The sequence below is a fragment of the Eubalaena glacialis genome, chromosome 3 (genome assembly GCF_028564815.1).
Source record: "Eubalaena glacialis isolate mEubGla1 chromosome 3, mEubGla1.1.hap2.+ XY, whole genome shotgun sequence".
NCBI classification, from domain to species: domain Eukaryota; kingdom Metazoa; phylum Chordata; class Mammalia; order Artiodactyla; family Balaenidae; genus Eubalaena; species Eubalaena glacialis.
In genome coordinates this window covers 138,145,899-138,434,256 of record NC_083718.1, presented here as the reverse complement: position 1 = coordinate 138,434,256, position 288,358 = coordinate 138,145,899, and the positions used below count along the sequence as shown (strand labels likewise).

Sequence of the window (288,358 nt, the reverse complement as noted above, 5' to 3'; positions counted from 1 at the left end):
GGATCAAAAAAATTTTTTTAACTTCTTGGATTTAGATTTTTAATTCAGCCTGTACTCTTTGATAGCAGAGACCCTGGGAAAATTAATCTCTTTGATTCCTACTTTTTTCATCTACAAAGTAGGGATAATAATGTTTACCTTGATGTTTTATTATAGTAAATAATAATGTATGTGCAATATTGACAATCAGTGGTAGCTCCGACGATGTACTAATTGAAATAATTACAGTGATAATGACTCACTCATCCACTTTTAGTTCTTAGGAACTTGCAGGATAAGGGAGGTTAGAAATAATTTGATCAGCACTGATTTACTTTTGGACACTTCCTGTATCCCTGTAAGATAAATCAGGGTTAATAGTGATGCATGGAGGTCCCCAGAAAGGGAAATTTCTTTCCCCAGAGCCTCAGAATCCATTTAACTACTTGAAAACTTAATAAAAAAATTTCTGCTACCCTGACCATAATTTGCAAACCCTACAGCTTGTGTGAATCCATTGAGGAGAGATGCGTGCAGAGCAGGAGACAGGGCACTCTGTCTCTAGTGATGACTCCAACTTGAACACAGCTTGGTCAGGCACAGGGAGCATAGCTCATGCTGCCCTTGGAAAGAATAAAGTGGTGTGTCATTTATTAACAGCAGCCTTTTTATTCTTAAGGTTGCAGGAGTGTAATTACCATAGCAACAGCTATCCCCTCCAATGCAGATAAGCACAAGAATATCCCTTATTAGAGAGACTGGCAATTTGGGAGGTTCTAATCCTGTTATGATTTATTTTAAAAATCCTTTAATTTTAAAGCAATTTAACAAGTCCTTTTGTCATATTTTCCTGGGAAGTTGCATAGATTCCATATAATAGTTCTTGGGGCTGGAAGCTACCTCCTAAAGAAGTCTACTTTCTCCAGTCCTGGTCTTCAGACAGATAAAGGTTCTCCATTTAATGAAAATTAACTCAAAAATTAATTGCTTTAACCAGTTACCTTCAACAAATGATCCTGGCCCTATTCGTACCTTAAATTTATCTTGATCATAGTTTTTCCTAATCCAGTTCTCCTTCTGAATTCCCAGTTTTGGTTAATGGTACCTGTTTCTCTCTCTAGAAATAAAAGTTCACAACTGAGTGTCATTTGATACTCCTATACTACAGCCTAAAATTGTTGACCTCCTGCCAAATTTGCTGTCCTAATACAGTGATTCCTAGCCTGTGTGAGAGTCACCTGTGGAGCCTTTTAAAAATACTGCTCCTAAAACCCATCCCTGGATATGTTGGGGTATAAGTATCTTTATTTTGAGTCATGAAGGTTTCATAGATATTGAAGAATAAATACAATATAAAATACAAAAATAAAGTGTGGATATAATAAAATGATTTTTTAAAGCTACCATGCAGTTCAAAAAGATGGAACATTACCAGTAGAACTGAAGTCTCTTAAGTACTGCTGGTCTACCATTTCTTTCTCCCTCTCTTCAAGGGAAATTTCTATTCTGAATGTTAAAATTATTTTCCCCTTAGGTTTCATTGTAGTTTTCTTACAGATATGTGTCTTCCTAACCAACATATGGTCAAATTTTGTTTGTTGAACCTTGTGTCTATACTCTGTGACTTGCCTTTTTTATTCTCCATTATCATTTTGAGATTCGTCTGTGCTGATGCCTACAGCTGTGGCTCATTTATTTAATATAGTACCCCACTTACCACTACAACCCAATTGATTCATCCACTGTCCCATGGATGAATATTTAGATTGTTTTTCTTTTTTTCCCCAGAGGCACATATTATACAACTTTTTTAGGGCATATACCTAGGAGCAGAATTACTGGACTGCATCTTCACATTTACATTTTCAACTTTCCAAAATAATGCCACTTTTTCCCCCCCATAGTGGTTGTATCCATGTACTCCCAGCCATGCATGAGAATTTGTGTTGTTCCATATTTCTGTCTTCACTCGTTAATGCCCAAGGTTTTGTTTTTGTTTTTTGTTTTCATACTGGAGGATGTAAAGTAGAATCTCACAGTGATTTTAATTTTTCTTGATAACTAATGAGGCTGAGCATCTTTTCTTATGTGTATTTACCATTCTTGTTTCTTCTGCAGAATTCGTGTTCTCTCTTGCCATGCATCTGAATTTTTAAAATTCCACAGGTAATTCTTAAAGCAGCCAGGAGTGAGAGGAACTGCCTCTGTGTCTGTCCCTTCCTCATTGTTCTTACTGTGTCTGCACATGTTCAGGCCCTCATCACCTCGGAACATCTCATTTATTTACAGTACTCCTCTCACTGGTCTCTGAGCATCTGGTCTCCCACCATTAATTCATCTGACCAGGTTCTTCTTCCTGGAACTTGGTTCTGACTGATTATCCAACTTCCTTGTAGAAAATGTTGCTGACTTCATATTGCCTGCAAATAAAGTCTGAACTTCTTGTACCTTTTTGATTAATACCTACCTACATATTGGGTACCTCTAGTTTCATCATATACCTTTTACTTCTGTCGATCCTAATATCTTGTTAATAGCAACATGAGCACCACGATTTCTTCTTTCATGCCTGGTCACCCATGAGCTCCACTGCTGTACATTTTGTAATTGTGTATAGTTCCTTTATTCTACTTACTACTTTCTACCTGGTGTTATTGTTGTCTTTGTCAGGCAGTGAATCCATGAAAGTACAGTCCTTCATTTTCCCCACCCCCATCTCAGTGCCTTTTATATACTAGGTGATAGTAATTTTTTGTGGATGAATGAAATTGTGGAGTGGAAATAGAACCCAACTTTTAGAATTTAGTCTTCTTTTTTTCTTTTTCTGTTAAACTGATCAACTCCTCAAGGCCAAGAACTGAGTCTTATGAGTTGTGTCTATGATTTTTCCTAACTAGAGTATCTTTCACATGCTTGGTGTGAAGATGAAAGAAGGTCATGGGCTTTATTGTTGATTTGTTTTGACAAATGTTTTGAAAATTACACAATAAACTCTACCTTTAAGATGAGAGATACTTTGAAAAAAATTCTCAGTGATGAGAAATAGTAAATATTTTAATGTGAGTCTGCTTAAAGAAAGCAGTTTAAATTTATTAGGAATTAAATCTGGTGATTAAGCTTTTTAAGTAACTGGGCAGTTTTACTTATAAAAAATATTAACAGGGCTCTGTATGCAAAAAATATTAAAGGATTAATTATGAAGAAATAGAAAGGAATAAGACTGAATTCCTTGTGTGACTTATAAATTGTCCCTAAAGTCACTTCTACATGAATGTTCCAAAAAATATTTTTAGAGATGACATCATTGAACTATATATATAGTCTCCACCAAAATATTCCATATATATCCAATTTATTCACCAATAGATTCTCTTGTTTAAAACCTTTCTTGTCGTTTTACAATCTCATCTTACAATAAAGTTTTCTTGGTAGATTTTTGTGCTGTTGATTCTGAATGCAACTTTGTTGCTGCTTCCTCAGGTCTCTGAGTTGGGCTGGTGTGCAAGCAATAAGGAGGACCAGGTTCAGAAGCCTAGATGAATCAGGCTCCTTAGTGATACCCCATATCATTAGAATGGTTACTTTGGATGATACCAAAGGTCCAGTAGACCTAGCCTATCTCTCAGAGTGAAAGTAGAAGAATGTGGATATTTCTTTAATGAAATTTCCCAATATCATTTAGATCAGTAGCAGAGCTGCTTGGCTGGTAACTCCAAAGTATTTCTTACCCCTTTCTTCTTTTATGTCTTGTCCCCTTACACTAGAAGTTGAAAATCCAGATACTTGGATGTGACCCAAAGAGACTTGGGGAAAGACTATTGAGAACCTTCTGAAAATGATAATTTTCTTCCCAATGACAAGGATAGGCATATGAAGAGAGGTCATTGGCATCATTCCTTCCCTTCTTTCTTGGGATGTTGTTGAGGTGTTAACTATATATGAAACTGTAGCAGTCATTCTGTGACTACGAGGGTAAAAAGCCAGTGCACTGAGCTGAGGTATGGAACACAAGAATGGAAAGAGGCTGGTTCATGATGATCCTATTAAGCAACAGAATGAACCCTGGAAATGCCACCTCCACACTTGGTAGAAGTGAAAAATAATTGTCTTATTGTTTACTGTTCATTGGGTTTTCTGCTATTTGAAGCTGAATACATCCTAAGTGATAGAATCATCCATCTGTAATTCTCTCTATAATCTTCTTGAAAATATCTATCTATCTATCTATCTATCTATCTATCTATCTATCTATCCATCTATCTATCTATAATTTTAACAACCTCTTGGTGAGTTTTTCTGTTATCTCTCCTGAAATGAGCTTCACAAGACTCTCCGTTAATTTCTTTTCCCAAGATTTTATAACAGCTTCTTACTCATTCTTTTTATATACTACATCTTTCTGGCACTGGGTGTGAATACTCTTATGATGATGATATTATCATCATTATGGAAATATGACTCATAATTTCATCATATTTTACATCTGGACTGCCCTAAAATGTCTGTGCTCATCTACATGTAGGAATGCTTGGTTTACAGAAGAATTGGTAATTTTGCCCCTTTACTGAGTTTTAACAAACTCTTCACCTACAGGACAACTTTCCTTCCCGAAGTCCACATTTCCGAGAAATTCATGAGGCTTCTTATTTTGGAAAAATTGCCTTCTTGGAGCTAGGTTTACCCAGAAATCCTTGTAATGCTTCCTTGCAAAATAACTTTAGTGGATAAGTTGTTATTTATTTTTTTGTCCATGCTTCCTAACTTCCTGATGGAATTTAATGGAATCATTGAACTTCAACCATAGATTTCCAGTGAATATGGGGCTTTTTGTTCTAGAGTGGGTGTAGGCAGATTTTTCCTGAAAAGGTCCAGAAAGTAAATGATTTAGGCTTTGCAGGCCATGCAGAAGGTCACTTTTGCATATTTTAATTTTTGTTTTTATAACCCTTTCAAAATGCAAAAGCATTTCTTAATGGTTCATACAAAATCAAGGCGTAGGTTGGATTCTGTCCATGGATTGTAGTTTACCAACCCTTTGTCTAGAGGGTTATTTTGCAATGTAAGGGTAAGAAGCTTCTACAACCCCCAAAATAGAGGTAAAATAGCTGAGAGTACTTAACAAAAGTCAAGAGAGAGAGAAGAGAAAGAAAAGAAAGTATTCTAGCATTTAGCATTTGTTGAATGTAATAAGCGAGAGTCCCTGAGTAGACTCAGGTACATATCTTTTGGAGTGAGTTATTTCTACCGTGAACTAATTTTGCCATTTGTGGTTTGTTTCTGAAGGTTTCGTTCTCAGATGGCAACATTAAGTTCCCTCATTGTAGTCACAGACAACCTCTTTGAAAGTGTTAAAAGTCAAAATCACAAGTGGTGGAAAGATATGTTTTCTTCTTCTTCAATCAGTGGTTTTCAATAGGGAATAATAGGTTAAAGTAATGGTAAATGTCAGAATTTCACGTGTCACTTTTAAAGATCAAATTTTGTATAGTCCTGGTTAAAGTTATTAGGGGTATAAGTAGTATATAGTCCAGTGAGTGGAAGGGTGTACTAGGCATTAGTGCAGCTCAATACTGTTTTCAGTTCTGCTCCTCTGAGCATAGGAAGTATGCCCTTCTCTGCTTCTTCCTTGAACATGTAACCTTGTCACTTTCTATGATGAGTGAAAGTGAGCAAAAGTAAGCAATGTCACATGGACTTGGAGAACATTTCATGAATGAGAAATAAACTTCTGTCATGTTAAAGCACTTAGACTTTGGGGATCATTTTGTTACTGTTGCATAATCTAGCCTGTGCTTACTGAGACAAAGATATATATCGTTGTGGAAATTTATAAATTGGTGGAAGTATATAATATACAAGTGTATATAATAAATAATATATAAGTAATAAGTATATATAATTATAGAAGTGGGTTTCAACTAGGTTTTAAAAATAAAACTATTTTGTCAAATACAAGTTTAAGAAGATTTCTATTATATAAAGGTATAAATTGTGCAACTACTTAGAGCAGAAGCTGGAATGGCTCCTTCTAGCCAGCCTTCCCATCCCTCTCCTCACCAGACTTTGAGGTCTCTGAGATCCTTGGGTCCCGTTTATAGAACTCCTAAGTCTTAACCAAGCTCAATTTATAAACCACAAGTACAAGAAGATAGATTTTAGTTCAATAAAAGGAAATACTTTCCCTCAGTCAGAAATATCCAAAGATGGAGTGGGGCACTAAAGAGGGAGCTGCTGTCACAGGAAATGTTAAAGCACTGATTGATTATACTGGGTATGTGGTAGAAGACATTCTCTCATTGGCTGGCCATTTCTAGCCTCAGGGTTTCTGATTCTTAGATCTCTTTCAATGGATAACCTCCTCTATTATTCTTTATCTCTCTCCCCCCTTTTTTTGCCTAATCTATCACTTCCTTTTTCATTTTATTAAAAATCCATTTATCTATCAATCTATGTGTATCCAGTAGTGTGCTTGTACAAAGCCAAGATAACCAAATTTTAAATTTTCAGTAATTTTTAGAGCTAGTTGTTAAGAACACAGACATTATTAAAAGTTCCATTATGTAAACTTACAATGAAATAATTTATATTAAAAAAACTAGGTAATAACACTAAAAACTCATCACTTCCTAATTACTTTGCTACGTTTTACTATTATTTATGCTCTTGCGATTATTTTCATCGATCACATCTGTATGGTGGAAACATACAATGGCATGCTACTGAATGTCTCTCCCAACTTTACCTTCAGTGATGTACATTGATAGCTTGAAATCAGCTATGGTGGGAGTATTTATAACAAATCATCAAACACTACAAGTCAGAGTCTTCTCCCTGGAGAACTGCTTGCTAAACATTTACCAGCACTCACCGTGTCCATCTATATCTCTCCCTGCCTCTAGAATTTAAGCTCCATGAGGATAGAGTCTATGTTCACTGTTGTTAGTGCTCAGTAAGTGTTTATTTATTGAATGGATTAATGACAGGGCCAGCAGAGAGTTTAAAAGAAGCAAGATGAGAGAAACCAGGGAACATGGAGTGGGAAGGTTTTGATGAGGTTGAAATTGCTTTGTGTTCTTTTGGCTGTGCCTGCCTGGGCTGTATTACACAGACAGTGCATAGGAAATGGCACCTAACATCATTCAGTTTGCAAACAGGGATTATCCCTTCCAGTTCTCCAAGGAGATCTTTCCAAAGCAATCTCTGCATCATTCATAATTTCCTGAAGAAAATTTGACATCTTTTCTTTGCTTGTGGTTTCTAATGCAATTGCATTTGTACGCAAGGCTGCTGATTTTGGGGGCAAAGAGATAAAATCTTCACTCAGAAAAACCTTAACCCCCAAAACTCACTCTCAGCAAAACCAAAGAAGAAGATAAGGCTGTGAAGTGGATTGTCTGTCAGTCTAGAGAAGCCAGTACAATTCGGTGGCCATTAAGGAAAGCTGAGAAGGGAAAATGAAGGCAAATTCCACCAACCATCTTAAAGAGGTTTCACTGAAAAGTTCCCTAGCCTGAAGTCTATTGGTTATCTTAATGAAGTAACTAGAGACACCAACTTTTGACCAATTGACCACGTATAAAAAGGTTTTCTGAGGACATTTGAGCTGCTGTACACCAAGGTTCATGAGCTAGCAATCTGTAGACAGTGTCTGGGCTACAGATATGTTAGGTCTGTGTGGGAGTTAAGAAACTTGAATTAGTTTTTCACAATTAAATATCAGGGGATTTCCACTAAATATCTGGATTTCTGACTTCTCTTGAAAATTCAGTATATCCAATAACAACAGACCTGTATCCCCACAAGGCGAAAATCCACTCGAGTCAAGTAGTTTTACCCTCTTTAGATGGGTCATACACTCTACAGCGCATCACCTTCCCCACCATGTCCCAATGTCCTGATGTCCATACCTGGTCTGCCCTGTTCCGTTGGGTTATTTGCCTGGTCCTTGTATTCTTTTGATATTGTTGAATAGCCATTTTCCTATGTAATATTGATAACATCTGACAGTTGGGTGGCTAACAGGGGCTACGTTCTGTTGTTTAGGAGCCAGTAATCCTTCCACTAGACAATTAACCTCCCTGAGTCTCATTTTCTTAGGTATAAGCGAAATGGTTACCCCACATGATCACTAAGGCTTCTTGCTACTCTGGCGTTCTATGCTCACACTGAATAACCTAAACACTTATACTGTTGTCTTACAGTTTTTGTTTCTAACTCATATTTCTACCTCTATGCTCTCTTTCTCCATCTCCATCTCTATCACTATCATTATGCAAAAGATTATTTTTCTCTTACTGTGTATTTTAGACCATGATGCCTAAAGGTTATCTGTGGTAAAGAGAAAGTGTGGGACTTGATGGAAGTAAAGAAGTGTGCCTAACTATCCAGTCTCTATTCCTTCTTCTTATAAGAGAGAACATTTGCTTTGTTTAGAGTCTTTATAGGGCTTGAAGCAGAAAAAAATGGTGATTCTAAAAGAGGATTCCACAACTCAGGGAAAATATATATATATGTATTTTTTAATTTCCACTGTATTTTCTGAGTATAATTTGCTTGAAATATCAAAGAGGTCAATTGCTGAAAATGTTCATTGTATACTTTTCTAAGTAGAATATAACAGCCAGCCAGATCTTTGGCATTAAGCTACCATGGTGATAGATATCCTAGACTTACGTATATAAAGAACAAAACAATTTACATTTCTCTTTGTAGTCTACATAAAATACCCATTTACATAAAGGATAAAGTGTTTACCACATCTAAATGTACAGCTTTTGAAACAGTATTTCTCAAACTTGGTTCACAGCGATAAAGATACTGTCTCTAGTATGCTAGCTTCTGTAGTAGCTTGAGGACCCGATATAAGGTATAAGCTGATGGGCAGCCTTGTTGGGATATGGTTTTGTTTCAAGCACATCTAATGGATTGTACTTTTATGATGCTTTTTTTTCTGTTTGGATATAAAACATCATTATAAAAATGAAATACTTTTTTTTTTTTTTTTTTTAGTTTCATAGCTGGACGAGATATGCATAGTTACTTGTGTGAAGAGTTTTTTTCCTCTCAATTTTTCTGTTCAAATTAGGAATGTATCTCTAGCCAGTGAAGCCTCTGTATGTAATTTGTATTTAAAGTGCCTAAGAATTGACACTGTCTTTCTTAAGAGGAAAGGTATTTCACTGATACTTTTTGCTATTTTGTTTTCTAGATTATTAAGTAAATGTGCAGAATGACAAGAAATTTAATTGGCTCCTGAGTGCAGAGGATAATATTAGAGATTATGTGGAAATAAAGATGTTAAAAAAAACCCCTATAGCAGAAACACATACTTTTAAGATTTAATAAGGTGTCTAATTTAGAAAATTTTGTTTGTACAATTTACAGTTTGGTCCCACTGATTCTTTCTTCTTCCTCTAGATCATTGCATTTTTTTTTTTCTTTTCCATTTCTTTATTGCCGGAGCATATAGTGCTAGTGACTGATCTAGCCCTGGGAGATGACTTGAAAATACCATGGTACTCTAATTGCATTCATTCCTTTACTTTCTTTTTCTTTTAATAAGAAAGGCAGAAAAAAATGTCCTGTTTTTCCTTGGATTTTTTTGGAAAAGCTCTTCTAATGTTAATCATTCCTACTGATTTATAAGCTCTTAGGTTTCTGTTGCTTAAAAATGACAAGTGCAAGTGGAGGTTTTTGTGCAACAAAAGAAGACCTTGAAGCTAATAAATGCTTTGTATGATTTCACTGTGTTGAATGATGAGCTTAAAAAGATTGTACTAGGAAAAATAATTTATTTCTGAAACCAGTTGTAACTAGTGGCTTGTGCAGTAGGCATACGTAAGATATGAAATTTTGCTCTATCCTTTAGGATTTGGAAATAACTCTAACAGCTGAAGTTAAAATCCCATATTTTTTACTTTCAGCTTTTCAAGATTGGGTCTGAGTTCTTTTGTTAGATGCATATTTTTCTGTGATTTTAAATATAGGAAAAAAAGAAATAAGCAAAATGAAGGTAGTGTATGTGTATGCTACAAAACATGAAACAAAAAAATGTGTTCATCAAAGTTAATAGAAAGCTAAACTGGGGAATTCCCTGGCGGTTCAGTAGTTAGGACTCGGCACTTTCACTGCCGTGGCCTGGGTTTGATCCCTGGTGGGATTGGGGAACTAAGATCGCACAAGCAGAGCTGCCAAAAAAAAAGAAAGAAAGAAAGAAAGAAAACTAAACTGTGAAATCTAACCATGTCCTTAAAATTCAGTTAATAAATAGTCTAACAATCAGGAAAGAAGAAGAAATAGAAGGCATCAGAATTGGAAAGAAAGAAATAAAATTGTCTCTATTTGCTGATGACGTGATTTTGTATATAGAAAATCTTAACAACTCTAACAAAAAACTGTTAGATCTAATCAATGAATTTAGTAAAGCTGCAGGGTACAAAATTAACATACAAAAATCAGTAGTGTGTCTATACACTATCAGCAAAATTATCTGAAAAAGAAAGAAAATGATCTCATTTACGAGAAAAAATAGTTCTATTAGTTAATTATTCATCAACAAATGTGGTAAGGATTGTGGCTTAAATATATATATATAGTTACATTTATATATATATATCTATATATAAATGTATATATATACACAAAACTATGGAAAGCATGAAGAAGTTGTAATGGAAGTAAATGAATGTAAATTCCTCAAAATAAATGTAGATTAAACCAAGAAGCTATATTCAGTGTAGCATACTTTAAAATAATTTATTTAAAAGAATAAAGGTTTAAAAAGAGAAACATATAGTTATGCTTTTTAAACTTGATGCCAAAAATAACGACTAATTGGGTTTTAACAGAATGATTTTCTTAGGACATTAAAAACATTATCCTGATTTTTTAAATGAATAGGTGTATTTTTATTATAACCTCTTAAAAGTTTAGTTGGTTTGTCTTTAGAATTTTTCAGTATTATGATTAGCACTAACGATACTAAAAATTTTAAAATGCAACAGCTTGATGATTCAGTCTGGGAAAATAGAAATAACAATGAAAAAATTTTCAAGAAAATATGAGCTGTTTAAGGCCATGTACCACCTGTTATATTATTTTAAACAAAAACCTTAGGAGTACTCATTAGTTACCAGGCCCTGTGCTGGGCACCGGATGAATTAGACATACTTCCTGTCTTCAAGAACAGATGAAGTGGCTAGCTTTGTTCCTTGTATGTGTATTATTCATCTCTGTGCTTTTAGCATCTAGTGCAAAGCTCAACACATAAAAAGCAGTCAATATCTGCTAGATGCGTTGAGTCAAATATTTGTTGCCAGAGTGAAAATCTAAGGTTTTGCACTCACTAAGTTGAGTCATGTTTGGGCTTCTCAGAAAGTTTGTAAATGGAAGAAAGCACAGGTGTAGGATCTCTTGAACTTGCTAGGATGCAAATTATTTAACAGTATTCAAATAACAGCATTGCATTTAAGCATTTATAGTGTTAAACATTTCTATCTGTTTTAACACTTAGTATAGTGGAAAGAGCAGGAGTCTGGGGGTAAGATACCTGTGTGATTGGGGGCAAGTGCCTACTGTCTTTGAACTTGAGATTTTTCATCTTTAACACGAGGGCCAAAAAAAGTTTCTTAATCTGAAGTCACAAATGACCTTATTGGAGGCCTTGAATGACTTTATATGATATACAAAATGATGTGTGGATGTTTGAGAATATATATTTTTACCTGGAGAAAAACTTCAATAGATTCTCAGGAGTCTACACTTAAATTTTCTTTCTGCCACCCAAGTTTAATTTTTGGTCTAAGCTGTCTCTAAAGTTTATTTTACTTTAAAAAATAGTCTTTGGCGTAACACGCAAAAATTTTGTTCAGTAGATTAAAGTTAGGAAATAAAACTTTCAGCTTGTTATTATATAAGAGAAATCCCATTTTGGGTCATTCTCTGTCCCCTACCTTAATCAAATAATTAACCTATCAAGCAGCTAATGAACATCTATTGATAACCGTTATATATTTTGAACTGTCGTAACAAAGGGGAATAGTGAAGTGTATACCAATATCTTTCTTCAAAGAACCCAGACTAAAAACCAAAGACTAAATCAAGCTAATCTTTCATTTCAGTGTAGTTGTGGAGATGAATCTTACACCATGGAAAATTAGAGGGAAGCTATATTTAAGACTATACTGGCTGTAAGTGAAACATATTATTCATTCTAACTGATGTATTTAGGAGATATTTCCAAAGTTTTGTGTTAATCCATGCAAGAGAAATTTATTGAGCACTGACTGTATGCCAGGCACAAAAATACACTAAAAAATAATACATGGTCTTTCAACATTAAGGACTGTCGTAGTGTGGGAAATAGACACAAAAACAAATCATTATAGTGTTGTGACCCAGTATTATATTCAGATATGCAAAAAGTGCATGAGAAAACAGAAGAGTCACTCTAAGCTGACCCACAAAATGGCTCTCAGTGGTCTCAAGTCTAATTGAGTGGTACAATAAATAAACAACTAAAACACAGGACAAAATATATTGTAGCAAAATTTGCTATGAAGTTCCATGCCGCTTCTGAGGATGGAGAGTTCTCTGTCATCTATGGGGAAGGGAGTTTGAGGGAACAATCTAAAAAATGCTTTGAGGGCTTCCCTGGTGAGGCAGTGGTTGAGAATCCTCCTGCCAATGCAGGGGACACGGGTTCGATCCCTGGTCCGGGAAGATCCCACATGCCGTGGAGCAACTAAGCCCGTGCACCGCAACTACTGAGCCTGTGCTCTAGAGCCCGCGAGCCACAACTACTGAGCCCGCGTGCCACGACTACTGAAGCCCGTGCTCCTAGAGCCCATGCTCTGCAACAAGAGAAGCCACTGCAATGAGAAGCCTGCACACCACAATGAAGCGTAGCCCCCCGCTCTCTGCAACTAGAGAAAGCCTGCATGCAACAACGAAGACTCAACACAGCCAAAAATAAATAAATAAATAAACAAATTTATAAAAAATAAATTAATTAATTAAAAAAAAACGCTTTGAGAAAGGTGTGGAACCATGATTGGGATTTAATAATAGTTCAGATGAGCAGAGAGGGAGCAGCAGAGCGAAGACATTGGCTAAAGGCATATTCATGACACATATGTGTTTACCTGAAGTAAACCTCTAATGTTAGAAAAGTACAGCGGGGTCAAGGGAGGAGTCTGAACCTTATCTGTGAGGTAGTGAGGAAGTATTATTATGGATTTATGAACAAAGGTAAAAATAAATAGAACTATAATAGAACTCTGAAGCTTAACCTGGAATGAATTGAAATGGGGAGCGGGACAAAGAAAGAGAGCTGCTGTAGCAATAGACTGGAGAGAAGTCATGAGGGGCTGGATGGCGGTAAATGCACTGGGAACTAAAGGGAGGGAACAGGTTGCCGTGGCATTGCAGGGGTGGATGCGGCAGGATGCAACAGCTGCTGAGCAAAGGAAGAGGCAAAGGTGAGTCAGGGATTTTGCACTGGGTCACTGGGAGGAGGCTGTGGCTGTCGGCAGAAGTAAGAAAGTCAGAAGGGTGAATGGTATGAGGAAGGAAAGATGATGGCAGGGAGTTTAATTCTTATGGAGGTCAGCATAGATGAGATTGGTTATGTAAAGCTTGGGAGCATGGAATATGAGCTGGATTTCGAAGGACAAACTGAATTTGGGTAAACGTGGAGGGAGGAGGGCATTGGATATTCCAGGCACAAGGACCAGCATGCATGGCTGCTCATGAGTGGGAATATTTAAGCAAACCATAATAAGGAATATGATTTAATTCAGCAGATATTTATTGAAATTTACTGAAAGGTAAGTTCTATAAAGTCAGAGGTCAAGTTCATCTGACTTGTCATTCTGAGATAGTGTGGTGCCTAGTACTTGGCATGTGATGAGTAAATGCTGAATAAATAAATGAAGACCCACTCCATGCCAAGAATTGTGCAAAATACTGAGAATAGAGGCAGAGAAGAATAAATCTGTGCGTTCAAAGAGCTCACAGTCAAAAGATGTGTGTGTGTGTGTGTGTGTGTGCGCGTGCGTGTGTGCTCAGAAACATACTCATTATGTTAGGACAGTCCCAGGAAGATCCTTAAAGGAAGATACTTTAAAAGATTAATATCCTGGCTTCTCCTCCATTATTTGACTTCAGTCTTTGGAGCTAGATACTCTAATTCCTACATGGGAAATTTTACCCATGTAGGAATTAGAGTTGTATGTAAAGTACCTGAGGTACATTCAAGAAGGCTTCACACGGGCATCCTCAGAAAATGGGTGGCATCTAGTGGGATGCATGGGAGCTGTGTCAGACATCTAAGGATGTGGAGGAAGCAGCTCCAGACAGAGGGTATGTGCACAGGCATGGAGGTCTGAAAGTGTATGATTGTTGGGGAAATTACTAAATTCCTAAGATCCATATGGATAAGGGAGAGGGAAAAGATGAGACTGGAGATTTAGATGGAGGCCATTTCTTAAAGAACCATATCTATCATGCTAAGGAACTGTGGATTTATTCTGAAGGCCCTGGGGGTACACTGAGGGATCATGAAGAGAGCAGGTGATGTCAGAGTTACATTCTTAGGCACGGTTGCCAGAAAGAGCGAGGCTGAGAAGGCCTAACTTCCTAAACACTGGAAACGTAGTCAGACCCCTTAGGAAGGTCCCAGGAAAAATCCTAAGGAAGATACTTAAAAAGATTCCTTTGCTGGCTTCTCCTCCATCATTTGGCTTCACTCTAATTCCTGTATGGGAAACTTTGCCCTTTCATTCCCAAGGTACAGCTATTTAGAGAGCCCATGAAAATTTCCTACTACTAAAACCATGCGTGGCCATGAGAGGCACCACATGTTAACAGTTAAAAACATGAGACATATTTTGGACTTTCAGCTTTTTCACTTCCTAGCTTTCTGACTTGGGGTAAGTTTGGTCGTATATCTAAACTCGACTTTCTTCATCTGAAAAAATAAGGCTAAGATTTCATAAGAAAATACATTTAATCACTTTGTTAGATTATTTTTAAATCAGTAGATGTTGAAAGGTAGAATATATTTTTTCCAAGCAGCTTTTTTTGTTACATTTGCAGATAAGAAGTTTTGTACCTAAACATACCATTCTTCCAAATTTTTTAAGGATAAAGATATATTTTTTAAAAGCTGTAATCTAAAATTTCCTTTCAGTTAAATATAATTATTCTAAGAATGGCATATCTCTACATATGCTTGCATGGTGAAATTGAATATTACTTGCCTGTTTCTAGAGTGTGACATAAGTGGGAATAAGACAATTATAGACAGTTCTGGTAACAAAGTTGCCATATAAGGCTTATCTGAGTGGATGGCTTAGTTAGATTTGTTTGTCTGTTTCAGGTAGTTGAGTTTATTTTTTCCTGGTTTTTGCTTTCTGTTTGATCTTGAGGGAAACAAACTACCATCTAACTGCATGTACCTCAAACATTTCTTGTCCACGTCTTCAATATATAATCATAATACTTGGTACATCTGAAGTACCTGACGTCTGATATTCATAAATTGCTTTATAAATGTGGATTTAAGCCTGTGGGCAAGATGGGAAAAGCAGCCAATAGCATAAGAGCATTTATTGGACACTAATGATTTTACTGGTGCTGTAGGAGCTAACAAAATTGAGAAAGAAAATTTTTTCTATGCTTCCGGGTAGCCTAATTTAGCCAGGCAGTCCAGACACAAATAATTTTTTGAAGAGGAATAATAGTAGTACACATGGGAGTGTTCAGGATTGCCTTGATGATGGGTCTAACGTTACTGAAGAATTGTGTTCTCAGAGCTGGAAACTTAGAGACCATTGTATTCTCTTAGACAAATGGAAGCTTTCCAGTTAAACTGGTTTACTCATTACTATTAACTTGGCAGCTGAAAATGGTTTACGAACTCATTTTGTGTTGGATTTGAAATTCAAAAAAATTGAAACAAAACAAAATAAAAACTAATTTGGGTTTCTTATAATCTCTTTTGTCACAGGAGTTTTGTTCCAAGACCGTTTAGTGACCAAAACCAAAAGGCTGCTTTCTTTAACATGTAGTTTATTTTCCACCTGGCCATATTACTTGAAAGAACAGCAACTAAAAAACGGAGATAAAAATAAGCAGGGGGAAGACACAGGACATTCTATTTTGCTGCTTCTTGGCTCAAAAGTCAGAAAGACGTTGTGGTATATATATACAATGGAATATTACTCAGCCATAAAAAAGAATGAAATAATGCCATTTGCAGCAACATGGATGGACCTAGAGATTATCATACTAAGTCAAGTAAGTCAGACAGAGAAAGACAAGTATCATATATCACTTATATGTGAAATCTAAAATATGATACAAATGAACTTATTTACAAAACAGGAATAGAAAACAAACTTATGGTTACCAAAGGGTAAAAGGGAGGGAGGGATAAATTGGGAATTTGGGTTTACAGATGCACACTACTATATATAAAATAAATAAACATCAAGGACCTACTCTAGCACAGGGAACTGTATTCAATATCTTTTAATAGCCTATCATGGAAAACAATCTGAAAAAGAATATATATATATATTCTCTCTCTCTCTATATATATATATATATACATATATATGTGACTGAATCACTTTGCTGTACACCTGAAACGTAAATCAACTATGCTTCAGTAAAAAAATATTTTAAAAAAGATGGTGTGACCAGGTGGACAGCTTTCCAGAATCATAAGCAGAAGAATGGACCAGTTGTTTTCATTATAGAATTGTTAAGGAATTCTGAGGTGAAAGTGATTGGTAAAGGAACTCTGTTTTGGAGTAGTTGTTCTTAAGTTTGTATCACTTCAATGGGCTGTAGTTTGACATCCACAGTGATACCCATAAGCCCAGCCAATCCTAGCTGTTGAATTTGTAATTGCCATGGAGAGTTCTGCTCACCCCCCGATCTGGCTAAGGGGCCTCTCCACCTATCATTTCTGTGTTCTGGGTTTCTATGACATGACAGACTCTTTAATTAGTATTGCAAACAATTTATCCTTCTCTGGATAATAAATATCTCAGCATCCAACAGAACCTCCAACATAGCATCTTTGGCAGTTTTCAGAGGTGAGTTTATATGACGTACTTCTTTCCACAGTTATCAACACTTGTAAATGATTTGTTGAGGTATATACATTCATTACACTATAAATATGAAATACCTTTATTTTTTCAAGTCTAAATATTTAACTGTGCTATGTGAAACCCCTGTTAGCATCCCTTAACAATAACCTGGATAGATTCTATAACTTTTTTTTTTTTTTTAATTATTATTTATTTATTTATTTATTTTTGGCTGTGTTGGGTCTTCATTTCTTTGTGAGGGCTTTCTCTAGTTGTGGCAAGCGGGGGCCACTCTTCATCGCAGTGCGCGGGCCTCTCACTATCGCGGCCTCTCTTGTTGCGGGGCACAGGCTCCAGATGCGCAGGCTCAGTAATTGTGGCTCATGGGCCCAGTTGCTCCGCGGCATGTGGGATCTTCCCAGACCAGGGCTCGAACCCGTGTCCCCTGCATTGGCAGGCAGATTCTCAAGCACTGCGCCACCAGGGAAGCCCTAGATTCTATAACTTTTAAATCATTTTCAACTACTAAAACTTAGTTTAGTCTAGTTTAAGACTTCATTCTCATATCTGAATCAAGGCCCCCTCCTTCTATACTGTGGGCTAGAGCTGTAACCCTGACTTTATTGTAGGGGTGAGGCACATCTACCTCAGAGATACCTTCACCACTTTATTCTTCAAGGTTAAGCTCTTTTGGTTTGGGGAAAGGTGGGCAGAATGGAGGAAGACAGAGATCTTGTAGTATAGCTGGTTTTATGTTGGTGATGCTGGAAAGTGCCTTTGCTGTCACTGTAGTCCATCTTGGATATGGCTGATCCTGGTGGCCTGTTAGTGTGCAGGGATGTCCACACAGGTGCTGTGCATATGGTCTTTTTTAGGTAATGGTTAGCTTTATGCCTGCTCACTTTGTCCCCATGGACCCCTTAGACTGGGGAAGTCAAATCTTTCTTGAGCTCTGCATCTCCCTTCTCTGGATGGGTGTGCCATTGGAAGAATTCACGAGAACCCTCAAGGTTCTCTTCAGTGCCTTCTGGCGGGCTTAGAATATAAAGCAGAGAGTTCTCTTCCTGTTCTTCAAAATGCACTGTACTATAGTGTCTTTAAGCCTTGCTGGCCTGGCCACTTCAGTGGGCTTTCTGGCTTCAGAAATCTCTTTTCCAGAAAAGGGCCTCAGGCTCTGTGGTCACCTATCCCTATAACTTTGGGGTCTTTGTTCCGCATCGTCTTGCCAACTCCATGATGGCACTCAAGCTGGCCTGCATGTTCTTTCTGTATCCAGCCAGGGTGGATGTCAGGACTTCCTAATCTCTATGAACAAGTCTCTGGGAGCCTCTCTTACTTAGTTCCAGCAAGAAAAAAGCACAGGATGAGGAGAGACTGGCCTCTCTCCATGAGCTCTGCACTCTTCAAAGCTTGTCAGGACTGACAACAAGCATCAGGAGACTTGGTTGAATATTTAAATATTTGATAAATTATATTTCAACAAATAGATATAGGGAAAGATTGTGAGATTTTAGAGAATGAACCTTGAGGTGAGAAACCATAGGACATGCTTGGACACAAAGAAATGTCCAGTTTGGTTGTGGCATAGAGAGGTAAGCTGTAGAAAGGAGAAACATTTGGGATGTGCTGTGGAGGGCCCTGAATGCTGGGATGAAGAGCTTCAATTTAATTTAATTTAGGGAGGGTTATGAAGTCGTTAAGTGTTTTTAACCAGGAGAGGAAATAAAATTATGATTTTGTTTAAAACTATTGTTTTGTCAACGATGGGTCCTTTTCTTAGCCTTCCTCCTTACTGGATGTCTCTCAATCACTGTCTGACTGGAGCAGATTGGACATCTCTAAAGTGTGGGGCCTTGGTGAGGTACCATGCTTTTTCTACAGTCTCAGTAGCCTGTATGTGAGTGACACAGCTGCGTTCACTGTCCCTGCTTTATTGTCATTCCCACCTTAATGTAATCGTAGCACAGAGAGAACTCAGAAAGAGAGAGTATCAAGGGAAAGTCTAGCAAATGGAACTTCTTTAGTATAAAATCATCATGCAGTACCAAGTCCTTAGTTTTGAATATCTGGAAACTCAGTTTTGTCAGTATATTAAGAGTTGAGTAAGCTCAGGGGGACAACGTCACCAAAATTGAGTGAACAGGGACTAATGTATTAATCAATTTGTGAACTCATTAATTTTTAAATCAACTATGAGGTATAATTTTTAAACAGTAAAATTGACCAGTTTTTAAGGTGCAGTGTGATGAATTTTACAAATGTATAGAACTGTGAAAAATCAACCACAGTTAACGTGTAGAACTTTCCATTATCCTCAGAGTCCCTCATGCCAAGTTCCAGGCACTTCCCATGCCCTACTCTCAGCGTCAGGCAACCACTGACAGGCTTTCTCTCACCATAGATTAAATTTTCTTTCTTTAGTTTCATATAAATGGGATCATGTAGTATATACTCTTTTGTGGGTGGTTCTCCTGTTCAACAAAATATTTCTGAGATTCATTCATGTCATTTCACATATCATTAGTTCGTTCATTTTTATTGCTGATGGTATTTTATTGTATCGATATACTATAAATCGTTTAACCACTTCCCTGATGATGAATATTTGAGTTGTTTCCAACTCTTAGCTATCATAAATGAAGCTACTCTGAATATTTATGTACAAGTCTTTTTGTGGATGTAAGTTTTTGGTTGTCTTGGTATACTAGTCAGGGTTCAATCAAGAGATAGAAACCACACAGTAATTTGAACATGGAGAAATATTGTTAAAATCATAAAAATAGCAGGTAATTATTACTAGGAGATTATTATTAGAGGATTGGGGTAATGGGAACTTGGCTATGAAGAGGTAAAGAAAATTCTAAGGAATACAGGATTAGCATAATAGGGAGCAGCCATTGCCCCTAGGATTGAGATAGAGCACCCACGGAGGAGGCCATTCCCCTTCCTGAGCTGAGATCCAGGGCTCATTTGAGAGGGTATGTTCATGGCTCAATGGAAGGTGGAGACTATCCATGAGGTGCCTGATATCTGCCTTCAGGAGTGCTGGAGAGGGAGGGCAGTGTCCACAGGGAGATGCTGTACTCTGGAACTCACTGCAAAGAGACCCAAGCGGGGCTAGGAAGCTGTTCAAGGACAGGTGCCTAGATGGCCACACTCAATGAGAAATCACTGTCTGGGGTATCAAGGGAAGAAGATGTTCACCAAGAGGGGCATGCAGTGGCACTCAACAGGGAAGCATCCTAAGGGAGTGCTGAGGGAAGCTGGTCAAGTGGAGTCGCCTTGCCAGTGATACTTTTGTCTGCTGCCAGGGAAAGCTGTTCAAGGGAAGGTGCTAAGGAGGTGGCACTGCTAGGGAAGCAACTATATGGGTCCTGGGGGAAGCTATTCACAGTGAGGTGCCTTGACAGTGGCATTCTACTACAAAGTGCTACATGAAGCTGCTCACAAGAAGGTGCCATATGCTTTTGACCCCTGGGCACCTCAGGGAAGCATGGTGTATACTTCAGGAGCCTGACGTGAGGAGTACACCAGAACTAGAAAGAGAAACCTCTTCTTTCTCCACTGTTTTTCCAGAACCCTCTACTACAAAGCCTTATGTTGTGCCCTCTGGCAGAGGAGAAATATTTACAGGGTTAAGCTCCATCATCACAGAGCAGACAATGAAATGTGAATATGGAGCTGGGAGTCGATAAACTGATAACTGGCACACTTGATAAATCCATAGAAGTGGAGTTGCTGAGTCATATGTTACTACTGTATGTTTAACTACATAGGAAACCTCCAAACTGTTTTCCAAAGTGGTTTTAACATTTACATTCCCACCAGCCAGTGACATATGAGGGTTTCTGTTGCCCCACATCGTTACTAACACTTGGTATTATCAGTCTTTCTACTTTTAACTATTGCAGTGAATTTGGTATGGTATATCTTTTTGGTTTTAATTAACATTTCCCTGATGGTGAAAGATAAGCTTTTGATTTGCTTACTGGCCATTTGTATATCTTTTTTAGATGTGTTTGTTCAAATATGTTGTTCATTTAAAAATGTAGGTTTTGGGAATTCCCTGGCGGTCCAGTGGTTAGGACTTGGCGCTTTCACTGCCGACGGCCCTGGTTCAATCCCTGGTCAGGGAACTAAGATCCCCCAAGCCGTGCGGCATGGCCAAAAAACCAAAACCAAACAAACAAACAAACAAAAACCAAAGTAAAAAAGTAGGTTTTTTTGGTCTTATAACTGAGTTTTAAGAGTGTGTGTATGTATGTATGTTTGTATGTACATACATGTGGTATATATATATGCATGTGTATATACATATATATATATTTTTTTTTTTTTGGAAAAAGATCCATTGTCGTGTACATGTATTATAATGCTTTCTCCTAGTCTGTGTCTTGCCTTGGCATTTTGTTAATTATGTGTTTCAAAGAGAAGAACTTTTAAAATTTGGTGAAGTCCAATTGAACAATTTTTCTTAAACAGTGATTTTCTGTTCAATCTAATAAATCTTTGCCCAGATAACAGATATTTTTCTCCCATATTTTATTCTATACGTTTTAGAGAGTTAGCTTTTACATTTGGGTCTATGATCCATTTCAGGTTAATTTTTCTGTATAGGGTGAGATAAAGATTGAGGTTTATGTGGATATGAATATGAATCCACCCCTCCCCTTACATGTGGACACTGAATTGTTCTAGCACCATTAGTTGAAAAGACTTTCTTTGTTCCATTGAGTTACCTTGGGCATTTTGTCGAAAATCAATAGACTATGTATGCCTTGTCTATTTATGGATTCTCTGATCTGTTCCATTAATCTATGTTTTATCCTTATGCCAGTACCACACTGTATTGACTACAGTAGTTCTATGGTAAAATTTGCAATCCAGCAGTATAATTCCTCCATATGTTTTTTTTTTTCAAATTTGTTTTTGCTTTTTCTTTGCATTTTCATACATAGTCTAGCTTTTTTTTTTTTTGCATTTTCACACATATTTTAGAATCATATTGTCAAAGTCTGCAAAAGAGTTTGCTGAGATTTAAATTGTGATTGAGTTGAATCTGTAGGTCAATTTGGGAAGAACTTACATCTGAACAATTTCGGTCTTGTATTCCATTAACATAGTATGTTTTTCCACTTATTTATGTCTTTTAAAATTTCTTCCCCCCAGTTCTTTGTAGCTTTCATTGTACAAGTCTACACATAAATTGTTCAATTTATCAATGAATAATCCATGGTTTTAGATACTATTTTATTGTTATTTTTCTTCTTTCCTTTCCTTTCTTCATATTTTAAAAAGCATTTCCAATTGTTTGTTGCTAGTATATAAAAATAAACTTGATGTTTAAATATTGGCTTTAAATTTGAGATCTTGTTAAACTTATTTGTTCTGTAAGCATTTTTTTCTAAATTATTTAGGAATTTAATTATTTCTTTCTAGTCTGTATATCTTTTATTTCCTTGTCTCACCTGCTGCAATGGCTAGGATTACTATTATACTGTTGAATAGAAGTGGTGAGATTGGAATCCTTACTTATTTTACTGAATATTAAGGGGAAATTATTCATTCTTTCATCAATAGAAGGAGTTTTGATAAGTATGTCTTCTGTTGCTAGTTTTCTGAGAGTTTTAAAACATTTTAAATTCAGGTATCCTTTTTCCAGTGTCTATTGAGATGATAATATATATCTTATTTTATTAATGTGGTGAATTACATTGATTGATTTTTGAATGTGAAACTAACCTTACATTTCTGGGATAAAACCTTTTTGGTTATGGTGTAGTACCCCTTTTTGTATATTGCTGGATTCTATTTCCAAAAATATCTTGAGTTTTTTGTATCTATGTTCATGAAGGATATTGATCTGTAGTTTTCTTGTTTCTTTCTTTGTCTGGCTAAGGTATCTGAGTTACGCTGGCCTCATAAAATGTGTTGGAAGTGTTCCCTCATCTTCACATATTTAAAAGAGTTTTTGTCGCATTAGTATTATATTTTACCTAAATATTTGATAGAAATCTTCAATGAAGCCATCTGGGTTTGAAATTTTTGTAGTTGCTAAGATTTTAATGATAAACTTATTTTGTTTAATTTGTATAGGATAAACACAAGAAAAACACACACACACATCAAAATTAAATTGCCAAAGGCTAGCGATAAACATAAATACTTAAAAGCAGTCAGAGAATATGAGACATTATATAGAGAGAAATGAATATGAGAATGATTTCAGACTTCTCAAGCGAGGGTGTAAATGGAGCACCCTCTTTAAAGTGATAGAAGATAAACTTTATTATGACTAAAATACTCACATTTGTTATCCTGGGTACTGTCTCCCTAATACCATTGGGTGGATTGCATTAATGATTGAAAGCTTTCCTGGTGAGCATGGAATCAACATACAGGGAGATGGAGATTTTTAAGTGTTTGTTTGCCTCAGCCACAGAACAGTCTTGTGAACTCTGTCAGTCTCACAAATATATTCTTCCCAAGTTGCCCCACCTCAGATAACTGCAGCCCTGCCTTGTCAGTGGATCATGCTAAATATCTTGGAGGCATCCTTGACATCTCACTTTCTTTTGCATATCACCCAATCTCTCAGGAAATTCTGTCAGTTCGACCATCAAAATCATCCAACGTCTTGTCATCATTTCCACTGCCACCATGCTTGTCACCATTAACGGTGCTCGTCATTATTATTTAGTGCCTGCAATATTGTAGCTCCCTATCTGTTTCCTCTGCTTTGTCCCTTACAACCTGCACGCACTCCTCCCCTCAGTCTAATGTTGACGGAGTACCCAAAGTAATGCTGTTAAAATGCAAGTCAGGTCATATTAACCCTCTGCAGTGATTTTCCATTTGACCCTGAGTAAGAGCCAAACTCCTGAGAATAGTCTATAAGGGCCTACATAGACTAGCCTCAGTTGCTTCTTTTTTCCTATGATGCAAGCATTCCAGACATAGTGGTGTCCTTGCTATTTCTCAAACACCCCAGGCATGCTTTTACCCCAAGGCCTTAGCATTTCTGTTTTCCTCATTCTTTGTTTTTTGCATCCGGTATCCACATTGCTCCTCTTACCATCAGCAGGTTTAATTTTAAGTCACCTTCTCTGTTAGACCTACTTAGAATTCCCTAATCAACCTATTTAGAATTATACCCCTCTACCTCTTCGTTATTCTCCTTCTTTTCTCTATTTTTTTCCCCAATAGGATTGCTCATCATCAAACATAGCCAAATATTTTATCTTTTTGTTTTGTTTATTTTCTTTCTATTCCACCTAGAATGTAATTTTTATCCCGTTTAATCACTAGACTGTCCCTGTTGCCTAAAACACCACTGAGAACATCATACACACTCAAGAGATATTTTTGGAGTAAATGAATATTTGAAGTCAGTTATTTTAGTGACCAGATATTTGTGCCTTGCAAACTCAGTATTTCTTTGCCATTGGTGGTGTTTTACAAAAACTTGCAGGGACCTGACCTATGACTCCCCCTTTTTTTAAGACTTCACGCAGACCACATTCTCTTCCTGCAGGCAGTTTCATAATACCCATATTTAGGGTAGAGCTTTCTTTTGTTTTCAGACATATTTTCCTGGCTTTGTACATTAGTTATTTTGCTTAGACTTGAAAGTGTCCAAGTAGACTCAGGTATATACCTCTTGGAGTGTGTTATTTCTACTGAGAATTAATTTCGTTATTTGTGGTTTCTTTCTGAAGTTTCATTCTCAGATGGCAACTTTAAGTTTTAGGGCAACTCACTGTAATCACCGATAACCTCTTTGAATGAGTTAAAAATGAGTTCAGTCCGGCTGTGAACATTCGAATTCATATAATCAGTGTTTATTCCTTGCCACCTCCTTGTTATAAATGGTGGTTAGGTCCACAGAAGTCTCTTTTATCCACATGAAGCTGAACGGTAATTCTAATAATATCATTGTACCTACATGATTTATAAGCTTTTTTTATATGAGAAATTATATCTGAGTTCTAAGCAGCGGTGAGGGTTATCTGGCTACAAGTTCCAAGTAACTGATTTACAAACACTTTTGAAATATAGCTTGATGACATGTTGGGGATTACATTTACTTGGAAACATTTCATTATCTTGGATAAAATGTGACAATGTTGATTAATTGTAGTATAGAGGAATAAGAAGTTTAAAAGCATTGTTATAACATTTAGGCTTAATTTTGTAGTTTTTTTCATCCTTCTCTCATACAAACATGTGGCCCTTCTTACCAACCTGTATACAGCACTCTCTTCTTTTGGCCTACATCACCTAGTTAGCAAATCAGACTTTAGGATTGGCCATTTTAACATTTAAAAGATTAGCAATTTTGTTAACAGAAGGACAGAGAATTTACCACAGAATGGCAATGGACCATTCCTGTGGCCCTGATTTTGTTTGCCAAACAACCTGTTAACAGAGGAAATGAGAGATAGGTGATGCAGTTAAGCTCTGAATTCTGGTCTGGAACATTTGTGAAGATAATCTATGTTCCTGCCATCATGATGCTGTAACTGTGGTCCCTTAGAATCACACAGTGACCTACAGACAAAAAGAGACCAGTTCATCCTCTGGAAGACTGAACAAACTTTTCATCTCATGTTGAGATTAGACTGTGCAATGTCTCTGGGCAGATTCAGTAACTCTACAGTAGATTTTGTATATGTCCTTATCTTTGTTCTCTTCGGCCTCCCTTCCATTACTTAACAATCCCTATTCCGTAGTAGACCATTTTTGAACGGGATGGGAAGAGAGAGCCTTTTGCTCCCATTTTAGAGATGTTTGCCTTTGGTAGTATGTGAATTCTTAGTTTTCTCTGGATATGTTTGAATTTTATCACTTGCTGTATTACCACATTTTGTCATCCATGTATTCAACCTCAGATGTTTGTGTATTCCCCTTCTCTGCCCAGTACTTCTCAAACTGGCATCTGCAGATACCTGGAACCTTGACAACTTAGTTTTAGTTATCCATGAATATAAGGAGAATGTTTAGATTTTCTATTTGATGATGTAAAGTAATTGACATAAAATATTCTAGATTATCTGGATGCCCATTTTCTGTTGACTTTACATTTACTTTGGAACAAAGTGAAAGTCAACTGACATCACCATAATTAATGCAAAAGTTTTGCCCTAGTTTGAATTGAGAAGAGTTGGGAGAATTGAATCATCACAGGACACTGCTATAGGGATGTCAAATACAAAAGAATATGTACCATAGGATGTTTATCTTGCATATGAATGTGCTGGGTGATTGTGTGGATTCTATCTTTGTACTAACTGCAACATTTCTGTCTTTATGCTTTACAATTCAGTGAGGATATTTTCGTAAGCAATATTTAAGAAACATTGGTATTGCATTTTGGTATACTAATATGTTCTTTGTCACAGAAAGTGACCAATTGGCTGTCCAAAGGAGTTTGCCATTAAAAAGGGAAAATAATGAAAATTAAGCAGTGATCAAAATATGCGCAAAGCAATAATAATCAAGCCAGTAGCAACTGACATAAAACATATAAATACTGTAGACAAATACAGCTTTCTACTAGTTCACTCAGTTTTAGAAAAACATTATATATCACGTTAACTTAATGTAGTTAAATTGATTGGTAATTGTTTTGTAATTTCAGTGAGAGGAAATTTCTCCCCTCTCCCTATTTCTGTGTGGATATATGCCCATTAAAGAAACACTCCTGACATCTTGCTCCAACCCTCATTCTTGTCCACAGAGGTGGAGTGAATTACCTTGTTGAAGGATAATAAGCACTGATTCATTGTATGTTGTGGCTGCTCAGTAGACCCAAACTTTGTACAAGTATTTTGTCCCGAGGTTTGGACTTGGAAGGGCTAGGGCAGGGAATGCTTATCCTAACACTGAGCCGTGTTCTTTAGCTGCCTTATCAGTATGAAAGATGATGTTTTGATTTCCATCTGTCTGTCTCTTTCTCTTGATTGGTTTCCACTTTGGGAGGGAGAGAAATTAATCATTACTGAGCATCTTAAACCCTGACAATTTTCCTTTTATTTATTTTGTAAATTTGTTTTATTTTTAAGATTATATGAGAGCAATATTCAAAGGATTTCATTCCTGTTTAGTGTTACATAAATATAAAAAAAATTATAATGAAAATAATTTGTCAACACCAAGAATCGCCAAGCATGCTTTTCCTTTAATATGCATCCATATGTCACGTAAGTTAGAGGAAATCTAAGAGAACTGTCATTAACATACTCAAACTCAAAATAAATACTAAAGCAATATCTCTTGAGACTTTAAAAAATAAAGTCAATTTTAAGAAATATTTTTAGAATATGGTAATGATGATAGCTAGTTTTAAAATTTTCCTGAATTCACCATAAAAAACCAAAAAAGCAGCTAGGATAGCAAGGCCCCAAACCTATAGAAAATACCTGTAACAAAACTAGCTGATGAGGTATGAATTCCAAAATATGATCAGGTTAGGTAAAACTACCAACAGCAATAACATGTACATCATAATGAGCTCTAGATGTGACTACTCATTTCCTGGAAATACAGCCTAGGAACATGTTGAACCCGGCTATAGGAATACAATCAGCATATTCTGGGTTATGGGGAGAAACCCTGCTAGAGAAAAGGTACCTTTAACAAAGAACTGAAAGAATAAAAAAAAAATAGACTAAAGAAACTTCAGAGACACATTAGTATACTAACCAGTTGTGATGTCTGGATTATGTTAGGGTCTTGATGCAAATTATAAAAATTATAAAAAATTTAGAAAATATGAATAGAACTGTCTGATGATATTAAGGAATTATCATTAATGATATTTTAAAAGATGTGATAATAGTATTGTGGTCATTTTAAAAAGAATACCTAACTTTTAGAGAGGTATAATGAAGTACTTGCAGATAATACGATGTCTGAAAGGGAGGAAATAAAATGGTGGAGTAAGATTGGTCACGAGTTAATAATTTTTGAAGCTGGTGATTGAGGTTCATTATAGTAGTCTGTCTCTGTTGTGGAATATGTTTGAAATTTTCTGTAGTGAAAATTTTAAAAACATCTACCAAGAGAACAAAGAATGGTACTGATGAACCTAGGGGCAGGGCAGGAATAAAGACGTAGACATAGAGGATGGACTTGAGGACACGGGGTGGGAGGGGGAAGCTGGGGCGAAGTGAGAGTAGCATCGACCTATATACATTACCGAATGTAAAATAGGTAGCTAGTGGGAAGCAGCAGCATAGCACAGGGAGATCAGCCCGGTGCTTTGTGATGACCTAGAGGGGTGGGATAGGGAGGATGGGAGGGAGGCTCTAGAGGGAGGGGATATGGGGACATACGTATGCATATGACTGATTCACTTTGGTGTACAACAGAAACTGACACAGTCTTGTGAAGCAATTATACTCCAATAAAGATCTATTAAAAATAAAAAGAGAGAACAAAGATGTTTAAATGAGACTCTAAGAACCAGAGGATGGGCCAGTAAGACTTTAGAGAACATGGTTTTCAGAGTATAAAGTGAAGGAAGGCCAAAGAAGATTTAGTAATCCTGGATAAAATCAATCCAGTTCTGTTCAAATATTGTGGTTCCCTGGCAATCTACGATAGCAGTCCGCAACCTTTTTGGCACCAGGGACCGGTTTCATGGAAGACAGTTTTTCCGCGAATGGGGGGGGTGGGGTGGGGGGATGGTTCAGGCGGTAAGGCGAGCGATGGGGAGCGATGGGGAGCGATGGAGAGCAGCAGATGAAGCTTCGCCATTCACCCGCTGCTCACCTCCTGCTCTGCGCTACCAGTCCGTGGCCCGGGAACTGGGGACCCCTGATCTACAATAACCGGTAAATGCAAAGTTCTTTTTTTTTTTTAACTTTGTAATATATTTGTGTCTTACACTTAAAAGGCCTGTCTGACAGATTGGCAGTTCCCCCAACTTTTTACCAAACCAGAGTTTCCCAGCTTGCATGATGAGTATGGATTACAGATTTGCTTTAGCCATCGGGGTGCCTGGGATATATAATCTCCTGGGCTACGACTTTCAGTGTCCAGCTGTAAGTAACATTGTCTTTGGCCTTAATATATGATATAGAGATTATAATTTCTTATTTGTGTCATACTCTAAAAATGCTTGGGAAGCCCTAGACTAAATTATAAATCTGACTTGTTATCCCCTTTACTTAGGAACTGTTCTCTATGGCCTACATCATTGTTCAGAGTGGTCAGTGTCTTTTTTCAAACAGAGATGCACACTTCAGAAAGGAGTAGATGTAAATCTGTCAACCAACCCCTATTTACTGATTTTCTAGGCATAGTGGGTGAGGGAGAATACATACTTTGCCTCACCATTCTGTTCTTGATCAAAATCCGTTTATTTATCCACTGACTCTGATATTGCAAATTCCACTGATACTGTTATTACAGAAGTCACCGGTGCGCTCACTTGGTGGTCATTTAATAAACATTTAATGAATGGCTAACAAATGGTGACTCAGGGTTGGGTCCTGGAGATAAGAGGTGAACATATGAGGCATGGTTCTTGCTCCCCTGTTCTTTCTTTTCTTAGTGCTCAGTCTCTTTCTCTTCAGTGCTATATTTGACATTGATGTCCTCTGCTTTATAAAAACTTTCTAATTCTTAAGGTCCCAGATGGCTCCCTAGACTCCCTCTGGTCTAAGCTTATTCCATCTCTTGGACAATTCACCAATTGCTGCTGCCTCTGATGAAATATAGGCATTTCTCTCATCATTCCCCATTCATTTAACAGTAGTTGAGCATCCTACTACATTCTAGGCCCTGGGAACACTGCTCTCTAGTGAGAGACAGAGATGGTTAAACACTCTGATGGTATAAGAGTGTACAAGGAACAGAGGGAATTCTGCATGACGCCGCTTGGTGGCTAAGGAAGGGCTTTGCAGAGTGTGAAAATTAGTTTGGGTTTCAAAGGATGACGTACACAATTGGGTTAACATTTTCTTTCCACTGCCCCTCTCTCCTCCATGTAGCTGGGGTTAGCCATAGAGCACTAATTTATTTATTGACTCATTGAACAAATATTTATCAAGTGCCTACTATACGGCAGGGACTCTGCTAGGCACTGATTGAGCAGGTGAAAAGGGCACCAATCCAGAGACAATATGGGGAATACTGATAATCTGGCTCACGGATGGGCAGTGGAATAGGATCAGATGTTCACAGATCAAGTCCAGGTTTGGGGAATGAGACACTCAGTCTGATTCTTGGCAGATGCTCTTGGATAGGCTCATAATCAGACAGCTTTGGAAGTGCAAGTAGATAAGGCAGGTAAATCATTTTCCATTTCAGGTATAATCAGTGCCATTTATGTGGATGCAAATTCCAAATGTGTTATCTTGGGCAAAGCTATTCATTCTGTGCCCTTGTTTCCATATTTGTAAAATGAAAATAAGTATAGCCACCCTACAGATTCTTGGGAGTAATAAACATAACTTATGTAACCCAAGAATATTTGTCACTTGGAAGGTGTTCAATAAATATAATTGTTTAAAGTCTGGGGATTTTGAACCAATGTTAGTTGCAACATTTCCAGAAGGATGAAACAGCAGGGGTCTGGGTTTGTTTGTGTGTGTGTGTGTGTATGTTGTAGGTACACAGAGTGCAGGAGCTTACAGAATGTTACAGAAATAATTAATTTGTGAACCAGTGATAGTAACCAATCATTATCATGGAGTTAACTATCAGGTGTCAGTTTCCAATGTACAAATTACATCAAAGTGTGTTGGAGTTCCACCTTATTTTTCTGAGAAGGAGGCTACATGGTTCATGCACATTTTTCAATAGCTGAAATCTATTTAAATCCACTCTTTTAAATATCTGAGCTGATATTAGTATTAGTTTAATTTTTGGTAACCGGAGTGCTTGAATAGAGCTGCACCTATTACCTGCCTTTATCACATTTTTTAAAAAAGTGGATTTTTGTGTCTTTTATATGAAAGACAAAATTCCAGTTTAAGGTATAACTCGTGATTTTTTTCATCATCTCATGAAAATGCTCCCATAAAGGCAATTAGAGTCTTTCATCGTTATCTCCAGAACTTTGACTGTTTTCATTAGAGATGAGAAAATGTGAGTATGATTGTGGGAAGGATTTGAGAACTGAGATAGCTCACATATGTCATAAGATTAATTTTAGACTAGGTATTTTTTCCATTCAATGCTTGTTGCTTACTTTCTCCATTTTTATAGTATCATGCTAAGATTTAAAATACCCAAGAAATTTTTGACCAGAGAGACAGAGAGAATTATTTCCCAAGAGGATTGTTTTATTTTGCATTTATATTCTTCTCCAAGCTGAATAAATTTCAGAGCTAGGCCAAGGAATGTGTAAAAGGTTTGCATATTCTAACCATGTCTCCAGAACCAACATATTCATGCTCTTCTGTGTTACTTTGTCTTCAAGTCATGCCCTGGAACGCTCACAATAGCGCATTCAGTTGCTTATGGAGCACAAAGTTATTTTATCAAAGGATATCATTTCTCACTAGTCTTCCACCAACCCCTTTACCTCCCTTGCCACTAGCCAAAAAACAGTAACAACAAAAACAAACCAAAACAAAACTAAAAATGTAAAGAATAGAGGGTTAAAAAATCCCTTTCTACTTAGAACACATTAAAATCATCCAGATCATATTTGGGGTTTAATTAAAAAATAAATTCTCATCTGAGTGCCTAGATGGCACTCCTTGGTAAATGTCTTTGAGACTAACAAGAAAATTAGCAAAATAGTTTCAATGCAGTAATTTATCTTTTAAACCACCAATAACTAAAGTTTATAGTGAGAGGAGAGGGACTGCATTTTCATTTTCCCCACGTAGATCAGACCATTTAAATAAATTACCAACACTAAAACGAGTATCTTATTGTCGCTAATGGGTGTGGCTAAGCCTGTCCTTGTTTAATTGAGAGCCATGAAAGATGATCAGAGAGCACAGTGATAGATAGCAATATACTGTGACCTAGGTAGGTCGAAGTATAAATAATTTTAATGGTCTAAAAGCCAAGTAGGTAAGAAAAAGAGTATCCAGGTCAAGAGAGTTGGACCTATTAAATTAGAGATGGCACAATTAGAGGAGGGACCATGCCTGAAGCCTGATGTCCAAGGGCAGCACTGCAGCCCTGGAATGTGATCAACATTGAGATCCTGGGCAGAATATTTTGACCAGCAACAAGGGGGCATAACAGGGACTTAGTTATCAGAACTGGGGTTCAAGGTAGAGATTTACTGCCAAGCACAAGATAGAAGCTTGGCTGTTAGGGTAAGACGTACAGTCAGGACCCTTCAAATGGCAGGGTAAATTGAGCTCTTTTGAGTATGCTTTACATCTCCCCAAATTAAAGTCAGACTTGGTCCTGGACCTGGAGTGCTGAACCAGGGCTTGCAGATGAGAATTAAGATCTAAAATATTCACATTCATGATTCATCCCCTGGTGAAACACAGTTCCTCTTTGCTCTAATCTAAACTGATCTGTTAGTTTAACTGCTAACTAATATATAGGATGGTAGTTAAACACAGAAGTCCTGGTTTTAGACATATCCCTTCACTAGCTTTGGGACCCAGGGCAGGTTATTTAACTTCTCAAAGCTTCTGTTTCTTTATCTATAATATGAGAATAAGTAAAATACTTCACAGCCTGGTTGTTAGCGTTGATGTAAAACCAGTTGGTATAATGCCAGGCACAGAGGTCATTAGAATTTGCACTTTATTTTTATTTCTAACTAGTTTGGTTGAAGGGTTGATACTAAGACACACAGCCTTCAATCATCTGACCAGACATTCAGTGGGCTTCCCACTTCTACCTCTTTCCTTGTGCCTGTCAGCCTGGCTCAATCATGTGGCAGTTCCATAATAAGTATCAATAAAAATACTGTAATCATGCTTGCTAAGAAACATAACATCCTAAATCCTATCTCTAGAGGTCTGTTTAATATATTAATCAATTTTGCCTAAGCTCTGAATATGACTTTTCTCTTCTGAATACAATATAATATGGAGAGTTTGTGTGTGTGTGTGTGTATGATTCTTTTGTGAAAATGTTGAGTATTGTACTAAGAATAAGATGCAAATATGCTTTTAAAAAAAGAGTAGATGAAATTAATAATTGTTTTCTTAATGGTTACCATTTTGGTTTCATGATAAATTTTATGGGAAAACCCTACATAGATACTGTGTAAGTTATCCAGTTTCTTCCTTTTCGCTTATCAGACTTATGTTTTTTTTCAAATTTATAAGTGCCAGATTTAGCCATATTTTAGAAAATGTAAATTTTAAAAATAATTACCACCTACACACCAAATTATTTAAAATAATTTATGAAATCATTTTTAGAAAAATAGTTATGTTTATGAGTAATGACATAATGAAGGGTTATGTTTATGAGTAATGACATAATGAAGGGTTATGTTTATGAGTAATGAAATAACGTGCAATTTATTGAATAATTGTTAGTAATTAATGACAAATAATGAAACACAGTCAAGAGATAGAGTCTAGCCTTGAATAATGTACAGTCCTTAAAATGCAATCATGAGAGATACCTCTCAGTAAGGTCGGTGTTTCAGCTGACACTGGGTTCACTGTGAGAATGGGAAGTAAAGAAAGAACAGTGTACAGTTAAACCACTGTACCTTACTTAGTACTTAGATCAAAGAGTTACTAACAATTCAGAGCCATAGCAGCCTTGTAATCCTCAGCACTCAATGAATAGATTGCTGAAGTAAAGGTCAGGTTGCTTAATGTCTAGAGAAGGGAAAAAGGCAGCTATTCAGCCATCACAGTTTTCAAAGGGGGACAGAATGGCAGTGATAATGGACGTGGATTTTTTCTCCATCTTCAATCATTCAGCATGCTTCATTGAATACTTATTGCATGCAAAGCACTATGTGCAAAGTACTGTATATTAAGCATTGTGGAGGAATATAAAAAAGTATAATAAAAGCATTTGTGTAACACATTTCAAGTAAAGAAAGTTCTTTCACATATATCATCTCATGGAATCTTGACAACATCCCTGTAAGGAAGAAATACAGATGTTATTATTTTTCCCACTTTAGAGGTAAGACAGTTTAAAGCCTTTTGAAATTAAATGATTTGTCCAATGATCTGCAGAATTGGCATCTGGATCCACATCTTCATATACAAATATTCATTCATTTGAAAATATTTATTGTGGTCCTACTATGTGCCAAGCATCATACCAAGTACTGGTGCAATGATAGAAAGCTCTTGCTCTTCCAGAGCTCACAGTCCAGAAGGGGAGAGGGGAAAATAACAATCCTAAGTAGAAAATGCTGGGCTCTGGGTGGGTGGTACAGAGGCCAAGTGAAATCAACTGACAGTTTAGAGAGGGAAGTCCTTTTCACTCAGGTAAAAAAGGCAGGGCTTTGAAGTTGTGTGTGTGGGCGGGTGGGTGGAGGAGGGGGTCAGGAGCAACAAAATAGAACCCAGGAAGTGTGAGATAAGGAGTTTTTAAGCATTAGAATGATCTACAAAAAAATAATGAAGATAAATATGGTAGAGTGTGATGTGTGGATTATAAAGGGTGAGATAAGGTGCAAGAAACTAGTTTTTTTAATGATCAGTTTAAAGCATTTATCTTCTAAGCTTAACTATGTTATATGAAGCAATTAGTGTAATAGTCATCATAAAACTTTCCTAAATTTTTCTTTTAAAAGACATTTAAAAATTATTTTGGGAATTTGATATAAAAGAACTCTTTTAATTGAATATATGAAAATGAACAATTATCTTTTGTTATCAAGATATTTTTTTCATCAGATCAGTGTCTAAGACTTATTTTTGTAGAAGCATTGAGTTCTAAATATACATACTGGGGCTTGACATGGTACTTCACAAATGGAGCTAGAGATTTTTGCCAAATTCTGATTTTCTTCTCCACAGTTTATTCAAGGGTATTCTCTGTAATTCTTTCTCATTTTTCTTTATATTATATTCTGATCTTCATCCTATTGCAGCTCATTTATTTTCATGTACAAAGTAGTTCAAAAATTGATATAAGGGGGAGGGGCAGGATGAATTTCTCTGGATTTAAAGGCCAATATAGATAAAAAGTTTTATTACATATTCTAAACCTCCAACTTTAACCTGAATCACTTACTAATTGTTTTATTGTAGTTTTAATTTTAGATTTCCCCATTATTAATCAGTAATACACAGCATTTTTTAATCAAAAATATTTCTTTATATAATTTAATGCTGTCCATCCTTACAAAAATTCAATTAACTAAAAGATGCTGTCTAAAAAGTATTTGTTTAGGACCATAAAGCTTCTTATGAATATCATAGAACACAATGAAAAATACTTAGCATTTTGTCAAATGAGCAAAACAAATATAAACAGTTACGTATATATTATATATATGTACATATATACATATATAATATGTGTGTAAAATTTTATTGTTGGGTTGAGATTGATTAAATTAGAAAAATAAAATGGATGTATATTTTATTTACTATTAAATCTTTTTTTTATTAGTGTCAGTGCACAGGCCAAATTCTTTAGGGTCCTCTTCAGTAACTTATTTAAATTATTGGTGGTCAGGGTTCCCAAAATATATGATCTTAAAACTGTCGATTAATACATTTTTTATAATTTATCACACATTGTAGATATATAGACTTATTAATCACTGTTGTCTCTATTCATACAATTTGAAATATTTTCATGGTTGGGAATGATAGCCTGGAAGTATGCTTCTGTGTAACATTTTCAAATGAATGCAATTAGCAGAGAAGTTTTCAAAGATTATAAAGTCATTATGAAAAATTTTAGAAAGTACTTAAATAATGAGAAAAACTAATTTGTTGAGGCGTTATTATATGCCAGGTATTATTATATTACTTGAACTCTTTACACATTTATCTTTAAGTATACTCTATGAGATAACTATTATACTCATTTTAGAAATGAAGAAATTGAGATGCAGAAAACTGATGCCCTGGATTCTTTCTTCCTCTTGCCTTCCAATCTTCTATCAGTGTTTCTTCTTTTTTTTTCTTTTCAGGCAAGGCTTTATTGGGGCCCCTGCTGCAGCAGAGAGGAGCGAGAACAAGCAACAGGTTCCCCTGCTTGCTTGCTCGCTGACAGGGGGCGAGCTTGTTCCTTATATGGGGTGAGGGTAGGGGCGTGTCCAGGGGTGGGGCCAGAGGGGTAGCTTAGGTGGTTTGCCCACCCCTTAGGTGGTGTTGTGTGCAGGGGGCATGCTCAGTACCCTGCTTTTGCTCCCGACACCCTGTTTTTGCTCCCAGCTCTTCAGAAATGGCAGTTGAGTTTTTTGGTTGCTGTGTCTTTAGTCCATAATTTTGTCCCAACTGCGCGTTATTTTTAGTCCCGTATAGTTTCTTTGCATTTTGTTGCTTATGGAGACGTGTGTCTAGGTGCAAGCGTTGCAGCACTGCAGCAAAGGGTCCCAGGTCCCAAGCCTGTCTCATTCCCCCCCTCAGAGACTCTACACCCTTATTCTTAAGGGGTAAGGGGCCGAAGCTGTCTTTTTCTGAAACTTCTTCCTGGTGGACAGGTGCTGCAGACCCTAGCCTACCCTAGAGGTGTAAAATTCCCTCTCTGTCTTTTCCAAGGATCTGTAGGGACCTGGGCCACTTTCCACTGGATTGGGCTAAATTCCTTGAGCCATTGTGAGCCTTACTTCAAACTGTTGAAGCCTAAAAGACACAAACTTAACCAAAAGGTTAAACAAACAAAGGCTAAAAAGGAGAACAACAATAGCCATTTAAAGGCCTAAAAAGGGAAGGAACCTGGTTAACTCCTAAGGGCTTCCTTAACTGTTGACCAGGTAGGGGAGGTGATGTCGCCCCTGCCAAGAAGCCATTCTGCTTGGGTGTACATTTTTGTTAATCTCTGGGTTAAAGTTTAACATGTTTCTCCATTTTTAGAATGGAAGGTCTGGATCTGTGGGTCCCAGGTCTCCTTCTTGGACCGAAAAGTCTTAGTCACAAGTTTACAGCAGTAGGGAAGACAACAGAGTACTAGACGAAATATGGCATAAATCAGTATGACTGAAAAGAGAAGGGTTATAAGAAAATGAAAACCTCCTGACAGAAATTGTTTTATACCTTGTGGAGAACCAGTTTTCAATTTCCCCGCCCATATTGAATAGCGAGGATTGGTGGTTAATTGTCTGCTGAAGCCGAGTGGCTTGTTGTTGATTTTTCTCAATATTGGTTTCTACCTGGTATGGGCATTAGGGCTGCTTTCTTTGCCTCCCAATCTGCCCTGTTGTTCCCTTGGGTAAATTGAGAATTTTCCTTTTAGTGCCCATGGCAGTGAATGACTGCTACTAGTTTTGGTTTTTGAGCCACTTCTATGATATGTAATATCTCAGCCCCATATTTTACAGGGGAATTTTTGCATTTAAAACTCCTTTTTTTTTTTCCAGATAGCTGCATGGGCATGTAAAACAAGGAAGGCATATTTTGAGTTTGTATATATATTTATAATTTTTCCTTCCCCTAAGGTTAAAGCTTGAGTTAAGGCTATATTAGTTCAGCCCTTTGGGCTAAAGTGTTAGGTGACAAAGGTTTTGCTTCTATAACACTGTAAGTGCTCACAGTAGCATACCCTGCCCTCCTGACTCCATCATTAATGAAACTACTGCCATCATTAAACCATTCTTCTTCCAGTTTTTTGTGGCCTGGTCTGTTAGATCAGGCCTACAGGCGTAAAGCTGGTCAAGGTTTCAAGGCAGGAATGTGTTGGTTTTGGGCTTTCAGTGGGCATGAGTGCAGCCTGATTAAGGGTATGGCAAGTTTTGAGGGTTAGCTCTGGGGAGTCAAGGAGTAAAGCCTGGTATTTAGTAAGGTGGCCTCCAGTTAGCCAGTGGTGGCCTTTAATCTCCAGAATCCCTTGTACTTGATGGGGGTCTGGACTTCCAGTGGCTGTCCAAAGGTAAGCTTGTTAGCTTCTTCCACTAATAAAGCAGTGGCAGCTACTACCTGGAGGCAGCCCGGCCAACCTTGGGCCATGGAATCTAGTTGTTTGGAAAAATAGCCTATAGGCTGAGGAACTTCTCCTAGCTTTTGTACAAGGACCCCCCAGAGCTGTCCCCTGTTTTTCAGCTACATACAAGATAAATGGTTTTTTTTTTTAAACTGGGGAGACCCAGAGTAGGAGCTCTGGTGAGGGCCTGTTTGATATTATTAAAAGCCTCTTCTTGTTCCCCAGTTCACAGTAATGGTTCTGTATCTGGGCCTTTAGTGGCTTCATATAGAGGCTTAGCCATTAGTCCAAATCCTGGAATCCAAATTCTGCAAAATCGTGCCATGCCTAAGAAAGTACAAAGATATTTTTTTTTTCCTTTGGGGTGCTTAGGCCTAATATAGCTTGTTTTCTGTCTGGAGATAACTGTCTGCTTCCAAGGTTTATAATGTATGCCAGATATTTAACTTGTTGCTTTGAGATTTGTGCTTTTTTTCTGGGAGATCCGGTACCCCTGGGCCCCAAGGAAATTAAGGACTTCAATGGTGTTCTGATCTGAGGCCTCCGTGGTGGGACTACATATTAATATGTCTTTTACATACTGTAGAATGGCCCCTTCTTTTAGGTGTATTTCCCTTAGTTCTTTTTCTAGGGCCTGGGCAAACAAGTATGGACTGTCCCAAAAGCCCTGAGGCAATACTGTGCAGGTATATTGCTGCATTTGGCCCGAGTGAGGGTTAGTTCACTTGAAGACAAACAGATACTGAGATGAGGGATGAACTGGGATGCAAAAGAAGGCATCCTGAGGTCAAGCACAGTAAACCATTTGGCATCTCCAGGAATTTGGACTAATATATTATAAGGATTGTCCACAAGGGGATGTATAGGGACCACTGCATCATTTACTGCTCTAAGGTCTTGTACCATTCGATATTCCGCATTTGGCTTAACAGCTGGTAGAGTAGGGGTATTGCATGGAGACTGACAGGGCACTAAGAGGCCATGTTGTAAGAATTTATCTATGAGGGGTTGCAAACCTTTTCTGCTTTCAACTTTATGGGGTACTGTCTCTTGTTACGTTAAGCGACTTCTGGCTTAAGGCTAATTTTTACAGGTCGGGCATTTATAGCCTTCCCAGGGATTTCTTTGCCCGAAACTGCAGGGTTTACTGTGTGTAGAATATGGCTAGCAATAGGACCTTGCTCTTCCCGCTGATTTGTCTTAGAGTCAAGAAAAGGGGCTGCTCGGGGCCTCCTAATTGTAATATGGCTCTGAGGGAGCCCAGAAAGTCTCTCCCCAGAAGTGGGGTAGGACACTCAGGCACAACTAAAAAGCCATGTGAGGTCAAACACTGTTCAAATTGACAAGTAAGAGGCCCAGTGAAGAAACGGGTGTAAGACTTTCCGTCAACACCAGTCACAGTACAGTTTTTGGAGGAAAGAGGCCCAGCATGAGAGATCAGGACAGAATAAGTGGCTCCCATATCAATTTAAAAAACAGCCCACCCGGGGCTTCTGGATGAAGATAGACATCTTGCTGGGGGGAGCCGCCAGAATCCCCGGGGCCACCCCAGTCATCCAGCATGGCCATCTTGGGAGAGGGAGCCCCCTTTCCCCTTTGGGACTGAGGACAGTCCCACTTCCAATGACCTATTTGTTTGCAGACTGGGCATGGACCAGGGGGTTCTTTTTGGCACTTTTGGGCCCAGTGGCTGGTTGACTTACATTTGAAGCATTCCCCCTTGCTGGTTTTACCTCCAGGTGGATGGTTAAACTTCCTTGGCTCCCTTGGGTTGTCCTGAGGTTGCAAGGCATGGCTGACAGCTATGGCCATCAGTTTAGCTTGAGCCCTGGCCTGCCTGTTTTCACGTTGGGTTCTCTCTTCCTCCTCAGCTTGATCTCGATTATTAAATACCCCAAAGGCCACCTCTAGGAGTTGGGGCATTGGGGTTTGTGGGCCTAATTGTAACTTCTGGAGTTTCCACCTAATATCAGGGGCGGACTGGCTGATAAAATGTTTTCCCAGCAGGGATTGACCCTCGGGAGTGGATGGATCAATGTTAGTAAGTTTTCTAAAAGCCTTCACAAGCCATCCCTGAAAGAGGGCTAGATTTTTTTCTTCTTGGGTCATTCCTTTAACCTCTTCATAGTTAACTGACTTTTTGATACACTTTCTCATCCCTTCTAATACACACTGGATCATGTGCTTCCTAGCTTCTGTTCCCTCCCGGGAATTATAATTCCAACAGGGCTCCTGGTTTGGGACTGTGTCTCCTCCATAACAAAACGTTCAGGTTGGTCCCTGGCAAGCTGCTCACCATGCCCCTGGGCTGCTGCCCAAATTCTCTGTTTTTCCTCAGGGGTACAGCAAGTAGATAGAACTATTTCGACATCCTTCCAAGTTAAATCAAAGGCCAGAGTTAAGGCCTGAAACCCTTCAACAAACTTACTAGGGTCTTCAGAAAATTGGCCCAGTCTCTGTTTGCATTGGGCTAAATCGGTTAAAAGGAAGGGCACATGTACTCTGATTGTCCCTTCACCATTTGCTACTTCCCTAAGAGGGCATATTTTTCCTGATCCTGAGTGATAGGAAGTTCCACTACGAGTTACCCTGGAGGGATTAGTTTCTCCCTCCTGGGGTATCGGAGGGTATAAAGGGACATAGGGAGGCGGAGTTTGGGATTGGTCAGAGGGATCAATCTGGAGAAGTAGGTGCCTCTGGGGAAGTAGGTGGCGCTGGAGAAGCAGGTGGCTCTGGAGCAAAAATCAATCTTTTTCCTTTAACAAAATTTATTTCCATTCCTCATACCTTCTTTTCTGAAAACACACATCCTACTTTCCTTAAACAACCATGAACTGTCTTTTACATCATCGTTCTATAGATTGGTAGAGAACGTCTCAAGGTGGCACCAAACATCTTTAGTTTCTCTCTCACAAGAAGACAAAAATAGGTAAATTTAGACCTGTTTAGCACTTAATGTTCCCAATATTTTATCTTATTTGAAATGGTCTGGATACTCAATGAATTCCTATCATTTAACTTACTTTAAAGTTACCAAAATTTGGAGGGACTGTTTTAGATGGATGTTTCCAAAACGTAATGATTCCTATAGAGTTTACCAAAAAGTTCTTATCCCAGTTACATTTACTTAAAAAATTAATCGTATCAGGTTATTTTCCCTGTTGACAAGTTTCATGACAAAAACAATATGCACTTACTGACTTACAGTAACCCTAGGTACAATAAAAGTATTATACTTAATGTTGATGATTCTAAAGACAGGTCTGTATTAATTAAACCCACAAGGTTAAGCTAGTTTTAATACCAGGTATTAATTTAATATTGAATATTTCCCAGATCACATGAAGCCAAAATGTATTCTGGTGAGCCTCTTTTATATTTCTGAGAATGTATATAAGTGCTCAGTTTCCTTTAAGCTAATTAAATACAGCTCATTTACAAGTGAATTTTTACATAAAGACAGACAGAACCAGAGATCTCATAGTTTTCCTGCTTGAATTTAAAATGCCCCCCCCTTTTCCCTCAGTCTGGGGGACTACAGATGAATCAGGTAGTTCCTGAGAGCCCAGGCAGAATAGTTAGATTGCAAAGGCAGAGGAGAGAGATGCAAGCTCCTTGAGCTCAGACAGAAAGAATAGTTACATTGCAAAAGCAGAGGAAGGAAAAAGGCAAGCTCTTTTCTTTTCTTTTTGTCCTTTAAAATTCCACCAGGTAACCCAAGGCTGGAGTCATAGGCAACGTAGGCTGCGTTTGTATTTCAAGATTTAAATGCTCAACCGTGCCCATAATCTTGGTAGAGACTTGCAGGAGCAGTTGGACAGACAAAACTACATAAAACGAAGATACCAATGACAAAAACTTAAAGACACAAACAAGAAGTTTTCAGGATAAAAGGTACAGGAGTGCAGGTGTAAGGATCAAGGGAGAGGTAAAGGGAGGAGGGACAGAAAAGACTGAAAAAGAGAAAGAGATAGCAGGAAAATAAAGGTGAGAATACTGGGATGACAGGGCTTCCAGCCACCACATGGAATGAGGCTTACCTCTGTCACTCTCATAAATCTCCCATCAGGGAGAGCCTGATGGACCAGGGTCTGCATGGTGTGAGGCGAGCCTCTCCCACCTCTGCCTGTCACCTGTCAAGGTGAGCCATTGCCGGCCAGAGGGAGCATGGCCTCACAAGCTGAGAGGAGTGATGCTGTAGCTGCCCGATGTCCACTCTCTTGGAAGGATAGGCCAGAAGTAAGAGAGGACAGAGAGAGGAGAACTAGAGAGATATCAGGAGAGAGAAAATGGGGAGAGGAAAAGCGTTGCCTGAATGAGGGTACTGAGGCCTCCAGGGGCCAAGAAGGCAGACTTAACAAATGTGGTAACACTGAAACAAGAGGTTCAGGTGGCCACTTGTCACCTATGGGGAAGCTGCGTTCAGTGGTCCCGGAGGTGCCCAGATCCTCTCCCTAGAAGAGGACAACTGCCCCACGTTGGGCACGGTAAATCTGATACTGACCAGGGTTCTTGGCCTTCCTCAATCAATAGAAATTGACTAGAGGCCAGACAAGAAATTCAGGCAAGGCTTTATTGGGGCCCCTGCTGCAGCAGTGGGAAGCGAGAACAAACAACATATTTCCTTGCGTTCTCGCTCCCTGTGAGTCTTTCTAGTGTCTGAACCCAGCCATAAGCCATCCGTCAGGGCTTCCTGGGAAATACAGTAGTCAAAGTTCAATACTGCTGAAATATACACCAAACTGGGGAAGGGTGAAGAGTGGATCCCAGGACAAACAGGCCCAGAACTAACACATGCCTACTGTGTAGCAGGCACAGGTGTATGCTGTTTTTTGTCCCTGATATTTCCAAGGCTTCATATGAAATATTACTTGGTCATTCATTTGTTTAACAGATGTTAAGTACCTGCTAGTGAATGTGATGAAAAGATATATAAAATAAACAGCTTAGTAGGGGAAGAGTCAAGCTCCCAAATAAACATAGGTAAAACATAAATAATATAAAGTAAATATGTATAAAAAGTGTTATAGAAGAACAGGTGAGAAAAGATTTAATTCAGACCAGAGGAAGCAAAAGTGTGAAAGGCTACAGAGAAAGAATGTGATTGGAGCGGGTTTTAAAAGAAGTAGGAGATTGGCTGGAACCCAGTTAGGTAGGCATTCAGGCACAGAAAAAGCATGAATAAGAGCATTGAAAGACTTAAAGTGTTTATCAAGTACAGTGACGAGGCCTCTATAGCTGGAGTACAAGGGATATGAAAGAAACTTGGAAAGAGAATGGTCAGTTGCACTTTAACTCAAGGTCACTTATGCATTTGAAGAGTACTGATTCCTGACCAGACTTCAGGACTGTTTACCCTAGATTATTGAAGATTAGTTGCATCCGTCTTCTTTCTCTTCTCATTGCTTGCATAGACCAGCATAGGTCTAATACTATTCTTGGTCTGAGTATCTTCCTTGCCTTATATAAGGACTCTGAAAAAGAATGACAAAAGGAGGAAGTGCAGCTGGCTTGCCTTTCCCACAACGTTAGTATATGCTGCTTCCCCAAATATTCAATCATGATCACTACAAGACAGGAGAAGGTGACACAATGGCTAGATTTGAGATCTGACCAGAAAAGAAATAATCTGGACAATAGCTCCAGCTATGCTGCTTCAATTTCCCTTTAATACCTGGACAGAAGGAGTCTCCAATGATATCAGCCACTGAGAACACCTCTGCTGACTTTTGACTAGCAAGGACTCAGAATTTAAAGAAAAGTGAATCAGGTCAGGACTGAGTAGGTGGCCATCAATACAATGTAAATCTTCTGAGTAGCAAACTATTTCCCTGCCTATGCTGGTCTTTCTCTGTTTGTTCCTCCAAATCCATCCTCTGCTCTTCTCTCTTCTAGGAGGCTGATCTCTAGTTCTACATTAATGGTATTCCTGTCCTTTGGAATCCTCTTGATTTTGGCCTCTGGGAAGCAGTAGAGGAAGAAGAAAGGGAAGATGAAGAGAGCTGAGGTGTTCGTTACTCCCAGACCATAGTGTTGGCAGCGGCTGTGTTCCTGTAGCTACTGTCAGATAGCCCCTCATTCTTGACTCCAGCCCTTATCAGGTTTCAGTGACACTGTACCCTTCCCTCTCCCTTCAGATGGAGGGTTGATGATAACTCCCCACTGTTGCTAGTCTTTGGCTGCTTCACCATCTTTGGTCAGTTTCCTTAACCCTGCCTATACCTCTGTAAAATGTCCCTTAAGTTGATGGATGCTGTGCTACACCAAGCAGACCCTCCATCAGGACTGATGAATGGTTCTCAGTTCTCTCAGGAATTACCCTCAGTCAGTTGCCCTCACCAAGGTTCTGTCCCCTTCCTGGAGCAGCCTGCATCCAAGGACTGATCAACGTCAAGTATAAAGGGTCCTTTGGACCCAGTGTAGGATTGTTCGAGACCTTTGTTGGGGATGCACTGAAGCTTGGCTTCTGCCCCTGCCAGACCTGCTTCCTTGTCCTCATTTTCACAAACCTGAATCCTGAGAGTGCTCCCTAATAATTACCTGGAATGTTGAGCTCAGACTCTGCATCTCCCTCACAGGGAGCCCAGTTTACAGCACTCCCTCTTAAAAAGCGTGTGAGCTGGCTAATTCCTCTAAAGAGTAATTGTCTTCTCTTGCCTATAGTTACCAGTAGGACCCACAATGGGCATAATTTTGTTTCTGTACCTTCCCAGTTCACTTCCCTAGGATCCTTTATGGTCTTCTCATACTCTTATGTCAATCTGTGCCCTTGAAAAATTCTCTAAAACTAGCATTAAAACTACATTAAACTACCAATTTATGCCTACTAAGTCAGCAAATATTTAAAAATATAATAACATCCAGTATTATTAGGGCACAGATATATTTATACACTGCTGACAACATTGATAATCAAAATAACTCTGAGAAAAATGCATGACATTATATGTCATTGTGCTATTTTGCCTAATAGTCACTTTCCTGAGAATTTTTTCTTAAACAATTAAAAGGAAGAACGAATCTGTATGCATAAATTATCATCTTTGTTGAGAGACGAGGCCATCACTAAATACCTGAAACAAAATACTGAATTTCTTACTATTATAAGCGTGGGAGAGCCTTGCATTTTAGGCACGGCCCTTTGTGAGCAAAGTATGAACCTGATTTTGTGAAATTTGGGGGAAGCATAGAGTTTAGGTATTTGGGGGCCTAAAACAACACAGAACTGCTTAGTGATTCGTTGACCGTTTGTTGTAGAAGCATAGTTACCAGTGTTCGTCTGTTGTTGATTTTCTGACTTTCAGAAGTGTGATCACTGGCTTTCATAATCCTGAGGTGTCATTGATTGGCTGATTTTCAGAAACTTGGTTCTTGAGGTGAGTTGTCACTGACCAGTTAAATAAGTTTGAACCCCCACTGGGTAACTACTTATTACCGTGGTAACTGAATAATCAGTCTTTTCCTAGAAGTATAGGCATTTGAAGATCAAAATGCCTTTAAGATACACATGAACTAATTTCAATTTAGGCCATAAGAGTAGAAAGAACACTGAACTTGGAATTGAGGTCTTAATTTGAGTCCTTAATTTGTATCATATTACTAATTATGTGACCTTGGGCAAACCATTTGTCCTTTTGAGCCTCATTTGTTCATCCGTAAAATGGGACTAGTAATTATATGTGTACCTTATGGAGTTAAGAGAATTAAATGAGACTCCTATGTGAAAGGGCTTTGTAAAACTGTACAATGTTATGCAAACTCTATTATTAATATCCTGCTTTTCACACCTTAGTATTTACACTATGGGTAACTCATAGCTAATTGCTAAAAATATAAAATAAAACTAAATCATACATTTTTTTTGACAAATAAAATGCTCCATAATGTCAAGTATGTTTAAAATTGAAGCCAAGGAAGGCACATGTTACTGCTGAAGATATTTGTCCTTTTAATGAGATGCCAGATAACTCAGCATCTGACTGAGAGGTGGCCAGGGAAAAGACAGGGACATCTTCCTAGTACTCTCTGGCAGGCCTCACACCATGTGGTTGCTGCTCTAGTGGGGGCCCTAGAACAGGCACTTTGCATTAACATTATGGCTACAGTGTTCCTCTGCTCAGAAGTTTCCTTCAATTTGGGGCATTGTGTTCAGCAGACATCCTCATAGAAAAGCTAAAATTCTATGTTATTATGTATTGAATACTACAGAGTACGCAGTAACTATAGCTATGAACAATAAATGTAGCACACATTCCTTCCTATTTTAGAGCCTTCACTGGATTCATAATCCTGCCAAAGGTTAAACATTCCCCAACTGAATCACGCCAAGTTTGAATAGCTGTTAATTTGGCTAACTCAATAGTTTTAAAGTTTAACTATCTTCAAATTAAATAGCTAATCCATAAATTTATAAAAATCTCATGGCTATCATCAAAAAGACCACAAATAATAAATGTTGGCAAGGATGTGGAGATATTGCTCATACACTGTTGGTGGCGACGTAAATTGGTGCAGCCACTATGGAAAACAATGTGGAGGTTTCTCCAAAAAACTAAAAATAGAACTACCATATGACCCAGCAATTTCACTCCTGGGTATTTTTCTGAAAAAAAATGAGAACACTAATTTGAAAAGATACATGCACCCTGATATGCATAGCAGCATTATTTACAATAGCCAAGATATGGAAGCAACCTAAGTATCCAACAACAGATGAATGGATAAAGAAGATGTGGTATACGCGCACACACACACACACACACACACACACACACACACACACACTGCAATAGTATACAGCCATAAAAAAGATTGAAGTTTTGCCATTTGCAACAACATGGCTGGACTTGGAAGGTATTATACTATGTGAAATAAGCCAGACATAGAAAGACAAATATTGTATGATATCACTTATATGTGGAATCTAAAAAATAAAACAAACTAGTGAATATAGCAAAAAAGAAACAGTCTCATAGATATAGAGAGCAAACTAATGGCTACCAGTGGGGAGAGAGAAGGGGGGAGAGGCAGTATAGGGGTAGGGGATTAAGAGGCACAAACTACCATGTATACATAAATAAACTACAAGGAAATATAGTACAACACAGGGAATATAGCCAATAATTAAAATAACTATAACTGGAGTATAACCTTAAAATTGCAAATCACTGTGTTGTAAAATTGCAAATCACTTGAAATTTATATAATATTGTACATCAACTATACCTCAATTAAAAAAATTCTTAGGGCTTCCCTGGTGGCGCAGTGCTTGAGAATCTGCCTGCCAATGCAGGGGACACGGGTTCGAGCCCTGGTCTGGGAAGATCCCACATGCCGCGGAGCAACTGGGCCCATGAGCCACAATTACTGAGCCTGCGCATCTGGAGCCTGTGCCCCGCAACAAGAGAGGCCGCGATAGTGAGAGGCCCGCGCACTGCGATGAAGAGTGGCCCCCGCTTGCCACAACTAGAGAAAGCCCTCACAAAGAAATGAAGACCCAACACAGCCATAAAAAAAAAAATAAATAAATAAAAAATAAATACATTTAAACAGCCCTGCCAATGATCCTTTAAAAAAAAAAAATTCTTAAAATCTTATTTGTACCATTGAGAATACAAATGATTTCCAACTTATGATTTGACTTAACAATTTTTCAACTTTACAATGGTGTGAAAGAGATATATGTTCAGTCGAAAGCTTAAGTTGAATATTTAATTTTGATCTTTTCCCAGGCTAGCTATATGCAGTAGGACACTCTCATATTGCTGGGTGATGGCAGTGAGCTGCAACTCTCTCTCAGTCATGTGATCGTGAAGATAAACAACTGATACACTTAAAACTATTCTGTACCTAGACAACTATTCTCTTTTGCACTTTCAGTACAGTAGTCAATAAATTACATGAGTGGGACTTCTCTGGTGGCACAGTGGTCAAGAATCCACCTGCCAGTGCAGGGGACACGGGTTCAATCTCTGGCCTGGGAAGATCCCACATGCTGCGGAACAGCTAAGCCCGTGTGCCACAACTACTGAGCCCGCGTGCCACAACTACTGAGCCCGTGTGTTGCAACTACTGAAGCCCGCGCGCCTAGAGCCCGTGCTCCGCAACAAGAGAAGCTACTGCAATGAGAAGCCCGCGCACCGCAATGAAGAGTAGCCCCCACTTGCCGCAACTAGAGAAAGCCTGCACGCAGCAACGAACACCCAACACAGCCAAAAAAAAAAAAAAATTACATGAGTAATAAATTACACTTTATTTTAAAATAGGCTTTGTGTTAGATGATTTTGCCCAACTGTTGGCTAATGTAAGTGTTCTGAGCAAGTTTAAGTTAGGCTAGGCTAAGTTATGATGTTTAGTAGGTTAGGTGTATTAAATGCATTTTTGACTTAAGATATTTTCAACTTACAATTGGTTTATCGGCACATAACCCCACTGTAAGTCAAGGAAGATCTGTATGAACGATTTAGAATTGCTAGGACTGTAAATCTTATAATGACTTGTGGAATTTCTGTAACTTAAAGCTTGATGAATTTGTTTTTCCCCACTATGGCAAAATCCAATATGATCTTTGCTTATTTTTCAAATTTGATTTCAATTCTTCTACTTAAATGAAACCAAAAGAATTATTTGCCTTGTGTTGATTTGCATTTTCATGGAAAGGCTGTTTCTATGTCCAATCATATGTGATTGTATGTGTGAATACATGTGTTTGAGTACATCAAGTTGTATGTTTATTTTAATACAGTTAAAATCTAAACATTTTTTACCCTGGAAGCTAGAGAGTTCTGAAATTTATTTTTTTTTAATTAATTTTTATTGGAGTGTAGTTGCTTTACAGTGTTGTATTAGTTTCTACTGTACAGCAAAGTGAATCGGCTATACGTATACATATATTCCCTCTTGTTTGGATTTCCTTCCCATCTAGGTCACCACAGAGCACTGAGTAGAGTTCCCTGTGCCATACAGTAGGTTCTCATTAGTTATCTATTCTATACATAGTATCAATCGTGTATATATGTCAATCCCAATCTCCCAATTCATCCCAATCCCCCTTTCCCCCTTGGTATCCATATGTTTGTTCTCTATGTCTGTGTCTCTATTTCTGCTTTGCAAATAAGATCATCTGTACCATTTTTCTAGATTCCACATATATGTGTTAATATACAATATTTGTTTTTCTCTTTCTGACTTACTTCACTATGACAGTTTCTAGGTTCATCCACATCTCTACAAATGACCCCATTTCGTTCCTTTTTTATGGCTGAGTAATGTTCCATTGTATATATGTACCACATCTTCTTTATCCATTCCTCTGTTGATGGACATATAGGTTGCTTCCATGTCCTGGCTATTGTAAATAGTGCTGCAATGAACATTGGGGTGCATGTGTCTTTTTGAATTATGGTTTTCTCTGAGTATATGCCCAGTAGTGGGATTGCTGGGTCATATGGTAGTTCTGTTTTTAGTTTTTTAAGGACCCTCCATACTGTTCTCCATAGTGGCTATATCCCACCAACAATGCAAGAGGGTTCTCTTTTCACCACATCCTCTCCAGCATTTATTGTTTGTAGATTTTTTAATGATCCCCATTCTGACGGGTGTGAGGTGATACCTCATTGTACTGTTGATTTGCATTTCTCTAATAATTAGTGATGTTGAGCATCTTTTCATGTGTTTGTCGGCCATCTGTATGTCTTCTTTGGAGAAATGTCTATTTAGGTCTTCCACCCATTTTTTGATTAGATTGTTTGTTTTTTCGATATTGAGCTGCAGGAGCTGTTTGTATATTTTGGAGATTAATCCTTTGTCTGTTGCTTTGTATGCAAATATTTTCTCCTGTTCTGAAGGTTGTCTTTTCGTCTTGTTTATGGTTTTCTTTGCCGTGCAAAAGCTTTTAAGTTTCATTAGGTCCATTTGTTTATTTTTGTTTTTATTCTCATTCCTCTAGGAGGTGGGTCAAAAAAGATTGTGCTGCGATTTATGTCAAAGAGTATTCTGCCTATGTTTTCCTCTAAGAGTTTTATAGTGTCTGGCCTTACATTTAGGTCTTTAATCCATTTGGAGCTTATTTTTGTGTATGGTGTTAGGGAGTGTTCTAATTTTATTCTTTTACATGTAGCTGTCCAGTTTTCCCAGCACCACTTACTGAAGAGGCTGTCTTTTCTCCATTGTATATTTTTGCCTCCTTTGTCATAGGTTAGGTGACCATAGTGGGTGGGTTTATCTCTGCGCTTTCTATCCTGTTCATTGGTCTATATTTCTGTTTTTGTTACAGTACCATACTGTCTTGATGTCTGTAGCTTTGTAGTATAGTCTGAAGTTAGGGCGCCTGATTCCTCCAGCTCTGTTTTTCTTTCTCAAGATTGCTTTGGCTATTCAGGGTCTTTTGTGTTTCCATACAAATTGTAAAATTTTCTGTTCTAGTTCTGTGAAAAATGCCGTTGGTAATTTGATAGGGATTGCATTGAATCTGTAGATTGCTTTGGGTAGTATAGTCATCTTCACATCATTATTGATTCTTCCAGTGCAAGAACCTGGTATACTCTCCATCTGTTTGTGTCGTCTTTGATTTCTTTAATCGGCATCTTATAGTTTTCTGCATACAGGTCTTTTGCTTCCTTAGGTAGGTTTATTCCTAGGTATTTTATTCTTTTTGTTGCAGTGGTAAAAGGGATTGTTTCCTTAATTTCTCTTTCTGATCTTTCGTTGTTAGTGTATAGGAATGCAAGATTAATTTTGTATCCCGTGACTTTACTAAATTCATTGATTAGGTCTAGTAGTTTTCTGGTGGCATCTTTAGTATTTTCTATGTATAGTATCATGTCATCTGCAAACAGTGACAGTTTTACTTCTTCTTTTCCAATTTGTATTCCTTTTATTTCTTTTTCTTCTCTGATTGCTGTGGCTAGGACTTCCAAGACTATGTTGAATAATAGTGGCAAGTGTGGACGCCCTGATCTTCTTCCTGATCTTCGAGGAAATGCTTTCAGATTTTTACCATTGAGAATAATGTTTGCTGTGGTTTGTCATATATGGACTTTATTATGTTGTGGTGGGTTCCCTCTATGCCCACTTTCTGGAGAGTTTTTATCATAAATGGGTGTTGAATTTTGTCAGAAGCTTTTTCTGCATCTATTGAGATGATCATATGGTTTTTATTTTTCAGTTTGTTAGTATGGTATATCACATTGATTGATTTGCATATATTGAAGAATCTTTGCATCCCTGGGATAAATCCCACTTGATCATGGTGTATGATTCTTTTAATGTGTGAGTTCTGAAATTTAAATCATTGGATACATTAGACACCATAGCAAATGCAAATATTCATAGTCTCGGTATTGGTTTTTTTTTTTTTTTTTTTTTTTTACTGTGGTAACTCAAGTATCGAAACCAACTTAATCAGTTAAAAAACTAGATATTGTGACAGATTGAAAAATATATGTTTTCATTATCAATGTGCCTACACTCTAGTTTGGAGTAATATTGACCAATTAAACAATAATTGAAGTCTGCTGTAATCAGAGTTGAGAGGGGCATAGAGTCCCATGAGAGGCATGAGATTTAAGCTGATTTTAAAGAATTTGAATACATGGAGAAGAATGGAGAAGCAAAAGAAAGAAGTGTATGCAAACATCTTGAAGGGATTTCCATCCACCAGTGGATGCCACTTAGATTATTTTTGTAGCGTATTGTAAATAGTGCTGCAGTGAACGTGGGAGTGTGTATATCTTTTGAAATTAGTTTTTTCATTTTCTTCAGATAAATATAAACCATACCATTTTGATTACTATAGCTTTGTAGTATAGTTTGAAATCAGGGAGCATGATTCCTCCAGCTCTGTTCTTCTTTCTCAAGATCACTTTGGCTATTCAGTGTCTTTTGTGGTTTCATACAAATTTTAAGATTGTTTGTTCTATTTCTATGAAGAATGCCAGTAGAATTTTGGTAGGGATTGTATTGAATATGTAGATTGCTTTGGGTAGTATGGACATTTTAACAATATTAATTCTTTTAATCCATGAACACAATATACCTTCACATTTGTTTGTGTCTTCTTCAATTTCTTTCACTGGTGTCTTATGATTTTCAGTGTATAGTTCTTCCACCTCCTTGGTTAAATGTATTCCTCTGTATTTTATTCTTTTTGATGTAATTGTAAATGGGATTGTTTTCTTAATTTTGTTTCCGATAGCTTGTTATTAGTGTATAGAAACCCAACAGATTTTTGTATATTGATTTTGTATCCTGTGATTATACTGAATTTTTTAATTAGTTCTAACAGTTTTTTGATAGAGTCTTTAGGGTTTTCTATATACAATATCATGTCATCTGCAAGTAGTGACAGTTTTCCTTTTTCCTTTACACTTTGGATAACTTTATTTATTTTTATTGCCTAACTGATCTGGCTAGGACTTCCAATAATATGTTGAATAAACAATGGTGAGAATTGGCATTCTTGTCTTGTTCCTGATCTTAGAAGAAAAGCTTTCAGTTTTTCACTGTTGAGTATGATGTTAGCTGTGGGCTTGTCATATATTACCTTTATTATATTGAGTTATGTTTCCTCTATACTGACTTCATTGAGAGTTTTTAGAATCATAAATGGATATTGAATTTTGTCAAATGCTTTTCTCCATCTATTGAGATGATCATATGATTTTTATTTTTCATTGTGTTAATGTGGTGTATCACCTTGATTGATTTGCTGATGTTGAACCATCCTTGCATCTTGGAATAAATCTCACTTGATCAAGGTATATGATCCTTTTAATGTGTTGTTGAATTCAGCTTGCTAACATTTTGTTGAGGATTTTTGCGTCTATGTTCATCGGATATTGGCTTGAAATTTTTTCTTGGGGTATCCTTGTCTGGTTTTGGTATCAGGGTAATCTTGACCTCGTAAAATGAGTTTTGAAGAGTTTCCTCTTCTTCTATTTTTGGAAGAGTTTGAGAAGAATTGGTATTAATTCTTCTTTGAATGTTTGGTAGAATTCACCACTGAAGCTGTCTGATTATGGACTTTTGTTCATGGGGAAGTTTGTGATTACTGATTCAACCTCCTTACTAGTAATCAGTCTTCAGATTTTCTAATTTTTCATGATTCAATCTTGGAAGATCATATGTTTCTAGGCATTTATCCATATCTTCTAGATTGTCCAATTTGTTGGTGTATAGTTGTTCATGGTAGTCTCTTATAATCTTTTGTATTTCTGTGGTATCAGTTGTGATGTCTCCTTTTTCATTTTCAACTTTATTTATTTGAGCCCTCTCTCCTTTTTTCTTGGTTAGTTTAGCTAAAGGTTTGTCAACTTTGTTGGTCTTTTCAAAGAACCGCTTTAGTTTCATTGATCTTTCTATTGTCTTTACAGTCTTTGTTTCATTTATTTCCACTCTGATCTTTGTTACTTCCTTTCTTCTACTAACTTTGGGCTTCATTCTTCTTTTTCTAGTTCTTTGAGGTGTAAAGTTAGGTTGTTTATTTGAAATGTCTTGTTTCTTGAGGTAAGCATGTATTGTTATGAACTTCTCACTTATATGCTTTTGCTGCATCCCATAAATTTTGGTATGTTGTATTTCCATTTTAACTAGTCTCAAGGTGTTTTTGACTTGTCTTTTGATTTCTTTGTTGACTTATTCATTGTTTAGCAGCATTTTGTTTAATATCACATAGTTGTGAATTTTCCAGTTTTCTTCTTTTAATTGATTTCTGTTTTCCTGTCATTGTGGAAAAGATGCTTGATATGATTTCAGTATTCTTAAATTCATTAAGACCTGTTTTGTGGCCTAACATGCTCTATCCTGGAGAATGTTCCCTCTTCACTTGAGAAGAATATGTAATCTGCTGCTTTTGTATAGAATGTTCTGTATATATCTGTTAAGATGATCTGACCTACGATGTTATTTAAGACCAGTGTTTCCTTGTTGATTTTCTGACTGGATGACCTATCCATTGATGTAAGCGGGTATTAAAGTCCCCTAATATTATTGTGTTGCTGTCCATTTCTTCCTTTAGGTCTGTTAACATTCACTTTATATGTTTATGTGCTCCTATGTTGGGTGCATAAATATTTTCAAATGTTATATCCTCTGGTTGTATTGACCCCTTTATCATTATGTAGTGCCCTTCTTTGATTGTTATTACAGTCTTTGTTTTAAAGTCTATTTTGTCTGATGTAATTATATAATTATAGCTAGTCAAGCTTTCTTTTGGTTTCCATTTGTGTGGGACATCTTTTTCCATTCCTTCATTTTCAGTCTATGCATGTCCTTACATATGAACTGAGTCTCATGTAAGCAGAATTAGATGTTCTGTTTTTTAAATTCATTCAGCCACTCTATGCTTTTTGATTGGAGAATTTAGTTCATTTACATTTAAGGTAATTATCGATAGATATGTACTTACTGCCATTTTGTTAATTGTTTTCTGGTAGTCCTCTCTGCTTTTTTATTTTTCTCTTCCTCTCTTTCATTGTGGTTTGATGACTTTCTTTAGTGTTATGCTTAGAATGCTTTCTCATTATCTTTTGTGTATCTACTATAGGATTTTCCTTTGTGATTACTATGAGCCTTATATATAACTACCTATATTTTATAACAGTCTATTTAAAGTTGGTAGCAACTTAAGTTTGAATGCATTCTACAGCTCTAAATTTTTACTCTCACCCCACACACAAATTGTATGTTTTTCATGTCCCATTTTACATCTTTATATCTTGTGTATCCCTTAAATAATTATTGCAATTATAATTATTTTTTTTACCAATTTTGTCATTTAACCTTCATACTAGCTCTTTAAGTGATTAATCCACTATCTTTACCAGTGATATTTATACTTTCATATGTTTTCTTGTTGCTAATTAGCACCATTTCTTTTCAGCTTAAAGTAGTCCTTTTAACATTTCTTGTAAGGCTGGATTAGTGGTAATGAACTTCTTTACATTTTGCTTGTATGGAAAATGCTATTGCTTCTTTAATTCTGAATGATAACTTTGCTGGAAAAAGTATTCTTGGTTGGTAGCTTTTTTCTTTCAGCACTTTGACTATATCATGTCACTCTCTTCTTGCCTGCAAAGTTGCTGCTGAAAGATCTGCTGATATCCTATGAGGGTTCCCTTGCATGTAACAAGTTGTTTTTCTCTTGCTGCTTTTACAATTCTCTCTTTGTCTCTAACTTTTGACATTTTAATTATAATGTGTCTTGATGTGGGTTTCTTTGAGTTCATCTCATTTGGAACTCCCTGAGCTTCCTGGCTCTGAATGTCTGTTTCCTTCCCCAAGTTAGGGAAGTTTTCAGCCATTATTTGTTCAAGTAAGTTTTCTGCCGCCTTCTCTCTTTTCCTTCTGGGACCCCTATAATGCGAATGTTAGTTTGCTTGATGTTGTCCCATAAGTCCCTTAAGCTATCTTCACTTTTTTTTGTTTCTTTATTCTTTTTGCTGCTCTGATTGGGTGAGTTCCACTCTCCTGTTTGAGTTCACTGGTCCTTTCCTCTGGTTCATCTAGTCTGCTGTTGAACCCCTCTAGTATATTTTTTAGTTTTATTATTGTATTCTTCAGCTCTGTGACTTCTATTTGGTACTTTCTTCTATTTTCTCTTTGTTGAAGTTCTCACTGTGTTCATCCATTCTTCTCCCAAGTTCAGTGAGCATCTTTGTGACCATTACTTTGAACTCTTTATCAGGTAAATTACTTATTTCCATTTCATTAAGTTTTTTACTGAGTTTTTATCTTGTTCTTTTGTTTGGAACATATTTCTCTGTTTAGGTGAAGAAACCACCTCTCCTAGTCTTGAAGGAGTGGCCTTGTGTAGGAGAAGAAACTTATCATTCAGCTGTGCCCTAGCCCTTGGTTGTCTCCCAAACCTTTGTGATTGTCTGAAAAGCTTATTTTATTTTTAGTAGCTCCCAGTTTTTGAGGTTGTGCCTAGACTTTTCAGTGTTCCACAGTGGGGTATCTTGGTCAGCATCTAGATTTAGGCTGATTGGAAGCCAGACACTCAGTCAGCAGCTGTTAAAGTATGCAAAAGTATACTGTCCTGTGGGACCATAAACATAAGCCCTGATGGCCAACTGGGCAGGTCATCTGGAGTTGTCCCCTGGGCAAGAGTCATAAAAATTGGGGCTCCAGATGAGTGTATAAGCTTCTTTCTGGGAGATACCAGTGCACTGTAGTGAGGCAGAGGGAGAGCACAAGGATGACATCCCCAGCCTATGTTTCCTGAGAGCCCCTTCGCAGACCTCTAGATGTGTGCCAAACCTGAAGCCTGTCCCTCAGGCTGAAGCTCCAGAACAAGCAAATAGGCCTCTTTCACAAAAAGACTGGAGGTGTGTTTCAGTCTGCTGTCGGTTTTGTGCCTGGGGGTGATAGCCTGCCAAGGACTGTCTTTTCTATTGTTACAGTCCCGTGGGACCCAGGAATCCCTGGACACAAGAGCCAGGCATTCAACGGGCAGCCCATGGGCAGCAGCTGCAAAAACTGGGCCACCAGATATAAATACTGAGGCACAAGATGTGAAAGAGCTTCCCTCCAAGAGATGCTGGCACTTTGGAGTGCAGCAGAGGGAGAGTACAAATGTAGCGCCCACCTTCTGAGGTCTCCGGAAAGGTTTACAGTCAGCCTTTATATATGTATTTAATTAGAGGCTTGCCGCTCGGGCTGCAGCTATGGTGATTAGCTAATAGGCCTCCTTCACAGAAAAACTGAGCTCCTGTGACTGTTGCTTCTTGCTGAGCCCTGATGATGGTAGCTATTTAAGAACTCTTTCTCTGTTGGTTACAGTCTTATGGGACCTGTGACCATAAGCCCTGCTGGGCACCAGAGTCAAGCGATATAGAGGTGACCCCTGGAAGCAGCTACAAAAAATCAGGATGTCAGACAAAGGTATAAATTTCTTTGGGAGATACGAGGGAGCTGGAGTGAGGTAGAGAAAGAGTGCAAAGATTGAATCCACCAGCCTCTGTTCCTTGAGAACACGTCTGGAAGCCTCTGGAAGTGTGTCAGACCAGGGAGGCCTGCCCCTCAGGCTAAAGCTCCTGGACAAGCAAATAGGCCTCTTTCTCAGAAAGACTGGGGGTGTGTTTTAGTCTGCTGTCTGTTCAGTGCCCTGGGGCTGTAGTCTGCTAAGAACTCTCTCTCCCATTGTTACAGTCCCACAGGACCCATGAATGCAAGCCCACCTGGCCTCCAGAGTCATTCTTTGGGAGGAATATTCTTTCTGTGCCATTTTTTTCACCAATATTTGGATCTTTTAGGGGTTCATGGCTATCTTCCACTCTAACTTCACTTAGAAATAAAGCTATAGTAAGCTTTTAAGATATTACTTAAATTTATATTGAAATATAAAGGTCTTTCGATAGCTAAACAATTTTGAAAAAGGAAAATAGAGTTAGAGGAGTTATACTAACTGATTTGAAGACAGTGTGATGTAGGGATAGACACTAAAGACCTGTGGAACATAGTGGAATCCATGCGATTAAGTAATTTTTGGAGTACAGCACCTAAATAATTCAATGAGGGAAATGATAGTATTTTCAACTATTAGTGCTGGATGTTTTAACATGCATATGGGGAAAAATAATCTGGATCATAACTCATGCCATATATTTAAAAAACTCAAATTGGAATTTAGACTTACATTGGAAGTTAAATATATATACAATTCCTAGTAGAAAATGTATGATAATCTGTGTGACCATGGGTTAAACAAAGATTTCTTATAACACACAAAAAAGCACACAATATAAAATAAATAAATAAATTGGAAAACATAAAACTTAAAAAAAATTGCTTTATAAAGGACACTATCCAGAAAGTAGAGCTACATGCCTTAGCTTTGGAGGAAATATTTGCAAAATATATGTCTGGTATAAAATTTGTTTTTAGAATATATGAATAACTCCTACAAATCAGTAAAGAGAAAACCAACCAGATTATAGACAAAAGATTTGAGCACATAATTCACAAAAGAAGATATATGAATGGAAAGTAAGCACATGAAAAGATGCTCAACATTTTTAGTAATTAGGGAAATGTAAATCCAAACCATGATAAGATACCATTACACTCCTATTAGAATAGCTAAAATAAGAAAACAAAAAAATGCTGATAATAGCAAGTTTTGGCAAGTATGCAGAGCATTTGGAACTCTGATACACTGCTAAGGAGAATGCAGAATAGTTTAGACACTGGTAAACAGCTTGGTAGTTTTTTAACGAAGTTAAATATACACTTATCAAATGACTCAACTATCTTAGTCCTAGGTATTTACCCAAGATAAATGAAAACATACATATTTTTTTAACAAATGTTTTATAATATTTGAATGTTTACTGCAGCTTTTTTCATGGTAACCCAAAGCCCAAAACAACTCAAATGTCTATCAACTGGTTAATGGATAAACAAATTGTGGTACATCCATATCATGGACAATTATTCAGCAGTAACAATAAAACTATTGATACACATGACAACATGGATTAATCTCAAAAGCATTATGCTGAGTGAAAGAAGCTACACATGAAAGATTACATGCTGTGTTATTTTATTCATATTAAATTCTAGAAAAGGCAAACTTACAGAGACAAAAAATATATTGGTGGGTGCCAGGAGCTAGTTGTAGGAGAAGGGATATATTGCAAATGGGCAAGAGAGAACTCTTTGGGATGATGGAAATATTCTATATCTTGATTGTGTTGATGTTATAGAACTTTGTACGTTAGTTAACTTAAAGTTAGTGAATTTTAACAGGTTGTTTTTACTTCAGGTATGTTGATTCTTAAAATGGCACTTTAACAATTGGATAAATATTGGAACAACATGACCATTGGTCCTGTCTCCTACCTCATACAGACATTAATTTCATATGGGCCATAGTATTTAACATAAAGAGTAAGATTATAAAACTTCTAGAAGAACAAATAGAAAAAGCTCTTTGTGCCTTTGGATAACAAAGATCTTAGAATATAAAATACACTAAATGTAAAAGAAAACAATGTATAATTTGAGTTCACTAATATTAAAAACTTCTCACTAAAAAAACACTTTTATTAAACTGAATAGGCATGCCACAAACTGGAGGAGATATATCTAGTAAAGGACTTGTATCAATATATAAGGACCGCCTATGAAAATTAATAGTGAAAACACAAATAACTCAGTTAAAATAGTCAATGTATTTGATCAGACTCTTCATAAAAGATGATTTGCCAAAGGACAATAGCACATGACAAAGTTCTCAACATTACTATTTTCAGGGAAATGCAAGTTAAAACCACAATTTGATACCACTTCAAACCTTGTAAAATGTCTAAAGTACAAAAACAAAAAACCAAAAAACCCCAAAAACTGACACTTCCAAATGCTGGTGAGAATTTGCAGCTACTGGAATTCTCATATATTGCTGGTTGTCATGTGAAATATTAAAATCATGGTGGAAAACTGCTTAGTAGTTTCTTTTTAAATTTAAGCATACTCTGTGATTATATTCAGAAATTTCACACTTAGGTAATTCCTAAGAGAAATAAATATATGTGAACAAACAAAAACCTGTACACGACATTTTTAGCAGTTATATTCATAATTTACTCCCATTATATTCATAATACTCCCATAATACTCCCAAATACTCCTGTCAGTAGGAGTGTTATATTCATAATACTCCTACTGATAGACAACTCAATTGTCTATCAGTAGGAGAAAAGATAAACAAATTTTGATATATTTATAAAGTGGAGTACTTCTCAGAAATATACATTAAAAAAAAAAGAATGAACTGCTGGTAGATGTGACAAAACAGATGGAACTCAGTGACATTAAGTTGAACAGAAGAAACTAGACACAAGAGAACAGCCTGTATGATTGCTTATATGATACAGTGATAAAAATGTTTATTTTTAGAAATTTTATTAGTGGCTTAATTTTTTTACTAGAATCTACATTTTTTTACTCAATTCTTTTTTCATTTTTGAATCTATTAACTTTACTAAGATATGATTGTTATTGGTCACTTTCTCCTGGACCATACTGTATATCTATTCATTCTTCTTCAATGTTCTTTTATTTCTAAAAAATTGTCTTAAATTATACCTTTAGATATTTGTCTCATATTAATGCCTCCTTTTTTGGGGGTTCCTTTTTCAGAGATGCTAATTATGTGTTTCTTCTTTTCTTTATTTGTCATTATGTCTCTAATTCCTTTAAACTCTTTGCTCATTTCCAATTTACTTAGCCTACTTTAAGTGAGTCTGTTACCTAATATGTTTCTAACATTGCCAGTTTGGCTTTTTGCTGCTTCCAATTTGGCCTTTATTTTTATGTTGATTTTATTATGTACTTCACTACTTCATTAAACTTTGCCAATTCATGTATTCATGTTTATCTTCTTTTGTTGTTTTACAGGTCATTCACTTGACAGATATTTATGGAATGTCTTCTACCATGTATTAGACACTTCTCTCAATTTTTGCATCTCTTCTATGTGATCTTATTTTACAGAAGTGATCTCTCTCTCTCTTGCTCTCTTTCAAACACATGCTCTTTCTTTACACGCACATACACACAGACACAATTTAATAGCAATGTGCTTAATTAAAATTTTTATCTAGTCTCATGATAGTATTTTTCTAGTGGTATTCTTTCATTTACTTACCTCTTTATTCTTTTATTCATTCATTGGTTTGCTCCTTCATTCATTCATTTGCTTGCATAGATCTGTGTTCTTTCCTTTTTGATTCTCATTTATCTTTGAGTAAAATGAGTTCTTCTTGGCCAGTCATTTGTTGGAGGTTTGTATGAGGGTGGAGTCAGTACTTTGTTCTAGGAATAAAGAAATCCTCCTTTTGTCATAAGGTTGAGTGTATACCTGATTTATTTTAGACTTTTTTCTCAGCTAACGGAAATTGGCTCTTCAGTATTGTTTTTATTTTGAATCCCACATGCAGAGACACTCTAATCTTTTCAGTGCTCAGGGCTTCCAAAGATGTTAATCTCATCCTGTAGACACTCAAGTGAAGCTTCTATCCCTCTCACTTTTTGAAGCCTCTTCTTTTCAAAGCTGGTTAATGACCAACTACTTTCTCTGTTTAGTAATTACTTCTCAGTTCTTATCTTGCTTGACCTTTCTGTGTCATAAGACCATGTCCATTGTGCCTCCTCCTTAAAGCTCCTTGGTTTCTGTCACTATTGATGCCTTGTTATCAGTCTTCTTACTATCCTTCTTTCAAAATTCTACTCTTCAGCTTACTTTCTTCTTGCCATAAGAATACATTTTCTAGAGTGCAGAGCTGAACATTTCAATCCCCTATTTACATTCTTTCAAAACATTTCCCACCTCCATTTAAAGTCTTACCATTTAGCATTACATTAAAAGATTAACATGTTCTGTCTCTTCCACATTTCTTAAGTTGTGTTTTCTATTGCTTTTCATCCTTCAGATCCTATTCTTCAGAGCCATACAAACTGGATATACTTCACCAAACATACCATAATGTTGAACATCTCCGTGATGTGTCTTCCAGTTGGATTATTCTTCCAGCTGTTTTGCTCTGAGGAAATCCATTCATCCTTCAAAACCATGCCCCTAAAAAAAAAAAAAAAAAAAAAAAAATAAACATGCTCCTATAAATCTATAATCCTCTTATTTACATTAATCAATCCTTTTCATGTGTTTCTTCTCTACATAATGAATAATAATGCTCATTATCGCCATTCAGCACTGCAGTGTCCTAGACTGTGAACTCTTTGGCAGGCAAACTGGGATCTTCTGCTGGTAACAGTGCCTGTCAAATAGTAGGCCTATGCTATTTATTTTCTTTAAGTAAATGAATAAAGATCTCATAAGATTTAGGCTTGAGACCATTGCCTCATTTCCTGTCTGGCACTTAAAAACATGGCCACTTGATAATGAAACAGGAGAACTCACAGACAGAAATTTTAGACTTTGAAGGTAATTTTCTCTCTATTCAGTATTACTTAATGTAGTCCTAGATTTAACATGATTAATGAATGATAATGGTAGTTGTTTTATTATCATCTTGGCAAAGAGAAAAAAGAAAATAACAATACTATCTCAAATTATCTGTAATTCCCTAAGAAGGAAGACCTGTGTAACCTTTGCATTCTGTCATTCTGTGTTTGAAGTTCATATTTTTACAAAAATTTGATCTGTATTTTCATTATATACACACACAGACACATACACACAAAACCTGTCAAATACAGGGAAGGCCAAAAGACTTTTTGTGACCCAGAGGATGTTATTTAGCTTTATGATAGAAGAGAGAAATAGGTACCGCTTCTTATTCATTAAATACTGAGGAATAGTGTTCTATATTACATTCATGGTTGTATAATAATTTTTCAGTATTGTTATTTCCCACAATCATCCATGAATGGACTATAGTTTAAAGGACTTGGGATTAATGCCATTTCAGACACTATGTTATTTCCTCATCTTATGATTTGCCCTTTTGTAATGTTTGTAGTATTTACCTTGTCAGATTCATCTTGACTCTCTGCTCAGATCCCTGGAGACTGTCTTTCCCCTGTGAAGCAGTTGTTATATTCTCTTGAAAATAAAATTCAGGCATAAATAGCTCTAAAGCACAGTTATATAAGGTCGTGTTATTTCAGTTGTGTTTTTTAAAAGGAAAGAAGTTGAAAGAGGGCATCTTTGTGGTGACGTGTCAATAGATAAGACTTAACTGAAATGTTTTGATGGGATTGTGATTCAGCAAGCCACTTAATGAGGACCTATTACATACAAGACCCTGCTAGGCATTGCTCACTATTTCATTTAATCCTCACAATAACCCTGTGAGATAGGAGGCATTGCGCCTGTTTTTACAAGGAAGAACACAGTCTCACAGAGGTCACGCAAATTGCTAACATCCCACAGTTAGTACGTGATAGAGTTGGAATCTCAACCTAGAATTGTCTGAATCCAGTTTCAGAGAGCTTTCCTTTATACAACTGCTGGCTTGCATTGAATGTAGTTTATATTGGAGAATCTACAAATGCCTATCACTAAAACCAGAAATCTTACTGCTTCTGTCATTCTAAAGCATGCAACATTTTAACCACATTTAATATTTATTATATGATTGCAGCCATATCAAAAATAGACACAGCAAATTGTTTTTCACCAATAGAAGTACAAGATTAGAAGGATCAAATGACTTAATAAAGATTCCATAATCACTAATTGGGCTCTTACTGGTAGCTAAAGATCAGTGAGAGGAAGTCTTGTTTTGTTTGGAATGAACTGCTGTCCTTCCCCTTCCTGACAAAATTTTACTTATCCTACAAGAGCATGGTTCAGATGTATCTTTGTGAATCCTTTCCTGGTTCTCCTAGACAGTCTTATATAACCTTCCTGTATGCTGTTGCCACCCCTATAGTTACATCAATTGTCCATTTCCACTCTGCTACTCTACTTAGACTGTACTATCCTTGAAGACAGAGCTCATGCCTTTTCATCTATGTATTTTCAGGGCCTATACAGTACATGGCCCTCAGTAGTACTCAGTGAATGATTTTCAAATAAATGAATGAATAAAAGAGTAGCTGAGTACATGCATATATGAATTCATAAATGAATTGCTTTGTGCTGAAGTCTTTTGTGTGTGTGCTTTAGCATGCTCTTTAATGTATAAAGTTTTGCTAAAACAAAAACAAACAAAAACAGACAAAACCCTTTAATTTAGAGGTAGCAAATGTAAGCACTGAAGTGGAACCAAATCCAGGTTACTGGAATTTTTGTCCTCCTTGTGCCGTCATTAGGTGAATGACAAATCAGCTTTTATAGGGTCTGTATTTCATCTGTAAAATGAGGGAATCCCATATGGCAAATGTTACAGAGATGGCACTCGAATAAACAAACTTTGAAAAACACTGCTCTAAGGAACTAATGGGGGAGGGGTGTTATAGGCAGTTCTGGTTTTCAAACTTTTCTAACTGGCAGAACTTCTTGTCAAATAAAATCTTCCATAGAGCCCCAGAATATAAAAGAGGTAAAAATTGAGATTTTGTGGCTGCCAAGCATCTTTATCTTCTAATACCTGCTCAGTCTGTTCACTCATCACTTATATATCAGATGTATTAGGTACTTGCCAAATTCATGAGTGAGTCCATTCTTAGGGTGAGGTCTAATTTTGCATCTTTAAAAATAAACAAATTATAGTTCCTGAATATGAAGATATTTAAAGACCAATAAAAATATTTTCATATATTCCTTTATGCTCTATCAAAATAATGTTACACAACATTCTGGTATTGCCATATTAGTTTCAGCCTTCTGTTTTTGAGATATTTCCTCTCTTTTTCATATGTTCACCTCAGTCTGGACCCCCAAACTTTTAGTAGGGCTGGGACAGACTGTTTGGCCCAAAATTGGTGTCTGCTTCTAAATAGGTGGTAATCATTGCCAGAGTTAATATCCCATTAATTCAGTTAAGCCAGAAAATGGCACGCCATTAATTCATTTGAGGTCCTCAGAAGATTCCTCACATTTTTTGCATCTTTCTCATAGGAAGTCTGTAATGATGTAGTATTTATATTTCTGAGAAAGGAGCACACAGCAATTGTGTGTGCTTGCTTGCTTAAAATAATAATGAACTTTGTTATTTCAGTCTTCTTCCCAAGAAAAGAAGACTTTTACACTGATGATGAGTATTTGGGGTTTTTGAGCCTAAGAAAAAGACTTTGACCAAAATCTTATCTATCTCCCACATGTTCCATGAAACATGTTTGAAAAGCATTATACTGGTGGACAGTTTTAAAAAGCCTAAAGACATAGCACTTGTGAATGAACATTCAGAGTCTTCTGTATTAACTTAAAATTATTTTAGGTATTGAAGCAGAGACCTAATTTAGAAGAAGAAAATACTTGTGAATTCTTGCTCAAGCATAGGAGAAAGCAGAGGCAACTTATTATGCCATTTTAGCTGTTTTAGATCTACAGTTGTTTCGTAGTCCAAGTTTTTCAATTTGATGTAAATTTGCATGAGATTACATAAAGGAGTGGCTTTTCATAGGCTCCATACGTTCTGCAAACTACAATGCAAAATTACACATTTTTACAAATAAATATATAATCATGATGAATAGTATGAATAAGAAAAAAGTAATGATGTGATAAGGCCCCGTGACACGTAGGGGAAGTAAGTAAAGTATTTTTTGAAGAAATGACCCGTAAGCTGAAGGCTGAGGAATGAGTTCACCAGGCAAAATGGAGAGATTATTACAGCGCAGGAACAGTCCTGCGGCAAGGAAGGCATGTTGGGTAAACCCTAAATGCAGTTTGGTTAAAGATAAATGAGTTAAAGAGGACAGTGATGTGGGGTAAGGTGCGGAAGCAAGTAGAAGCCAACATAGGAAGTTGAGGCTGAAAAGGCAAGCTGGGACCGAATCTGTAGGGGCTGGTATGTCACATGAAGGGTTTTGGCTTATCCTAAATGTAACAGGAAGCCATGAGGGATGTAAAGCAGGGAAGTATATAAGGAACTCTGCATTTTCAAAAGATCATTCTGGAGAATACATAGAAGGGCTTCTTTCTTTGTCCCTTAGTTACAGTACTGGAACCTCTGGAACCAGTTACTGGAACCTCTTCTATGAAGCTTTCCTTGATGATTTTTACCCATAGAGGTGGCGTTCACTAATTTGTTCGCCTAATGAACCCATTGTTTGTTCCTGTCACAGCACTTATCACTCTGCTCTGTGAGCCTGACGCATGCCAAGGAGGCATAAGTATTGCAGAATGAAAAATTGTTGATTCATCTCTCTGAAGACCAGACAGTGGACATTTTAAGGTCGAGGATTATGTCATATTCATCTTGTATTACTCACAGCATCTAGCAAGTCTCTGTCACACACTGGGTTCTCAATGGTTTTTGTTGCTGCTCTTGGGAAACTGAAGGAAAAGAAGTGTCATTATTCATTTTGGGTGGAAATGGGAATTTTGGATCATAGATGCAATTTAATTTGTTATACTCTCATTGAAATTTGGTAACATTAATTGGGGTCCTAGAGCAGCTGTAATAGGTTTGTGAAAGTTACTGAGTAGCTCTGAAGGTGGAATTAAAATATTTCAATTTGAGCCTGAGCAGGTACCCCACAAATACTTAAGGGAACTGGAGATCCTTCATCCATACTGGCCCTTTACATTTGTTTGTAGACCTTCTATGGTTCACTTCAGGAGGTAGTAAAAATTCCTCATGCTTCCTAAATCTTCCTGATCACATCATCACTTTGATACAATGATAACTCTGAGATGGAAACCCTCAGATGTTGAGAGAGCTTACAATATCAAATTGTTCATTTATCTGAATATATGGCTTGAATATGTCATTTGAATGTAGGGCTTCTTTGTTCTTTCCCTCTTATTTAAGAGGCTGAAAAAACAAAGCAGTTTATATAATGTCTTATGGCACTTTAAACTATAAAAAATTAATCAGTGTACCAGTTACTTTTTTTAGAGTAGGAAAAATAATTCAACACTTAAAATTTTTTCCATTTAGACAGTTTTTATTGGAGAGAAACTCACTAATAAACCCATTAATGCATTACACTATTTAAACTAGTAGAAACATGGGAATAGTTTGTCACTTTCTCTCTGTTCTGTTGTTGTCAGGAATTGACATTCATCCAAACAAATTGTACAATAAGAATTCTTTCTTTCTTGTCAACATGTGTATTGATTTCAAGTTTGTGTTCTATTAGTAAGTTACAAAGAACACATTTTATAGTAGAAATTGGTTTTAAGTGGTTGTTTAGGAGACATGTCTTACTCAGAGCAGAATTTAGCCTAGCTACTTTGCAGTCTGACAACTATTAAACGAATGCCATTATCTCTTTGTTACTTATAATTCTCTCAGGCTAAGCTAATGGTTTAAGTTCATATTAATTTTTAATACTTCTCAATTTTTATCTCAAAAGTCCTTGATGCTTATTGCCTAATTAAACAAACATTTTTCTCTCCCAGAAATGCCTATATCTAAATGTTGGGTGCTTATAGTCTTAAGAAATTTTACATAAAACATGTCTTTTTGTATTACATACACTTTTTTTTTTTATCAGTTGTTTTTTGCTCTCCATTATTTGCATCCCATTACAAGAGTTTTTGGGAGGAAGCACATTTGTCTCTCCTTTCTATCTCCCCAACAGTCAAATCCAAAATCAGCTCTAATTGGGCACAGTAGCCCTGAGTTTCTGAAAGTGTGATAAGACCAGTAGATATAAACTCCAGGGAGGACTTTATATTTTCTGTATTGACTTCTGGACATATTTATCCATTTGCTGAGTCTAGAGAGTTGGTTTTATGGTTTGTGTTTACTTATGGTAGTTTCCTGGAATTTCATTAGATTCATAAAGTTTGTGGATAATTATACCACAACCCTTTCACAAGACCCAGAGCGAGGTTGATAGCTCTGCTAGGCGGCTGTGGGGCTGTGAATGCAGATAGCACGTCACACTCCTCTTTGGCCAGCATTTCTTCCTTCCAGTCATACTACATTAGATCCCAGCCCAAAACAGAAAACCCTTATCTTCTTGAACGAGACTTTATGCTATTTATTTTAAAAGGTTAATATCCACTGGTCTAGTAAAGAGGTTCTTAGACATTTGTACTTTAGGAATCAGTAAAATTTCCAGAGAACTAGAGGAATGACATAGAAATTGCCGATGTCTAATTTTCTCAATTGAGGCCATTAAGAAACGGAAGAAAGAAATGCTCATGCCACGTTACATTATCATCATCTCAAAAATGGACATTTTCACATCTGAAAGAGTGATGAGTGGGACTTTTCCTGTTTAAAAAAATGGAGACTGTAACCCTAAACAGAGGACCAAGAGCCATCCAAATATCCCACGTTCTCCAAGGACAGCTGTATATAAAAGTGCTCGGGCAGCTCCCCCTGAGAGGGAGCCAGATGGGTTCTGACACCAGTCATCACCCCAGCAACCTTCCCGTCCTCATATCAACTGACTCTGGGTGGGGGGAGGATGGTATGTGAAGAGGTGTTGGGGAAGTGAATTGTTGGCCTACTGAAGATGAAGAACCACTTCTAGAGATTGGGGGTGCCGTCAATAAAAAGAAGGTTAGATTCTATATCCTTTAGGAAAACAAAAGGGATTTAATATAATAAATGGATTACATAAATATGAATAATGAAAGTGAAAACAGGCCAGCCAGGTAACCCGAAGGTTAGTGAAGCAGCTACCATTCCTAGTGCTGAGGGAGAAAGGGAAGATAGTATTATGAGAGTCTAGCAGTGAAAAGGAGGGGTCACCACCTTAGGAGCTGGAACCACCAAGGGGTGGCTCTGAAGCTGGTGAGCAGACATCTGATGGGGTATTGTGTGGCTGCTTCTGGGTCTGCCTGGGGGGGGCAGTGTTGTTAATGCTCCTGATAAAAGGAAGAGAGTCCCTTCTCTCCAACTCTCTTCTTCCACTTTCTTCCTCACGATTCCTGTTGTCAGCACCTAAAGGAAGCCAGCTGGGAAGAGAATTTATGAAATACAGTTTGCAATGTCTCAGCCCCAGCGTCACAGAGCAGAGTAACTGAATGGTTGGCTTTGGTCTGAAAGACAATGATAAAAAAACTGACACAGTATCTCATTTCTCCATTGATCATTTATGCAGAAGAATTTCTGATTGGTTCTTTATGTCCCCTTGAGGAAGGGAAAGGGGAAATGGAGAGAGATAGCAGGGCAGAGAGAAGAGATGGCAGCAAAGAAGCTTAACCTTCGCCACTTGGGGTAACAAGGATGCTTGAGCTTATTCTGGATAAGTACATTGTGGATTGAGCCATCTTGTCATTACTTTAATCAGAAGAATAGACGTGCTCAAGGGAACCTTACCAACAAGAGTTTCAGGGTGTACCAGTGGGGATGGGAGCTGAGGAGATGAGAAAAGTTATTTTTTTTTCCCAGTGAAAGCTCCTACTTACCCCTAAGAAGAGAGCCAGCATTTGGACACCTGCCTTAGAGAGGGCATCAATATACAGTATCTTTTTGTCAGAGAAGCAAGGACACTTAACAGAGGACTGCAATTAAATGCCCAGTTACATAAGAAGACTTTCCTTTTCATGAACTCTTCCACTCTGCTGCAGTGTGGAAACAGCTAGAACCTAAAGAAAAGAGGAGGGAGGAGGAATAAAAGAGTAGATTATTCCTTCTGGCCCTTCCAAGTCCTACACACCGGCCACCAAGTGGCCCCACAGATCCTGGCCACTGAGCAGAGAAAAGGGAAGGAGATGGGATTTAAAGCACTTAGTAGTTGTGGACTCAATTTGAGCTGCTGTTAAGGAAGAAGAAATAGATTTAACATTGCAGATGGAAAACAATTATTAGAGAAAAATTAAAACGTGCAGAATGTTCAATAAATCAATTATACAAAAAACAAAATGAAACTTTTTTGAATATCGTTTCAGAATAAAGGGCAATCTTTAAACTGGAAAAAACAACTTTCTTAAAAACTCAAAGTATTACCCTTATTTTTTTCATATCTTCAGGGTTTGGTCATTTCATCATGGTTTATATCCATAATGTAGGATTTTAGAATGATTATCATTATTCATTGAACTTTCTATCAATCAGAGATTACTAGTACTGATAACTGAAACCTGCCGAAGGAGAAATTTACACTATAGCTATAGCAGTCCGTCAGGGTCTTTTCCCTCATTTTAGCTTTTATATCTCTGTGGAGAAAGAGGGAAATACATAATTATATGAAGAATACTGTAGTCTTAGAAAATAACAGAATGTTGTGAAAGATTAATATAAGTTTAAAAGCATCTTTTAAGTGGTGAAAGATAAAACCACAGGAAAACTATTCATATATGCCAGAAATGGAATTTATAGTCATCATACTTACTCATAACTTTGAAATTCTTAGAAACACTTTGTTTTAATGAACCAAATGGCATTCTTTGTATTGAGAAGCAAATTTTGCTAATGGAAGAATAATCTCAAATTAAGAGAGCCTGACTTCTCTTGTTTACATTTGCCTTAAATTTGAGGCGCTTAAAAATGTCAGTATCTTTTAAAAACTATGCTTTTTGTCCTTACATGATTAGGGAGCATGATTTCAGAAAACTGATCAACTTAACTTGTATTCCAATATCATAAAAATCACTTCGTTCACTTCTGCCTTGAAAAGATGTGAATAAGACCCAATCAGCTGCATAGTGATTGGTTAAGGGACTTGGCTTTAGAAATAAAGTTCTAGTCTGAACCAGCAGAGTGTGTGACTTTGTACGTATTTTATTACTGTTCCGAGACTTGATTCCCTCACCTGTTGTGATAACTGTGCCCACCTTATTTGGTTGGCTGCTCTAATGAGACATAATTGAACTCTTATATGCATAGTATAAACTGGCACAAGATAATTTCTCCATCCATGTTAGCCTAAACGAAAGGCAGCTGACACTAGCAATCAGCAATAACATGGCATGTATAATCTCTATTCTTCTATTTCATAATATTATAACACAATATATTATAATGTTAAATTATATTGTATACTATTATATAACAATAGTATAATATAATAATATAACAATGTAATATTAAACATGTTATAACATTTGTCTGAATTCCCAAACAGAATCACCATTGCCACCCACGAGTGATGACATAAAACTATTTCTGCCTCACAAAAGCAATTTGAGATAAGGCCTGCTGACCTTCTTTTCTAAAAGCCATAAAACCATTCTAGAACTCCAACTAGATTTTACTTATTCATTCTCTAACAGTTATTTATTGAGACCCTGCTTTGTGTCAGTCACTGTACGAGGCACTGAGGGAGGATATTGTAAAATTGCCCTCTGGCTTTGTAAAGTTTTTGGAGCAAATCTGTTATCAGTCAGGGTCCCAGCAGGAAACAGATTGCACTCCCACAGGGAGTGAAAGAGAATTTAATGTAGGTACTATTTACAAAAGGTGTGGACAAGGTTGAGGATAACCACAAAGGCATGATGCAGCACCATGAGGCTAGTAACAGTGGAACAGACATAAGGCTGAAGGGTCAAGTGGAGACAGTAGTTAATGGAACCCAGCGAAACCTATCTCCTTAGAGAGGGGTGACTGCAGTAGCTGTGATCTAGAGTAGAGGGCTTTCGCCACTATTACACTCTAGCCAGCAGAGAGGAACCTTTCTTTCCTCCTGTCTTCCTGCTGCACTTCCCAGGAGCCAGAGGGCTAGAGAGCCCATGGACTCAGTCTGTGAGGACCAGCCTCCTAGGGCACAGCCAGGATGGAGAAGGTGTTGGAGTGGATCTTGAGGGACAAACGTAAACTATCTAGAAAACAATCTCTCCTCTCTTTTATTTTGTTTTATCGGGTTGGCCAAAAAGTTCGTTTGGGTTTTTCCATACCATCTTACGGAAAAACCCGAACGAACTTTTTGGCCAACCCAATAGATAACAGACGCTGGGTTTTATTTCTGAATGTAAAAGTAATATATTTTAAATGTAGAACATTTGGAAAACTTCCTTGTAACTTGAGGTCTTGCTTTTTCCTAGCCAGGACATGCTCCCAGTTGAAGGCACGTGAATTTATCCAGTCAGCTCTCACACTCAAAGTGTTTTAAAACAAGTTTATTTTCATGGCTAAGACCTCACAAAAATACTCTTGCATGCCCCAAATCTACTGATGTTACCCTGGAACATGTCTTTCTGCCTGTCATAAATTTCCTTAGCATGGCATCTTCCTGCATGTGTCACACCCTTAGTACATTAAATTCTTTCCCATATTTTTGCACACCATATACTTTTCTATTATCCCCACTAAACAAATTCTACTTATTATTTAAGGCTAAAAAGAAACGTCATTTCTTTCCCAAAGTCTTCCCTGAAACCTAAGCATTTTAACATTTCATTATATTCTTTGATTCACTCATTTTACAAACATATTTGAGAACCTACTCTGTACCAAGTGCACATTTAATATATGTAAATCTTCCCTGCCAGACTAGACCGAAAATTCTTGAGGGCTGGGTTTGCATTGAGCTTCATCTGGATCCTAGAATGCCTTGTTCACTTCTAAGAAGATATAGCTAAGGTCTTACTCTTCATTTCTGCTGGGGAAACTTGATCCTTGTTTCTCCCTGCTGAAGACAGCCTAGAGATTTCTACTCCAGTTGTGTTGTTTTATCCTATTTTTAAGTGCATTTCCTGCCAAGCAAAATGGATCATTTTTTTGGCTCAGAAAAGAATACATCACAAAAATTTGGAAAATATGAAAAAGAAAGAAAAACCTCCAATAACTCTTATATAATGTTCACTGTTTTAATTTTACACAGCTTCTTTAATAATTTTCTATGCTCACATTTTTACAGAATTATACTGATTGGGGATATCTAATCCTATATCCTGCATTTAAAACTTACATCTTTTAATCTTGCTTTTTCTTTGCTTAGGAGTATAAACATTTTTTTTTAGGTTTGGCCTTATAGAGGCACTCAAGACTGAACATAACAGAGACAAAATGTCTGTTATTTGTTGACTTTTGTTAAGTTTCAAGCAGCCTTTGAGTAAAAAGCTCTAAAATTCTGCCTATTCCTCTTTGGTCAGCGTTAAGAGGAGTTCAGTAATTGTAATCATTCCTTGGTGTATGCTGAGGAAATTCTTTTCCTTGGCATATTGAATTGAACACCTGAAAGGCCTGTGGGGTTCTCTCCCTAGAAGACTTATAAAGGCAAAGTTTCTCCCTCCCCCCACTCTCTTATCCACTCTGTCAGTTTCACTGCCAACTCCTGCATAATATCATCAAATTATGTGTTATAAATTCAACCCTGGTTTCCTGGGTGATGGGACAATGCCACTACTTAGTATTCCTAGTCACATAGCTACAATTCCATCACGCTCTTAATCTATATATATCTTCATGTTCGAGAAGCAGACTCTTCAAATCAGGCATGTATTAAGAGTTTTAAATGTACAGAGTGAGAAAACATAGAAGCTTCTTGAGCTCAGCATCGATGCAGGCCATTTTTGATGTTAAGATCTTGAGAATCCGCCATGTGGACCAATGCTTCTTGGATTCAATGGTTTCTATACTGTACCTTTTCCAGTTCAATTCTGCAAACTCAGAATTCTTCATATTCTCTTTTAGACTATTGTATGTCTGAACTTTAAACTTGGGCCTGTTTTAATAGCCTGAGTTTTCATAAACCAGTGACTTTTTCCTCTGGAGCTGGCACAAGTGGGGTGCATCCTTAAATTTTGGTAATGTTATTGAGGTTCTTTGTTGCTGAAGTGGCTTCCAATGATCTACACAAAACAAATGTCATGAACTGCAGTGCCTCTGCTTCAGAATGGCCAAGTTTGTGTGATTTAAACCAGGGAATACTAGCTCTTTCTAACTGTTGGTTGCTAAAATTCTCTGTGATGAATACTTGCCTATGTACTTATACGTGTAAGAGGTTTAAACTGATGGTACAATTGAAATTAAGATTTTTTTTGGTCATGCATATTTTTGTATTGGTTTTCTTTCTTTTCCTTTTTTCTTTGACAATAGTATCAATGGATCATATTCATTAAATTCTAAATCTGCCATGTTTTAGCTGTGTTACCTTGGCCCAATTATTTTTCTGATCCTCTGTTCTCTCATTAGAAAAAAAGATGAAAATAATCTCACAGATTGTTATGGGGATCAAATGAAATATTATATGGGAAAGTACTTTCTAAGTTTAAAGCCCTTCACTAATACATATTATTTCTGTATTCTTAAGGATCATTGATTATTTGGGAGCCTAATTGTTATCCTCTATTCTTTTTTCTCCTCTCAAATATCTTTGCACTGATGTCTTGGATTTTTGCATTTTATGAACCTCTTTCCTCACATGTTAGATTTAATTGGCTTGGTAAATTGTAATATTTACTTATACATGTGCATTGTGTACATTCAGATGTTAGTGTGGAGAATACAAATAAGCTACATATTTGTATTTAAGGATACTGAACTGTTCTTTTTTTTGTGTGTCTTGTTTTCCCCTGCAGGTCTTAAAAATTGTCAGCAAAGCTGCACTGAATAACAGACACCCTAAGAGGGGCTGCTTTTCCCCTTTATAATGAAGAAAAGCAGGAGTGTGATGACAGTGACGGCCGATGATGTAAGTTCCAAAAGTCAGAGTTGCCGATTCCACCCACTCTTTGCTCAATAAAGAAGTCACTCCATAATTCTGTTCCAAGGGCAGGCAAGGTTGTCTAATAGTACCACTCTGTCTCTAGGTGTTTCTGTGACCTGGACATTGGCAGTCCTTGGACCCAGCACTCTGCATGCTAGGCAGCAGGCACACTGCCCTCTCTGCAGCTTGGAGATGGGCTCAGTTTGAGCTTTGTGATTTTCATTTACAAAACCACCAATCTGTGGAAATTTTTCTTTTCACCCTGTTTGCATTTCTTGATGACTTTCTTGCACACTTTTATCCAAGTTCAGCTGATCCTTGAGTCATCTCCTATGGTGGGGTCTTTGACAGCTGTTTGTAACCCATCCTCTAGGACTTGGCTCAAGTGTGGGCCTCAGACCAGCAGAACTAGCGTCACCTGTGTATTTATTAGAAATGCAGAATTTCAGAACCATCCCTCAGACCTAAAAATCAGAATTTATTCCCAAGGTGATTACATATGTACATTATGTACATATGTAAATTTCCGTTATCTTCACTAAACAAATTCTACTTATTATTTAAGGCTAAAAAGAAACCACATTTCCTTCCCAAGCTTTCCTTGAAATATAAGGATTTTCACACTTAATTATATTCTTTGATTTACTCATTTTACAAATATTTTTGAGAACCTACTATGTACCAAGTGCATTTTTAATATACGTAAGTCCCAGGCTGACTACATATGTACATTATATTTGAGAAGCTCTGCTCTGGGTCATTTGAAGAAGTCTGTAGACTCATCATTTTTAATAGCTTTGCATCTTGGTCAGCTGAGATTGTCTTTTTTGCTTTCAATTGACCAGTCCCCCATTGGTGTGTTTTTTTAATTGTCCAGTGTTTACTCAGCTTCTGTTTGTAATTGAGCTAAAAATTATATGCCACTAATCAGATGTGCAGAAGGAAGGAAGGGAGGGAGGAAGGAAAAAGAAGTCATTTTCCTTGCTGTCTGTAATAGCTCATCTTGTTGTTAAACTTCTATTTCACAGATGGGGGAGGGGCTGGGAGGAACTTGAACTTGGTAATTAATAATGTAAACTGGTATCTTTTGAGTAAATGACCAGTCTATGAGTATTTCTCCAAGTTCTTACTCCTTCCCTTCCATGTGGGCAAGTGGGAAAACAACATTAATTGACGTTATAGTCACAGGTGTGTGGTATTGTCCTTGTCTTGTATTTCCACTGGTTCTTATTGTTGTCCTATTGAGGAATAGCTCATTTCCCCAGATATTTGGTTGTCAGTCTCTGCCCTTGATCTAGTGTGCTTAGGCACATGGTAGGTATAACAGGTGGTGAGTGCTGTCAGCCTGAGCAGGGGACCTTCTCAGCTCGCTGTAAATTTGACCTTCTCCCCTGCTGCCTGGGCTCTTCACCTAACCTTTCAGTGGAGCTCTGATTGTTTAAAAGACTCAGCTTTGCCTTCTGTGCAGCCCTTACGTTTGGGCTGCTCACCCCATGAACCCCTGGTCCCTTTACCTTATGCTGCAGAAAACCCCTTGGCAAGCAAGCTGAGGCTAATTCTCAGTTTTCTTCTCTGTCTCTGTCTGGGTTTGTAAAAACTTCTAGGACCAGCAAATGCAGAGTGAGACTTAGTTGTGCCATGAGGCTCTTGCCCACCAAAGCACACTCCTTTGCCATTGCCGTTTCTACTCTTTTGTGTTGAGACACTTGGTTAGTGATGTAGTCTCATCGCCTGTGCCATATTTCCTTTTCTTCTTTCCCCCTTCCCTACTCCTTGACCACAAGGGAACTGCCCTCAAGTCATATTCTAAGTCCTCAGTACCAGTGGTAAAAAGCTGTGTTCAGACCTTCATGCTCTGGTTAGGATATCTAAGGGGAAACTTCTGGAATTTAGAAATTCTGTTTCTCTTAAAAAAAAAAGCTTGAGGTTGTCCCATAATACTATTTGTATACTGTGTGCTCCATATTCTATTTCTTTGGAAGAATAAAACTAAGCAATGCATCCTGTCTGTAAAGTATGATCAATGATTTTTTTCCTTTTCATTCTATCATTGCAGTAATAATCCTAATCCTCTCTGAGGTAATGGTTACCACAATCAAAAGACAGGGAAGGTTGCATAGAAGAATGTGCAAAAAAAGAAAAGCACATTTGAAGAATACTAACCCCACTAGACTGGTGGGGTTAGTATTATTACCTAGATTTGCACTGTCCGACATGGTAGCCACTAGCCACGCGTGACTATTAAGCACTAGTACGAATGGGGAGGTGCTGTAAATGTGAAATACATCTTGGATTTTGATTACATAATAGTACAAATAGAAAAGAATATATTTTGGATATACTAAGCTAAGTAAAATATACTATTAAAAGTAATTTCACCTGTTTCCTTTTTTTTTACTTTTTTAATGTGACTACTAGAATATTTAAAATTATACATTTGGCTCCCATTTGTGGCTTGTACTTTATTTCTGGTGGACAGTCATAACCTAAAACTTTTCACCATGCACCTCAACCTTTCCGGTATAGTACAGAAGATCATATCAGATGTTACACACAGTATCTCTTCCCTTACAACAAAAGCAAATTGGCAGATATTATATTTTTTTTATACCACACTCTGAAGAAAGGTTCACCCTTAAGTCAAGGATATTTTATTATATTCTCATTATTTCAGCTCAACAAACAGTTACTCAGTGATTTAAATATTCACCTAATATTAATTTAGCACCTATTATGCACTCAACACTGGTTAGGTTCTAGGGATTAGAGTCCTTGTCCCTTTGTAGCTTATATTCTAGAGGGGAGGGCATACATCAATCAATAAGTTATAAAATAATCCCAGTTATGATAAGAGCTGTGGAGAAAAATGAAGTTGGTCAGGGGGCAAAGAATGGTTGGATGGTGACAATAGGTGTTCATAGAAGGATAACATGAAGAGATGAAATACGGACAATGAGGACACATAAACATTGAGGGAGTGAGCCCTGTGAAGATCTGGGGGAAGAGAGTTTCTGGCAAAGGGAACAGTGTGATTTCCAAAAGTAACATTCAAATTAATGTTTTTTTCCCCCAAATCTTTGATCTGATGAGTGGTGTAGTTGGCCAGTATCACGCTGGTTAAAATAGGAAAATAAGTCCAAGATCACAAATTCAGTAGTTTAGAATTGACTGAATTAGATTTTGCCTTTGAGGATGTTAGCAAATTTGGGGCAGTAATTATGAGTATGAATTAGAAAGTTTGAGGTAATTATGAATAACTCAACTTAGGTTAATGAGTGTTTGCATAACAATGTTACTGTTTTTAGTATTTAACTTAATTTCTAAAAAGCTATTCCATTAAGCTGTTTTGTGGCAATGCATTTTCACATTAACTGAGGTCTTTTGAAACAAATTCTTTAAAGAATGACTCCAAATCTGTAAATTCAAGCTTGTTCGCAAGTCAGTATGGGATATATTTTGTGTTAGGCGTGACTTTGTTACTTTTCAAATAACAAGTACCAAATAAGTACCCATTTAATCTATTCACTGCAATTAAACCTGGTTGGTAATATTTCCATTTCTAAAAGAGGAAAAATATCCAATAACTTTATTATAAGACTATTGTGGTTGGTGGTTTAACTAAGTGACATCCTCATTTCTGTTCTTTGGTACAGTGTTTCTTGTATAGATGGTAAAGTATAGGCTTTACCACCTATACAAGAAACACTGCTTTGCTTTCCAGATAATCAGTACTTTCTTTACATGCATATTTGGGACAAACTGAGTTATAAAATTTCTGACTTTTAGTTTGTTCTTGAATCTCTTTAGGAAGACTTTGTCTGTCCTAAGACTTTCTGTCTCCTCAACTAGTCTCTTAAGTCTTTTGAGAAAGAAACTTACATATACTATGCTTTCTCCTCAGCCTCTTATTTCTAACACACACACACATATATAAGTGCTAGGCCTACAGTAGATTTAATATAACCAGTTACTAAACAGTGAAACACTGGCCACATTCCAGAATATTTCAAACTCTGGAAAATTGTAAATTGTTTTGTCTCCTTCCTGTTACTGAATTGTGGTTCTACTGAATTTTAAATAAGTGGTATTCCAAAACCATAAGTCAAGCACAAAATATATGATGATATCCCATTTCCAGGTGGAGAGAGTGGGGCCCCTGAAAATTGTCAGGCCTATTCATGCCCAGATTTTCATCATGAAAATGTGATTTTGCATGGATGAGATAAGCATAACCACTAGAATACAGACTCTGTCTCTTTTTCCTGTTGTATCCTTTCTTAAGTAGCACAGAGCAAGACTTTAATAGGTGTGCAGAAAATATTTGTTGAATGAACCCAGCTGGACCCTTAAACTTGAGTTAATTATCCTTGTATGAACTAGTATAGGGATGGGTGGAGGAGTGGTGGGCGGAGAACTTTAGTTTGTTTAAACCTAAGGCAGTCTAGTCCCAGGCTCTCCTAAGTCTATTCTGAAGGGCTAGTAGGAAGTACCTGTCTTTTTAGGGCTACAGAATGACTTCCAGGTGAGAGACCTTGGCCTGGTGTTAGGACTTCCATTATTGCTTAAGATACGAGTGGAGAGTGACAGTTATAACTTTTAAACTCCAAGTTGCTATCAGTGGCTACTTGCATTGCTGTAACATTTCTTGTCTTTAAGCCGGTGTGAATGGTGACCCAGGCAGAGGTTCTTTTGGGGCTTCCACTCCCCACAGTACCAGGAACCAGAGTCACCAAGAGATATAGGAAGAATGAATAACTCTTATTATTGGTTATAATACAATGCCTCTATCTTCTCACAAGTATTTCATTCATGTCAGCATTAGGGCATATATTGAACACATGGCAGTTCAATTCAGGACCAGATAAAGTATATTCTTCTTTTTCTGAGCTCTTGTATGTTTGACAAGAAAAAAAAAAACCCACCCTCAAATCCCCTCAACTCTGAGGAGACCTTTTATAAGAATAGGAAAAGTCAGTTACCCAGTTACCCACAATTATGAGTATCTTGCTGGCCTGAGATAGAAAATATATTTACTTTAAAACATTGAACAAGAAATGTTATACTTTAGCTAGTATAGTTTGTTCCCGTGTTGCAAAGTGATAACACTGATGTCCAAAATATATTTTCTATGAAAAGCTTTCATTGTAGCAAGTTAAAAAAGAGAAAGAAAAAAAGAATAATTTAAAAAAGTGAAAGAAGATACAAAGCCCTGCAATCCACATGCTTCTAACTGGAAAATATTATCGACAGTCCTAAAGATCACCAAGGCTATGCAACTGATGTGTTTAAAATTTGAGAATTAGCCCCCTGTGCCTATGTGTTTTCTCTTAAGCTTTTGACGTCAGTGTTCGATTCTGATTGTGAGATAATGAATCAGGACTTTATGAGTGATCATTTAGCTTCTTGATCATTTAGCTTGATCATTTAGCTTCTTATTTTACTCCATCGTGCATCATTTTAAACATTTGAATTTCATTTTCTTTTTCTCTTTTTTCTTTCCCTGTGGTTCCTCTAGAATGTTAAAGATTATTTTGAATGCAACTTGAGTAAATCCTACAGTTCTTCTAGTAACACACTTGGGATCGACCTCTGGAGAGGGAGAAGGTGTTGCTCAGGAAACTTGCAGTTGCCACCACTGTCCCAAAGACAGAGCGGAAGGGCAAGGACTCCTGAGGGAGATGGCATTTCCAGACCGACCACGCTTCCTTTGATGACACTTCCAAGCATTGCTATTACAACTGTAAGCCAGGAGTGGTGAGTAGCCCCCAACTTAAATGTCAGTTCTAAGTTTTATTTTCCAGTTACTCCCGATACAATTTCTTGTTATTAAAATGTTAGTTATCTGTGGAGTAACTAAGGCTTTTGACATTTTGAGAATTTGTTTCCCTTTGGGTAGCAAAATGAGGAGTGGAGGTATCTCCTACCTCTTAAGATTGGAAGGGGCCTATTGAGGAAGGAATGAGATACATTTTTATTAATGACAAAGAAAGCAAAATTACTGCCTATGGTCTTTTTTAAAAAAAAACTATTAGTGTATGTCAATATGATGTTTTAATTTAGAAAAGCAAAATTATATGAGTGCCTAAAGGAAGTAAAACATATATATTATATAGATGAATGACAGGAGATATTCTTATTACTGTACTCAAAATATAGTTATTCTTAGCTTCTTTTTATTATAATCCCACTTTACTAATTTCAGTTTGTGATTATCTAGAAAATAAAACACTTCATTATAAATCAAAAGAGGAATGAAAATTGTACTATGAGAGATGCTTGGACTGTTTTGCAGAGTCTATGTTTGTGAAAGAGGCTATTTTAATCTAGTGTTGAAACGTTAATTGAATACATATAATTTATAACTGTGGTTAAAATTGTGCCATGATATTTCTTCAAATACGTGTTTTTAATCACATATTTAGTTTTTAGCACTTTCTCTGGTTTTTCTTTTTGCTCTACATAATTTCCAAATATTTTCCAAGAATAGTCTGCTTACATAACATGGAGTCTTATTAAAAAGAAAAATAATTTATCTATTTTTTATGTAATTTTAAATTATAATAATATGGTGCTTTAAAAAAATCACTTTTCATTTAACTCATTTGTTAAGGAGAAAAACTAAATATATTAAATCACTGTGCAATATTATCACAGTAAATCCTTAAAATATGTGATTTTTATGGTGTGCTGTATACCCTTGCCACATGCTGAGCTGTACAGTGCTGATGAGTAGTCCAGTATGTGCTCATTGAATGATGCAGGAAAGCTTTTAGTTGGTGGTTATCAAATACACTAAGAATTAGATCACTGAGACTTCAGCTCTCACAGTTATTAGCCTGAAATGGTTCATCAGTCTGTATGTGATAGAGAAGCATGTGAACGCGTCGTAGGGGGAATGGGTTAAAAATTTGAAAAGCACTGACTAACATCTGCTCCTCAGCTGAATTAACATTAGAATAGTCATAACCAATCATTGAGCACTAAAACGGGCATATTGCTCCTGCATTGCTTACTCAGTCACATAACTTATGTGTTTAGTCTTGGTTTGCTTCTGCATGATGGCAGATTTGGAGTTCAGAAGATTTCCACGGATTTATTTTTCAGCAAGTTGGCACTGGTGCAGTATTACCAGTTGTTACAATATTGAAATGCTTCCATACCAGTTGGAAAATACATGCTTTCTTGAGCTCTCTGATTGCCCTTATTACTATTCCAGACTCTTCCCCAGAAGCAAATTCCTCACAAACCAACAACTAAAGAGGTGATGACTGGCACAGCAGGAGTCCAGTTTTGTTGGGCGTTGGTGTTTTATCTGTTAGAATAACACTCCAGATAAAATGTACCTTGCAATATTGGAGTACCTTGCAATGTTGGAGTTCATTTTACTCAAAGACCCTTTGGGAGTTGCAGAATTGTTCCTTCCTTAGAAGTATCGAATCCAGACTCTGACATGTGGGGCACACTTGTCTACCTCTGTAAATTGAATATATTCATCTGTATAAGAGAGTAATTGTACTCACCTCATAGGCTATTGTAAGGATTAAATATGGTAATCTTTCCAAAATGCCTAGTTTAGTAAAAAGCACATGTTAGGCAATCAACAAACATTAGTTTCTCTTCTCTTGATCATTATCCATTAAAGCCTTTTGAAAATTAGAAACCATGTTTCAAGTATCGCTAGCCTCATGCTGAGTGAAATGGAAGATTTAGCCATTATCCAGTTTGTCATGCAGTCAGCCAACACCACATATTAGTAATTCATTCATAATATGTCCGTTTTTTTTTTCAGTTACCTGGATAGTTTTTAAAGTGTGAGAGTATTCAGTCATTGACTCCAAATTTATTTTTAAGTCTAAGCAACTAAAAGCATTTCAGTATATCCCTTAAAAATACTTCCTTTGCAATATTGATGAATACCGGTGGAATTGCTGGCAGAGGAATCTAATTGAAAGATCATTTGATTAGAAGTGAGGAAGTAGGGTTCCAGATACCATCATTGCCATCAACTTGATGAAAGGTCCTAGAGGTAAGGGGTGCAGTATATACTCACTACTTATACTCACTACTTAGAACACGGAGAATGTGGAATCAATCTCCAGGTCTAGACGAGAGGTCAATAAGCTTTCTCTGCCAGTTAGTAAATATTTTTGGCTTTGTGGGCTTTATAGTCTCTGTTGCCACTATTCAACACTGCCATTGTAGTGTGAACATGGCCGTAGACAGTACATAAATGAATGTGTAGCTCAGCTCCAGTGAAACTTTACTTACATAAACAGGCAGCAAGCTAGATTTTGCCTGCCAGTCAGTTTGATGACTCCTATTCTAGACTAGTAAAAGTCTCTAGGATATGACTCCTGCTCTGATAATTGCTTTGACAGTTGTAACTGGGTGAAACTGACCTTGAGTTCCTGGTTGGTGTTCTAAATATGTCAAAAGTCTGGGAATATGTGCTACAGATCAAGTATTTAAAGCCAGTGAAGGAATTTGAGTGAGAACAAATGAAAGTTACTGCCCAAGGTATATAAAGTTAAATAGAAAAACATTGATATAAATTTAGCCCTTGTTTGGGGAGAGTATATTGGTGAAGGGAGGTGGCCATCACTGCAGGCAAAAGGCCTGGAATAGAAGGACAATGATTTGATTTACTGTGGAGAAAGAAAGAGTGAGGACCTGAGTCCAGTTGGGTGGACTTCCATCTTGCTACCTTTTGGATGAGTTTCTTTATCCTACAAAAACTCAAATGAATGAACAGTGGAGATGATACAGCTTTTCAGAGTTGTGTGAGAAAGAAAATGTAATATATGTAGCACTTGGTGGTTATTTTGATGTTATTGTTATTATTGTTATTTTATTGTTATACATAGACTGAATAGCCAGAGTTATGCATTTTCTATTATTGGGGGTTCTGGAGGAAATTCACCACCTGAGTTATTGGAACCATCTTGGAAATATGATGAAAGAAGAAGTCAGATATGAAAACAAGATGTTATCCTCATTACTGATAAAGTTAATATTGGAATATGTACTCTGTGTCTGTGGGCAAGTAGGCTGCTAACACTGTACACCGTAATCATACAGACTTACCACCCAGTAATAGGAGGTGCTGGGCCTGTGCAGGCAGCCCTCGTCCTCAGAGGGCGAATCTACCTCTATGAAATTTGAAAATGGAGGAGTTGTAGAATCCTGCCCCAGTGAGACAGTAGGAAGGAAGGACTGAGTTGTGCATGTCTACCTTCTCCTTCTGGAAAGACCAGTGCAGATTAAATTACTCCTTCTTTCCAGGGAAAACTGAGTAAAAATGCAGAAGGAGGTTAGGAATGTTAAGCTGGTGGCATTCCTGACACTTGGAAGACACGTCAAAAGGTGGGAAAAATACATTCTTCCTGACATTCCCCAACTTTTTCCCCCCTCTTTTCACCTTTAGTCTGGGGTCACACTTGGGATGTGGCCAATGCCAAGCCTCTGGTGGTCTTCACTTTCTGAATAATTAAAGGAGTTTATTGATCTACCAAATTTATCAAAGCAATGTCACCACAACCAAGTTAGGAAAATAAGCCAATACTCAGCCTTGAATGTCTACAGTTAATCTATAATTTTAACTTTCCTCCATGAGGATTTTTTAACTCTTTAACTCCTTCTAGCCCTTCCCTGTTCACAGTTTTTAATTATCTATATATTTTAACCCCCAAATACACTAGCCCTGGAATCACTTGCCTTTTTGCTTGAAGTAAGTCCTTTAGAATTTACTCTTATTTTTTGGTTTGTTTCTCTGAAAATGTCCTTATTTTGCTCTCATTCTTGAAAGTGTTTTCTTTGTCATTATGTAGCAGTTTCTTTATTTCAACACTTTTCCCCTTGCCTTTTGACTTCCATTACTGTTGTTGGGAAAATGGCTGTAAGTCTAATTGTTTTTCTGTGTAAATAATCTGCATTTTTTGGTGGGGTGGGCTCTTGATTTCTGAATTCCATCTTTGATGTAACTAGGGGTGGATTTCCTTTTATTTATCCTATATGAGATTTACTGGACTTCTCAAATATGTCAGTTGGTGTCTTTCACCTCAGATCTGGAATATTCTTTGTCATTATCTCTTCAGATATTTTCTCTGCCAGCCTTTTGCTCCTCTGCTATTGGACTTATGATTAAATGTATTTTGAATCTACTCCTTTATCTTCCATTTCTTTTAATGTCTTTCATATATATATAATTAAAAATTTTGTCTTTCTGGGCTGTATTCTGGTAATTGCTTTTGGTCTGCCTTCTGGTTTGCTAATTCTCTTTTCAACTATGTTTAATTTGCTGTTAAACCTATTCTATTGAGTATTTCAATTTTGATTATTGTATTTTCTGTTTTTAAAGTTTGTATTTATTTAGTTTTTAAATATGTGAGGTAATTTTATATAGTTTTCTTTTCCCTACATGTGTTAGTTATCTACTGCTGCATAACAAATAATCCCCAAATTTAATGACTTAAAGTAACAAACATTTGTTATCTTATATTTTCTGTGGGTCAGGAATCTAGTTGTGGCCTAGCTGGGTGCCTCTGACTGGGTCCCTCACAAGGCCAAAATCAAGCTATTAGCCAGTGTTACAATCATTTCAATGGTTGACTGGGTGGGAGGGATCTGCTTCCAAGCTCACTCACATGGTGTTTGACAGGTTCACCTCCTTGCTGACTGATGACCGGAAACATCAGTTTTTTGCTATATGGGGCCTCTCCATTGTGCTACTCATGACATGACAGTTTGCTTTTTATGGAGCAAGGGTTTTTGATAGAGAAAGACGGACCAATAGAAGGTGAGCAAGAGAGAAGTCAAAATCTTTTTAGTGACATCCCATCACTTTTACAAATTCCGTTCATTAGATCTAGCCTACACCCAAGGGGAGGAACTGTGCAAGGGCCTGAATATGAGGAGGTGGGCATCATTGGGGACCAATTTAGAGGTTGCCTACCACATTGCAGATGTTTTCAAGCTTTTAAAAATTTCTTTAAATATAGCAAGAGTAAGGAGAAATAGACAAATCCACTATTATACTTGTAGACTTCAACACTGCAGAAAATTGATAGACCAAACAGGGAGAAATCATTACAAATACATTTGATGTGAACAGCACTATCAATCAACTTGATTTAATTGAAATTTTTTAGAATACTTCATCCAACAACAACAGAGTATACATTCTTCTCAAGCTTGCATTGAGTGCTCACCAAGATACATCTATCACACACACCTTAACAAATTTAAAAGAGTAAAAATCATATAAAGTATGTTCTCAGACCACAGTGGAATTAAATAAGAAATCAATAACAGAAAGATAACTGGAAAGTCCCAACTATTCAGAGATTAAAAACCCAACTGTAAATAACAGACCAAATGGGCCAAAGAGAAATCTCAAGAGAAAATTAAAAATATTTTGAACTAAGTGAAAATAAAATTAAAATTTACTATTATTTATGGGATGCAGCAAAAGGAGTGCTTAGAGGGAAATTTATATCTATACCTATATATATGTCTATATATCGATTTCTCTCTCTCTATAGAGATATATTTGACAAGAACAAAAAACGAAATCAGTACTTCTTCTATCTTAGAAAACCATAAAGAAAAGGAGTAATTTAAGACTCAAGCAAGCAGAAGAAAATCAATAATTAAATTAGAGCAGAAATCAGTGCAATTGAAAACAGGAAAACAGTAGAGAAAGCCAGTGGAACCAAAAGATGGTTCTTTGAAAAAATCAATACACTGATAAACCTCTGGCCAGGCTCACCAAGAAAAAGAAGAAAAGACATAAATTACTGCTTTAAGAAATGAGAGAACATCACTATTGATTCCCTGGAGATGAAAAGAATAATCAAGGAATACTGTGAACAACTCTGTACCCACATATTTGAAAATTTAGATGAAATGGACTAATTCCTTGAAAGACTCAAAAGTACCAAAACTCACAGAGGGGAAATAGATAACATGAAAGGTCTGTATCTATTAAAGACGTTGAATAGAAAATTATTAACCTACCAAGAAAAAGAAAGCTCTAGACCTAGATGGTTTTTGTACAAATTTTACCAAACACTTAAAACAGAAATGATACCAATTCTCCACAATCTGTTCCAGAAAATTGAAGTAGATGGAACACTTCCCAACTCATTCTATGAGGCCAGTGTTACCCTAACACCCAAACCAGACGGAGACATTATAAGAAAGGAAAACTGCAATATCTCTCATGAACATAATAGATACAAAAGTCCTCAAAAAATTTAACAAATAAACTTCAACAATGTATAAAAAAAATTATACCCTATAGCCAAGTGGGGTTTATTCCAGGTATGCAAGCCTGGTTCAACATTTTAAGGTCAGTCAATGTAATCTACCACACCAATAGATGAAGAACAATCATGTAATCTTATCAGTTGATGCAGAGAAAGAATTTGGCAATATACAACACCCATTCATGGTAAAAACTCTCAGCAAACTAAAAATAAAGGAGAATTGCCTCAACTTGAAGACCTCTACAAAAAACCTATAGCTAACATACTTAATGGTCAGAAGCTAGATGCTTTCATTTAAGATTGGGACCAAAGTAAGGGTGTTCTGTCTGACCAATCCTATTCAGCATTACACTGGAAGTCCTAGCTAGTGCAATAAGCAAAGGAAAGGAAATAAAAGGCATACAATTTGGAAAGGAAGAAATAAAACAGTCTCTGTTTGCAGATGACATGAATGTCTATGCAGAAAATCCCAAAGAATTGACAAATAAAACTTCTGAAACTAATAAATGAGTAGAGCAAGGTTGCAGATTACAAGGTTAATATATAAAATTTATTACTTCCCTATACATTGGAAATGAACAATTAGAATTTGAAATAAATAAATATTATAATATTATTTATAACTGCATGAAAACAAAAAGAGTATTTAGATATAAATTAAAAATATGTGCAGGATATGTATTCAGAAAACTATGAAATTCTGATTAAAAAACCAAAGGAATTCTAAATAAGTAGATATATGATGGTCATGGATTAAAAGATTCAAAATTGTTAGGGTGTAATTCTTCCTAACTTGATCTATAGGTTCAATGCAATTCCAGTCAAAATACTAGCAAGCTATTTTGTAGATATTGAAAAACTGATCCTAAACTTTGTATAAAAGACAAAAGATCTGGAATAGCCAACACAATAAATACTGAAGAAGAAAAAAGATGGAAGAGTCACACTACCTGATTTTGACTTAATATAAAGCTACAGTAATCAAGATAGCTTTATATTGGCAAAAGAATAGTGGCATAGATGAATGGAACAGAATAGAGAGTTCAGAAGTAGACTGATAAAATACAGTCAGCCGATCTTTGATAAACGAGTAAAGGCATTTCAGTTGAGAAGACATAATCTTTCAACAAATTGTGTTGGAAAAAATAGCCATTCATATCAAAAAATTAATAATAATCTAGACAGAAGCCTTACATATTTCACCAAAATTAACTCAAAATGATCATAGACCTGAATGTAAAATGCAAAACTACACAACTCCTAGAAGATAACACAGAGAAAACCTAGATGACCTTGGATTTGGCCATGATTTTCTGATAAAATACCAAAAAAAACCCCCATGGTCTATGAAAGAAAAAGTAATGATATGTTGGACTTCATTAAGATTAAAAATTTCTGCTCTGTGAAAGACACTGTTAAAAGAATGAAAAGACAAGCCACAGATTGGGAGAAAAGATTTGCAAAACACATATCTGATAATAAACTTGTATCCAAAATATACAAGAAACATAAAAAAGTCAACAATAAGAAAACAAATAATCCAATTAGAAAATGGGCATATGATCTGAAGAGACAACAAATCAAAGAAAATATACATATGGCAAACAAGCATTTGAAAAGATGTACATCATCATTTGCCATTAGAGAACTGTCAGTTAAAACAATGAGATGCCATTACACAGTTATTAGAATGGCCAAAATCCAAAAAAAAAAAAAACCAATTGCTGGCAAGAATGCAGAGCAAGAACTCTCATTCATTGCTGGTGGAAGTGCAAAATGGCACAGGCACTTTGGAATATAGTTTGGCAGTTTCTTACAAAACTAAACATAGTGTTATCATATGATCTGGCAATCATGCTCCTAGATATTTACTTAACTGATTTAAAAACTTACATTGTCACAGAAACCCGCACAAACATATTTATAACAAATTTATTAAAAATCACCCAAAGCTGGAAGGAAAAATGATATGCTTTAATAGGTGAATTGATAAATTGTGGTACATCTATACAGTGCAACATTAATGATGAAAAGAAATAAGCTGTCAAACCACAAAAAGACATGGTTGAACCTTAAATACATGTTGCTAAGTGAAAGAATCAAGTATGAAAAGGCAACATACTGTATGATTCCACTTATATGGCATTCTAGAAAAAAGCAAAACTATAGAGATGGTACAAGATCAATGGTTGCCAGGGGCTCAGGAGAGAGTGTTGAAAAAAATGAATGAATCTTTAAAACCCTCAGATTTAGTGAGAAATGTAGATGTAGACAAATTAATATAATACAATATATTTAGTTCTAGAATAAGAATACAGGTGAGGAGCAATGAATTCTTCCTTGGAGGGGAGAAGCAACAGTGAAAGCTGTTATTTGTCCTTGACTCTGAAGCTGAGCAAGCATATATCTGCTGGACAGAAGTAGAAGTAACATTTCAGACAGAGGAAATAGCATGGACAAGACCATGACTCCTTGAGACAAAGTGACATATTCAAGGAATGCAAGTATTCATAGGGCACGTAGGGTATGTGAGATGGTGTGGGTGGAGATATGGCTTAAGTAAAAGGCGGGAAATCTGAGTTTGAAAAGGTGGGTAGAGGTCAGAACGTGAAGGGTCTTACAGTTTTGCCTTTATCCAAATTAATAAATTGAAGCCATTGGATTTTTGAAATAAATTGAATATAGATCTGTAAGGTAATAAGATAATGAGAGACAATGTAGACGCTGTTTGGAAAGAGAAAGGTTGAAGGTTGAAAATCTAGAGAGGAAGATTTCAGAGCGAGGTGGATGATGGATGCTGAGGGATTTGAGCAGGCAGTAGGTGTGGGAATGAGAAGGAGGAGGAAAACTGAACAACACTGGGGTTGAATGGATGGGAAGTGGTGCGTAGTTGCATGTGGATTAGGAGCATGGAGGAGAAGCCATGAACATGCAGCAGTTTCTTGTTCAGCTGGATGAATGGAAATGCCATGAACAAGGACAAAAAATGAGGGGTTAAGGTATAAAGGGAAAGATGGTGGGTTTAGTTTTGAATAGGGTGAGTTTAAAGTACTTTAAACATGTTACTAAGTGGATATTGTCTGGGAGCCGTTAAAATTGTGTGTGTGTGTGTGTGAATTTCATAGTTTGGAGATCATAGGTGTACAGGTGGTAATGAGGTAATGGAATGAATGAGATTACCCAGACCAAGTATGCAGAGATTAGTCAATATCAATTTTGTCTTGAACTAAGGATATAGCCTTAAGGAATAATAATAACATGGGGTCAAATAAGAGGGAAAGAAGAGCAGGGAGAAGGCAGAACATGAACAGAGAAATAGGAGGAGAATTAGAATAGAGAATTATTATAAAAGGACAGAAGTTAGGCCATAGGGAAGGTTTGGTCAGCAAAAACAGAAGTTGCACAGAGTACAGGTAAGATGAGGACAGAGAAAAGGCCTTTGGATAATTCAATTTAGTGGACATTGGTAACACTAGTGGAAGTCTTAGTAGAATCATGGAATCAGAATGCATGGGATTAAGAGTGAACCAGGGAGGCAGAGGGAAGCAGAGGAATGCACAGCAATGCATAGGTCCTGTGCTAGTTCTGTTGGGCAGGTACATATGTTCTTTTGTATGTCGGATACTATATTAAAAGTGATACTAGAGGACAAAATACAACTTTAAAAAAGCAAAAACTAGAGCTGAGGAGGAAAGGATAGCAATAAAATATTACTCATTCAAGTTTTTTGTTAGTGAAAAGAGTGAGAATGGAAGCTGATTGGGGTAGACAAGATTATGGAAAAGTGTTATAATGTGGAGACATTTTTATCTATGCTGAACAGAAGGAACTGTTAGATGGGGAGAAATTGAAGATAAGAGAGATGGGCAATAATTAATATAGAATATAGTAGGAGTAGCACAAGGAAAGATAAACTTTAGACAAGATTAGAAATATCTTCTTTTGAGACATGTAAATCCAATGCAGAAAAGAATGAATATATTGGAAGTGACAAGGAGAAATAGGAGAACCTTATTTCCAAAGGTGGAGATCAGTGATCATCAAATATTAGAGTGATTCAGAATCACTTGGACAATTTATTGAAAGAGTTGGTTCAACTTATCACTGAACCCCAACCCTAGAGCTGGGAGTCTAAGATAGGGCTGGGGATCTGTAGTTCTAATAAGTTCCTAGGTGAAACTTGTGGAACTGACCTGGGGACCACATTTTGAGGACTCTGGCCTAGATTTTCTCAGAAGTAGGAGGTTAAGTCATCTGCTGAGAATAAGGGGGTGCGGACTCTCTACTGTCCTTTCAACCAAAGGCATACATTGTTCCAGATCACCAAGCATGTTTCTGTCTGGGGGCATTTCTTTTTTCTGTGCCATGCCAGCTGACCTGTGGTGGGACTGAACTCTCAGGTGTGAGATAACAGTACTGCTCTAAGAATGCTCACATCTTAATGATGCAATAGAACTATTGTCAGCTGCATTTTCAGTTGAATAGGAAGAGCTCAGAGATAAAGTAGGCAGGGAATCTTGTTTCAGGGTTTTCCTAATGGTGCACTTTTTCATAAGAAACAGTTCTGGCTTCTCCTTTGTTATTCCCTCAAAGAAGATTATAAATATCAGTTTGCTTGTCTCCCACCTCTGTCTGCCTGAGGGCTGTGCTTTGCTTCTCTAAATGTTTCAGTTGTGAACATGATGATTCTATTTGGGCATCTATTAACTTAGGTGTGATGTCCTTAATGTTCGCTGTCCCAACTTTCACCTGCATTGGGGAGAGTGGTGTCAGTTGCCCTGTTGCTGTCTGGAAGGCTGGGAGCAATTTCAACTGTTCTCATTATCATGGAAGGGAAATGCGGTCAGTCCGCTGAGGTGGTGGTTCAGAAACATGGGCTATGCTTTATTGCTCCGACAATCTGTAACAAGTTTACAGTCTGATGGGGTTTTCAATAAAAATATTTTATGCTTTGGGGTTGCCTCTCAGCTACAGAGCCTAAAGCCCTGTTTTAAAGATCAAAATACCCACAGATGCTGTGCACAAATGCCATAGATTCAACAAAAGCTGGTGTGAAGATGGGAAATTGATGACACATCTGTTTAGCTCCCACCAGGCTTTACCACCCACTGAAATCTTTTGGGTACAGAAACTGCATTTGTGACTTGTGCATCAGGCATTGCAATCTACAAGTCAGCAATTCACAAAGTTCCCCCTGGATTCCCCGTGTCAGGTATGTAAGATAATAGACAGGGGATATTTAAAATCATGCATCATCCACTCCATACCTCGTTGCTTATATATTCTCAATAAGGTCAAAATTGTATTAGAATATTAGGATATATATAGGATATATATTATATAGAAGGTACTTAGGATAGGATCTGGTCTATATGATTATAATAATTGGTATAATACTTTAATATTGGTATTAAATATAATACCAATAATATAATATTATATAATAATATAATAATATAATAATGTACTGTTGGTGTAATATAGATAATATTCTCATTATAATATATTATAGTATATAACGCCCTTTCCATCTCCTATTTTATTTAAACTTAACTCCCACAACAACCTTGCAAGGTGGGCACTTTTTCCTTAAGGTAAAACAAAAATAAAAATGACTTCAACCTAAGTATGATCATGGGCATGAAAGGTTTCATAATAGGGAAAGACTCTATTTTTGATGATTGGTGGCTGACAGCTTTCAACTCTCTGCCTCTCCCCTTTCCTTTTTGCCCCACATCTAGGAAGGATAAGTAAATCTGGACACTCCCTCCCTTGGTGCCTGTGAGAAGTTCAAAAGATGCAAAACTCTGCTCTCTCTGGGAATCCTCATCCCGGCCCTACCCCCCACCCCTTAATCATAATAAAACCCTAAGCCACCTTCCACCTCCCTCTCAACTTTGTTTCACTTTAGACGGAACCTGAGCCCTTCTCCTTGGGGAATCCTTTTGCTGTTTATTATATGAGTAGTAAACTAATTTCATATCTATTAGTCCTATGTGTCGTTCATCCTGACATCCATAAATTCCTGGGCAGGGGCTGCCCAGTATCCTGCAGGGGATGTTAGGTGCCCGGATAAAACAGGTTTCTTAGTTTTAGATAAGCTAATAGTGCTTTATTCCTTCAGATATGTGGTCATTTCAGACAACAAAAATAATGAAAAAATATTGTGGTTAACTCAGGGCTGAGAACTGAAAGATGAACAGGACATGGTCTCTGCCCTTCTCTTCAGTAGTTATAGTCTCGTAGAAGAGGCAGACATGTAAATTAAAAAACTACAAAATTATGTGATATGTAGTATGTACAAGGTACTATGGGAATGCAGGAGAGTGAATGGCTGTGAGTCTTCCTGGATTGAACAACACGTGTGTAAAGTCATAAAAGCATGAAAGAGCATGGAATGTTGAAGGAACTGTATTCCTATTTATTTGGCTGTAGAACAGGGTGAGTGTGGTGAGATGCAGTTGGCAAGGGCCTTGAAGGCTCTGCTCGTACATTGGATCTTATCCTAAGGACATTGCTGAGCTACTGGAGGCCTTTAAGAAATGGAATCAAAGAAGAATGTTTTATTTTAAATAGTTCACTTTGATGGCAGTGTGGAAGATAGATTGGTATTGAGACACAAAGATAATTTAGACTTGCTTTAGTCCAAGTGAGCAGTGATAATGGCTGCTGAGTCAGGACAAAGGCAAGGAAAATGGTCAGAGGAGGACATATTTGTGCCAGACACTGTTCTAGGAGCTGAGATACAATGGGATGTAATGGAGAAATCTCTGTTTCTATGAAGTTTACATTCTAAAGCGGTACGTAGGAGAGAACCCCTAATGTCCACCCTTTCCTTCTCTCTAACAGAAAGAAAACTTTAGAATTGTAACTGAGCACAAGGTTCCCCAGAAAACAGATGGTTTTTTTTGGCCTTTCTTGCAGCTTCCTTTTAGTCTAGCTAGAACCTAGTTACACTAGATTCTGTCCAGGTCATGCCCTTGAAATCAAAGGGCATCCTTTTCCTTCCATTCTCCCCCTTTCTATGGGCAGCAATGAGTATGCAGTGGTGAGGTTGCTTGCACTTGGTGGCCAAGGTTAACACCACGGGCCTGAAGCAGCAGCAAAACTGAAGGGCCCTGAGTATGTGACAACTTCATAGAGAGCCACCACACCACACTGGGTTTTAATGTGAAGTAAATACAGTTCTATTGTTGTTTTGTGCTTCTCTCTGATACGGCATCTGAACCTGTATCATAAGTAATACTGGGAGAGATATACAATTGTAGTGGAGGTTTACATAAAGGGGATGCCCAGATCCTGAATCTTACAAAGGCAGTCATCTAAAAGTATAAATAAGTTATATAAGTATGTTGTATACAGTTGGATCTGTTATGCTTAATATATTATTATTCAAAATAACTACTAGCTGTAATTTGCATGCAAGGAAGAGGTTCACAGAATGCTCAAGCCAGTTAGTTGGTTGTTCTTCAGACAAGAAAGACCCACTTGTACAAAGTACTTACATCTGAGTGTGCCAGCCAGTGTGATGAGAGCTGAATATCCCTTCATTATGTCTTCTTATTATCTGATGTACTTACTAATCCAATCTTAAGTAAAATGGTTAGTTAGTTGATAAAGGCATGAGTCTGTTCATTGAGGTGGAAGCCGATTACAATAGTGATTACAATAATTAACAGAAAACTGTAGACTGAAATAATGTGATGAAGGAAATAACCAGGGTGATGTGATGGAGTAACTATGAGCTGAGCAAAAGAATGGTACTTAGATAAGGTAGCTATGAAAGACCTCTGAGAGGAGGTGATATTTGATTGATACCTAAATGATAGAAAGCAGTTAATCTATTCAAAAAGTGGTGGTGAGGGGGCGCAGGCTCTTAATAGGCAGAGGGAATAGAAATGTAAAAGCCCTGGGATGGGAAAGAGCCTAGTATATTTGAATAAGAGACCGGAGACCAGTGTGGCTGAAGCACAGAAAGCAAGGGGGAGGAAGAAGGAAGTTGGGATTTGAGAGGCAGGGAGGAGTTAGATCACCTAGTTACTTGTAGGCTATAGTAAGTTTTGTTTTATTCTATGAGCAATGAGAAGCCATTACAATGTTTTAAAAACATGACAGGATCTGACTTTAAAAGAATAGTGCTTTGGGTACAGATATTATGAATTGCAGGGTCAAAGTGGAAGCAGAGACTATTGCAGAAAAGTGATTTGAAACAGGATGATTCCAGAGGAGCTGGAGAGAAGTGAAAGGATTTAATTGCTGTTTAGAAGTATATTGATAGGGCTTGCTAAAGGGAATGCATGTAGAGGTCTGGGGGAGGAAGGCATCAACAACCAATCCTATGCTTTTTGCTTGAGCGGCTGGGTTGATAGTGGTGCCATTTGTTGAAATTAGAAACACCTGGGGAAAGATTTTGATGGGTATAAACCAAAAGACCCATTTTGGACAAGTCAAGTATGAAGGTGGCGATGGTTTGTGATGGCCATAGGCAGTTAGAGGTATATGGGTCTGGAGGAGAGTTAGAAATTTGATAAGTCATCAGAATAAATATAGCATTAATACTTTAAAAGTTCATTTGTTTTATAAGTACTTCAAACAAACTAAAAATACAGAAAATAATTCAACAAACACCATCTATTGCTATACCTGCTATCTAGATTTAACAAATGTTGACACTTTGCCTTTTTTTGCTTCAGTCCTTTTAAAAATATGATGTTGCAGATTAAGGAGTGAGAACATTCTTAAAGATGCTGGGAAGACAGTGGCTTAAATGCATTTCAGTTCTCATCCACTCTGAGCTCTTCCTCTTCTGCCAGTAGACAGGTCCTGGAGGATAAGAAAGAAACCTCAGATTCTTTCACAACCTTGCCAAAGATAGGATAGGACTTTCTCCCTTCTGGCAAGGGGAGAGCCTGGAAATCGGCAGTGAAGAGTCCCAGAATGAGGATGAGATTGCCCGCATCCTGCGACAGCTTAGCCCTCAGAAACTCGTGATCTCACGCAAATTTACATGCATAGGAATATATCTAATATTCTATTTCTGGATTCCAAAACACTGAGAAGTAACCTAACCAGTTGCTGGATCCTTTCTACCTTTTAGGTTGGGAGAGCATGAAGAGGCCAAAGCAAGAATATGAGAGAGATTTCCTCCTGATGCCTCGACATGCTACCAGTGAGGTACCAACCCCCACACTACTGAATTATAAGAACGGAGGTTGGCAAGACTGCTACTGCTTAATGAACCCCATCACCTTAAGCCCCCAGGAGAAGACCAGGAAAAATATCAATGCAACTAAGGGCATTAAGTTACCGGAGAAATGAAGAGCAAGGAGAAAACACAGAGGAGGTTCCTGTGAAGTGGAGTTACTGGGGAAGACAAAGACTTAAGGCAAAAACAAAGTACTTGACATTCAAGTATTGAACAAAGAAAGACTTTTTGAAACCAAAATCATTTAAAACATTCAGCAGATGAATCAAAACAGAGTAAAATCTTTGAGATTAAAAATAGCACACACACACAGACACATACAAACACACAACTCGCGTACACATACATAAACTAATGTTCTGAAAGATCAAGTGGTAGAACTATCTCAAATGTCAGAGAAAAATACAAGGCTGTAAAAAAATCTTTAAAGAAAAAAAATACTCGAAATTTAGTTCAATAAGCCCTAACGTGTAAATAATAAAAGTTCTAGAAGAAGACAAAGACATAGATGAAAGATAGGCAATAGTTAAATAACTATCAGACAAGTATTTCCCAGAGTTTAAGAAAGGCCTGAGTCTGAAAACTGAATGCGCTTAAAATTCCAGGCAAGACTGATGACAACAGACTCACATCTAGATATACTCTAGCAAAGTGCCGGGATTTCAGGTACATATAAGAAAAATGTCTTTAAGCTTTCAGCAAGAAAGAACAATTCAGTTACAAGAAAAAAATGTAAAATGAAATTTGACTATTAATCTTCAACATGAGAAACTAAATAGTAGAAGGGTACAGCCTACAGACTACTAAGAAAAAAGGACTGCAACCCAAGAATCCTGTATTCAACCAAGATACCAAGATGTAATTCACAACTGTGTTAAGGAAAATGATGGGTTTGATTAATATGAAGGATCTTGAGATGGAAAGATTATCCTGAATTATCCTGGTGGACTCGATCTAATCACATATGTCCTTAAACGTAGAGAACATTTCCTAGCTGGAGAGAACCAGAGAAATGGTAGTGTGAGAAGGACTTGACCTGCTGTTGCTGGCTTTAGTGATGGAGGAAGGGGCCATGGACCAAGTAATGTGTGTGGCCTCTGGAAGCTGAAAAAGACAAGGAAACAGATTTTCCTCTAGAGCCTCCAGAAAGGAACCCAGCCCTGATGACACCTTAATTTTAGCCTGGTGAGACCCATATCAGACCTCTGTAATGTGTTAGTCAATTTGGGCTGCTATAACAAAGTACCTTACACTGGGTCACTTATAAACAACAAACATTTACCTCTGACAGTTCTGGAGGCTGGAAGTCTGAGATAAAGGTGCCAGCATGGTCAGTTCTCGTAAGAGCCCTCTTCTGGGTGGCAGACTGTGAACTTCTTGTATCCTCACAAGGCAGAAAGAGACCTAACGAGCTCTCTGGCCTCTTCTTATGAGGATACTAATTGCATTCATGAAGGCTCCACCCTCATGACCTAATTACCTTCCAAAGATCCAACCTCCAAAACACTGGGATTAAAGTTTCAACATATGAGTTTTGAGAGGACACAAACATTTAGTCCATTGAATGTAAAATAATAAATTTATGTTGTTTTAAGCCACTACATTTGTGGTCATTTATTATGGAAAGAATAGAAAATGAACATAATCTCTCTTGGGGAAAAAAAGGGTATTTGTAGAGATAGAATGGTTTAGAGCATATATCATCTACATACCCAATCTGAGGAAAATGCTTGATAAAGAACTTTAACAAGTAGCAGATTAAAACAGAAAACTCCACATAGTTGAAGACAAAGAGTAGAAACAATGATTAGAAATGAATCTTGCGATATGTGAAGTTAAAACTAAGTGGACAATTGTGAACTATAAGGGAATATGTAGTACAGGTGATAAATAAGAATTATGGATGGGCAGCCACTATGAAAAACTGTATGGAGATTTCTCAAAAAACTAAAAATAGAACTACCGTGTAACCCAGGAATTCTATTCCTAGTTACATGTCTGGAAAAATGAAAACACTAATAAGAAAATGTACATGCGTGCCAATGATCATAGCAGCACTATTTACAATAGCAAAGTTATGGAAGCAACCCAAGTGTCCATCAACAGACAAATAGATAAAGAAGATGTGGCATATATATATACAGTGGAATACTACTCAGCCATAAAAAGAATGAAATTCTCCCATATGAAACAACATGGATAGACCTGGAGGGTATTATGCTAAGTGAAATAAGTCAGACAAAGACAAATACTGTATGATATCACTTATATGTGGAATTTAAAAAATAATACAAATGGATGTATGTAGCAAAAGAGAAACAAACTCAGAGATATAGAAAACAAACTAGTGGTTACCAGTGGGGAGATGGAAGAGAAGTGTATGGGATTAAGAGATATAAACTGCTATGTATAGAATAAATAAGCAGCAAGGATATATTGTGTATAGCACAGGGAATTATAGCCATTATCTTTTTTTTTTTTTGAGTAACTTTTTTTTTAAATAGATCTTTATTGGAGTATAATCGCTCACAATACTGTGTTAGTTTCTGTTGTACACCAAAGTGAATCAGCCATATGCATACATATGTCCCCATATCCCTTCCCTCTTGAGCCTCTCTCCCACCCTCCCTATCCCACCCCTCTAGGTCATCACAAAGCACCGAGCTGATCTCCCTGTGCTATGCTGCTGCTTCCCACTAGCTAACTATTTTACGTTTGGTAGTGTACGTATGTCGATACTACTCTCACTTCGCCCCAGCTTCCCCCTCCCACCCCGTGTCCTCACATCCATTCTATGTCTACATCTTTATTCCTGCCCTGAAACTAGGTTCATCAGTACCATTTTTTTTTTTTTGGATTCCATATATATGTGTTAGCATACGGTATTTGTTTTTCTCTTTCTGACTTACTTCACTCTGTATGACAGACTCTAGGTCCATCCACCTCACTACAAATAACTCAATTTTGTTTCTTTTTCTGGCTGAGTAATATTCCATTGTATATATGTACCACACCTTCTTTATCCATTCATCTGTTGATGGACATTTAGGTTGGTTCCATGTCCTGGTTATTGTAAATAGAGCTGCAGTGAACATTGTGGTACATGACTCTTTTTGAATTATGGTTTTCTCAGGGTATATGCCCAGTAGTGGGATTGCTGGGTCGTATGGTAGTTCAATTTTTAGTTTTTTAAGGAACCTCCATACTGTTTTCCATAGTGGTTGTATCAATTTACATTGCCACCAACAGTGCAGGAGGGTTCCCTTTTCACCACACCCTTTCCAGCATTTATTGTTTCTAGATTTTTTGATAATAGCCATTCTGACTGTTGTGAGGTGAAACCTCATTGTAGTTTTGATTTGCATTTCTCTAATAATTAGTGATGTTGAGCATCTTTTCATGTGCCTCTTGGCCATCTGTATGTCTCCCTTGGTGAAATGTCTATTTAGGTCTTCCGCCCATGTTTTAATTGGATTGTTTGTTTTTTTGATATTGAGCTCCATGAGCTGTTTGTATATTTTGGAGATTAATCCTTTGTCTGTTGTTTCATTTGCAAACATTTTCTCCCATTCTGAGGGTTGTCTTTCTGTCTAGTTTATAGTTTCCTTTGCTGTGCAAAAGCTATTAAGTTTAATAAAGTCCCATTTGTTTATTTTTGTTTTTATTTCCATTACTTTAGGAGGTGGGTCAAAAAAGATCATACTGTGGTTTATATCAACGAGTGTTTTTCCTATGTTTTCCCCTAAGAGTTTTATACTGTCTGGTCTTCCATTTAGGTCTTTAATCCATTTTGAGTTTATTTTTGTGTATGGTGTTAGGGAGTGTTCTAATTTCATTCTTTTACATGTAGCTGTCCGGTTTACCCAGCACCACTTATTGAAGAGGCTGTCTTTTCTCCATTGTATGTTCTTGCCTCCTTTGTCATAAATTAGGTGACCATATGTGTGTGACTTTATCTCTGGGCCTTCTATCCTGTACCATTGATCTATGTTTCTGTTTTTGTGCCAGTACCATTCTCTCTTGATTACTGCAGCTTTGTGGTATATTGAAATTGGGGAGCCTGATTCCTCCAACTCTGTTTTTCTTTCTCAAGATTGCTTTAGCTGTTCAGGGTCTTTTGTGTTTCCATACAAATTGTAAAAATTTTCTTCTAATTCTGTGAAGAATGCCATTGGTAGTTTGATAGGGATTGCACTGAATCTGTAGATTGCTTTGGATAGTATAGTCATTTTCACAATATTGATTCTTCCAATCCAAGAACATGGTATATTTCTCCATCTGTTTATATCATCTTTGATTTCTTTCATCAGTGTTTTATAGTTTTCTGAGTACAAGACTTTCACCTCCTTAGGCAGGTTTATTCCTAGGTATTTTATTCTTTTTGTTGCAGTGGTAAATGGGAATGTTTCCTTAATTTCTCTTTCTGATTTTTCATTGTTGGTGTATAGGAATGCCAGAGATTTCTGTGCATTAATTTTGTATCCTGCAACCTTACCAAATTCATTGATTAGTTCTAGTAGTTTTCTGGTGGCATCTGTAGGATTTTCTGTGTATAGTATCATGTCATCTGCAAACAATGACAGTTTTACTTCTTCTTTTCTAATCTGTATTCCTTTTACTTCTTTTTCTTCTCTGATTGCCGTGGCTAGGACTTCCAAAACTATGTTGAAAAGAGTGGCGAGAGTGGACATCCTTGTCTTGTTCCTGATCATAGTGGAAATGCTTTCATTTTTTCACCATTGAGTATGATGCTTGCTGTGGGTTTGTCATATATGGCCATTATTATGTTGAGGGAGGTTCCCTCTATGCCCATTTACTGGAGAGTTCTTATCATAAATCAGTGTTGAATTTTGTCAAAAGCTTTTTCTGCATCTATTGAGATGATCATATGGTTTTTATTCCTTAATTTGTTTATGTGGTGTATCACATTGGTTGATTTGTGTATATTGAAGAATCTTTGCATCCCTCGGGTAAATCCCAGTTGATCATGGTGTATGATCCTTTTAATGTGTTGTTGGATTCTGTTTGCTAGTATTTTGTTCAGGATTTTTGCATCTATGTTCATCAGTGATATTGATCTATAATTTTCTTTTTTTGTGATATCTTATTCTGGTTTTGGTATCAAGGTGGTGGTGGCTTCATAGAATGAATTTGGGAGTGTTTCTCCCTCTGCAATTTTTTGGGAAGAGTTTGGGAAGGATCGGTGTTAGCTCTTCTCTAAATGTTTGATAGAATTTGCCTGAGAAGCCATCTGGTCCTGGACTTCTGTTTGTTGGAAGATTTTTAATTATGGTTTCAATATCATTACTTGTGATAAGTCTGTTTATATTTTCTAATTCTTCCTGGTTCAGTCTTAGAAAATTGTACCTTTCCAAGAATTTGTCCCTTTCTTCGTGGTTGTCCATTTTATTGGCATATAGTTGTTTGTAATAGTCTCTTATAATCCTTTGTATTTCTGTGGTGTCAGTTGTGATTTCTCCTTTTTCATTTCTAATTTTATTGATTTGCATCCTATCCCTTTTTTTCTTGATAAGTCTGGCTAAGGGTTTATCAATTTTGTTTATTTTCTCAAAGAACCAGCTCTTAGTTTTATTGATCTTTGCTATTGTTTTCTTCATTTCTATTTCATTTATTTCTGCTCTGATCTTTGTGATTTCTTTCCTTCTATTGACTTTGGGTTTTCTTTTTTCTTCTTTCTCTAGTTGTTTTAAGTGTAGGGTTAGATTGTTTATTTGAGATTTTTCTTGTTTCTTGAGGTGAGATTGAATTGCCATAAATTTCTCTCTTAGAACTGGTTTTGCTTCATCCCATAGGTTTTGGGTCATCGTGTTTTCGTTGTCATTTGTTTCTATGTATTTTTTAATTTCTTCTTTGATTTCTTCAGTGATCTCTTGGTTATTTAGTAGTGCACTGTTTAGCCTCCATGTATTTGTGTTTTTTACAGTTTTTTTTTTCCTGTAATAGATTTCCAATCTCATAGCATTGTGGTCAGAAAAGATGCTTGGTACGATTTCAATTTTCTTAAATTTTCTGAGTCTTGATTTGTGACCGAAGATGTGATCTATCCTGGAGAATTTTCCGTGTGCACTTGAGAAGAAAAGGTATTCTGCCACTTTTGCGTGAAATGTTCTATAGATATCAATTAAGTCTATCTGGTCTGTTGTGTCATTTAAAGCTTGTGTTTCCTTATTTGTTTTCTGTTTGGATGATCTGTCCATTGATGTAAGTGCGGTGTTAAAGTCCCCTACTATTATTGTGTTACTGTCGATTTCTCCTTTCATGGTTGTTAATATTTGCCTTATGTATTGAGGTGCTCCTCTGTTGGGTGCATAAACATTTATAATTGCTATATCTTCTTCTTGGATTGATCCTTTGATCGTTATGTAGTGTCTCTCCTTATCTCTTGTAACAGTCTTTATTTTAAAGTCTATTTTATCTGATATGAGTATTGCTACTCCAGCTTTCTTTTGATTTCCATTTCCATAGAATATCTTTTTCCATCCCTGCACTTTCAGTCTGTTTGTGTCCCTAGGTTTGAAGTGGGTCTCTTTTAGATAGCATATATATGGGTCTTGTTTTTGTGTCCATTCAGCCAGTCTGTGTCTTTTGGTTGGGGCATTTAATCCATTTACATTCAAGGTTATTATCGGTATGTATGTTCCTATTACCATTTTCTTAATTGTTTTGGGGGTTTTTTTGTGGGTCTTTTTCTTCTCTTGTGTTTCCCGCTTACAAAAGTTTCTTTATCATTTGTTATAAAGTTGGTTTGGTGGTGCTGAATTCTCCTAGCTTTTGCTTGTCTGAAAAGCTTTTGATTTCTCCGTCAAATCTGAATGAGATCCTTGCTGGGTAATCTTGGTTGTAGGTTTTTCTCTTTCATCACTTTAAGTATATCCTGCCACTCCCTTCTGGCCTGCAGAGTTTCTGCTGAAAAATCAGCTGATAACCTTATAGGGATTCCTTTGTATGTTATTTTTTTGTTTTTCCCTTGCTGCTTTTAATAATTTTTCTTTGAATTTAATTTTTGTTAATTTGATTAAATGTGTCTTGGTGTGTTTTTCCTAGGGTTTATCCTGTATGGGACTCTCTATGTTTCCTGGACTTGGGTGACAATTTCCTTTCCCATGTTAGGGAAGTTTTCGACTATAACCTCCTCAAATATTTTCTCAGACCCTTTCTTTTTTGCTTCTTCTTCTGGGACCCCTATAATTCGAATGTTGTTGCATTTAGTGTTGTCCCAGAAGTCTCTGAGATTGTCTTCAATTGTTTTCATTCTTTTTTCTTTATTCTGCTCCTCTGCAGTTATTTCCACCATTTTGCCTTCCAGCTCACTTATTTGTTCTTCTGCCTCAGTTATTCTGTTATTGATTCCTTCTAGTGTATTTTTCATTTCAGTTATTGTGCTGTTCATATCTGTTTGTTTTTTCTTTAGTTCTTCTAGATCTTTATTGAACATTTCTTGTATTTTCTCAGTCCATGCCTCCATTCTATTTCCCAGATTCTGGATCATCTTTACTATCATTACTCTGAATTCTTTTTCAGGTAGATTGCCTATTTCCTCTTCATTTATTTGGTCTTGTGGGTTTTTACCTTGATCCTTCATGTGTGACATATTTTTTTGCTGTCTCTCTCTCTTTTTTTTTTTTTTTAATGAGTGGGATTGTGTTCCTGTCTTACTGGTTGTTTGGCTTGAGGCTTCCAACACTGGAGTTTGTAGGCTATTGGGTAGAGCTGGGTCTTGGTGCTGAGATGAAGACCTCCATGAGACCTCACTGCGATAATTATTCCCTGGTATCTGAGGTTTTGTATTAGTCCAGTGGTTTGGACTTGGAGCTCCTACTGCAGGAGCTTCGGCCCAACCCCCGGCTTGTGAACCAAGATCCTGCAAGCTGTGTGGGGTGGCAAAAAAAAAATAAATAAATAAAAAAGAGAGAACGATAACAAAGTAAAAAATAAAATTAGACTAGGAAACTAACACATATGTTAGAAAGAATATAAAAATAAAAATATAGATGAATCAACATCTGGAAGGTACAACAGTACCACAATAGTAAAAAAGAGGAGGAGGGAAAAGAAAAAAAAAAGAAAAACGGGGGAAAAGGCCTTGGCTGTGGAGGGCAGGGCCTAAGCAGGGGCGAGGTTTGGGCAGTGGGCGGGGCCTATGTTTAGGACCCACAGGGCTGGAAAAGGCCCTGGGGGCTGTAGGGGGTGGGGCTTAGGCTCAACGGAACAGAAAGGGCCCAGGCGTGCCCCCCACTCCTGGTCTCAGAGGGCAGGGGACCTCACCTGGGAGCCCAGCAGGCTTCCTGGGCTTGAGTGTGCAGGGCAACCACCCTCCTCTCCTCTCCTGCTCTGGTCTCGGAGGGCCCCTCCCACATACCTCTCCTGTTCTCCCCTCAGCCTCCTTCCTATGCCCCCAGGACCAATGTGGCCAAGGGGAGTGGGGGGCCTTGGAGAGTGGAGGACCTCACCTGGGAGCTCAGCAGATTCCTGGGGCCCAAGTGGGCGGGGCAGTCACCCTCTGCTCCTCTCCTGCTCCTCTTGTAGGGCCCCTCCCGCCTGCTTCTCCTTATCTCCCCCACCTCAGGAGCTGATCCTGTCTGGCCTCCACTTCTCCTTCCGCCTCAGTCCCACCATGTCCTATCGGTTCACTTGGGGGTTCCTCCTGTCTACTTGGGCGTCAGGGTCCCCCACCAGTGGCTGGCAGGCTCCCTAGTTGTGGGGAGATGCTAACTAGGCGTCCTCCCACACTGCCATCTTGACTCCGCCCCCTTGAGTCTATAGCCAGTGTCTTGCAGTAACTTTTAATGGAGTATAAACTGTAAAAATACAGAATAGCTAAATTGTATGCCTGAAACTAATGTAATTACTGTAAATCAACTATACCTAAATAAAAATACATCAACCAAGCAACAAACCAACCTGGGCTTAGAACAAAGGCAAAAAAAAAAAAAAGTTCTGGAATAAAAATGACATGATGAAAGGAAAACTCATAATAATCTGGAAATAAATATAATAACCATTTTAGCATAGCCTGGGACTTGGGGGTTTCAATGAAAGCCCTGCAAAGTTTGCTTCTGAGTAGTTGGGGGGTAGGGAAAATATTATAAAAGACCAACTGTATTTGGGAGAAGTGAGGGAAGAGCACATAATGGTAAAGGACATAGCATATCTTGTGGTCACATAACAGTAAAGAAGCTGTTTTGATTATGAGCACTGGGAAAGGGAAAACAGCTATTAATGGAATACAAAAGTATAGTAGTCTTTTCAAATTAAAGTGGGGAAAAAAAGAAATAAAAATCAATGTTATCAAACCAGAAAAAAGAAAAATACAAAGAGGGTACAACAAAGTGAAAAAAATGTCCTCTTGCTATTTAGCTTTATAAGGTTGGTAACTATAAGGAGAATTGGAAGTAAAATATACATGGTATAACACTAAATGTGAATAGACTCAATGATCTCATTGAAAGACAGAGCCTGTCAGATTGGATCATATGACCCCTAAGCCTCATGCTGTTTTTAAGAAACACAGTTAAAATAAAAGATTAAACAATCTTTGAAAATACATACATGGGGAGTTTTGATAAAATGTAAGTTCTGCTTGAAAAACACAGCAGTTGCAGATTAAAGAAATTCTCTAGACCTGAAATGAAACAGAAAAACAAAACAGGGGATAAGGTTGAAGCCATTGACTGGCTGGGCCCAAGGAGTGGAAACAGAAACTGAAGAAAACTGTTGAAGATGCTTTTCCAGGGCCTTAGGTTCTCAGCCTAGTTCCAGAAATGGTGGAACCAGAAAGACTGGAGGACAAAAACAGTCTTACCTTTATAAGGTACACATATCATTTGGGAAGTGGTGAAAGTTATTACTAACTATGGTGTTAAACTTAAATCAAGAATGCCTTTGTAATTTCAGCAAAGATTATACAGTTTGGATAATCGAAATAACTCATAAGATTTCCTCAGCCCATATTCATGGAAGCCTCTTAATAAAGACAAAGTATAAGCGATTGCAGGAGAAAAAGTGCAGAAGACTTCCAAGAGGAGTCCCCAGGGTCCTTTCTTAGTTGTACAGAATGCACTTCGTCCCTGGATCATGAGCCACCAAGATGCAAGTGAGGAATTTTTTTTCAGGAGAGCTCTGGCAGAAGTTTCCAGGCAGATCTCTCTCCTATAGTCAAGGCAGGCTCTTCAATTGGTTACAGTAGTTGTAAACCATCAACAATCAAGCTGGCCCTGAGTGCCATCAGTGGTGTTAAACTTTAAACAGCACATTATACATTGTTAACCTACTCATTGTTATCTTGACCAAAAATCAGCTCCTGATGTCGGGTTGTCCCTGGAGATGACCAAAAACTCTTCCAATCCAGCTGCAGTGTAACTGTATTATACAGTCCACCCACCTGACTTTTGGTCAAGCCTCTTAATTATAACTTGCTTGTTACTGTTCTTTTTTCATGCATCTTTTGCACCATTTATAGAACCTCCCCCCCCAAAATAAGCAGAAATGCAAATAACAAAATACTAATTACTTGTTTCATCTAATAGAGTATAGGTATTGTTTTAAAGAAATATTTTGGTTTTCCAAATATCCAGCACAGGTTTATTTGTAATCTTGCACATGTTTGTCAACCCCTTTACCTCCTTTTATCACCAAAATATGACTTTTATGTAAGGCATTAATAGATTGATTTAATGCAAAGATTAATTGATTGCCAAGTAAATCTAGTTCCTCCTCTGGCCAATTAGCTTCCATTGGGAGAAAATTCTATAGGGATTTTAATTCAATTTCCTAATACATTTGATCATTGATATTAGTATTATGATAGGATTTTAAAAAAAATAAATCAAGTTATCCTTACCAATTTCCTCATTATTATGTAGTTACATTATGAATTAGACTACAATCATTACAAAATGTCAGTTAGAGTTAACTTCCTAACAAGAGCAGCTCTTGCCCATATACAGATGTTGTAATGGACTGGAGTATAAATTAAGTGCCAAATCTCAGTAAGTTCTGATTTTGAGTCTCTTATGGGTATAGCCATGTACCCTGTTGCATACTACACGATCTCACTGATACAGGTCCCCAATGGACTTTATATTTAAGTGATACCCATCTTTCTGCATCTGTAAAATTATAGTCAATTGTAATAGGTTTCCAATTCTGACACTCCTATTAGTATATGTTTAGTTTTTGTTATGTGTAGAGACTTGGCAATTACAGAGCATCCTTCTCTATGAACTTTCATAGGCTAGGGCACCATAAGTGTCCCCAAACTTTATTCCTTGTACTTTTACTACCAAGACCCCAGGCTAGGGCAGGGAATGTGAATTGAGTTTGACAATTTGGAGACCATTTATGACTTCCCAATCCCCCACTTTAGGCTCTATGAGTCTAGTGGTGCTGGTTCCCAAGAGGGGCACTCAAAGCATGTTAAGAGTACTTAACATGTACAGTGCCCCATCCCATAAGGGTGTCTCCTTCAAGCTAGCACCTCAAAAATGACTTTAGGTCCACTACATTCCATTCTAATGCTGGCAACTTCTAGATGGTATGGTGGTAGTAGGATTAGTGTACCTCTTGGCATTTCCTCTCCACCATACCTCCTTTGTGTAAAGTGATCCTTTGGCCCAAGTTGATAATATGTGGGATTCCAATTTGGTCATTATACAATTTGAGTCCTTGGCTAGTGGGCTGGCTGAGACACTGTTGGCAAGAAAGGCAAACTCAGACCAAGAATACATGTTAGTCCTAGCTTGATTACACATAGATTAAACATTCACCCATTTTCCTGCGTGAAAAGTGTCTTATGTAATCAATTTGCTACCAGGTGGCAGGTTGATCTCCTTGAGGGATGGTCTCTGCATTGCTCTCTGTTGCTGGCAGGCCCAACATTAAGCAGCAGCAGTTACTAGATAAGCTTTGAAGAGGTGGAGCCCATGATATTAGGTCCATTCATATTCTCCATTGCTACCACTCTGGCTACTCTGTTCAGAAGACCATTGACCAGGCTTCAGGGTAGCCATGTGCAGAATCTGGCTGATATCTACTCTCTGATTCATCCTTGGTGTTCTTTTCTCTTCTTCTGCAATGGATTCTCTCTGGTAGGCATGAACATGCACTCTGACAATCCCCATACTTTGTGCCCACCTTCATAGGTTCATCCACATGCCTCTTACCCTGACCTTCCTATACCCATCTTCCAAACTTGCATATTCCAGGGTCCTGACCAGCCAGACAGCCAAGTCCTTAGTTCATATATCCCAATCTCAGTCCACTTCTCTTTTTCTTTCCTTAACTGCAGTTTTCCAGGGCTGCTCTGTAGCACAATAGCAATTCATTTTCAGCTTACACCCACATACTGAGTTGACCTAGCCATGTACCCATCTTGGGCTTTTTCCTCCTCATCAGTAGGTCACAGGAAGCCTTCCATGAGTTCATGGGTGTGAAATGAGGGAAAAGCATTGCTGTCACAGTGACAGATGACATGGGGGTTTGGGACATATATTTGTGCAGCTCCCTGCACAAATATATTTCTAGGCCTGCTCACATTTGATCCTAGATGTATCACATTCATGTTATGGTGGATTGCTGCTGGGGTCGCCTAGCTATATGACCTGTTGGGTCTATTAGTATCAGTGGTGTGCTGGCAAATGTTTAATAATCACCTCTGAAAAATACCACCTGGTTTTGTAGCATTTGTTGAGTTTTGTGGTGTAAATATTCCCATCATGGCTGATTTCAAGCTGCCAAAGTAAGGTCACAGAATGTGGAGTTGGGAAGAGATGTGCTTATATGAACTGTCTCTAGCACACCACTGCATACAGCGAGTGATGGGCAATTCTGGCTATATGGTCCACTTGATGTCACTTGAGATCCCATTGTTTGATGCTCAGTTTCTAATGGGGCCCCAGGACATGCCAGGTGTTGTTTTTCAGTAGTTCAGAGTTCTCTGCTATAGATGTCATAGCTTTTCTCTAGAAACCTAGGAGTGTGTACTGTACATCATGTATTTTGCTGCCACAAATATCAATAATTCCAGTACCATGGGTGATGTAGCCCAAGCAACCTTCCTAGACCTTATACAGAACCTTTCCTTGCCCTGAGCTCCACTCAGTGGCTTTCTATATCATCTGAAAAATGGGTCATAGCAGTATTCTGAAGTGTATTATATGCTGCTTCTCAAAAGCAAAGATACCCATCAAACATTATGATTCTTTTTTACTGCTAAGAGATGCAAAGTAATAACTTATCCTTTACTTTCAAGGGAATATCCCGGGATGCCTATAACACTGGACCCCTAGAGACTTTACCTGTGTGGAAACTTCTAAATCTTTCTGGGTTTTGTCTCCCTCTGGAGCACGTGTGTCTTTCTAAGGCATCCTTCTAAGGCATATGATTAACATGACATCATCAATATAGTGGACCAGTGTGATGATCTGCAGAAGGTCCAGAAGGCTCTTCTGGCAATATTATGACAAGAGGAAGGAGAATTAAAACAGCCCTGAGGCAAGACTGTGGATGTGCACTGTTATCTGTCCATGTGAATGGGAACTTACGATTCTTCTTCCTGATAAGAATTAAAAAGAAAACATTTGTCAAGACTGTATTAATCTGCTTTGGTAAATATACCACATGTGGTACAGCAACTGCAATTGAAGTGACTGCTTGATTAACTTGTGGTAGTCCCTAAGCTTCTATGGTCTACCTAGCTTTTGCAGGGGCCAGACTAGTGTATTAAATAGTGTTATGCTGGGGACTACCACTCCTATGTTCTTTAAGATTTTGAGGGTGGCACTGATTTCTGTCATCCCTTTTAGATGCTGTTATAGGTTGAAATGTATATCCCCCAAAGATATATTGAAGTCCTACCATCTTGTACCTGTGAATATGACCTTATTTGGAAATAGGGTCATTGTAGCTGTAATTAGTTAAGATGTACCCATACTGGAGTGGGGTGGGCCCTTAATCTAGTGAGACAGATGTCCTTATAAGAAGAGGGAAATTTAGATACAGATACAGATACAGAGGGAAGACAGCTAGAGAGAAGACAGAAGGAGGCAGATTGAAGTTGTACTACCACAAATCAAGGGATACCTGGGGGCTACTTGAGGCTGGAGAGGCAAGGAAAGATCCTCCCTTAGAGGCTTTGGAAGGAGCATGGCCCTGCTCACACCTTGCTTTCAGACTTCCAGCCTTCAGAACTATGAGAGAATAAATTTCTGTTGTTTAAAGCCATCCAGTTTATGGTGCTTTGTTATAATAGCCCTAAGAAGCTTATATGGATGCAATATAAATATTTAAAAAATTATTATTCTCATGATATGGTTGTAGGGGCACTTCCAGGATCTTCTCTTGGCTTTCCTACAAAACATCTCTAATTTTACAATTCAAGGAACAAAGTTAGGGTTCTGTCGATTGCTAAGTATACTCATTCCAATTATGCATTTGGAAACCAGGGAAATGACCACTGTGAGACAAACATGGTTAGGATACCATTTATCAGCTGACTTCCGCACACGTCTACTCTTAAAGGGAAGGCCATGATGGTATTCGGGATCTCTGGTTATCAGCATCAATCTGTGTTCAACAGCCTTGAAAGGTCTGCTTAATCCACAGGGCTAGCTGTGGTGTTGCAGGGACTTCCCTTTAGATGATGTGTTCTGGGTCAGAGAACTGGGCATGTGAACATAGCTTTTCATTGAGGGTGGCTGACCTCAAACTGTTTCTCATCAGTTCTTGATCTCTATTGTATATGTGTGTGTCTATACCCTTTTTAGCTGCCCATCTATCTTGTTCCTAGGAATACTGTGTTCTGTGAGCCATTTCCATAAATTTCGGTGGGTTAGGCCTTGCTGACTCATTCTGAACTTGCTACAGTTTATAGTAATTCTGTCCAACTCTCTTCTAATGGTTATGTGCTGCCACCTGGCATCTGCTATTCCCAGAGTCTATCATCCGTACCTCTATTAGGCAACACAGTACTATCACAGTATCTCCTGATGTTATTCCCAGCCTATTGAACGATGCAGTTGTCTCTCTAACATCATTGCCTTTATAAAGGGAGTGTCTTCTGGGCCTTCCTAAGGATAGCTTCAGGGTTTTCTGTCTAATAGAGGGCCTATACATGCTTCTCTCTGATTTTTAAACCCTTCTTCTACACTTTGCTACAGCAATTCTGGCACCTCTGTTTTGTTTAATGTAGGCCGTTGGTTTTTTCAAGCTTTTAAGAGCCTTTGCAACATCCTGTTACAACTGCCACCAGGGTCCCTACTAGGGCATTAAATCCTGTATCAGTGGAAATTACTATCATATTGCAAAGCTCTCCCTAATCCAGCTTTATGTTCTGTCCCCTCTTGATCTAGCCCCATCAGGGACTGCTCCTAGTTCCTGATGGTAATGTGTTATCCAAGTCCTGAAGCTTTTTAGGCATATACTTTCTCTTCTGCCTTAGCTGGCCCAGCACTTCCTGTGTTAGGTTATGCTAAGATTTGATTCTAGTTATGAGCCAACAGAGGAGGTAGGGCAAATCTTGAGAAGGTTAAGAAATATCGGGACTTCCCTGGTGGTGCAGTGGTTAAGAATCTGCCTGCCAATGCAGGGGACATGGGTTCTATCCCTGGTCCGGGAAAATCCCACATGCTGCAGAGCAACTAAGCCTGTGCACCACAACTACTGAGCCTCAGCTCTAGAGCCTGTGAGCCACAACTACTGAGCCTGCGCGCCACAACTACTGAAGCCTGTGCGCCTAGAACCCGTGCTCCGCAATAAGAGAAGCCACCACAATGAGACGCATGCGCACCGCAACGAAGAGTAGCCCCACTCGCCACAACTAGAGAAAGCCCACACGCAGCAGTGAGGACCCAACACAGCCAAAAATAAATAAATAAAATAAATATATTAAAAAAAAAAAAAGATCTTCTAAGACACTTGCCTCATTTGAGGCCTTTGTATAACTTCAAGTGTGTGTGTGTGTGTGTGTGTGTGTGTGTCTAGTTCTATCTTCCGATAAGGGGGAATTGGCTATTTCTTCAGGCCCATAGGATTCAGGATAACCTCAGGATTTGAGGTTCTTAACTGTATCTTCACAGATATCTCCTTCCAAGTGTCAGGATGCCTCTCCTTCCCTGCAGGGCCCTGAGTTTGTGTAACAGACCTGCCTAGGCTGAGATTCAACCTTTTCTGAAGCTCTGCTAGCAATTAAGTTCTGTCCTTGTTTTACTATGACTGCCGTCCAGCTGCAGGAGCAGAAGTTCTCTTTAAATGCTACCAAGGAATCCCTCCTGCTCTCACATTTTGATTAAAATTGGTGATTAACAGATCCAAGCCTGTCATTTTCTCTCTTAAATCAATGGTGCTTAGCAACAGCCAACCAGTTCCCTGGTTCTTAAAGTTATTATTTCCTCAGAGCACTAAAATACTCAGGGTGTTGTTCCAGCCATTGCATCCCCTTCCACCTGTATCTCATCACAGGTGACCACTGGTGGAAGCCAGAAACATGCTCTAGCATTCCAAGGACTATCCCCACTCTACCTATCACCAGTGATGGGGTTCTTATTGGCATCCAGCTGGAAAATGATCTGATTCCAGAATTCCCATCTTTAGAGTCTGCTTCCCAGGAACACTTCTGGTATCAACTGTCTTAGATTGGGTTCCTCAGAACAAAACCTGAAATAGAGACCCATGATTAAGGGATTTATTGGGAATGTGCTCTCAGAAGAAAGTAAGTGAGGAAAACATAACAGTGCAGGGGAAAAATGTCAAGCAAGAATGTCGTCTTACACAAATGAACTTATCTATGAAACAGAAACAGACAGAGAGAACAGACTTGTGGTTGCCAATGGGGTGGGGAAGGGATAGACTGGGAGTTTGGGATTAGCAGATACAAACTATTTTATGTAGAATTGATAAACAACAAGGTTCTGCTGTATAGCACAGGGAACTATATTCAATATCCTGTGGTAAACCATAATGGAAAAGAATATAAAAAATGTATGTATATGTATAACTGAAATTAACTGCTGTATAGCAGAAATTAACACAATATTGTAAATCAACTATACTTCAATTAAAAAAAAAGAATGTGGTCTTAGTAAAGACTGGCTTCAGTCTGATCCCACAAGATACTCTAGAGCATAAATGGCATGACAGAGCTAGTCTCACATTCAGGCAAGGGGGCCGGCCTTCTCTATTTCACACCAGCAGGTCATTGACGGAGTCAACCCTGGTGGAGAGTGGGGAGAGGTATAGCCTCCCAGGCAAGGTGCTTCCATTTGGTCCAGGGCAATTCTCTGTATTGTTATCTCCAACAATTACAGCAAACAGGTTAGGGGTGCACCAGCCTGAGGAGGGGATCTGGGTGGACATAAACAGCATTCAGTACAACAGGATAGAGCTATTCTGAACTCTACACTCTTTATGATCAATAAACTCTTTCTATTCTGTATCCAAGGTAAGAAATATATTTCTTTGAACTATTTGGAAATCTGCTCTATGCTTGGGTAGGAAAGTTGTGTTTATCTTTCCTTCCTTTTAGCAAAAGTACACTCAATCCCATTGGCCATAAGTCCCAAATGCCTAATTCACTGTCTTTGACTAGGGACCCTCATGAAAATGAGGTGTTCCCTCCTGGTCTGCTATCAACTCAGCATCCTCAAATTGAGAATGTTATTCCCCACTGTGACCCTTGGTTAATTTCATCAAGTTTCCCCCTCCTTCTTATCCTTACTTTTACTCTATAGTAGTTGGAGTGAGAGATTATGAGGACATTGTCCCATTTGGAATGGCATGATTGTACTGTGAACAATGCTTTACCCTTTTGCTTTCCATGTACAAGTGAGAATGTCTCTATACCAATACACTAGTTATGAAAAGGGGACAGAAAGTAAAAAAGGAAAGAGAATATAGAAGATCCAAAGGTAGTGTACAAATGGATGAGAGTGAGATTTTGATTTTCTGTTATTTCAGTTTGAGTTTGGGAATTTGTACTTTTTTGCCAGCAAAACAATGTATAACCTCGCTCAGGACTTCCGTCTTCTTGAAGGGTCTGGAAATAAGTCATTGTCTCCCAAGTTGACAAAAAGCAGTTTATGGTTAGGACCATCCTGTTCTTCACTTTACAAAGCTTAGAGTACACTGCAGAATGAGTAGTCCCTGCTCCATAAACACTTGAAAAATGGTGATGCGTGCTAACGTGCTTTGAAAACTGTGAAAATCCACATAAAAAAATAGGGCATTATGGTTTCTTTAAGTGAACCTCTCCAAAGTCTGCACTAAAGTTGTCTTTCAGCTTATATTCCATTTCTCCCATACATAAATCCCTTGTTCTAGCTTGCAATTTTTCCTTCTACTTGCTGCAGAATCCCCTTTTCATCTTCTCCTTCCTAGCTGTCAAAATTCCACTCATAATTCTAAGCTTGGTTTGAATGTCCGCTCTGAGGAAACAAATCCTGATACTCCAAGATTTGGCAACAGAAGGTGAATCTCCCTGTGGGAAACCATGGCAGAAACCTGTGGGTTTCACTCTTGTCTACTGAGATTCTCCTTCCTTAGGGGAACTCCTCTCCTTAGGATGATGTTCTCAAAGTGTGGTCTCCAAGCTAGAGTATTAACACTGGAGAATTTGTTAAAATGAAAATTACTGGCTCCACCCCAGACCTATGAAATTAGAAACTCTAGGTGTACGGTCCATGATCTGTGTTTTAATAAACGTTCCAGGTGATTCTGAGGTCTGCTAAAGTTTGCGAATCACTGTCTGAGGGAGTCTTTTACTGATCACCTTTGATACATCCTTCTGACCTCAGGGAGTACTTTCCCATGTACCACTGAAGCCAAATAAACCCTTAATTGCCATGGCACAATTGTAACATTTAAACAACTTTCCTAATGGCTTGTCCATAATAAAAGGGAAATGAACTTCCCCAGTAATGTATAATTAGATACAATGATTCATCAAATATGGAAATGCATTATAGTGGCTAAAAGCACCAGTTTTATAGTTAGACAAACTAGACTTTGAATCCAACTTGTCACTTAATCATGTTGATATTAAGGCTCTGCATCCGTAATAATACCTACCTTTTAAAGCTGTTGTGAAAATTAGGTGAGATGATGAGAGTTAAGCAATTAGCAGAGCACCTGACTCATAGAAGGTGTTCACTAAAGGGTAATAAACTGGATTTTGCTTAGTCATCATCAGTGCATAGCCCCCTGTTGGCAGTGGATCTCAGCAACTAGCTCTCAGGCCACCTCCATAGGGCTTGGAACATTTTTCGCCCTTGGAATTCCAAAGCACACTCAACAATATCTAGGGTACTTGAAGTCTAGGCCAAAAGAGGTACAGGAATTCTCTCTTCAGCCCCAATACTAATTTATCATCTCAGTGCCTTCCTATTATCTAGGCTGTCGTTTTGGGGAAACATCAGGCCCACCCCCAACATTTACAGGGTTTGGAACAAGAGTATAAATTGGAGTCCCACACAACATACACTTACATTTATAATTTAACAGGGCAAGATTAAAAAAAAGCTTTATCCTCTGTGTGGGCAGAATAACAGCCCCACAATCCCTGGAACCTGTGGATACATTACCTTATGTGATAAAGGGACTTTGTTTGTGTGATTAATTAAAGACCTTGAGGTGGGGAGATTATCCAGAATAATCAGTCATGTAATCACAAGGGTCCGTATAAGAGGGAGGCAGGTGAGTCAGAGAAGGACATGTGACAACAAGCAACAGTCATGGTTTGGTGCCCATGAGTGAGGAATGCAGGCAGCCTCTAGAAGATAGAAAAAGAGAGGAAATAGATTCTCCCCTAGAACCATCAGAGAGAACACAGCCCTGCTGACCAATTTTGGATTTCTGAACTTCAGAATTATTCAGTAACACATTTGTGTTATTTTAAGCGAATAAGTCTGTGATAATTTTTATAGCAGCATTAAGAAACTAATAGCCCTCCTACCTTCATAACTATGAAATTTAAAAAAATGTGTATATGTGCTTTTACAAGAGTACACATTAGCAAAATATCAATGGTGATTAAACTTAATGATTATTTTGCATAGTGAATGGTCTGTGAATGATCCAGTGATATTTAAATGAATAATACAATTAATATATGTCATTATTTTTATTCCATTCTATTTATTTTTCTTACCTTTATTTCAGCATAATTATGAGTTACATTGTTCAGAGAACTTGCTTTTAATAGAAAGTATTGCCAAATTAGATCGCCTTTTTTGAGTTATTGTAGTTCTTAGATAATATTTTTTAATTACAACATTTGGCTCTACTGAGGCAGTGGCAACTGAATTGTCATTAAAACTCTTAATGAATACTTAGATTTAAAAATAAACTATTAGTTTATATATCATGTTCACACATTTTAAGGGAATTACATATAATAAATTATCATGATCTTGGAAAAAAACACCAAATATTTAACTTAAGGAAATAGTTCACTGTCATACATAGCTGTGATTTTTCACATCTGTAAAGCAATATCTAGATGCATAGAGCTTTTCTTAAATTCTTTTTTTAAAATTTTTTTTAAATACTGGGATATTAAGAGAAAATTAAAAAAAAATAGAAATATAATGCTTAATTTGTTCAAGCCTCTCACCTCAGCTGAAACTACAGCAAGACCTAGAATGGCCAGAATGAGTCTCAAGTTTATTTGTATACAAATCTTATCCTTCATGCAAGTTTTTCATTTTCTTTTTCCAGTTTCTTTATATTTTATTGGAATGTCACTTTGTTGCATATTTTACATGCAGTTTTTTTCAATTTAGAAATTTTTTTTCAAAAAATTTAAAAATCCTTTTTATTCTTTTTAAACTAAAGTAGCCAAACTCATGTCTGTTTGTGTTTTTGTTGAAAATACTGCACAATTTGTGAGTACCTCAAGAACCATGAGCAGGAACACAGATGTAAGATAATGGATGCTTGGCCCCGCTGGAAAATGATATGTTATGAGAGAATCTATTGCATTCATTCTATAGGAGAAGATATATTTAAGTAATTTGTGTTGTCTTTTCCTTAAATCCTTCCCCATACTCTGAAGCCATAATCCGTCTCAATGTCAGTTATGGCACAGCCCATAAATCTGGTATTAAGACACAGTGACTTTCTATTTTGAAGATTGGGACAAGAAATGTAGACAAGTGCTTCTCCAGGCCATGGACAGTTTATGAAATACCCTCTAAAGTCAAGCATGGCATTGGGGGAACATCTACCCGTTTAGGGGATATTCTATTCTCTACCCACAGAAATGTGTCTCCCCCCATTGCCTAAAAAAAAATGATGACAACAACAAAGGCATAATCCATTACTACAATATAAGTGGCACATGTGTGCAAGCTAACACACACATACACATACACAAGTGAAGCATTTAAGTAAGTTGCTCAAGCTTGTATTAATAACAGTGAGACTTGTGATTCAAGCCCCGGTCTGCTTCACACAAAGCTCATTCTGGTACTCTAGCCTGTTTCCTGAAGAGTAGGGATTTATACCTCTTTCTCTCAGTTAATTGTCTAGTATCTTAACCATAACCTTTGTCATTCAAATCCAGCTCATATTTTGCTTCTTTGGGGAATCCCTCCTGATGCCCTTTTGAATTTTGTAAACATAATTCTGATGTTACAAGTAACACATCTATTAATCACCTACTTCAAGACCTACTGTTACTGGCATAAGGATAGACATACAGATCAATGGAACAGAAGTGAGAGTCCAGAAATTAACCCATGATCAATTGATTTTTGGCAAGGGTGCCAAGACCATTCAGTTGAGAAAGAACACTGTTTTCAATAAACGGTGCGGGAACAACTGGATAGCCACAGGCAAAAGAATGAAGGCGAAACCTTACTTTACACCATGTACAAAAATTAACTCAAATGGATGACAGCCCTAAGTGTAAAAACTAAAACTATAAAACTCTTAGAAGAAAACACAGAGGTAAATTTTTGTGACCTTGGGTTTGGCAATGGATTCTTAGATATAACATCAAAAGCACAAGCAACAACAACAGCAACAAAAAGATAAATTGGACTTTGTATAAATTTAAAACTTTTGTGCTTCAAAGAACACTATCAAGAAAGTGAAAAGGCAGCCGTAGAATGGAAGAAAATATTTGCAGATCATATATCTGATAAGGGACTTAGAGCAAGAGTATAAAGATCTCTTACAACTCAATAGTAAAAAGAAAAATAACCCAATTTTAAAATGGGCAAAGGGGAAGAGAATGACGGGAGGAAAGAAATAGGTGAGAGAGATTAAGAAGTATAAACTTCCAGTTGCAAAATAAATGAGTCATGGTTATGAAATGTACAGTGTGGGGAGTATAGTCAATAAATATATAATATGTTTATATGGTAACATACAGTAACTAGACTCATCATGATGATCATTTTGAAATATATAGAAGTATTAAATCACTATGTTGTATGATAGGAACTAACATAGTGTTGTAGGTCAATTATACTTCAAAAAAAAAAAAACAAAAAGAGAACAGACTTGTGGTTACCAGAGGTGTGGGCGGGGGTGGGGGGAGAGGCAACTGGATGAAGGTGGTCAAATGGTACAAACTTCCAGTTATAAGGTAAATAAGTGCTAGGGATGTCATGTACAACACGAAAAATATAATTACCACGGCTGTATGTCATATATGAAAGCTGTTAAGAGAGTAAATCCTGAGAGTTCTCATCACGCACAAAAATTTTCTGTTTCTTTAATTTTGTATCTATATAAGATGATGGATGTTCACTAAACTTATTGTGATAATCATTTCATGATGTATGTAGCCAAATTATTATGCTGTACACCTGAAACTTATACAGTGCTGTATGTCAACTGTATCTCAATAAAACTGGAAGAAAAAAAAATCACCTACTGTATTGCATGCTAGTCTATTGATCTCTGAGTTTCTTGAGGACAGGGTGTGTCTTATTCATTTCTGTATTTCTGAGACCTCACAGCGTGCCTGGAATATATTAGGAACTGAACAAATAAGTTTTAACTAAATTAAATGGAATAATAAGAAAGTTATTGATCTAGAAAAAGAAATCCACCTCTTATAATTCAGCAAATACAGAACCATAAGTATGGCATGACATACAGAAGTCGCTCAAATGTCTTTAGGTTCCAGACTGATTAGCCCCTGGGATATTTTAAGAGGGATCCTGAGAAGATTCCACAGTTTTCTTCAAGGCTCTTCCGTGCTGTCAGCAAATTCTTCCTGATGTTTAACCTGAAGCAGTGCTTTCTAAATGATGTGCTGCAACTCTGAGAGAGCTGCTGTAATTGCCAAAGTTTCATTCTTACCACTGGGGCATATTTAAGGTTTGAGAACGTCTTAACTCAGCACATTTTAAAGAGCAGTATTTTTAGTTTCTTGGCTGAACGGTCCTGTTTTAATTCAGGAAACAAAAGCTGTTGGTTTTAGTAACAGTGATAGCATCTCATTGTTTCCTCTCTGAGGCCTTTCCATTAATTATTCTCCTTTCCAAGCACAATAGTTCACTCCTTCCTCCATGTTCTCAAAGCCACTTTAAACACACATACACACCTGCTGGCACACACATATGCACACAGAGTATTACATCATGCATAGATGCTATTTTAGATGTAGATATACAAAGCGATGTAGATATAGATTGTAGTTCCTTGATTTTCTGAGGGTTTTCTCCTTGTGCAATTCTCTGGTGACTTTCAGTGACTTTCAGTAAATGTTTGTGAAATACCTGAAATAATGAGTGAGATAAAGTAAGGTGGAGCTTGAAATAACCTTGTTACCTTTGTTTCTATTGTTGTGAATGTTATGTATACTTGTCTCCCTGGTACATTTGTGCAAGATTTTCTCTAAGGAATATGCACTGGTGACAATGCTGGCATAGAGGGTGTACACCTTGAACTTTACCGGGAAACACCAAGTTATTTTTCAAAGAGGGTGTACACCTTGAACTTTACCAGGAAACACCAAGTTATTTTTCAAAGAGGTTGAAAATGTACATTCCTACCAGCAGTGTGTAAAAGTTCCTATTTATCTATTCACTATCTGACCCTTGATATTTTCAGACATCTTGGTTTTTGCCAATCTAGTCAGTATGTAATGATATCTCATTGTGGCTTTAATTTGTGTTACATAATTACGAATGAATTTCAGCAAATTTTCAAGTGTTTATTTGCCATTTTTTGACTTTATTTTTTAGAGCAGTTTTAGGATTACAAGAAAGTTTGGAGGAAAGTACAGAGATTTCCCATATATCCTCTGCTCCCCCCCTCCTCACATGCAGTCTCCCTCATTATCAACATCACTCTTCAGAATGGTACTTTTTTTTTTTTTTTAACCAAGGATGAACCTACATTGACACATCATAATCACCCAAAGTCCACAGTTTCCTTTAGGTTCACCTTTGGTGCTGTACGTTCTATGAATATATATTCACCTCTATGATATAATACAGAGTTTTTGTCCTAAAAATTCTCTGTGTTCCACCTATTCATCCCCCACCCCCAAAACCATTGATCTTTTTATTGTCTCTATAGTTCTGCATTTTCTGGAAGTCATATAGTTGGAATCATATGTATGTATCCTTTCAGATTGGCTTCTTTCACTTAATTATATGCATTTAAAGTTCCATCATATCTTTTCATGGCTTGAAAGCACCTTTCACTTTAGTGTTGAATAATAGTCCATTGTCTGTATGTCCATATTTATTTATCTGTTTATTTACTGGAGAGAACCTTGGTGCCTCCAAGTTTTGGCGATTATGAATAAACCTACTATAAACATCCCTGTGCAGGTTTTGAGTGGACATAAGTTTGCAGATCCTTTGGGTCGACATCAAGGAACATAATTGCTGGATTGTGTGGTAAGAATATGTTTCGTTTTGTCAGAAACTGCCAAACCATCTTTCGAGGTGGCTGTGCCAGTTTGCATTCCCACCAGCAATGCATGAGAGTTCCTGCTGCTCCACATCCTCAGAAGCACTTGGTTTTGTCAGGGTTCTGGATTTTGGCCATTCTAATAGGTGTGTAATGGTATCTTGTTGTTTTAATTTGCATTTTCCCAGATGACATATGATCTTTTATATGCTTACTTGCCATTGGTATATCTTCTTTGGTGCAGTGTCTGTTCAAGTATTTGACCCATTTTAAAATTGCGTTTATTTTTTTAATGTTGAGTATTAAGAGTTCTTTGTATATCTTGGATAACAATCCTTTATCAGATGTCTGTTGCAAATATTTTCTCCCAGTCTTTGGCCCATCTTCTAATTTTCTTGACATTGTCTTCTGCAGAGCAGAAAATTTTAATTTTAATGATGTACAGCTTATCAGTTATTTCTTTCATGGACTGTGTTTTTGGTGTTGTATCAAAAAGCCATCACCATGCTCAAGGTCACCTAGGTTTTCTCATGTGTTATCTTTTAGGAGTTTTTTAGTTTTACATATTACACCGATGTCTTTGATCCATTTTGAGTTAATTTTTGTGAAGGGTATAGTCTGTGCCCAGATTTGTTTTTTGTGGGTTTTTTTTACATATTGATGTTCAGTTGTTCTAGTGTCATTTACTAAAGAGACTTTGCTCCATGTATTACCTTTGTTCCTCTGTCAAAGATGACTTGACTATGTTTATGGAGATCTATTTCTGGGCTCTATCTTCTATTCCATTGATATAGTTGTCCCTTCTTTCATCAGTACCACACTGTCTTGATTACTGTAGCTTTATAGTATGTCCTGAGGTCAGGTAGTGTCAGTCCTCCAACTTTGTTCTTCTCCTTCAATAGTACATGGCTATTCTCCATCTAAATTTTAAAACCAGTCTCTTGATATCCATAAAGTAGCTTGCTGGAAGTTTGATTGGGATTGTATTGAATCTGTAGATCATGTTGAGAAGAACTGACATCTTGACAATATTGAGTCTTCCTATCCATGAACATGGAATATCTTTCCATTTATTTAGTTCCTCTTTGGTTTCATTCATCAGAGTTTTGTAGTTTCCCCCCTATATATAGTGTACATATTTAATTAGATTTATACCTAAGCATTTTATTTTGGAGGGGTGCTATTGTAAATGGTATTGCATTTTTAATTCCAAATTCTACTTGTTCTAGAATGTTACTATATAGGAAAGCAATTGACTTTATATTAATCTTGTATCCTTCAACCTTGCCATATTTGCTTATTAGTTCCAGAAGGTTTTTGTTGTTGTTGATTCTTTTGGATTTTCTACATAAATGATCATGTCATCTGTGAACAAAGACAGTTTTATGTCTTCTTTCCCAATCTATATACCTTTTATTTTCTTTTTTTGCCTTGTTGAATTAGCAAAGACTTCCAGTTCATTGTTGAAAAGGAGTGATGAGAGGGGACATCCTTACATTATACCTGATTCTTAGTGAGAAAGTTTCAAGTTTCTTATGCTTAAATATGATGTTAGCTGTAGGTTTTTATAGATAGTTTATCAAGTTGAGAAAGTCTCCTCTATTCCTAGTTTACTGGGAGTTTTTATTATGAATAGGTGTTGGATTTTGTCAAATGCTTTTCTGCATCTATTGATATTATCATCTGATTTTGCTTTAGTCTGTTGATGTGATGGATCATTCTAATTGATTTTCGAATGTTGAACCAGCCTTGCATACCATTTAATTCCATTTGGTTGTCATGTATAATTATTTTTATACCTTTTGGATTCAATTTGCTAAAATTTTGTTGAGTATTTTTGCATCTATGTTTATGAGAGATATTGCTCTGTAGTTTTCTTTTCTTGGTATGTATTTGTCTGTTTTTGGTATGAGGGTAATGCTGGCCTCATAGAATAAGTTAGGAAGTATTCCCCTTGCTTCTATCCTCTAACAGAGATTGTAGAGAATTGGTATACTTTCTTCCTTCATGTTCAGTAGAATTCACCAGTGAACCCAGCTAGGCATGGTGCTTTCTGTTTTGGAAGGTTATTAATTATTGATTTAATTTCTTTAATAGATATAGGCCTATTCAGATCGTCTGTGTATTCTTGTGTGAGTTTTGGCAGATTGTGTCATTGAAGGAATTGGTCCATTGTATGTACATCAGTTTTGTGGGCATAGAGTTGCTTATTACCATTTGTTTTTTTATTTCTGTGACATGCTTGTGTGTTTTATCCATTTTCTGTATTTTCTTCTCTATTAGTGATCTTCAGGCATTCTTTACATATTTTGAATACTTATGTTTTGTCAGTTATATGTGCTGCAAATACCTTTAGTATAATTTTATATATTCTTGATGTAATAAACTTTCCATCACTATATAGTGACTCACTTTAGTGCTAGTAATGATAGACTTTAACTCTATTTTGTCTGATTATTTGTTTTTGCCTTTTTGTCCATCATGTATTAGTCTAGGGTGCCTTTTTACATGCATTTATTTTCAAAATTTCCATGTCTTTATGAGCTAGGAGTGTTTCTCATAAATAGTGTATATCTGGAATGGTTTTGTTTTGTTTTTCTTTCTGGTCTCATAATCTCTGTGTTTTAAAGGACAAATTTAAGCCTTTCATAGTCATTATGATTATTGGTACCATTGGGCTTGTTTCTATCATATTATTTTTGTTCTCTGTACATTTTTCTGTGCATTTTTTTCCTTTTTTTTTGACTGTGCTGTGCAGCTTGTGGGATCTTAGTTCCCCAGCCAGGGATTGAACCCGGGCCCTTGGCAGTGAAAGCGTGAAGTTCCAACCACTGGACTGCCAAGGAATTCCCTCTAGGCATTTTTCTTCTTTTGATTTTTTTTTGATTGATTGAAGTAGTTTTCCCACAATTTTATTCTTTGTTTTCTACTATTCTTAGTGGTTACTCTTAAGCCACAACCCTCCAAAAAAAGCCTCAAAACCTTCAAACATTTTCCTTATTTATCATGCTATTTTAGTTCTGCCCTATTTTTAAACAACTGCCACATATCTGATGTTCTTATCAAATTTGTTTATTTGGATTAAGTAACACATCTTCCATTTTGTTTGCTCACCATTTGCTCTTTCCTCTTAGATCTGTTGCCCTGGGATCATTACTTCTTGAATTACATCCTTCAGAAGTTCCTTTAGTGAAGGTTTGGTGATGGTCTGAGTTTGCCTTTACTTTCTCTCTTTCTTAAAAGATTGCTTTGTTTGATTGAAAATACTAGTCTGACAGTCATTTTCTCTCAATGTTTCCACCTACTCATTTCTGATTTTCATGTTGGTCAGAAGACTGCTCTCCTGTCTGACCAGCTGTCCTTTGTAGGTGATCTGTCTTTTTGCTGCAACTGCTTTTTTTTCTAATTAACCTTTTTATTTTGAGATAATTGTAGATTCATATGTAGCTGAGTACCCTTAACCTGGTATACTGTTTACCTAGTTTCCCTGAACATCTTGCAAAACTACAGTGTAGTATCACTCTTCTTTGTAATTTTATTCTGCACTTATTTAAACATTTCAAACCTAGTAATTCTACATTCTGTACTGGACAATTCCAACATCTATAGTCCTTGGAGACCTCTGACTTTCACTCATTGCAGCTGACCCTAATGTGTTTTGGGACATTTTAATGTGAGCTCATTACTTAATCATATTATGTGAGAATCCTGCCAGCCTAAGCTGGGGTGGCTTCTTCCAGAGATATTTGTGTCTGTTTTGCTGGTCTGTTTTTGATGCCACCGACCCAGGACCATTTTGAGACCCTTAGGGACCTGGCTTGGTGAAGGAATAACAGGCTTATTTCCTCCCATTCTGCATCCTTTGGCAGTCCTGTTGTGGTCCTTTGCCCTCGAGGCAACTCTGCCTCTCCTTAACTCTCACTGCTTACTGCATTCAGTGGCTGCCCTGTTTAAGGTTTATTTGTTTTTTAGTGGGGCTTGTGAGCACAGCAATATATCACAAATTAGGTCCTATTGAAGATCCAGCTGCTTTGTTGCGGAAGGTCAATAAAACTCTTAGCCTACCATATTGCTGGAAGCAGAAGTTCGGGAGAAAAGGTGACAGTGGTTATTGATCTTTGGAATGGGTACTGAATAAAATTGTATTGTCTTTGTAGTGTTCATCTTGGATTGTTGCCAGTATCCCCTCTTGACCCCCCCCACCACCGCCCTTACAGGACTGAAGCACTCATTTCCCCAGCTGCCAGGCACCACTATCCTCTCTGACTTGCCCTTGTCTGAAGAGGACTGTCATGCCCAAGGGTCAATCTGCATCCAGTGACTATTGATGTATCTGTGTGTGCCCAATTCAGGACACCTCTCAGGGACCATCCTAGCTCAGAGTCCCCTGTGGAGTTGGTTGAGACCTTTATCGTGACTGTATCACGTTCTCTGCAAATCCTGCTTTTGTCACTTCCCCACAGGTATTGATGATCTTATGGGCACCGCCCCCCCAATAAACTTCTTGCATGCAAATCGGCCTCAGAGTCTGCTTTCCTGGAGGACATTGAACTAAAACAGTCTCATTTTCAAAAATTTTTAGAACTTACATGGCCCTGTAGAGTACATACTTAAAATATCTATACCATGTCATGAATTTTAGTCCTGGGAGCCATTTAGAAATAATCTAGTTTTACATCATTCTAAAATAAAAAAATTGAGACCCAGAGTTGAAATATTTCGTAAAAGGTCATTAACTCACTTTGTGGTCTCCCGTTGTCTCCAAACAAAGGGGACTGAACTCTGATCTTTACTCTTTAAGTTCTATTATTCAAGTGATCTATGGTTCTGAGCTTTGAGACCAAGGCACTTACCAGCCTTTAGTGCTGTGTTCCTTCTTTGCCTCTTTGTGTATTTTTTTGTTCTTTCCTTGGATACTCCTAGCAAATTTCTTCAAATAGTTTTGAACGTGGCCATAAAATAGAGTATAGAAAAGGTAGCCAAAGGTGTTATAACAAAGAAATTTGATCTATTTTGCTTGCTTGTATCCTGCAACACCCTCATAACTATTGGGCATGGATGTAGGTGCAGGCCCAGCTTCATGGGCGTGTGACTGGTCCCAAATTCAGAGGGTCCCAGCTATTGATTTCATGCTTAGTGGATGCCTTGAAATTCATAATCATTTTTTAACCAGGAGTGCCACATTTTAATTTTTCGATGGGCCTCACAAATAATGTAGCTGGTCCTGGGTAGACAATTTGGTATAGAAGGAGGAACATGGCCTTTAGATGTCTGAAAGATGTGGGATTGAATCATGCCTCTGTCCTCTATATTTTATGGCCTTGGGCAAAATTCTTAAACCCTCTGAACCTTTTTCCTCATTGAGAAAATATTGATGACAGGGCCTACAAGTATTTGAAATTTGCTAGTTAAAAAACTAATTAACAAACACTACTACAGTAGCTGTCATGTGAAAAAGTTAGAATTAGTGAAGTTAAGCCAGTGGGTTCTGAAATCAGATTTCCTGAGTGAGCTTTGTGATTTACCAATGTTGATACCTTGGGTAAGTTCCCTAAACATTCTTTATGTCCCATCTGAAAATCATAGGATATGTGTGAATGTTACATGAGTTAATTGTAACTTCTCCATGGCATGGTACCTGGTATATGGTATTCATTCAAACGTTAACTGTTCTTGGTTTTAGAAAAGATACCCAAACGCTTCTAAAACATGCATGCTATGAGAGAAAAATAATCAAAAGGGTCCTTTGTAGGGAAAGGTTTGGGAACACATGTGAACAACACTGTAGTGAAGGACATGACAACTACAAACCACAGAGTAAAACATTTGTCCTGGTCAGCACAGCAACTCCACTTAGCATTCACCTCTGGATGGGTCAATGTGCCCTTGAGGAGAAGAGGTAATCTCTTGTCAATATGTTCTAAATAGTTAATTCTGGTGTACAGGTTTACACAATTTTACCTCTGAAGCAGAAAACCTGGAGGCACAGAGTCCCCATGATGGTCGTATGCCCCTTGTCTTCAATTTTATATATAGTGCCTGTTTGGAGTACAGACTCCTTCTATCATGATTTACCTCATTAGTCATCCCAAAGTGATGAGCTCTGAGAGGGAAGTCCAAATTCTTGCAAAATAGCTCAGGATGTTCCCAAGGTATAGTGCAGTGAATATCTAAACTAAAGCAAATAAGCACCCCCCCCCAAAAAAAAGCAGGCATGGGCTTCCTCTAGATTACTCTATCCTTGCTGTGGGCTGAACTGTGTACCCCAAATCCCTATGTTGAAACTGTAACCCCTATTGTGGTGGCATTTGGAGAAGGGGCCTTTGGGAGGTAATTAGGGTTAGACTAGGTTATGAGGATGGGGCCCTCATGATGGGATTAGTGGCTTTCTACAATGAGGAAGAGAGATATTTCTCTCTCCACACGCTGACACCAGGGAAAGGCCATGTGAGGACACACAGAGAAGGCAGCCTTCTGCAAGCCAGAAAGAGAGTGCTCCCAAGAACATGACCATGCTGGCATTCTGATCACAAACTCCCAGCCTCTAGAACTGTGAGAAAATAAATTTTTATTGTTTAAGCCACACAGCCTATGATATTTTGTTATGGCAGCCTGAGCTAAGATAATCCTTTTTGACAGTTTTCTTCTGTCATGTGTTTTTTCTCCTATCCTCCTTTGGATTGATGCTCTCTGATCACTAATAGATTAATTTACCAGAAATATTTAGGTAAAAATTAATAAATTCTTCCCCATAAGAGCATTGAGAGAATATTTAGCTTGCTGTTGTGGGTTGAATTGTGACCCCCAAAAGATGTATTGCAGTCCTAACTCCAAGTATCCATGAATGTGATTTTATTTGGAAATAGGGTCTTTGCAGATGTGATCAAGGTGAGGTCATACTGGAGTAGGGTGGGACCCCTAATCCAATATAATTAGTTTCTTTATAAGAAGAGGAAAATGCCATGTGAAGACACAGACACACAGGAAGAAGGCCTTGTGATGATAGAGGCGGGTATTGGAGTGGATGCAGCTGAAGGCTACGGAATGCCAAGGACCTATGGCCACTGTCAGAAGTCAGGAAGAGGCAAGGAAGTATTCTACCCAGAATCTCAGAGGGAGCCTGGCTGTGCTGCTCTCGTGATTTCAGACTTCTAGCCTCCTGAACTGTGGGAGAATATATTTTTAAATCACTCAGTTTGTGGTACGTTGTTATGGCAGCCCTAGGAAATGAATACACTTGCCTTCTTTCATTCAAGCAGTATTTTATTCTTGCTTTTAGTCCCTTCTCTCAGTGACTGTCATCAGTAGAATTGCCTTCAAAGCAGATGAACAAGGTACACAGGTGTGAGGACCTTTTACCTTCTAGTCATCTAGTTTTGTGGAATAAAACATGATCTGAAAAAGAATAGATACATGTATATGTATAACTGAATCACTTTGCTGTACACCTGGAACTAACACAACATTGGTAATCAACTATACTCCAATATAAAATTAAAATTCAAAAAAAATTTTACTTAAAAAAAAAGAGTTGCAGGGGGTATGGAATCCATGCCACAATACCACCCAATCCCCCAGGGCCCACACATTCTTTAGCCTGTTAAGTAAACCCAACCAGCCACTAATGAACAAAGTGTACATGCATATTCGCTGGTGGATCGGAGGTAATTTCAGTCTAGTTCTTGCCAAGTTTGTGATGGATGAAAGGCCACAGCATGTTTGTCTCAGGTGTAGAGAGACCTATATAAAATAGAAAGGGCAATAGATCTATGTAGTGAGTTGTATTACAGATGCCTTTTATTTATGGAATCTCACTTCCAATTGTGAACATGCTGTTTTAAAAATTCTTCTTGAAATATTTAAGCTTATAATTATGTATCATTCAGCCCCTCTCAGATAAGCAGAAATAACATATTTTCATTTGTTTTATTTTCCAACACAAGGGGGCAGCATTGTAGCACTGTTCATTTCTTGTAGGCCTAACGTTGCTATACTTTGTGCAGGTTTAAATATAGTGTACCTTTTCCAAATGAATAATCATTTGAGAATTGCACAAAGGATGACCCAGACTATTTAGCCCTCACATGATATTCATTTTAATTCAAGCTTTGAAACAGTACTCTCTGATGAGCATTCATACAAATTGTATACATTTCATATTTGCTTCATTGTTTCTGATTCTATTATATAATAATCACCCAATTCTGAGAAAAAGACAAGGTACTATTGTGTTTTGTAGTGTTTATGTTGGGTAATTTTCTAAAAATCTGAATTCATTTAAATGGGATTTTCAATCACATTATTGGGAAGTACATAGGGTACCAGGAGATAGGCCTGTTTGACATAAAGGATGAGTAACCCTCCGAGCAGGTTAGCTTCCTGTCAGATGTGACGCAAGAAGTCTGTGAGAGAGAGAAACGGGTGCCAGGGGTTCTGGCAGGTCCATACAAATGAATGGACTTGCAGATGGGCTGGAGTGCAATAACAATAGTAATAATGATGATGGTAAGAAGAAGTACTATTCTTGGCTGCTCATTTTATCTTAGATACTTATTATTTGCTTAACTGTATTATTCTTAATATAATATTCTTGAAAAGTTATTCTCATTTTTTATAGGTGAGGAAGTAGAAGCTTGGTTAAGTGATTCACCCCTCAATTCATGAAGCTCATAGGTGGCAGCACTGACTGCCAAACCCAGGCTTCTCCCACCACTTCACACTGCTTCTCCATCCACAGTAAAAGAGATTGAATTCAGTGATTCATTGTAAAAATTTATTGGATTTGATATTCAAACTTCTTTATCCTTACCCCATCCAATTCATATATTTGATTTAGTCTAGGCTACTGTGATGGTTAACTTCATGTGTCACCTTGACTGGGCTAAGGGAAGCCCAGATAGCTGGTTAAACATTACTTCTGGGTGTGTCTGTCAGGGTGTTTCTGGAAGAGATTAACATTTGAATCAGTAAAGAAGATGATCCTCACCAATGTAGATGGGCATCATCCAATCCCTTGAGGGCCTGAATAGGACAAAAAGGCAGAAGAAGGGTGAATTTGCTCTTTGTTTAAGCTGGGACACCCATTTTCTCCTGCCCTGGGGCACCAGCATTCCTGGTTCTTGGGCCTTTGGACTCAGACCAAGACTTGGCTGGATTACACTACTGGCTTTCCTGGTTCTCCAGCTTGTAGACAGCAGATGTGGTATTTTTTGGCCTTCATAATAATGTGAGCCAATTTCTATAATAAATTTCCATTATGTATGTGTGTGTGTGTATATATATATATTGCATTTATTATTTGTAGGTCTTTACATCTGAGCATTCATTTAATGCCTTATGTCTGAGAATCTTGATCTCAGCAGAACTGTGGAGGACATCCCAGAAGCATCCAGTCCCTTTAGAGTTGTGTTTCACTGTACTAGTGAATCAGTGACTAAGGAAGGGGTATTTGCTTTTGTATGGTAGCACAGTGGATTCACATCACACATTTTCCTCTGAGAAACCCAAGGCACAGCAAAGGTGGTGGGTTACTATCTCCATTACCTACCAGTGGCAGATACGGAAGACAGCATCTCAACCTTTGAAAAAGAGAAACTGAGGCAAGAACAAATTGCTGAAGTAGATTGCCCATGATTGCTAATTGAAATCTTTGAACCACCAGTGTTTGTTCCTGAACCAGGACTGTATCTTTTGAGTTTAACATCACTTTAGGAGTCAGGCTTGAATTTTTGTCCCAGGTTTGCCTTTTGCTGGCTCTTGGCTTTGGGCAAGCTCCCTGAGCCTCAGATTCCTCATTTGTGAAAGAAAGATAAGAATAATATCAATTTCTTGGGATTATGAAATAAATATTTGTGTGTGTATATGTATATGTGTGTGTATGTATATATGTGTGTATATATATATGTATATAAATATATACATTTTTTGGTACACACCTACCCATTCAGTAAATAATGGCCAACCTTTTAAAAAAATTTCATTTTAATCTACTCTGCTCTTTGACAAGGGCACCAATCTCTGTAACTCAGAGCCATCTGCAGTTTCGAGCAGTGCCCACTGAGGCCACTGGGTGTCTATAGAAAGCTTGAATTTTAAGAGTAAGAAAAAAGATGCTTGTGAACATTTTTTATAAACTGTAAAGCTTTGTAAAAAAATAAGATTATAATGTTTCCTTCTCTGAACTCAATTTCTACTTGATACATACCTATATTTTTGCATTTATCTAGTTAGTTCAAATCAATAAACATTTATAGAGCACCTAATATATATTAGGGAAATATTCATCCATTTTACAACATGCACTATTCTAGGCACTGTATATTCAGCAATGAACATAATGGGCTAATCTTTTTCCCCTGGAGCTTACATTTGTAAGGGTGACAGTAAGCAAACACATACACACATGTAGAACGGTAGAATGTTTGGTAATAATATGAAGAAAAATGAAGCTTGGTAAAGTAGAGAATGATGGTGATGCCATTTTAGGTAGTATGTCTTAGAAGCCTTCTTTGAGAGGGTTAAAATTGAGCAAAAACCTGAATTAAATAAAGGAATGAGCGACATATATATCCAGGAAAAGTGAGCTCTCATTAGAGAGAACAAAAAGTAGAAGGCCTTGAAAGCAAGTTGTGTGGTTGTTATGTTTGAGAAACAGCAAGGAGACCAGGGCAAACCGTGCAAGTCGATGGGTTTCCTATGTAATTCATTGTCTCTTTGGGAGACAATATCTATTATAATATTATAACTTTATAGCTCCTCTATTATAAGTGTATTCACCTATAATATTATAATAAAAATAATGATAATAATTAGTACTTATTGAGTACTCACTGTATATTAGGTTAGTCCTTACAACCTGACCCTATTATTCAGAGAATCTAAAGAACCTTCTTAAGGTAACATATCCAGGAAGTTGGTGAGGCAACACTTTGTCTTGTTTGAAAGTGCAGGCTGCAGAGTAATTCAGTGGGAAGACAGATAAGAGAAAAACAATAACGTGACAGGAGTTATGGAAAGCTACCAAGAGCAGGTGACATGTGACTTGTGCCTGAAGGATGAGCTTGGGTTCTTAAGGGAGGAGAAGTTGGGGATGGGAGTGGAGAGAGAATCTCCTGGCAGAAACAAAGCGTTGGAGGCTTGGAAGAGCACCATTTATGCAGGAAATAGCACACAGTTAAGCGTAGCTGGAGAATCTGTAACACTAAACGTTAATAGATACGTTCTTGTGCCTACAGGTGCCAGGATGAAGGTCTGCTACTGTGGTATAGGACACCTCCCAGCCATGGCTGGGTGGAGATAGAACCCTGACCTAAATGCAGCAGAGTCTATTGTCTTCTTAGGGACATATGATCTGTGTCGCTTGGCTTAAACGTATGAGTTGGCTGAATCAGATTCTCTCTTTCAAAATTTTGAAGCAAGGATACCAAGACTATTGCTAGTCTGTGGAGGGCCCTAAAATAGGGAGGTTATCCGAATTTGGGGGCTCAGGAAGTTATTTGAGGTCATGTGAAAACTGATTAGGAAACTGACTCTAGAAAGAGAAAAACACAGCAAGTGCAGAGATGAGCAAAGATGGAGCATCATGAGGTCTCTGAGGAAAAGAAATGGGGGCATCAGCTCTTTAGCTTCTGCTGCATTCACAGTTCCCAGTTCTTTACGGCTCATGAAGCAGGTCTAGTTCCTGTCTTGGATCCCAGAGATCTCTGTATCCTAAAATTAGGGGGATCATATAACTGTTATCGAAACTGACATACTTTTGAGAGTGAAAGTGGGTGCTGTTAATAATTCCAAGCATAAAATGGACAAGGACAGATATAAACTGGGTTGTAGGCAATGGTGGGTGGAAGAACCACTTGCTCTCCAGAAAATAACAGTGATGACGATGAAAACAACAGAGCAAAATTTAATTTGTAGTGTTTGCCGATTTCTGTGGTATAAATACTCCCACCACAGCTGATTCTAAACTCCCAATGCAATATCAACTGGTGGCAAAATTCCTGAAAATTTAATAAGCAGCCTTCTCAAGCTGTGACAAGTCAGCTCCAACATCCCACTGGATGTATATTGCCCTACCTAAAATACTCTCTCCGTCAGGTCCACTCTCCCTCATTTTCACTTAGGTTTTTTAAGTGCATGTGATTCTTGAAACTCCAAAATCACTGATTAGAACAGTGCTGCCTTTGGGTCTGAAACTAGAGGCAGTGGGAAGTCTGCCTCCCAGCCTCCCTTCCAGCTCCTTGAAGGGAGAGACTGCCTGCAACCTCCTTTCCACTCCCAGTGTGCCCAGCACAGTGAGGAATATGCAGGAGCTGTCAGTAAATAACTGCTGATTAGTGCTTCAGGGGTCACTCACTGGCTCCCCTAGAGTAAGGTTACTCAGCTGTGGTCTGCAATTTGCCTGTCAGCAGTGGGAGGGCGCCTTTGGGACAGATTAGCAAGCAGCAGCTTCTCAGGGGATTCTGAGACCTGGGCTCTGACACTCTCGCCCAGATCTGATTGCTGTTAGCTCACCATCCCCTGTCAAACAGCAGCCTTCTGTGTGCAGAAAATGTAGTTTATTCATTCAATGGTAGGATGGTCTTCCCCTATAGCCACGTGGGTACTAAGTGCCTGTTCAGGGCTCCTCCTTGGCTTGTTCACATTGGCCTCAGGCAAGTGCTGACACACTCATTCCTAGGTCTTCATTCTTCAAATAACACAGTCTTTGCCTTCCAAAAAGCAGAATCTTCCAAACTGCTCTGGAAATAAACTGGTTACCTGAGGTTATTAGCTGAGCCTGGCTTTGTGCAGATACGTACTTAATTGGCCTCTAGATTTTTCTTTTCTTTTCCCCCCTTTTTGTTCTTATTTCTGCTTGTATGCAAAGATCTTTATACCTTTTCGAAGATTAGTGAAATATCAGAAGAATTCAGTTTCTAACAGACTCCCTACAAGCAATTTTCCTTGTTTCTGAGAAGTGATAAGACTGGGAGACATTGCCTCTGGAAATCCTAAATATATGACTGTTCAATGGTTGATACTGCACTTTTGCTGGGACAGAATTTATTCTAAGTCAGACACGTGTGCTCATACACACACATGCTAACACACAGACACAGACACACACTTTCTGTTCCAGCAGTTCTCAGCTGAAATGAAATCAAGTGAAATGACAGTTCTGTACTTGTACTACCACTGTCCTTTTTAAGGGAATTGCTTAAAGAGTTGTTTATTTAAAAAGTCTTCCCAGCTTATGTGCCAACCAATAAAATGATCATTTTCGAAGGTGAATTATTCCAAAGTACTATAAAAAATAAGGTACAAAATCACACCTGTAAACAAAGACTCTTAAGTCTCAGCTTTTAGTAGACATGCACCAGAATCAAGAAGGTCAGGATTCACGGTTCCTGGTACTTTTGGTCATAGCAAGAGTAGTTAACTTTCATAAACCATAGTGTGACAATCAATTCACCACAAAATTCTCTGTGCTTCCACTGTGTCCATTAATGTCTTTGATAATGTGAAATAATGATATAAATCTAAATAACAGATATTCATAAAGTGGCATATATATGTGTGTGTATATATTAAAGCTGTTTGCTAAAGCATTGTTTAAAATTCTGTAGAAGGGTAAAAATTCTACAGTCTAGGGCTTCCCTGGTGGCTCAGTGGTTGAGAATCTGCCTGCCAATGTAGGGGACACGGGTTTGAGCCCTGGTCTGGGAAGATCCCACATGCCGCGGAGCGACTAGGCCCGTGAGCCACAATTGCTGAGCCTGCGCGTCTGGAGCCTGTGCTCCGCAGCAAGAGAGGCCGCGATAGTGAGAGGCCCGCGCACCGCGATGAAGAGTGGCCCCCACTTGCCGCAACTGGAGAAAGCCCTCTCACAGAAACGAAGACCCAACACAGCCAAAAATAAATAAATAAATAATTAAAAAAACAAAAAACAACCACATTGTTAATTAAAAAAAAAAAATTCTACAGTCTAATAAGTAAGCATGATTTAATTTGCAGCCACGTAATGGATTGCTATCAGATCATTCAAAACGATGTTGTAGAAGAATATTTGCTGCTGTGGAAAGATGTTCAGAATATATTGCCAAGTGGTGAAAACAATCTACAAAACTTTATGACAACATTTTTACACATATGGGTGTGGTGTGTGTTGTGTGTGTGTGTTTCATAAGACTAGAAAAATGTATACCAACATGATCTATTAACAGTGGTTATACCTGGGTGGAATGATTTTTTACTGCCCTGAGCATGCTTGACTATTTTGTTTAAAGGAAAAGTTATTCTCAATGAACTTACTGAATTTTGAAGTGGGTAGAGTCATACACAATTGACTATAAAGTGAGGCATATATATTTGCTAAACTTATGGAGTGGGGGCATGTGAGTAATTCATTAAATTCCTGTCCTTCTATTCAGGGATAAGCTTTAGTAAGGTGAGCAGGGTGACCTAGAGGAATGGGAACACCTTGGGCGACATGAATTGATGCCTGCTTAAAGAGTTAAGGCATCTATCTCATCCCCCCACAGAGCAAAGAGAACAAAGCTTTTACTGTACTATTAATTAGAATTCAGCTTTGCATAGTCTGTGGTTACAAACTTCAGTGAAATTGGTGCAGGATCCTATTCTCAAAGGGTTACAAAGCACATATTGTTGTCAATGTAATTCTAGTACAGAAAGATGGCATCCTTGGAATAAAGATTAAATACATTTTATATGGAGCAAACCACATTAGAAAATTTCATAGTTTTAAATGTTAAACAGTAATGAACATTTCCAGGAATTTTGTCAGCTTTTTTACTTAAAAATAAATGCCTTTATTTCCCATAAATGCAAAACAACATATTTTAACAGTTTATCTGATGGGAAAAAATTGAACTGAAATATAACATTGTTAACCGTGATGGTTCCCAATTAATGGGTAGGTAACCATGAATAAATTTCTAGAAACCAAACATCATATCACCTTCTCCCCAAGTGCTTGACACAGTGCCTGACACATAATAGGCACTCACCAGAAGTATGCATACTTGATAGAGCTGGAAAATGTGCTTACCTGGACATCTCCAATCTGTGCTTGCTGTTGAGTAGAATGGCATGATGGAAAGAATAATGGACGGAGAGACCAGTGACTTGAGTTCTAATCCCAGCTCTTCTATTAACTCAGTGTATGACTTCTCTTTGTGGCTTCATTTACCCATTTGCTAAAAAGGGGATTGGACTAGATTAACTCCAATGGGAGTTTGTTTCATATTTAAGTACCTAAGATTCTAAGGGATCCCTCAGGGGCTTTTTCCTTTCTCTCCCTATTGCCCAAGCTCATGTATGTATTAATATATTCCACAGATGCTTACTGAATGTCTTCTGTGTGTTAGGCATTGTGCTATGTCATACAGAATAGGCCTGCAAACAAGGCACACACAGTCATTGGCCTTGGGGTCCCTTCCTCCAGTGAGAGAGTTGTGTGCCCTTCTACTCAACAGATTACATTTTGAAAATTTTTATTCATTGTTTAAAGTATGATCTTATAATAATGGGATGTTATTCTTATTGGGGGGGAGTTGTTTGTCATCATAGAGCTCTCTTTGATAAGATAAATTAATTCAGAAAGCTTAAACTCATAATTTATATTTCCTTTTTAATTGTTTGGACCAGAACAGTGACAAATTTAGTATTTTCTAGCTTTTTAGTGACATAGTATACTTCACATTACAATGTAGATGTGTGTTTAAAATGCAGTTTATAAATTATATTTTTATAAACTGTCATATTTTCATTGTACCAGAGCAAACTGATGATTAGAAGTAATATTTCAGTGACATAATGAAGGCATATTGTCTTGTGATTATGACCAACCTACATATATTTTTCTATTACTTCAAGATTTTTCTTAATGCAAAGCATCTCTATACTTTAATAAAATGAATTATACTAAAATAATCATAGGCATATTTTGGCACAGCATAGATCTTTTTATTACTTTGATCTATTAGGGGATGTACTAAAATATTCTATCTAGTTTTACTTCAGAAACATCCTGCTTTCTCAGGGTAAGTCAGAATAAGCTGGTCATGCTGCTGTAACAAAAAATCCCAAACTCCCAGAGGCTTAAAACCGTATAGGTTTTCTTCTTGCTCATACCGCATATTCACCTTGGATATGGATGAGCTAGACTGATCATAACCCTTCTGAGATCCAGGGTGACAGTAGCCACCTCAAATATTTTCATAAGACGTACAAGGAGACAAAGAGAGCTCTGGAGGGTCTCACGCTGGCAATGAATTATTTGGCTACCTCCAGTTGCATATCATTGGTCAGAATTAGTCACATGCTCCATCATCTCACAAGGGGGCCAGGAAGTGTTATCCTACCATCTGCCTAAAAGGAAGACAGCTGGGATATTTGATGAATAACAGCAATTACTACCATACATGGTGTGAAAGACTTGTTTTCAGGCATTAGCTCTCTTAATTGGCTTGGGAATCAATTAACTGTTGGTTATCCTAGCCACTTGTTTAGTTGAGAAACCATTTTTTAAAAATATCAAAGTACTATCTTTCTTGAAAATATCTACTACATTATATATATTGCTGAAATTTCATCAACATCTTCAAATTTTAGATTTATGACATTTGCTGTGGTGTATATTTCTAAATCTTGCCCATGGACATTAATCAGCTTATTACTATGATTCTCAAAAGCATTAAAAAAGAAATAACTTTAGGTTATGGTAGAAGTTTTATTTCTTTAATGCTTCTTTTCCCTTTTGTGTTTTCATTAGACCCTTTCAGGGTTTTGCTTTGTATTGCTATTTCAGTATTATCCTTTGACAGCACTCTACTAGTGCTTGCTCATTTTCCATTCTAATGCAGTTCTGAGCCAGAGTAGATAGGAATTTGTCAGAAAACCATTTTAGACTCACAATGCTTCTGAATATCAATCGGGAAGGTTCATTTCACTATTCAGCTTTCTTAGGTAAAATAGTAAACAATGTATTAATGGCTTTTACTTTACATCCTCAAACTAACGCATTTTTATATGCATTAACAATTTTATTCATTTTTTTCATTTATTTACTTATTCAACAAATTTTTATTGTACTCCTAGTGTAGCAGGCACTCAAACTGATTTAATTATATGACTATTACTAAGAATTTATGAGGAATCACAGGTAATTTTCTAAGTTAGTTACACTTAAAGAGTCGTAAAGGTTCTATTCTTTTATATGAAGCTGGCAATCCAAGCTTAACAATGGAACATGCGCTCTGAAACACATGTCCAGCGGCAGGGGCTAGATTACATTCTTTCCTGTGATCCTTTGCAGAAGAGTGATATATGCATTTGGAAGATTATTGACTGGAGGTACTGGTATGATATGTTGCCATTAAATATTCTGGAATACATACTTTATTCACTTAATTAGCCAAAAGTAACTATAGGTCTACAGTATGCCTTATTTACTCTTTGGTAGAAACTTAGAATATAAAGATCATTAAAACGTAAATCATATTCTCATGGAGTTCACAGTAAACTGGGGGAAATAGATATGTTAATGTATAATTAACAGGTGTATAATGTAATAAGTTTTACGATAAATGTACCTGCCTAATACAATGGAAATACCAAGAGCTTGTGGAACAGCAACCTGGAGGTGTTGGTGAAATCTTCCAAGAGTGAGGTAATCAAGTGACATATACTGGGGTCTTGAGTGGAATTCACTGAGCAGGAGAGGAGGGAGAAGAACATTGCAAGCATAGCAAGTGACATGAGTTGTTAAATGCATGGACGTGTGAAAACATGCACAGCCCAAGGGCTGTGTTCATGGGTTTGGGGAGTGTTGTCAGGAGATGAGGCTGAAAGAAAGCCCTGAGCCAGACAGAACAGGGTCTTGGCTTGGGTTTGCCTCAGAAGAATATATTATTTTTTTCAGGATAAGAAAAGAGAGGCATTAACTAAAAGGATTGGAATTTACCTGGAATTGTTGAAACCTACAAAGCAAGAGAATGACACAGTCAGGTTGATATATTTAGGAAGATAAGTAATCGTAGTGGGGGATGGAGAGGGAGAAGAAACTAGAAATAGTGAGACCGGGAGGCACACAAAACTTAAATCTCGGTTTCATCAGCTTAATTCTCCAGCGACTAGATTCTAGGCAGTTGAGATAGGTGACTAATTCTTGTACTTTAACTTATAATATTATGACTGTGTGCTTTGAAAATGGCAGCTGGTCCTTTAATAACTTGACTGCTTTTTCTACATAAGACATCTCTATTAAATTTTCTTTCAAGTACCAATACACTTGTTAGAAAGCAGCATACATGTTAACAGCAGTCATTGCCTTCCTCGGCTATGTAAATCTGCCTTGTACTAAGTACTTATTTAGACATTTCTATTAATAGATAGTAATAGGTATACTGGGGAGATTTCTCAGCGAGTTATTTCATGAAGAGCCTCATGTGACTTAAATGCAAGAACCCATCAGTGAATAAAGGAAAGATGTCACATATGTAACCATCAGTAGTTTGAAGAATGATACATAGTCGAAGTGAAATGAAAGTGCTGAGAATGATATTTATTTCAACTATTTCAAAAGTAGAATATGATAGTCCCTGACAGTGTTTAGAGAGATTGCTGTTATCAGCAGTATTAGCTATTTTTGACAAATCAAGAATAAAAACGAGGGAGAATGATTAGTGCCAAAATTGACTAATTCTAAATAATTATCTCTAGAATGCCTAAGTAGGTGTTTTGCTATAATCCTATATAACAATATATAATTTGAGAGATTTCAGAAATGAACATCATTATTAACGAAACAAAGTAGCTCATGATCTATTCTTCCTTTGGACTTTCAAATGCCATGTCTTGTATCATATGAATATAAAGCCATTATCTGTGTTACCAAGAAATATCCACTATTGTTGTGTCTCCCTGTTATGAAATCATACTGTTCTTTCCAGCCAGACTGGGTAGAGACTATGGTATAAAAAAACTTTGTTAAAATATTATTACTTTATATTTGTTGGATTTTCTTTTTCTTTTAAACTGATATATTTGATTTTTAAGTTTCTAAGCATTTAGGTCCTTTGCACTTTCACATACAGGTGTGTTTTGATGCTTACATTTTGTGGTCAGATGGCCAATTGTTTTACAAATCAGTTTGCCATTTAGATGGTCAGTTTCCCAAAAAGCTAAGAGATTATTCCTTCAGGTGGTCTCCTGGGTGTGTTTGTACAGTTCCCTAGAGGACCATATTATGCTATGTTACACAGAAGATTTTTTTGTCATTTGGATTATGTGTTTGCAGATCTTGAGATCTCAGGAAATCCATGAGATCAAAATCCTTTTGAGTCTTAGGTTTTTTTTTTTTTTTCCCTAGAATACTTTCTAGGTCTCGATTGTTTGGGAAGAGGTGTAATAAAGCTGAATATTTTCCTGAAGAAGGGATAGCTTGTAATCTTCTAGATCAGTCTTTCTGGGATCAAAGTAACTTAGGCCAAAGAATGATGATATTTTTCAATTGGTGAGTGTGGAATTGGATGAGACAGAATCAACCTGAAGGTCTGTGATATTTACCAAAAAGTAGTGGAAGTGGAGGAACAGATATAAGGGATTACATCCTATTTGATACACTCCAACTTGCTGTTTCCGCCTATTTCTGGACAGTATTTTCATTTTTCCCCTTATTTAGATGCAGTTATACTATTACTAATTAGTCTTACCTTTTCAGTGAAGAGAGGAGAAGATAACCCACTCTATTGTTTTTAGCTTCTCTAGGACCAAACGTTTACTGAATGCCTATTTTGTGGCATAAAGTTGATTGTGACAAACGGTTGCCCTAGAGAATTTCTAGTCTAGTGAATATTTTGTCTTGTACATTCTTTTGATTGCATTTAGGTAAAGTTCTAGGAGCAAAGTGTTCTTTTGGCTGAAAATCTATCCCTTCTGTTTTTATCAGGAAACCCCAGGGCTAGCCAGCTTTGAGCATTAGCTAATTGACAATATTGGAAAAAATATCAGCTCCAGAACCAAGTCCCTTTTCTCATTGCTTGGAAACCACACAGAATTATTCCTTAATATAGTTCCATTTCCACAGAACTAAACTGAAGGTGAATGGATGACAAAGAAATGCTTTAATTCATAGATAATTATGAATGAATGTAGGTTTGCTTATATAGGTATTCAAACTCAGTGACTATTTTATATTTATCTGTAATAGATATTATAAAATAATAAATATATACTATACTTTATAGAGTAATTGATTATTAGAGAAGACACTCTAGTTGGAGAAAGAACTTTGGAGTGAGACAGCCAAGTTTGAATCGAGCCTTCAGGAATTACCAGTTTTCAGCTTCGAACCTTACCTCTCAGAACATGTTTCTTTAAGTGTACAATGGGAGATAAAAATATGTATTGTGCAAAGTTGTTTTAGTATCTGCAAAGCTACTAGAACACAGTGGACACTTCACAATTGGTAGCTATTTGCCTTTTGTTGTTAACTTATTTTTAAATGAATATTGAAATGCTATTATGAGCAAAAGATCGCAGGAAGCTATTACGGGAGGAATGCAAAGAGAAACAAAATAAGATCTGTGTCTTTGAAGGAGCTTTCCACAGTTTGGATGGGGAGATAGACACATTCATACATCAAATAATTCTGAAACAATCCTAATATAATACATAATACAAAACAATGCAAAACCTTTATAGGGCAGAAATGTAGTTCTGAAATAATTTTTATGTCACAAGGATGGAAATTCTATATTGTCATTGGCCTCTCTCCCAGTCTGTATTTAGAAATCTCCTCTTTGGATGAAGCTGTAATAAAATACTTTGTTTTTTGAAGAAAGACTTTATTTTTTAGAGTACTGTCAGGTTTAGAACAAAATAGAGAGAGAGGTACGAAGATATCTCATACATCCCCTGCCCCACACATACATAGCCTTCCTCAGCATCAGTATCATTCACCAGAATGGTACATTTTTTTTACCAAGGATGAACCTACATTGACATTCATGATCACTCCCCAAAAGTCTGTGGTTTACCATAGGGTTCATTCTTGGGGTTGTACATTCTGTGGGTTTGGACATCTGTATAATGACATATATCCATACATATATACAGAAAATACTCTGTATAGTACCATACAGAGTATTTATACTGCCCTAAAAATCTGAGCTCTGCCTAATAATCTCTTCCACCCACTCCACCTCTGGCAACCACTGATCTTTTTATTATCTCGATAGTTTTGCCATTTCCAGAATGTTATATAGTTGGAATCACACAGTATATAGCCTTTTCAGGTTGGCTTCTTTCACTTAGTAATATACATTTGAGGTTCCAATAAAATACTTTTAATAAAGTCAAAGATGTTCTTGAGAATCATTATCAATAACTGGTGTTATCAATAACTGGTCCAACTGCAATAATAGGGCTGTGCTTGTTATTATCATGAATTGCTTCAACTCAATTCTGTATTATCTCCAGTAGGCCCCCAATCTCTAAAACTATATCTTTAAGCTGGCTCCTTATGTAGGAAGTACTCAGATGTAGATGTAGTATGCCTACTCAGATGTAGGCATAATTAGAGGTGCTGAGAGTTGATCACTACACTGCTTGGGTGCTTCAGTGTAGTGGGTGCCTTCTCCCTGACCCATGGCAGACGTTACTGATTTTTTTTTTTAATTTTTGGCCTCGCTGCAGGGCATGTGGAATCTTAGTTCCCTGACTAGGGATCAAACCTGCACCCCCTGCATTGGAAGGTGGAGTCTTAACCACTGGATCGCCGGGGAAGTCCTCAGACCTTACTAATTGATCACGGCATTCTTTCCCATTGAATGCAGCCTCACAAACCTGGCCTCCACATTTCAGGCAGTCACAACAAATTGATTTGATTTGACACCTGTGATAACACCTGTGTGTCATCTTGACCTAAGCATTTCTTAGGAGTTTGAGAACGTCCCTGCTGTCTTAAATGAAGGCAGATTTCTCTAGCCCAGTAAATCTGTAAATCTGTATTTAGGAAACTTGACCTATTATTTATTTCTGCATTTTTTCCCTTTTGATCTCATTATATGCTTGAATTCCATGAGATCAACTCCGAAAACATCTTGGAATATCATGGTTCACAAACATTGGTGTGCATCATAATCTTCTGAAGACTTGTTACAGCACGTTGCAGGTCTCACCATCAGGGTTTCCGATTCGGTGTAGCAATCTTTAACAACAGGTCCAGAACACTCTTTAGGAAATATAACCACAAGAGGAAATATAACCTGGTGATGCAGGTTATGCAGCCACGCTTGGAGAACCACTGGTGTAGTGAAAAGAACACAGAATTACAGACAGAAAAGCCTTGGGGCATCATTACTAGTGCTCTGACTTTGAATGTTTCCTAACCTATCTAGGCCTCAAATATTTATGAAATTTTCTATGTAGTAAAACCTGTATCATGGAATTATGTTAAGCATTACATGAAATAATATTTCAAGCACTTAGTGGAAATAATCCCTCAACAAATGTTTATTCTCTTTGTGTACTTTTTTTGTACTTTGTAATTGAAAAAAAATCAGGTTGAGCACGGTTTTGGATACTGTAGAGAAACAGAGACAGTCATGTATTGTTCTTGCTCTTTCTTCTAAGAAATGTTACAGATTCTAATCTTCACAAACTCATTCTATGGTATTTTAAAGATAGTTTCCCTTTGCTTTGAAAATCTTGCCTTAGGCCCTGAGGAGAAAGTTTTACTTTATTTAAGTTTAGGAAAGTGGACAAATGGTAACCTAGCAGGGAACTGTGTATAAAAAGCCAAGGAGCCACATTGAGGCTGGAATTTCCCTATTTACAGGGAATACTTAAAAATGAATGTGATTATGTCTGTAACACTTTTTAGATCCTCCAGGGGAGTGTACTATCTAAATATATGTACCAGATTGCATTGCAAGTGCAATGCCATTTACATTTTAAATTATAATTTGTTAATTTACATGAATTACCCTGCAAAATACTTGGTATGAACATTTACATCTTCAGGCGAGGAACTGAGAAACAGAAAGTTTGAAGGAATTGCCCAGTGATGATGAAGAAACTGACTTATTTTAGATCTCAAAGCACAGACTCCTGATAAATAATTCATTCACTTAAGTCATTCTCCTATTTGATTGCTCTTCAGTTTACCATTTGTTTCCAATAAGTATGTTCACATACAGATTTTGTAAACATAGATTGCTGTATTTTTGTGCTTAGTAATCTTAATAAAAAGCATCAAGATTACTCTTCAGGAAATATAATGCTATCTATGGCAAAATAGTTCTTAATTATCATGCAGTGCTTCTGGATGGTATAAATGATAGCCTAGAATGGAAAGGAGAATTACTATGCTTACCATAAATCTCCTTGACAACAAGCTCAGTGTTCTGAATACTGAATCATTTAGAATTTTATGCAGATTTAAGGGTCTTTCACCTTAGCATCTCAATTTTTTATATATATCTGGGTTTTTCATAGGTAATTTTCAAAATCACATTAAACATTATCCGTATATGTTTTTGTCATTAACTCAGTTATATTTGCACTGTTTCCCTAATTGTTATCATCATCATCATCACCACATTTCTCCAATATTTATTGAGCTGTGAAAAACTGAAAATCAAGTTCGAGAAACATTTTGATTAGTTTACCATAGTGAAGCTCCTTATTGGAACTCCACTCCAGAACAAAGGAGCGATTCGCACATCCTGGGTCTTCCCACCTAAGGGACACATATTGCTGCTTGGATAGTTACCATCCCCCCAAATGCTTGTTTCTCATTTTGAAATGAAAAGAAAGCCCTCTCAGCATATAGTATTCTGTACAGATTGCCTTCTTGCCTTTGGCGGAGCTCCTGTTTCTCCTGTGAATCATGCCTCCGCACACAGTGTTACCATTGTGCTATCTGAATCCTGCTGGGTGGTGGTGGCAGAGCTACTCCACTGGGAAGGTCACAAGTTCATGTCTGCTTTGCCTTCTGTCTAGCAAGAAGTGCTCCAGCTAAGCAATAGATAATTGCAGTATTCCTCTGCATATTGAAGGTTAGACTTTCAGTGGTGTCCTAGTAGTGGTGGCTAAAAGGCCATTAGAAGTGGTGAATTCAAGACAAGTCTTAATCCTCGCCTTTGCTCTGTTGTTCTGAACATGTCTTTCAGCATCCTTCGTAGTGGCCTTATGAATGAATTTGCTTAAGGACCTGATTGAGGTGACTGAGAAGGAGACAGATGGTGCTTAATTGGAGCACAGAGTAAATGCTCTTGCTGTTTAACTAAGTGACGTTTGTTTATTAAGTAGACAAGTATTAAACACCTATTATATGCCAGGCACTATTTTGGGTGCCGGCATCAGTGTGGAAAATAAAACTAAAGGAATCTGTCCTTATGGGACTTTTATTATAGTGGGAATGACAGACAATAACAAAGTCAAGAGAGCGATAGATGCTGTTAGCAGAAGAAACTGAGTAAGGTGAGAGGAAGGATGGGGTTCTTTACAGAGGATAACTTCTCTCAGGAGAAGATGTGTGAACAGATCCCTGAAGGAAATAGAGAGGGAACCATAGAAAGCTCTAGAGAAAGAGCTTTGCAAGCAGAGGTAAAAGCAAATAGCCTCTCAGGCGAGTGTGTGTAGGCATGTGACGAGCCATGTGTAGACAGCGTTTATTTGAAATAGGGATGTTTTGTTAATAAAGAGCATACACATCTATATAAAATACATTAAAAAATATTACATCAAGAAAAAGAGCCATTGCCATTTTAAGGATGTGGTATAAGGAAGGCATAAAATAACATTTTCTGTATAAATCTTTTTCCCAGTGGGGCCATCACAGGGTTAAAATGGTATATTTCACACATAATGTACTGTAACTTTTTTTAACAACTGAAAATGTATAGAAAATGCTGTTTTGACTGTCTATTTTTAGTCTTCAGCTGTTGCTGTCACGATTCAGAAATTTAGATCCCTGCTTTAAAAGGCACATTTCCTTAGCTGTAAAAAAATAATCTGATGGAATCTACAGCTGTAATCATAGACTGATTTTAGAATACAAATCACCTGCTATAAAGGGGGTAGGGCATTTCTTTTCTTTTCATTTGATTTTCGTTTATGTTCTCAATATGCCTTACTTTGAGTTTGCTTATATTCTCATGAAGTTGAAATTTCCTTTGGCTTCTGTGCTTGACAAGTGGTGCCCATTAATTTTAGTGGATACTGTACCAACTGAGTCCCAAAATGTGTCTGGAAATCCAGAAAACTGAACCAAGAAATGGTGCTAGGCACAGATTGGAAGGAGGCATTAAAGAATTCCTAGATTTTATTTTGGCAGCTGGTGTAAAGCGGCACCTTCGAGGATCTTCTAAAAGTGGACCTGCTTTCCAAAAAAAGAGAAAAATTAGAAGAGATTAAACAAAAGCAGCATCATTAAGAATTTGGTATCCCACTTCTAAAATTTCTAAATTACCAAAAATAAGATGAAAATATTGGTTATGGCTAATGTAGCACAAATGAAATGGTTTAAAATCTGCGTGTAGAATTTGCAGAATCAGTATAGATTTCATACCAAAATGCTGTTTGTAGTAATCTCAGCCAAGAGAATGAAGTTTCTAACCTGGGAGTCCCCAAAATGTAACTCTCAGGAGTGTCTATTAGAAGCTAAAACAGGCTAGAAATAGAATCATAGGAGGATAGTTCTATCTTTAATATTTAAGATCATAAAGAAAGGGAGGTATATAAGACAACTTTCTAGTTTTTAACTACACATGAAGGTCAAACAAATTCTCATTTTGAGTTGCAATGAATGAACACGCTAAGGTACATTAAGCCAATATCTTCTCTTTCAAAATTGACTTAAAACTGATAAGAGTGCATTCAGACAAAATTATTTAAAAAAATAACTCATTAGTGAAATTTATTGCTGCCTGGGTGAACCTAATCATTTTTGTTGCATATTCAAATTATTTTGTATTATATTGAAATATGGCATTTATAGAGAAGCAAATCTAGTTTCAGGATATAACATAATTGGAGCTAACAGGTTTTTATACAGTTGATTATCTTTAGGGCATATCCTTATGCTTCTTTCTCATTTTTCCTTTGCAGTGCTGTATAGTGGATTAAAGCATGAGTTTTGAGTTTGGTGACTTTGGGTACGAATCCTTACTGACTGGGTGATCTTGGGTAATTCATCCTATGTTTCTTTAATTCAGTTTCTTTATCTGTAAAGGTATATTGTATATTTCAAAGGGGTTTTGTGAGGTTTAAATGTGAAAATAATGTGTGCAAAAGTGCCTAATACATAGTCCGCCCTCAATTAATGCTAGTGATGTCTTATTCCTCACCTTGCTCCCTCTTTCTCCTTCTGCCTCCCACTTGAGAGAGGCCTGGAAAAAATCTTTTTTTCACAGCCCTCAGAAGGAACCAACTCTGCCAACACCTTGATTTTGGACTTCTAGCCTCTAAAACTTTGAGACAATAAATTTATGTTGTTTAACCATTCAGCCTGCGATACTTTCTTACAGCAGCCCTGGCAAACTAATAGAGATTTTGGTACCAGAGAGTGGGTTGCTGTGGTAACAAGTACTTAAAATATGGAAGTGGCTTTGGAATTGAGTTGTGGATAGAGACTGGAAGAGACACTCGATGGAGGGAGGGAGACGCAAGAGGGAGGAGATATGGGGATATATGTATATGTATAGCTGATTCACTTTGTTATACATCAGAAACTAACACACCATTGTAAAGTAATTATACTCCAATAAAGTTGTTAAAAAAAAAAAGAAAAAGCCTAGATTGCCTTGAGGAGACTTGGTAGAAATTTGAATGTTAAAAGTACTTCTGTTGAGCAGATGGCAATGAGGAACATGTTCTTGGACACTGGAGGAAGGCGATCCTTGCTATAAAGTGGCAAAGAACTTGGCTGAAATGTGTTCTCATTTTTTTTTGGGTGGGAAGTAGAAATTATGAGTGACGAACTTGGGTTTGTAGCTGAGGAGGTTTCTAAGCAAGGTGGTGAAGGCACGCCTTGGTTTCTTTCTTCTGCTAATACTAAAATGCAAGAGTAGAGAGATAAATTGAAAAAGGAATTGTTAGACAAAAAGTAACCGGGACTTGAAGACTTGGAAAATTCTCAGCCTATTCCTATTGCAAAAAAATGAGAAAATATGTTCTAGAGAGAACATCAAGGGTATAACTGGACTACTGTTTGCCAAGGAAATTAGGCATGTGACTCATGGATCCAATCAACTATCTTAGCAAAAGTCAGGAATAGAGATGTGGTTATGCAGGAAAGATCTGTCTGATAATTTGGACTCCCATGAATTGCTCAGGAGGCCGACAAGATTTTTGAGAAATTTATATCAAAGGAAACATTGTCAGCTTTGACTGAAGGATAGACAGGATGAAATGAAGGAAGGCTCTCAGACTTCTGGGATACAATGGACAGGAAACAGGCTGATATCTATCCAGCTGCAAACATGTGTCATCATTCAAGGAAAGTGAAGACTGACCTTGAAGGCAATTCAGAGGCCAGCAGCTGTTCCCGACACCACAGACCCACAGGACACAAGCCCCTGAAGGTTGGACAGTCTCCTCCTCAGTTTCAGAAGGTGGGGTCACCTTCTTAGTTTCTGGGAATGGAGCCACCTCCTTGGTTTCAGAGGGCAGAGCCTCCACTGCTCAGGGCTAAGTGGGTGGGACCACCACCCTAGTGAGCCCAGAGGATAGAGCATTGAGCCAAAGAGGATTACTATCAAGCCTCAAATTCTAATGGAATTTGTCCTAGTAGGTTTCAGACTTGATTGGGACCCTTTTCTTCCTTAAAATTTATCTCTTTTGGAGTGGGAATATCTATCCTAGGTCTGTCCCATAATTGTTGTGGTCTGATTTTATAGGTTCACAGATAGAGAGGAACTTTGCTCCATGATGAATCTTGCCTTAAGTTTTACACATAACTGATTTGGATGGTTTAAATGATTTTGGACTTAGAGTTGATGACAGAATAAAGACTTTTGGAGACATTAAAATGGGTGAGTGTATTTTGCCTGTGAGGACATGAATTTTGGAGTCAGAGGGTGGAATGTTATGGGTTGAAATGTATCCCCCAAATTCATATGTTGAAGTCCTAAATCCCATTACCTTAGAATGCGACCTTATTTGGAGATAGGATTGAAGAGAGGTAGATGTCCATGCAGTGACACACACCAACAAATACAAACAAACAAAAAACCTCGTTTCAAGGTAACTTGATCACCTTTACAGAGGTAATCAAGTTAAAATGAGGTCATTAAGGTGGACTCTAATCCAGTAGTACTGGTGTTCCTATAAAAAGGGAAAATCTGGACACCAAGACATACATAAAGTGGAGATGATGTGAGGAGATATAGGGAGAAGATGGCTATCTACAAGCCAAGGAGAGTGGCCTAGAAGAGATCTTTCCTTCACAGCCCTCAGAAGGCACTGACCCTGCCGACATCTTGACTTTGGGCTTCTGGCCTTCAGAACTGTAAGATAATAAATTTCTGTTGTTTAAACCACCCAGTCTGTGGTACTTTGTTATGGCAGCCCTAGCAAACTAATTAATAAACCTCTCACAGAGGTTCAGTCTCAGTATTCTAAAAAAAAAATCTAATATGTGTTTCATAAGAAAAAGTTGAAGGAGCTGTAGTTATTTAGGAGGGAAAATAAATGTGTTAGAGGATACATCTTTGAAGGGCATTCAGTTGATTTATTCATTGTAATTCGAAGTGACAGAACTAAAATCAATAGGAGGACATTACTGAGAGTCAGACTTTGGTTCGATAGAAAGAAAAACTACTTGCTATTTATGATTAAAATGCGACAGAAATCACCTGTGCCCCAGTTGGAATTCACGGAGAGTTGAAACAAGAGGTTTTTTGTTTGTTTGTATTTGTTGGTGTGTATCACTGCATGGACATCTACCTCTCTTCAATATTGAAAAAAGCATAGGCTGAGTTAGGAGCAAGGAATAGGCACTGACAGGGTAGACTAAGGGAAAAAAACTTCCTGAAACTCTGTACAAAGAATCCGTCCATATTTCGTCTTGTAGGACAGTCAGGGTAAGAATAATCCACTGTGAGACAAGGAGGACTCCAAGTACGGAGGGAAATAGAAGAGAACCTGGTTTTGACCTCCTTTAAAAGGAGATCGGGTGAATGAGGAGGCAAATTAGTTTTGAATATTGATTAGAATTAGGCTGTGATAGTTGTGCTATTAGACTTTAAGTACCATGAGGGCAGGCATACGTCTAGCTTATTCATTGCAATTTTCCTCAGACTAGCACAGTGCTTGACTCATAGTTGACATTTAACTAACACCAGTAAATGAATAGATAACTGTTGATTCATATTCCTGGGTTTTTAAACATTTGTTTAGCATGCACAAAACACTTTCTACACTACCAAATGTAAAATAGATAGCTAGTGGGAAGCAGCCACGTAGCACAGGGAGATCAGCTCCGTGCTTTGTGACCACCTAGAGGGGTGAGATAGGGAGGGTGGGAGGGAGACGCAAGAGGGAGGAGATATGGGGATATATGTATATGTATAGCTGATTCACTTTGTTATACAGCAGAAACAAACACACCATTGTAAAGCAATTATAGCCCAATTAAGATGTTTAAAAAAAAAGTAAATTTTAATTAAAAAAAAAGAAGTAACAGTAAAAAAAAACACTTTCTAGTGCGCAAGAGGTTTAGATAAAGAGGCTAACACATAAACAATATATATTCAGAGAAAACTCTAATTTGAAAAGATACATGCACTCCAATGTTCATAGCAGCACTCTTTACAATAGCCAAGACATGGAAGCAACCTAAATGTCCAGCGACAGGTGAATAAAGAAAATGTGGTATACACACACACACACACACACACACACACACACACACACAATGGAATACTACTCAGCCATAAAAAAGAATGAAATAATGCTGTTTGCAGCAACATGGATAGACCTAGAGATTATCATACTAAGTGAAGTAAGTCAGACAGAAAAAGACAAATATCATATGATATCACTTATTTTTGGAATCTAAAAAATATGATAAAAATGAACTTGCTTACAAAACAGAAATTGACTCACAGACATATAAAACAAACTTATGGTTACCAAAGGGGATTGGAGGGGGAGATAAATTAGGAGTTTGGGATTAAAATATACACACTACTATGTATAAAATAGATAAACAACAAGGGCCTACTCTATAGCACAGGGATATATACTCAATATCTTGTAATAACCTATACTGGAAAAGAATCTGAAAAAGAATATATGTATATATGTATATCTGAATCACTTGAAACTAACTCAACATTGTAAATTAACTATGTCTCATTTAAAAAATGAACAAACAAAAACAAACAAACAAAAAATAAATTATGGCCTTTACTCTCTAAGAGCATAAAATATTTTGTGTGGCACATGCAGACAAGAAAGGAATTGTAAGTCTGATGCTGAAACTTTCTCAGAAAGTGTACTATCACGCCAGTGACGACTTACTGTATATGTATAGAAAAAAAAGATTCTTCAAATGCAAAATAAATTTTAAAAGTTAATTAAAATAATTTAAAAACTGATTAAGGCAGAGAAAATTAAAATTGCATGAAGCTTTTTAGAATTATGATTATGTTAGATTATGTTAGTAACAAGTGTGCAAATTTCAAGCAATAACCCAGGCTTACCAAGGAAAATAGGGAATCATATTCTTAGCACATAGTACCTACTCAGTAAGTGTATCTTTGAAGAGTGTATGAATTAGTAGAAGTAATAGAGAGAAGTAAAGAGAAGGAGCAAAAAGATCAGGTTTCTTTAAGAGGTATTCATGGTGCCACAGCTGGCAGTGAGGAAAGAAGATACAGATTGAGAGAGAGGCTAGGAGATGCAGATTGGGAGTCACCTAGAGTCCATTTCTAGAAGGGGTTCTTTCAATAGCCACAAAAAGCATGAAACCTTCTGCTGTGCCTCGATGGTAGTTACTGCCCCCCCGCCCCGCCCCACCGCCTTGCCCCAGTGGTGGTGTGGAGGACTAATCACTGCAAGAGTCAGCTTTAGGAAATGGCTGAAGATGGGCCAAGCTGCAAGCCCCAGGAAGCCAAGAAACAGCAAAGTCAAGAATGTAAACATTGCGGGCTTTGGAAAGAGCACTGATTAATCAAAAGGGTTATAAACTATAAAATCAATTTGAAAATTTCAGATTTTGTAACTGATGTTACAGCTCGTCCTCCTGCTGATTCGCGGGTTCCGCATCAGCAGATTCAATCAACCACAGGTTGAAAATATTTGGAAAAAAATCAGAAAGTTACAAAAAGCAAAACTTGAATTTGCTGCATGCTATCAACTACTTACACTATTTATGCAGCATCTACATTGTATTTAAAACTATTTACATAGTATTTACATTGTACTAGGTATCATAAGTAATCTAGAGATGATTTAAAGTATACAGGAGGATGTACATAGGTTATATGCAAATACTACAGCATTTTATAGAAGGGACTTGAGCATCTGCAGATTTTGGTATTGTGTGGGGTCCTGGAACCAATCCCCTGTGCATACTGAGGGACGACTGTGTTCTATTAAAGGTTCTGGTTCCAGGGGAGTTGGGAGTAATCACATTCCATTTTGTTTCAACCACTGAATACAGCTTTAATCCTGGATGGAATGCGTGGATTGCTATTTGAGAACTCTGAAAAGTAAATATTAGTGGGCAGATTGGGGAAGAATACTCAATTGTTAAAAAAGAAACAACCTAACTAAAAAATGGGCAAGAATCTTGAACAGATACATTACCAAAAAGGATATAGTGATGGCAGATAAGCACACAAAAAGATAATCACATTAACCATTAGGGAAATATAAACTAAAATCAGCATGAGATTGCACTACACATCTATTAGAATGGCTAAAGTAAAAAATAATGAAAAGAGGTGCTGGTGAGTCTGTGGAGCAACTGGGAACTCTCATAGAGTGCTGATGGAAATGCAAAATGATGCAACCATTCTGGAAAACAGATTGACATTTTGTTGTAAAGATGAATGTACACTTTCGTATGAGCCTGCAGTCCTACTCCTGGGTATTTACAATAGGGGAATGACAGCATATATTTATAGAAAGACCTGTACATGGATGTTTGTAACAGGTCTATTCGTAATTGTCCCAAACTGGCAACAGCTCGGTGTTCTTCAATGGATGAACAAACTGTGGTACATCCATACAGCAGAATACTATTTGGCAATAAAAAGGAACGAGCTATTAATAAATGTAACAAAATTATAGTGATGGAGAGTAGATTAGGGCTTGCCATCTTTTAGGAGTGGAGGAGAATATGACTATAAAGGTACAGCACAAGAGAGATTTTTGGGGGTGACAGAACTGTTCTGTATCTTGATTGTAGTAGTGGTTACATGAAGATATACATATGTTAAATTTCATAGAACAGTGCACCAAAAATGTTAATCATATTGTATGATACATTTAAAAATAGAAGAAATAAAAGAGTAGCCAAGGGAACTTTACAAAAATATATATTTTATTTAAAAGTGTTTGCTACAAAGCTCAGCATGCTTATATAAATATGTCTCTAGTCTTGAATTTTACATATGCTAATATTACAGTGTTAATGATATGAAATATTTATATGAAATTAAGTTTGAGTTACTTCTTAACACTAGTCGCTCTTGGTAGATAAAATTCTATTTTCTTAATTATGAGTCAAAAAGCCATCATTATTAATGTTACTGAATTTAAAAAGTTTAATATGAATAGATTTAAAATTAACAAAATGTGTAATAAGTAAACAAATCTTGAAATTAAGTGAGCCAATCTTGATCTAACCCACTATTTTGGAAATATTTTCCATATTGATATGTATTCTGTACCCTTTTTAGACTCATGCAATTAAAATATTAATTTAGGAAAATTTTGTTTAGCTTGCAATTGTATACTTAAACACAAAATGGATCCCTGAAAATTATTCTCTTTTTAAGAGCAATGGAATGAATTTGACTTAATTTTCATGTGTGCTGTACTCTTTCTATGATCTCTGTAGTATCATAATTAATTGGTCTTACAGAGATAATTATTTACATTTAAAATTTTAAACTGTAGATTAATACTATACCATTTTTTCTTACATATTTCATAGAAGACTGCTGACAGGGTGGAAAGTAACAAAAAGATGAAAGCTCATTTTAGAGAAAGAGGTTTCCCCAAATGTGCCTTTGTTTTTAACATATATGTCCTTAATATCGTATTCATTTGAAATCACCCTTTAAGGTAATTTGCTGACAGGCTAGTATTATCTTTGGGAACTGGAGTACCCTCTTTTGATGCAGATTTTAAAACGCCAAGGGAAGAGTTTCTCTCCTTGGTATCTGGCATATAGGTATCTGACTCATCCTTGCTAATATATCTTGATGTTAACAATGACCTGGGAAACAAAGAGAGGAGCGTCCTTAGTTTTTTTTGTCTATGCAGTCTGCCTTCATAGAATGTGCCCTTGTGAAAGAAACACCTAATTACTCTGCCAAAACCAGAAAGCAGTGTGAAGAGAGGGCATAGCAAGTCTGTCCTGCCTGTATACCACCTAATGAACAGAGATTGCAATGCATGGGTATTCTGCTTTTGCATTGCAGTGAGGATATTAATAATAATGATAATAATGAGGATAATGATAATAAAAATTTTTTAAAGAACAAAGAAATGCTAGTTAAAATGGCAAAACATAGCCAAACGGCTATGATTTAGGAAGTTCATTTTGGAATCCTGTGTAAGATCAAGTATAAGAAGTTAGGATATTGACTGGACTAGCTTTCAAGACAGTAAGAAAAATCTGAGACTAACAGGAGAACATGATTTGGGGCACTACCTTAATTCTCTATTCATATTTTCCATCAATAAATACTAATCAATCAAGATGCAATCTCAGGCTCTGGAGATACAAAGATAAGTAAAATATTGATAGCTTAGGTCCTTAGAGAGCTCATAGGTTAGTTCAGGAGACAAATGAAAATATGTACTATAGTATACTATGAAACATTCTGAGAGATGAATCCAGTGCTGGTGGAGTACATTAGGCCATTGTGTGGGCTTCTGCTTTTACTCTGAGTGTAATGTGGAGCCACTGGAGGGTTTTTCTTTCTTGAATAGGACAGTCTCTGAGAACCTTATGATACCATGCTCAAGCATTTAGAGTACAGGCTTCCCACTTCCTCCCTAGGATTCAGGTGACACTGAAGGTGGTTAAGGCTAAAACTGATCTTTCTGGAACATCAGTTTACTAATGATGAGTTATTAGTTGTATCATATGGATAAAAGTGAAGCCTTCATATCATTGTATAAAAATAACATGCTAGATAACTTCAGACTCAAGGCATTTAGTACTTGTGAACATATACTTCTAGTGACATGACTAGACCACCCTAGGAGCCTGCATTCCCTCTTCCATCTCATTAGGTATCTTCTGTTACAAAAAGCTTGGTGTAAGATCAACTCCTTAAATGCTATGCAATTTTGTGTCTTGATATTCTCATTTGAAAATGGGCAAAATAATGTACATTCGGTCTACAAAATTTATGGAGTATCCACTCTGTGCCAAACTCTGTTCCATGTTCTAGAAATGAACAAGACTCAACCCAGCCCTAAAGGACCTCATGGTTTAATACTAGGGGGAAGTCCAACAAGCATTTCAATAGCACTTGTCTGATATGTTTGTAATGAGAATCAAATGAAACAATTTATTAAAAATGCTTACAATAATATCTGGCATCCAGGAGGTAAGCAATAAATGTAAATTCCTTCTTTATAACCTCTTAATTCTTAAGAGTGGTCAGCTAATTGTTCTTCTCCAAGATGGCTAGACAACTATTAATATTTTCATTCAGTTGAATGTTGTCTTTTCTTCAATCATGTTAGAATAATTCTCTAGTTCCATTTCTGCTAACTGAAATAGAGAAATTGGGATGAGTTGCCATCTGTGGTGAATAGGGTATTCTGTTGAAAGAGGCAACAGTTGTTTCTTGCTGTTCTGTATTTACTTACTACCTTGTCTGACTGAAGGAAGAGCTTGTGTATTTTCTACTCAATTGAGTAGAGCCTAATGGCGGTGCTCAGATGGTGTGTTGTTTTAAAAAAAGAGAACTGAATAATGATATAAATAAAGATACAATCCACAGTAATTTAACTGTTAATATTGACAGTCTTAAATCTGTTCCTCTTTAAAAAGACACTTCTGAATAAACTCTGTCTTTTCAAATCTCTAGCTTTGTATTTACAGTAAATGTGAGCCATGTTATATTGCATTTAATATTGTTATGTATAATATTATTGCACAGAATCAGTAGTTTTGTGCCTTTAAGATACTTTAGTTTCATAAGAACAGTTAGTTAAAAATTAGTCACTCAGTTCAGAGGAAGTATATTCCAAGTTAACTTTTAAAGTCTGAAAGATATTGAATATAAAAAGAGTACAATTATTTTCATTTAAAATAAATTGATTACAAAGCTGTTACCTTTAAAAAACATTTTAACAATGTTATAATACTTGCACTGTAAGTTTATCATTTTGTTTGGTTGAAATTAATTTGCTTTCCATTTCAATTTAATGAAAAAATCAACGTTTTGATTTGTCCATAATATTTACACATAATACATTATTGACTGTTGTTGACCATACAACTCTATTCAGATCCTTGAATGATACTTTATGATGATAATTCTTGATTCTTGTTGCTTTGACAGGATGTGGATACCAGGAATTTCATTATTTAAAATTGAGACCTAGCTGTAATTGGAATTCTCAAGTAATTCCCAAGGTGAATTATCTGCACATTAATAAATTAACTCAGTTACTCATTTCTCCCTTTGAGGAGAAACAGCTAAGCATTACGTGTGGACAGGAGGGTTTTCACTGTGGTTCTTTAGCTCCTTCCGAGGCACTCAGAAGGGCACAGTAACTCCATTTGCTTTCTTCTTGGCTTTTTCTCCTGTTCTCTGGCTCTCTCTCTCAAAACAGTGTATTCTTTGCTAAACTATGGCAGGGTGTTATTTGCTTTTAGTGTGCTTTTGTTTTACATTTTCTTAGATACCATCTCCTGTTTTTTACCGTCTATATTCATTTTTTTAAAATTATTTATTTATTTATTTATTTATTTATTTATTTATGGCTGTGTTGGGTCTTCGTTTCTGTGCGAGGGCTTTCTCTAGTTGCGGCAAGTGGGGGCCACTCTTCATCGCGGTGCGCGGGCCTCTCACTGTCGCGGCCTCTCTTGTTGCGGAGCACAGGCTCCAGACACGCAGGCTCAGCAATTGTGGCTCACGGGCCTAGTCGCTCCGCGGCATGTGGGATCTTCCCAGACCAGGGCTCGAACCCGTGTCCCCTGCATTGGCAGGCAGATTCTCAACCACTGCGCCACCAGGGAAGCCCTATATTCATCTTTGATTTCAATATTTAACACAGTATCAAGTTTTTCTATAGCTTTTTGACTCTAGAAACAAACTTTTGTGCATATATCTGTAAACGTGCATTTCCTTTTCTCAGAGGTAACTAATTCAGACTTTAAAACAGTCTGGTTATCTTTTAAGTTTTGTATTTCAATTAGCTGTCTTTGGTATTCCTAAATGTTATTAGAGTAGGTAGAATTAACCGACTTTACATATTTTTGAGAATTCTAATTCTTAGGATGGTTCTCAAAATTTTTTTAACTGGGACATTGGCTGTCATAGTAGGCAAAGAGAGAATAATGTGAAGTGTCACATAATGTCACGTAAGTTGACAGTAAGAATTAGAAAGTAATTATAATTGTACCGCTATGCTGCTTTAGGTAAGTTTATGTCAACATTTCCTTATCTGAATCCCAGTTCACATACAGCTAAATCTGGGTTGTGAAATTTGCCGTAATTTTGAGAGGGGTAAAAATCCCTAAAATGCTTATTGTGTTTTGGCAGCCTTAAAAAGTGAATAAGAGAAAGACTTCAAATGACTATTTCATTTTTTTGCAAATAAGTCACTCTGAATATTGGCAGGTTCACATATTCTCACATTCCAGTTTTATATCCCATTATTGTTGGAAGAAAGTCCTAGCTTTGTTTTCATAATGCAGTAAATAATAGATAGCTTTAACTATATTTTCTCTCACGACATTACTAACAATTTATTCTCAAATAGAGCAGTTAAAATATCTTCAAATATATAAAGTGCGTGTGCTAGGGCTTTGCTGGACAAAATGACTGTTGACCTCTCTTATCGTATAATGTAAGAACATTCAATTGGGAATCAGAAAGCCTTGGTTTTAGCTTTTGCTCTAATGTCAACTACAAATAGGACTTTGGACAAGTCACTGAAGTTCTCTAGGTCTGTTTCCTTGTCTTTAAAATGAGGAGGCAAACAAGGTGATTACTGGGATTCACTCAAACTTTAAAATTCCATGACTTTGCTTTTGTTCGTAATATATTTTAGGGTACTATTGCAATACTTATATCCTTCCAAGGCAGTACCTGTAAACTCGGAGTTTAAATCCTTCCTGTTAAGTTTAAACCATTTCCCCCAAGGGCTAGAGTGGGGTTTATTTTTTCCTATACACAGGTCATCGTCTGCTCTTATTCAGCCCTTTAGATATTCAGCCAGAGTATATGACATATATAAATGATTTTATAAACGTGGAAGTTCTCACGCCTTAGAGGAAAAAATGAATTTCTTGCTTTTTCACTGAAGTCTTACTGTGAATCATTCCTGAACTGTCACTCTCATTGACTAGCCCCAGTTCTGTTTTGCCAAATTTGTGTGAGATCAGGCTGGCCCTAGTAGTAGACATTGCAGGTACAGAATTTCACAACATCTGTACACTTCAAGCACTAAAATATTTTTTACTTCTTTTAAAGTGTAGAAGCTGCATGCCAGTATATTTCTAAATGAAATTTCAGGTTACAATGATCTGCTTTGGAACTTGAGACATATTTTTGGACTCCCCTGCCCATATGTCTCACTGGCATGCCCTTGTGAACCAAGTACGCACACGCTAGCAAGTAAAGATACCCACACACAGACACTGTTGTGTACATCTACCTGCACGTGCATGCGTGCACACACACATGCATGATGCTTGACTTTGGACCCTGCAGGTGAAACGGGGAGCATTCATCTCTCCTGGTTGTTACCTCCATTTCCATTCTAGGGAGCTTCGACTTTCAGAAGTGACTTTACATCTAACAGGGAGTGGCTGCTGTGGGCACCTCAGGGACAATGAAGTTAAGCAGAAGAATGAGGGCAATTTTTATTGGATTAAAGATTAGTCTTTAAATTCCTTAGGGGAATGAACCAAATCTAATGTTTTCCTGTTAGCTGACACTTTCTATATGGATGCGGTTTTGGATCTTCTGGAGGGGAGAGAGAAAAAAAAAACTTCAGCAAATCAGCTCTTTCATTCAGAAATGGAATTTGGGGGGCTGTTTTAGCTAAGCTTTTTGACAATCCCTGATTTAATGTTTTCACTGATGATGAGAGTGGCTTCACAAGTGTTGTGAAAATCTGGGCAATGGAGGGTGTTGTTGAGGGGGAAACAGAGTGCAGTTGTTTAAATAGTCCTGGGCCAATAAGCATTTGGTAGGTGGAGTTACTGTTGTGTGCATTACAGAGAAAGATAATTCTGAATGAAGACTTTAAACATCGCACGTGCTGGATGGGCTCTGGTTCTGCGCTTTGTGCAAACAAAAATAGGTGACTGGGTTTTGCTTACTATCCATTAGTGGATGCAGCATGTTTGAAAAGATTTAAAAAAAAAAATACATGCAAAGGATTTATCAGAAGCCCTCATGAATATTTCATGAGTTGGTATATTCAGCTGAATGAATTCAGCGAGTGTCAGTGTGTAGCTTGCAGACAGACCTCATCCACAAGGAGGCTACTGACATAGGAAGCACTTTGGCGCATTTTCAGAGGCAAAGCCAGTCTGATAAAGCTCCTTGTGACAGCCTGACTTGCCATTCTTCGATTATGCCGCTCTTGCTCTAAGCAGCTCCTACACTGGAGCCACAGCTTCCTAAATTAAACTGGGAACAGTTTGCAGACTTACCAGCCTCCTAACCTGCAGCTGTGTCTCTGCTATGTTTGAGGTTTTTGTTTTGGATGGTGAAAGCCAGCACTCCATATAAGACATGACAGCAAAAGATTCTTCAAAAGAACTTACTGCTTCTGAATCTGAGGTTTGCATAAAGACTTTCAAGGAGCAAATGCACTTAGAACTTGAGCTTCCGAGGCTACCGGGAAACAGACCTACATCTCCTAAAATTTCTCCACGCAGTTCGCCAAGGAACTCACCATGCTTTTTCAGAAAGTTGCTGGTGAATAAAAGCATTCGGCAGCGTCGTCGCTTCACTGTGGCTCATACGTGGTAAGATGGGACTTGGAGGTGTCTGGAGTGGTTTTCATTAGCAACAGTGATTTAGAAATGTAGCAAATAGGACATTTGAATTTTGTTCATAATACAGAACACATGTGTGAGATGAATGACGAGCAGGTCAGCTGAAGAATACATAGTGCTCTGTGCGTTAATATCACTGTGCCACTAGCTGTTTCCAGATGAAATAAGCCTCTCACTGTAGAGAGTCTTTAAAATTACTGCTTTTAAAAAAACACCTAGCTAATTCTAGGGCAACCGAGTATTGAAGGAGTTATAAAAATTCAGTTTTTTGTTTAATCTCTGTTGAGGTGATTGCTGACTTTTTTGTGTGTATCTTGCGGTTGTTGTTGATGATGTTTTTTAATAGTATATTTTTGGTACAAGGATAAGTGATTCAATCTTCGTTTGGATTTATTTCTTGAGACAATGTATAAAGTCAAACTTAATTTACAGCATTGCCATTTTTGTAGTATGTAAACCAGTGGTTTTGATTTATTGCCTCTATCTTTACACTACTTAAGGAAAGGGAAAACTAAGTTCCCACTTCTGAAATTACATGGTTAATTAATTTTATTTATGATTCAAATTGCTATTATCTTTAAGAGATTATTGTTGTAAAGAAGCGACATAAAATTTATAGATAATAATAAATGAATTCCCAATTTACTTGGGAATGCCCAAGTAAATTCCAGAACCCTCTGTAAAAACTGTATTGAGGCTGCCACCTTTAATATATATGTTATGTACAATAGAGTAGCTTCCTTAAACCAGTATAATAACCGAATACAAGGAAAAGCACAAAAGAAATTTTAAAACTTTAATTGTAAAAGCTAGGCCTTTTCAGATTTCTTTGAAGGTTATATTTTCTTTCAGATTAATATACCTTTCAAAATTGGGTGCCTATAATTTTTATTTACCAGGGACCATAGCAGTGCAGGGAGCTATTACCTCTTAAAGACATTTCTAGCACAGGGATTTTGACTGCATACTAGATTGCCAACCAACATTATAAACTGAGGATGTCTGGTTTTCGGAAATTAATATTTACTTGAATTCTGTTTTTTTACTCGTCTGAAATGTTTGTCTGCCTAATCTACTGCACAGTATATTGGCAAATTCTAGTTACTCCTGGAAATATGTAGCTTGCCTTTGATGGGCACCACATGTTAAAGCCAGTACACATACTTCACCTAGCTAAAAATGATATGGTTATTTTTGTTTTCTGACAATGCACTGTTGTTCACATAATTGCTTTATTGGGGAACTTTTTTGGTCATCTTTTTGATGAGTTAAATCTTATTACTTAATTGTAATCTCATATTTGTAGAGTCCACGTGATTAGTTTTTCAAAACCTACCAGTGGTAGCATTTAATAAATAGAAGGTTTATATATAAGTATGTACTGATTTGAGGAAGTCTTCTGTCTCATGATTTACCCCACCCCTAATGTGTGTGTATTTTCACATAGTTTGCTAAGTAGTATAACTGAATAGGAGAAGGTATATAGGTATATTGTTAATTAGTTCTCATAAAAGGAATAAAGGTGAGAAAACATATAATTAGATAATAGACTCATACGTTTTACTAGTTGGGTTAATAATTTGACAAGAAGGATACTTAATTTTAATTAACTGATTTTCAGATAGTGGTAAATCTTCATAAAACCTTGGTAATATTTCCTTATTGTAGAGTTCCTGAATATAATAACATGACCTTTCTTTTACTTAGAATAGATTTTTGATGTGCTAGGAAAGTAGAGCTATAAATACTGAATTTTTTCTTTTCAAAAGAACCCAAATTTTAAAATGACTAAAGAGCCAGTTTCACTCCTGCATTATACAAATTTTCTTGCAGCAAATTACACAAAGAACAATTAAATGGTATTTGAGGTAACTAATGCTATTAAAGTGATCTTTTTCTAGCTAAGTTAAAAAAAATTTTCTGCAAATTGCTAAAAAACAAAACGCATGACTTTGGTATGATGTACCATAATATAGGTTTAAAGAATCCACTAACCATCAAACTTATAAAATAACTTTAATTATGACCATGATTCATTTTCACCTGTTTTTACCTACCAACTCACACACTCCTCTTCTTCTGTTTCTTAGAAAAGTTGTATCACAGTTTGTTTTAACGCCTAAGTCTATATTTATATTTATTTCTATTGTTTTATCTGAGTGCATGTTTAATATTTTTCAAATTTATTTTCATGAAACATTCAATGAAAATTTCTTTTCATAAAATACACACATATGTATTTGAATGACTTTTTCACTAATCCTAAAAATTATGTGCTCCTTTTTTTAAGCATCGTATGTAATTTACACGAGGAAATAAGAGCATAAGTACTTTATTTTTGCCTTTGTCATGATGAAATGTAACCATTCTTTCACGATCAACAATTGGTATTTTCCAAACCTTGCATTTAAGTTAGAAATTCCAAGATATGCACTTAGAAGTCTCCAAAAACATGTTATTACTTTACAGTAGACAGTAGATGTCTTTTAAGAAGACTGGATTGTTTTGATTCCAGCCTTGAAATTAAAGTAATTTTCATGATGAAGCTAAACAATGCAGAGGATGCAGTTTCTATCTAAACCCACTGAACAATTTTTTTTTATCTTCAGTTATTTGTAGATTTCATATTTTGGTCAGATGAATGTGTAGTTCTGGTTTTGAAAACCCAAGTTATGAAGTGTGGATTAATGGCAGAAGATTTAAGAAACACTTGTGAAATACTGACTCTGGGATTATTTTTAAAATATCTGACAAATAGTAAATATTCAATGTGTTGTCGCTAATTAGAGTATTTACGCAATCCTAAATCTGGAAGGAATTTGGGTGATTATCTCATTGCTTCCTTTTACCCTTGGGCAGGACCACAATTACTCCATCTTTGACATATGGGAATCTGGCCTATTTTTAAGACTCTGGAGAAAGCAGTTCTATAACCTCACTTAGTACACAGTCTTACTACTTCATAGTCCAGGTATTGAATTATATATGTATTTTATATATATATATATATATATATATATATATATATATATATATATATATATAATTTTTTTGGTCTTCAATGGATATAAAGAAAAAATTTATAAGAACTTACATGGAAATAAAGATCATTATTAACCAGTCCCAGGATTTTTTTTTTCACTCAACATGTATAATTGAGCACTGCTGTGAGCAAGAAAAGTAAAAAATGCTGATTCGATCTGCATGGATTCCAACACCTACTATACTTTAGGTTCTTTACTAGAATGTTCACATGCATTATCTCATTTAAGTTTCATTTGGGAGATAAGAATACTCTAAATTTGTGTTCTTTTCAATGTTGCTTGCTGCAGATATAAAAATGTTCTGAATTGCTTTAGCTTCTTCCAAGTATTTCTACTCCTTTAATCATTATTTTGACTCTGTACCATTATCCCAAATTTCTAAATTCTTCTTTGAATTCTGAAACCAAGAAGTGGACACCAAACTCCATGTTAGTTGAAATGAGACAATATAGATAAAAAACATATCCTACACTGCAAAGTGTCAGTGGAATGTCGAGCATTGATGAGTGGGGAAATTAATGCCAGAGTCCTTAAGGTCGCCATATTATTGATCCCTAGCCCCAAATCAGGGATGACAACTCCTGAGACATAACCTTATCCTCCTTGTCTTATGGGGCCTGCCTGTTCTTGACTGGCACTTGCCACGCGGTGTCCAGCTTTGTCAACCTTCTCGCCTTTGCTCACGTTCCAACCTCAGTCATCAGTTCTCCTCCATTATCAGCAGCATGATGCTCTGTGACGGAAGCTACTGGTGATGGTCCTGAGTACATCCCAGGCCTACCAGACTGCTCTTGAAGAGCACCACTCTGTCTGTCTGTCCCTGCTTGCGCATGGGATATGCTTCACAGAGGACAATATGCTTTCAGAGTTAGTATTAGAAAGAAGACTTAGGTTTTTCTTCCTTTTCCCCATTTAGTTCTACCTGTACCTTGGACATATTTCCTCATTTTATCAAAGGTTCATGAAATGTGCACTTTTGTGCCTCATATTTGACCACAAAAGTATTAAAAGACATAGTTCATACTCTAAAGGAACTTACCCCTGACAAGACAAAGCTAGAATAACTGGAGAAGAGTAAAATGAAAGTGATGAATGGTATATGCTTAACCTTTCTCTGAACCTTTAAGCACATTTACTGTCTTATACAATTTAGTCCTAGTTTGTTAGCTAAATCTACTAAATCTGTGCATTGTGTTATTCTTAAATTTCCTTGAATTATTTCCTAGCAGTATTGGACATTTTTTTGAGAAATATATGTCTTTAAATATTTACTGATTCAACATTTGATTGAACAAAACATTTGTTGAGAGCCTACTATGCTCTGGGCCCTACTCTGGGAGATACAAAATGAGAAAGATAGAGCCCTTGCCTTCAAAGAACACATATACCCCTGGAAGACAAACTTATGCATTAATAATTAATCAATGGTGTATAAATAATGCTGTTGAAGAATGACACTCAACTTGTCATAAGAGCAGAAGAAGAAATAAGTACTGCTAGAAAGTGAGTCAATGTGTTGGGGAAGGTTTGGAGAGGAGATGACATTTGTAGAATGAATAGGAGTTTTTGAGGAGAAGAGTGGGCAGGAGGGCATTTTTCTTTTCTCTTTTTTTTGGCCAAAGAAACAATAATAGGAAAATTCCATCAACAAATAACAGTAATAATAGCTCACATTTATTTTGGCACTAAAAATGCATCTGGCATTGTTTTAAATATATTCGCTTATTTTGTGCTATAAAAGGCCCATGGGTTATATAATGTTACTTCCATTTTATCGGAAAATGAATGAAGCACAGGGACGACAAGTAATTTGGCCAAAATTACAGGGCAAGTAAGGGGCTGAGTTGGGATTTGACTCAGAGCGTGGGGGAAGGTGAGCAAAGTTCATTGGAGTTACAGCCTAAAGTGCAAGGTGGGAGAGATAGGAAGTCAGACTCTGCCTATAGATTGCAGCCATACCCTAGGGCTTCCAATGTCATGAACTTGGGGCTTTATTCCATCATCAGTGGGGAGCCACTGCAAGGTTGTGAGAAGGGGATTGCCATAAATAGCTTTTACTTTGGAACGATGTTTTGCACTCCATTGTGGAGGGTGGATTGGAAGATGAGATGATTAGAAGGAGGGGGAAAAGGGAGAATGTGCATTTGAGAGATAATGACTTCTAATTATTGTGTATATCCCAAAACATCGAAAACTGTGCTTATGACATTCTTTATGACTTAACAAATTATGGTTTATGGAAACTGGGAGGGAAGTATGTAAATTTGGTATCCCTTGCATTTATCACCTCCAGCATGACTTTGTGCATAGTTCTAGTTGATGCACTACTTCCAAATGCATCAAACAATCTTAGCGAAGGTGCTTGGGAGGATGGGTGCAACTGGGGAAAACCTAGTAGCTCAGTCCTCATTTACTAGGGGTGCTTTGTGTTGTGTTTTGTGTATAATCCTGGTGAGTTTTTTACAAAGATTATTTTAGTCCACAGTCTGAACTCAATGCCAGTGGAAATCTATGCCTCATAGCGTGATTCTATTGCTTTAATCAGAGCAAGCATTTTCTCAGTAATGCAAGTCTATAAATGGTATTTTCCTGGCCTTTTAGTGTCCGCAAGTCTTCAATATATTGGATTTTAAAAATACTTACTGGAAAAAGGGTTTTGTAAAGTAATGATGACAACCCTCCAGGACACACACCGGAAGGTGGCCCAGCAGGCATGCCTGCTGCCCAACTGCTAAAGTCTAAGCCCTTTTGTGAAATTCCATTTGCTTTCTTTTCCCATTCTTCCTTCTTTTGTTGTCTCCTAGTTTTTCTACTTGGATGTTTATGGTGCTTCCTTCTCTAACATCACTGTCAAGACGTCAGAAACATTATACTTGAGGCATTTAAATGATTCCCAGAAAAGAATCTAAAATGCTTGCCATGGTTTACAGGGCCCTACATTATCTGGCTCCACGCTACCTGTGACCTCATCTCCTATTCTCCAGCCACATTAGCCTCCTTTCTGTTCTTCAACAACCTTGCATGTTTCCACTTCCGGGATCTTGCACTTGGTATTGCTTCTGCCTGGAAGTCTAGCTCCCTAGATGTTGACACGGCTCACTCTCTCATTTCTATTCAGGCTTCTACTCAAATGTCACTTGCTAGAGAGGCTTCTGCTGACCCCTCTGTCTAAAAAAGCACCTTTCCCTTTTTTGTCCCTTGTTCTGCTTTATTTATCTTCTTGGGTCTTATCATTACCTGGAAATACATTACTGGAAAAGACATGCTTCTTTGTTATGTTGTTTTTCTCTTATACTGTATACCAACCCAGCTGAATTGCATGAGGGCAGGGATTCTGTCTTGTTTACTATACCCGAGGCACCTAAAGAAAGGCTGGCGCTTGGTAAATATTTGATGAAAAAATAAAAGAAAAAATGAATATTGTTCCTATGTCCTGTTCTTTATTCTTACAGTACTTTCCCTTTAGCCTGTTATGAAGGAGGAGAAAAGGAAGCTTAGTTGATACTCTACAAGCATCCTTACTTCATCCATCTCTTAATAGTTGTGTTCCCTTTCTGCCAGTAGGGCTACTCTAATTTGCTTTCTATTTTGTGTTCTATGATATTGTAGATACAGGTTTAATTACAATATCTCACTAGAGGCTAAGTGTTTTACATGGTAGCCTATTTAATTAAGCCACTGTGTACAAATCATATTACCTAGCCTGTAGTGCTGTAAAGTAAATATTTGTCTGTAGCACTGTACAGTTATTTATTTGGGTGTTCTTCATGTATCAAACAGCACGGTTGGTGTTTCAGCTCAGGGAAGCTCTACATATCTCTTATTAACTGTCTCAGTGGAAGTGTTGTACAGAGGAATATATTTGTTATTTGGCCTTTAAAATATCTGCATATTATATATTAGAATGCTTAATTATCGATATTTTCCCACTGACGCAGCATCTAAAAAATATTGACACTGAACTTTTGTAGAATTTCCCCGGGGAACTTGGAAGTAAGAGTCCATGACTTGCAGAGTGAGGAAATTGTGAATTAATAACCCTGTATTCTAGAAGAGACATCCTCAGGAGTGAAAATTTTCACTTGGTGCTGTCTCATTTTTTTCTGAACTGAGAGGTTGGGACCTCTGTCACTCCTAGTAATTTGTTTGACAGAGATATCTTTGAATCCCACTGTGTACTTTAAGTTAAAAAAATAAAAGTAATTTGTTGACCTTCTCAGATTGCTTCTTGCTAGAACTTAGACATTTTCTCTTTGAGGGAGAATACGAATGACTACTTCTCTTGACCTTTTGTGGAAAAGAACACTTGTCACTTGGCATGCACCCCTGACAGGCCCGGCTTGACCCCCTCCTCCTCCCTATACCCCTCACAACTCCAACTTCTGCAAATTACACTGATTGGAAATAAAGGGTTAGGGGTAGTGTGGCTTTAAGGAAAACTGCTTTCAAACTGTATTTTGTGAAACATTAGTGTTCTTGGACCCATTTTTGGAATTCCTTGAAAAAATAAGATAGTGATGATCTTTTTCCTCGTCCCAGGTCCCAACAAGGAAACATGGATGAATCTAGGCTTGGAGAAATTTGGAGGAGTCTCACACATAGATTCTGTAATCTCCAGATGGTTGAAAACCACCAATGTAAGAGATAAATGAGTAGATAGGGAAAAAAATTTCTGGGTAGCTGTGCTTGATAGAGTCATAGAAATTTCCAGACAATTTATAACATTAAGATTATATGCATCTAAGATGTCCAGGAATGGCAGCAGAATAAATGAGGAGGATGGACCTATCTGTGGGTCAAGGAGAGGTTACTGGTAGTGAAGATTTACAATTTCAGAAAGTTGAAAGAATAGTAGTACAATGAACACCCTCTACCTAGATTTACTGATTGTTACTGTTTTTACATATTTGCTCTATCTCTGTACCTCTCTCCATATATAGACTCTTATATATGTTTTATTTAGTTTGAAGGGAGCACACTTAGATGGAAAGTATTAGTTTGGGATCAAAAAGAGCCTCATGTTTTAAAAGTACAGAAGTAATTATTTCCATTTCATCAATATGTTCTCATATCAAAATTTGAGTTTAATTCTTAATAATTGACTAATATACTGACAAGTTATGAATAAGTTTGTGGGCCATTTTAAAAAGTAAACTATTGAAGCAGTTATAGTGGAGGGTTAGAGGTATCTATAATAGTTTATGACTTTTCTTGGTGATAAATTGTTGGTTTTAGGTACTTGAAACCATTTCTAAGAGGATGGATGTCTGTAGCATTCAATTTTTTCTTCCCCCCAAAAGAGATGTTATTTCTTTTTCTAAAACTATAAAGCTTGTATCATTAATATGGAATATTATATAATTTCTTAATATACTACACATGGGGTTCTATCATTATATAATTTTGATGTTATCTTGAATTTTATTTTTACTGTTGATCTTTGTTTTATGTTACATTGTCTGGAGTCAAGAAAGCTAGGTTGGGTTTCAGTATTTTCTCTTGACTTGCTATTGAAATTTTAGACCAGTTACTTATCTGTCTTGGACCTCAATTCCTTCATTTTCAAAGTGGAGAAAATAGCCTTATGTTTAAATATTTTCAAATGTTAATTTAATTTAAAAAATGTATTTGCTATCTATCCCACTCTCTATCTATCTATCTCCTAAGAAAATGTATTAAAGTACTTAGTGGAATACTTCATGTATTATAAGTCACATAATAGATGCTACTGTTTAATTATCTTACCAAATCTCTAAACATACACAAACATTCACATTATTGTCAACCTTGGTTGGTAAAGCAGAAATTATTTTTCATTATTTGAAAAGCATCACTGGGTATGAAATGTGCTAATTTGAAAGAGTCAGAGTGCACTTGCATTTGTAAAGAAATAATTTTATAATATTCACAGTGTGACCCTTCTACATACCGAGGAAACAAAATATCATTCATTTATTATCATGTGATAATCACATTTTAATGAACCAAGCTAAATTATATTGAAACGCGTATCAGAAGACCCAATGTGAATAGCTTACATCCCCAATAAGAAACTTTATAGCCTTGTTTGGCTGCTATCACCAACATATTTTAAAAAGCCATGTGTTATCATATACTGTGCGAAAGAGACAGGAAGAAAAGCACTTTGAATTCCATCCACTTGCACCAATAAGCTTGAGAGGAAAAAAAAAAGTAAAAAAAGAAAAAAGCATAAGAAGATGCCTTGTCTATTTCAGGATCCTACATATAAAAAGCCAATATAGGATTCAGTGAACAAATGCCTTGGAAAAATTCCAGTGTCATCAAAAACTCATTTTTCTCAAAATGTCTCCCTGCTACCCTTTATATTTCTGCACAAATTAATAAGCACAGACTGTTTGTCACAGTGCAGAGAATCTGAGAGTGCTTTTGTGGCTTATTTGGGCCACAATTACCTCAGTAGTTTACACAGGAAACCTGTCTCTCACCATCAGAACTATTTAGGCCTCCTGAAGAGCAGTTTAGGAAGGCAGGACAAAGAAACTCAGGGATCCAAGTCTCACTTGCTGATGTCTTAACTGCCCCAGACTCCCTTCTGAGATGTTACCATTGAAATCCACATGCAGATGTTAACTTCCTGGGGATAACCATGGCCTTTGTCCTTACCTATCAGCCTGCTCAGCCAGGACTGAGCTCACCCAGAAAATAGGGTTGTGTCTCTAACATGCTCAAATTTACCAAAACAACATGGGACTTCCGGAAGTTGGGCAGTGCAAAGAGCATAGCATTTGAATCCCAACTCCACCTTTTACCAGATACTAGGTTTTAGGCAAACCATTTAACCTTAGTTCCTCTTTTCTGCATCTGCAAAATTAGAAAAATACTACTTGTATCTCATTAGGCCACTGTGAAGATTGAATGAAGTAATGTGTGTACAATGCTTAGCACAATCCTTGGCCAATGAGAGGTAACCAGCAGACATCAGTTCACAAATGTATCCAGAGCTTATGATTTCATATAACAATTTGTAATATATATATGTAGTAATATAAATTAAATATTTGATATGACATGGTTTAATTAAATAAGTTGTTATTGAGCAATGTTGTACATATTAAATTCATTCTTTTTAGACCACTTAGATATTCCTTAGTTTCATAGGATAGTACGTTATTCTTAAAGCCCATATTAAGTGTTCTTACAACAGTAAAATAAAATTTAAAAAGAAAAAGAAATCACTCTGCATTATGGGGTTTAATCTCTCTCATTTTTCACAGAGACAACTGCAAATGACTTTGGCCATAAAATGCTCTTTATTCTTTAAAATTCCAGTTACCTTCCTGAATTTGATACTTGTCTCCATTAGTGAAACTAGATGCTGATGAAACACTTTTTCTCTAAGTGAATTTAAATAAATTACTACTAAATTGAAAAAAATAATGTTCTTTTCAAAGTACCAGAATGTCCCTGTGTTGTTTTCCCTAGTCAGTAGAATCTAACCTCCTAGTGATTTGTTTATGTAAGAAAGTTTATTCAAGAGAGGCAATGGGAAAAGAGCTTAGGACCTAGAGTCATAGACTCTAGACATGCATCCTGGCGCCACCACTTACAAACTGTTTTGCTTTGTTTTGTTTTGTTTTTTGAGCAGCACAGGGATAGTCATTTAACCTTTTGGAATCTCAACTTCCTCATCAGTAAAGTATAGATAAAACAATTATTTCCCTATTCATATATGATATTTATGAAATTAAATAGAATTGTTGAAAAGCACAAAGAATTGGAACCTGTTTTCTGAAAGAAGAGGAAAGATAAGTTTATAGGACAGAAAGTAATGATAAACTATTGCTAATGAGTACAAAATGCTGCAGGTGTATTTGGGTTGTATGTAAAGAACATCATTTTAATAAACATGATTAAATACCATGAACACTGCCTCACAAACATTTTATTTTTCAGAAAGGGAGGAGTTTCTGCTCTATGGGACCACTTAAGGGAGAGACAGCGTGGAGAAAGGGGCTAGACTAAATGGTACCTTTGGGTCTTACTACCCTCATGGGTCTTTACATCACTTTCATGCTTCCTGCAGAAAGATAACAAGAAAGCTCAGATAACCAATGTTCAGTCCAGTGAAAGTTGTATTTCACCTTTATCCAGATGACTTTACAGCATTTAAGTCAAATTGCTCTGTATTTCTTGGTCGTTTCCAAGAGTATTTAAGGATGAAAACAGAAATAAAGGTTATGGCTTCTCTTTTGACAAAGACTTCCTTCTCACATTATCATTGATCAGGTTGATTCTGTCTCTGAGCAATTGAAAGGCAGTAAAAGGTTATATCTTTAAGACTAGGGGCTCTGTTCAAGTGAATTTGTACATCATTGATAAATGGCTATCCATATAAACTCAAAGCTTTGTGACAGTGCAATAAAGTAAAATACTTTTGGGCTTCAAAAGAATTATGCCAAGTTTCTGATTCTGTCTAAATTAATAAAAATAAGATGTTTAGGAACCTATCTGGTAACTGTAGATTAAATTAAGCAACTGCTTCATCTGAATAAAGCTTTGCAGAGTCTAATATTATGAAAGAGCTATCTTATTATGAAAGAGCTATCTTTATAAACACAGTACTTGCTCGGGATTCAAGGGATTTGGGTTTTAATGCCAGCTGCATCCCAAATGCCCAGTAAGCACATATGCATATATCTGTGGCTGGTAGCTTTTTTGTCAAAAGGGATTAATAATTACCTGCTCTACCATCCTTACTTTATGCATTATGGTATGAATATTGAATGCCAGTGTTTATAGGGTGCTTTGGTTTTCTGCAAAGTAACTTGGCAAAGACGTTCAGAAGGAAAAAAAGGTTTCTAAGAAGTTTTATACATGTCAGATTTTCAAAAATGTGACTCGGCTTTAAAATGTATTAATGAATTTTCTATTTTATGTGAACCCTAAAATGCTTTTGCCAAGTATTTAGTACTCTGGAATTTAGATGTTTATGTTTAGAGTTTCTTAAAGCATTACTATATTTGTGTATGTTAGTCCTTTTTCAGTGGCTGAAAACCAGATAGACATTGCTTAGTGAATTAATTCTGATACGTGGCTTGCATTTTTACTTTTTATTGATTCCGATCAACAAATGTGTATTGTGGAATGATGCAAACATGATATGCTTTGCCATTGAGGATCTTTTATCTAACCAAGGAGTCTATATAATAATTTGGCATGTGAAATCATTTTATTTGATAGATTCTAGTGTTAAAAGTATACAAGTATAAAATATAGTGCTCTCTCATGACTACCAAGTGGTGTCAATCTGATTATGAAACTAAAGGTCTACAGAGCAACGGTGGTGCTCCCCTTTCCAAATGTCTGTGAGCCTTGAATCAGCATCTGTCATGATGACTTATTTTCTTGAGCAGTTAATCAGTATTAAGTATAGTGAGCTGTACATGGGAATCTGATGTACCAGCAAGAGGTCGGGTATAAGCAGACTGCTGGTGTGAGCAAGCAGAAAATATGCTCCAGGAGAGAAAGGAACAAGATAGCAGTATTTTAATTTTTTAAATAAAAAATGGGGCAATAATAGAAAAATGCTACCACATACACCTTATATCATTTAATCCTCACCTCTACTTACAGATGAGGAAACTGAGACTCAGGAAGGTCAACTGACTGATGCTGGGTAACCAAGCTACAAAGTGGTAAACCAAGAATTAGTCCATGTGTTCTGATTTAGAGTTACACATCGTACATATTGGCAAGGTCCACAGATTCAGCGGTGCTCCTTCACACAATCCACTCCACCCCCCTTCTTAACCCCCAACTCCCAACTCCTATGGGAAAACATCCAGAGTTATCATACTCTCACGTTCCCTTATTAAGAGCCTTCTCACAGTGAGGGCCTGACAAATTCATTCGCACTTAAGCATAATTGACTCATGGGGTTTAATGTGTTATTCCATTTTAGCGAAATAAACATTAAACCAGACAAATTAATCTCTGAATTTGACACAATAGAGAGCAGAGGCAAAGGGAAGTATTTTGGAGGACGAAAGGGCATTTTCCAGTCCCCTCAAGGCCTGGGACACAGATGATGGGCTGAATGTCCCAGGCGTGTAGTTGTGTTTGCAAACCTCTCACTCATTCACTGAATTTACCACCTACCTGTTCCATGCCCATGTTTCCTGCCCTCCTTCCTATTTCTCTGTGTACCTGGTTAAGGCCAGCCTCTCCCCTCTCACCCTCAAAGGGCTTTGCTCTTGCACTTGTCCCTGCTGTCTTCTGCATCATCAGTTTTCCTTCCTATTTGATTACGTCTGTCAGTCTATAGCTCTGTTCTTTCAAAGGCCCTCTTTGACCCCATGAACCCCTCCATCTATTACCCTGTATCTGTTCCCCTTTATAGCAGAACTCTCCAAAATAATGGTCTATATGTCTCTCTACACTTACTCTCCTCCAGTCCTTCTTTGAAAACGTCTAATCAAGTTTTCCCCTCACAACTCCACTAAAAGTGTTCTTACTGAGGTTATGGCATCCATGTGCCAAATCTAATGATCAATTAGCAATCCTCATCTTACTTAGCCCATCAGCAGCATATCATACAGTTGATTACTTCTTCTTTCTTGAAACATTGCCTTCACTTGGCTTCCTGGATACTATAATCTCTCTCCTTCCTCAGAGGCTGTTCTTTCTCAATCTCCTCAGCTGGTTCCTCTCCCCAAATTCTAAACATTGGAATGTCCCCAGAGGAATGTGCTCCCTCTCTCTCTCTCTCTCTCTCTCTCTCTTTCTGTTTTGTCTACACCACTCCCTAGGCCAAGTATCTCAGACTCGTGACTTTAAATAATATCTGTACACTGATGATTCCAATTTGTATCTTTAGCCAGACTTCTGTGAACTCCAGACCTATGTATCTATCCAACAGCCTTCTTGACAGCTAAAACTGAGAATGTCCAAAACTGACGTCATAATTTTCACCCCCGACATCCCACCCTTGTTGCAATCTGTTTCCCAGTCTTCTCCATCTTGGTAAAATGCAATTCCATTTTTCTGATTGTTCACGCCAGAAATCTTGGAGTCTTCCATGGCACCTGCTTTTTTCTGGTATTTCACATTCCAAATGCATCAACAAATTCTGTCAGCTCTGCCTTCGCAATGTCTCCAGAATCTGACCACTTCTCATCACCACCACTGCCGCCATTCTGATCCAGGTCGCCATTATCTCAGACCTGGATTATTAAATTAACCTCTTACCTGACACTCCTGCTTTTCACCCTTTCCTCCTTACAATGTATTCCCCACGCAGCTGCCACAGTGATTCTTTATAACATGTGAGCGATTGTGCGACTCCTCTATTCAGAATCCTTTAAGAGCAGCCCATGTCACTCAGAGTGTGGATTGATATGTATGTGCCATACCTGCAAGGCCCTATTGGTTTCAGCCGATTACTTCTCAAACTCCTTTCTCTCCCCACACCATTCCAGACACACTGATCTACTTGCTGGTCCTCAAGCAAACAGTCTAGGCAGCATCCCTTATCAAAGCCTCCGCCTTTTTTTGTTGTCAGAAAACAACATCCCCCAGATATCTGTATGGCCTTCTTCCTTTTTTCAGATCATTGCTTGAATTCATCTCATTGGAGAGGATCTTCCTGACCATCGATATAAAAGCAATATAAAATAGCCTTCCTCCTATCCTTAACTCTGCTCTGATTTCTTTACAGGTACTTATCCTTACCTGGTGTATAGCTCTACATCTTTGTCTGGATGTATATATCTACACGCACAACTATATTCATGTCCATATTTACATCATCTCTCTCTGCCTATCATCTGTCTTACTGTCTGCCTTTTCCCACTAGAATATAAACTCCATAATGACAGAGACTTTGCCTATTTTTTTCATTGCTAAATCTCCTAAACTCATAACACAAGCTAGCACATAATAGGCAGTTAATACATATTTGTTGAATGAATGAATGAACAAATAAAAAATGAATTGGGCAGACTGTTTGCGTACCTTCCAGGTTTAAGCACTGAGCCCCCAAGTTGAATAGGAGAGAGAAATGTGAACAGATAATTTAAAGTGCAATGAGAAATAATTACTAAATAATTATAGTGATAGATAAGATAGTAAAAGTAACTGCCCCTCAAAGAAGCAATTTTATATGCAAATATACATTTTTAAATTAAAAAAATATTAAAATTTCACAATAGATAAGTATGAGAGAGAGGAGAGAGAGATGCACAGGCAATAAGGAAAGTATACCGAACTTACAATGAAAACACTTTAATTCTTATTCTGATTATATTGTTTACTAGTTGTATGATCTTAGGCAAATAAATAATCTAGTCTGTTCCTCCCATTATACCCACTATGCCATCAACTTTATTTTTGTGAAGGTTGAGTCAAATAATATGATGCATAATAGGCACTGAGTAGATATTATTTTTCTTTTTTCCTATATGCAGGACTTCAATTTACACTCACAGATTAGCCCTCTACAATCTGTCTTACTCCTCTGCCATGCTTCAGTGACTTTCTAAATTTCTGCCCCATTGACTTTCTTCTGTTTTCTTCCTACAAGACTTCTTGGCATCATGTGATATTATAATCAACCTCACCAGCCTGTCAAAGATTAATCAAACTTCTCTCCTTGCTTTAACATATACATATAAACTGGTGAGTCCTTTAGCTGTATTTCTAAGGGCAGAAAGTTGGATCAGTCTTCAGCATTATAGGACAGTAATACATGTATATTTCTTTAATTGGAAGTATGTTTCTTTTACTCACACTAGAACAGTGGTTCTTCCCATGTCACTAATATGTCATGAATCAGCAAGAGTGAAAAGCGTATTCATAGAGTAAATGCAGTGTGAATTGCACATAAGTTTAAATTACCATGACCATTTTTTCCCCCATGCTACAACCAGGCTATTAAAACAACAACAGCAACATGAGTATTTTTAGGACAGAGTATCAGAATTGTGAATGTCATTCGTAAGACATTATGTTGAAGACAAAATATTAGGGGTCGTTGTATTAGACTAAATTTAAAAAAATTTTTTATTTTATATTGGAGTATAGTTGATTAACAATGTTGTGTTAGTTTCAGGTGTACAGCAAAGTGATTCAGTTATACATATATATGTATTTATTCTTTTTCAGATTTTTTTTTCCATTTAGGTTGTTACATAATATTGAGTAGAGTTCCTTGTGCTATACAGTAGGTCCTTGTTGGTTGTCCATTTTAAGTATAGTAGTGTGTACATGTCAATCCTAAACTCCCTGACTATCCTCCTCACCGACCCTTCCCCTCTGGTAACCATAAGTTGTATTAGACTAACTTCTTTGAGGCCAGGTGCTATTTCTTTTTTTTTTTTTAATTGGCACAGGATTTTATTTTATTTTGTTTTCATTTCTAGTTTTATGGATGTATAATTGACATATACCATTTATACAATGGTACAACATATGTACACATATTAAAGTGTACAACATGTTGATTCTATATATGTATATGTTTCAAAACGACCACCACAATAATTTAGTCTTATTTACCTTGCATGGTGTCTGGCAAGTAACTTTTGAACTGAATTTCTTAATTTTTTTTTCTAAGGTGTCTGTATTTCTGTTGCATATGAGACAGACTTATTTTGGTCACTGTTTTACTACTGAGATATTGGCAAGGCAGAGGGTGATATAATAATGTAACATCCAGAATTATAGGGTGTGAGGAAACCTGCACAGACACTATTTGTCAAACAATTAGAATATTTCTAAAACATGAATGGATGTATAAAATGAAAGACAACCCATTTTTTGTTTTTGATATAAATACAGAGAATTTATATATGATTTTCTAGGTTATGGTAGTTAAAACTTCTTCCTTCTAGGTACTCAAGAAACTTATTGTTAATTGAGACCTAGAATTTATAATTGTTTTCCTTTTTCTACTGTAATAATGACAAATATCAAGAGTTATGTCTTATCACTTTTTGCCCAGGTCCAAGTGCTGTTTCTTGAACTTCTATGCAAGATTTTTTATCCAAGTTTTTACCAGTTGGGAGCTCTTAAGAGTTGTTTAATTTTCAACGAAAGACAACCTTTTAGGAGTTTATGTTCTAAATATTTTCTGGTTCTGCAGTAGCATACATCAGACATAGTTATTGTGTTTGGATTGGGATTTTCATTTTTAACATGTTGTCAATTCTCTAGGCATTTATTGTTTCCATCTGGTTCTCATAAAAGATTTCACATTTGTAATGCAGCTCAGGCTCCTGCTCAGAGAGCATCATTATAATTCTATCCATGACTCTACTTTGATAGAGTAGATACATTTTTAACTTCGCATTTTTTTGTCTTTGCTTTTTTTTTCTTAAACAACATTTGATTTTAATGGTGCATTTCTCTTGGAAAGCAATCATAGTGTGCACACCATGACAACGTGCTTGCTCCCCACTTCCTTCTGTGCAGTTCAAAGCTGTGAGGACAGGAGAAGTAACTACACTGTGAGTCCGGTACGAGGAAACTTAGCAGTCGTCACACCTCCTCTTCATTAAACAATCTGTTCTCAGTCATCACAGATGGAGGGGATATTTTCAAGGACTTGAACATTTTCTTGAAATAACCCAACATCTAGGAATCCCCTTTCACTATGTTAAGTAGTAGGTTCTAGGGCACAGTTCAAGCAAATGTTCAAGCTTCTAGCAGGGTCTTTTTTATTTAATTAGATGCTCAGCACCTGTTTGTGAATTTGTTTAATGAGTACTTATGTAGCCCTTATTACATGTCCGGTAATGTTCTAACAGCTTCAAAAATATTAAACCATTTAATCCTCATGGCAACTTTATGAATAAGGTATTATTAGTAACCCCAATTTAAGGATGAGGAAACTGAGGCAAAAAAGCAAAATGACCACTGCTAGCAAGTGGCAGAGCCAGAATTCAAACCTAGGTGGTCAGGCCCGAGTCTGTGTTCTTAACTACTAAACTTTGCTATGATTGTGTTCAGCTGCAGATTTCCAAAAATCAAATATTGCTTCCCCAGAATTGAATTATACACTATTACTCCCTCGGTGCTATGCTTGACTTATAATCGGCACTGGATGAATTTTTATTTACTTAAGTGTTTAATTAAGAATGAGTGAAATAATGACTGAGTTGACATACTTTGAAATATGCAGAACCAAAGGCAAATCACAGTGGTACCCAGTGGAGAGGCTGCTCTTTTTTCAGAGATGCCGGTGGGTCCTAGTATCTAATAATAACCCATATTTAAGGCCCTGATACTCCTAGGATGATGCTTTGCATCTTGGATTTCCAAATCTGAGAGAGTTTGCCTTCGTTTTACTCATCGCTCCTTACTGATACAATTTTTAAAAATTAATTTTGGTAAAATACACATAACATAAAATTTACCGTCTAAAGTATTTCTAAGTATATAGTTCAGTAGTGTTAAGAGCATTCATATTATTTTGCAGCCAATTTCCAGAACGCATTCATTTTGCAAAACCGAAATTTTATACCCATTAAACAACAACTCCCCATTCTCCCTTCCTTCCAGCCTTTGGAAACCACCATATTTTATCTATTCATTCACCTATGGACCTTTTGGTCTCATGCTTCCACTGATTGGCTATTGCGAATAATGCTGCTATGAACATGGGTATACAAATATCACTTTGAGACCCTGCTTTCAATTCTTTGAGGTATATGCCCAGAAGTAGAATTGCTGGATCATATGCTAATTCTATTTTTAATTCTTTGAAGAAACATCATAGTGGTTGTTTTCCCTAATGGCTGCACCATTTTACATTCCCACCAACAATGCACAAGTGTTCCAGTTTTTCCACATCCTTGCCAACACTTGTTATTTTCTGTTTTTTTGACAGTAGTTGCCCTACTGAGTATAAGATGTATCTAATATCTCATTGTAGTTTTGATTTGCATTTACCTAATAGTGACATTGAGCATCTTTTCATGTGTTTGTTGGCCATTTTTACATCTTCTTGGAGAAATGTATATTCAAGTCTTTTACCCATTTTTTTTAAAATAGGGGCTAACTTTAAAAAATTTTATTTATTTTTTTGGATAAATAAATAAATATTATTGGATCTTCGTTGCTGTGTGCGAGCTTTCTCTAGTTGTGGCGAGCGGGGGGCTACTCTTTGTTGCAATGTGCAGGCTTCTCATTGCGGTGGCTTCTCTTGCTGCGGAGCAGGGCCTCTAGGCGCGCGGGCTTCAGTAGTTGTGGTGCACGGGCTCAGTAGTTGTGGTGCACAGGCTCAGTAATTGTGGCACACGGGCTTAGTTACTCCACAGCATGTGGGATCTTCCCGGACCAGGGCTTGAACCTGTGTCCCCAGCTTTGGCAGGTGGATTCTTAACCACTCTACCACCAGGGAAGTCCCTTTTACCCATTTTTTAATTGAGTTGTTTTTTTGTTGTTGTTGAACTCTTTCTGTATTCTGGATATTAACTCCTTATCTGATACAGGATTTGCAAATATTTTCTCCCATTTTATAGGTTGCCTTTTCACTCTGTTGGGTGTATCTTTTGATGCACAGAAGTTTTAATTTTTTATGTAGTCTAATTTTACTTTTGTTGCCTGTGCTTTTGGTGTCATAGCTAAGAAATCATTGCCAAATCTAAAGTCATAAAGCTTTTCTCCTATGTTTCCTTCTAGGAGTTTTATAGTCATAGCTCTTATGCTTAGGTCTTTGATTCACTTTGAGTTAACTTTTGTGTAGGGTGTAAGGTAAAGGTCCAACTTCATTCTTTTACATGTGAATATCTTGTTTTCCCAGCATTGTTTGTTGAAAAGACTGCTACAAGTTTAAGTGAAATGCAAGCCACATAGCTGTAAACCTGTAGTTCTTCTCATACTCTGGTCCAAACTACAGTGGATTTAGAAGGAATTATTTCTGGAGTTCTCAACTGAGGGCAATTTTATCCCCCTGGGGACATTTAGCAATGTCTGGAGATATTTTTGGTTATCATATCTTGGTATGGGAAAAGGGGGTGGTTGCTAATTGTACCTAGTGAGTGGCAGTCAGAGAAGCTGCTAAACATACTACAATGCACAGAACACACTTCTACAGCAAGGAATTATCGGGCCGCAAATGTCATTAGTGCTGAGGCTGAGACACTCTGGCCTAGTGTATAGTGAGAAAGGGATCCAGAAAATTGGGTAATCCTCTCTTATGTCATTTGAAGGCTTGACAATGATGATTGCAGAGGTGACTGCCTAGGGGACCAATTTTATGGCTCGGTGGTTTATAAAAAGACCTGAATTTCATATATATCTAGTTAGATTTTAACAATAAAATACTATTTTGCATTTTATTTTTCCCTTCAAGATTGTTCTTTGTCACTTTCTGTCACCATGACTTTGCTCATTCGTACATTAATTTTCCCTTTTCAGTCAGGAGGCAAATGATTATTTGTAGGGTTAATCATAGAATTTGGGGTGCTATTCGATTGTATAATGGCCAAAGATTACAGGCGGGCCTACAGCTTGTTTTGGCCCAGCTACTCCTCTTATTTCTGAGTTAACTTTTGGGAGAAAAATGCCCAAAGGACAATATAAATTGGAAGTAAGTTACTTTATAATAACCAGGACTTGTATCTAAAATTCCGAAGTTTATCTCCCTGCCAAGCTGAACTGGAGCACATGGCTTCCGCCTAAGGTAATTTTATATTTGGTCAAGGAAACTTCATTGAGCAGATCATGACTGAGCTGAGGTGTGACTGGCTAAAGGTCTCTACCCATGAGAAAATTTGGCAAAAGAACGTTACCATCAGAAAGAACAGAAGAGGCTTTCAGGTGGGAACATGCATGGCGTGTTTAAGATCTAGAAATAAGGCCAGTGAGGCTGATGATATAAGGAAGTGAGGATGACAGCAGTGTGATATAACAGAGATCAAATTAATATTTCCTCATCCAGAGGCAAAGAGAGGAAGGGGTTGGGCAGCGCATACCCTGTGATAGGAAAATGGCTGGGAGCTCCTCTCAACTTTGGAGACCTGTAGTTGGCAAGTATGTCAGGAGTTGGTTTTATATTGTATGGTTGGTTCATATTATTCATTACTCTTAAGATATCCATGCATTCATTTATCAAAAATTACCAAACACTTGCTATATTCCAGGTGCTGTTCTATAACTAGGCATTGGAGAAACTGAGATAAACAATACAAAATGCTTATGTCAAGGAGTTCTTGTCTATTTGTGGGTGGGCAGTTTGTTGACTGATAGTTGACTGCGTGACCTGGGGTAGGTTAACTTCTCTGTGTCTGAGTATCTTTATCTATAAAATGAGGAGCTTATTGTAGCTACCCTATGGAGCTGCTGTGAGGATGAAGTAAGTTAATACCTTGAAGGCATTTTAAATGGTGTCTGACACATAACAATCTCTCGGTACCTATTAACTACTATTATTGTTGTGATTATTTTACAGAACAGCAGAAAGGGATGAATTAATTCAGTTCCAAAGGTTAGGAAAGTTTAAAAGAAAAAGTGAAGTTTGAGTTCATTCATTCACTTTTATATTTATTTAATAAATATGTATTGAATACCTACTGTCCCCCAGACACTATTTTTCTGTTTTTCCACATACTCCTATTTTATTGCCTGTATTATCTTTGCCATCATTATTCGACTGTCATACTTTAACATCTGCATCATCCTCTTCAATGTACCCTCCTTCAGTGGAGGGAAGAATATAGATATTAGAGACATAAATTACACAAATAATTTTTAGGTAAAATTGTGAACTGTGATATCAAGTGTAATCCAGTCAGTGAGAGGAAAAATGCCAAGAGAATCTAAAAGGAATAAAAGGTGAAATGTCTTAGGTAAGTGATACAATACAAGAGGGATAAGAAATACAAGATAACATAAGAAGAAATGGAATAATCAAGCATATTCCACTATATATTTATCCAGCCAATATCAATTGAGAGCCCACTGTGTGCTGAGGCAGAATACAAATGTGTATGATAATAATGAAAAGGTTTTGTGATATAGATTGTGATCTAAGGATAAAATGCTATAAGATGTAACAGTTATATAATTTCATATTTTATAATGATGAAACTACCTATAAAATTGAAAACGCCATTTTTTGTTGCTTTTGGGAGTAATTATATTCTTAAATTAATGATAGGAGTTCTTATTTTCACATTCAGATGCATCCAGATGTGATGACATATAGTGTTGATGAACTGGTTAATACTGGCAAAAACTTTCAGTGTCATTGATGGGGGCTAGTAGTTGCTGCACATTTTATCTTGACATTATTGAAATGACAACTAAATGTATTAGTGCTTTTCGCAGCCTAGAAATCATTAATTAAGGAACTGAAGCCTAATTTATTTAAAAAGCAATTTTTAGAATAAGTTTATGGTTCACATAGAGTTATTTAAATGTCCCATGCAAATTTATGGTATGCTCCAGCAGCATACTTTAGAAATTATCCAGCAACATTTTATTGCTCCAGCAATATTTTAGAAAATTATTTTCAATATATTGCATCCTTTGTGCAATCTTTTGCAAATCAGTAATGTATGGGAGTTTCTTTGCATCCAGAAACACAGTTAGATATTTACACATGTAACCATACTCTTTTTTTCTTTTATTCTGCTATATAGCACTAACCTAAATCTAAGCTGGAAGTCTGTCCAGATCTGGTTTGGAGGGCTAGTTAGACAATACACTCAGAGAGTTGCAGAAGCTAAGTGTCCTTCTCTGGTTCACTTGTAGGCATCACTCAAGCCCTGGGTTTGGCTTCTTCAGTTTAGGTCAGCCAAACATGAATTCACTGTGTGGTCACTCATGACAGAGGCCTGCACTAGACTGTATACATAGAAGTCAAAGAAAAATTAAGTATTCATTATCAACAAGAGTTATTGATACACAGAGGCACCATTTCTCTTTTAAGAGTTTTCATTAATGTTGGGAGATTAGATATATACATTTTTTAAATGCCCATTGGAAATTTGGTCAGGAAATTTTGTTGCTGGTCAACAGTGTAGATAGCCAGGCCAGTTGCAAAAACATGTCGTAATTAAGTCAGGATAATAGGCGCACTATAGCATTTTGCTAGGTACAGTAGGATTCAGATTAAGGCAGGTGTCTGGCATTATAATAGTGGGAGTCACATAAGTATATAAGTAAACAAGTAAGTAAGGAAATAAACAGTGTCACCTAAAGAACACAGAGAAGCAGAACTCTTACCATTGGGTGGGTAGACTGAGTGGCTCTAATCCTTTGGTACCTTGGAGAGCTCTCGATAACCTGTAACTGATTTTGCTTAAGGTCCTACCGAGGCTTTTTGTCCTCCTAGACTTAGGCCTACCTAAGGTTTATCATTGTGGTGGCACTGAAAGATAGTTACTACAGCTGTAGTCCAGTTAGCTGCGATTAAACTGCATGATGCCAGGATATCATCTTCATCCTATTAAACCTTTTGGCCCTCTCACTAGACCATGGGCAGTATTTTGGGGTTCCTCAAGGTTCCTATGTACTGAGGAGGACAAATAAGCTTATCATGGGTTCACAACGTTGGCATGCTTTCTCTCCAGGGGAAGGATCCTGTTTTTGGCTCAGACAGCAGAAGTGTTGCCAAGGACAAGGTGGCATATGCTCAGTTCCAATTAGTGGTGGAGACAATAAACACTCTACATAAGAGTTCAGAAAAGGAAATTGTTACCAGGAGCTATAGAACCTTTGAAAGACTCCACACAATAACTGGCCCTGTAGTAATGAAAGAGTTCGGACATCTGGGAAGAGGGAGAGGGACTTCCAGGTGGAGAAAATGGTTAACATTAACATTCCATTGATTTCTGGGGAAGATAATTACAAGACAAAGTCTTTATCTTTAAATAGCCCGCAATCCAGCTGAGAGAGAAAAGAAACTCGCAGGCCTGAACCAACATTAGAATAATTACCAGTTATGTAGTAAAAGAATAGAGGTAAGGTATAAACTTAATAATGATGCTTAGGAGATAAAGTCTTAGGAATAAAGGATCAGTCTGGAGAGGGCTAATTAGGGCAGTGTTATAGAGATTAGTCTTCTGAACTGAGTTACTATTTTCTGTTTCTTATATTAGTACTTCATAAAGATATGTTGTGTTTGTTTACCTGGAGAATTGACCTCAGGAAGAAATGCTTGTAAAATAAAGGAGAAAACTCTTGTATTCAGGAAGATCTCAGTCATACGTATCTGATCATTACTTCTGTGGGTTATTTCGGCCTGAGTTTGTTTTTTAGCTCTTGTACTGCTTCTCCACTAGTGCTTGTGCTTCCGTCTGCCTCTTGGGTCTTTGATTCTCCACTCTGAGAGACTCTCCATGCAAGTATCTTCCATTAATGTGGAGTAGAGCTGCTTGTCCTTATGAAGCATTCTAGAGACTACAGAAATAATCATTAATAGGTACAAACAATACAAAAACACTACTTTCAATAGTATTCTATTAGATCTTTTACCAAGGCATTTTCAGCATGTCTCTAAAAATTATAAGTCTAGCATCAATATACCTTGGAGTTGGAAGTACTTCAGAGGTTGCCTCATTTACTCCTTACCCAATCAAGCCACTCAACCTGCATCACATCTCTGGCAGCTGGTCACAAGGCTCTGTGTGAACGTTTTCAAAGATGGGAGGCTCACTACCTAAGGAAGCCATTCCACTGTTGACTAACTTTAACACTTGGAAAGACCTTGCATTAAGCTAGCATCTGTATGCAAGACTTTAAATCTATTTTTCCAATTTCTTTCTAGGGAAGCTACACCAAACTAGGTCAATTCATACATTTATTCATCAAAATTTATCAGGCACATAATGTGTGCAAGGAATTTTCTAGACCCACAAATGTTAAAATTATGAATAAGGATATAATGTTTTTCCTTGTAAGAAGACAGATTCTTAATAAATGTTTCTTATATCAGTAGATGGATGGATAGATAAATAAATTATAATGATTTCTCTTTTTCACTATGAAATAATAAACTCTATATAAGTAAAGTTGACCTATTTCTTGATAAATGAAGAACATGAAATGGAGCATATTAATATCCTCTAGAAGGATATTATTATTTATTTATTTTTATTGCATAGTTTAAAAAATTCAGGCAAATTCAATATATATGTATTTATTTTAATACATATAAAAATTATAAATATGAAATACTGGATTAAAGTATTATGTATGTATACTAGACATATTTTAAAATATTTTATACAAATATGTATATATAAACAGTTTATTCTCATATCTCAATATCTCAGTAAAATGCCTTGCATGTCCCACTTTGAAGACCATGTGTGTGATAGAGAGTTAAGATTTATAGCCTTATTGGCTCTTCAAATTTATAGCCTCTCACCCAGCATTTCAGTTGTCCATTACATCTTTATTCTTTTTAATAGGAGTCCAGTGATTGAAATATGGTAGCATTTAAGATTTGGTTCAAGGACATATTAGAACTTACTAAGTTTTAAAAAATTGGCTTTGAGAGAATATTAAGAGAGTTAGGATATTTTAAGGAAGGCTATGATAGAAGTAATGTCTGAAAAACAAACAATTTATAAGAAAGCTGCATACTTTTAATATAGAAGTACTACAGAAAAAAAACCTACTATAGCAGTGCATAAAAAGGAGTAAAAGTTTGAAACAATGCCTAAGAAGCTAATATCCTGATTTCCTCAGGGGCCTAATAAACCATTTGGAGTACCACATATAGTAGAAATCTAGGATTTTATTAAAGATAGATATTTTCAAAGAACACAATTGCACTGAGACGAAATGTAAGTACAACGAAGGGGGGAAAAAAAAGAAAAGAATACCTTTCTACCCTTCATCCCTACTATCTGCTATGCCAGCTTAAACTACCACACTACAAATTTAACAGGCTTCAAATAATTTGAACTAATTTCTTCCCAGACTGATGCTTTCATGAGTTTCCTAATTTGGTTTATGGTATCGCACCCTCTAAATCTCCCAGGCTGCAAATTTTAAACTCAACCTCCTCTCCCCCATTTCACAACTAATTAGTTACCAAACTCTGATTCTCTGTTTGCAAATCCAGCAAGCAAATTATTTTATCTCCTTAGGTACAGTAAACACTTAGATCTTTACCAACCATAGAAGTTTTATGCTTTCATTTTCGTTGTGAGTGCTGGAAAATTTCACAGTATTAAATGTCAAGCTTAGGATGGCAAATAGATTTAGACTAGCAATTTTATTCTTAGTTTCAGTTTTGAAGAATCTAGTTGAATATATGTTTCAGAATATAAACACTAATAATATACTTTTTTTTCTGGTTGATGAACTGTTTTATTGTTTTCACTGTCCTTTTTAGTTAGTCAGGGTTACAACCCTGAAAAAGAATTTTAAATATCAATAACATTTGGTCATTATTGCTTTATAAGATAAGATGTGAATACAAGTTTAGTTTTTTACTTATACAAACCTAGACAATGCCCTTGAGGTATCAATGATAGGGTTTTTTTCTCAAGAGTTTAACCTGTACAGTAGAAGGGGCCATGGATATGATCAGAACTCATGGCTATACTTTCTGCTTTGACCTAACTGGCTTTGGACCTTGGGTAAATAATCAGTCTCAGTCAGAATAGAGCTTGGACTTGATAATGTCAATGATTCCTTTCTAGATCTAGATAACACTGTGTCTCATGTCCTCTATTATCCCATGTCACCCTAATTAGTAGAGGTCTATAGGATGGCAGCATGGCTTCAAGATTAAGCGCTCAGGCTTTGGAGTCACGAAGTTTGGGTATACATCCCAGTTCTGTTAGCTCTGTTACCAGGGAAAAGGTACTTAATTTCTCTATGTCTTTGTTTCCTGCTCTGTAAAATGGGGTTAATAATAGCACTTAATTGATATGACTGTTGTGAGAATTTCACAAGTGAATATATATTAAAAGTGCTTAGGACCCTGATGAGCACATAAAAACTACTATTTGTTTGCTATTATTGATATTTTTATAATGCACTCAGCGTAGTTTTTGGCATGTAGTGGGTACTCAGTAAAGTGCTGGCTGTTATTCTTATTGCCAGAAACTCCATTCCAATTTCTGTAAGCAGTATTTCAGACTTTGGCCACACAGAAAAACAGATGAGAATATATCCTCTTAACACAAATCTGTGTTCTTTACTTCGAAGAAACCAACAAAATAAGCTGGGCAAATGGCCTTGTGAGGGAGGATGTACACTTCACCTTGTAATGCCATGACATATGCCTGTAAAGGACTACTATACAGTACATGACTGAGTAAACTTGCTCTTTCTCTTTCCCACTTGCAAACCAAGATTTGCTTTGAGTAATACTATCAGTTTGTTGCCCAGTGTTACTGTGAAAACGCATATCTATATTTGTGACCCTTATTTTACCTGTTATCTTTATGCACTTTTTTAAAGTATTGTAATCCAGTAAAATTTGAAACTGTATGATTATACAGGAAGATTGCTCTAAGCTGGTAGAATGTAATTTTATACAAGAGAGTTTGAGTAGAAACATTTTGAGATAAATATGATTTACATTACAAATACTTTAGAGCAAATATTTTTCCAATTTACCATTGTTAAAAATGTTTTAGATTAGAAGATAAAGAGTCTGTTGACTCTTCTTTCTTAAGCAGTGACAATCCCAATATCTATTTATATATGATATTTATGAATGATACTTTTACTTTTTAGGATAATTTCAAGTCATGCTACTATAATAGATAGAACTGTGGACAAAATTTCTTCTTAATTGTAACCATCATAACATAATGAAATCATTTCCTTACATCTAGACATAAAATCATGAAATATTTTGACTCTTAAGTTTATGATATTTTTGTTTTATAATCTTAACTTTGAAATGACCAGTTTTTAATTTTTCATCCAGTGTACATAATGATAAATTATATTTGCTTGATGTACAAAAGTATTTTCAACTGGTATCCTATTTTTTTTTTTTTTGCTCACCACAAATTATTAATCCTAATTTCAGAAAATTCAGAGAAACTAAGTGACATAGTCAAATGTAGTGACAAAATTAGTATTTAAATCTGGGCTTCTGATAGCAAATACTGCATTTTGGGGTATTTAAATAAATCAACTAAAATAGTTGATTAGAGAATCATAGATGAGGCTATAAACTCTTTTAACATGGATTAATGCAATAGGAATTAATAACACTTCTTTTTTTATCTGGCATTCCTTTACAGAGAAGGGCAATGGAAATGGGGATGGGGCAAGGAGACGTGGTCAAAGAGGGAAATGGATTCATGATCAATATGTGTGGTTTAGCTAGGAGGAAAGCCATCCCCCACTGGTGAAAATTTGGTGCAGTACACCCAAAACAAAAAATCAAATTAATATTTTTTAAAATGACAAAATTTTGGAATCGATAATGTAGAAGAAAAATAAAATATTTCAGTGACCCATGTATTTACTTTTATGTGTGTGTCTGTGTCTGTGTGTGTGTTTGTGTGTTTGCCTATTATTCCAGAATTGGGCGCAGCCTGCAAGTAAATTAGAGAGCACTTGTTTTCATTTTTAATTATTGATCAGCTGCCTGTAAGATTCATTTCCTATTAATGCGGAGGTGGAATTGTGTTTTTCCTTTCTCTTTGGTTCTTGATGAACCCCATATGGTTCTGGTACTCACTGCTCTTCAATAATTCATGCTTATCATGGAAAAAAGTCAAGTTTAAAAAATCTAGATCAATGATTCTCAAAGTTTTTCTTTGTTTCCTATTAGCAGTAAAAATAGTTCTTCAAGTTAAATTATAATCTGGACTCAAGCTTTTAAAACTTATTTAAGCAGAGTTGCTTGGTTTGCATTTGAGAAGGACTATTACTCCATGGTCGCCTCAACTTTCCACCCCTCTGTGGTGGCCCCAGAGGTGGCTCCTTTAAAGCCTGGGGCTTCCATTGAACAGCATTTGAAATTTATTGAAGTAGATGATAAAATGATTAGTTAGATAGAACGTAGCTCTGGCCCACGGCTGAGACAGACCAGATCTAAATGTAAACCATGACCATACCGCCAACTGGCCTTATTACTTGGGCAAGTAGTACAATTTTTCTAAATGTTGTTACCTCCTCAGTAAAAATGGGGATAAAATGGTGCCCACCTCATAAAACTGTTCTGAGAATTGAAGTAATACATATAAAGTGCTTGGCACTTATTATTACTGATGTCAATATTTCATAATGTCTTCTAAGACATTCTCTACAGTGTTACAGTGTTGGCAGTATAATGAAGTGGTAGAGATAATACTGCTCACAGTAATTATGGCTTTCTTGACGAGAGACCTGAATTACAATACTGAGACACTACAGTTTATGCTTTTTTTTTTTTTTCAGCTCTAAGATTTGTGTAAAGACTTATGTAAAATGCACCCACTTGAATGATCAACTGTAAAGTATCCTTTAAGATACTGAACTGGTGAAAATCCTTAGGATATGGTCTAATTTTCTTTGATGGTATGTACAAACAGTTAAAATAATTTCATAAGGGCAAGGTGGCATACCTAATCTTTCCATGTGCAAATAGACTCTCAGTTCCATTCAGGGTAGAGTCTCTAAAACAGAGGTTGATATGCCGTGGTATCATCATTCAGTTCTTAACAAGCAATCCATTTTGCTTTCTGCCTTCCCTCCCTCCCTTTCTTCTCCCCTTCCCTTACTTCTATTCTGTGCACACACTTGTGTCTTAGTTATGAAATAAAAAATAAAATGGGTGTCACAACCTAAAAGGGTGGTGGCTGTCCAAAAATAATTGAGCCTTCTATTCCTAGATGTCACTTTAATCTCAACACTATGCAACTGAAATTTTCAGCAAAAGCATCGGGTGAGAACTCTCTAGGAGAAGGCATCCTACAAGGCAATATGGGCAGAGTGGAGCAGTGAACACTTTTGCACCCACCAGACCATCTTGCTTCCCATGGTTTCTACCACCCAGTACCTGACCCAGACTCTCCTTGCTCATCCTTCCTCACTGCTCACTGGCTTCTTTGAGAGGGGCACTTAGCTTCCAGAGGGTAGTGCCTATTCACCACTGAATCCGAGGACTGATGCATACTATTCTCCAATTTACTGAATGCATTAAGAGGTCTCTTCTTTTAAAGTATACATGCCTCTGAGAAGTAGTATACAGGCATACCTTGGAGATATTGCAGGCTGGGTTCCAGACTACCACAACAAAGCAAATGTGGCAATAAAGCTGGTCACAGGAATTTTTTGGTTTCTCAGTGCATATAAAAGTGATGTTTATATTTACTGTAGTCTATTAAGTGTGCAATAGCATTGCGTCTGAAGAACAATGTACGTACCTTAATTAAAAATACTTTGTAGCTAAAAAATGCTAACCATCTTCTAAGCCTTCAGCGAGTCATAATCTTTTTGCCAGTGGAGGGTCCTGCCTCGATGTCGATGGCTGCTGACTGATCAGGGTGGTGGTTGCTGAAGATTGGGGTGGCCGTGACAATTTCTTAAGATAAGACACTGAAGTTTCCCACGTTGAGTGACTCTTCCTTTCAAGAAGTGATTTCTCAGTAGCATGCAATGCTTTTTGATAGCATTTTACCCACAGTAGAAATTTTTTCAAAATTGGAATCAATCCTCTCAGGCCCTGTGGATGCTTAATCAATTAAGTTTATGTAATATTCTAAATCATGTTTTTCCTCCAAATTCTCAGTACTTCTTCTACTGAAGTCCTGAACCTTTCAAAGTCATACATGAGGATTGGAATCAGCTTCTTCCAAACTCCTGTTAATGTTGATGTTTGACCTCTTTCCATGAATCATGAATGTTCCTAATGGCATCTAGAATGGTGAATCCTTTCCAGAAGCTTTTCAATTTACTTTGTCCTGATCCATCAGAGGAATCACTATCTTATGTAACTATGGCTTTACAAAATGTATTTCTTAAATAATAAGACTTGAAAATCAAAATTATTCCTTGATACATGGGCTACGGAACAGCACTTGCTGCTTCACCTTGAGCTTTTATGTTATAGAGACGGTTCCTTTCCTTAAAACTCATGAACTAACCTCTGCTAGCTTCAAACTTTTCTTTTGCGGTTTCCTCACCTCTCTCAGCTTTCATAGAATTGAAGAGAGTTAGGGCCTTGCTTGGGTTAGGCTTTGACTTAAAAGGGAATGTTGTAGCTGGCTTGATCCAAACCACTGAAACTTCCTTCATATCAGTAAGAAGGCTGCTTAGCTTTCTTGTTATTTGTGTGTTCGCTGGCTTAGCACTTTTAATCTCCATCACGAACTTTTCCTTTGCACTCACAACTTGGCTAACTGGTACAAGAGACCTAGATTTCAGCCTGTCAGCTTTGAACATGCCTTCAACACTCAGCTTGATCATTTCTAGTTTTTGATTTAAAGTAGGAGATGTTTGACTCTTTCTTTCACTTGAACACTTAGAGGTCATTGTAGGGTTATTAGTTGGCCTAATTACAATATTATTGTGTCTCTGGGAATAGGCAGGAGAGGGAGAGAGATGGGGGAACAGCCGGTCTTTGGAGTAGTCAGACGGAACACACACGTTTATCTATTATGTTCGCTGTCTTATATGGGACTGGTTCATGGCTCCGCAAAACAATTATGATAGTAACATCAAGGATCACTGATCACAGATCACCATAACAAATAAAATAATAATGAACAAGTTTGAAATATTGCGAGAATAACCAAAATGTGACACAGAGACACGAATGGAGCAAATGCTGTTGAGAAATGGCACTGATAGACTTGCTCAAGGCAGGGTTGCCACAAACCTTCCACTAGTAAAAAGCACAATATCTGTGAAGCTCAATAAAAAGAAGTGCAATAAAACTAGGTATACCTGTACTTGAGGATATACTTTGATTTTTAGTTAGAACTTTAGCTGGAATATGTTAGCAGCCAGCTGAAAGCAAGACAAACCCAGGAAAGATGCCAGAAAGCCAGTAGATGTGCCAAACAGGAGAAGACAAAAGCACCAAACCTGAAAAAATGGGAGGGGCAGGAAAGGAGGCTGAAAGTAAATTTCCTTTTTTTTTTTTTTTTTTGTAATTTTGCCTTAAGCTTTCCATTCAAATCATCTTGTGCTTCTTGGACTAGCTATTAATATTAGACTTTTAATTAGCATTTCAAAGAGATAGAGACAATGGATGATGATTCTGTGAATCACCGGCTTTAATGAATGACAGCTTGACTAACCCAGTGACACAGGTCCCAGCCCACCCCTACGCTGCACTTCTCAGAATTCTCTCCCCTAATCTTGACCTTTCTGTGCTTCTCTGTCATTGTATTTTATCAGACTCTTTTTGCCTCTTCTACTGAATCCTCTGTTTTCCTAATCTTTCTATCTCTTTGTTTCTATAGTTCTTCCCCACCACCATCTTTGTGAATTAGCTTTTTCTCTCCTCTTCTTTTTTTTCTCTTTAAGTGGTTTCCATACCCTTAACTCTTATGTGTATGTGGATGTTGAATTGTATTGAACATATTAACTGTAGTTACTTCATAAAGATTTACAACCTCGAGTTTTCCCCCTAAATAACGAGTTGAAAGCTTTAAATTTCATGTTTTAAAAGAGAGAAAAAGAGTTTTTTTGCTACGTAATCAACTCCTTTGGACTCTAGGTCAGAATGTTTCAGTAAAAAAAGAGTCATCAGCCCTAATTTAAGCTATTATTTTAATGTTATTAGACAATAAATTTAATTTATACATGGTATCATGGAATATTGCTGGGTTGCCTGGTCCTCTAGTTATATCCCACATAGTTTTATGAATTGGCTTAACTACAGAAAATATTCTCTGAAATGTATACCAAACATTAAAAGGCTATGAAAGGGGAGAAAGCATTCAGACACTGAACAATTCTGTACAAACCTCTGCCTGTAAATCTATTGAACTCACTCACCACCTTTGTTCTTTTTCCTTCTAAGTTTTGAGAGACCCTTACTTTTCTGTTCAAACCCTTAGCGTTTCTAGGAACTCCTGCTGCATGTGCTGAATCTTAGAAGTAACAATATTTCCTTTTTATTCCTACCTCTATTCAGTTCCATCTGCTGTAGCTTTCCCCCTCTGGTCCTAAAGTTTTGATATTACTGTCCACTTTCTCCCAGAAGCCCCTCAACTGGACTGGCATTGTTATTTCTGTTTGCTAAAGCATTCACTCCCTCTACTTGATAGAATTGAGGTGGGGGATTACTTAAACCTTTTCACTTTCAGGTCACCATCCTATTTCTTCTCTGGTATCTTCTCTCTGCTGGAGAGGAGCTTCTCAATCTATCTGAGTCCTTTAGGGCCCTCTTTGCAGCTTAGTCTTCTAATACTTCCTTGTATTATACTCTTATTCTATGTAGTTTGGATCATTTCCTATTGTCAATTGCAAAAATGGGCTAAACTATAATTCAAATTTTAGTTTGATTAAAGACTGTCATCATTTTCAACAATAAAAATATTTTTTAAAATTTTGGGTTACAGTAAAAATTATTTATGGAGGTTATTTTTATCATTGGGTAAAAGATTATGAATCAGAAAAATGTTACTGGGAAGAGAATAAGACATGTTGATGCTGCCTTATTCAACTTATGTCTAAGTTGTATGATAAATCAGAAACAGAAGAGGTCAATAAAATCGAAGGCTTTATTAAGCTTTTTCTAGAAATTTGAAGGATTTACACAATTTGAATAGAGAAAAATTAGGGAGGATCTTTCAGGAGCTCAGAACAGCAAGAGCACCAGGGCTTTAGGTGGTGGAATAAAATTGGTACATATTGGTATGGTACACACCTAGAGCGAGATGTGTACAGTGGGCAGGATTCATTGATTCAGTCAATCACACATTTAAAATATTATCTAGTTGCTCTTACCTTGTGCCCCATCATTATACTAGGTTTTGGAGTTTCAGTGGTAACTAAAAACAGGTAACATAAAATATACTCCTATATAGGCATTAATTGAATAATTGCATAAGAATTTAATGGTAAACCATGTAGTATATGTTTTGCAGGGAAAGAACTTGAAGTCATAGAAGTATACAGCTGAGGGTCTTGATATCTAGCATATGGGATCAGAGAATTCCACGATGAAGGGACATTGACTTAAGAGTTAAAGTGGGGTGAAGAGAAAATTCTTTTTGTTTTGCTTTAAGATTGGCAACCCACTCTAGGGAGTGGTTGAAAATATGGAGGAAAGGAAGATGTCTGTGAAGTATCCAAAATGGTAGAAGTAGGATATGAAACTGCAGGATTTTAGATGACGTTTCACAATTTGGTGGTCTTTTTAAAATGGGAAAAATAGTTGAGATTGTTTAGCAAATAGGCTCTTGAGCAGGGAGTGAACTGGTGAAGGCATTGCTTTAAGAGTCTGGTGGCAGTAGATTGTTGAATGATTGGAGTAGGAAAAGGTCAGATAGAAGATTGCTGCATATGAGCAGGTACGGAGTAATAAGGTCATGAATCAAGAGAGCTTAATGTCCACGTGAAAAATATCCTGTATGTGTTTTCAGTTTTTGTGACGTCTTTTCACTCCTCTTTTTTAAAAAAATGGAGTTGAGCGTGTGTATCTCAAAAGTCATATATTTAGTAAAATCTCTCCCTATTCCCCCAGGAAGAGTTATAGCTACTCCCCAGAATCCCACAGAATTCTATTTCTACCTCTGTTAGCACACACTTTATGAAATAATTAATTATTTATGTTCTTGTTCTCTGAATAAAACTGTTAACTTCCCATGGGCCGAGAGAGTTGTTATTTATTTTACATAGGGCACCTAAGGCAGAGTTTGGAAAGTAGTGAACACACTGTGGCTATAGTTATTGATTGACTGAGTAACTAAATGAGTAGAATGAACATTTGCATTGTATTGCATTTGCATTATATTTTCCACATGTAGCCTGTCTTGTTGCCTGGCTTCTTAGTGTATCTTCAAGTAAAGGACTTTGTAATTTGGAAAGAGTACCTTTCTTGTTGAAATCAGTTGCATGCCCAAAGCAGAAAGATTCATTACTTTTTAAGACACAAAGAGTGTGTGGTAAATGATTTCTCTGAAAGTTTATTTAGGTTTCAGTATGCTACATACCAAAACATTTTTTTCCATTCTTAGTGGCTGATATCAGAGGTCACCAAAGACAGTATTCACTCTCTCTCTCTCTCTCTCTCTCTGTCTGATCTTTCTCTCTGTCTGTTTATCTATCTATCTATCTACCTACCTATTGTCACGTGTATATGTACTCTGAAGGCAGAAAAACATGGGTTTTAATCTTGGCTTCAGTCAGCTGTAACCCAGAAAAGCCATATAGTCGCGAGCTTCAGTTTCTGAATCTGAAAAAAGGTGAATAATTTCTTCTGTCTTGTGGAGTTTATGGCAGGATTAGAAAAAATATCTATGAAGGATTTCATAATTGGTATGCAGTACAGAGTGGATATTATTTTGTTATATTTTATGGTATTATTGTTCTGCAGTTGAAAATAGGCATACATGGCTATTGCTTTCCGTAACTGACTTAATCAATGTTTTCTAATCAATTTTGGTGAGTATTTGAGAGGAAAGTCTGAGTTCAGCGGCTTCTTCTTTAAGAATGGAAGGTTGGGAGGATGCAGCTGGGGTTTGGCATTCCCCTCCCTCCATCAGCATCCAAACTGGAGCCTTCAGGATGGAGGATGAGAAGGGTCCTCCTGTCAGGGAAGGTAGTTGAACCATCTGAACACTGGCTGTTCCTAGGGCTCTATGTTCATCTTTCAGCCTTCTCAACTAGGAAGACTCTTGTATTGGCAGGAAGAGTGATTCCTGATATTAGTTTTGTCTATGCCTAACTCCTTGCAAGTAAACCTTTTAGCAGAGGGCACCCAGGACACTCAGGTCCTCATTGTCATTGAATGGAGAAACAAGCATTCTGTTCTCTTTAGAGGAAACTTAAAGTCTGTTAAAGGGATACTTAATTCTTTCCCCTTCCTTTGCCAGCAGGAAGAAGGGGGCTGGAGGCACAAATACATATTTCTTCGCATCCCCAAAGAGAAAGGCTACGGAGAGGGAGTAGGTTGGATGTATTTTTTTGTTTGTTTGTTTTATTATTTATTTTTTTATTTTTTTAACATCTTTATTGTAGTATAATTGCTTTACAGTGGTGTGTTAGTTTCTGCTTTATAACAAAGTGAATCAGTTATACATATACATATGTTCCCATATCTCTTCCCTCTTGCGTCTCCCTCCCTTCCCCCCTCCCTATCCCACTCCTCTAGGTGGTCACAAAGCACCAAGCTGATCTCCCTGTGCTATGCGGCTGCTTCCCACTAGCTATCTATTTTACGTTTGGTAGGGTATATATGTCCATGCCACTCTCTCACTTTGTCACAGCTTACCCTTCCCCCTCCCCATATCCTCAAGTCCATTCTCTAGTAGGTCTGTGTCTTTATTCCCGTCTTACCCCTAGGTTCTTCATGATCTTTTTTTTTTCTTAGATTCCATATATATGTGTTAGCATACGGTATTTGTTTTTCTCTTTCTGACTTACTTCACTCTGTATGACAGACTCTAGGTCCATCCACCTCACTACAAATAACTCAATTTCATTTCTTTTTATGGCTGAGTAATATTCCATTGTATATATGTGCCACATCTTCTGTTAACGTTCTTTGCTGCATTAGGAGATTAAAATGACAGGTGACACTTCTCTTGATAAGCCTGACACCTAGGGAGAAAAGTTGTTTGTTTTGGGTTGCCTGTTTAATAAGAAGAATATACTCAGGCACGGGGTGTTAGAAAATAAAGAATAGGTAAAGGGTTTGATGAAATGACTGAGAATAAAAGCAGGTGCATTTCTCATGTGGCACACACAAAAAATGTAATCCTGAAATGTCTGAGACTTTTTTGGATGCAGTTTTAAAGAAGTAACTTTACTCAGGAAATGAAATTTTTGATCAGAAAGAGCAAAGATAAAGATGGGATTAACAGTTTGAGCCCATTTTAAGAAGGACCTCAGGTGTTGTCATGTGAGAGCCATTTGGGAGTCAGCCCTGAGCTCAGGGTATTGGGATAGGGGAGGGAGAGGAAGGCTTATCAAAGGAAGTAGTAAAGACAAAACCATACCTCATTCACTTGATAATTTTGCTTAAAATCTGATGTGCCTGATCTTGGCTCCAACTTCTTTGAAATCTTTCAGCCTATCTTTTCCGGAATTGGTAAGATTGGAAGTGGGTAAGAGCTGGGAGAATCCTCAAACGATTTATTGTTGAATAGAATAACTCCTTCACTAAAACTGACCCATATTAACATTGTGTTGTAAACAGAAGTATTAAGGTCTTAGTAACTGCTTCTTGGGTAAACGTGCTAAGCAAAGTAGCTTAGAGAGCATGATGGCTCAAAGAAAAACTGCTGGCTTTTCTTTAGTGAAATATTGTTTAAAATGACTCACTTTTAGTAATTGGCTTCTCAGTTGTTTGGCCACTCAGTACTCACATATGTGCAAAAAGCTTCCAGCATTTTCCCAGTAGTCAAATGGGCACTATCTTTGTATTGACAATGCCCCTTTATATTGGTTTGTTTTGCATTTATGGTCCAAAGTCAGAAGTTGTTAATGTGGCCTCAGATGCTTTTTGTCACTAGGCCTTACCAACGTCTCTATTTTCCTTTTGTCTTTTTCTTCAAACTTAGGACCCAGCTTCTATATAACTATTTGCAGATTCTACAACATGCTGTCTTTGACTATGCGATACCCAGTTTTGGGAACACTTTCACTTCCTTCTCCACTTGTCTCATTCTACTGAATCCTCAAAACAGGGCTCAATGTCCTATAGAAGCCTGCCTGGTTGCAGATGAAGTCAGAGTTAGCTGTCTCTCTTATGTGCTCCAGTTAGGTTTACTGTGCTTTATAATAACATTTATCACAACATAGAACATGTTGTTTTCCTGCCCCTCTCTTCCTGGGTCATGAGTAACTTGAGGAGAGAGATCGCGTTCTTGCATATATAAATAGAGCGCCTAATGTATGATTCGATGTGTGATTCTGACTTAGTAGGTAACCAGTAGATGGAAAGAATAAATGAATATATGAATTTCAAGTGCTTTACATAATGGATATATATGGTATGTTAATAGTAAATAAATATTTTTAAAGGAGTTACTTTTCTTGGAGAAAACAAACCCCTCAATTTTATTTTTAATATAAAAGTTTAGAAAGATATATAGGGTTTGATTACCCATTTTCAAAGGAAATGTCATACATGGAGGTCACTAATCATGCAGTAGTTCCTTTGTAACCAACTTCTGTTTATTTTTTTTTCCACATAGCTTCAAGTAAGTATTAAAATTATTTGTGTAGAAGTTGGAGTGATTCATATAACTATTACATTTAAATAGCTTTTAAAATGGTGTTTTAATATTTATATTCTCAAACCAAAAAATAGCATAAAGTATATTTTCTTCATGTGTTTTCCAGAAGAAGGAACTTATACTACTGCTACTTAATTCATGATGTATTTTTAACATTAATAGATGAAAAAATAATAATGCATTTGTTTATTTATCTGAAGAAAGTATATGTTGGGGCTCAGTATATCTTTTTTTTTTTAATATTATTTATTTATTTATTTATTATTTATTTTTTGGCTGTGTTGGGTCTTTGTTTCTGTGTGAGGGCTTCCTCTAGTTGCGGTGAGCGGGGGCCACTCTTCATCGCAGTGCGCGGGCCTCTGACTATCGCGGCCTCTCTTATTGCGGAGCACAGGCTCCAGACGCGCAGGCTCAGTAGTTGTGGCTCACGGGCCTAGTTGCTCCGCGGTATGTGGGATCTTCCCAGACCAGGGCTCGAACCCGTGTCCCCTGCATTGGCAAGCAGATTCTCAACCACTGCGCCACAGAGAAGCCCCAGTATATCTTAATATACTGGTTTATTACTACATACATAATGGCAGTGATTCTTCTCATGTGTCTGAAATACATTTTTGAATGAGAGATTTACTTACTGAATTTGCGGAAGAGAATAAATTAAATTGAAGTAGAAGGCATGGCCAGAGTTGGGAAAAAAAAATTGTAGAGAACAACACAGTACAAATTCGGAGTCCCTCACTTAATAGCCCTGAGAACTTAGTAAGTTACTTAACCTTCCTGAGCCCCCATTTCCTCATGTGGAACAGTTTGGTAATGTTACCTAGTTCACATTGTTAAGAAGTTTGAAAGAGATAATGCAGGGAAAGCAATCAGCCCTGATCCCAGCACACAGCAGGTGCTCAATAAAGCACCATTTCTCTTTTCTTTATATCTTCACTGTTCTTGAGGAAGTGTATTGCGGTGGCTTTTTTTGTCAGACAGTCCGTATTTAAGAAGAGACTTCACTGGCATTGAAAAGTTTTTGATCTGTTAAAGGAAGAAAACTTTTATTGAAAAGACTGATTATTTTGTACTATCAAAAGTAGATATAATTGTTACTATAAAATAGATTGGATGGTGATTATAGTTAATGATATTTCTTATGTACTTGAAAGTTTCTAAGAGAGTAAATCTTAAATGTTGTCACCATAAAAAGAATTGGTAACTATGTGACATGATGGAGGTATTAGCTAATGCTATGGTGGTAGTCATTTTGCAGTATATAAGTGTGTCAAATTGACACGTTGTACACCTTAAATGTACACGTGCTATTCGTCAATTATGTCTGAATAAAGCTGGAAAAAATTAATTGAATGTATTACTTAAAAATCTTTGACTGTGTAACGCCTATGAAATTTCTAAACAACATCAATAGTTTGAGCCCAGTAACTAGTGAATCAAATTGGAACTGTACTCTAGCAATGGTGTAATTCTTTACAATGTAATCTTCAATATTAACTATTCTCTTACCGTGTGAAATTCATGTGTTCTTTCCATAAATGTGCAGTTGTAAAAAGTCTGATGTAATTCTGAGTTTAGGGCTATGGGTTGAGCTTTAAGAGGCCTCATAAAAGAAAAAGGGGACAGATGGATGAGAGTGCCTACTGTGTGTTCTACTGAGTAGCTACATTTCTTAGTGCTTTTGGAATAAAAATAAGTCTGAGCCCCTGACTTTAACAATAGCTCTTTAGAGCTTTTAGAAGAAGGAAAGGAAACTAAAGAGAATTCCTTTGAATTTTGACCATACAATGCAGTTATAATATAAAGTGAAATGGAGAAGTCAACTAGTTGGATTCATTCCATTATTTCAGTTAATCTGTATCGAATCTTTGAGTAAAACTGGTCGAGCAGCTTTACATGACAGCCCTCCAAGTAAATGGAAAATTTCCCAAGCTCATGCTGGTTAGGAAACAGAAGGCCTCTTTTAAAGCAGTACAAAATTCAGCAGTTTGGGTTTCATTGAACTGGTTTAGTGGTTTCAACTTATATAACTTCCATATGGAAACTCAAGGGGAGCATAGAAACTAAACCCTCCTATTGTACCACCTGAGAGCAGCTGCTATTTCAGGGGTCTCTGTTCAAGTGCCCCAGGACCCTGTAGATTTTTTTTTTCCTGAAAAACTGGATTTCTTTCCCAAAGATGAACAGAACCAATCAAACTTATGTAAACAGATTTCTAACGGCAGTGAAAAGAGGAAATCCAGTTTAATCTCCTTTAAAAAGTTCTGGAGCACTTGGAACTGGTTCACCTAAAAATCAGCAAAGGGTCCAAATAGAACCAAATAGGCATCAAAATTGTGTTCTGTAGTGAAACTTGGATGGTGCAATATTTTTGTTTTTCTTTTGCAGTAGTCTAGAGGCAAATGAGAAAATTAGGTTGAGCATTGTAAATTATAGTCAGCTAGGGACAATGATTGGCAAGGACTAAAGGTATAGTCTTGAAATTAAAACAAAAATCTCTTTCTCACTTGGTTATAGGAGGGCACTGAGAGTCACACTGAAGGTTGACCAAACATTATGCTAGGCTTCTTACATGCATTTTCTCCTGTAATTTTCTCACCAGCAATATGGGGTAGGAATTATTTTAGCCTCATTTTAGCTTCTGAAGAAACTGACTGAGAGATGTAGTGTCTTCTGAGGGTCATATAGCTGAGAAGGGGTGGATTCAGGATTGAATCTCAGGTGTGTCTCAAGTCCTTTTCAACACACTGCACTCTATTTTGAGGAGTTTTTAAAAAAATTTTTATTTATTTTATTTTTTTTGGCTGTGTTGGGTCTTTGTTGCTGCACGTGGGCTTTCCTCTGGTTGCGGCGAGCGGGGGCTACTCTTCATTGCAGTGCGCGGGCTTCTCATGCGGTGACTTCTCTTGTTGCGGAGCACGGGCTCTAGGCACGCGGGCTTCAGTAGTTGTGGTGCGTGGGGCTCAGTAGTTGTGGCTCGCGGGCTCTAGAGCGCAGGCTCAGTAGTTGTGGCGCACGGGCTTCATTGCTCTGCGGCATGTGGGATCTTCCCGGCCCAGGGCTCGAACCCGTGTCCCCTGCCTTGGCAGGCGGATTCTTAACCACTGCGCCACCAGGGAAGCCCTTGAGGAGTTTATAATTTATCTCTTATTTGTATGGATTTAAAAATTGTTAGAGTAGGTTGATTCATCCTCCAAGTATTGACAGATTAAAAAAATTTTTTTAAAAGGCTTTGCATGCCTAAAAATTTTGACTACTGCTTTGAGTAAGTTTTTACATAGGTGGATATCTGCTGTGAAATGAGAAGACTTATGTGTTAAAAGAAAAAAATAATGGACTATTTGATGACTCAGCAGTGTTTCTGTATGCTGCTTGTTTCAATTGCCTTAGCAGGGGGGACTATAAGCTCAATATTTTTTAGGTAAATGTTTGAAAGATTGGCTATATCTTTCATTAGATAAAACTTTCTGGACTTACAGAGGGCAAAGGAACTTGAGAACATTGGTATTTTATGCCAATTATATTTGACTATATATTATAGTTTATAGTATTATATATTAAAGTCAAAACTCACATGTTCAGCAAAGTTGCACTACATTTCTTTTATGCTTTGCGAGGTGTAAATGAGATATTCCACATCGCTAAAACTGAATTTTAACTCTAAGAGGGAAAGGTATTATTTTTAGAATTTTGAATAAAGATTTCTATAAAAAATTCCATATTCCTCTCTTATGTTATTATGTCCTAAGTAAAATTTTACCTTTCCTTGAATCTTGGTCATTATTATGTACATCAGCTATTGAATTATTCTGTTTACTGCCACTGATGCCCCTTTTATGAAACATAAACTTGAGTAACTACTGGTCCTAGCTTAAAAAAAAACAAAAACCTAAGATACCCATTTCCTTGTAATGATGTATTTTTAAGTCCCCTACAACTGGAATAACCAACCAATATGTGTATTTGACCCACCTGCATTCTAATTCCAACCACATGGTATAGGTGAAGCTCCTGCTAGGTGTATGATGTATGTTTAGAGATAGAGCTTTAACTCAGAACTTATGACTCTTTCCCAACTGATCTTTAATCTCCTTTAAATCTTTTCCTTCATTTTAGAGTTTCAAAATAGTGCTTGGTGCCACATTTCTGTTTCTTCTGTTTTGAAGTCTAATCTCTCTCTTCTTGCTTTCCAGAGACAATGTTGATTCCCAAAGAGAAGGCATCCTTAACTCAAATTTAGAGGTATGATCAAATCCCTACAATCCCTCAAGTAACTCCTTCCAGCATGTTTCACTAAAATGATTCATATCACAAAATTCTCTTACCAAAATATTTTCCTAATATGTGCCTCATAATTTTGTTCATATACGTAGCTGGAAGTTCATTAAGCATTGATAAATTACCTACGATATGGGAGGCACTCTCTAAGATGCTGCACACACAAAGAAGTCTAAGACATATACTGAACGCCCAAGATGCATTAAGGTAGGGGACAGAGACATAAAGATGTATATGTGTGGATTATTGTAAAAAGATATAAGATTCAATCAAAGAAGAGATGTTCATGCAAAATGAGTCTTAAAGAGTGAGTGAGAGTCTGGCTAAGAAATTGGGAGTGGACATGACAGGCAGTGGGACAAGGGACATGGAAATAAATGCTGTGCCCAGGGAACTGTATGCAGTAATATGCTAAGCAGAGAAGTGAGAAAGATGGCGGGTAGAGGGAGAGCAGGCCGTGGAGTGAGAACCAGATCAAGACTGGGGCTGTTGGGGAACCAGACTTGATTTTGTACATGGTGGGGACACTACTGGAGTGTTTTTAATTTAGCTAAATTATTTTCTAACAGCAGTGTGCAGAGACACTTGAAATGGGCAAAACTGGAGGCAGGGAAACCAGGTAGGAAGTGAGTACAAATGACCTAAGCTGCATATAGTGAAGACTTGGACTAAGTCCGTGGTGATAGAGGTGGGGGAGGAGACAATTTAGAGAAATATTCAATAAAGTCTTAAATGACATAGAGATTTCTAAATGTTTACACGGAGCAGAACAAATCCAGGTTTTGTGGGGCCTGAAACTTACACAGATGATGAAAAAGAATGCAAAATTTTGAATTCAAAATGAAGTACAAAAGTAAACATTTACTTAAAATTAGAAAAGAAACCACAAAGTTACACATTTTAAGAACATGACAGAAACCATAAACCTCACAAAATTAAGACAGAGAAATATATTTCATTAAGCACAGACTAAACGTATCACCACCTCAACTTTCCTTTAGCCATAGCCCAGAACTGTCTGTACCCATTTTAAATATCTCCCAGCACAAAGAAATATGACAGAGATGAAAGCAGAGCAGAGTGGAAAGACAGTCAGGAGAGAGTAGGACACCCAAAACGTTTTGTTCTTGGTGGTAAATTGAGTAATCATGTCTGGCGAGTAGTCAACATGGATATATACTATTCTTATTCTTTCTTATCTGCACAAAATATTGTCAACTTTTTATCTATAAGATTCTGAATTATCAGGAATTACATGTTTTTGGCCTTAAGAATAGAATAATGGTTATAACTGTTAACAGTGAGGAGTGAGGAAGACTGTACAATGGGGAAAAAAATTGTATCATTGCTTCGCAAAGGAATACCATCCTTCTTCAGTATTTATTCTTTTTGTATCTCACTGAATAAAAGAGAACTGCAGTGTTCACATACATTGGACTCTGGTATGAACCACTTTTAGAGTGTACTTTTTAAGAACCAAAAAACATGAAACCTCTAATGAGTCAACGCAAATAAACCTCTCTGAACTTTAGATTTTTTTAATCCAGTATGAGATCTCTAAGTGGAAGCAAGATAGCAAAACTAAGAGTGAGAGGATTTTGTAAATTGCTTTATTTAGAGAATAGCAAATGTTAGCCTTACAGTATTAATTCCTATGATTTTGTTTGTAATTGTTAGACAACTGGTCATTCAGTGAGAAATGAGGCAAGATTTGGTGAAATACAAAATTTATGAAGTTTTCTATCTCTACTTTGAGAGACAGAACAGCACTGAGATTACGGGTAAGGACCCTGGAGCCTGACTGATTGAGTTGTGCTCTCAGCTTCACTGCTTACTGGTCGTATTTAACCTCTTTGTGCCTCAGTTCCATCAGCTGTTAAATGGGTATAATAATACCTACCTTTCTGGATTGTTGAGTGGATGATAGGTATCAATGGATGCAAAGATCTTAGAAGCAATGCCTGGCATATAATAATACGCATTATATTAGTGTTTGCTCCTTTTGTTTTCCAAAGAAAAGGAACCATAGTTTTCCTTAGAATGGCCTATATTCCCTGTATACTGAGGGGTCAGATTTCCAAACTTTATCGCTAGCCACTGTGCCAGGTATGCTGAGCTCCAGCCCAGTGTTTCCTAAACTCTTCCACGTGGGTGTTCTGAGATAGTTTATGGTGCCCCACAAAGGTTGAGCTGAATTAAATTAAATGTTTTAGAGGTAGCAGAAATTTCCAAGTAGTTTTTCATGCCCTAGACCCATAACTCCAAATGGTACAGACATGGGCTCTGAAGATGATTGAACAATAACTTTTCTGTTTGAGGAGATTGTGGAAATATTGTTGTTACCATGGGCTTTCACTGATTACGATCTGCTATGCTAAGACTTTGGCCTTACCTACTTTGGGTGGTGCAAGTTCAGGCCCTTTGAAGAGGCAGATTGGAAGTGCCAGTCAAATAAATCACACCCCAGCATCAGCTGTCCTGCTGTGCCCAAGGAAGTGTCGCTTGTTTATTTAGCATTTGTGACCTTGTCAGTACTGGCGATGGCTACCTGTTGGCATTAATAGGGCTAACGGGCTAAGTGACAGATGAGTCATTTCCACCGGGTGTGCACATCAGTTCTGTTCTTCGGATCGTGACTAGAGTTGTCCTTGGCAGACCATTGCCATTTTCAGATTTACTTCCAGTATCCTCTCTTAACTCATCGCGTGCCAGCAACTTGTCCCTTAACTCAGGCAGAGAGCTCACAGTTTCCTCATTGCTGTTCCTCTTGCACCATTCTCTGAACACGAGGTTTAGGTGACTGCCATCATCACTTCCCTTGGCTTTTGATCACTAAAATTCCATTACCCAGGCATCACTTGTATTTATGAGTAAACTTTTCCTTTAGAGCCACCCCCATACTCGAAGGCTTCTAGATGAGCCGTTTCCTGACAGCTAAGGAGCAATCAACTCCACCATCCTCCTACATAACAATGAGTAATCTTTTCTTCAGTCAGTATTACAGGCTCCCACGAGTGTACCCTCTTGTGACTTGGGGATGATGGAAAAGAAACTTGACCAGATATTATCTGCTTTGAGATAGTAGAACAATATGAATATGGTATTCAATATGCTTTTTAGTAATTCTGTGGAATGTGTAGCTATATAAGAAAATAGTCAAGGAGAAATAAATCATGGAATTCATGGGTGTTTAGTGATAAAGGGAACATGATGGTTGTCTAGTCTGGCCCCTTTATTCAATAGTTGTGGCAGGTAAGGAGTTAACTTGATCAAGAGCACACATTCAGTCAAGGAGCTGTGGTGATACTGGAATAGCTTTCTGATTCACAGCCCAGTGTTCTTCATCCTCAAACGAACATTTTATATCTGATAACATGGTTGAAAATGTCTAAACGTTTCTGGCTGGGAGACTACTTGAGGTAACTTCCTTTTCACTTGATATGTCAGAGGACACACAAGAAGTCTACTTTTAACCTGTCAGTTAGTCAGTGATGGAGTACATATAGACTTCTTCATATTTAAGTTATATTGTTGGGGGGAGGGGAGAAAACTTCCCAATTAATTAGTTCTTGGTTCATCTTGAACCTGTCTGCTACAGTTGCTGCAGTAATTGATTGACCCCCTGAACTGTGGAGCTTTTACTAGATTCTCTATCTTTTATATTTGAATTAATTTTTTAAAAATTAGTTACTTGTGATTTGGGCAGATGAAAGAGTATAAACTTAGGATAAGTAATTTAAGTTCTACTACAAGTTCCACTTTGAACCTGAAGCCTGATCATGAACAAGTCACTTTACCAGTTTTGGCCTCAGTTTATCCTTTCAGTTATGAATGGGAAAAGCTTCTGGTCCTTGAATGTTACACCTGTCCTGTCAGCCTCATGCGTCTCATACATTTCCAATGCCTGCTTATTGGAAGAGGGACTAGGGTGGGAGTTTGGCTTCTGTGTTTGTACTGTCAGCTGATGGGCTTTAAAATAGGAGTCCTATGGTTTGAGTAACAAAAAGACCATCTCAGGGTTTCTCACTCAATAATAAGAGGATGCTGAAGAGATTTTCTGAGTAAGAGCACTGAGATATTTTTGGAGGTTTTTCAACTAGGCCTCTATTTCATATTTAAAAAAAAACTCATGTAATTAAAATGTAGCTGATTTGTGTTAAAAATAGTATGTTAGCATATGTTCTAAAACTGGATCACACAAGCATGGATTTTCTAAATCTTTCAAGGGAATAGAGCAGGAATTTGGGTTATAGGGCCTGACTCATGCTCATTTGCAGTGTGGTCTGGGTCTTCCTGAAAGTATAAACATGGAAGGCATTGGGGTGGGTCTTGATACCAGTGATGCCAAGAACTTGCTTTTAGCACCTCTTGGCCCTTGGTATTCCACTGTTATGTACCTCATCAAAATGCCTGTCACTTTTCTTTTGCAAAAATACAAATTGAACCCTGAGTTACTCTCTGCCTTAGGGAGGGAAAAAATATTTAAGATTTCCCATACTGATGCTGAAAATTAAAGAAAAGCAGTGTGAAAAACCCACATAAAGAAATAAAAATATATTTTAAAATACTCCTAGAAGTATAACTTGAAATGGAGGCAATTTTGGGGACTAGGCAACAACAACAAAACATTTCTTTTGACTAGGTTTCTCTCATTCAGTGCTTTGTCATTCAGGCTTATTGAGACAGATGTGGACTCAATGAATTAAAGAATACAGGTTGTTGGACTTCCCTGGTGGCACAGTGGTTAAGAATCTGCCTGCCATTGCAGGGGATATGGGTTCGAGCCCTGGTCCGGGAAGATTCCACATGCCACGGAGCACCTAAGCCCATGGGCCACAACTAGTGAGCCTGTGCTCTAGAGCCCGCGAGCCACAACTCCTGCCCACGTGACACAACTACTGAAGCCCGCGCGCCTAGAGCCCGTGCTCTGCAACAAGAGAAGCCACCTCAACGAGAAGCCCGCGCACCGCAACAAGGAGTGGCCCCCGCTCGCCGCAACTAGAGAAAGCCCACGTGCAGCAACAAAGACCCAACACAGCCAAAAATAAATAAATAAATCTTAAAAATTTTTTAAAAAATACATAATGTCATATATCCACAAAAAATTAAAAAATTTAAAAAATGAACAGTACAGGATGCTCATTGTCACTTAATGAAACACTGAGCAACTTTTAAAATTTGTTTCCGTAAATCATAAGCTCAAGTGAGAATATACATTTATTTCAAGATCAGTAGAAAATCTATTGTTTGTTACTCATGACTCAGCTGCTCAAATGATCTATTGTATCAGTGGCCAGTGGCAGGAATGAGGCTTTGTGCAGTATTGTAACCATGACATTAGTGACATCATTTAGTGGAAATAGAATTTGGAACATTTGGGAAACAAAGCAGTGGCTTCTTTGTTTGGCTCTGTGAGAACCTAATGAATACTTAGTATAATGGGCAATGTTGATTTCTCTGCACATATTTAGCAATTTTATATATGTGCACACACATATATACATAAAATGTTTACTTAAATTTTCATACTAATGCATGAGATTCACAATGCTCTATAGAATCTGCAAATAATGTTGTTCTTGTATTGCAAAGCCATGCCCTACTTTAAAAGCAATACCTTTAGATTATATAGCATATAGATTCAACAGGGCCCAGAAAACACACAACATTGGTTCCCTTCTGAGGTATGCCTTCGTGAAAAAAGATCCCTTCAGCTTTTCCTTTCTGGACCTCACTAACTAAAAATAATGAAAGGGAGGTTATCCTGCAAGGCTGTGTTAGTCAGTAGCGTTGGGAGATCTGTGTGGGGAGCATCATTGTTACCATAGAAATGAATGCTGCTCCTGTTGGGGCCCACAAAGGACAGACTGAACATTGAGGAGTGGAAGAACAATGGCAAGAAAGGCTGCCATCCAATGAGAATGGGAGAAACTACACTGAATTACTTTATTGACAAAAGAACAGCATGAAGCAGGGTGGGGGACCTAGATTTTGAAAATTCCCAAAGGAAATGTGAAAAACAGTATCACAACTTGGGTGGAGAGTGCAAAGAAATGGTGACTTTTCTACTTCAAAAAATTAAACTTTCGGGGTTCCCTGGTGGTCTAGTGGTTAGGATTCCGGGCTTTCACTGCCGGGGCCCGGGTTCACTCCCTGGTCGGAGAACTGAGATCCCGCAAGCTGCAGGGCACAGCCAAAAAAAAAAAACAAAATGAAATTTTCTTCTAAATTAGACATATTGTATCTTTTTGCCTTTAGAGCTACTTCTTGAATCCTGTAGTCTTTCTTAAAAATTAAATTTGGAAGAAAACAAAATGAGGAAAATATTAACGTTTGTTCTAGAGTATGTATTTTAATCCTGAGTTCTTTTCTTCCTAGTCTTGGAATTTGGGGCAAGTCACTTGATCATACCTTAAAACAGGGTATTAAATAATACCAACCTCACAGTTAATGGGTTAGTATATGAGAGAATCAAATTCAAACCCCAGTCCATGGAGTGAACATTTTTAACTGGGGGAAAAGATTAGGGAATGGAATCTGAGATATAAATCATTAATTTGAGTGTTTGAGAATGAAGAGTAAAAGAAGGGTAAGAAGGGTTTTATTCCCCTTGTCCCTCTCTCTAAAAAAGAGAATGACCCGTTCATGTTTGATGACCATGGGTAGAGGTAGAAAACATTATACACATGTGAATATATAAGTGGATGATAATTTGCAAAGAGAATTAATAAAATGCTATTAAAATGTTACTTTTGACCTTCAGAAAGATCTTAATGGACTTAATACTTTCATTTATTTGCTAATTTGGGTAGATTATCAAAGTAAAATTTTATTTTAATCATCTATTCGTGCCATGAATAGAATGCAAAGGTGGTATTTTTATAAAATTTGATATATCTCCTGGAAAATGTTTATCTATACATTAATATTATTTATGTGCTATGGTGAACATGGTGATATGCCATCCAGATACTCCTCCAAAGAAAAATTTCTTTCAGCTCTGGCCTCCTCATTCAAGATCATGCCATTCCCAGAGCAGTCCACTTTCATGGCTGATGGAGGCTGCGGGTTAAGGGTCCAGCCATTTTGCTTCAATATGGAACAATTCTGATGTCCAATGGGGTTAACCAAAGCAGCGGGAGGACCTGCATTGCAACTCAGATTCTCCCTCTGCCAATCCTTCTTCCCTCCCCTCTCTTCCACAGGTATTCAGCCCCAAAGCACTCCTTAACAAACATCCTGCATCCTGAACTCCATCTCAGAATCTGAATTCTGGAGGACTTAATTGGTTTCATAAACTTCTTTCTATTGTGTGCAAATTCTCATGTGGATAAATATATGTACATAAAATTAAAAAGTCAATTTTCAAATGTATACATGCCATCAAATCATCTATTTTATATTCTTCAAGAATTCACAAGGAAAAGAAGTAATGCTTGCAATATTTCAGTTTGCTCATGTTTTACATGCAGAGCTTTAGCTACTAAAGAGTTCTAAGGAAATACCTAATTACATTTACAGGGTTTAAGGAGACCCTACAGAGCCCACTAAATGCACTCATATAGATGAGAAAGCTGGAGCCCAGAGGGGTAAAAGGACTCACTCAAGGTCCTACTGTCATACTAGAGGTTAGAACACAAGGCAGGTTTACTGCTCCTTCCTTAGCTTCCTGTGTTCAGAGACATTTTTTCATCTTTCTTCTCTCCTTTCCTCTTCTGTTCCTTGAACCCAGTTTCTTTCCTCACCATCCTAAGCCACAGCTGTTTACCACAAATGTAAAATCCTTTTAGAGAAATGATTGGGAGTGTGGTGTGTATAGGAAGGTATACAAAGGGCACATATAGCTCTTGTAATTCTGTCAGCTTATAACTGTGCTTAAAATTGATCAAATTGGAGGGTGCTTTCTGAACCCCATGACACAAAGCTGTTCTCCACAGTGCAATGAATAGTAGCCCTCTTCCTCTGAGGATGCAGGAGGTGGGCTGAAGGACAGTTTCTTCATTTCACATTCAGGACCTTCTTCCCATGATCACGAGAATTGTATTCAGCATTTCTTGGGAATTATAGCCTACAAAGTAGAGATATTTCAGTCTAGAAAAATGTATTTTTTCAGAGACCATGTTAGCCTTTGCAGTGTGGAAAAGATGGTATATTTACTGCTAAATGTGTTCCAGAGGGGTGGTCTGGGTGTATTCTGTATTTATCTCATTACTATTGATCTCTATCTGTAAGTAGTTGAGATCCATTTATCCTTCCTCTAATACCTTAATAGTAGTTTTATAATTGTTTAGCATTGTACAAAATGCTTTCACTTATATACATTAAATGTTTATCAAATAAATAATACCATACATGTGATTATATTCAGATACTAGAGAAGGGAGTTATATATAATTTCACTTAATATTTACTCACAGTAAACATGTGAAGTAGATATGATCATCTTCATTTTCGGGTAAGAAATCTAAGCTTCATCAAGTTTAAGTTACGATAACTCCTTTCACTTGCCACTTATTATGTACCAGACATTCTCTAAGAGCTTTATGTATATTAATTATTTATTGCTCTGAATGGCTCCATTAAAGTAGGCCCCATTATCATCACTGGCATTTTGTAGATGAGAAAACAGACACACAGAGATGAGGTAACCTGGCCAAGGTCTCACAGTGGGTTAACGATGGGAATGAGATTCAGCGCAGGTAGGGTGACCAGCCATCCTGGTTTGCCCAGGACTGAGGGGTTTCCCAGGACACAGAACTTTCATTGTTAAAACTGCAATAGTCCTAGGCAAACTGGAATGATTTGTCACAGTAGATCCAGGTTGTCTGTGCAATTGCTCGCACTCTTAGGCACTTAGCTCTTCTGTCTCTCAGGTAGAAGGTGGTGCATTGAAGGTTTGAACCCTCCTCTATGTAATTCTGAAGGCTGCCTTTTCTATTTCCATCTTGTGGCCATGGTTTGTGTTTTGGTACAAATATTTCGCAAAAGAGATCATGATTTGCTAACTTGTAATGTGTTTGGACAGGTAGTCATAGGCCTCATATTTGTTATTATTCTTTTATTTTAAAAGCTCTATTGAGGTGTAATTGACATATAAAAACTGCACATATTTAATGTATACATTTTTATGAACTTGGACATATGCATACACCTGTGAAAAAATCATCACTACAATTAAGGTAATAAACATATCCAATACTTCCAGAAATTCCTTGTGCCCTTTTTTTAATAAGTTGTAGAGATCCGTCATACAACATAGTGTCTATAGTTAACAATACTGTATTGTGTGATTTTAAAAAAGTTGTTAAGAGGGTAGAGCTCATGTTATGATTCTTAATTGGCTTTGTCTCATTTGATGGCAGGCCATTTATTTTTCTTACACTTTGGTTTGGTTTCTCCCAGGCCTATTCCCTGCTTCCCCTAAGTCACTAGGACTCGTAGTATGGATTGATGCCTTATTTTCCCCTCTCCCATGGGTCACTCCTGAATGACACCCTTCTCTTGTGTACCCTACTTCTACTTCACTTTCCCCCATGGCTCTGGAACACACGATGCATGCATTCAGTATCCGCAGGTGCCTCTCAGCATCCTCTTATGTCATGCTTCCTCCTTAGGCTCCTCCTTCTCTAAGTGTCATTGTTCTCCCTATTGCCCCTACCCCTACTACGTCCTTAGTTTCATGGCATCTCCCTATAATGGAGCTCCAATAAAACTGTCTTAAGGTTTAAAAGAAGAGAGAAATCAATTTAGATTATGTTTTTGTGGCCAGCTTCGTAGAGAAGATTTTAATCAAGCCAGGTTTTGAGAGTGCAGACAATTTAGATGAGCATCACTAAAATCAAAGGCTTGATTTTATTGATCTTGATTTTGATTTTGAGGGAGAATTACAGTTTCAGAACTAAGGAATATTAAATTAGGTTTTTTTTTTATTACATGATCTTAACCATAAGTAACTTAACCACTAACTATCTTAATTAACCAGTTTTTATAGTCTCTGTGTTTGAAGGTAGTGTTTTGTAAATGCCTGGTGGCTGGCAGTGCTTAATTGTATTGGAGGTTGGCTTAGCACTGTAAATAGCATACGTGTAACACTTACCCGGTGAGTAACTTTTGGTTGGCACCCACTTACCTTCTCTGAGCCTCAGTTGTCTTCTGGCTAGCAATATCTATTGCATAGAGTTGTTGTGAGGATAAAAATAGAGAAAATATTTATTAATAATATAGCTAATTTGATGCCTGGCACAAAATAGCTATTATTAGTCTTAGCAAAAAAATTATTCTGTTCATGGATTTAAACAATCACATTAAAAACAACTGATTTTTGGGCTTCCCTGGTGGCGCAGTGGTTGAGAATCTGCCTGCCAATGCAGGGGACACGGGTTCGAGCCCTGGTCTGGGGAGATCCCACATGCCGCGGGGCAACTGGGCCCGTGAGCCACAACTACTGAGCCTGCGCGTCTGGAGCCTGTGCTCCGCAACAAGAGAGGCCACGATAGTGAGAGGCCCGCGCACCGCGATGAAGAGTGGACCCCGCTTGCCACAACTAGAGAAAGCCCTCGCACAGAAACGAAGACCCAACACAGCCAAAAATAAATAAATAAATTTATAAAAAAAAAAAAAAAAAACCAACTGATTTTTATGCTTCTTTCAATACTCTGATAACAAGTAGATGGGAATGGGTGACTGGTTAGTACTCTAGGTCAGTAACGAGACACTATTTTTAAACACATCCCATTCATTCCCTCTAGAGCTACGCCTTTTCTGTCTGGATTGTGATTTATGTAGGTGCTCTCCCCCTGTGCCTCAATACTAAATGTTTAAGAGGCCAGATATTTTTACTTTTTAAAGCATACTTTTTCACCTAAAATGATGTGTCAGAAACCTGATTATGGATAGGAGATGAAATGTTGCGATATAAAATAAATTGTTGCAGCAAAAACCCTGAAAAAGAATTTTGCATTTAAATATGTTAATATATTAGGTTGTTGACAGCGAGGTTGACAGGGAGTTTCTGATCGAATATTTTGTCCACAAAAAGGTAAATATCAGAAATGGTTCATTGCTCAACAGTTTGAATACGTATTTCAGCAGAGTAGCTGCTTTTTAAAATACAAATATGTGAATCTTCTGGCTACACTTCCCGTAGGATGAAATGATGAGGGCCAAAGAGATTTTAACTGTATTTTGCCCATGATTGATGCAACTTTATTATTCGGATATATTTTATAATCAGGTGTGTAGGTGATACTTCATCTCTGCTATTGAATATTTTTTCTCATTCTTCTATAATGTAGGGAGTATCAGGCTGATGGAACTTCTGAAGGCAATAAGAAACAGATAGCCAGGGGGAGTTAAATAGAATTTTCAATTTTAATTTAAATTGCTATCTGCATGCTATCTCTATTTCTTTTCAGACCCTTGGCCTATTACAGAAAGAGGGAAAGAGAGACAAAGAGAGAATGAGAGAGAGACAAAAAAAGAGAGAGAGGGAGAAAGAGAGATGTAACCTTTCAGAGAAGTAAATATAGCCTTTCTCGCTCTCCCACCGTGATTGGAAAGGTATGTGACTATAGAAGAATGGTCAGAGAGATGTAATGTCAGTGGCTTCAGAGATGGAGGAAGGTGGCCATGAGTCAAGAAATGCAGGCAGGCAACATTTAGAAGCTGGAAAAGATAAGGAAATGGATTCTGCCCTAGAGCCTCCGGAAAGGAACACAGCACCCTGCCAGCACCTTGATTTTAACCCAATGAGATTTGTGTCAGATGTCTGACTTCCAGAACTGTAAGATAATAAATTTGCATTGTTTTAACCACTAAATTTGTGGTAATTTGTTAGAGCAGCAATAAAAAATTAATACAAGCATGTACACATTTCATATCACATTGAGGGAAGTACATTTATTTTTATCGTTTTTAACTTGTATTTATTCTACCATGATCTGTTATGTTGCATGTGTAATATATGTTTAAATTACCATCCCCTACCAAAGACAAATTTGTTTACGGAAGCCCTCAGTTTGCTGTATCATGAACATTCATTGGTATATACCAGGAACTTTGCTAAGTGCCAGAGATGCTGTAAAGAATAATAGCCATTCAGGTCTTCTGCCCATGTTTGGTTTTTTGAAGCTGATTTGTATGAGCTCTTTATGTATTTTGTATATTAACCCCTTATAAGACACATCATTTGTAGATACTTCTCCCATTTGGTAGATTGTCTTTTCATTTTGTTGACGTTTCCTTTGCTGTGCAAAAGCTTTTAAGTTTGGTTAGGTTCCATTTGTTTATTGTTGCTTTTCCTTTCCTTTCCAAAAAAATATTGCTAAGACATGTCAAAGAGTACACTACCTATGTTTTCTTCCAGAAGTTTTATGGTTTCTGATCCTACATTTAGGTCTTCAATCCATTTTCAGTTTATTTTTGTATATGGTGTGAGAAGATGTCCAAAGAAGGCATACAGATGGCCAACAGGCACATGAAAAAATGCTCAATACCACTAATCATCAGGGAAATGCAAATCGAGACTATAATGAGAAATTACCTCACACCAGTCAGAATAGCTGTCATCAAAAAGACAACAAATAATAAACGTTGGCGAAGATGTAGAGAAAAAGCAACCCTAGTACCCTGTTGGTGGGAATGTAAATTGGTACAGCCACTATGGAAAATAGTATGGAGGTCCCTCAAAAATTAATAATATCCAGTAATTCCACTCCTAGTTATATATCCAAAAGAATTAAAACACTAATTCGAAAAGATATATGCACCCAACGTTCATAGCAGCATTGTTTACAATAGCCAAGATATGGTAGCAGCCTAAGCGACCATCAACAGATGAATGGATAAAGAAGATGTGGTATACACACACACACACACACACACACTGAAATACTACTCAGCCATTAAAAAAGAATAAATTTTGCCATTTGCAACAAGATGGATGGACTTGGAGGGTATTATAAGTCAGACAGAGAAAGACAGATGCTATATGTTTTCACTTATATGTGGAATCTGAAAAATAGAACAAATGAATGAATATAACAAAACAGATACAGACTCATAGATACAGAGAACAAACTAGTGGTTACCAGTGGGGAGAGTGGTGGAGGGAGGGGCAAGATAGAGGAAGAGGATTAAGAGGTACAAACTACTAGGTATAAAATAAATAAGATACAAAATTGCAACATACAGCACAGAAATTATAGGCAATATTTTATAATAACTATTAATGGAGTATAATGTATAAAAATATTGAATCACTATGTTGTACACCTGAAACTAATATAATATTGTGTATCAACTATATTTCAATTTAAAAAGAATAGCCATTTTCTTACTATATTATCACAACATTAGTCATGACTAGTTTTGCCAGACTTTTCCCCCTTTTATTTTTTTGTTAAATATTTGTTTACTTATTGAAGTATATTTGATTTACAATATTATATTCATTTCAGGGGTACAGCCTTTTAGATTGCACATTTCTTGAGGATAAGGACTCTTTCTTCCTTTGTTTGTACTCAGCATTGTTCTAGCGTTATGACATAAGCCATTTTTAAAGGATGGGAGTCTTTTGGAAGCTAACACATATATACTCATGTCTTTTAAGATTTCCTTATATAATGTGGAATCAGGAGACAGCTCATTTTCTTTGGCTGTATTACATTGTTTTTAAGGTACCTCTTACAGTGGAATCCTGGAGAATTTAAAACAATTTTTGGCCAAAACAGCAGTGAGCAAGGTAAAATCCCTAATAGAATTCCAAGTCTAGACACACAATAGTAATCCAACCCTGACTTCAGAAACAGTTTTTAAGTAAGTTGTTCTGTGAAAATTAAATCATAAATGACGGTTCTGCCAAGATTCATTCTTAAACTAGTATGGCATAATATATTTCATGAATGCCAACAGCTCTTATTTGATTCAGAAGAGACTACAACCAATAAATTATGTCTTGTGTTTCCCAATCTGGCTATATTTATCACTGTGTTCTGAAGCTTCAGGACTAAATTTTGTAGGACTAGTGGATATAAGACCTTTCTCAAATGTTCTTGACTGCTACTTCTAACTCTTTAGGTATTATGCAAAAACTAGGAAGAAAAATACATAGGACCTAATAAATTCTAAGAGTTTTAACATGTTATAAAATTTGTTCTTTCATTTAAAATATATAATACAGTAACTTTTTTTTTTCCCTGAAAGAACATTCAGAGAAATGTAGCACTCTCCCTGTGCTATCTAATATGGTAGCCACTAGCCACATATGTGACTATGAGCACTTGGAATGTAGTTAGTCCAAATTGAGATGTGATATAAGTGTAAAATACACACTAGCTTTTGAAAACTTCATACAAAAGAAAAAATAATGTAAAATACCTCATAGTAAGTTTTATATTGATTATATGTTGAAATGATAATATTTTGGATATATTTGGCTAAGTATATTATTAAAATTAATTTTACTTGTTTCTTTTTACTTCTTTTAATGTGGCTACTAGAAAATTTACAATGACATATGTGATTTGCTTTTGTGTCTCACACTATATTCTACTAGACAGTGCTGCTTTAGATGATTGAAGCGGTCATTTCAGCTGTAGGAGAATATAGGCAACCATGTTCAGATTCTTAAATATTAAGTGTGAGGTCAGTGTCTCTTGCTTGTGAGGCCACCCCTGCTTGGTTCTTTCCCTCTTTCTGAGCCTGGAAGAGGGGTACCCTTCTTGATAAGAGACAGATTAATAGGTAAAATAGACATAAGAGAAAGTTTAGAGCAACATTGATGTGCCATCAGAAGAGTGGAGATAGAAGTGGGCAGCATATTCTATCAGCTGCAACTAGGTTGTTTGTCCTTTTTCAAGAAAGCTCTAGAACCCACCCCTTGAAAATGACAAAGAGCCTGTTTATTCACCAAATAAAGATTAGGTCATGTCTACAGCCAGAAATGTGAACCCAGGAGAATGTGAGAATGACAAATTTTAACCTTATTTGAGTGGAGAGGAAAGAACTGGGTGGGATGGATTAAATATCGTGATTTTATACTGTCTTCAGATTTGATAGTGATGGAAATTGATTTGCAGTATAGCATTTATCATTTTATTGCACTAGTGTTCTTACAGCATGGGGAAGTGGTTATTCAAGTGACCATGCTTTCTAAAGAAGGAGCCAAACATCTGATGTCTCCTGGACATGAGTTCAGACTGTCCTCCCACTAAAAGTAAAGACTTCTCAGTTTCATGAAGAAGAGGATGGAGAGGAGGTTGAACTATAAAGTGTCTAAGCTTTTGTCCAATTTTAAGATTTTTTTCTTTTTTTTTTCCCAAGGCTTTGTTGCAGTGCTGTGAATTACACTCATTGTTTGGAATTAATGAAAGATAATATTATGACATGTAATCTGTTGAATCTTATTATTTTACTTAAGCTAATACACTAGAGGAAACCATGAGTTTTGTGCTAGCAAAAAGGGAGAGATTTTCAATATCCTCTTACTGCTTATGAACATCTGTTTTAGAAGTTCTTAATTACCTCCAGGGAGAGAGGGACATAATAGTGATGTTCATACGGAAGCAATTTAAAAGTGATCACACTTGGTTCCCCAAATGGGTCTTTGCTTGTCTTAGGAGCAGAAGTGGGGGGGTTGCTTATTCATCTAGTTTGCAAAATGTTGAATACTTTAGTCATTTTAGCATTTGAAAATTGCTAATATTCCATTTCCTGAGCCATGAAGAAATGGATAATTTTGTCTAGGCAAGCAAACCAAACACTATAATATCTTGGTTAAAATAAAAAGCAGGAGATACTCTGGGTTTCTTTACAAAATACATTTTTCTACTTGACAGATAAACTGTTGGATGCTAATCGTGGGAACTGTAGTAGTTATAGCACCTAAATAAAAGTAGCATTCCATCCATCAGCATCATGGAGCGTTTACAGAAGAGGCTTTGAAGGGTACACTGGGGAGACAGCTTAGAGATGCTGTATAGGTCTCTTCCAAGAATTTAGAATGCTTTCAGACAGTATAGGAAATTAGACTTGTTCTATGTGGCTTCAGGTGAATTAAGAAGAAGGGATGATGTTAAAGATGAGAGAAATTTCTTTTAAGTTTACCAAAGAGCGTCCTAATAAATAGAGATAACAGTGAAATTGGTGACACTTGGAAGTCGGGCTCACCCATGAGAAGATGTGTTTAAGCAGAGGTCTATAAAGTATGCTAGAATGGAATTTCAACCTTGAGTTGAAATTTGGTAGGATATTAGACAAGCTAACTTTCAAAAACCCTTCAATGTTAAGATTATATGAAAAGCAATGACGTGTGTTAACAGGTTTCTAAAAAGAAAACTTTCGGTATCTGGATTGCATTATCCATTACAAATCCAGTGAAATGCACTTACGTATTTAAAGCTGTTGACTATTTGTGTTATAATTCACATCCCCAGTTGAGTGCAATGAAGTACATGTTTATTAGCAAGGATCTCTATATTCTAGGCATGAGCCCTTTTGATGAGAGGTGACTAACGAGTGTAGGTGTTTATGCAGCCCTCCCACATGTGGCAGAGCCTGGTAGTTGGTAGTTCTGTTGGTATAGCTAGTCTGTACACTGACCTTATTAAAACATCGATCAGCTAAGACCTTGCGAAGCTTATTTGCACCCAGCTGCCTCGTAATAGATAGCATTCATTTTGTGCCCTAGGATTTGAAAGAGACCAAACTTAAAACCCTCACAAAACTGTGAAGATGAGAATGTGTCTCTTGTCTAGTTTCTTACTAAGTCAGTATAATAAGATATTAGAGCAAGAGGAGAAGGTGAAAATTATTTGTTTCATTGGTTCTCAACCCTGAATATCCCTTGGAATTTTTAATTTGAAAATTAAATCCAGGTCTGGATCCCGTACTCAGGGATTTTTTTACTTGAGCTAAAAGTGGTTCCTGGGCTCTGGTTTAGGGTTTGTTTGTTTTGTTTTGTTTTGTTTTGACAGCTCCACAGGTAATTCTAATGTGTAATCAAGGTTGGGAAACACTAGTCTTTTCTAACTTCTTCATTTTTTAATGGGGATATTAGGACTTAGAGGAATAGTTCTCAAAAACTTTGATGTTTGTAACATACTCTTGAAAGCTATAAGTTTGGGCAATACACTTGAGGGAATCAGAAGACTGAAAACCACTCTAAACCACAAAGTGATGGTTACAATGTGACACATTCACTGCTGCAGCATGATGATGACTCACAGTGTCTACAAAAGCATCCCTGGTTATTGTGCTGGTGTCTTGGTCAACTTTGTCAACAATTCTTTACTGTCCTGACCGTGCTCTCTCACAGTCAAAATTCTGGCAGCTTCTCCAAATTTATGATCTTTCTTTGTTGCCAGCTTCTTATTAACTCCTAATTGCAACAAGCTTTACTGTCCTTGAAACTCATTTCCATGACCTGCCTTGCTCAACATTCCACCTAACAGACATTTCATTCCTCCATTCATTCATTGCTGGAGATGTGGTGGTGAGAAAAAACACAGCTACTGTGTTTTTAACAATTGCTACTCAGTTGTAACAAAATATAATTGTATATATTGATCAAAATTTAGCTGAATACCTCAGAATGGTTCCAGTGTTAAAGGATTTCAGTTAAGAATGTAACAAATGTAATGAGTTGAAGTGATGCTTTGCAAAGCTTGGAAATGATTAGGTCAGTGAAAAATTGGTTATTGATATTGTTAAACTATTGAATTTGCACAAGTGGTAAGGGATATAATGTTTTTATAAATAGTCTTGGAATCAGGGATGATATAAAAATTTTCATGCATAACAGCATTTATATCAATGGATCCCAGCATTTCTGATAGGGAGTTTTCACAAAAAGAATAGTCAACCTGACGTGACATTGAGTTGTAAAATGAGGTGCTTAAGATGATTTTTAAAATACATTGTGCTTATTTAACCCAGATCAAGCCCCTTGTATGTTCTATTATTCCCTTCTAATTTTCTGAATAGAATAAATCAGTTTCTCCAATGTGCCTAGAGTTATTTATAAGAATGTAGACCTGCTAAAGTGTCCCTGGACAATAGGCCCAAGTCCTCCATAAACTTAAGGAAGGACAGAGAAAATAGATGGATCAGCAATTCTCCAGCCTTTCTATTGAGACCACGTGATGGATGATATAGTTCTTTGAATACACATTCTCGATCCAATAGTTAAATGTCCACTCCTGTTTCTTCCCGTCATGAAAGAATATGAGTGCATATAAATGAGAAGAGTATTGTAGAGCTATTTTTGATGCTTGAATTAAAATAAACACCTATGTTTCAAACTTCTATACCTTCTTATATTTGATCCATCTCATAATTAATCATAGCTCAATATTTATCTATTTCAACCCTCTATTTTAAGAATTAAGGGATTTTTAAAAATTAAAGTCAAACATCTTATAATTAATGAAAAAATAATCTTTATTCTAACAGTTAGGCCATTGAGCTGGTATTCATTTCTACAGAGAAATCTCCAGCTAGGTCTTTTGAGGAGCTTCAGTGAGACAGTCTTCCCTAGAAAGTGCTGCCACCCCTCTCTCTGAATTAACATGACTCTCTCAGAGGTGATGGGTGTTGCCTTGAAGTAAGGGTTAGGGACCGAAGATACAAGGAAAAAATATTATTTTCTGCCTTTAAGCCTTTGCACCTGCTGTGGCAACATATTGATAAGCTCTTCTCCCACTTTATACCGGAGAATGCCTATTCATTCTTTATTTTTAAAATTAAAAAAGTTTAAGTATAGTTGATTTACAGTGTTGTGTTAGTTTCAGGGGTACAGCAAAGTGACTCAGAATATAAATATATATATATATATTTCAGATTCTTTTCCCTTATAGGTTATTACAAAATATTGAGTATAGTTCCCTGTGCTATACAGTAGGTCCTGATTGGTTATCTATTTTACACACAGTAGTGTGTATATATTAATCCCAAACTCCTAATTTATCCCTTCCCCATCCTTTCCCCTTTGGTAACCATAAGTTTGCTTTCTGTGTCTGTGAGTCTATTTCTGTTTTGTAAATAAGTTCATTTGTATTTTTTTTTAGATTCCACATATAAGTGGCATCATATGATATTTGTCTTTCTCTGTGTGGCTTACTTCACTTAGTATGATAATCTCTAGTTGCATCCATGTTGCTGCAAATGGCATTATTTCATTCTTATTTATGGTTGAGTAATATTCTATTGTATACACACCACATCTTCTTTATCCATTCATCTGTCGATGGAGATTTAGGTTGCTTCCATGTCCTGGCTATTGTAAATAGTGCTGCTATGAACATTGGGGTGCATGTATCTTTTCAAATTATAGTTTTCTGTGGTTATATGCCCAGGAGTGGGGTTGCAGGATCATATGGTAACTCTATTTTTAGTTTTTTAAGGAACCTACATACTGTTCTCCATAGTGGCTGCACCAATTTACATTGCCACCAACCTATTCATTCTTTAAATCCGACTCCAGTATCACTCTCCCTGAAGGCTTCCTTCATGTCTTCCAGGAAGTATTAGCTACTCCCATCATCTGTGTACTCAGTCCATAGCTGTCCTCCGTGTCATATTCTTGGTTTTACAATTTATTTACCTTCACACAAAACTTGAACTCCTCAAAGCTAGACACTTGACAAAGGTTTAACCTATTGATGTATTTTGTAGGATAGTTTTTGGCGTGTATTACACACCTGAGAAAGGTTTACTGAAATAAAATAAACAATGGGGTAGGTGCATGAATGAGTGAGTGTGAGTGAAGATGAAAAGACTCTTGTTCTCACAGGGAAGCTGCAACAGAGTAAACAAGCGTTAAGGACGTGGGTTTCTGCCTTGAACCTTGCAAATGCTAAGTATACAAAGAATGCCACAAGAGTCTTGCTTTGATATGGAATAAAAATATCTAAAATCTTGGGCCCTGGTAACAGAAGGCCATAAAAAAGCAAGGTGGAGGACCCTCAGACACTGGTGATGTCACCTGCTTTTTAGCAATTTTGTAAAGGATGGCATTTTGATGACTGTGAGAACAAGACTTTATTTTTCAAAGTGTCTCAGTGATGTAAGTTGAGTTACAGAAATCTGGGAGCCAGGAGCTTCTGACTTACAACCTTCTGGCTTGTTTCCTAGGTATGTGAGTCTAGGAGTATCTGGAGCCTGTTTCCCATACACTGGCTATGACCTTGCACTTCCTGACAACCAGGCTGTCCTCATGCTAATTATTATTCTGGTTGCCTTGCCAATTTTGAAAGCCTTGAGTCCTGAGAAAAATTATATAAGTCCCTGGCTAATGAGCCACTTAGCTACTAAGCCTACAACATAAAGATCATAAGGGGTTATCGTCCAGGTGCTCTTTAGCGTGTCTGGTCACCTGTCAGGCAGTTCTTATGTGACATCTGTCATTTCTTTCCTGCTCCAGCCCCCTTTCCCTAGGTACCACCAATCTATCATATATGCTGCCCCTGAGGTATCAGAAGCCCTCCAGGCACCGTTGTACCTATCTAAAATACTATTATATTATGGATAAATGATTTAATTAGTATTCTTTCAAGTCCTAGAAAAGCTTAGCTTATACCCCAAAGAGAGCAATTATTATTTTAAAAAATAACATTGAGTGAAGGAGTGTTTATTTTTTCCTTTTGGTATGTTCATTTTCTAAATTTCAAAGTAGAAAATTTCTAAATGTTTTAAAATAAATGAACTATCAAATCAGAAGCTGACTGTTTTATAGACGATGCTCTTGTAGAAAGTAATCCATAAAGAACATCCAGCATGTTTACTACTGAAATGAGTTAGAACTGTCAATGCTGAACATCCTAATGAGGTTTCAGAAAGGTCAGGATTAACAATAGAGTCACTGAAAGTTGAGTCAGTGCTTTTCTCCTGAGAGTAATGAGGTAAGTTGTGAAAAAAATGTTGAGGTATAATTAAACAGAATTAGATTTTCATACTCCTCAAGATTATTCATATTGGAGGTTTCACCTGGGTTTCTCCTAGCCTTTGTTAGTCAGACAGCAAAAACAGAATTCAAATCAGATGGTTGTAATAAGGAGATGTTAGTGACAGAACTTCTTATAGAGGTGTGGTCAAAGTAGGGGACAAAGCGAGGGTCTATGAGACACCAAGAGCCTAACAGCAGTGAGAAACCTAGGCCTGAAGTGGCAAGAAGTAAAAGAGTGTTAATGGGCTATGAGCTGAAGCTAAAGACCCGCCCAAAGGAGATGTGGAAATGGAAGGTCATGACTACTTAAAGAAAAAAAAAAAAGAAAAGAAAAGAGAGCAGTCCAGAGCTAGAAGGACATGCAGAAGAAATATCCATAGCATGGGTCTCTTTTGCCCTATGGCTACCTGCTGGTGTTTACCATTGATCAAATCCAAATGGAAGCCAGGTGGAGCTTTCTCCTCAGACCACTTACCAGAAGTTGTCTCACTGGTTCTTGTCCTCATGGTCTGCTGTTTTCTGGGACTCTGAAGTCTATTTTTTCCTGCTACCTATATGGAACTCCAAAGTTGCAGTATGCCTTACTGATTTCTTGCATTTTGCATTCTGATTCCCAATCTTTATTAGAATGTTATACCATATATTTCAACTTGAGTGCCAACTCCTAACTATTAGTAGCATTTGTTTAAAAAATATTCTATAAGATTTATGTCTTTGGTATTTCTTACAGAATCAGAGGACTAAAAAAAAAACCACTTTCCAATATTATATTAGTTTCAGGAGTACAACAGAGTGACTCCGTATTTTTATAGATTATACTCCATTTAAAGTTATTATAAAATATTGGCTATATATAAAAAAAAGACACACACACACACACACAAAACTTTCCAGAACGATTTGCAGTTTTTTCACCTAAATTATTTTTGCTTTTCCCATATTACAACTCTGAAACGTGAATTTGGGAATAAGATAAACATTTTGGTTGCTTTTAAATGTAATAAGTATGTAATTTGCTGATATGTTTTATTAATGTTTAAAACACTTTTATGTACTTCCTTAGGTTTCTGTATAGAACTTTTTCTTTAAATACTTAAAATCAAAGTCCAGCATTTGCACACAGATAGTTTTCAAGAATGATATATTAAATTTATTATTTTAAATATGAAAGAAATTCCCTATGGTTTCATTAATAGAAATGAAATTAGAGACTAAAATCAACTTGTTCTTAGTTCATATCAATCTTTTATTATTTCATCCATTCATTCATGGAACAAAATATTTACTGATGACTATTACCATATGCCATTGAATATAAATTATCAATTTAAGTAACATCCTGATTTCAGAAATATTAAAATGTGAAAAAATGTGCATTTTAGAATTGTTGAAATGATCTACGTGGTGGCTGTATTTCAATTTAGAATAACTTGAGTTGGGAAATAGCTTATGATCTAGAATTTATAACCAAAGAAAAGCAAAATAAAACAAAAAAAATCAATATCTGGGTCCAGGGTGTCATTTTTGTATGTTGTTCTTCTTTTTTCAGTAAGTGTAATTTATACTTTGAATGTAGGAGCTGTGTTATACTTCTTTGACAGTCTCTGTAGTATGATCACACAATATTATCATAGAATGTCAGTGATGAAAGAGGCTTTAGAAATCATTGAGTGATCTAGTCCAAACTCCTTCTGTACAGAAGAGGGAATCAAAGTAGTGGATCAGACTTGCCCTAGTTACTCAGCTAGTCTAAGTGGAGTGGAGACTAAAGTCCAGTTCTCAAATTCCTGGTCTAGTGTTTTATTCATTATCCAGTACGTTTTTAAGAGGTAGATATTCAGTGAATAATAGCACATGTGCTTACTATGTGCTTACCGTTTCATAATTAATTAGTTATTGGGGTTAAATTTAAATATTAATACCCCATGTAGGTGTTAGAATTTTACTGTCATTTAACCTTAGTACAAAAAGGTTTAGTGATACCTTTGTGTCGCCTTTAGGTGCATTTGTGTGTTAAAAGTTTTTAGTTTAGAAAATCTTCATCCAATTTTTGTTATACTGAATGGCTTATCAAGTCTTCTTTTGGGTGCCCTTATTCTTCCTTCCAGGAACGAGAATTAGAATGAAAGAAATAAACATGTATAAGTAATTTGTATGTTTAAAAAATAGAATATGTATAAGTAATTTGATCATTTATTTATTCATCTAATCCTTATTAAGCACTTAATTATTCATTTTCAGTGATGAGTGTTCCCATTTCCTTAATTAATTTGGTTGTGCTTAGTAATAAGATTACTGCTCCCCCATTTCCTAAGCTAACTATTCATTTTGGAGTCATGTAGATATAGTGGAAATTAGAAAGAAATATGTCTTGGACACACTGAATTAACTTATTTTGTCATAAGAACTATTCTGCTCTAATGTGCTTTTAATCTACTGTTTTGAAGTATATAATCTTCTACATTTACTTTTATATCATAGATTACATAAAAAGAAAAAGCTTACCCTGAAGCCTTGCAAATTGTTGAGTAGTATTTTTTATACAAATTCTTAAGTATTCAAAGACAAATTATTTCCAGCATAAGTAGGAAATGATTGGTAGTATTTCTGTTGAGTAAACAAAACTGATTTTGCCTTTGAATATAACTACTTTGGCATTAAGCTTTGTTGAAATGTTAATGTAGATGTGATGTGTAAACATTCAGAAAAATGTAAATCAAATTGGAAAGTTCCAGGTGGAGACATATATTCCTTAAAAGCTGCAGAATATAATTATGCCCATAAATACCAGTTGGCTTTCTTCATTCTGGCCACAAAGTTAAAGCTTCATGTCCATTTCTGCTTTTCAGTCCTTATACCTTACATCTCTTGTTCACCCTCCTCAGCTAATCTTCTGAAGGCACAGCACCTGAAGCCCAGTATTTAAGAATGTTGGTTTTGCCATAATTCAAAAAGACACATGCACTGCAATGTTCATTGCAGCACTATTTGCAATAGCCAGGACATGGAAGCAACCTAAATACCCATCGACAGATGAATGGATAAAGAAGATGTGGTACATATATACAATGGAATATTACTCAGCCATGAAAAGGAACGAAACTGAATTATTTGTAGAGACGTGGATGGACCTAGAGACTGTCATACAGAGTGAAGTAAGTCAGAAAGAGAAAAACAAATATCGTATATTAATGCATATATGTGGAACCTAGAAAAATGGTACAGATGAACCGGTTTGCAGGGCAGAAATAGAGACACAGATGTAGAGAACAAACGTATGGACACCAAGGGGGGATGGTGGGGGTGGGGAGGGGGTGGTGGTGGGATGAATTGGGAGATTGGGATTGACGTATATACCCTAATATGTATAAAATAGATAACTAATAAGAACCTGCTGTATAAAAAAATAAATTAATTAAATTAAATTAAAAGAAAAAAGAAAAAAAATGTTGGTTTTCGAGTTACAAAGGCTTAAATATGAATATTGGCTCAGGCTCCTAACTAGATATATGATTTTAGGCATGCTGCTTGATCTGAGACTCAGTTCTCTTATATGTAAAATATAAAATGTAATAGAACTTCACAAGATTACTGTGACAATTTAGCAGGAAAATGAATGGAATTTGTTGTTGCTGTTCAGTGCATAGCATTTGATATATTTTAACTGCTGTTTCTATTTTGCACTACTTACACAGAAAAAATTAAATTCCTAAAGCTAGGGAACACATAAGCTAGAGCAACCAAAGTCAGTGCCTTGAGGATATGATGGTCCTGTCTCACTAAACAGCCAGGAGTACAGCACAGCTTAGAGAACTCTCAGTGAAAGAATAACACAGAGCAGAAATACAACTCAAAACCAGTGAAGCTATTCCCAGGAAAGCAGGGTAAGAGTCAGCAAGTGTTTTGCTGAGTAAGCACTTAAGAAGAGGAGCCCTCCATGGAGATTTGTGCAGCAGCTATCAGAAATAACCAATAGCTAGAACTATAGAAACAGTTGGGGAAGAGTTGATAGGATTTTTGAGATAATAACTTACCGTATTTTTTAAAACCAAAGCACACTCAACCCTTCCTCCCCCTTTCAAAATTTGTAGTTTAAAATTTCTGAATTTGGAATTGACCTTACAGTTGAGCTTAATGTCTTGTCTCCTGCCTGGGCATGGAGGGGGATATTAAATTAATTATTTGTCTTACAATAACTCATATCTCTGGGTTGAGGAAATAGGATATGTTTTGCTGTATTAATTAATAACTGAATAATTGCAGATGGAAATATGGAAAAATTCTTCTTATTTAAACATAATCCTTAATACAAACTATACTTTTATATAAAATCATAGACTGACATGGAATGTCAAATATAATGGGACACTCAAGAAGACCAGTCCAGGATCACAGAAATGGAAAATCCAAAATGGGATCAAGACATAGATATTTCCCATTGTTTGATCAATTCCTTAATACCAGAACCACAAGTATATTTCTTATGGTTTACAAACAGTAGGTTTATGTCCAGTTCACTGTTTGGTTAACTGTACATAGGTTTCACCTCACAGAGTGGCTAAATCCCTTTGAATTAAATCTTATGTTGTCTTCATAAAGTCCTGAATTAGAAGAATTCAATTCTTTTATAAGACAGGTAGTGAATAAAGCTTTTAATTGTACAGATAGGTGCCAGGACCAGATGGATATCTATCTGATAAATGCAGTAAGAATTGTTTAACAAAGAGTAGGTGGAACATGCAAGAAACTTTCTAAGAATGGTTTCCAGATAAGGCCTGTTTCTGTTTGGTGACTGTGTTAACCCCCTGCTCTGTCCTTACATGGTTCCCTATTGTCTGTTTAATTTTGGGTATTGAAGTCCATCAGCAGTCAAGCTCTGACCATAGTTCAATCCACTTTTCCAACCTCATTCCCTCAGCTATGCCTTTGACATCCAGTCAAAGCATATCTTTCTCTAAGCATGCTGTTTCTATCCTGCTTCCATGCTGTCACTCATCATGTCCCACCATCCTGCCTTATCTCTGTAGGATGAAATCCTAAATGAACTTCAAAGGATAACTCAAATTGTTACCATCCACTAAGACAATTTTCTTGATTATCATAGGATTAAATCCTACTCTCAGTTCTTCCTTAGCACATTTTTGTATTTCTGCTTTTAGCATTTGCTATGATTACCTTTGCATTGTACTAATTCTTAGACATTATATCTCTGATTATTTATGATTCTGTCCTTCTAGTAAAGATTGCACATTTATTTTATATACATACTGCCGCACATGTATTTTATGTATATTTTAAACACATACTGTGTTTGGACACTATAGCAGTATGGAGATGAAATGACCATACTCCCTGCTCTCCCAGATTGAAAATCTAGTAAGGGCACAGAAAAGAAAATCTATAAAATTGAGTTTGATAAATACCATTGTAGATTTATAAAAAAGTGTCACAGGGTATAAGTGAGTGACACCTAAGTTAATCTTCATTTTAGGGGATACTGAGGGTCTGGGTCAGAAAAAATTTCCAGGAGGAAGCTAAGTATTAACTTTGTAAATAACCCTTTCCTTATATTCTCTCATTTAAACCATTTTGGGTGGAGTTCTGTCCACATAATTATTAAAAATCAGATTTACTGTCTTTTAATTCTTTGCTCAAATCTCTATTCTAATATTTATTCCATGCTTCTTTATGCTTGTATTTGTGTGTGTGTGTGTGTGTGTGTGTTTGTGTGTGTCAGGTATTTGTGTGTTTATCTAGCAGGACTGTGAAACCTTGATTAGGATATATAGTGTGTCTGTACACTTTGTACTCTGAAAGTATTTGTTTCATGTCCTTACACCTTCACAAGGCTCTGAACTCTTGGAGCAAATGCCACCATTTACTCTTAATCATATCCACAGGTACTCAGCTCAATGCCTGTAACATACAGGGCAAGCACTCAATAAATACGTTAAACTAGATTAACGTGTCTATGTACATATTTTTTCAGGAGGAAAAGGTCTGCTGCAATTTTTAGTTGGAATATATAAGTGTTCTTGTTACTATATATAGTCTGTAACTTCATGGAGGAAAAGTCTTTGAGGGTGGAAGAGACAGATTTGCAAGCTGGAGAAAAAAAATGTGTCAATACACAGGAGAATGGCAGAGGGAGAAGTAGATGGAGTGGGAAGCTGGGGGCAGTGAAGGTGGTAAAGTGAAACACAAAATGACAATAAACCATTTAAAAATAATTTGTCCCGGCTAATCTAAATTAATCTTTGCTGAAAATTATATCTTTTTGGTTCACTTTTTGGGAATGTAGCAATTTAGGCTAGGGAAAAAGAGAAGTTCAAATTTCCATGGAAACAATTATCATAAAATATTGATTGATGAGGCTATTAGGGAGCAGGAAAGGAAAGAGATAGTTGCCATGGAAACATGGACATTCAGAGAAATGTACTTGAAGAGATTCCTACTTATTTCTTTCAGCTAAATATCTGATTAATCTAAAATTGCTACACCTTAGTTTCTAATTTATTTTTAATATTCCTTAAGATTTGTTTAAGAACTTTTTTCTATCTTAGTAAGTTATATTCACAGAAGTTTAAGGAATATTTTTTGATTTCAATTGTATAAGACATCACTCTTTTATGATTATAAAATCTTTTTTTAAATGATATATTTATTTGAGAAGCTATAAAAGCATTATTTTATAAACATGAATCATTTAAATTTCTTTAAAGCATACTCTTTTCTTTAGAGTTTAAAGTCATGTTAATAATGACAGTTTGTTTTTTTTTTTATAGACTTTTACTTTTTTTTTTTTTTTTAAGTATTTATTTATTTATTTTTGGCTGTGTTGGGTCTTCGTTTCTGTGCGAGGGCTTTCTCTAGTTGTGGCAAGCGGGGACCACTCTTCATCGCGGTGCGCGGGCCTCTCATTGTCGCGGCCTCTCTTGTTGCGGAGCACAGGCTCCAGAAGCGCAGGCTCAGTAATTGTGGCTCACGGGCCCAGCTGCTCCGCGGCACGTGGGATCTTCCCAGACCAGGGCTCGAACCCTTGTCCCCTGCATTGGCAGGCAGACTCTCAACCACTGCGCCACCAGGGAAGCCCTTGACAGTTTTTTAAATGAAATTTCCATTATTGCTTTTAATTTGCACTGAATAGCAGCATAAAATATAAATATTAAGAGATCATTTCTAGTATGTGGTACCATAAAAACAGGCTCACTTTTTCTCTAAACAAGTTTTTAAAAATTTTTTTATTGAAATATAGTTGATTTACAATGTTGTGTTAGTTTCAGATGTAGAGCAAAGTGATTCAGTTATACACATATATGTATAACTATATATATATATCAATTCTTTTTTCACATTCCCTTCCATTATAGGTTATTACAAGATATTGAGTATAGTTCCCTGTGCTATACAGTATGTCCTTTTTGGTTATCTATGTTATATATAGTAGAGTGTATATTTTAAGTTTTTATAACTTGGATTTTGAGATCCTTTTTAGGTTTAGAATTTTATTTGGGTTATTTTGGCTGTCAACTTACTATGGAAACAAGGAAGTTTCTATTATGGACAGTATATTTGTAGTTGAGGAATATGTAGAAATTAGATGATTGAAAAACATCCATGTTTATAAAAATGCAACATGCAGAAATTTGAATTGATAAAGCAGGATATTAAACTTTAGTGTTACCTGTACATTGTAGGATTCAAGTTTTAAAGTTCCCTTTGCTGAGTACTTTAGATAATATATCCTGAAGTGATTCTTTACTTTTTTAGTCCTGTAAAACCGAAATGTAAAGAGGTTACAGAGAATACATGATTTCCTGCCAGGTCCTGATACACCTTAAGTGTCACACTTAGATTGAATTACCTTTTTGAGAATTGCTTTCTCCTCCTGCTGTCACCTCTTGTCATCTTCTTCGGCATTCAGAATTCACTGTTTGAAAAGGAGAGCATATAGACCTTTTGTGGATAGCCTGCATGTTATTACTGATCTTTTGTATCTCAAACAATATGTTACAAGAAAAGCCTCATTAGATGCTATAAGACTTGGTATTATCCACAATCTTAGGAAAATACATGTTGATTTTTCATACACTGCAGGCAACTGAAAGCCCTCTTATTTTCTTAAGGTCATACAACTTTATAGGTAGGAAGGACTTAGAGGTGAACTTGTCCAACTCTTTCATTTCATTTCATTTCAAAGGGAAAAACACTGAGGAAAGAGGTTAGGTGATGAATTTAAGGCTGTGTCTCCTGTTTGTCCCTGTAGTGTTCTCTCCATGGCACCAGTAGATCTCTAAGGCATGGCTCAGGTATACTTTAGCCTATACCCTCATCTCTATTAACTTACCCCTAAGCCACCACAAATAAATGTACACCAATAGACTGCTCACTATGTAAATGAAACTTCAAAACAAATCCTGTTCACTGGGTGCTTCTTCTATACTAAAGGTTGATGAATACCATGGAAAATGCTTGAGAAATAATGACAAAGCAGTAAAGAGTGGTGTGTGTGTCTAAAAAGGACTAACCTTCCTCCAAAGGGATAAGTATCCAAATCACTACAAGTGAAGGAGGCAGACCTGACTTCTTCTATAATTACTTTAGTAAGACTTTCCTTACTTCTTCTCAGTACCTCAGTATATGGACATTTTCTTGCAATATCTTTAAGAAAAATTCTACTATTGGGCTGAGGTCCCAGGATGGCAAAGTAGAAAGAACCTGAGCTAACCTCCTTTCATGGGCAGACCAAAATTACAACTATTTACAGAACAACTATTGATGAAAAAGACCAGAAACTACCAGAAAAGACGTTCTACAACTAAAGTTATAAAGAAGGAACCATGAGATGGGTAGGAGGGTAGGGTCGTTGTATAGTCAAGACCCATACCTCCAGGTGGGTGATCCACAAATGGGAGAATAATTACAGTTGCAGAGGTTCTCCCCAAGGAGCAAGGGGTCTGAGCCCCACATTGGGCTCCCCAGGCTCAGGATCCTGTGCTGGGAAGACAAGTTCCCAAAACATTTGGCTTTGAAGGTCCGTGGGGCTTACTTTCAGGAGCCCCAGAGGGCTGGGAGAAATAGAGACTCCACTCTTAAAGGGCACACACAAAATCTCACATGCTCTGGGACCCAAGGCAGAAGCGCTAATTTGAAAGAATCTTGGGTCAGACAGAACTGCTGATCTTGGAGAGTCTCCCAGAGAGGCAGAAGACGACTGGAGCTCACCCTGGGGACACAGACACTAGCAGCAGCCATTTTGGGATACTTATATTACCACGTGGACACTGGTGCTGGCAAGTGCCATTTTTCAATCCTCCTTCTAGCTCACTGGCCTGAGGACCCAGCGCTACACCCTCCCATCAGCCTGTAGGCACAAATGCTGAGATACCTGGGGCCAAACAACTAACTGGGCAGGGACACAGCCCCACCCACCAGCAGACAGGCTGCCCACAACCTCCCCTGAACATGGCCCTGCCCACCAGAGTGCCCAAGTCCTGGCCCCACACACCAGGGCACAGGACTAGACCTAGGACCCCCCTAGGGCCCTGCATCCAGAGACCCCAGCACCCAGCTCGGTCCACCAATGGGCAGGCACCCCCAGAACCGCCTGCCAAACCCACCAGTGAGCCTGCTCTAGCTTCAGGACCAGCCTCATGCATCAACAGGCAGACACCAGCCCAGAACCACTGCAGCCCCGCAACCTGATGTCACAGTACTGAGCCCATCCACCAGCAGGGCACCACCAGCCCTATGACCAGCTTGGCCCTGACCCAACCCACCAGCAGGCCAACACTTCGGGACACCCAGGACACTGCAGTCAGCTGTCTCAGGAACTGGCCCCAACCACTAGCAGTTCCACATGAGCTCTGGAACCCCTGGGCCCTGAAGCCAGACCTCAGGACCTGGCTCTGCCTGTCAGTGAGCTAGCACTAGCCCCGGGGACCTACAGCCACTGCCTTATAACCTGCCCCTGCCAACCAGCGGCCATCAGTCTCCACACAAGGAACGGCCTGGAAACGAACCAGACCAGGGGCCAGTCACACCTATCAGACCACCCACATTAGTCAGCCTACCACAACAGAAGGACCCATGCAGCCCACATGGGGTCACCCCTAGAGCATACAGCTCTGCTGATCAGAGGCGTGTGCACTGCTGGGAGGCATAGGACATCTCCTACAAAAGGTCACTTCTCCAAGGTCAGGAAACATAACCAACCTACCGGAGACATAAAAAATAAAAACAAGTTAGGCAAAATGAGGTGGCAGAGGAACATGTTCCAAATGAAGGAACAATATAAAAGTGACATGGAGATAGGCAATCTACCTGAGAAAGAGTTCAAAGTAATGATTGTAAAGATGATCAAAAAACTCAGGAGAAGAATGGTTGAACAGAGTGAGAAGTTAGAAGTTTTTAACAAAGAGTTAGAAGATATAAAGAAGAACCAAACAGAGGTGAAGAATACAATAACTGAAATGAAAACTTCTACAGAAGGAATCAGCAGACTAAATTATACAGAGGAACAGATCAGTGAGCTGGAAGAGAGAGTAGTGGAAAACACTGAAGCTGAACACAGCAAAGAAAAAAGAAGACAGCTTAAGAGACCTCTGAGACAACATCAGGCATACTAACATTCACATTATAGGGGTCCCAGAAGGAAAAGAGAGAGAGAAAGGGGCAGAGAACATATTTGAAGACATAAAAAATGAAAACATCCAGGAAGCACAGAGATTCCCAAACAGGATCAACCCAAAGAGGACTATACCCAGATACATTGTAATTAAAATGGCAGAAATTAAAGATAAAGAGAAAAATATTAAAAGCAGCAAGGAAAAAGCAACAAGCTACATATAAGGGAACTCCCATTAGGCTATCAGCTGCTTTACGGCAGAAACCCTACAGGCCAGAAGGGAGTGGCACCATATGTAATGAAAGGGGAAAATCTATAACCAAGAATAGTCTACCTGGCAAGGCTCTCATTCAGATTCGATGGAGAGATCAAAAGTTGTACAGACAAGTAAAAGCTAAAAAAGTTCAACACCACCAAACCAGCTTTACAAGAAATGTTAAAGGGACTTTAAGCAAAAAAGAAAAGGCCACGGCTAGAAACATGAAAATTACGAAAGGAAAGAGCTCATTGGTAAAGGCAAATATACAGTAAAGGTAGTAAATCAACCACATACAAAGCTAGTAGAAAGGTTAAAAGACAAAAGTAGTAAAATCATCTATATCTGCAATAAGCAGTTATGGGGTACACAAAACAAATAGATATAAAATAAGATGTCAAAAACAGTAATTGTGAAGGGATGAGAGTAAAAATGCAGTGTTCTTAAAATGAGTTTGAAATCAAGAGGTAAGCAACTTAAAATAACCAGGTATATTTATAGATTGCTATATATATAAACCTTATGGTAACCATGAACCAAAAATCTATAATAGATACACATACAAAAAGAGAAAGGAATGCAAACATAACACTAAAGACAGTCATCAAATTACAATAGAAGAGAACAAAAGAAGACTTACAAAAGGAACAAAAAAGACCTACAAAAACGACCCCAGAACAATTAACGAAATGGTAATAAGAATATACATATACTGTTTTTTAGATTCTCTTCCCATATAGGCTATCACAGAGTACTGAGTAGAGTTCCCTGTGCTATACAGTAGGTCTTTATTAGTTACCTATTTTATATATAGTAGTGTGTATATGTCAATCCCAATCTTCCAATTTTTCCCCCTCTTACCCCCGGGTAACCACAGGATTCTTTCCTACATCTGTAACTCTATTTCTGTTTTGTAGATAAGTTCATTTGTACTCTTTTTTTAGATTCCACATATAAGTGATACCATATGATATTTGTCTTTCTCTGTCTGACTTCACTCACTATGACAATAGGTCCATCCATCTTGCTGCAAATGGCATTATTTTGTTCTTTTTTATGGCTGAGTAATATTTCATTGTACATTGTCTATATCCATTCCTCTGTTGATGGACATTTAGGTTGATTCCATGTCCTGGCTGTTGTAAATAGTGCTGCAGTGAACATTGGGGTCCATGTATCTTTTTGAATTATGGTTTTCTCTGGATGTATGCCCAGGAGTGGGATTGCTGGATCATATGGTAGCTCTATGTTTACTTTTTTAAGGAACCTCTGTACTGTTCTCCATAGTGGTTGTACCAATTTACATTCCCACCAACAGTGCAAGAGGATTCCCTTTTCTCCACACCCTCTCTGGCATTTATTGTTTGTAGATTTTTTGATGATGGCCATTCTGACCAGTGTGAGGTGATACCTCATTGTAGTTTTGATCTGCATTTCTCTAATAATTAGTGATGTTGAGCATCTTTTCATGTGCCTCTTGGCCATCTGTATGTCTTCTTTGGAGAAATGTCTATTTAGATCTTTCATCCATTTTTTGATTGGGTTGTTTGTCTTTTTGATACTGAGCTGCATGAGCTGTTTGTATATTTTGGAGATTAATCCTTTGTCAGTTGCTTCAGTTGCAAATATTTCTCCCATTCTGTGGGTTGTCTTTTCATTTTGTTTATGGTTTCCTTTGCTGTGCAAAAGCTTTGAAATTTCATTAGGTCCCATTTGTTTATTTTTATTTTCCTTATTCTAGGAGGTGGATCACAAAAGATCTTGCTGTGATTTATGTCAAAGAGCGTTCTGCCTATGTTTTCCTCTAAGAGTTTTATAGCATCCAGCCTTACATTTAGGTCTTTAATCCATTTTGAGTTTATTTTTGTGTATGGTATTAGGGAGTGTTTTAATTTCATTCTTTTACATATAGCTGTACAGTTTTCCCAGCATCATTTATTGAAGAGGCTGTCTTTTCTCCACTGTATATTCTTGCCTCCTTTGTCATAGATTAGGTGACTATAGGTGTGTGGTTTAATCTCTCAACTTTCTATCCTTTTCTACTGATCCATATTTCTGTTTTTGTGCCAGTACCATACTACTTTGCTGACTGTAGCTTTGTAGTATACTCTGAAGTCAGGGAGCCTGATTCTCCAGCTCTGTTTTTCTTTCTCAAGATTGCTTTGGCTACTCGTGGTCTTTGTATTTCCCTACAAATTGTAAAATTTTTTGTTCTAATTCTGTGAAAAATGCCATCAATAATTTGATAGGGATTGTATTGAATTTGTAGATTGCTTTGGGTAGTATAGTCATTTTCACAATATTGATTCTTCCAATCCAAGAAAATGATATGTCTCTCCATCTGTTTGTGTCATCTTCTATTTCTTTCATCAGTATCTTATAGTTTTCTGAGTATAGGTCTGTTACAAGACACAAAGAGGGACATTATATAATGAGAAAGGGTTTAATCCAAGAGGAAGATATAACAATTGCAAATAAATGTGCACCCAACATAGGACCACCTAAATACATAAAGCAAATATGAACAAACCTAAAGGGAGATATTGACGGTAATACAATAATAGTAGGAAGACTTTAACACCCTAATTACATCTATGGACAGGTCATCCAGACAGAAAATCAATAAGGAAGCACTGGCCTTAAATGACACATTAGACCAGATAGTCTTACTAGATATATAGAGATATAGATAGAGATAGATATATAGATATAAAACATTCCATCCAAAAGCAGCAGAATATACATTCTTTTCAAGTGCACATGAAACATTCTCCAGGACAGATCACATGCTAGGCCACAAAGCAAGCCTTGGTAAATTTAAGAAAATTGAAATCATATTAAGTATCATTTCCAACCACATCACTATGAGAATAGAAATCACCTACAAGAAAAAAACTGCCAAAACACAAACACGTGGAGGCTAAACAATATGCTACTAAACAACCAATGGATCACTGAAGAAATCAAAGAAGAAATCAAATACACTTGGAGGCAAATGAAAACAAAAACACAATGATCCAAAATCTATGGGATGGAGCAAAAGCAGTTCTAGAGGGAAGTTTATAGCAATACAAGCTTTCCTCAGGAAACAAGAAAAATGTCAAATAAACAATCTAACCTTACACCTAAAGGAACTAGAAAAAGAAGAACAAACAAAACTCAAAGTTAGTAGAAGGAAAGAAATTGTAAAAATCAGAACAGAAATAAATGAAACAGACACTAAAAAATATAAAAAGATAACAAAATTAAGAGTTGGTTCTTTGAAAAGATAAACCAAACTAACAAACCTTTAGCCAGACTCATCAAAAAAAAGAGAGAGAGAGAGAGAGAGGGCCCTAATCAATAAAATCAGAAATGAAAAAGAAGTTACAACTGAAACCACAGAAATACAAAAGATCATAAGAGACTACTACCAACAATTATATGCAAATAGAATGGGCAACCTAGAAGAGGAGGACGAATTCCTGGAAATGTACAATTTTCCATGACTGAACCAGGAAGAAATAGAAAATATGAACAGACCAATTACCAGTAATGAAATTGAATCAGTAATTTAAAACACTCCTCCCCCCCAAAAAAATCCAGGACCAGATGACTTCACAGGTGAATTCTACCAAATGTTTAGATAAGAGTTGACACCTATCCTTCTCAGACTATTCCAAAAAATCACAGAGGAAGGAGCACTTCCGAATTCTTTCTATGAGGTCAGCATCACCCTGATACCAAAACCAGGCAAGAACATTACACAAAAAAGAAAATTACAGGCCAATATCACTGATGAAGATAGATGTAAAAATGCTCAACAAAATATTAGCAAACTGAATCTAACAATACATTAAAAGGATCATACACCATGATCAAGTGGGATTTATCCCATAGATGCAAGAATTATTCAATATCTGCAAATCAATCAATGTGATAATACCACACTAAAAAACTGAAGAATAAAAATCATATGATCATCTCCATAGATGCAGAAAAAGCTTTTGACAAAATTCAACATCCATTTATGCTAAAAAAAAAAAAAAAACTCTTTAGAAAGTTGACTTGGGGGAACATTACTTCAACATAATAAAGGCCATATATGACAAGCCTACAGATAACTTCATACTAAATGGTGAAAAGCTGAAACGTTTCCTCTAAGATCAGGAACAACACAATGAGGCCCACTCTCACTACTTTTATTCAACCTAGTATTGGAAGTCCTAGCCACAGCAATCAGAGAAGAAAAAGACATGAAAGGAATCCAAATTGGAAAGGAAGAAATAAAACTCACTGTTGGCAGATGACATGAAACTATACGTAGAAAATCTTAAAGATGCCACAAAATAACTACTACTGCTGTTAATGAATTTGGTAAAGTTGTAGGTTACAAAATTAATATACAGAAATCTGTTGCATTTCTATACACTAACAACGAACTATCAAAAAGAAAAATTGAGGAAACAATCCCATTTACAATTGCATCAAAAAGAATAAAATACCTAGGCAAAAACCTACCTATGGAGGTAAAAGACCTATACTTGGAAAGATATAAGACACTGATGAAAGAAATCGAAAATGACACAAACAGATGGAAAGATAAATCATGTTAATGAATTGGAAGAGTTAATATTGTTAAAATGACCATACTACCCAAGGCAATCTACAGGTTCAATTCAATCCTATCAAAATATCAATGGAATTTTCCATAGAACTAGAACAAATAATTTTTAAATTTGTATGAAAACACAAAAGACCTTGAATAGCTGAAACCATCTTGAGAAAGAAGAACAGAGCAGGAGGTATCATACGCCCTGAATTCAGACTATACTACAAAGCTACAGTAATCAAAACAGTATGGTACCAGCACAAAAACAGACACATAGATCTGTGGAACAGAATAGAGTGCCCAGAAATAAACCCACACACTTATGGCCAATTAATCTATGGCAGAGGAGGCAGGAATCTACAATGGAGAAAGGACAGTCTCCTCAATAAGTGGTGCTGGAAAAACTGGACAAGTACATGTAAAAGAATGAAAGTAGAATGTTTTCTTACACCACCATATACACAAGTAAGCTCAAAATGGATTAAAGGCCTAAATGTAAAACTAGAAACCATAAAACTCCTAGAAGAAAATGTAGACAGAACACTGTTTGACATAAATTGTAGCTATAATTTTTTGGATCTGTCTCCTAAGGCAAAGGAAACAAAAGAAAAAATAAACAAATGTGACCTAATTAAACTTAAAAGCTTTTGTACAGCAAAGGAAACCATCGACAAAATGAAAAGACAACCTGCTGAATGGGAGAAAATATTCGCAAATAATATAACCAATAAGGGGTTAATATCCAAATTATATAAACGGCTCATACAACTCAATATCCAAAAAAGAAACAACCCAGTTAAAAAATGGGCAGAAAACCTGAATAGACATTTTTCCAATAAAGTTATATAGATGGCAGCAGGCACATGAAAAGATACTCACCATTGCTTAATCATCAGAGAACTGCAAATCAAAACCATGATATCACCTCACACCTGTCAGAATGGCTGTCATCAAAAAGACTACTAATAATAAACATTGGCGAGGATGTGGAGAAGAGGGAACCCTTGTTCACTGTTGGTGGAAATGTAAATTGGTTCAGCCACTGTGGAAAATGGTATGGAGTTTCCTCAAAAACTTAAAATAGAACTACTAAATGATCCAGCAGTTCCACTCCTGAGTATATATATATTCAAATAAAACAAAAACATTAATTCGAAATGATACATCAACCTTAATGTTCATAGCAGCGTTATTTACAGTAGCCAAGATACGGAAGCAACCTAAGTGTACATCGGTAGACGAACGGATAAAGACGATGTGTATATGTGTGTGTATACACACACACACACACACACACACACAATGGAATACTACTCAGCAATAAAAAAGAAGGAAAATTCGACATTTGCAACAACATGGATGGACCTGAAGAGTATTATGCTTAGTGAAATAAGTCAGAGAAAGATAAATACTTATATCACTTTTATATTACTTATAACACTTTTTTTTTCCAGCTTCTCCAGACCCACTTTCCCTATTCCTACCCCCTGTCCCTTCTTTGAGATATAATGGTATGACTAGGTCTCCCCCTTAAGCTTTTTGAAAAAAAAAAATCATTTACAGCTACCTCCAAGTTTTTGTTGGCAACAAGCTCAATAGGAGACCAAATAACATGGTGTTCCCTAAATCACATGTTAACTTAAACTGTAACAATGCAAGTGTGGGTTCCAGAACTCTGGAAATCCTTCTCTGGCACCTTTGTGGACTCCATTTGGAACTCTGAGCCTAGTTTTTGATGCTGTCCTTGAGGACATTAACAAAGAGAAAGCATCCCAGGAAGGGTGTGCAGGTTGCTTAATGCTATGGAAACCACAGTATAGAAGGAAAGAGTTGAAAGACATAGGGATATTTCATATGAAAAAGAGTAGACACAGGATATAGGAGAGCCATCTTTAAATAAAGAGAGGGCGTTAATGCAGAGTGGAGTGGTCCTTAGGAAAGTCAAGCCCAGAGCCCTTCAGACATTGCTTTTATTTTGTAGCGCTATAAGTAGAGCATAAACAAATAGCACCTGCTTTTTTAGCAGACATCTCTGCCCATTTGATACTCACTGCCTGTGTCAGAAAAGGTTCTGGAGATGTGATTGCTCATTGTTATGTCCTTAGGAGGGGGATTAGAAGTACTCTGGGTTAATGAATTAGTTTGTACACTTATAATGGCAAACATATCCAAATGTTTCTTGGTCACAAAATATTGTTAGTTAAAATGACACACTCCTTGGTAAGGAGTAATCAGGTCATGCTTTCTTTCGCTCAGTAATTATTTGATATTCATTCACATAGTGCTGATTAAACCATCCATTCATGTAAGAGAAGCTTACTGAGCAAAGATACTTGGACAAAAGAGAACAAATACGGTGCACTTAGAGAACCCAAGTCCTGTGAATAATGCCTTTTTAAAAAATTGTGCTAAAATACACATAATATTTACCATTTTAACCTCTTTAAAGTATAAAATCCGGTGGCTTTTAGTACATTCACAGTGTTTTGTAACTATCACCACTCTAGCTCCAGAACATTTTCATCACCCCAAAAGGAAAGAAACCCTGTATCCATTAATGCAATCACTCCTCATTTCCCCCTCCCCCAGCCCCTGGCTACTACTAACTTGCTTTCTGTTTCTGTCTCTATGAATTTGCCTATTCTGGGTATTTTATATAAATGGAATCACATAATATGTGGCCTTTTATATCTGGCTTCTTTCATGCAGCATAATGTTTTCAAGGTTCATTTATGTTGCAGCGTGTATCCATACTTCGTTTCTTTTTATGGCTGTATCATAGTCCATTGTACTGTATAGATACACCGCATTTTGTCCATCCATCAGTTGATGGACAATTGGGTTGTAGCCACATTTTGATTATTGTGAATAGTTGTACTGTGAACATTTTTGTGCAAGTTCTTGTTTAGATAGCTGTTTTATGTTGTTTATGTATATACCTAGGAATGGAATTGTGGGATCATAGGATAATTCTTTAACTTACTGAGGAACTTCTTTTTCTTTTTTAAGTGAGACTTCAGGCTTCATATTCTCTGGTTTGCCTACAATTTGCAGTATTAGGAAAGGTTGTCAGTACCTTTATTCCCACCTCTTTAGAGATTTAGCAATATCCACTTAGACATAGGAAAAAAATTCTATTCATGATCGTGACCAAAATCCTATAAATAAATTTTTAGAAAATGTATAAATCTATAGGGGGATTTCTGCATGTCCTCAGGCCAGCATTCCATATCATTCCTTGTCCACTAGGTGTTGTGCAAGTGGGGCCCTGAGCCTGCTGCTTCCAAGTTGGTCTCTACACCATACATTGGGGTGAGGACATCCAGGCCTTCTGAGCTGGTTAAATCCTGGCTCTTGCTAGTGTTTTCCAGGCAGAAATGTGCTTTCGTATTTTTATTTTTTTTCAAGAGATACTGGAAATCTAGATTTTATGTATTATTCTAATTTTTAAATGTTGGCAATGTATTCACATAAATAAATAAATAAATAACCAACCAACCAACGAACCACTGTGTGAGCCAAACAAAACAAAACTGGGAATTTAATTTGGCTAACAGACCATCAATTTACTAATTTTGCTCTCTTTTTCTTCATGAGTATACCACTATTCAGAGCATTATAATAACAATAAAGTCAGTGATAGCTAGTGCATTTCTTCTGACTACTACATTCCAGGTACTAGTCTAAGCATTTGACACATGTCAACTTAATTTAATTCTCATGACAATTCAATGAGGTAGGTGTAATTTCTTTATCATTATTTCTGTAGAGCACTTCTTAGAGTATTTGTTACTTATTTATGAATTTGACTTCCTTTGTATACTGTAGGCAATTTGTGGGTAGGGACAATGTTTTATTTACATTCATGACCCCGGGACTGAGTGCAGTGCCAAGTATATGTAGATGCCCTCTAAATTTCAGTTAAGTTAATGAATGAATTGTATCTGTCTCTAAGAATTGTATAATTCTTGTCTACTCTAAAATAGTAGAAACAGTCACTAATATTTAAGGCTTTCTATGTGCTTGGGATATTGTCAGGCACATATCAGAGCTATTAGGTTATTAATAAAGCACACATTATGAAGAAGTTGGTTTCTGGGTCTCTAGAAAAACTTTCTGATTCTAATCTTGCCTCTGTTAGTTATAATTTGTGTGATTGTGATCAAGTCACACACCTCTATGTACCTTATTTTTACTATCTTCAAAATGGTGATAATGATGTAATGAGAATCCTGTCTTCATGTTTACCATGTGCTCTGTGCTGTTCTAAGCAATTTATGAGAATGATCTCTCTTAATTATATCTAGCTCCTGGACTTTGTGAGGATTAAATGAGTTAATTCATGTAAAGCATTTCTAGTTTGCTGGCACACAGTGAGCATTCAATACAGTTGGCTATTATTTTTATGCCCATTTTACTAAGAGGAAATTTAGTAGTAGACTGAGTAAATTGTCTAGGGTTACATGACTAGCAAACTGCAGAATTTGGATTCAGACCACTGCCTACCTGGCTTAAAGCTTCTTTCCTTAACCACCATGGTGTACTGCCCATCTCCCTGAATATTCCTTTCCTTTCCCTATTTCTCTGCAACATCTAGTTAGTCCCTAGAATCTGGTCAAAATTTTTTCTCTCTCCCTTCTCTGACCTTCTTTGTTATTTATTGGGCAATTCATTTTGTACAAAGCTGTGACATTTTCCCCTATTATTTTATTTATCTGTACTTTAAATCTTGTCATAGATTTTAGCTCTCATCTTTCTTTTTGCACCACAGCCTGGCACAGGACCTCACATGAAAATCACACAATACATGAGGATTCTATCAGGTGGGTAGAAGTACTTTATAACTTTGATCAGAGAATATTCCTGTTCTCTTGAAGTGTGTGTCACAGCTTTGGGGAGGGGAGTGGGCAGTAGGGGAAGGAAAGTGGCATCACCCATGAATTCATTTATTCATGCAAGAAGTGTTTTTGGTTTTAGAGCCACTACTACGTACTATAATAGACTCATTCCCTGTCTCTGAGGAGCTTGACCTCAGGCACATTCAGATCAGATGGGTCTGGTGATCAAAAGAGCGATGAATTTTGCAACCAGGTAGCCTACACATCTTTCTCATTTAGTGCATATTGATTCACTTCAAACAGAATTAAAAATTAAAATGTGTGCTCAGAGCATTCTCTTTCATTTTCTGAGTTGTCTATATCTCTCTGCCTCTATCTTCTTCCTTTTTGTCTTGGTCTCTCTCAATTCTATTTAAAGATTTCTTAGTGGGCTCTGGGGTGTGGACAGGTATTTCTGGTTAAAATATAACTATTTTAATTTTTTTGTTAAAAACTCCTGCTGATTGAGTCACGGTTGCACAGGTGCCCTTGTTGGCGACTTAAGGGAACTTGAGGATTCTGACCTTTTATCTCAGTTGTTTTATATACCTGGTAGCCCTCAGGTTACATGTGAAATATGTCATATAAACCTGCTGGGGCTCTAAATTCCCCATGGATATTCTGCAGGGTAGTTAATTAAGTGTACTGTACATAGTTTTTATACTACACCTGTAAAGCCACATGTAATGCAGTGCAACAAATGCCAGTGAATTAAAGAAACTTCAGAGAATGCACAAACTGATTAAGAGAATGGAGAGAGTTATTTAGAGAAAAGATTAAAGGAGCTAATTACACACAGCTTGACTGAGCAGAAACTAAAGGGAGAGTTAATGACTCATATTGTTTGAAGATGCTGAATGTTGAGGAGGAAAACATATTTTATGTAATACAATGAAACTCTATTAAGAGCAATGAGGCAGAATTGAGAATGAGAATATTTAAATGAAGTACATGTGAACTCTATTAAAGATAAAATTTATTAAATTATGAAGTAGTCTTTCCAATTATCAGGTAGAAGCCTCTCCTTGAAGAAATAAAAATAAGCGTTTAAAATGGACTAACAAGTTTAAAAAAAATAATTTTAATATTTGTCGGGCAGTTTAAATGACCTGCTGTTTTTTCACATTTATTAGTCTTCAATTTGAGCAATCTTTTTGTTCCAACAAAAACTCATTCTGTCCCAGATGTTTCTACAATGTCTGTCCTGTAAAATCCTAGGTCTCTAACTGTATGAGAGAGGTCCAGTGTAGCAATATTAAAATAATTGCTTTTTAAGATTTTGTTTCATTGGCACGGTTCTGAGAGTAATGGGAGCTGTCCACCAGGCTATGACATTTCCATGTTTCTATGCCATTGTGTTTTCCTTTCCTGAGTGAGAAAGTTTTTCCAGTTCACATAGAAAAATTGTGACAAAGTATTACTATCCAAGCCTCCAAAACCATCATGAAAGAACCAATAGAACATATCTGTATTGTAAGTTGTTGAAAACTGAATAAATAAAATGAACTTAAGGAATTACTTTGACAAAATGAACCAGTTAAAGAATATGGTCATCTTTTTAGTGAGTGAGCAGATACTGGTTTATAACTAGGATTACAGTATTGAGGAAAAAAGGAAAAAAAGGAGGCTTGATTGCATGAGTAAAATTCAAAACGTAATCATTGAAAACATTGGCAAAGGTTTTGGTGTTTGGATGTTATTGCTGAGATAGCCTGAACTCATAGGAAAAATAGTAGGAAGTCTAACTTTGATGGAAAATACGGAAAACAAAGTTGGGCCGGGGGATGTCTTCACCAAAGTGCCTTCAAGTGCTAACAGAGAGGCCTCATTTTAGAGGCAACATAGAGGCGGCCACTGTGTGTATTACAGGCTGATTCTCTCCAGCTTTCTCGTCCCTTATGAGAATATTGTAGATGTTTAATGAGAAAGAGGTCTCTCACAGTACATTCAGTTCTTAGCATAGACCTTCTGAATCTTCCTCTGCTTTTCCATCATGGTCTTCCTGACTCATTGCTATTGAATATCCCACAGAGTTTTCTACATGGTTTTTCCCCCCATGTGAGGAAATTCTATTTTAATCTACTATTTCTTGTTTTTCTTCATAACAGTTTTTGTTTAGCCTTCAAGAGGTAAAGCTTCTAACGTTGGCATAGGTTGAGATTAGTTTGATCCAGTGTATGTCTTTTCTATTATCAACATTCTCAATCTCATTCAAAAAACATCAGTGCTGGATGCCCTTCACTTGGATGTTGAGTTCCCCCAGCCTTTGTCTGAGATTCTTACAGAGCTGATATTCTATGTCCCAGCTATTTTGTGGACTACACTTTCTTCATAAAATTTCAACAAAGTTAAATTTAGAAAATATCAAAGTCATTTTTTTAAAAAAAATCTGATTGAAATACATATATTCTAATCATCATCTGTGTGTACTAATTTCTAAAGTAGAATAAAGGATATATAATAGATACTTCAGGAATAAAGAAAATTCTGCCTATGGAATTAGCAGTTCTATGATGTCAATGACTCTAAAGGAAGCTACATTTTTTTGATAGAGAACTTGGTAGCAATGTGGACTAAGTGGGAAGTGTTCAGCCTATGGTGGTAGCATTGGAAAGATTTGTCGCGTTTCTACTGTCTTGTTGCTTCACCTTGAATTAGTCACCTCTCTGAGCCTCAGTTTCCTCACTGGTAAAAGGGGTCAATAAAACTTTTCTTTCTGTAGGGTATTAGAAGTTTAGTCCTGCCACTTAACCATCTAAGCATCCTCCAGTGAATTACTTAACATCAGTGCCTTAGTCTTCTAATCTGAAAAACAGAGATAACGTTATACCTACCTCATTGAGTTGTGAGGATTTAATGAGCCAAGATATGTAAGTACTTAGAATAATGTCTGACACAAGCTAAATATTATAGAAGTATTTATTATTATTATTGCAGCATTGTATAAAGATTAGAAATTATCTTTATAAAATTTACAGGATAGATTATACTATAGTGACCAAGGAACTAGAATCTGGAGTCCAAAAACTGTGGCTGTGTCACTAATAAACTTTGTGTATCACTTTTAAGCTCTGCCTTAGGAGAGTTACTTAACCTTGTAAAGCTCAACTTTTTTTTTTTTTTTAACATCTTTACTGGAGTATAATTGCTTTACAATGTTGTGTTAGTTTCCACTGTATAACAAAGTGAATCAGCTATACATGTACATATATCCCCATATCCCCTCCCTCTCACGCCTCCCTCCCACCCTCCCTATCCCACCCCTCTACGTGGTCACAAAGCACTGAGCTGATCTCCCTGTGCTATGCAGCTGTTTCCCACTAGCTATCTGTTTTACATTTGGTAGTGTATATATGTCCATGCTACTCTCTCACTTCGTCCCAGCTTACCCTTTCAACTCCCCATGTCGTCAAGTCCATTCTCTACGTCTGCATCTTTATTGCTGTCCTGCCCCTAGGTTCATCAGAACCTTTTTTTTTTTTTTTTTTTTAGATTCCATATGTATGTGTTAGCATATGGTATTTGTTTTTCTCTTTTTGACTTACTTCACTCTGTATGACAGACTCTAGGTCCATCCACCTCACTACAAATAACTCAATTTCATTTCTTTTTATGGCTGAGTAATATTCCATTGTATATATGTGCCACATCTTCTTTATCCATTCACCTGTCGATGGACACTTAGGTTGCTTCCATGTCCTGGCTATTGTAAATAGAGCTACAATGAACATTGTGGTACATGACTCTTTTTGAATTATGGTTTTCTCAGGGTATATGCCCAGTAGTGGGATTGCTGGGTCATATGGTAGTTCTATTTTTAGTTTTTTAAGGAACCTCCATACTGTTCTCCATAGTGGCTGTATCAATTTACATTCCCACCAACAGTGCAAGAGGGTTCCCTTTTCTCCACACCCTCTCCAGCATTTATTGTTTGTGGATTTTTTGATGATGGCCATTCTGACTGGTGTGAGGTGATACCTCATCGTGGTTGTGATTTGCATTTCTCTAATGATTAGTGATGTTGAGCATCCTTTCATGTGTTTGTTGGCAATCTGTATATCTTCTTTGGGGAAATGTCTATTTAGGTCTTCTGCCCATTTTTGCATTGGGTTGTTTGTCTTTTTGATATTGACCTGCATGAACTGCTTGTATATTTTGGAGATTAATCCTTTGTCAGTTGCTTCATTTGCAAATATTTTCTTCCATCCTAAGGGTTGTCTTTTTGTCTTGTTTATGGTTTCCTTTGCTGTGCAAAAGCTTCTAAGTCTCATTAGGTCCCATTTGTTTATTTTTGTTTTTATTTCCATTTCTCTAGGAGGTGGGTCAAAAAGGATCTTGCTGTGACTTATGTCATAGAGTGTTCTGCCTATGTTTTCCTCTAAGAGCTTTATAGTGTCTGGCCTTACATTTAGGTCTTTAATCCATTTTGAGTTAATTTTGTGGATGGTGTTGGGAAGTGTTCTAATTTCATTCTTTTACATGTAGCTGTCCAGTTTTCCCAGCACTACATTAAAAGGATCATACACCATGATAGAGTGGGGTTTATCCCAAGAATGCAAGGATTCTTCAATATACACAAATCAATCAATGTGATACACCATATTAACAAATTGAAGGATAAAAACCATATGATAATATCAATAGATGCAGAAAAAGCTTTTGACAAAATTCAACACCCATTTATGATAAAAGCTCTCCAGAAAGTGGGCATAGAGGGAACCTACCTCAACTTAATAAAAGCCATGTATGACAAACCCACAGACAACATCATTTTCAATGGTGAAAAACTGAAACCATTTCCTCTAAGATCAGGAACAAGGCAAGGTTGCCCACTCTCACCACTGTTATCCAACATAGTTTTGGAAGTTTTAGCCACAGCAATCAGAGAAGAAAAAGAAATAAAAGGAATTCAAATCAGAAAAGAAGAAGTAAAACTGTCACTGTTTGCAGATGACACGATACTATACAGAGAGAATCCTAAAGATGCTATCAGAAAACTACTAGAGCTAATCAATGAATTTAGTAAAGTAGCAGGATACAAAATTAATGCACAGAAATCTCTTGCATTTTCCTGTACACTAATGACAAAAAATCTGAAAGAGAAATTAAGGAAACACTCCCATTTACCACTGCAATAAAAAGAATAATATACCTAGGAATAAACCTACCTATGCAGTTTTCCTGTATGCAGAAAACTATAAGACACTGATGAAAGAAAGTAAAGATGATACAAACAGATGGAGAGATATACCATGTTCTTGGACTAGAAGAATCAACATTGTGAAAATGGCTATACTACCCAAAGCAATCTACAGATTCAGTGCAATCCCTATCAAACCACCAATGGCAGTTTTCACAGAACTAGAACAAAAATTTTCACAATTTGTATGGAAACCCAAAAGACCCCAAATAGCCAAAGCAATCTTGAGAAAGAAAAACGGAGCTGGAGGAATCAAGATCCCTGACTTCAGACTATACTACAAAGCTACAGTAATCAAGACAGTATGGTACTGGCACAAAAACAGAAATATAGATCAATGGAACAGGATAGAAAGCCCAGAGATAAACCCATGCACATATGGTCACCTTATCTTTGATAAAGGAGGCAAGAATATGCAATGGAGTAAAGCTCAACTTTTATCACCTGCAAAATGGTGATAACAATTATAGCTAGTACCTACCAAATGCTTATTCAGAATTTCTGGAAGTTAATATCATTATCTCATTTAGTTTTCCCTACAATTGTTTAAGCTAAGTATTATTAATAAACCTATTTTACACGTGAGAAGACTGAAGTATAAAATAGTTAAATAGCTACCTACAGTAGATTAGGCTAATAAATGATAATGATGGGATTTTAATCCAGGTACTTGAAAGTCTGGAGCCCTTGACCCATGGTATTGATCACCATGTCATTATACTGCCACCAAAGATGATAATACTGTAGTACCCACCTCATAGTATTATTGTGAGAACTAAATAAACAAATCCATATAAAGGGTTTAGTCCAAAGCCTGACACATGAAAAATGCTCAATAAATGTTAATTCTCATTAATGAATATGATTATTATTATGTGCTTTGAAAACCTTAAGGCTGTACCACACGGAAGGCAATGTTGGTCAGTAGTTAGAAGCATAGATGTGCTAACAGATTCGAGTCAATCTCCTCTTCTTGCTAACTGTAACCTTGGTCAAATTACTTAGTTTTTTTCTTATCCCTCTATAAAACAGGGAAAATGATAACACCTACAAATGCCAATTATTCACCTATTGACTCTCATCCCCAAACTCCGCCCTCTCCTTTTTTATTTTACCATTCTGTGATGCTGAAGATGGAGCTCAGTGGACCACATTTCTCAAACTCACTTATTAGCTTGTTTCCAGTCAGGTTCTAACAATGGGAGATACTGGTGGGAACCCAAAAGATGGGAGATGGGAAGAAAAGACCACCTTCCTGATTTCAGATCCTATTAGCATCTTTTCCACAGCATAAGAGATGGAAGGCTCCAGATTTCAGTTTCTGTTCTTACTCCTAGTAGCAGTCAAGTCCCTTCAGCCTTCTGTGCACCACTGTGTGGGGCCTCTTCCTCTGAGTCTGTAAGTTCTGTTAACCCCACATCTTCCCTTTTTTTCCAGCCCGAGGATTGTTAGCTACTTCTTGCAGTTACTGATACCCGGTTTACCTCCACTTCATTACTTCTTTTTCAATACCTGTGTAACAAATTCCCTGTAAGGAAATCCCCTTGGTTTGGCTTATCTAGCCTGGTCTTATTCAGGACCCTGAACAAAATACCCACTCCTAGGGTTCCTGTAAGCACCAAGTAGGATAATGTTAGGAAAAGCACTTACTCCAGTGCCTGGCATAAAGCAGACGTTCAAGAAGTGATCGTCTCTGGCGTTATCTGGACACAAATTTGTGGAACTTTTCTATTTCTAGATTGGTTCAGGTCCTGTAAGCAGTGTGAGCCATACCCTTCCATACTTTAATGATGAGGAGCCAGTTCCTGAGTAACCAGAATGAACATAGAGGTTGTGGATGGGAGACCCGAGGGTTGGATGTACTGCTGTTGGCCAGTTGGTGTTGCAAAGGTTTGCCCTGGGTGACTGGCGATATATTGATATAATGGATTAGCCAAAACATTCCTTTGGGTTTTTCCATAACATCTTGTGGAAAAGCTCGAATGAACTTTTTGGCCAACCCAATGACAAGCCCGTCCTTTTCAGCAGAAATCAAGTGCTGTGTATGGAGAAGTATACACTGCATAAATGTACCTGACACATAGTGAGGACCTATTCACTCACAGAGAACCAGATTTGGGGCAAATTAAATCATCAGCCTAAGGTCTCATCAATTCTTCCCTGTCAGTTTCTATAGCTATGGGTAGTGAATGCAGAAATAACTGATATTCATAAATATGTCTCTGAGTCATAGGCTAAAGTAATGGTTCTCAATCTGGTTTTACATTATTATCATTTGAGGCATTTAAAAAAGAAAGCCTGATGTTCTTGGCCTAACCTTCAGGGATTCTAATTTAATTCATGAGGGGTGGGGCCCAGGAAATGGATATTTTTTAAAGTTCTCCAGTTGATTCTAAGGTACAACCAAATCTGTGATTTAAAGATGAATTACATATTTCGCATACCATCGTTAAGGTGGCAGAAGACCATATAGTATGTGTTTTAAAATATTTCCATTGTAAAATGTCTTTATTTGAGGAATTGGGGGCTTTCTCTTAGCTTTCTGGGAAACTGGGTAGTGTTCACTGCCTTAGATTCACCTCCATAACTGTTTCCTCTGTGTACATTTGGTCTGCGGTGGCTCTTCTTATAGCATAGAGATATCTAAAATACTTCATAGAACTAGTTCTAGTGTTGTAACTCAATAATTCTTTAAAATTGTTTTTAAATTGAGGTATAGTTGACTTACAGCATTATATTAGTTTCAGGTATACAACATAGTGATTCAAAGTTTCTATAGGCTATACTCCATTTAAAGTTATTATAAAATATTGGTTATATTCCCTTTCCGTACAGTATATTCTTGTAGCTTATTTTACATAGCAGTTTGTACCTCTTACTCCCCTACCCCTATTGTGCCCCTTCCCCCTTCCCGCTCCCCACTGGTAACCACTAGTTTGTTCTCTGTACTTGTGAGTCTGTTTCTGTTTTGTTATATTTACTAGTTTGTTTTATTTTGTTAGATTCCACATATAAGTGATAACATACAGTATTTGTCTTTTTCAATCTGACTTATTTCACTAGACATAATACCCTCCAGGTCCATCCACATTGTTGCAAATGTCAAAATTTCCTTATTTTTTATGGCTGAGTAGTATTCCATTGTATATACATATACCGCCTCTCCTTTTCCCATTCTTCTGTTGATGGACATTTAGGTTCTATATCTGTGCTATTGTAAATAATGCTGCTATGAACATTGGTGTGTATATATCTTTTTGAATTATCATTTTCATTCTCCTAGGATATATATACCCAGGAGTGGAATTGTGGTTCATAGGGTAGTTCTATTTTTAGTTTTTTAAGGAAACTCCATACTGTTTTCCACAGTGGCTGAACCAATTTACATTCCCACCAATGATGTACAAGGATTCCCTTTCTCCACATCCTTGCCAACAGTTGTTATTTGTAGTCTTTTTGATAAGAGCCGCTCTGACAGATGTGAGGTGATATCTCATTGTGGTTTTGATTTGCATTTCTCTGGTAATTAGCGATATTGAGCATCTTTTCATATTCCTGTTGGCCATCTGTATGTCTTCTTTGGGAAAATGTCTATTCAGGTGTTCTGCCCATTTTCTAATTGGGTTGTTTGGCTTTTTTGACATTGAGTTGTATGAGATGTTTATATATTTTGGAGATTAACCCCTTATCGGTCATATCATTTGTAAATATTTTTCTCCCATTCATCAAGTTGTCTTTTCATTTTGTGAGTTGTTTCCTTTGCTGCAACTCGGTAATTCTGAATTCAGTTGAAATTCTTTACTACAGAAAACTTCTATATGGGAATGAAAAGGGCAATGTGTGTGTAGCTACAAATACTCTAGCTTTGCCTGCTAAAATGGCATGTGTTCACTTCACAAGTCATCTATTCTAAAGTATCATCAGATGCCTGGAAAGAGAGCTTTTTTTTTAAAAGGGGATTTTTGTAAAATGCTCTTGAAATGGGCTACTGCAATTTATACAGTCTTATAACAGAGAAATACAATTGGAATTGTATTTGCAGAAAGAAGTAATCAGAGGGGCATTGGAACAAAGAAACATGGTAGCATTCACTCTCACTTCCCAAATCCTAATGTTTATTAACCTGCATCTTCCTTGCACACTTAATCAAGTGCGTTTTGTTTGTTTGTTTTTTATTTTTGGCTACGTTGGGTTTTCGTTGCTGTGCACGGGCTTTCTCTAGTTGCAGTGAGCGGGGGCTACTCTTCGTTGCAGTGCGCAGGCTTCTCGTTGCAGTGGCTTCTCTTGTTGCGGAGCACGGGCTCTAGGCGCGCGGCTTCAGTAGTTGTGGCTCACGGGCTCTAGAGCACAGGCTCAGTAATTGTGGTGCACGGGCTTAGTTGCTCTGCGGCATGTGGGATCTTCCCAGACCAGGGCTCAAACCCGTGTCCCCTGCACTGGCAGGCGGATTCTTAACCACTGCGCCAGCAGGGAAGCCCATCAAGTGCGGTTTTGCAGTTTATCTTCTACTGTCGTCTTTCGGCTGATTTTTCTTGTCACATCTACTCTCTTCTACTTGTTTTTCCTGTCCTTGAGAACAAGGAAGCTCCTTTTTTTCTTTCTAGGGACCCTGCTTATCCACAGGAGATCACTGTAATTGAATATCTACCTGTGGAATTGATATGAAGAGTAAATATTTATAGAGTGAAAAGTGTATAAAAGGTAACTGGCTTCCATTACTTCTGCTTTTCTTTTGACAGGACTTTCTTTTTCCAAGGCCCAATCCCACTTTGCTGAGTAAGTGCAAAGGCTTTGGCAACAGAAGACATAGGTTTGAGTCCTGGCTCTGTCATTTTCTAGTTAAGCAACCTTGGGTAAATTGCCTGAATTTGCTGTGCTTCATTTTAAATGCAGATAAAACAGTATCTGGTCTATAGGAATTTTGTTAGGATTGAAATAAGATATTTAATGTAAATGAAGTCTTACAAAACGCTCAATAGATAGTGCTCAATGCATGTTCACTATTTTTGTTTGTGGTGGTCATTAATGTTATTTATTTATTCATTCAGTTTATTTTCCATGAATAAAATTAGTTCATGAATTCATTATTCATTAATGAAATGCATTTTAAAATATCATGATTGTCATCTATGCTTGAAATACCATGCTAGGCACTGGTGACCCAGATAGAAATGTTGTTTTCCCTTACGGAATTCAGAATCTAGTGGGAGATAAAGACAAACAACTGGCAATTTGTAGGACAATTACTATGATAAGACTTGACCCTTTGACTCATTCATCTCCCCTGTAGGGTCAGTCACAAAATCCTTTCTAAAGAAAGTAAAGAAATATTTTCTTTCAAGTGTTTCCAAGCCTCCGCTTTGCAGTCCCCTGCCACCTCCCTCATCCTGTACTTTGTCACTTTATGCCTATCACCACAACAGCCTTTGAGTTAGTGCCCATGCCTGTAGTATTTTCTCCTTCATTTTCTTCCTCCATGACCACGTTAATCTTTAAACACTGCTTTCATCCTGTCACTACCCTGTTTAGTAACTCTAAATAGCTCATTTGTTCCTCCTCTCTCAAGTCCAAAGTTACCTGCTAACTTAGCAGACCACCCACCATTTGTCCCCAGCTCTATGTAATTATGTTTTCCACTTCTCAGGGTATAGCAGCTGCTGTAGAAGGAAGGAATCTGCAGGCCAGAGGCACTAAGTCTCACCTCCAGACTTCTCACCATTTTCATAGAGATGGCTCATTTTGAGTGCTTAAAATGAGCTGTGCTAGGTATTGTATAGCTGTTTTACAATTTACCTGTAATTCTTATCAAAGTGAGACTCTTAGTAGACATCCTTATCCTGATTTACAAATTAGGAGAAGGATGCTGAGAGGTTAAGGAATCTACCTATGTCAAGCCAGGATCCAAACTCACGTCTCTTTACCTCAACTTTCTTTTCTGTCCATTGTGCCTCTATTCCATGCTGTACTCTATATTATACTCCATACTTCATTTGGTCCAGAATGTCCTTCTTCCCATTCTATTAATCTAAAATGTTAAATTCTCTCCATGACCTAAGTGCAAGTTCAAGTCCTATCTCTTGGAAAACATCTAATTCCACCTGCCTTCAGTGATTTCCTTCGTCTTTGAACTCCGGCATATTAACCATCAGTACCACCTTGTCCCTAACATTTCCCCTTGCACTGTGTTCTCTTGTGCCAGTCTATATGTGCCAGTCTTCTTTCCCCAGCTGCATTGTAGGTACCTTAAGGGCAAGCACTTTGTCTTACTTCAAAATCCCTCAGATGAGTTGCAGTTTTTCTGAGCATCAGGTTGATATGTAATAGATGCTTGTTGATAGGACCACTGGTCATCCTTAGCCTTTGAGTTATCTTGTTATCTTAGACCCAGATGGGCAAGACAGAAAGGAGTCAAGAGTAAACCTTCATTCAGTTAAAAAAAATTAAGACACCCCATAAGAGATATGAGAAATACAATAAGAGAGTATTGGGATGAAAGAAAATAGAAAAATAAAACTGGGGACAGTGTTGCTGGGAATGTGACTTAAAACATACAACATAACACTAGAGGTAGGCTCTGCTTTCTAGCAGTCGAAGTCAAAAACAGAAGACTTCTCTCTTACAAAATTCAGTGTCCATGAGATAAAAAACAAATCAATTGTTCATGAGCAGTAAATCTATTTTTGGTATCAAGACCAGGCAGGAATTTCCCCCTAAGGAGAAATTAAGAGGAAATTGAGTAAATTAGCGAACAACATCCTTGCCAACATCATTACAGTAGTTACAATAAAGGGTTTCATAGGAATCTTTCATATAATGACCCTGAGTCTAGCGAATGACATCATAGCAACAAAGTAAAATACAGGACGAAAAATTTCTCACGTGGCGAGCAGGGCAAACACTGTGGTTTTACCCCCCAAACTCTCATCCAGTAAAAGGGTTAAGGGTCTAACTGTTAGAGAATGTGCTGGTCCCGATGAATACTCTAGACATCTGGAGGCTCAGATGTAGAAGTTGGGGGATGGCATGCATCCAGTGGGATCAGATATGGTAGATCTCACCTATAATTCCAGTCTTTTTTCAGATATGTGGTGGTCCCTTCATTCTCCTGGGGACTCTTTCTGGTTTTTGGTAGAAATTCAGACTGTAATTGGGACAGGGCTCTCCCTGGTGGAAACTAGGCGGGGTGTTAGTGCCCCAGCAAATTGGGCTGAGATTCTAGGCACAGTTCTCATTTTGGCTGGAAACAAAGTACTAATCAAGAATTGCAGCCTAGCACTGCCATGCACACTAAGTTAGGGCAGAAATGTTGGAGGATGTGGTTTAGCCTGATGGCTTTCAAATCAGGATACACCAAATGTTAGGATTAGTGAGGATGGGGCTGAAAATATATCTGTGCTGGGGCTTTGTTCTCATTGGCTTATGGGTGGGTCTCAGTGTATGGAATAGAATCACTTAGAGGTGCTTATCAGCATTTATGCTCCTGTGCCCCATCCAGGTCCACCCAGGACCTAGTGAGTCAGTAGTTTTGGCATAGGTCTCGGGGAGCTGCATGTTTTACAAACTCCCAAGTGATTGTCATGTAGACTAAATTTTGAGAACCAGTGATTTAGGGACCAAGTGGGTCAGAACCTACAGGCTTTAGGTATAAGTATCTGCTCTTAGACTGGCTTGGAGCTGACATTAGATACAAAGTAATTTTAGTGGGACTTAGAGGATTAGATGCCATTAAATTTTTTATGAAACATAGAATGATGAAGTGGTTTGGAACAAGTCATTGAATTTAAAAAAAGGATTTTTTATGAGAAAAGTACAGACAGGGAAATTTAGAAGTTCTCTTAATAATGGGAGAAGGTACAAATTTAATGAATGGGGAAGTTTTAATATGAGCTAGCAGCATTTCCTGCCATTTACCTTCCTATGAAGCAGCTCTAAGAGCATCTGAGAAGTTTTATTTTGGGAGAAGGGAAATCTAGAGTGGTTCTACATGCAGCTAGGGAAGTAATAACTTGGCAGCTGATGAAAACGGAACCATAGGTTGCCATAAGAAGCAGAATGGCTGGGCACTCTGATTCCAGAAACTTCTCCTGGATTCTGGATACATTTGACCAGCATGAGCACAAAGATCTGGGGCATGCAGTGCACATCGCCCTTGATCTTGACAGGTTAGGGGAAATCATGACAGGCTTTGTTTGCATTAGTCTCAAAAATAGGTGTTTTGACTGCAAGTTTGTGCAGCTGTCATTCGTGATGAGGGGCTCAGCCCACGCTGCTGCTTGTGGTGTTATTGTTTCATTTGTTTGTTGTAGTGATTTTCAATAGAGAAAGAAAGGAATTGGGGAGAAGATTAGAACCAAAGCAATCAGGCAACTTCAATAAAGAAATGCTACCCAGGCTTTTGCGATCTGAAATCTATGCAATTCCACTGCTAATGCTACTCTTGCTATAGGGATTCATCGAGCCTATTTTGTCAGCTCAGCGGGGTTCAGAGCCTCTCTTCTCTGAAGGGAAAAAAGCGGAATTATCACCAGGGTAATGAAACACACCCCTCCCATGTTTATGGAGTGTTTTATTAAAACCATGTTGCTTTGGTCTCACATACCAGTTACAATAAGTAAGTATAAAATGCCAGAATAGCTCTCAAGGGAAACACTTTTCTTTGTGCTAATTTAAAATTCCTCAAAGAGCATGCAGCCAGGTGTGTTGTTAATATTTGGGCTCTTTGCTACCTGAGATTTTTATAAAGGGGTTGGTCGGTACAGTATCATAAAGGATCGGCAGAGTTTGGGAGCTACGTGACTGGGGCCAGCAGTTCACTATGACCTTCTTTCAAGACCATTCTGCACCTCCTGATATCCCAGACCCTCAAGTTTATTTTCTTATGTCATTAATCATTAGGGAATTCTAATTAGTGAATAGGCCAGTAACATTTTACTTATTAATACTGCTAATAATCACCTTTTATTTTTTCTATCTTGTTTTTTTATTTTGCCAGTGATATGTTCACAATTTACTTAGTTCCTAAAAATTTTAACCCAACAGTACTGTTTGCAAACCGCACCATTAGTTCCATCCAATTAGCATTTCATTCTCCAGCTCATCTCCATCCTAATTCTTCCAAAACTTTAGGGCCCATGTTAAGTTCTAGGACAATTAATTCCTACCACAGCATGTAGTCTAGCAGAGGAGATAGACTTGTAAAGAAATAATTCCAACACAGTGAGATAAGGATAATAATAGAGGTGTTTGAAGAGAGAAGTATAATTGAGAAAAGTGATATTTGAGTTGGATCTTTACAAATTGAATGGAAATTCACCAGACTGTGAAGAGACAGGTACTCATGCCAGGGAGAGACCTGCACATACAAGGGCACAGAGTCATAACAGCAGAGTGTTCAGGATGTTCAGAGAACGGTTGGTAGCTTCACGCCAGTGAAGTATGGGTTGAAAGGCAGAAGATGAAACCAGAAATACAGGATCCAAATTGTGAAGGGCCTATGTTTCACACAGTTGGGCTTGAACTTTTTTCTATGGGTATTAGAAGGCCACTCAATGGCTTTTAAATAGGGAGACCATATTTTAAGAATGGTCTTAGAAAGATTACTCTGGAAGAAGTATGCAAAATGATTTGGAGTGGACCAAACTGGAGGCACGGAGATCAGTTAAGAGGGTGTAGCAATAGTTCTTAAAATAGCTGAGAGGAACTACAATTTAGGCCAAGGAGAGGCGTTGCTGAGCAAAGATCAAATGAACTTGGTGGTCAGCTGTCTGAAGCAGAGAAGAGGAGAGGGAAGAGAAGGAAAGGAGTCTGAGGTTTCTAACTTGGGGCACTGGCTTGGGGCCGTGTCAGTTCAGATAAGGCAAATGCGAGGATGTTCCTGAGTTACATTTTAAGGACAAGAAATTAATTAAGTTCAGTTTTGGAATGATGAGTTCCAAGTACCCTGGATATCCAATTGGAGACCTCTAGTATTTAGTTAGGTGAGGCCTGGAGCTCATGAAGAAAGTTTTGACAGGAGACCTGGATTGAAAGTGTAGGGATTTTTTATTGGCCTTTCTGAATCATGACTTTATAATGCTACTGGTAAACCTATTCATGATGGTTCACTGCAAGGTTCTACTCTCATTAATCTTAAGTACTTTTATACCTCCTGCTGCTGTGTCAGATCTACTCTAGGCTGTACTTGTATTTCTGTATCTGTTCACCCTAAATGAAATGGAGACCTGTCCATTTATCTTTGTTTTCAATGTCATCCTATTGCATATTCAACAAGGTGAAGTAGAGAGAACTTGACCTTAGGGGCCTGGTAATCACTAGGGCTTTTCACAAATGTTTCAGTTCTTTTCTTACTCCTGGAACAGCAGGATTACATTCTTCACCCCCTGTAAGTTAGATTTAGCTCTGTGACCAGCTTTTAGCTCCTGGGATGTGAGTACACGGAGCATGGCATTTCTAGGCAGAAGCTCTAAGAGTTACTTTGCGAATCACCACACTCCTTTTTTCTGCCTCTGCAGCCTTAAGAGGAGCCCTCATCTGCCAGGGTTCCTACGTGACTATAATAAGCAGAGTCCCCCATATGACCCACTTAGACAGGTAGTATGCGTGAGTAATAAAATTTCCTGCATTAAGTCACTGAGCTTGTTATTCTCAAAGTATAAACCAACCAGTCAGACTGGTAAAGAGCTAACTAGGCATGGGCACAAGACCTGGCTCTGTTACTAATTAACTAACTCTTACGCAACTTCTCTGAGCAGCAATTTCTTCATTTTTGGAATAAGAATAATGATACTGAGGTTACCAGAGCTCAGCAAGGACTAGAGACAAGGTATATAAAGTACCGTATAAATAGGAGCTATTCATTACACTGCAGCTATTATTATCTTTATAGATAGTGGCTCATTTTTATCATACTGATTTTGTAATACCTTATGGTCGTTTCCCTCTCAGATTTGTATTGTACTCAGGTTTCTTGAACATGTTAGCTATATGTTGATCTGAGTTGTTGCTACAAAAGAGGAACAAGATAGAGCCAAGGACAGGACCAGATTGGCTATGCCAACATAGATCTTCTTACAGATATGCCATTTATTAATGGACTATCTTTAGACGGCATTGTACTAACAATGCACTTGCAAAAAATTAAGTTTTTCATCTTGTCCATGAAGATGTAGAGATTTTTCTTTCCCTTGTACTGTATAAAAGGCATTGCACTAAGCCAGTCATTTTCCTGAGATTGCATATGAGATAATGCCATAGGCTTCTTGAATATTTGTAAACTATTTGTTTAGTGATATTCCAGCTTTTTTCCCTCCCAAAGACAAGCTTGTTGTTGGGAGTGTTCTGAAATACACAGATAGTTTCTTAACTATTCTGTTTACTTCCAGGGTAGTCTTACACCAAAACTTGTCATTCGGCCATCAAAGTTATCTATCATGATCTGATTATTTGCTTATATCATCCCCCTTATTTAAAACTCTCCAGTGGTCCCACAGGATCACTGCCCACAGGATAAAGTTTATGGAAGATTTTTATCCATTTGACTATCAACTGAAAATCTAAATTTACACTTGGAGAGGCATACAATAGACCCTTGAATTATGTGGCTGACAAGTTAACTCTTAGAAAACAGAAGAAGGGATGATCAGAATTGCATCCCATAACTTCATTTTGAAAAACATAAATTGGTAATATGGAGGAGGTGGCAACTTTGGGACAAAGTGACCTTGGCAAACATAGAGGTAGAAGAACCGGAGAAAGAAAAGAGTGTGAATAAAGTAAATGTAGTTCTAGAATAGTAGACAGAAGAATTACCTTGAAAGTTAGGTTTGAGGCATATAAAAGGAAGTATCACTTCCTGTCATGGTGTGGACAGGCTATAAATCCTAATTTTTCCAGGTATGGTATGAGCTGGAAATATATTTGGAGTCTAACCAAGTTTAGATAGATTTATAAATACATCACTAATAATTCCATGGAGGGAAGGACAGGTGACAGGACAATACGTATGATATTTGAAGAAAACTTTGGATCACCCTGTTTTCTAAAAGGGAACTTTTATTGGACCATTCAGAAGCTTGGCCAAGGTTAGCCGTTTCTTTGTTCTTATATTGTGTCATCACAGTTCAATTTAAATTTTTAAGAAGGAGGCGTGGACTTCTATTCTGCATAAAGCATACTAGAGAATGTTGGAAGTCATAGGTCTGAAAATATTCAATTACAAGTGTGCGTGATTTTTTTAAATAATCTCTCCCTCAGTGGGGGTGACAGTAGCTGTCACTACATCCCTTCCCTAGGTAGCTGAATTAATTGGGAAAAAGAAGAATGTGTGCACTGGAGCCTAGACTCACACACTGTACAGTGCCCATTTCCTGCAGCCCTGGCAGCACCCTGTCGTGGCTCCCCATTCTACCTGTGTGATGGCCTTTCAGAAGTGACAAACAGTTCCTCTTAGGTGAAAAGATTTAACTGGCAATTAAAGAGGCATCCTAGGTTGAAAAAAGAAAGTAACTGTAACTTCATAATTTTATTTTCCTAGCATCTGTTCTATTCAAACCAAGACTACTGTGGTGATCTTCATGGAGATAATTCAGTGGTTTCCTAGCAACCAAGTTTCCTGTGGTTTCCTTGGTTATAAGCAATGACATAACTCTTGTGGGCAACTTCAAAAGCTCAGAAGAAAACCCTCCTTCTAAAGAGTGAGGTTCCATAAAATTCAGGTTACTGCTCTCTGATTGTCTCTGTTTATAAGAAGAACTCTTTCCCCATGGATATTAATAACTCTAATAAATGATTATGTGGAGATTGCAAAGTAAAATTACATGTTAGATTATACATTCCTTTTTCATTGTTTTTGTAATATGCCGATCCTATTTTTTTTTTTCTAAATTAAGATACTTTTCCTATCTCTTCTAATTGACTACTATCCATTGACATACCCAGCAGATGAAATTTAGACACTTTTTAATAATTACATGAGGGGCCATTTATAAAGAGAGCAGAGTGGAAGTTGCTCAAGAGTGGGACCCAATAACACTGCCTTGTTTTCACTGATGAGGTGTATTTTAGAGGCTTAGATGGATGGCAATGTGAAGGATTGCTGGTGGAGTTCATTAAATAACTGTTAACTTATACTGACCAGTAAATTTCCAGCGCCAGCATGATCAGCATTAACCACTTTTATGTATTTTTTCCTTCTATATTCACTTCTAAAGAAGAACTATATTGGGTAGCTGTATTCACTGGTGATATATCTAAAATCCATAATACGGCAACAGAAGAAGGAAATAGAAGCTTACACAATTAGAAGTAGAATTTGTGCTGCATACACTATTCGTCTTTGCATCTTCAGTGCCTGTCATAGAACATGAGTTGTGATAAGCATGAAAGACTGAATTAATGAATGACCAAGGGTCAACAGCTCTTTTACTTTATCCGGTGGAAATTAAGATTTTTAGATGAAGATCGCCATGCTAAAGTAATGAACATTTGGAAAAAGAGAACACTATAATGAATTCTGTATGTAAGAATTTTTAATTTTGAGTCAGTCTTTTTCTTTGCATGTTATCCATTTATTCATTCATATATTTATCATGGACCTACTATGTGCCAGGCTGTGTCCTAAGTGCTCAGAGTACAATGATACATAAAATTAAACATAATTCCTGCCTCAAGGAACTTGAAAAATGAAGTTATTGGGAATTATAAATTAATTAAATGGTAGTACAAACAAAAGTAAAAACACAACTTTGATCAATACTGTAAAGAGAAGCTACATGATGGCGTGAGTTTAGCAAGGAAGCCCATTCGGATTTGGGGCTGGGGTGGTCAGGGGAAATCTCTTAGAAGAAGTAACATTTAAGGTGAGAGATGAAGGTTTGAGTAGGCATAGCAAAAGAAAAGAGGGTGGAAAATACTAGAGACAGAGAGGAGGGCATGTGCAAAGGACCTGTGAGAACTGAGAGGAACCCAAAAAAGTCCAGTGAGACTGGAGTTCAGAAAGTGGAAGTGAGCACAGAACAGGATGAGACTTCAGTCAAGAAAGATCCCTGAACTGGCCTTCTCCGCCACATTCAGCACTTAGGAGAAACAATCCAGAAAAAGTTTGGAAACATTGCCCATAGTTGTGCTTTAATATTTAGAGTAGTAAGTGTGTTTTAGAAATCACTTAAGACCTTGATCTGAAGGTGAAAATGTAATTCTGAGGTTACGGAGATAGTTGAGTCGCTGTAGGATAAGGCTGGTAGTGCGACTGTGGCATTTGGATAGACTGTGCTAGTGGACTACGGGCCCAATTTAGGGAAGACTGAAGGCCAGTCATCGCTTCAGTAATCCAAGCAGAAGGATAGAGGCCAAACGCTCAGAGCCAGGCAAAGAGCGCAGCAATAGAGAGGGGGTAGAAAACAGCATTTATTGAAGATGATTTTAGAGTACATGCTCTAGATACATAACTTAATTCTAACAACTGCAAAGCAAGGTGGGTATTGTTTTACCTCTTTTTTTTCATAATATTAAGAGATTGAGGAATAGGGACAGTAAATAATATACCCTGGATGACATAATGGCAGTGAGGCTGAGGTTAGGATCTAGGACGCTCTTAGGTTCTAAAAGCTGTGCTCTTTTTCAGTATGATACATCATATTTCCACTCTTCTAGGCTGTAGTTCGGGTCAAAGTATCTTGTTATCAAGATGCCCTTTCTATAATGGCTGACAGCAGCGAGGGAGGCAAAGACTTACCCTAGTCTTGCTTAACTGAGGCTTCCAGGAAACGGGCAACACTAAATCTAATTTAGCTGAAGTCAATTTCTTCTTTAACTTTTTTCATACAAGCATTTATTTACGTACTTATTTTTCAAGCAACTTTACTGAATTATCCTTAAAATTGCTTGTTTAGCCATCATTTTCAAATGGACGTATTTGTAATTTGACGTTTTAGTTCTGTACCAAGAGCAAGAATAACAAAGCAGTTTACCTTTATGCCCCTTAAATTTTAGAGTCAAACATGTAGAACCAGCACAGACCAAGAGGTCATTTGGACCTCTGAGGCTCATTCATACGTTCAATTATTTTTTAAATTGAACTTCTACTCTGTGCTAGGTACAGTTCTAGGTACTGTGGACACTCCATCAAACAAAGTCTTTGAATTCAGAGGAAACACACATACACACACACACAAAACACAAAAAAATTCATTGTAATTCATAGTTAGGGGGTGAGAAATGATATGAAGTAAAACAAATGGATGAGAGCAGTAAAAGGTGGTTAGGGAAGGACTTTCTGAGGAAGCGATAGCTGATCAGAGACCTGAGGGAAGCTAAGAAATGCTATATGGGGCAAGAGAATTCAAGACAGAGGGAATAGAAAACACAGACTCTGAAAGAGGTAGCAGCTTGATAGGTTAGAAGAAGGGCTGCACTTTAGATTTTATGAAAACTTAATGATTAACAACTTTTCAAACTAGTAAACGGAGTTTATAGTCCTTGTGTAACGGAAGACCCGTTCAAAGATCTCTCACTTACTTAGTGACCTAATGAGTCCCTGCAGCAGAAGACATATACATCCAAATCTAGCTTCTTTTACTTTGGGCAATTGTATTAAAAGCAGTTTCTTTTTAGCATTAGGGTCTAATCGACTAAAAACTAAAAATCACTGTTAGCTTATAAACTTTGAAAATCACTTTAGAATTATTTAAGGCAAAGACACAAACAAATTCAGAGGGAAAATTGTTCACTATCCATGCACAATAATTTATAAATTGTAGAATCATAGACTTGTAGAATTTAAAGTGATCGCCAAAGTCATCTAGAAGCACAGTGTTAATAGCTAACAACATTTATGGAGCCAACCACAATCCTAAATGCCTAAATTATCTTAACTTTTTGTCCTCACAACCTTTGTGGAAGTTATTATCCCCTCTTTTTTAAGATGTGGGCAATTGAGGAGCACAGGGGTTAAGTAATTTCCCCAAGATCACAGAACAAATAAGCAATGAACCTGGGCAGTCTGACTCCAGAATCTTTGCATTTAACCATTACATACTAGACAGTATGAAGAAATTGAGACTGATGGTTCAGTAAAATCCTTGGAAAGCAGAGGTAGAATTTTAGCCTTATCCTAATGACCCTAGAATTTGAGTTCTTGATCGTTACTTTGTGCTACACGGTACCATCAATCCCGGGAGAACATCCAGTCTTAACTCCACCTTGGGAGTGAATGCTGTCTAATAGAATGTACGTGGACTTTTTGAACGAGAAAAACCTTTATTTAAATCCAATTCTGTACTTAGTAGCTTGCAATTTGAGTAAGTTACTTAACTTCTCTAAGTCTTAGTTTGCTTATCTATAAAATTCGCATAATCGTACTTGCTAAATTATGTTGAGGAGAGAAAGGAATGACGTAAAATGCCTGACACAGCACCGAGTATATAGGAGGTAATTGAAAAGAGTATATATGAAGCAATTAAAAATGGAGCCATTATTATTATTCAGGAGAGGAAACTAAGGTCAGAGAAATTATATCACATAGCTAGCTAGTAGTGGAATATCCAAGATACAAATCAGGTTTCTTGATTACGGTATTTCTTGCATTGAACTAAAGTACTTAGTAGTGACAAGGTTCATAGAAAAATAACCCGCCAATTTCCCTATACGTCTCTTGCTATTCCAGTTCAAATCAGTGATATTACTTCATAGAACTAATTTACTGAACTTGAAGTTGGAACCAAGCTACTTCTGTATTATGTGTGTCATGGATTGCGGTGTAATATAATATGTATTACTTTTGCTTTCCCAATTCAGTTATAAAATTCTCACATAGGAATGTTTCTTGTTTGTTTGGTTTTGTATTTCTTCCGTGTCCTAGAGCTTTGCCTTCCAGGGTGGGAGGAAAGGTCTTTTATGTGAGCAAACCCACAAATCAACTACTTTAACTGTTTTTTTTTTAAATCAGCTTTATATCTTTTACATACGATAAACTCTAGCAACTTTGAGTGTATGATTCAATGAGTTTTGACAAAAGTATACAGTTGTGTAACCACCCCCACAATCATGATATGGAACTACTCTGTCCAAAATGGTAGCTACTAGCCACTTGTGGTATTGATCACTCAAAATGTGGCTAGTCCTAATTAAGTTGTGCTTTAAGTGTGAAATATACTATGGATTTCAAAGGCTTAGTATGAAAAACATTTAAATATCTCATTAATAATTTATATCGATTATACATTGAAAAAATTTAGATATCTCAAATTAAATAAAACATTATTAAAATTAATTTAACCTATTTCCTTTTACTTTTTTAATGTGGCTAGTAGAATATTTAAATTACATGTATAGCTGGCACTACATTTCTATTGGACAATGCTTATATACAACCTTGCCATCACCCCTAAAAACTTCCCTCTTGCTACTTTGCAATCAATCTCCTTCTCCCTCCCTCAGCCCTTGGCAAACATTGAGGTTCTTTGTCACTATAGTTTTGCCTTTTCTAGAACATCAAATAAATGAAATCATACAGAGTATAGTCTTTTGTATCTGGTTTCCTTCATTTAACATAATGCTTTTCAGATTTATCCGTGTTGTTATGAATCAGAGGTTTGCTCCTTTATTGTTGAGTGGTATTTATGGAGGGAAATTCAACAATTTGTTTATCTACTTAGCTGATGGACATTTGGGTTGTTTCCAGTTTTTGACTATTGTAATAAAGCCACTATGGATATGTGAGTACAAGTCTTTATATGTACACATGTTTTCATGTCTATTGGGTAAATATAGCAGGATGGGATTACTGGATGGTGTATAGTAAGTATCAATATATATGCAATTTTAGAAGAAACAGCTAAGCTGTTTTCCAAAGTGATTGTAACACTTTACATTTCCACTAGCAGTGTATGAAAGTTCCAGGGGTCCACATTTTCATCAGCTTGATATTGTCACTCTTTAAATTTTAGCCATTCTAGTGAATGTCTATGGTGTCTTGTTGTTGTTTTAATTTATATTTTCCTATGACTAATGATGTTGAAGATATTTTCACGTGCTTATTGACCATTTACATTTCTTCTTTAGTGAAATGTATCATTAAAATATTTTGCCCATTTTAAAAATGTTATTTGTCTTCTAATTGAGTTGAAAAAGTAAAGGGTTCTTTATGTATACTGGATTTGGTAGTTTCTATTTTTATGTTATCAAGTTCAGTTATAATTTTCTTCTGCGGTATTTAATCTGCTGGCAATATAATGCATTATATTTTTTTCATTTCAGATGTTGCAGTTTTCATCTTTAAATTTCCGGTTGGCTCTTTGTTATAGCTTACATTTTTTTTTCTTCCTTATATTTATATTTTCGTCTATATCCTGAAACAAATGGAGCATATTTATTGTAGCTTTTTAAAAAGATCTTTCTCTGCACATGTCATTATGTCTGTTATTTCTGGGTCTTTTTACTGAATTTTCCCCTATTTATTGATCTTTTTCCCCCTTTTTATTGATGCTGGACATTTTGGGGTTTACATTGTTTGCTGCTGGATTTTGTTGTGTTCATTTAAATAGTGATAGACATTTTTTCTGGCATGTTTAAGCTACTTGGAATCAGTTTGATTCTTTTGAAGCTTGCTTTTAAACTAGTTAAAGCAGGTTCACAGTAGACTTTAGTCTAAGATTGATTATCCTTCACTATTATGGTGATAACTAAATGATGATTCATATTGATACTCCATGTAATCACACTGGATGGTGGAAACATGAATTGTAATAAGCTCTGCATAAACTCTGATAATTGTTCAGACTGGGATTCATTCTTCAGCCTTGGGTAGTTTCCTCTCGCACAATTGCATATCAGTATTCAGCCTGACTCAATGGGCAACCCTCAGCAGATCCCTGGAGTTCTATCTCTGTACAACTCCCTCATCTCTAGTGTTCTATCGTGTGGTTTCCAACCCCCTTCCCCTCCCTAAACTCTGATCTCAACTCACTGAGAATGCTGGCCTCTGTCTGGGTTCTTCTCCTTGAACTGCAGCCAGGCAGATACCTGTGGGCTGTACCCTGGGCTTTCATTGGACCCACCTGGCTTATTTTACCTTCTCTAAAGAATCACAGTCCATTATTTTATACATTTTATATTTATTTATAAATAAAATATATTTATATATTTCCTTGTTGTTTGAGGTGGGAGGGTTAATTCCTATTCCATCATGGTCAGAAGCAGAAGTCCAAACACTTTAACTTTGAAATCAAACATCATCTTTTAAACCTATACATATTGCATATGCACCCTGAGTTTTTCCTTTCCATCACCAGCTCAGAATGTCAACAGTGCTAGTGAGTCTTCAAGAGGTTAGTTGAATCGTTGTTCTCTCGGATCCAAGAAAAATACACTTAAGAATATTAATACATTAACATTCAAGAAAGGTGGTCTAAACCTCTTCAATAAGTGGTGCTGGGAAAACTGGACAGCTACATGTAAAAGAATGAAATTAGAACACTCCCTAACACCATACACAAAAATAAACTCAAAATGGATTAAAGACCTAAATGTAAGGCCAGACACTATCAAACTCTTAGAGGAAAACATAAGCAGAACACTCTATGACATAAATCACAGCAAGATTCTTTTTGACCCAGCTCCTAGAGAAATAGAAATAAAAACAAAAATAAACAAATGGGACCTAATGAAACTTAAAAGCTTTTGCACAGCAAAGGAAACCATAAACAAGACGAAAAGACAACCCTCAGAATGAGAGAAAATATTTGCAAATGAAGCAATGGACAAAGGATTAATCTCCAAAATATACAAGCAGCTCATGCAGCTCAATATCAAAAAAACAAACAACCCAATCCAAAAATGGGCAGAAGACCTAAATAGACATTTCTCCAAAGAAGATATACAGATTGCCAACAAACACATGAAAGAATGCTCAACATCATGAATCACTAGAGAAATGCAAATCAAAACTACAACGAGATATCATCTCACACCGGTCAGAATGGCCATCATCAAAAAATCTACAAACAATAAATGCTGGAGAGGGTGTGGAGAAAAGGGAACCCTCTTGCACTGTTGGTGGGAATGTAAATTGATACAGCCACTATGGAGAACAGTATGGAGGTTCCTTAAAAAACTAAAAATAGAACTACCATACGACCCAGCAATCCCACTACTGGGCATATAGCCTGAGAAAACCATAATTCAAAAAGAGTCATGTACCACAATGTTCCTTGCAGCTCTATTTACAATAGCCAGGACATGGAAGCAACCTAAGTGTCCATCAACAGATGAATGGATAAAGAAGATGTAGCACATATATACAATGGAATATTACTCAGCCATAAAAAGAAACAAAATTGAGTTATTTGTAGTGAGGTGGATGGACCTAGAGTCTGTCAGACAGAGTGAAGTAAGTCAGAAAGAGAAAAACAAATACCGTATGCTAACACATATATATGGAATCTAAAAAGAAAAAGAAAAAAAAAATGGTCATGAAGAACCTAGGGGCAAGACGGGAATAAAGACACAGACCTACTAGAGAATGGACTTGAGGATACGGGGAGGGGGAAGGGTAAGCTGGGACAAAATGAGAGAGTGGCATGGACATATATACACTACCAAACATAAAATAGATAGCTAGTGGGAAGCAGCCGCATAGCACAGGGAGATCAGCTCGGTGCTTTGTGACCACCTAGAGGAGTGGGATAGAGAGGGTGGGAGGGAGGGAGACACAAGAAGGAAGGGATATGGGGACATATGTATATGTATAACTGATTCACTTTGTAATAAAGCAGAAACTAACACACCATTGTAAAGCAATTATACTCCAATAAAGATGTTAAATAAAATAAAAAAAAGAAAGGTGGTCTACAGATTATAATGAATATGCTTGTTTTTAAATTTTTAGGTTTCATTTCTATATCAAGTTAGAGCACTAAAAAGCATTTTAACTGGAGTACTTTCCTTTAACCCTTCCATAAACGGCTTCACTCAGCTATGTAAACCTTATCGCTTTCATGAAGGCTTTATAAAAACATATTACACCTTCTGTTTAAAAACACACACAACATTGTAAAGCAATTATACTCCAATTAAAAAAAAACACACACACAATGAAAATTTTATTACCGTAATATACCTCCCATCACTTTTTTGCCCCCTTGGTTGCCAAGAAGCTCTGAACTAAGTCTAATTCTTAGATCTTTTGCTTTTGACTTGGTGAAAATCTTGAACAATTTGAAAGAATAAATTAATACATGCTATTTAGCATATTTTTATAGTTTTGACTCATTTCAACTTTGTTTTTAATGCCTTTTTATGTTATGATTTTAATAGCAGAATATACATTTTTAAATAATAAAAGAATAAAATGTTTTTTACAATGCTGAACACATAGTTGGCAATGCTGAACACATAGCTGGCATTCAGTAAACCGTGATGAAATGGAAGTCCATTGCTGATAGAATAAAGCTAGTGAACATATCCTTTCTTCCTTTCTTGAATCCTTAAGTGAGCAGGCATTGAATTATTTAGTCAGTTTATCTCAGTGCCAAGCACATGTCAGCTCCTACAATGTGCAAAATGCTGTGGTGGGTGCTGGGAAATACACTGAGGGATGTGGTCTCTGTCCTCAAGGAATAATTACTCCATAATTTTGTTCTTTATTGATGTTATCAGAACTGGATGCTTTCTTTGCTTGGAATGTTTCTTTTCCCTATGACACAACTCACCTAAATAATATCCTGTCTTGTTTCTTGCTTCATTTAGATCCATCCTTGCTTAAATGTCACTCTATTGAAGATGTCTTCACTGATTCTTTACTCTGTTCTCTTACTCTGCTTTATGTTTCTTCATAGCTTTTGTCACCACCTGAATATTATGTATGTATATGTTTATTTCCCTCTCCCCTGACTTCAAAGTAAGTTCTGTGAGAGGAGGCACTTTGACTGATGTCTTTATCATGGTATCCATAGGTCCTAAAATAGTGCCTAGTAAAGTAAATGCTTAGTAAGTATTTGCTTCATCAACCAATGATGAATAAATGAATTCTTTATTCAGATGATTGCAGACATTTTAAGTTTAGCCTAAACTATTTGTAGCTTGCTAGAATTTCCCACTGCTGGCCAGCCATACTAGAACTCATCGAGAATACAGTTTCCAAACTCACTGTTGTTTGTATGGAGGGTATTCTAGGTGTAGAGTTTAATTGCACATCCCCCAAAAGCATTACTGCTGAATCAAGATGCCTAAAGCCTTTGCTGTTACCTATCTATGGCTAAACTAAACTCTAAGCTTTTGAGTTTTTATACTTTGATTCTAGTAGCTAATTCAAAGAGACCCTAGTAGTTTTAAATACTAAGAAGATCTTTTAGGGTTTTTTGTTTGTTTGTTTTTAAGAAAAAATTTCTGCATTGTACCATTATTCTGCTTTGAATTTATAGCATTATACTTTCAGGGATTCTCCCTGAATAGGTGTGTCTACCTGAGTGTTCTTTATGTCGAATGTTATGAAAATGTAACTGGTCCTAGGTAGACTAAATCCTGTAAATCAGAAATTATCATTCTAGCAGCACATGGGAAGTGATGGGATTAATTTTGCTGTGAGTATAGCTGGTAAAGTGAGCAGTGTTGTTATTCGTAGAATCGTTGATGTTTTAGAAGGTTACCATTAAGATCTTTTAATCATACATTTTCAACCTATTAGAAAATATCTGGGGTTATTCTAACATCTTTTTGCTAAAATGCCTGCAAAATAGATCTCTTTTCTATATTTTGATTTGACTTGCATTTTTTTTAATATGGTTCATTAAAATGAAGCAAACCAGTATCTTTTATTCTTAGGTATGGAAGGGATCTGCAAAATCATTTAGATCCACTTCTTCAGTTTACAAATGAAAAAAAAAAATCGAGCCCAACTTTCCTGTGTCAGAACATGACTTCCTCCAAGACACAAAGTTAATGGTGGCGAGGACTAGAAACTAGAAACCTCATGTCCAGTTTACTAACATGCCAAGTTTCTTTGCCTCCAAATTCTTTAGATATTGTGCCTTAAGTATTGTTTCAATAGTCACATTTTCCTCTTAGAGGTAGATATTCCAGAGAATAAATCACAGTCTACTTTTTAGGAAATTAATTATATAAAAGGAAAGTTCTTTTTGATTCTCTATGAAAATAATATTTTCTAAAACAGGTAAATGAAGGTTTGTTATTAGCAATAGAGTAAAATCACATTGCCTCCCCTGGATTACTTAGTTTAGTTGTAGAAGTGCATTGGAAATGTATTTGTAAATTGTTGATTTTGTTAAAAATTGGCATCTGCTTCTGGAGAATCACTATGACTCTTCATGGAAAGGTTAAAATGAGTTGATTTTGTTGAGTAAGAGAAATCCTGCCTTACACGTGCTTCTTCACGTTGCTTCCTCCTTCTCTAGATCTTGAGGAAGCTCAAGGACCCGAGACAAGGCTTATGTTGAACATATTTCTCCAAAAAGCTTGAACTTTATTTATTTAGTCTCCCTCCCTCCCTCCTTCCCTTCCTCCCTTCCTTTGCCACGCCTGGAAGCATGTGAGATCTTAGTTCCCTGACCAGAGATCGGACCCATGCCCCCTGCAGTGGAAACGCGGAGTCCTAACCACTGGACCGCCAGGGAATTCCCAAAAAGCGGGAACTTTAAAAGATTTTGAACTTTTGCTTTCATCAAACTTCCTGGTCTTGCCCTGCTTCTTATTCTGTATCTTAAACTTATGAAATGGGGCCAGCATGTCTGCCACTGAAAAATGGCCTTAGAGTTCCTCTTTTAGTAAAGTTGAATATTTGTCTGTACATGTCCATAGCGATAGAATTTAGACATTGATTTAGCATGATAAATCTCTAGAAGGAGACTTGGCTTTTCTAGTGAAGATCATGGCAACCTTTTTTACTTTATACTTGTAGTTTCCAGTATGGTATTAAAACCACAGAGGAAAACAAGCCAATAAATACACATAAATAAACAATATAATTTCATAACATTGAGTTGGAATGATGGCCATTAAACCCAATGAATCAGCTATACAGATATATTTCCCCCTGTGCAATCTATCAGAACATTTTAGGCTTCCAAGTAGTCTCTGAATGAAATTCACTTTTCATTACAAAATCTGTTTATACTAAAGCATATGCTCCATTACTTTGCAGAAAATGGGAAGTCATAGCCTACTGTGAATGCATAAAAACATACCAACACAGTACATACAAATTAAATTAAGATGGATAGCCATCATCCATTATTTTCAGTGCACCTGAAATGAGAAAAGCACAGTAATGAACTTGGGTTGTTAATGCCAACACATTTCCCTCTATTTATTCAAGATTATGGTGTACAGTGAACTTTAAAACTATTTTTGTCTTTGCACTTTAAAAAAAAGTTTTAAGCTGTTCCAATCATTCAGAAAACAGCAAAAAATACCTGCCTTCCCATGAGAATTCATGATAAGTCCAGTGTGGCAACCAAAAAGACTTTATTTGTTGAGTCCTTGCCTCAGGAGATGGTATGCTCTCATGCAGATGCATTCATTTCCAGGCAGAACACCATGTTATTTGCTGATGTTTTTCCCTTTAGGAACTTTCCTGATTTTAAACGTTTTATGAGATGGGTGAAGCAAGTCTTTCTGAAGACAAATTGGATACTGTCGAATACAAAACTATTCTAAGCTACGAGGTGAATATGATCAATCTTAGTTGTATAAGCATCAACCCAAGACAATAAAAGCTATTTTGCAGCTTGTTGCTATGAATTAAATGTCAATATAAAACAACAATAGCAACAACAAACCGTGACACTTATAGTGAAATGTTCGGAGGTTTCATTTGGATTTTTTTAAAAAGATGCACATTCATTTTAATATATTTTATGAATGATAGTTTGGTGTTAATATATATTTATGAGTAGTTATTGAGCATAGTATCAAAATATTCAATTTCTACTTACAGAGCTGGTTTAAATTATTTTGATGCAACTGAAAAATCTAGTCAAACAAATGATTTCATATCATTTTAAATGAAATTAGCTTGCCTAATTTCTAGTTTTTGAGTGGTTTTAAGTCAAACCATTGGTCATATAGAAAGTCTCTGTTCTCACAGCAACCTTTGTCCCATTAGTCTCCTCATCAACCATTTTTCTGCCCAGTGTCTTGATTGTAGTGCTCATGGTACATGGAGAAATGAAATCTGTACTGACCCAAATAACCAAGTTTTTTTTTTTTTTAATATTCTTTGCTAATCATTGAACCTGATAATTAAAGGGGAAGGTAATTAATGCATTGTAATTAGGGTATAGAGTTAGTAAAACTCTATTTTAGACAATTCTGGTGAAGATTTATCTAAAATACACCAACAGATGTCTCAGGAAACTTCTTAAAATTATTTTTATTTCTTAGAGTTTCTTTGCCAAGTATATTGGAGAATACACATGTAATTGGTGATGATGGGATAATTCTTTTAGTGAGCATAGCAATAGTTTTGTAAGTGAAGTTATAAGGCTATATTAACACTGCTAGGATTTTTGCAGTAGATATTTTTGTTAGGATATCAGGTGTCAAATCTGTGGGACTTTTTCTAAAATGATACATGGATGACTCAGTTAATTTCTGTGGAGTACTCCTAGATAAGAGATTTTCTGATTTGTCTGGTTGCAGAATGATCAAGTCATTCAGTCAACACTTTTCAATTGAAAAGTTAGCCTTACTGTAAATTTCCAGCACTTCTGCCGAGACTAGATACCCTGTAAACCCAATTGTTCTAGCAGAAAGTTTGAAAGTGTTCATAAATGCAGATCAGTACTGGTGAAGAGAGTTCTGATTTTTAAATCATTCCTTAAACCTAGTTTTTCAATAAAGAGCAGAAATTGATGAGAGTTTGAGATAATACTGCCAATGGACATAGTCAAAATAGTAATTTCTGTCACGTTTCTAAGTAGGGAAGTGTGAATGGAGGTGTTTGGAGGAGATTGGAGCTCCTCACTGCCTCCAACTTAAGCAGCTTTAACTAGATGGGGAAAGTTCCAACGTGTAAGTATTGAGGTATATAGAAGAGCACAATGGATGGACTGACTCCATAAGTCGTGTCTCCAACTCCTCAGTATGATTTTCTGAGATAATGTATGAAAAAGCACATAGCATGCTTCCTGGCACACAGTAAGTGCCAAATACATGGTAGATGTTACTAAGGGTGGTAGTAATGCTTAATGGCTAAGAAGCATAGATTCTGAAGTCAAACCATCTGTATTTTCATCTTCCACAATAACCAGCTGTGTAAAATGGGAATACTTTAACCTCTGTGAAGCTTACAAGATATTAATAGTATCTACCTCACATAGTTGTCAGAAAAATAAATGAATGAATACATATAAAGTAAATAAAACAATGTCTAGTATGTAGTAAGCCCTCAAGTTAAATATCAGCTATTTCTACCGCAACTACAACTGTGATGATGACAACAACTACTACTGCTACTACCACTGATACTGCAACTACTGTTATCCTTCCTGTCTTGTTAGGAATTGGCTGGGAACTTCTGAGGTTTTGGATAAGCAGCGTTAGATATGTCACAAGCTGATTAATATGACCAATTTGGACAGCGCAGAATCTTACTTTGTAACACTTGTGAATCATGAGAATTAACCTATGTGGTAAAACAAAGCACTTTTATCAACGTTAGCAAATTATTTATAAGTAAATGATGAAATGTTGCTCTTTTGAACAAAGATTTAAGGCGTGCCAAATTCTTACCAACAGGAAAAGACCTGAGCACCAGGATTCATTAAGAAAAGCCTTATGTGATATGAACTTTGAAACAGTTTTCTAGCAGTTATTTTCGGTGTTTTAAAAGAATTGACACTTGTTTCTTTTTTTACTGTGGTAAAATATGCATAACATAAAAGTTACCATTTTAACCATTTTTAAGCATACAGTTCAGTGGCATTAAGTACATTCCCATTGTTGTGCAACCATCACCCCCATCCATCTCCAGAGCATTATCATACTCCCAAACTGAAACTCTACCCATTAAACAGCAACTCCCCATCCTTCTTCCCTGCAACCTCCAGCAACCACCATTCTACTTTCTGTCTCTATGAATTTGACTACTCTAGGCACTCATGTAAATGGAATCATACAATAGTTGTCCTTTTGTGTCTGGCTTATCTCACTTAGCATAATGTCTTCAGGGTTCATCCACATTGTAGTATGTGTCAGAATTTCATTCTTTTTTAAGTCTTAATAATATTATATTGTATGTATATACCACATTTTGTTTACCTATCCATCTGTGGGACATTTGAGTTGCTTCCTTCTTTTCATCTTTTGGCTGTTATTAAATAATGCTGCTATGAACATTGATGTACCTGTTTCTGTTTTAAGACTATTATTTAACTTAGGCTTCCTATTGAAATGAACTTTCTCCCATAATAGTCTGAATTAGTGAGCTTTTTCTTATCTCATATGTTTGATATTAGAATGGTACCTTAAAATAATAGTTAGCAAACTTTAGCATGCATCAGAATCACCTACCTAGAGGACTTGAAAGATACAGATTGCTGGTCCTGACTCCAGAATTTCTGATCCAGTAGGTCTACAGAAGGGCCTGAGAATTTGCCCTCCTAACACATTGCCTGGTGATGCTGTTGCTGCTGGTCTGGGGACCACACTTTAAGAACCATTACCTTATAGCATTGTCTTAGTTGATAAAAATACCCTCTGGTATTGGTTTTCCACTAGCTTTGCCACTCTGAGCAAGCAACTTTCTCTCTCTTCATCTAAAAACTGAAGTGGTACACTAATATGTGTGAACTTTCCTCTAATCTAAAATTTTACATATGTATGTGTTAGCCAAGATCCTAATAGGAAACAGATTGTGCTCCCAAATTAGGATAATTGGAGGAGATTTATAAAAAGATTTATGTTCAAAGGTGTATAAAGGAAGCCACCAAGGATAGTTCAGTCACCCAGATTAGAAACAGTGGTGCCCTTACTTCCCTAAGATTCAAGAGGAGAGAAGAGGGAGCCGTTCCATGCAAGTCTGAGTGGAGATAGCCGTCTAAGGAGACAAGCCTTTCAGCCGTTCTCTTGACCCCTCGGGATGTAAGCCTGGAGGATGAATGCCTCTTCAGTCCTGCTTCCACTCCCCACTGGCTGAACACAAAGAGAAGTTGGGGCAAGAGAGGCAGGTGATGTAAGTCACGGTGGGCATCCTTTTGTAGCCTAAAGCAGAGTGGGGAAGGGTGGAGTGGGCATGTGGAGGGAGCAAGCAGAATACCCAACACAACAGAACTGTAAATAGAAGAAGCAGCCGCTGGAAATCTATCATAGTAAGTTGCTTTTTAAAAAAAAAAAAAATCACAGCTAATTTTTTTTCTGTTGCCACTAAAGTGTCTCAAAACATGATCTTAAATCATGTTTCTTGGCCTTTTCAGCTCCAAGTGAGCATAACTGTCAGTGTCTAACAGATGTTGATTAGTCATACTCATTATAGTCTAGGGCTTTGTTTATGTCACAGAGACATTTGCAGGTGTGATTACATGTAGGCTTGGATGAGAAGGGCACTGCCTCCCCTTGATTTCAGCTTTCTCACTGGCAGTACATCAACAAGTGATATGTTCATTACAATCCATATGGCTTGGTCTGATTTGTAGTTGATTAGAAGGGCTCATACTTCTTTTGATCAGGTATTTTTGTATCATCTGCTTATGGTTCTCTATCAAAAGAGAGCGATTCAGAGTTTGCAACAATCACCATTTCCTACATAATGAAGTGACTGAATGGTCCCAGCATCTTTGGCAGGACTAATCTTTTATACTGGAAACTCACAATTTATGTGTTTATCCAAGGATGGATACAAGACAAGTAAAATGACCAAAGAGAGAGTATGAGACAAGTTGATCACTTTATATACATTGAGTAAGTATTATAGGCAAATAATAGAGTGAGATTCTGGGAGAAATACAAAGAACTATAACTACTGAGTCATACTTAGGAGGTTAAGTTTATTTGTAGAGAAAAGGGAGACATGTTTGAAAAATCAAAGTACTCATAAAGAGGTCGAAATCATCCCTAACTCTTCTAAATTGAATGTTCTTGTGTTGCTTCCTTTTAGTACCTTCCCTTCAGAGCATTCATTACAATTTATAATTATGTACTTGAGGAAATTATTTATTGAATGTCTGTCTCACCCCAAACCTTAATGAGAATAGAATTATATAATAATTTTTCCCTCCAGTGAAGCATTGCTAAATGTCTGTTGAATGAGTTAATTAAATAACCATATAAACATAGCAAAAATAAGTCATAGGTTAGTACTTGAAAGTGAATAAACAAAGTCTTACTGGCTGTCTACTGTGAGCCAGATACTTTGCATAGGTTCTTGTTTAATTGACCTTGTCAGGATGACGATCATAAACAAGGAGGTGAGGATGCACCTAACTGCATGATACCGCTGCCACTCATACTGCCTGATTATTATACAGATCCAGTCTCCCTCTGTCTCTGCTGTCATGTGCATTTCCTCACATGCCTCTGGCATCGATGTATCCATACCTTATCATTTTGAAACATTCTGAAGTGTTTTTCAGTTTACAGAGGACTTCATTCCCATGAACCGACAAATCTCCATAGCACCTCTAGGGAGGATGTGGTGTCCTCCCCACTTTACAAAGGAGGAAACAGAGACTCAAGAGAAATGTGGTGACTTTCCCAAGATAACACAGCAAGTAAATAGCAGAACAGAACTTAAACTGGGTCTTCCACTTCCAAATCTAGTGTTGCCCGAAGCAATAAGATGGCACTCCAGCTTGTATCTAGTGATTGTGACAGCATCTGAAGTGGCCAAGTTTCCTTTTTGTTCCTCCTCTCCCTTGATGTTAAGTTTTAAGACAAAATTGGGACTCACATTTAGAATTCTCAAGCACCGAAAGGTGCTTTCCCCCATGGATGTGAATCAGATGTGCGAATAGCATGCAAAAAGGTTAAACTGTTTACCGAACTAGAACATTTCGCAGTGCAGAAAAAAATCACGGAGTTGCATTGCTGTGTTGCTCCAGATGTCTTATGCTTTGAGCTGCTTTATTTGCATTTGGTATTTCAAAGCTTTTGATCAACTTACAATTATAATTGCCATCAAAAATTTTCTTTAACTAGCATTTTGTGAGGGAAAACATTAATTTACATTATTTTGCAGAGTTGGAAAATATCTAATGATTTATAAAACAAAAATGGGTTTCATCAAGACAAGTGAGTACAGAATTGCTGTTGCTGCTCTGTGTTGTAATCATTTCCTAATACAAGATCCTGTTATTTTTATACATGTGTTGTACATTAACTGTGCTAGTCCATAATAAGATAATTCTAATCACTGAATTACACAGCTGCTCTAAGAGAATGAAGAGCCCAAATGTGAAGAAGAAAATGAAACATCTGATTACGAAATGTGCACCGAATGTCTGTCTAAGCAACACTTATAACTCGATTAACTACAAGCCTAATTCCATTTGTTAGGTGTTTCTTACTTCTTATCCCTTTTTAAAAACACAAAAATGTGTTCACTACAAACAGTGTCAATAGAATTCTTGTCAGTGAGTTAGAGAAATTCTAATAAAAATCTCATTTTCTTTAAACTCTAATAATAGCAGGAAGAAAAGAGGTATAAATTATGCATTGAATATATTGTTTTGAGAGTTGATAGACAATAATAAACATTTATTAAGTACTTTGTGTTAGGCACTGTGCTAAGAACATTGTATGCATAATTCATTTAATGATTACAAGAATCTTTTGAGGGTAAGCACTTCTACTCTTATGAACCCTTTCTCAAAAATGAGGAAACTAAAGTTTAGAGTGTTTAAGTTGCCTTAAACTTAAAACCTTAAGTTTAAGGTTTTATAGTCAGTAAGAGGTAGATAAAGCATCAAATAATAAAGTAGATTTTTAAATGAAAGTGAAATCCAGGAAAAGGCAGAAAGTACTAATGCCTGGTTCTGAATTTTATTATTAGTCTGATAAAAATAAAATAATTGATGTGCAAATTATACAAGCTTAGAATGAGAAGGAAACTTAGATTGAAACCTCTCTGAAAACAGAGTCTGTGTTTAACTCATTTTTGGATCTCCTTGCATACAGTAGTCCACAGAAAATATTGAATTGAATTGTGTCCAACTCAAAGCCTTCCAAGGTTAGGGAGTTTGCGATCCAATCTGTTCTTAAGAAGTTCCAGGCATTAAAAATTATTTTATCTGTTAGGTAACAATCTTTCTCCCCATAATTTCCCCCTGTTGAAATTGTCTGATCGTGGAGCAAAAATGAATATGATAAATATTGATAAGATAATATTGTTATCAAAAATGGATGATAAGATTCATACTGGGCTGTCAGCAGCCCAGTATTAGTTTAAACTCCTGACCCACAATAACTTACCTCAGAGCAATGGTTCTCTTCTCTCGCTTACTTTTGGGTCACTTGGGAAGCGCTTACGACTTATCAATGCCCAGGTCCCAGCTAAGATCAAATAAACTGAATATCTGGAGATGGTCCAGACATCAGAATTTTCTTTAACAGCTCCCCAGATAATCCTAATTAGCCAAAATTGAGAATCACTGTTTTAGAAAAATGCACTAAATATAGAGGATTATTGCCAGGCAAGGAGTAACCTAGCCATCCAGTCAAGACATTCCAGAATGGCATTATTTTTGTGAATTCATCAAGAGTTGAGGTACAAAATTTGATTCTAAACTTGCATAGGAGTTAATCAGACCCTAGGAAATTGATAACATGTTAATCAAATACCAAATTGTCTGCTATAGAATACAGAATGCTGAGACTCTGAGGACTTTCTAATGGGCACATCCATTGTCTGAAAACCCCTTTCTGCTTTTTGATTAGCTGGCCAGATGTACTTAGTAAATTATTGCTTTGGAAGGCCGGAATCTGAGCAGAAAGGATTGAGTGTTGGCATATTTTGCTTACGGTGTAGGGAATCCTGATAGTAGATTCAGGCTCGTATATTTATCACTTTTTTGAAACTGTCCCCTGGATATTCTAAATTTACATTGCCAAATCTACTTTGACTCCAAAGAAATATTTAACACTGGCAACGTTCTATTTCTACTGTATTTCCTTGATTGTTTTAGTCAAGGGTTCTAGGGCTCTTGGAGCATAGCTATAGAATGTTCATCAAACGTACAGAAGATAGGAAATTTGGAGGGATAGGTCAAACATTGGAAGAGCAGTTATTTCTTAACCTGCTTTTCTGCTGAGACACTCATCAAGGTGGATGTTCATTTGCATGAGCATACCTAATTTTGAAAACTTTGTCAAATTATCTCTATTTCCTGTTTCTTTATCTGGGGCTCTCTCGTGTTTTAGGCTTTCCTCAAATGTGTGATGATTTTTGATTGTCCATTCATATTTAGGAATGAGTCAATAAAAGTGCTGGTTTAGAATTCCATGTGCAAAAGCAGGTCTAGCTTTAGGGGAATCAGGCAGAGTGAGTGGATAGGACATTGAACTGGGTACTTAGTGCTGGGCTCCCCTTCCATCCCCAGCACCACACACATATCCTGGAACTTTCACCATAAAGGTTAGTCTAATTCTTTAGAGGAGCTCTTCTGATTTTTGCCTGAGGATTTGGCATGGGGGTGTAAATATCTTGAGGCCTATCTATAAAAAATCTTTTAACAGCTTTTCCAGTTTTCCAGCCTAGAGCTCATTGTGACTTCCTTTTCAACTGCAGCCCCCAGGATGTCACTAGGCTGTGTTATCTCTTGCCCTGCCTCATCATTTATCACTCCTCAGTCCAGCTTTCATCTTCCAAATGCTCGTGACAGACTTCTGCCCCCCTTCACTTTCTCATTGTGTATTCATCAGATTTTTTTAAATTCCATTTTTACTTTTAAAATATCTAAGGAAGAAAAGAAGACAAACACCTGTGTGTAAAGTAAAACAGACATTCAGGAAAATCGTTGAGTGTGGGCTGTAGCATAGATAAGTAGATGTAGATTATGCACAACTCCAGCTGCTCTAGTTGCATTCTTTCTCTTTGGTCTGCTCAAGAAGCTCTTACTAATTGCAAAAAAAAAAGGATTGTTGATAGTATAGAGTTTTTTTTTAACTTCTTGAATCAAATTCATGGACCCAGGTACTTGAGTGTTAATGAGAAATTCCTTCTGACCTTCTTCACAACTGTTTATGAATAGCCACCCCATTGTAACACTAAAACAGTTTCATTAGAAAACTTGAGAGCCCAGAGAATCTTCACAAGCTGTAATTATGGAAGTTATCTGGCAAGGTAACATTTAATACTGTTAGATATAAGATTGTACTTGATTGCAGAAAAATTAGCAGATCAAGTATACAGGTTGGAAGCGATGTGGTAGTAACACACAGAATTTACCTTAATGTTTGCTCAGTTTCCAAGGCTACAGCTATTTCTAAATTATTTTATATCCCCACCCTCCCTTAGCATTCAGCTCAGAGCTTTATCCATAGCGAGTACTCATGGATCAACTGAATTAGTTTCTGGGACTGGACAGCTCACTTACTCATAAAATATTAGAGCTGGAAGGAATTTATCAGATCAACTAGTTTTTTCTTGATTGCGGGACATTTTTCTTTTTCATATATCATCTTTGCTGAAAATAGGGTGTGCATGAAAATTGAGATGCAGAGGTAATGTGTTATTGCTTCTCTTTCTTAAAAAAATACAACAAAACTGTTATTACATCTCTTACATTGATGAACTGTCTCAGAGTTGGTGGCATTTAAGAATTAAGTAGATAAATTCCTTGCTTGTTTTTTTCTTTCCTCTCTGCTTTTGCATATACTTTTATATTTTTTTAATATACAAAAATAAATTGTATTTTTATATACTAGAATGAACAATCTGAAAATAAAAATAAGAAAACAATTCCATTCACAATAGTATTTAAAAGAGTAAAATGCTTATGAATAAATTTAGCAAAAGAAGTGCAAGTCTTAAACACTGAAAATTTCAAAACATTGCTGAGGAAAGTTAAATATGATCTAAATAAAAGGAGAGACATTTCACATTCACAGTTAGGAAGACCCAACATTGTTAAGATGGCAGTTCTTCACAAATTGATCTATAGATTCGACTCAATCTCCACCAGAATTCCAGCAGGCTATTTTGCAGAAGTTGACAACCTGTACCTGAAATGTATATGGAAATCCTAAAGACACAGAATAGCCAAAATTTTTTGAAAAAGAACAAAGTTGGATAACTTTCATTTCCTAATCTTAAAACTTAATATAAGCTGCAGTAATCACAACAGTCTGGCACTGACACAAGGCTAAACATATAGATCAATGGGACAGATTTGAGAGTCCAGAAATAAACCCTTATATTTATGGCCAATTAATTTTTTTTAACATCTTTATTGGAGTATAATCACTTTACAATGTTGTGTTAGTTTCTGCTGTATAACAAAGTGAATCAGTTATACATATACATATATCCCCATATCTCCTCCCTCTTGCATCTCCCTCCCACCCTCCCTATCCACCCCCCAGGTGGTCACAAAGCATTGAGATGATCTCCCTGTGCTATGCGGCTGCTTCCCACTAGCTATCTATTTTACATTTGGTAGTGTAGATATGTCCATGTCATTCTCTCACTTCATCCCAGCTTACCCTTCCCCCTCCCCGTGTCCTCAAGTCCATTCTCTATGTCTGTGTCTTTATTCCTGTCCTGCCCCTAGGTTCATCAGAACCATTTTTTTTTTCTTAGATTCCATATATATGTGTTATATGCTTTTATCTTTGCCTGGAATGCTCATTCCCTCTTTGAGTCTTGGTGAATTCCTCACTACTTTTTTCAAAACCAGTTCAAATGTTACCTCTTTGGTAAAGCCTTCTGGGATTCTCACAGAAACATCTAATGCTATTCCCCTCTATGTGTATCACTTTCTTCATCTTTATTTATAACGTTCTTCAACTTCTTCATCTTACAAATAGCAAAATTTGTCCAGAGAAATGAATTGGGTTTTCAAGGCTTCACATCATAAAGGCCTCAGAGAAACAGAGGCGTCTCATTTAAGACCCATGTAATCTCCATATATATAGTTGGGTGGCCCAGCTGGGTTCTGGATAATCTCTGTTTTGGTTGAATTCTAATGATATTTGAGGAGGAAATAGAGGAGTAGAAAGGTCAGGGGTTCACTGTAAGAGGGGCTTTCCGAAGATCTCTTCACCATGCAGTTCCTGTATGTGCAGAAACGCAGCAGTGTGTTTTTCACTATGACTTTGGCCAGTGAGCCGCTCTGTACAGAGGCAGTTGGTACATTAAGTCCTGTAGAATCAGGTAGGACCTGACCCTTTAAGGCCATTAGTCTGAAGCAGGACACACAGAACAGCTGCTAGTGCCCTTGGCCACATGTACAGATAGCTGAGCGTATCTTCATATTACAGGGAGGAAGGAAAGATATTTACTTGTTTCTCAGGAGAAATAATATTGTTTTCAGCATTCTACATCACCAGAGTAAAAAAGCATTTCTGTGTCCCAGGACCCTGCCCTTTAACTGATGTTACTGCCACAGTTCCTAGTTCTTTCTTCATGGCACAAACTTCTGCTGGGATTTTCAAGGAGAAGAGGGAGCTCTGCAAGAAGCGCTGGATTGTGGATGGTATCACTGTTAATGGGATGAATTGTGTTCTCCCAAAAGATGTTGAAGTTCTAGCACCCAGGACCAGTAAATGCACCTTGCTTGTAAATAGGATCTTTGCAGATGATAAGTTAAGATGAGATCATTAGGGTAGGTCCTAAGCCAGTATGACTGTGTGCTTATAAAAAAGGGGGAATTTGGACAGAGACAGATGCACAGAGAGAAGATGACATGAAGACACAGTGTGAACGCCATCTCTAAGCCAAGGAGCACCCAAGGCTACCAGACGCTAGGGGAGAGGCATGGAACAGATTCTCCCACCCAGGCTTCAGAAGAACCCACCCTGCTGACACCTTGATTTTGGACTTCCAGCCCCTGGGACGGTGAGACAATAAATTTCTGTGTTTAAGCCATGCAGATATCACGGCTAGGGGCATCTTACCCTTATCCAGTCTCCTGGAGAAATTTATTGTAAGTGCTTCCTTCCCCTACCCCAGTAGTGATGGCAAGAATTAGAGAAAAGACTCCCTGTGTCTCATATAAACGTCGCAGATCTCTGACCGTCTATCTTTCCATCACACCTGCCTGAAAATTTCAGGTCTGATCTCAGTAAACTGGTGATCACAGCCTAGATTCAGCACACAAATGGGTTTTATTTGCCTGCACAGTGTTTTATTAAAGTAAAAACCACAAAAACAATCATAATGATTAGTTGCAAAGATATAAAAATTACAAGATTGCACATCAAAATCTGAATTTCTGGCACAATAGTCTGGCATTCCCATGCAGTACCAGTGAACTATTTCCAGCTCGTTTACAATGAGCAGCGACTACTTTTGAAGGGTTCACTTTCCACTTCCACTGTCTCCAGCCCTCCCTCTTCTTCCTGCACCAGGCCCAGTGCTGGCTTCTCTCACGAATGCTACCTCCACGGGCCCTACAGGCATTTGAGTTTGGGACCTCTGTAGACATCATTATGAGGACTATTTGTTTTCATAGTATTTCCTCTGGGAGTCTAGAACTTAGTTTAAGTCATTTTAGTTGCCCCATGTGTACATTATATATCTACAAAGGGTGTGTGCCCTATAATGATTATGTATATGCCCCCAATAGTGTAATGTATATGGTGGAAATTAAACAAACATTTATTTAAAACCTGTTTTGTCCACTATCTCAAAATCAATCTTTTAAGTACCATGAGGTCTCTAAAGATAGACCAAATAGTGGTGCTGCCTCAGAGGATTACAGTCTGCCCTGAGGAAGTAAGATATTGAATCATCCATGTAAGAGATTTAAGAAGAAAGTGAAAAGTGTAAAGACAAATGCAGACAAAGTTAAACAAGAATTCAGAGGAAGGAAAGAGCACTTCTGGCTAGGGCCATCAGGTAGAATCATCAGGGAAATTTTGTAGTGGCAGTGAGGGGTGTTTTAGCTGGGACTTGGAAAAATGTAGGATTTGATCAAACATGAAGAAAACTGAGCATGTGAATGGGCAAGTATGGGGTAATTTGAGAAATAATAAATAGTTCAATTTGCCTGAGCTGAGGGAAGTTATGGAGAACAAGCTAGAGAGGATTATTTGGAACTGTCCAATCACAACACGAATGTCAGATCTAAGGTTAGGCAGTGGTGAGTTATGAGTCTCTGAAAGGAGCTCTGTTTATTCTTTGGCTAAGAACAGGCAAGAGTAACTAAGAATTAGCCAAGAACTCTGTGCCTTAACCTCTGTTGCTCAAGAAGAAAACTGGCCGTTTAACATTTGCATCTAGTAGATGCATGGTGGAAAATTTCCCTTTATTTATTTATTTTTCATTCTCTTAGTAGCAGTTTTCAGGGAATGCGTCTAACACAGTTCTTGGTAAGTAGTCCTAAAGAAGTAGTACAGTATTCCTATTTCTGCCACAACTTCCCCTCTCCCAGCTTTCTCACATGAGCGTGTTAGCATGCTTCACTTCCACAAAAGTATTCTCAGTGACTTACTAGCTGAGTTTCACAACTGTTCACTGAGAAAGCTCATCTGTCCTTTTGAAACTTGAGTTAAATTATTTCCTTTGACATTTTTTTTCTGTCTCCCTTCCACCCTCCCAATGTTCCTCCTCTCTCCCTCCCAGTTCTTTCTGTCTTCCTCCCTCCCTTCCCTTCTTCATTCTCCGTTCTTTCCTCCCTTCCTCCTCCCATCCTCTCTTCCTTCCTGCTTCCTTTGTACTTTTGTAACATCACGTAGAGGTTAAGAACAATAACTTTGGGGTCATATGGCCTGCATTATAATCCTAGAGCTACTGCTGACTAGCTATGCAACACTGAGATAGCTGTTTAGCTTCTTCGATCCTCAGTTTTCTTATCCGCAAAATGGAATAATAATAACACTCACCTCGTAGGGTTCTTGAGAATATTCATGTATTAATATATGCAAAACACTTAGAACAGTGCCTAGTACCTGTTAAGTACACAGTAAGTGTTAGCTAGTATTGCTACTGTTCTTGTCCTCGTGGAAGATGGACTCTTTTTAAAATATGGAGAGAAATTATACTATTTCTCACTTAATTTTAGACCTAAAAGATTTATTTTGATATTGAAAAAATTGTTATGAAATAACATGTAGAATCTACAACCTAGGTTCAGATAATGAAAATCATGAATTATTAGGGGCTGACTGATAAATAGGTTAATTTTACAAATATAACCAACCCTTAGATCACTTTTAGGAGAATATAGCTGTATTGTAGATGCCTTCTTCTATGCTCTTGAGAAAGAGAAACTTGTTTGTGATATAATATACTTTATACATAAGGCCTGAGGAGTCTCGAGTTTCACTGGGATTTTTCAAGAGCTGTGTGTTTTGACCATTTATCTATTTCTCTTTTCTTTTTCCTTTACGGGAATATCCAGCCAATCGTACCTTGACATTTGAAAAGGTCAGTATTTTTCCACGTGCTACTAAGCATGTTCTACTTGAAATAGGTGGGACAATGAGACTCTTTTGTTAGGACAGTGATTTTAACAAAAGAAAATAGCACGACTTAAGGCTGTTCTAGTTCGTGTGAATTCAACAAGTATGATAACTGAAATCCTAATAGATTTGACAAGAAAGTATTCAAATGTAATGTTCTTGACACCGCTTTGAAGGCTGTCCCTCCAGAGTACCTTTGTATATCTGTGTACCTTGATTCCTGAAATATTTATGTTCATCAGCATTTTCAGATATTTGATTTTTTCAAGTGAAGGGGTAGGATATGAGTGGGAGTGGGCCTGCCTTCCTCCCTTCCTCCCTTCCTCTCTCCTTCCCTTCCTCCCATTCCTTCTTTCCCTCCCTTATTGATTTCTTTTGCTTTTTTCTGAAAGCTTTAGTATCATTCTGATTCTTTTAAACTCGTAAATGTTGCCATTAAATAATCATCACAGACACTTTAGCTTCTGCTTGTCATCAGTTCATCAAATAAAAACATATTAATTGTGTTTATAGACCAGCTATTAGACGTGAGTTCCTTTAGGCCAAGGACAAAATACCCTTCACAATACCTGGAAGTCACAGGACATGTGATCATGAGTGATCCCTTGGCCAGGCTGTGGCTTTGTTACTTAACTTGTACACTTGGATAATGATTC

The 288,358-nt window shown here is 37.1% G+C and overlaps 1 protein-coding gene across 1 annotated transcript; it reads left to right on the top strand.

The window, feature by feature from the left end:
- The first annotated feature begins 74,153 nt into the window (after positions 1-74,153).
- LOC133088511 (cAMP-specific 3',5'-cyclic phosphodiesterase 4B-like) lies at positions 74,154-261,772 on the top strand. Its single transcript, XM_061186477.1, has 3 exons — positions 74,154-74,195; positions 79,726-79,964; positions 261,667-261,772. Exons 1-3 carry the CDS (start codon positions 74,154-74,156, stop codon positions 261,770-261,772), a joined length of 387 nt encoding a protein of 128 aa, XP_061042460.1.
- Positions 261,773-288,358: the final 26,586 nt, after the last annotated feature.

Excerpts from the sequence above, each read along its gene's own strand:
- LOC133088511 (XM_061186477.1), top strand. The coding sequence starts at position 74,154 with ATGAAGAAAAGCAGGAGTGTGATGACAGTGACGGCCGATGAT. Across the intron at positions 74,196-79,725 it reads TGACAGTGACGGCCGATGAT|AATGTTAAAGATTATTTTGA; the intron begins GTAAGTTCCAAA and ends TGGTTCCTCTAG. Across the intron at positions 79,965-261,666 it reads ACAACTGTAAGCCAGGAGTG|CATCTGTTCTATTCAAACCA; the intron begins GTGAGTAGCCCC and ends TTATTTTCCTAG.